We start from the raw sequence: 288,358 nt of genomic DNA, 5'->3' as shown, positions 1-288,358 counted from the left end.
TCATTGTGTCAGGTATTTTGTCACAGCAATGAAAAGCTGGCTCGCAGTCCCCTTTGTCTTTGCTCTTCCCACCTCCTAACACCAATTCATTTCATCTTTCCCCACAGCTCACGCCTCTCATGCACTTATCTTTCCCACCCTGAACCTGTGGGTTGTAGCAGAGCAGAAGCCCTTCCTGGATGTTCAGCTTGTCACATGGTGCCTCTGAAAAGCCTCCACTGCCCCCCGCACCCCGTGGAGAGCCCAGCCCCTCTAGGCTTGTAGGGGCTGGGTCTCCTACAGAGTTGGCCATACAGTGAATTGCTACCAGCAGAATCTTATTTTCCCCACAGAGTCCGTTATAAAGATCTTATTTCCAAGGATCTAACCTGAAGAAAACTTGGGTAAGTTGGGTTCTGAATGGTCCCACATGGCGGAGGCCTGGCAGCCTTGTAGGAAATGGGAAATATAGCCACCACCTAGCAATTCATCTGTCCTCTCCTTAATCTGAATCCTTTCTCTTGTTTTATTTTTCTCCTTTAGTACAGCCCTACAGTTGTACACCTGCCTCTGTTGTGCTAGCTGGCAGTACCTCCCATTCATGAGCTGCAGAAATGTGGATTGTGGTATGCAACCAAGGCTTGTGGTCATTTGCTACCCAGAATTATTGTGGCCAACGAATGTCTTACTTGTTTCTTAGCACAGTACTGTGAGGTTGATAGAATAAGTAAGAGATAAAACCAAGGCCAAGGATTTAGCTCAGTGGTGCTGCTGCCTGCCTTGCAAGCACAAGGCCCCGAGTTCCATCCCCGGTACCAAAAAAGAGAGAGAGATAAAACCAGAAGACAGGGAAGAAATCAGCATATTTTCCAAATCCTCAGTTTGAACATTTTGCATAATTGTTATCTAATTTGATTCTTACAACAACTCCACGAGATTGCTGTCTCACAAAAAGGAATGCTGTGGCTGCAGGTAACAGTACACCCAACTGTTAAGTCTTATGAAATAAAAAGTCTTTGTTTTCAGATAAGAAGTCTAGAGAGATAGGCAATCCCAGGGCTGAATCAACAACTTGGCAAAATCAAGAACCCACCTTCTATCTTTCTTCTTCATTATCCATTGTATGTTTTCTTTTCTTTCTTAGGCTTATCACCTCATGGTTGCATGATGGCTGCCACAGCTCTGAACATCACATTTTCACCGGCAGGAATGTGGCAGCAGGACTTTTTTGGCATATAAAGAGGAAAATTCCTTTCCAGAATTCTTCCCCTTGTATCCCATTGGCTAAAATTAAGTCACATGACCAGCTCTAAACCATCAACAACAAAAAGAAAATGGTTAAGACCATGTCTTAAGTTGCAAAAGCTTTGGGGCAAAAAGCACACAGGCTCTGTGAAGAGTGAATTGTTCAACTACAGGGCAAAAGCACACCGGCTGTGTGAGAATCAAATGGTTAAATAAGAAGTATAGATTAGTAAAGCGTGTTGTGCCTGGCCATGCCCGCCCCCTTTCCTCAAGAACTGCTTATCCTTGAGACAGCACCTGGCCCAAACTGCTTTTTCTCTTACACTGATTCCTCCTCCTCCTCCTCCTCCTTCTCCTCCCCCTACCCTATTCCCTCCTCCTTCTTCTCCTTTTCCTTCTCCTTCTCCTTCTTCGCCAGAGAGGGCTTGGTGGCTTTTTTCTTCTCCCAGAGTCTCCCTAACAGCTGGGTGCTCTCGGTGGAGAAATAGCCCCCTCTGGGCCTCTTGATGACTGAACTAAGTCTGTCTCTGGGTAATCTTCATCCTCCACACTGCCCGTGGTTACATACTGCGACAGACATCCACAAGTATTCTTACTCCCACTTTACAGAAAACAAAGCTTTGGAAGTTTTAAAACACATTACCCAAGATCATCCAGCTCCAAGTTGGTACAGCAAGGATTTAAACCCATCTCTGCTGCTAAACCTTTTCTACTCTATTGTCAGGGTCTTTTGGCCAAATTTATAAAGCCAAGTGCCAGAGCAGAGCTCCAACTGGGATCTCCCAGTGGGAATGTTTTCCTCAACCAGCCCACCCAGGCACCACCTTCACACAGAAAATGCTGCTGTACAGGTCCTGTCCTCTTTCTTCTTTTCGGATACTTCCATGGCCATGGCGCCACAATTTATGGCACCACAATTTATGGTATATCAGTAGAGATGCTCCTGCCCCGCAATACATGCCAGCCCAAAACCCCAGTCCCAGCTTCAGGGTCTGTAAAATGATTTAAAGTTCTGCCTGGCCCTCACCATAAATCCAGAAGCCTGGATGTCACATTTCCCAGAATAAGGACATGTGTACCTGCGCCCAACAAGTAGAGCCTCCCCCACATCCGACTAACCACCCCAACCTGCTGACTACTCCTCTCCAGGAAAATGGGCTCAGGTTCCCCACCTTGGCATGTTTTTCTGTCTTCCTACCACCTCCCTGGCTCCTGGAGGAGCATCCCATCAGTGCCTCTCTCTTGAACCAATGAGCTGTACACCAGGGTTGCCCATCATGCTTGCCAGCTGCCCTGCACCAACTTCAAATATGAGAGGTCAATTTTACACCTATGAGTGGCTCCCACTTGACCTCCATGCTCACCCTCTCCTGGGCATGGGAGTTCACTAGGAGTGCACTGGACAGGACTGTCACAGAGACTGTTACAGGTACCTACTGCTTTACAGGTGCCTTCTTCTATTGAACATCTCCCACATACAAAAGAACCCCAGAAGGCCATTTGAACCTCCTTCCCCCACCAGACCCCTTTCACGTGACTAGAAATGCACCTCTACATAAGCCAGTCAACTGTTACAGTGGCCAATTTGCTCCACCTCTGTCCTCAGAGAAACACAGGTTCCTGAGCACTGAATTTCTGAAGCTCAAGGCTGAGGTCACATGCAGGTTGGAAGATGGAAAAGACACAGAAGTCAAGGAATAATGAAATATAGAAGATAAAACCAGGGAAGGAAAAATCTTCCAGATCATTTAGACTGATGATTCTCAAACTACTTTCAAGCAGCAGAATTTGTCTTCCAAATGAACTGTCTACATAGAACAGGGATTCTATGTAGGGGTAGTAGCCTCAGAAAATACCTTCGCCCCCCACAGAATTTCAGGGCTCTATGGAGCACAACTTGGAAACCATTGCTCTTACGAGTCTAGTTTTTACCCATGGGGAAATGGAGGCTGAGATAAGGGAAGTGATTTGCAAAAGGAGCAGCCAAGCTGAAGCTGAGATGCTGAAAACTTTGCCTAAACCAGAGGCAAAGGGGAAGAGCTTATGGAAGGGGAGTAGTCAAAAGCGGGGAGAGGAGTTCGTGTTTTAGAGTTCCTAAGCGAGTACCCTAGCACATGGACGGCTACCTAGGACAGCGCCTGATAGACAGCTCAGGGGCTCAGGGGAAAGGCCCTCTGCCTGAAAGGGGACACTGGCTTTTGGCCCTATTTCATTGTTTTGCTCACACACTGGGCCTTGGAGAGGTATTTCCAGGGCAATCCTTCACCACTCTCAACTCCTGTCAGCCATTTAACACACTGAATAAAATATCAGTCCCTCACTGAGAACAGATCCAGGCAGAAAGTCGATTAAAGCTGACCTAAAGCTTAATGGGGACCTTAATTCTTGTGACATTGTTGGCCCCAGAAAAGGCCCTGACTTGTTTGCAAAGGCAGAACAGGAGATGGACACTCATTTTCTGGATAAAATGGGAGCAGAACAGACAGGCCGAGGTTTGAGAATTGAGGAAGGGAAGGAATCTCTGCCCTCCTTACCTTCCTGCAGCCTGATATCTTGAGTGGCTGCTATTGCTTTATACAAATGTAGAAGGAAAAGAAACAGCAGGAATCTCCTAAAGCAGGACATAAGTGATGCCTTGTGGCTTCTCAGCCTTTTGGCTTCTCAGCCTTTTGGCTATGATCAAGTGAAGAAGTGTTGCTTTAGTTGGGCTTGGTGGTCCATGCCTATAATTCCAACACTTCCAGAGGCTGAGGCAGGAAGATCACAGATTTGAGCCAAGCCCAGGCAACTTAGTGACTGTTACAGCTTAGATCTAAAATGTCCCCCTAAAGACTCATGTATTCAGAGTTAGAGCCTTTGGATGATGATTGGATCATGGGAGCTCTATCCTTATCAGTGGATGAACCCATTGATGAGTTCTTGGCTGAATGTGCTGTTATGAAGGTAGGGCACTGTTGGAGGCACATTATTGGGGGTGTGACTTGGAAGGGTGTATTCTTGTCCTTGCCTCTTCCCTTCTCTCTCTGCTTCCTGGTTGCTGTTGTATGAACAACTTTCTTCTGCCATACTGTGCTGCCATGCATTTTTGCCTTCGAGCCAGCCAACTATGTACTGGATCCACTGAAACTGTGAGCTAAAATAAAACTCTCTTCAAGTTGTGAGTGCCAGGGATTTTGTACCAGGGACAGGAAAATGACTAATACAGTGACTTAGCAAGATCCTGCCTCTAAATAAATAAATAAATAAATAAATAAATAAATAAATAAATAGGGAGGTTGCTCAGTGTGGAGGTCCTGGATTCAATCCCCTGTATGAAAGGGGTATGGGGGAGTGATGCCTTAAACCTGTGGTTCTGAGTTGTCCCCTGACCACCAGCAGCAGCACTTGGGAAGTTGTTAGAAGTGCAAATACCAGCTGTCCCACCTACTGAATCAAAATCTGTGGGGTGGGAGTTAGCCATCTTTGTTGTAACAGGCCCCCAGGAGATTCTAGGGCACACTCAAGTTTGACCACAGTTTCTTAGTGCCCATGTTCCTGTGCTGCTGCAGTGGGAGTTGGGCTAAGGAGACTCAGGGGTCTGAAGGGGACCACTGAGGATCAGGTTGTAAGGAGACCAGAACTGTCTCAGGAGGGTTGCTGTTAGTAAGGAAGTAGAAACTTACAGCAGACCCTAGAGTTATGACTGACCTGACATATGAACAACTTGTATTATGACCATAATTTTAGTTTTAACTTAAGACCAAAGTCTTGAGTTATGACCCAAATGCTGGCCATCTGTGTTTCCAGATGGTCTCAGATACAGATTAAACCCTTAAAGAGCTCTGGAAGGAACATGACAGCATCCTTTCCTGTGTGAAGTTAATGAGAAATCCTGGGCCAATGTCTATCTAAGGTCACTGAGATCTGCCTGTATACAGGAAAGAGACTTTGAAGGCTATATAGAAAGAGGAGCCTGCACCTTCAATTGGCCAACTTGAGTTACAATCAGCCCTCACAAATGAATTGAGCTCCTAAGTCAAGGGTCCACTGTATTTTAAAATAATAAATATTGGCCAGGATGTAGACAAATTGGAACTTTTATCCATTACTGGAGGGAATACAAAATAGTGTGGCCATTATAGAAAGTAGCTTAAGGATTTCTTAAAACTGAACATAAAATTGCTATTTGATTAAGCAATTCCAGCCCTAGGCATGTTCCCAAAAGGAATGAAAGTAGAAACTCAAACAGATATTTGTGCACCACTGTTCAGTGCAGCATTGTTCATGATCATCAAAAGATAGAAATAACCTGTTTAACAGATGGAATGGGTAAATAAAATATACACATGCAATGGAATATTACTCAGCCACATAAAGGAATAAAGTTCTGACACATGCTACAACATGGATGAGACATTATGCTAATTGAAATAAACCAGATACAAAAAAACAAATATTGTATGTTTCCACTTACATGAGGTACTGAGAACAGGCAAATGTGTAGAGAGAAAGTAGATTAGCAGTTACCAGAGGCTGGGGGATGCTGGGACTGAGGAGATACAGTATTGCTCAATGGGTACAGAGTTTCTGTTGAAGTAACAAAAACATTTTAGAAATAGATAGTGGTAATGATTGCATAATATCATGAATATAATTAATGCTATTAAATCATACACGTAAAATGGTTAAAATAGTAAGTTTTATGGTATGTACATTTTAACACACATAATCAATCCTTTTTTTTTTTTTTTGATGGTAGATAAAGGCAGGGTCAATTTCCAAGTGGCTATGACATGATAGCAGGATACCAGAAAAAGGATACTGCCCTTCCAGGGCCCCAGGAAGCTCAGCAAGAGCTATGGCTCCACCTAGCAAAGGATAGGACAGCAGTAGGGTTTGGTGGTCATGGAGCCCAGCAGCGTAGGCAGAGACAGAGAAGAGAGAACGTGAACACTGTGAGGTATTGTCCTCAGGCACAGATGTAAGGTCAGCGGATTGGTGAAGAAAGACAGGCCCAAAGGAGACCTGGCAGTATACCAGATAAATGAGTTTCAAAGCTTCACTTCCCTGAGGTTGGCCACAGGGTGAGTGAGGTGCTGCAGTGACCAGTTCAGGTCACTCTCATAAATGAGGTGCTGTGCCGCCCTGAATGTGTCCCCTGCCCCCCAGGACTGAGCCTTCCACCTCAGCTGCTTGACTGTCTAGATACTAGGGTTGCAAAGGAAATAGTCATGAAGATTTTCTACACAGCTAAACAGTTTAACCACCCTTTTCCTATGCCTAGCAAGATCTAGACTGAGGGTTTCTGAACCCATTATAGACTCAGGTGAAACCTCGGGCTCCTTTCAGAAAAAAGTCCTAAGCCCAGCCACATGAAGATTTTCTACACAACTAAGATTTTGCATATAATATCAATGAGTTTTGAAGTCCATTAATGAAGTCCTTAAAAGACATTGGCTCCCAAATTAGAGGAAGGCCTAAGAAGTTTACGATGTCACTAGTATAAACAGCAGAGTTATTTACACTGGGTTCTGGGGGTCTTGGTAGAAATAGGGATTGATGTGTCTTAGTCATTTTCCTTGTTCTTAAGACACAATACCCAACACCCACAAATTAAAGGAGAGGTTATTTTGGCACAAGTTTCAGTCCAAGGCAGAACAGCATGGCAGAGGAGCCTGGTGGAGGAAAGCTGCTCACCTCATGGGAGACAGGAAGCAGAGAAAGTGAAGGCAGGGAGATACATCTTTCCAGGACTCGTCATCAGTGAGCTGCCTTTTCTGACCAGAACCCACCCTCTAACAGCCTTAAGGCCCCCACAATCCAATTACCTTCCAAAAGCCCTGCCTCTAAGTGCATGAAGATTTAGAGGTACATCTAGATCAAAATCATAACATCGTGTGTCCTGTAGGAGATTCCAGACACACCTTCCCAAACCCTCTCAGTCCATCCTGCTGTCTCAACACCTCCCCCCCCACCCTCCAGCTGAGGGAGTCTTTGCTCTCCCCCAGCATTGCACTGTTGCCAAAGTCTGTCTAGCAGGCATTGTTTTGCACTTGCTTCATTATATAGCCTTTTAAAATGCATTTTCATGTTTGTGTTTGGTACAATGTGTCTCCATGTGAAAAATTTCAAGCAAGTCACATTAAGGAGATTGGTTGTTTTATTCCTTCCCATCCTCCTGCTCCCAGCCTTGCCAGGCCCTAGCTCAGTGTATGCCACGGGAGAACATTATAAACCATACAAAGCAAAATTAGAGCTCCCAAAGGACCTGACCTACCTAATTATCCCCACTACACCTAATAAGTTGGGAGCCCTGCCTGGCACCTGTGCAGATGGACCAGGAGACAGACTGAGATATCTGTATTCCCTCCCCACCCCCTGAGACCATGATGGCCTTGATCACAGAAATAAAAACAGCCCATTACTTCTCTGGGGTTATTTTTACAGATGAGGAAAAAGAGGCACAGGGTGATGAAGGGCTCCTGCAAGGTCACCCTGCAAGTCCATGGCAGGGCCTAATCACATGAGCCAATGAAGAGGGCTCAGGTTTGTCCCTTTCTGCTGGCTAAAAATTCTAAAACAAAGGAAATGCTTGGAAGTTGCATAAAGGACCTAGTATCGGTCTGGAATTTTCCAGACATTGTAGTTCAGTCAGATCAAAACAGCCCAGACAGTGCTGGAGACAACTGTGGGGACAGAGCTGGCAACTGGGCTCTAGACCAAATGTCCAAGCATAGAGCTACTAACTCTGCATGGTGACATTTGACTCCACCCCCATGAGAAGGGTGATGTGTCTGACAGAGGAATAAGGACACAGCTGAGCCTTCTCTTCCAACTCAGCCTGCTGAGGTCTCTGCATTCTGCAGGAACATTTCCTTTCAGAAGCAAGACAGACAGCAGCATGAGTTTCTCTTCTGAGCACAAGGGGCCTGACGGCCACAGAGGCATCCTCAGATCACCTGTACCCCTGATCTCCCATCTGGATTTCTGTGCCATACAATCCTGCAATGCCTCCATGCTAGCTATATAGACTACAAGCTCTCAGAGTCCAACCAGATGCTCCCAAGGCTGGCACTCAACTCAGTCCTGTGACAGAGTCAGGTAAGGAAGGGACCCGGTCCAATGCCTCGCCCTTGATAAGTATTTAACAAATTGTTGCTGAGTTAGAGATTTGGAAAAAACTCATGAAGACAGTCCCGAAGTTGAAAGATCAAGACTGCTGGGTGAAGATGCTTGGGAGACTATAGGCTCCCAAAGAGCCATGAACCTATCCTGACTAGAGGAAGACAATAAATTCGCCAATAAGTAAGTTTATGCTTGAAGTCCTCTGCTTGCAAGTGCCCTTCCCTAGGCTCTGTAACTAGTTTTGTGGCCATAATTTTGTATTATTCTTCTTACAGAAAGGGCTCAAAATAGAATAAGCTTTAGGCTTCATGAAACCTGGATCCATCCCTGTTCCTGACACTCCAGTTTTGCAAACTCTGAGACCCTACATTTGAAGATAGAATCGCAGCTTTAGTAAGATCTCAAAAGATCACCTGGTGCATCTCTCAGTCGGGTAGATTCATCAACTCCCAGAAACTCTTTTCTTAGAGACCTCTCAGATACAAGTCACTTCTCAATTGCACATTTATGTGGTTAACTCCCTAAATTCAAGAAACCTCTCCTTCAGTCTGCTTGTCGCTCCTATTTTAATTGAAAATCATTTCCTCTTTTTCGGACTTTGTGGACTTGGAGACTGTATCTCTCCTTACCCTGGGATCCTGGCATGTCCCTCCAAAAACCTGGCAAACAGATTACAGAGACAATGTTGTACATTTACCACCCTGTATTTTCCTCCAGAGTATACAGGAAGATGACATTTCCCATCCTCCCTCACAGGTAATTAAGACCATGTGACAGAGTTACAACCAATAGGATATGGGTGGAGTTGATATAAAGCACTTCCAGTGGCCATTAAAAGCATCTTGCACTGAGGACAGTGATATACACCTGTAATCCTAACAACTCAGGAGGCTGAGGCAGGAGTTTTTAAGTTCAAGGCCACCCTGGGATACCTAGAAAGACCCTGTCTTAAACAAACACAAAAATAGACCCAAAAAGTATATCAGTTGTCTCTCCTCTTCTACAGAATCTTGGGAAGTCATGTGTTCCAGATAGTCCAGATCTGTAGATAGATATAGCCTGGGTCCCTTGCTTACCTTTTAGAAGGAGCTGCCAAGAGTCTTAGTGTTAAGCCACTAAGAGTCCCGTGTTCACCTGTTACTGCAGCATAGCCTAAACCATCCTGATGAATGTGGCCTTAGTCTCTCAACAACCACCTCCACTCCACCTTCAAGTTTAGGATTCTCCCTCTGTGGGGTCTTGGAAGTTCATACACAAAATATGACTGTAGAGAATGTACCAGGAGGGCCGGGAATCAGTGGTGCTGCTACCTGCCTTGCAAGCCCAAGGTCCCAAGTTCGATCCCCCGTACAAAAAAAAAAAAAAAAAAAAAAAAGAATGTACCAGGATAGAGACCACTTTAAGGAACCTGAATTCAGATTTAAGAAATCTGAATTACATCATCCCTGCGCCTCATCCTCTTCCAGTTAAACAGGATCACCACCTCCCAGCCAATTCAGTCTCCCTTCTTAGGATTTCCTTCAGTTTTCCACATCTTTTAAGAATCAGTGATACAGATTAAAAAATCATTCAGGCTGGGCATGTTAGAACACAACTATAATCCCAGCCACATGGGAAGTTGAAGCAGAAGGATCAAAAGCTGGAGGTAAGCCTGGGCACTTAGCAAGATAAAATAAATAAATAAGACTAATAAAAATGGCTGAGGATGTAGCTCAGTGATAGAGCACTTGCCCAGCATGTGTGAAGTCCTGGGTTCAATCCCCTGTACAATAAAATAAAATAAAATTTAAAAAGAGAAATATTGTCTAGTCACAACAGAGCCCACAATATATCCAGAATAGAGCATAAGTAGGCCAGCTTGTATGTCTCCTTATGTCTACAGTTGCAAAAACATAATGTACTTTTAAAAGTATTTAATCTTTTAAAATCACAATATGATATTACCTCTCCCAGTAAGAATGGCTGTTATTCTTGTCAAGAATATGGACAAAAAAAAGTAACACTTGCACACTGTTGGTAAGAATATAACTTAGTAGAGCCATTGTGGAAAACATTATGGAGTTCTTACAAAACATAAAATTAGAACCATCATATGACCTGTTAATCCCACTACTGGATAGATCGCCAAAGGAAATGAAATCAATTATGTCGGAGACACATCTGTATTCCCGTGTTTATTGCAGTACTATTCACAATAGCCAAAACAGAAATGGAAACAGCCTAACTGCCCATCAACTGATGAATGGATAGAGAAAATGTGGTAGATATATAAAACGAAATATTATTTGGCCATAAAAAATAATGAAATCCTGTCATTTGCAACAACATGGAGGGAACTGGAGATCATTATGTTAAGTGTGTAAGTGAAATAAGCTAGACACACAAAGACCAATACTACATAATCTCACTTACATATGGAATATTAAAGAGTTGATCTCATAGAAGTTGAGAATGGAATGGTGGTTGCCAGAGACTGGGAAGAGTAAGAAGTGGAAGGGATGAGGGATTAGTACTAAATTACAGATAGATAGGGGTAAGAAGTTCTGGTGTGCTATTGCACAGTAAGCTGACTATAAATCATAACAGTGTATTATATATTTCAAAAGGCTAGATGAAAGAATTCTGAATGTTCTTAACCATAAAGAAGTGATAAATGACCCCTATCTTTCACCATGGACTAAACTAAAATCGAAGTGGATTAAAAATCTAAATATTAAAACAGAAACACTAAACTTGCTGGAAGATAAGTTAGGTAGAACTCTCAAAGACATTGGCATAGGAAAGGACTTTATGAACAAATCCTCAGTAGCATGGGAACTAGCACAAAGAATCAACAACTGGGATCTCATCTTATTAAAAAGCTTCTAACCAAGGAGGAGCCTTCTGGGCCGCTGTACCACCAGCAGAGTCACCCCCAGTGCTGAGGATCAGAGCCTCCCCCCGCGCTGAGGAGGAGCCTTCTGGGCTGCCGTACCACCACCCCCAGTGCCGAGGAGCAGAGCCACTGCCAGCGCCCAAGAGGTGAGCCTCGCTGGTGCCAGCAGCACACACACACACCACCACCACCACCCCGTTGAAATGAGAAGACATGTAAACAAGTCTCAAACCCAGACTTCCAGATCAACTAAAGCAACCCCAAAGGGAAACAAAGAGGATCTGGAAAAAATGAAATCAGAAATAATTTCTCAGATAACAGCAGAGATTGTGCCCATAGTGCAAGAGATGATTAATAAATCTAGAGAGGACACAGATAAAAAAATAGAGGAGCTGAGGAACATGATGGAATCACAACATAGGAAACAAATGGAATCCATAAAACAGATGCAAACAGATTTCCAGGAGATTAAAAACTCCGCTGAAAGTTTACGTAGCAGAATGAACCAATGTGAGGACAGAATTTCAGATATAGAAGATAAGATTGCAATTAGTGACCTGGAAAAGAAAAATTTCTTTAAAATAGTAAGGGACCAGGAGAAATCAAAACAGCAGCTGCTAGATGATGAAAAAAAGAATAACATAAGGCTGATTGGAGACAATGAAGAAACAGGAGAGAATGCAGATGACATAAAAAAAAACTTGACTATACACATTTATTGTAATTTCTTTCTCATCCCCACTAAAATGTGAGTTAAGGAATAGAAAAGAATAATCTGATAAGAGAAAAAAGAAATAGACACATACACACACAAAAACAGAAGATAAAAGCTGTCAACAGATTTTTGGAAGCTGGAAAGCAGGTGAAGGTATCATGGGCACTGAGGCATTTGAAGACCATGTGCCCACACAGAGGGATGCCATGAGGACGGAGCCAATGCAAGCTGTGAAATCCTGGCAAGGCACTGAGCTTACAGGCACTGGGGATTGCAAGGGACAAGGAGGAGCTGTGGAATGGAAACCTGGGTGGTTGATTGAAAGTTGATATAAGAAGCAGTTAGACACCCCAAGTTTCCCAGTACAGCCAGGTTACTACCTTTCCCCAGACCACCAGGGATTTATTTTGTGGAGAAATTGAGGGTCTAAAGCCCACATGAATAGGAAATGCCACAGAGAAAATAAGAGGAATAAATAACAATCTGTTTACTGGATATTTGTATCCCCAGCCTCCACCGCAGTATATCTGCAGGATATCACAACTAGCACTACACCACCCCCTGTTCATCCAAAGTTGGTGGATTCATAGATTCTTTTTTTCTTTTTTTAGTGGTAGGCTTTTAGAAATTTTTAACTGACACATAATTGTACCTATTTATAGGGTACAATGTGATATTTTGATACATGTATACAATGTGTAGTAGCAAATCAGGGCAATTAGCATATTCATCACCTATAACATTTATTATTTCTTGGTGTTGAGAACCACTAAAATCCTATCTTCTAGCTATTTAGAAATCCACAATAAATCATTGGTAACTATAGTCACTCTACTGTGCTATAGAACACCTGATCTTAGTTCTCTTATCTATTTTGTCCTCAATAGCCTCTAGAGAAATCAAATGGACCGTAGAAAAGATTCATTGCTACTGACATTTGGGGATCCCCAAAGAAATGCTCAGGAGCTATAGATTTTCTAGTGAAGCTCAACAATTGACAATGATGCACATGCACATAGAGTGCTAGCTGGTTTTTTAATGTCATTCTTAAGTATTAATGGATTGCAAAGGATAACCAAAAAACTTGAGGAATGTCTCCAAACAAAAGACAGAAGCAGAAACCAACAGACTGATAAGAACAGAGAGGAATTTGGAGGAAGGAAAATGTCAAAGAATTGATTGTTAATAGCACAGAAGTACAGAAAGTAAGAGATATTTCACTTGTAAAACCAGAACAAAAGACTGTACAAAAAAGATAATTCAAATTGGACTGTGGTGATGGTCACACACCTCTCTCTATAAAGTTACTAAAATTATTGAATTATACACTTAAAATAGGTGAATTTTTTGTCATTTAAGGTATCCAATAAGCCCTTAGATATTAAAAACATAATAGCAAAAAGGGAACAGTCCATAGAAGGGTTTGAAAAATATGATCAAGGACATCTTTCAAAGTGGAAAAAGAAAGTATAGAAAATAAGTGAAAAAAGTAAGAAAATTAGAAAATCCACCTAGAAAACCCAACAAAAGAAACAGAGGAACTAGAAGCCCATTATCAATGAAATAATATAAAAATATTTCCCAGGACTGAGAAACCTGCGTTTGTAGAATTTTAAAGGCCTGTATCAGTCAGTATTTACTAGAGAAATAGATGTAACACTAGATATACTAATGTATATGAATTTACAAGATTGGCTTACAATGGCCACACAGTCATATGAGGAAGAATTCAGAGGGTCTGTCTGTACACTGGAGACTGAAGGATTTAGTCACAAGTCTGGAGCTTACTGCAATGTCCTGTGTGAGTCTGCATCAGGAGGCCTGATGCATTGGAGGGAAGCCTGGATCAGGGAAGACCTGATGAGCCTGCAAGGGAAGGTGGAAGAGTCTATGCCAGAAGGCTGTACAATCTGCACTGGAAGCCGAAGAGCCTACTCTGGAAGCGAAAGTGAAGGCAAAGACTGGAGCTCCTCCAAAGAAACAGAAGCTGGTCTGTCCTTCATTTCTCCTTTATACTATCCAAGTGATGAGCCACCCCAGGGTGGGTCATCCATACCCTAGGTTGGGGAATTGGTGAGCCGATTTAGTTAAGCTTCTCTTAAACTTCTCAAGTTGACATAATCAACCATCGCAAGCCCATTGAAGGCTGGGAGTAGCTTAATGATAGTGTGCTTAGCATGCCTGAGGCCTTTGATTTGATTCTCAGCACCATAAGCACCCAACATAATGAATGAAGAAAGGCCCACACTGACTTCATGGTGATACATCTGAAGATAAAGGAAGATCTTAAAAGTTTCCAGAGGAGGGGAAAAACAGGCTTAAAAAGAAACTGATCATTACTAACAAAGGGATCACCCTTCCCTGGTAATTTCTCATTGTAGAAATCAGAAAGCAACAGAGAAATGTGCTCCAAATTGCTCTCTTACCATGGCAAAACAACAGAAAGCAAACAAAATCAAGCATTAATTTTAAACAGCAAGTCTTTGATAAGATCAACACATATATATCTGTGTGCATGGACAAGTTTCTATGTTCATCTCCCCTCTCCTTGCCTCCCCTTTCCTTCTCTCTCCTCTCCTGTCTCCATGCTGCTCTCCTACTTCCTTTTTCCCTTTCCAATCTCTCTCCCTGCTGTCTCCTCAGCTGCTCATCACATACAACTGAAGGAATATTTTCTAATTAATTCCTTCATTTGTTAAATCAATTTAAGTTTTCTGTTCTCCATTTTAAAAGCAAACAAGTGGAACATTTTATGTTTCTGCATTACAAAATGGAAATTAAACTGTTTTTTGGGTTTTCGGTCTGTGGCCTCTGAGGTGTCTCTCCTGGATTTCTGCATGGGAAGCCTTATCTTACTCCCTCTCCAGCAGAGACAGTTTAAGGTTTGTGGGTCACTTCAGATGGGAACAGAAGGCTCAGCTACTTCTGAGCTCAAACTCATCATATACATTTACACTTAGACTGTTCCAAACTGGTCATCCTGCTTATTAGGAGAAAAAAAGCATAGATCTTTGGCCCTCAATAAGAGAAAGGCCTGTTCATTCTATATCCTTGTATCCAACTGGCCTTCTAAATGCTCAACCTTCAAGGATATCTGTCTCTCTAGGCCAGGCTTCAAGCCAGGGTTGCTCAGTGTCAAGACTTGTGCAGAGGTGGATAGAGTGGCCATCTATTCCTTGGCACACATTTTTTGAATCCCAAGTATTTGTTCAGTCTCACAAAGAAAACCGAGACCCAGATGTTTGTCTTAAGAATCCACTGTCTATGGGGGGGAGCACATAAGCAAATAATAATCATTCAGTGTGACTACTCTGGTAGTAAAAGTATGTAGAAAGCATTGGAAACTTGGAAGAGGCAGGGGTGGAATACTGAAGAAGCTTTCCCAGAGGTCGTCACTGGGCACTGATCCTTGAAGGGTACATGTGACACTGAAAGATGGAAGAGGCCTGAGTTCAGGTAGGGCAAGCTCAGCTGATGAGCAGCATGTGAAAGGGCTCTGAGGTATGTAAGAACATTTCAATGTGACTCCGGTAGGTAGACATGATTGAAGGTGTAACCAACATTGCTCCCAGAGCTTCCCCAAGTCCCCATGATATGTTACCTTCAGGGTCTGGTCCTGCATGATCTGAAGTGAGTGATGGCTCTGTCATTAGCAGGATGGAGCTGCCTGGCTAAGGAGGTTTTGGATGTGACAGCTACACTGTCAACCAGCAGCTCCTTTCACTCTCAGCCAGACTCTCACCTCAGCTGGCCCCTGCTGGTCTCTGGGACAGCCAAATCCATCTCCCTGGGAGCCCTCCAGTTCTCCCTGGAGGTTTAGGGCCATAGCAGCCAGTCTTCAGGGCCTGGGTTTCTCCAGACTGGCCCGCCAAAGTGATAGTGAAGATGGCAGCAGCACAGACCAACTGCTACTACTGTGATGAGCCCTGGTCCCTAAGGAGTCCAGTGCAGGGCTCTATATATTCCATATCTCTATCCCCAATAACCTCCTCCTAAGTGCCTTCATATGGTAGGAACTGCATTCTTATTTGTTGAATGAATCACAGGCTGAGAAAGGAAGGAGGAAAACAAAAGACAGACAAGGAAACAAAAAGACTGATTTTAAATGGCTGAGAATGTAGCATGCGCAAAGCCCTGGGTTTGATCCCCAGTACTGGGGTGGCGGGGGGGGGAATAATAATAATAATAAAATTTAAAAAGGGAAGAAAGAAATGAGCACCCAGGGCAACAGGCACACAGAGATGACCCAAAGACCCACACCTGTGCACAGCTTGCCATGTAGATGGCACCTGTGGAGTGCTTGTTAAATGCCAGGCACTGTTGCAGGTGCCTTGCAAGCAGTAACTCACTAAGCCCTTGTTGCTCCACTATGTAGTGCAGGAACTCAAGGCACAGTGGGGCCAAGTAGCTTGCCCAAGTGTTCTGACTAATGTATGTGGAAGCTGGATGTGAACCCAGGTAGTCTGGCCCCAGAACCTGTACATCTAACTGTGCTGTGTGACAAATGCTGTAAGTGCATTAGGGAGGGTAGGGGCGGCTTCATGGGACAAAGAGGAGACAATGCCTCTGGGGATGGGATCACTGACTAGGGTCAGCAAACAGTCCCAGGTCCTCCTGGCTTGCTCATTGCAGGTGCTGGTCCTCTGCCCTGGGCATTAGCTTCCTGGAGTCTGGTCCTGCCTTCAAAGGCCCTGCAGTTTACAGACTGGAAACTCTCGAAGGGGAGGGGTCTCTGCTACCAATGGTGGGTCAGAGAAGCCCAGCTCCCAAAGCCTGTGATACCATCTATTTTTCTTGATAAAAACGCTGGTCAGATGGTCAGTAAACTGCCTGGTGCTCAGATTTCCTATCAGCATGACTACCTCTAGAGTTCATGTGAGTAAGGGTGGGTTCTCACAGCAACTTACGAGGGTCCTGAAGAGAACTTTCTCCCCGGAATCCATCATCTCTTCCCTCACACATCCACCCCTCACTGGATATCCTTGTTTTCTCCCTGGTCTGAGACCTCCCACCCCGTTATGTCTACTCCACATTTACTAATACTTAGCTCTACTTGAGTATCGCTGGTGCCAGGCACTACACCAAGCCTATGCATGCCTCATCTCACTGAATCTTCATTTCTGTGTCCTAGATGACACATACTATTTTCTTCTTTTTCAGGTATGAAAGCCCTTGTTCCACAAATGCTGAATTGAGGAGCTTGTTCCGGGTAGATGGAAGCTAAGGCAGTTATCTAATGCTAAAATATTCCCCAGGGACTAAAGGGGCTGTAGACCCACTTCCTGCTGCAGTGGTTCCCAGGGGCCAAATGGGATGGCCTAGGTTGGAGAGTTGGACCCAACCTTCCTGCAGATGAGTATGGCCAGGCAGGAGAGGTCTGAGCAGTGGAGAAAGGCAGGACCCACAGCTCCACACACTAGAGAGGGCAGAAAGGGAAAACTAGAGGATCTCACTGGTTTAGCAGGTAACTGCCCCTAGAAGAAACCAAATGTGACCCTTGGAAACCTTTTGTAAGGTATACATACTCAGGATGTACAAGTAAAGGAAGTCCAGGCTGGACCTACCTAAACTGCCAATACTCTTAGATCTAGTTGCAGCTGCTCCATCTGCCACTAGCAACATTTCCAGGCCACAGCATCACCTGCAAGGCAGCTCCATATCAGCTCGTCCAAAAAGCCAGTGATCACCAGCTTCATGTAAGAATTGTGGACAACGACCTGCACTGATACAGTCCCTTAAAGCAGAAGGCAGCAGTAGGCCCTACTCAACAGCCTCCTGACATGATTCTGGCAGGTATTATCATACCCATTTTATAGATGGAGAAACCAAGCCTCAGAAAGCTGGGGGCCAGTGGAGCCAGGTAGGATCTCAGCTCAGGCCTTTTGGCAAAAATCCCTGTGATCTGCAGCTGTCTCTCCTAATTCAGAAAAAAAAAAAGACAGAGAGAAAAGGTTGGAAGGTAGAAGTTGAAGCAAAAGTCTGCAGGCTGGAGAGGTCCAAGAGCCAGAATCTGTGCCTTGGCTGTTACACTACCTCTGCTGCTAAACCCTACCCACTCCTGTCAGGAAAGGGAAACATCCCCAGACAGAACAGCCTTCCCAGGCTGTCAGCTGATTAAAACATAGAAAATTGAGCTACTTAAAGAGGATTGTCGAAGGTGGGGTGTGGAATCTTTTTAATGTCTCAATAGCTGGCAAGATAATTGAGGACATTATTTTTTTATTCCCTTCAGTGACTGCCTCAGCTGCAAGCCCTTGTCAGCCAGAACTTGGAGGTCAAGGCTATATCTCCCCTGATGAGGAGACACTCAAGTTGTCTAAATTTGCCAATTTTTCTGAAATATGACCTGTGATTTCCTGATTTTCTGTGTTCTGTTTCTTGGCCATCCAAATTCCCAAGCTCCTAGTTAGGTGTTGTCGATATAAACTATAGCAACCCTATCAGGTTGACATTAGTGGTTCACATCCATTAAATTAGCCACTCAAAAGTGGCTTACAGTGAATGTATCCCAGGGACAACTTCTGCCACTCAACTTACTTATCCCAAGAATTTGTTCCAAGAATGGAAGCTGTTCAACACCCTGGCCAAATTGCAATATTATCCTGGTTGAAGCCTAGTTGGAAGGCAGATCTATGCACTAGCCAACACTTCTCCCTTCCCCCTTGAAGGGAACCTTCAGAGGCGGACTCTTCTGCCTTGGACAATTTTGTTATTTACTACAGCTTTTTCCTCACTAATTTACCACCTGTACATATTTATGCTCCCCAATTATTCAACAGTATTTAATAATTGCCCACTGCATATGCATTGGTAGGATGTTTGCTTCAGTTTGCAAAAATAAATGCATACATCTTTGGGGTTCTGGTTTCTTAGGGGTTTTTCAGAGAGATGAACAAGTAATATATACTGAGCAGTCTTTGTGCACAAAACACATGACTGGCAATGCACACATCTGAGAACAGATCCCTAGTAGAGAATTTCTAGGGTTGGTTCAAAAGAGAAAGAAGCACCAATTATAATGTTTCAGGACTCTTCTCTAAATGAATCAGCCAGGGGAGCATGTAGAGAGTACTTTGATTTTGAAGGAGCTCAGGGGATTTCACCCCAAATGTGACACACTTCCATGCTGATTATTTTAAAGGAACATGGAGACCAGCAGCACTTGAAGAGGCTTTGCTCTGATGTTCCTGTATCTGCCTAAAGATCCACCAAAGAGGAAATGATTGCCTGTGGTCCTCTTCCTGCAGTTTCCAAAACTAATATTGCAGGGAGGAAGACTGAGGAATGTCACTACACCTGGACAGACTTTGTCACAGACTACTGTTCACCTGCCAGATCCATTCATCTTTCCAGAGAGTCACATACCACCTACCGTTTGTCTTCTTGACCTATTCATTCCTCCTAACAATCATTTACTATGCCTCAAAATTACCTACATTCCGTCATCTCCCTCTGCCCTGTGAAGAAGGTAGAAGCATTTAAACCCCACTGGCTCATGGCATGATCTCTCTCCTGTGGTTCCCCTGTGGATGTTAAATAAATTTGTGTGTCTCTTCTCCTGATTAGTCTGTCTATTATCAGTTCATTCCAACAAACTTTCTGAAGACCAAAGTTCCCTTCACCACTACAATTTCATTAATTAACTCACCAAATATTTGTTGAACACGTCCCATGTTTGGCCTGGGAGAGGTTTTTGCAAAAATACAGTCTCCTGTCTCAAAGAGTTGACAGCCCAGTGGGGAGACTATATCCATTTTTTTAAAAATGCAAATCACAGTCTAGAACAGAGGCAAGATCCAGGAGAGATTGGGTAATTAGGCTCTTGGGAAATCGTCAGAAAGGCACATTCTGCTAAAAGTGGAGCTGCTTATATCTTACCTGCCTGTTGCCAGCCACAGTTCTCAGCAGCTGAGGATGTGGAGGAGGTCACTCCTCTGGACCCAATTCTGACCCTCACTGGTGGAAAAGGGAACAAGGGGTTTATAGCTCCATCCATATCAACAAGACCTGCCCAGGCATCTCAGACTTTTACCTTTGGACTCCTGCCCAGTCCCCATCCCTATAATGCTCAGCCCACTCTCTCACCTTTTGTAGCTTTCCATGGCTATGTTTTGGTTTCTTCCTTTCCTCACAGACATTAGTTACCCCAAGTCAAGGCCTTGCATGGTCCAGCCAGCCTCAGGAAACCATACTCCTACAGGTCTCCGAAGGCCCCAGGCTCTGGGAACTCAGTTTGTCCTGCTCTCAGAGGTGGGACCCACCTACCAACAAGGAAGTAAAAGTAGCTTTTTGTTTAGAAACACACGTGTCTGCTGTACTGAGAGCTCACAGCTAAGCTCAGATTTTAAGAGGGTTCAGTACCTAAAACACTGTAAGTATCCAATAAATGTTAAATGGCATTAATACTATTATTATTGAATCCCAGAATGATGGAGGCTTATAACAAAATGTGAATGCAACAAAGCAGCTTTAAAAGCTGATTTTTTTTCAGAGCAAGAATAACAGGGACAGACTCATTGTTCAAACAGATGGCATAATGCTAACAAAAGATTGAAAACATTTAAAGTCTCTTTTCTCCCAACATTTTTCCATTTTATTTATGAAAGAGAATAATCAGCAACCTGGAAAGTGTAACAAACATGATTATAGGGAAATTAGGACCCATAACATCTGATGCGGCTCTTAAGGAAAGCCCTTCTGATTTGCCTGAGCTCAATTCTTCTGATTCCATCCAACTATAACCAAGAACTGTACAGTGTGACTGCAGAGCCCCTACTGGTAAATAATAGAAATAAGGAAGCTGAGAAGGGTAGGGGAAATGGGAATGGGCAAATGTTGCCCATGTTTATCAGGGGCAGGGGGAATCCTGGAAACTACAGATTGGTGTGTTTGATGTTGCTGTATAGTAAGAAAGGCTTTGAGCCCTTATAAAAGATGGCAGGTACTATGCTAAAAACAACATGGTACTGGCAAAGAAACAGACCCAAGGATCAGTGGAATAGATTAGAAGATGCAGAAACAACCCCAGACACACTCAGCTACCTGATCTTTGACAAAGGAGCCAACCATCCTCACTAGAGGAAAGATAACCTCTTTAATAAATGGTGTTGGAAAAACTGGATTTCAACTTGACAAAGATTAAAACTAGACCCTTATCTGTCACTATGCATTAAACTAAAATCAAAGTGGATTAAAGATCTAAATATTAAAACAGAAACACTAAACTTGCTGGAAGATAAGTTAGGTAGAATTCTTGAAGATATTGGCATAGGAAAGGACTTTATGAACAAATCCTCAGTAGCATGGGAACTAGCATAAAGAATCAACAACTGGCATCTCATCTTATTAAAAAGCTTCTGCACTGCAAAAGAAACCACCAACAGAGCTAAGAGACAACCTACAATGTGGGACAGAATTTTTACCAGCTGTTCCTCAGACAAAGATCTACTATCTAGAATATAAAAGGGGCAAAGGGGAAGGGGAAGTGGAATGGGTAGGGGAAAGGAAAGAAGGGAATGGAATTAATAGGAGAAAATGAAAAAATGGAAACAAAGTCTTTGTAAATAGGGAGGGATGGAGGGGTTGAAGGGAGAGCAAGGGAAGGAGGAAAAATAAGAACCAAGAGAGATTATGTAAAGGTGTAAATTTCCAATGATGAATGTCATTATATTGTATACCTAAAATGTACCAATGATTAAAATGAATAATTGATAATGCGAAATAGGAAGAAAAGGTCCAAAGGGGTAGGGGAAGTGGGAGGGGGAGGGGAAAGGAAAGAAGGGAGAGGAAAAATTATGAGAAATGGAAACAAAGTCTATGTAAATAGAGGAGGGTGGAGTGGGTGAAGGGAGGGCAGGGAATGGGGAAAAAATAAGAACCAAGATACATCATGTAAAGGTACAAGTTCCCAATGATAAATGTAAATGTATTGTATCCCTAAAATGTACCAATAAAAGAATTTAAGAAAAAAAAAAAAGAACTCAAACATATCAGATCCCCCAAATATAAAGACCCAATTCAAAAATGGGCATCTGAAATGAACAGACATTTCTCAAAGAAGTAAAAGCAGCAAATAAACATATGAAAAAATGTTCAACATCACTGGTCATTTGAGAGGCACAAATGAAAACAATGCTGAGATTCCACCTCACCCCAGAAAGAAGGGCTGCTATCATAAAATCAACCAATCATAAATGCTGGCGGGGTTGTGGGGAGAAAGGAACCCTTCTTCATTGTTGGTGGGAATGCAGACTGGTGCAACCACTGTGGTAATCAATATGGAGATACCTCAAGGAACTAGGGCTAGAGGTCCCATTTGACCCAGCTATTCCTCTGCTGGGTATCTTCCCAAAAGAATTAAAAGAATCATACCACAGTGATATATGCACACCCATGTTTATAGCAGCACAGTTTGTAATAGCTAAAACTAGGGCCAGGGATTTAGCTCAGTGGTTCCACCAGCTGCCTCGCAAGCGCAAGGTCCGGAGTTCGATCCCCAGTACCAAAAAAAATTTTTTTAAATGTAATAGCTAAAACTTGGAAACAGTCCAATTGCCCATCAACTGGAGACTGGATAAAGAAGATGTGGTGTTTTTTTTTTAATGGAGTACTACTCAGCCATAAAAAATGAGAACCTAGAGACACTTATAGCTAAGTGGATGCACATTGAGGCCATACTCTTAAGTGAAATAAATAGGACACACATGTGTAAATACCAAATAGTTTCTCTGGTGTGAAAAACTAAAAGTATAAATAAGAATCAAAATGTGTAACTGATTTTGTGAAATTGGCTGAAAATGTCTAAAGGAATAGGGGAAGGGGAAAGGAAAGAAGGGAAAAGAAAAAATATGAGAAAAGGAAAAACATGGAAATGAAGTCTTTGTAAATAGAGAAGGGTGGAGGCAGTGAAGGGAGGGCAGGGAAATGGGGAAAAAATAAGAACCAAGATACATCATGTGAAGGTACAAGATCCCAATGATGAATGTAACTGTACTGTATACCTAAAATGTACCAATAAACTTAATGGAAAAAAAAAAAAAAGATGGCAGGTGTTACTAGTGGCCCACTAAGGGCAATTAGTCAAATAACCTCATTTCCACTCTTGATAGATTGGTACATGGAGACAGTATTATGCATATTTTATATATAATTTTGGCAAAGCATTTAACAATGGGCAAGAGAAAGAAATAAGGGCTAGATTTCAAGTATGATTAGCCAAATTGTAGATGGCTAAGCATCACAATATATAGAAGTGTCCACTGTAAAGCACATTACAGCTGCTAGGTAAATATTTGTTGATGAATCAAGCTGGAGGGGTTTCTGATGGCGTGCCCCTGTCTCACTCAACATTTCTTCTCATTGATTCAAATGATGACTTATGAGTCTTGGTATCAATCTGCAGAAAGCAAAACTTGGAGGGAGAAATGATACATTCAGTGAGAAAATCCAAGATTTGAAATGAAGCCAAAAGTTTAGAATGATGGGCCAAAGCCTAAATGAAGTAAAAAGAGACAAATGCAAAAGATTCATTAGGTCCCTAAAAGCAAGTGACATGGGTGATCATATATCACTGGTATAGGATATCTATTGTATTGGAAGGGTGAAAGTTCTATTTCCTACATAAGAGCAGTAGAAACTCAATATGTAGAGTCAGTGGGTTAACAGCAACATCAGAAGAGACAAACAATGTTGGCTGTATTTATATTCACAGGACCCCCTACAGAGCAGAAAATCAAATCAAACCTCAATCAAATGGAACCATAGACCTGGTTAAGATGGAACTAAGTGGGTATACTCTAGGTTGTCCTAGTTCAGGAACTCCTTCCTCAAGTGAATGGATTGTAATATGAAAAGCCTAGAATATCAATAATTAAATGGTGGAGCAATATGTGGTCTAGCTGGTTTCACTATGGAGTAGTTATGGGAAAGGGACTGTGCAATGGACAAAAGGTGAGATCAAAAAGAGATGGGAAAAAATGTCATGAAAAAGATAGATAGGGAGATTGCTTTAAAAAGACTAAAGAAACAAACCACACGTAATGGGAGAACTTGACTGAACCCTGGTTTGGGCGGAGCCATTATAAAAGACATCAGGGGACAGTTGGAGAAATTTGAGTTTGGGCTGGAGATCTGATGACATTAGAAAATAATAGCAGATTTCTTTGTGTGAAAATAATTTTGGTTTCTATTACAGAAGTCCTTGCATTTAGGAGATCTTTCTTAGATATGAAGGGTCATGATGTTTGCATGTTATTTTCAAATGGATTAGCAAAAGAAATATATATGTTCACACACATATAAAGATACTAGGGCTCAGAGAGATATTTTTAATTATGGTCACACAGCTGGCCTATGGTGGAGGGGCAAGGATTTGAAACCCAGAGTCTTGACTCTAGGCCCCCAACTGTTAACCACAGCACTTGGGTTGGCATCTGTTAATTATCAGGCCCACCTCAGCCCCATTTTAAGAACAATGCTGACAGACCAAAGGAAATGAAGAATGGGATTCTAGAGATCTTATCCTATGAAAAACACTGCGATTTATTTCTGTCCTGGATAAGAGTGACTTGGGAGAATGCAGTGGCTGTCAAAGATGTTACATGGCCAAGCAAAGAGGTTTATTTTACAAGAAAGATAAAAAGAAGTGATAGAGTTCAACATTCTATGGATGCTAAGCTACTAGTGTGGTTTCCTTGGTGAAGAACTGACACCCTGACACTCAGCCTTCAACAAGCACAGGTCAGAACGGTGTTCTACTCAGAGACACTCTCTCCCTCCCTCTTAAAATGCCTGCATTGCTGCTGAGACCTACTTAGCTGGTACCCTCATCACTGCTGGTTTCATGATTATAAATTTCACATAGCCTTAAGGTCAACGTCCACAACATATAATTTACCCACTGTGAGTGAACAATTTGATGGTACTTAGTAAATTTATAGTTGTGCAACCCATTAACTCAATCCTGTTCTAGACTGGAACACTTGTAAGATGGTTTTTGCCTTTGCTTCCTTCCCTCTCCCTTTGCCATCTGGGGAAAGGGAGTGGGGAGAGTGGGCAGTGTATCTGTCTTTAGCAGATTACGAGGCAGCAGTTGTTACACAGAAGGAAGTGGACCTTGGTTCCCAGGCCCATATTTGAATCACCTGCATGTGGTCTTCAGCAAGTCATATTATCTTTCATTAACCTGAGTTTTCCCCCTTTGTAAAGTAGATATAACAGGAGCCTTGAGGGGGTGGTGGGTGGGGAAAGACACACCACTGACAACACCAATAACAACATGCTCAATAAATGGCAGCCATGATTGCTGCTGCTATTGCTGTCCCCACCTTTATCATCATCATCGGCAAATCTCCACTGCTATGGGTGCCCGGTTTGCCTTTTCTAGGCACATCCCTGGCTGTATCGCAGTTTTCTGAATCACTCCTGGTGTCCAGTCCTTAGCCCAGGCAAGGAGAGGATTCCCCTACAGCTGGAAACCACCTAGGCCACTCCAGCCAGGGCAGAAAATGAGGCGGCTAAAGGCAGCTAGGGTGGAGCAGCAGCACCATCTAGTGGCACTGAGTAGCAGTAAGCAAGCACTGGCCAACTATAGTAAGGTAATCATCTAGACCAACTGTGTGTGTGTGCGTGCGTGCGTGTGTGTGTGTGTGTGTGTAATGCTACACATCAGAGTAAAAGGAGAGGATGAGAACAAAAAATAGAGAAGCCAAGTGTGGTGGCATGTCTGTAGTCCCAGCACGCAGGAGGCTAAGGCAGGAGGATCACCATGAGTTCGAGACCAGCCTAGGCTACATAGAAAGTTCAAGGCCAGCCTGAACTACAGAACGAGCCCCTATCTCACACACACACCCCCAAAAGAAAACTACAGGAGAAGAGTTCTCAGTGTAGTGTTTCTCAAGAGACTACGGGGTGGGCCAGGGATTTAGCTCAGTGGTTCTGCCCTTGCCTCGCAAGCTCAAGGTCCCGAGTTCGATCTCCGGTACCAAAAAGAAAAAAAGACTATGGGGTAGTGAAAAAATAAAGTTTAAAAAGTATCCCCAATCCCAGCCACCTAGGCTAAGGCAGGAGGATCACAAGTTTAGGGCCAGTCCTGGAAACTTAACAAGACTCATCCCTAAATATCTAAATAAATAAATATAGTTGGGGACATAGCTCAGTGATAGACCACTTACCTAACATGTGCACCCTGGGTTTAATTACTTAAAAAAAAAAAAGCCTGACCACCAAATCCATAGAGAAAGTAAATCAGTGGTTAAAGGTTGTCTACGGCTAGGGCTATGAAGTCATGAAGGAAATGGGAAAAATGGAGAGTGACTGCTAAAGGGTACAGGGTGTCTTTAGAAAATGTTCTCAAAATGATTATGATGCTTGCACACAGCTGTGCTTTAAAACAGGTGAGCTGTATGGCATGTGAATTATGTCACAATAAAGCTACCACCAAAAAGTTTTTTAAAGTATCAAGTGTCGAAAGAATAAAAGACTCTCCATAGCATATCATCAGATTTCCTCTGTACTTCTGGACAACTTGTATCAGGTACCTGTGAAGGACCCCAGGTCACTTGAAGGCAGGGATGGCGAACCTTTTAGAGCTTTCAATGAGAGACACAGACCCCTCTGGCACTCATGCTATAGGTTTGCCACCACTGCTTTAAGGTGTCATACAGAAAACCCTTTTTGAAATTTACCCCTCCAGGGGAGGGGAAGGGAATAAAAAAGAATCAAGATGTGTTACATACACATTTCAACTTGCAATGATGAATGTTAGGTACTGCAACCATGTACTAATAAAAAAAATTTTTTAAATACCCATTCTGTCCTGAGTAACACCATATGTAAATATTCCCAGCCATGTTAACAGCATTATTTATGACAGCTCAAATTATATGCACTGTAATATACAGAACTGAATCTCAGAGCCTCAACTGTTCAATTTATCCCATATTTTGGTTATTCACAAAGAGCTATACCTGAGGCAAGCCTGAGAACTGCCATTTCCAGGAAAGAAAGTCAAGGGTCACAGGTTGAATAGTCCAGTTAGTGAATGGACAGAGCTTCAGGGAACTGATTCCAGCTTCGGAGCTCTTCCTCTTCCACTCTTTTGATAAGTAACCACAAACCCTTCTTTACACCTGCTATCACTGCAATCAGCAGCAGTACCCCTTCCCCTCTCAAGGTAGTAAAGTCCACAGCCACCTAACTAGGAGTAGTCTTTCCCTGGGGCTCTGTCTGTCCATTACTCTGTAGTTCAGGACTGATGCTGTAGATGGTTCTGCAGCACCCCAGTACTTCTAAAGCACCAACCCACCTGCTCCCCAGGCCCCTCACTTGTGCAGAGACAGTGACACCAGAACACAAATGTGACCTTACCTCACTTCCTCCACCCGACCCTCACTCCACAAAAAGCAAGCTAAGTACTGGGTAGTGGACACAACTGAATACAGGGCTTCTTTTGGTGGTGATGGAAACGTGTCTAAAATAGGTGGTGATGGCTGCACACTCTTTAAATATACTGAAACCCACAGAATTGAACAAAAAAAGAGAAAAAAGGGAAGAAAAAAAAAAGAAAACAGGGTATGCCCCAGCAGTGTGCTTCTTATGCAAGCATCCCAGCTGGTCTTATAGCACTGAGCATGGTTAGAGAGCACAGAGCTCTCCACCTATCAGGTGAATACAAAAAGTGGGAAAGAGATGTCCTCCTGCCCTCCCTCACTTCTATTAACAGTGCTGGTCAGTTTGTGGCCAGTACTGCTGTTCACATTTGGATACCAAGAGATCCCAGGAAAAGAGAGCACAGTATTCAAAGGAATGTGGCATTTAATCCTCACAGTTCTATGAGGTAGTACTCCCATTTAACAGTTAAGCAAACTGAGTTTCAGAGATATGAAGACAGTAGAAGTGACCTGGGGCCAGCAGCCAGAAAACAATACATCCAGGATATAAGCATGGCTCTCAGGAACCCAGGTCTTTGTTCAAAATCACTGAACGAAAGTGCCCCATCTCTTACATTTACCCTGACTCCCCAGTTCCAAAGTTACAGTGTGAAAGCTACAGTGAAAGTGCATGGAGAAACCCATGAGAAACACAGCTAAGGCCTAAAGGTCAGGGAGCACCTCCAGGTATTCCCTATACACATGTCCTGGTTGGGGCAGAGGTCCAAGAGAAAGTGTGAGATGAAGAGAAAGACATTTTAAAGTAATTTAAGACACCCAGAAGTACTATACATGGCTGTCCTTCCAAAGTAAGTCCTTTATTGTCCAACCAGTCAACAAGTGTTTAATGAGGCCTAGCACCATAGCAGGTACAAATGTACTGAGCACAAATACAAAATTGTTAAGATACAGTCCCTGCAAATTTGAGGCACACACAATCTAAATATTTCTCAAAGAATTATTCCATGGTAACAAATCAAATCTGGATTTGCCACTGTTGCAACGAGCATTCTTTAAGGTTAATGTTTTAAAGAAAAATATTACACCCCACATTTACCATTGCATGAAATTTTTCCCTAGTATAACTTGTTATCAATAAACAGTATTTACTTTTATTAAAAATTTACCTTATACCCTCCCATCCCTTTAATTTGAATCAAGATTTATTTTAAAAGGTTAAATAATGGGAGTGCTTAGTTATCAATGTGGCTGATGGTTGTCTGTGCAAAAAACCTCAGACTGAGGGAATCCAGCTCATCTCTAGGCCATTTTTATTAATATTTAGAAGTTAACATAAAGCATGTTTCCAAAGTTTCTAAGACATTTTTGCCATCAAGAAAGGGAGTCAGTTGGGCTGGGGATTTAGCTTAGTGGTTCTGCCACCTGCCTTGCAAGTGCAGGGACCCGAGTTCAATCCCCGGTACAAAAAAAAAAAAAAAAGAAAAGAAAAGAAAGGGAGTCAGTGCTATGGAAAGTGGTCTGGACAAAATATGTTTTTCACAAAAAAATTTAGCACCAACTGGGGGACTATACTAGGAGTTGCCAGGAACTTCATCCCCAAAATTAACTTCTTCAATCTCTCATAAAATCTCAAAACTTACAGGTGTGTAGTTCTGGGAACAGAAACTAACCAAAAGCTTAAGGTCAACTAAGACAGCTATACATGATGACAGAAACATCAGCCAAGTGTGAGCCTCCTGTTTCACATCCAGAAGCTTCAGCACAGACCAGAGAAGTGGGGGCAGCAGCCTCGGAGCCTGAAACCTGAGACAATGACACCAGAACATAAATGTGCCCTTATCTCACTTCCTCCACCTGACTCTCACTCCACTATGGACCATGGGGCTCTAGGAAAGAACCTTGGTCTCAACCTGGGTGACTCCCTCAAAAAGTCTCCATTTGGCAAAAAGAAAAAGAGAAGGGCTGGAAAATTTTCTACTGTTACTGTCCTGAAATTCTAGCAAAAAAGATCACTGATTTCTTTAAGTAAAGCATGTTCAACAGGGAGTTGGGGCTAAAATAGAACTTAAGGGAACATTCCAATCTGAACCTCTTCACACTTGCAGTAGGCAAGTACCTTTTTTTTCTTGAGGACCTTCTGTTTAAAAACACTGAAAAATGATGAGCTGTAGGGTTTACAGTAATGGGAAAGGATAATTCATTCCTCCCTTTTTACAAAAAGATACCAAAGTCTAACAGGACTCCGGGTGTGCAGCGATACAAACCCAGGACTACAACAACTGATCCTGTCCACATTCCAATTCTCCTTTCTACCCTGAAGACTACTCTGGCTATCACAGACCAGAGAGCCCCCTCTCTGAGTTCCTCCACCAACTGCAAAAATGATCATCAAAGCCACTGAAATGGAAAATAGTGTTTACAATGTAATACTGGTTTTCTTATAGCATGTATAAGGCACGGTGTGAGAAAGCTGCCCCTACTCCCAGCCACACAGCCACATGGGCTCCTCATTCACACACATGCACACAGAAGAGGCCAGCTGATTTTGTCACAATCCACAAGGAATGAACTGCTTCTGGTCACTTCTGGTTTTTCAGTTGGTTGGAGAGCCAATCTAGGCCTTCGTAAAGCCCATCTCCACTGGTAGCACAAGTAGCCTGAATATACCAGTTTCTCTGGCGAAGGGAATGTAAGCCAAGCTTGTCCGTTATTTCTGCTGCATTCATGGCATTGGGAAGATCCTTGGAAAAGAATGTGCAAAAGTCAGTTTATCATGCTATGTCTACACAATGAGATATGCTCTTCCTCCTAAAACATTCCCTAACCCAGTCTTCTCCTCCTCAGTTGTTCTGGCCAGAAACCTTAAAATCATCCTTAATTTTTTCTCTCAAACCCACTGCCAATCTGTCAGGAATCCCAACAGTCCTACCATGAAAATATATACAGACTACTTCTCACCACCTCCACTGCTACCACCCTGATCCAACCCCACCAGTTTCTGACCTGGATTACTGAAATAATTTCCTGACTGGTCTCCACGCTTCTATTCTTGCCCCCCAAACCTCTCCTCAACCCAGTAGTGAAAAGTCAGATCATTAAGTCTACCAAAACTCCATCACAGCTCCTTGTTGAGAGGTAAGAGCTAGAGTTGCTATGATAGCTTGTAAGGCCTTTAGGGCCTAAGCCCCAGGTCACCTCCTAATTGGCTTGCTCCATCTTCTAAATATAGTACTCACCCTATATGACCATATTATAAAAATTATTTATTTAGTATACTTGTTACTCCCCTAACTAAATGTAAGTTTTACAAGAGCAGGAAATCTTTATCTTGTTCTTTGATGTATGCCAAGTGTCTAGAATAGTGGTGGCAAACCTATGGCACTCTGTTTATCTTTTAAGACAAATGATGTTAATGTATGAGTTGTTTTTTCTAAACTAAAACCTCAGTATTCAGGTTTAATTGTAGTGTTGGCACTTTGTGATAAGTAAGTAGGTTTTGGGCTGCATTTTGGACACTTGTCTCTAAAAGGTTCACCATCACTGGCCTAGAATCATGTCTGGCACACAGAAAGAGCAAACTTAAATTTAATATACTAGCACTGAAGAACAAGGAAGATACAGATGTTCCAACATGAGATGTCAAAGATATGCTAAGTAAAAAAGCAGGCTGCAAAATAGAATGGATACTGTAATCTCTGAAATTTAAATAAAAATCATATGATCACTTACATAGTTATAGAAAGTTGTATGTCTATAAAGAAATTTTTAAAATTTAATAATATTTTACCCTGGGGCCAGGGATTTAGCTCAGTGGCACCATGCCTGCCTCACAAACACAAGGTCCTAAGTTTGATTCCTGGCACAAAAAATTTTTACTCTGAAGAACAGGACTGAAATATTTCACATGATATTCTGAATTGCTTTTTAAATTATACCCTGAAGGGCTGGGGATTTAGGTCAGTGGTTCCACTGCCTGCCTTGCAAGCAGAAGGACCCAAGTTCAATCCCGAGTTCGATCCCCGGTACCAAAAATAAATAAATAAATAAATAAATAATACCCTAAACATGTTTATTTTTATAATTAACAAATTTATTATTTTCATTCTTAAAGTCCATCATAGTGAAACTACACTGACATCCAACCTGAACAGCAGGTTAATGGTTACATGGATTATGACCCAGGCACCATGGAAAATCGTGTTTACAGAGTGGGATGACAAGAGGAAATGCAGGTGATAAATTTCAAGTATCCCAACAGGCTGCAATGTTGTCAGAACAGTCTAATCTCAATTACACAACAAATGTATTCATGAAGAAAAGGTGGAAGGAAACATATTGCTGTATAACAATGGTCACCTCCTCCTCACCTCTGTTGACACTGTTCCTTTCATGTGATCCTACTTTTTTTCTCATGTTCAGTTCAGTTTAGATCCTGGACAGTTCCACACCAGCTCTCCTCCCAGTCTTCTTTTCCTGCTTTATATTTATGTATAAGGGCTCTTGCCTCTACAACCTCAGGTCCTATAGGATCCAAGTTCATTTCTTCCCTTGCCCCTTCTCATTTTGTTCCTAGAACCACATGGGTCCCTTTCCTCCTGGTTCATATGTCATTTTATCAGGGTCACAGCTACTCTGCCCTCTTACTCTACTCTGCTTTATCTTTCTCTATAACACTTAACACCTGACTGTCTCTACTCCCATTACAATGTAAACTCCAAGAACACAGAGAATTTTGACTATCTTGCTTATTACTACATACTCAATACCTAAAATAAAGCCTGGAAGTTAGTACATGCTCAATTATTAGTTATTGAATGAGTGAATGAATATATGACATTCTGAAAAGGAAATGGTGGGAGAGGTTATGGTTGGGACTAAAGAGGAGACAGACATCTAGTTTACATATCTACACATTTGAGACATCTGGTAATAAGTTTCAGTTTCAGTGCTCAAAATGCCAAAACAACATACCTGTTTATTCACAAACACCAATAAAACTGCATCTCTGAGCTCATCTTCTGCTAACATTCTAGTTAGTTCTTCCCGGGCTTCATTGACCCGCTCTCTGTCATTACTGTCAACTACAAAAATCAGACCTGGAAAGAAATCATAAACATGTCAGTATTGTGAAGCTCCAAAGAACACTGGTTTATATATCTGTACAGCTTCACCCTGCTTATGTGTGTGGTTTCACTGAGAGCAAATTATATGAAAGGATATATAATCTCGAGTTAGAAAGCTGGTTATACATTCAACTCATTTATCTTTTTCAGAAATATCACAGCAGAAGATGGTGGAGTGGTGAGCAACAGAGAAAGAGCTTCTCAGAGATTTGGTGTCCTGACACTGGAATATAGCAGCATGAGGAGAAGGGAAGTGGGTCCCTAGGACCCAGGAAAGATCTGAGGTGAGAAGTGAAGTCCATGGGGAGAATGAAGAGAGAGACTGTAATGAAAAGGAGGAAGGTAGCAAGCAGCGCTCTCTCCCAGAGCCCAGACACTTGGCAAGGAAATGGCGGGCCAAATCTGCAGGCGCACAGTGACTAGTGGTGACCCCAGAGGCCTCCACAAAGAAGCACACCAGTGGAACAGAGCAGTGGATGCACCCAACTGCAGTGGCTGGTCAGTTATCCAGATTCAGATGTCACCCAGGAGAGGGCAACTGGTGGGTAGCCACTTGCAGAGGGGCCAACTGAGCTCAGAACTCAGAACAGCTACTAACCAACCCCATGTAGTAGCTCCCAGTGCCTCGGTACAGGTGCTGAATTCAAGTCAGCAGGAGGTCAGAGAGCAGAGTTCAAGCCAGCAGGAGGCACACAGACCTTTGTAGGCTCAAGGAATCTGGTTCCAGCCTCATAGCCAGAAACTGGCCTGAACTCCAGAGGAACTAAAGGGGCAGGCTGGCTGGATTATCAACTACCCCATTGTGAAGCTGTGGCTGGCTTGCTGGGATTAATCAATTTGGATCTGGATTCTGTTTGCCTGCATTGCCTCCCAGTGACAGCAGAGATACACTTTGAATTGGATGTTTTTGGTTTTTTCTTTTTTTTCTTTTTCCTTTCTTTTTTTCTCCTTTCTGGTTCTGGTTCTTGTTTTGTTTTTCTTGATTGAACATGGTTTCTACTTGTTTTTGTTGTTACTGTTCTGTTTTATTCTTGTTTTTATTTTTTCCTTTTCTCTTTCCCACCTGCCTTCTTCACCAGTTTCCTAAAGTTTGTCCTCCAGTCTTGCTTCTGATATCTTCCTCTTCTTCTATTTGTTTTCCCCCCTTTAACCCCTTTTAAATCTTCTCCTCTAAGGGTAAAATTGCCATATTAAGGGTTTATTTATTGAATACAATTTTCAGATTCATTCTATATTTCATTATATAACCACAAATCTAGTTCAGATGGTTAAAGGCTGCAAATTAATAGTTAACCACAGTTTGTCATTTTCTAGGCTGTACTTGATGTTATTGTTATTGCTGATTGCACTACTTTGGCCAAGGTGACAAGACTGCGATTGCCTAAGGGTCTAAAAAAACAAAAACAAACAAACAAAAAAATCAGTAGGCCAGTGCCAAAAAACTGACAGCTGGGCCAAGCAGGCAGAAACTTCTCATCCCCAATAAATTGAAGAGGTAGGATCCTGCAACAGAATCAAAACCCAAAAGCCAGCTATACCTGGAAGACCCTTCTGAGTAGTCATTTCCTAAGGGTTCTGAATACCAGCAATAAAGCTACCCGCCATAAGCAATTTACAAGCACCATGAGAAGACACTTAAACAAGATGTAATTTCCCCCTACCCAAACTTTCAGCTCAACAAAGGCAAACCCCTCGGGCAATGAGGGGGAACAATCTGAAAGCCACCCACCTGGACTCCCTGAAGTGGTAACAGCAGAAGTAACAAAGCAGATGAACGAGGCTCTAGAAAAAAATCAAAGCAGAAATAATTTCCCAGATAACTACAAAGATGGTGACCACAATATAAGACTTATTTAGTGACACTAGAGCAGATACAGATTAAAAGAAAAATAGAGGAGCTCAGGAACATGATGGAAACCATGAACACTCAGCAAAGGAAAGAAATGGAAACCATGAACATCTAGCATAGAAAAGAAATGGAATCCATGAAACAGATTCAAACATATATCCAGGAAATTAAAAATTCTACTGAAAGTATACACAGCAGAATGAGCCAAAGTGAGGACAGAATATCAGATATAGAAGACAGGATTGTGGATAGTGATCAGGAAAAGAAAGATTTCTTTAAAATAGCAAGGGACCATAAGAAAACAATCTAGCAGATAATGCTAGATTATGCATTTAGCATAATGCAAAGATAATGCAAAGAAGAATAACATAAGATTGATCAGAGTCGATGAAAAAGCAGGAGATAGTGCAAATGACATTTAAAAAACCTGTTCACAGAAGCAATGGCAGAAAACTTCCCAAATGGAAAAAGAATTTGACACACAGATAAATGAGCCATATAGGACTCCAATTAGCCATGATGAAAAAAAAAAACACTTCACCAAGGCATGTAATAGTCAAGATTCCAGAAATTCAACATAAGGACAGAATATTAAAAGCTGTTAGAGCCTGGGATTTAGCTCAGTGGTGCTGCAGCTGCCTTGGTAACACAAGGTCCTGGGTTTGATCCCCGGGTACCAAAAAAAAAAAAAGCTGTTAAGAGAAAAGAAAAAATCACCTATAAAGGAAAGCCCATCAGAATCACAGCAGACTTCTCAACACAAACTCTCAAGTCAAGGAGAGCTTGGAGTGAAGTATTTCAAGCCTTAACGGAAAACAACCTCCAACCCAGACTGATGTACCTTGCAAAACTATCTTTCAAAATTGATGGAGAAATAAGATACTTCCGTGACAAAGAACATCTGAAAAAATTCATGGCCACCAAACCAGCACTCCAAAGTGTTCTGAAGGATATTCTAGAAAGAGACAAAGATTATGAACCCAACAGAATAACTCCACCAGGCAAGGCAAGAAATTAAACAGGAAAGGAAAGAAGGAAGCCAACAACAGAAAAATAACATGATAGAGATAAGGCAATACATATCAGTTATAACTATCAATGTTAATGGTCTCAATTCACCAATCAAAAGAAACAGACTGGCAGAATGGATAAAGAAGCAAGATCCAACAGTATGCTGCATACAAGAAATGCATTTAATTCAAGAACAAATTCACAGACTGAAAGTCAAAGGATAGAAAACAATATTTCACGTGACAGGAACCCAGCAAAAAGCAGAGGTAGCTATTCTACTTGCAGACAAAGTGGATTTCAAGCCAAGACTGATTAAGAGACACAAAGAAGGTCATTACATCCTTGTAAAGGCAACAATCCAAGAGGAAGAGATAATTATAAATATATGCACCAAATAGAAGTGCACCGAACTATATAAAACAAATATTAACAGACACAAAAAATCCTATAAGCCCTAATACAATTGTAATGGGGACCTCAACACCCCACTGTCACAAATAGACAGATAAACTAGCCAAAAATTAACAATGAAAAATTAGGACTGAACCAAACTCTTGAACAAATGAACTTAGTAGATGTCTACAGAGTGTTCCACCCCACAACATCCGAATACACATTCTTCTCAGCTGCACATGGCACATTCTCCAAAACAGACCACATACTAGCTCATAGAACATGCTTAAATGAAAAGGAACTGAAATTATCTCATACATATTATCAGACCATAGTGCCATGAAATTGGAAATCAACAGCAAAAGAAACCACAAGAAAAAAAAAAAAGAACCAAGATACTCATGTAATGGTACAAGATCCCAATGATGAATGTAACTGTATTTTATACCTAAAATGTACCAATAAACTTAATGGGAAAAAAAAAGAACTACAACGTCATAAATACATGGAAATTAAATAATACCCTCCTGAAAAACCAATGGGTCACAGATCAAATTAAAGAAGAAATCAGACAGTTTCTACAATTAAATGATAATGACAATACAACATACCAGAACTTACGAGATGCAATGAAGGCAGTACCATGAGGAAAATTTATAATGGTAAATATCTCTATCAGGAAAAGAGTAGGCTCAAATAAACAACCTAATGTCAAACCTCAAGCTTCTAGAAAAAGAAGAGCAAATTAAGCCCAAAGCTCATACAAGGGAGGAAATCATAAAAATCAGAGCAGAAATTAATGCAATGGAGACAAAAAAAATCAATGACTCAAAGAGCTAGTTCTTTGAAAAATTAAATAAAATTGACAAACCCTTAGCCAACATAAGGAAAGAAAAGACTCAAATCCATGCAATCAGCAATGAAAAGGGTAAAATCACAACATATCCTGCAGAAATCCAGAAGATAATAAATACCTACTTTGAGAACCTGTATTCTAATAAGATGGAAAATACAGAAGAAATGGACAGATTCCTAGATACATATGAAACACCAAAACTGAATCAAGAATATACAAAAACTTCTAAATAAACCAGCATCAGCCAATGAAATTGAAAATGTAATTAAAAACCTACCAACAAAGAAAAGCCAAGGCCCTGATGGATTCACTGCTGAATTCTACAAGAAATTTAGAGAAGACCTAATGCTGCTACTTCTCAAACTCCTTAATGAAATTGAAAGGGAAGCAATACTCCCAAATTCATTCCTGGAAGCAAGCATTATCCTGATTCCAAAACCACAGAAGCAGCCAACCAATAAAGAGAATTACAGGCCACTCTTCCTAATGAACGCAGATGTAAAATTCCTCAATATGATACTAGCAAACAGAATGCAGCAAATCATCAAGAAGGTTATACAACATGACCAAGTTGAATTCATCCCAGGGGTGCAGTGATGGTTCAACATACACAAATCAATAAATGTAATACACTATATTAACAGAACCAAGAGCAAAAACCATATGATCCTCTAAACAGATGCAGAAAAAGCATTTGACAAGGTCCGACACTCATTCATGATTAAAAAAAAAAACCTACAGAAAACTGGTACAGATGGTCTTTATCTCAATATGATAAAAGCCATATATGACAAACCAACAGCCAGCATCATATGAAATGGATAAAAACTGAAAGCTTTCACTCTAAAATCAGGAACAAGACAAAGATGTCCACCGTTACCACTCTTGTTCAATATAGTTCTGGAAACACTAGCCAGAGCAATTAGACAAGAGAAAGAAATAAAAGGAGTAAGGATAGTAAAGGAAGAAGTTAAATTATCATTATTTGCGGATGACATGATACTCTACCCCAAAACTCTACTAAAAGACTTCTAGATTTGATAACTAAATTCAGTGGCATAGCTGGATACAAAGTCAACACTCAAAAATCAATAGTCTTCCACCTGCCTCGCAAGCACAAGGTCCCGAGTTTGATCCCCAGCACCAAAAAAAAAAAAAAGTCTTCCTGTACACAAACAAACTCACTGAGAGAAAAATTAAGAAACAACCCCTTTCACAATAGTATCCAAAAAAGTGAAATACCCAGGAATCAATCTAACAAAGGAAGTAAAAGACTTCTACATTGAAAACTATAGTACTCTGAAAAAGGAGACCAAAGAGTATATCAGAAAATGGAAAGATATACTGTGTTCTTGGATAGGAAGAACCAATACAGTGAAAATGACCATACTTCCAAAACTGTTATACAGATTATTTTATTTTTTGGGGGGGTACCAGGGATTGAACTCGGGTCCTTGTGCTTGCGCAACAGGCAGCAAAACCACTGAGCTAAATCCCTGGCCCCTGTTATACAGATTTAATGTAATCCCAATGAAAATTCCAACACTATATCTCACAAAATTTGGAAAAAAATCCTAAAATTCATTTGGAACCAGAAGAGACCTAAAATAGCAAAGGCAATCCTGGGCAACAAAGGCAAGGCAGGGGTATCAGAATCCCTGATCTGAAATTATACCACAAAGCTACTGTGATAAAAACAGCATGGTACTGGCAAAAGAACAAACTTGAGGATCAACAGAACAGACTAGAAGATGCAAAAACAACTCCAGACATACTCAGCCACATAATCTTTGACAAAGGAGCCAAACACCTTCACTGGAAGAAAGATAGCCTCTTCAACAAATGGTGCTGGAAAAAGTGGCTTTCCATATGCCAAAGATGGAAACTAGACCCATATCTTTCACCATGCAATAACTTAAAATTGAAATGAATCAAAGATCTAAATATTAAAATGGAAATACTAAATCTGCTGGAAGAGAGAATAGACAGAATGCTTGAGGACACAGGAGTAGGCAAAGACTTCATGAACAAAAACTGCACAGGAAACATTACAAAGAATCAACATCTGGGACCTCATCTTATTAAAATGCTTTTGCACTGCAAGAGAAACCAACATAGTGAAAAGATAACCCACAGCCTGGGGAAAAAATTTTACCAGCTATTTATCAGACAAAGAATTTTATAAACTTTATAAACTTTATATTTATAAAGAACTCCAGAAAAGTCAGACTCCTCAAATTTAAAGACCCAATCTAAAAATGAGAATCTGAAATGAAAAGAGACTTTTCAAATGAAGAAGTAAAAACAGCAAATAAACATATGAAAAAATGTTCAACATCACTGGTCATTAATGAAATGCAAATTAAAACAATGCTGAGATTTCATCTCACTCCAGAAAGAATAGCTGCTATCAAGAAATCAACCAATAACAAATCCTGGCAGGGCTGTGGGGAAAAAGGAACCCTACTTCATTGTTGGTGGGAGTGTAGACTGATACAACAATTGTAGAAATCAGTGTGGAGATTCCTCAAAAAACTAAAACTAGAAGTTCCATTTGACCCAGCTATTCCTATTCTTGGTATCTTCCCAAATGAATTAAAAGCATCATACCACAGCCATATATGCACACCAGTGTTTACAGCAGCACAGTTTGTAATAGCTAAATCTTGGAAACAGCCCATATGCCCATCAACCAGCGAATGGATAAAGATGTGGGGTTTTTTATACAATGGAGTACTGCTCTGCCATAAAGAAGGATGAGCTTCAGACATAGCTAAATGGATGCACCTTGAGACCATACTCTTAAGTGAAATAAATCGGACACACCAGTTTAAATAACGCATTGTTTCTCTTGTGTGAGAAACTGAAAGTGGAAATAAGGATGAAAGTGTATAATAGATATTGGGAAATGGGAAGAAAATGTTCAAATGGGAATGGGAACAAGGGAGGGAGGGGAAGAAAGGAAGGGACAAGAAAAAAGTGAAAATAGAAGAAAAAATGGAAACAAAGCTTTTGTACATAGGGAGGGGAAGGGGTTTGAGGAGAGAGGGGGAATAGGAAAAAAGAGGAGGGATGTACCAAGTACAGATGCAAATTCCCTGTGAGGAATGTTATCATTTTGTATGCCTAAAATGTACCAATAAATGTTGTTATTAAAAAAAAGAAATATTACAATTCATCAGCTTAACAACAAGACTACTCAGAGAAACAGATTTATTTCTTAGTCACTTACTTTTCATATCAGAGAAAAAAAGGCTTTTGAAAAATACCCATAGTTTAGTACAGCAAGTACATTCTAGGGCTAGTCCAACCTAAAGTCAACCTTGAGACAAAGGCTCAGGTGCAAGTAGCGATCTGGGAAGTGACCCCAGGGACTAGGAGTGAAGGCTGAAAGGAGTAAATCTGGAAAAGGAGGGATAGCCGACATAATGATGAGTGATCAAGTTAGCCACCCCATGTAACCAGTGCTCATTTTGGAGCTGTTGGAAGCCACATGAAAATCCTCTCAGAACTGCACACCCAGGAGTCAAAAAGGGGAAATGTTCATTGGCACCTGTCCCCAAATGGTCAGGAGGAATTCAACAGGCATTAGGCCACCTACACTTCTAGGTCACTTTGGGTTAAATGTCAAGATATCCCCATGGGCATCTCTATAACATGGAATTTGTTTGATCTTTCCCTGGAATTTTCATCATGGTAGCCCCACAACTGATAGTTTATGTTAAAGAGATCACCTCTGGGAAACAGAGCAGGGACTAAGGTTTGACTCACATAGTCAGTAATTCACTCAATCATGCACAGGCAATTAACTCCTAATAAAAACTGCACAGCAAAACATGAGTGAACTACTGAGGTTGGTAGTACTTAGCACACCACCATACATCAATGTGCTAGAAAGGTAAAATATCCTGACTCCACTAGGAGTAGACAATCTTGTATTTGGAACCTCTCAGATCTATGTTATAGTGGACCCTCAAATTACGACCGGCCTCACATACAAACAACTTGGGTTGCACCTGGAATTTTAGTTTTAACTTACAACCAAAGTCTTGAGTTACTACCTGAATGCTGGCAACTTGTATGGTTGTAAACAAAGACTCATAATGCCAGAAAAGTGTATGTAAGCATACATAACCATCAGTCTGAGCCCAGTTGTGTTTGTTTGTGGATGTGATTTCAGTCAGTGCTTTATATAATCGTTATGATTACTGCTATCAAAATGGCCCCAAAAAAGCTAGAAAAGAAGGAAGGGACAGTAAATAAAAAAGTAATCACAATAAAAAAAAAGAAACTGTGGAGAAATATGAGAGTGGCATTTGTGTTGACAGATCTTGCTAATATGTGTGGCATATCAAAATCCACCATCTCGACAATCTTACAGAGAAAAGATTTATATAAGGAAGCTAGTGTTGCTAAAGGTGTTACTCAAATTAGTAAGTCAAGATCAACAGTGTTAGATGAGGTATAAAGGATATTATTAATGTGAATAAATGAAAGGCAGATGGCAGGTTACAGCCTAAGTGTATAATTTGTGAAAAAGCTAGGGCTATAAATGCAGATATCATAAAGGATAATCCATCAATGAGTGAGAATAGTGAAACATTTCATGCCAGTAAGTGGTGGTTTCACAATTTTAAAGTGAGAATTGAGGTTTGTAGTGTAACTAAGCATGGTGAAGCAGCCAGTGCTGATAAAAAGAGCTGCTGAAAATTACATACACCACTTCAAAATGATGACACAGAGGAATGGCTTTTGCTCTCCATCAAGTATTCAACTGTGATGAAACTGGCCTTTTCTGGAAGAAAATGCCCAAGAGAACATACATTACACAGGAAGAAAAGAAAATGCCAGGCTACAAGCCTATAAAGGATAGGCTAACCTTACTGCTATGTGCCAATGCGAGTGATGACCTCAAGATAAAGCTTCTCTTGATTTATCACTGAGACCCCTAGAGTGTTCAGAAAACATGAAGTCATGAAGAATAGGTTAGGAGTCATGTGGAGATCTAATGCAAAAAGCCTAGGAACAAGAATATTTTTTCTTGAGTAGATCAGGGAAGCTTTCTGTCCCACTGTTAAGAAATATATAGAGGACAAAGGTTTACCATTCAATCCTCAACAGGGACAATGTTCCTGCTCACCCATGAGATTTGGAACAAGAATTGGCTGAAGAATTCCCATGGCTCTCAGTCAAGTTCCTCCCGCCTAATACAACTCCTCTATTGCAGCCTATGAACCAGCAGGTTATAGCTAACATTAAGAAGCTATACACCAAGGAACTGTTCCTGAAGTGCTTCCTGATAGTCTTAGATACAAATTTAACCCTTAAATCATTCTGGAAGGAACATTACAACATCCTTTCCTGTGTGGGGTTAATTAAGAAATCCTGGGCCAATATCTCTCTAAGGACACTGAGATCTGCCTGGAAGAAAGTATGGCCTAAAATCATAAAGGAGAGAGATTTTGAAGGCTGTGTAGAGAAGCCTGAGCCTTCAATTGACCCTGTGGTTGATGACACTGTCACTATAACAGATTTCAGGGAGTCAGTGAAGTTGAAGAACTGGTGGAGAAACACTCAAGAGGAAATGTCTACAGAGGAACTTCTGGCCAAGCAACAAAGAATGCCAGCTGAGGAGCTTTCTGAAGAGGAGGGAGAGTATCAACAATCAGCGTAGCAAAGTTCTTCTGAAATAAAGGAAATCCTGAAAAAATGGGCACAGCCACAAACATTTGTAGAGAAGATTCACCCAGACAGAGAAAAAACCAATTGCTGCATTCACTTGCTTAATGACAATGTCATGTCATACTACAGAACAGTGTTAAAGAAAAGAAAGAAATAGTCAACCTTAGGCCAGTTTTTAGTTCTGAAAAGGTTGAGATCTAGGGAGCCAGAAGCAGGTCCTAGTGGGCTACAGATTCTCCCAAGGAGAGAAAGGACACCAGAGAGCCAGATTCCTGATGTTCTTATGGAAGGAGACTCTCCTTACAAACAATAACCACCTTCCATTTCATCCTCCCTGCAAGCCAAAGATGTCAACTTGAATGGTGAGTACAGTATGAAATTGTTGTTTTTGCTAAACTAGGCACCATTTAAAACTTTCTGGTGAATACACTAGGAAAAGTATTAGTGTTTAAATTATACACATTATACAAGCTTTTTTATTATGAAAAGGTTAGTTATGGTGTGCTTTGGAGGTTTGGAATCCATTATGGGTATTTCCATTATTTTTCATGGGAAAAATAGTCTTGACTTACAACCAACCTGAGTTATAACCGGCCCTCATAAATGAATTGAGCTCATAAGTCAAGGGTCCACTGTATCACTTTTGACTGGTTCATCTACATACTTGTGTCAGGATAAAACTATAATTTTAAGTACAGTGCTTTCCTGAGTTTTGTGAGTCATTCTAACAAACTAGCAAACCTGCAGGGGTACTGACTATGGCCAAATATGTGGCCAACTAGTTGGAAGGGAAGGTGGTTTGGAGACCCTAACCTTGCAAGTGAACCTCATAGAGGACTGTGTCCTTAACTATGAAATTTGGCCCAACTCCAGAGAGTGGGTGTCATAACTCTTTGCAGCTCACACTACAGCATCAAAAAATTCCCGGAAGTAAGATACCTGCGACAAGCTAAAGATACCACCACATCTCACCTGAGTGAAGGGGTCTAAAACCTACACAAACCTTGTCACTGCTAAATTGGCTGGAAGAAGAGACAGGGCCAAAAGAGTCTACAGAGGAGTTGGACAGGAGGTATCTAACATACTGTTCAAGTCCAGTAGGCAGAAGGCTCACTGAGCAGTAGTCCATGGACAAAGTTAACAACAACTTGGCACTGGCTGATGGTAAGTCCTTTGAGAGGAAAATGTGAAGGACACCCAAAAGAACTCACTTGATCCTAGGCTGAATCACTAGGAGTGATCGTAGCTCAATTTCAGGGATACAAGTAATAAGAGGCACCCTCAGCCAGAACACCTTGGGAACATTACATGATCAGTGTTGGATTCCACACTCTCAAGACGTGGGCATGCAAAGAATGATCAGAATAGTAAAGGCATTGAACACCAGGTCATATGAATAATAACTGATTTAACCAGGGATATTTTACCTAGAGAAAAAGACTCAGTGAAGGGCTGACAGTTGTCTTCAAATACCTGAAAGGCTATGGTATAAAGAGGCTTAAAGTGCTTTATATAGTTCTATAAGGCGACTGAAGACCAGTAGGTGAAAACTACAGGAAGTCAGCATTAAAAGTCAGCATGATTGGAGATGTGATATGCTAGCACAGGAGGCACTCTCACCATGGGAGGTATTTACGTCCAGCTGAAGGCACAAGCTGGGGACATTTTAGAGGAGAACCTAGTAGGGAAAAGGGAGTAGGATGAGATTACCTCTTGGTTTCCTTTGACCATGAGATTCCACAGCTATGTCTAGAAGAGAAAACCAGGGTTGGCCCTCTGTCCTCCCCTCTGTGCCTCCAAGGCCCACCCAGCGGCTGCCTAAACCTGCTGCTCCAGGCAGCCTATGCCAGTTTCTGCATGTTTGGGGCTTGCATGAGTCAAAGTCATCTGTTATAGCACATGAGATTAAAAATGAAAAAATGCAAAACATTCAAAACTCCCCTAAAGGTTTGATATGCTACCAGCAGTTCTGGACCCTAATCATAACAAGCCAAGTTCTCCAGAAGTTCAAGCGGATCCTTAGTCTCTAATGCAACACTGACGAGGTAAAGGCTGACATGTTATTTGCCATTCCTAATAAAAATAAAATTTTATAATACTGGGTCCTATTTTACAGTTTTTTATAGATCCTTACTGAAGAACCTAAGACCAGACTGGCTACACTTCTGATCTCAGAGAAAAGGTACATTTACACATAAATAGTACACTATTATATGCTTTTAAAAGAGCAGATATATGTAGATATAGATGCATAAAGTATGTCTAAACAGATATACATGAAATAAAAGTAGTTGTCTATGAGAGGGGAACTGAGGAATGAGGTGGTGACTTTTCTATTTGTACCCTTTTCCCCTTTTCTTATGTTTCAACCATATAGATATATTTCCATTCAACAAATTAAAATAACTAAACCTATAATCAAGGAGAAAAATCCTTCCACATGAGAACTAATGGGAGCATTTTATGCATTTTGTATAGTACATCAATTAAGAAATGACATAAACAATTCCAATTCCAAGCTCTATAGTTAAAATCTACACAACTGAATGCCTTCATGGGGAGCAAAAATAATTCATTAAGTTCTGTCATACTCAACACACTGATGAAGAAAATTTAAATTAAAAGACCCCGATCTTTGGGAAGTTGGCAGGAAAAAAACAGGGTGGTAGCCAAGACTACTCTTGGCTGAGACATTTGGTCCAGTCAAAGACAGCAAATCTATCTTCATATAGCTCCCATTTTCTATTTCATGGAGAGCCCAAATTACCTACCCTAAGGTCCAAGAATATAGTTAGCTCTCTGCAATTAAAGCAACAGTCACTGAAATTTAGTAAAATTAGGCCTGTTATGAATAGAGACTAAAGACAAGAAGTCACTTTAACTTCGTGTTTGAATGTGATAACTCTGAATAGTGTTTTTAAAAAGGAATCCTGCCAGAGAATGATACAGTAAAACCTCAATTTGGGCTTCTGAGTGCCTACTGCCTCCTAGCCACAGAACTAAGCATTTCACAAAAGTAATCTCATTTCAACCCAGGGATGCAGGCAGTGGGTACTGCCCCCATTTTAAGACAAGGAAATGGAGATAGAAAAGATTACCTAATTTTTCCAAGATTTCACAGCAGAGTTGTGGTTCAAACCCATGTATACTAGTTTTATTGCAGCTAAGAAACTGCAGAGGTTTGGCTGAGCTGGGCAGTGCCAGTCCAAGATAAACGGACTCTCTGAGTACCAAAAAAATATTGTCTGCAATGTACAGAAACACAAAATATTTTTAAAATCCAGGGCTGGAGATTTAGCTCAGTGATTCTGTCACTTGCCTTGCAAGCACAAGGACCCAAGTTCTATCCCCAGTACCAAAAAAACAAAAACAAAAACAAAAAATCCAAGTTTTATCATGGAAGTCTCTAGGGTATCAAGCAGATTCTCCAAAAATCAATAAAGAATAAAGCATTTTTCCCACCTTGTTTGTACAGTTATATTTCAGAGAAAACAATTTGATGAAGGAATTCTTTGTTTAGAAAGATGTTAGCTAATAAATATACAAGGAATAACAAGATTTAGAGAAATCACCATTTTGTAACTCTAAATGAAATAATCTTCAATGGATGCTAAAACCATTTAGTCAAAGGGTTGATGGGGAATTTTATTTTGGGGAAATTAGGCTGATACCATCTGAGCCCAGGTGACAACCCAGTGGTTGGTTGCCAGGAGTTTGAGGAAGGAAAGAATGGACAGTTACTGCTTAACAGGTACAGAATCTCAGTATTATAAGAAAAAAAGAGATATGAAGATGGGTGGTGATGGTCGTGATTGTACAACATTCTAAATGTATTTAATACCACTGAACTCTATACTTAAAAGTGGTTAAAATGGTAAATTTCCTGTATGTGTCTTTTACCACAATAAAAACAAAAACTTATCCAGCAATTCCACTCATAGGTATAAACCTAAAAAAACTGAAAACAAGGAGTCAAATAAATAGCTGTACATGAATGTTGACAGCAATACTATTTATAATAGCCTAAAGGTAGGGTCAACCCAAGTGTCCATCAATACACAAACAAAATGTACTATCTCTAAGCAATGCAATATTATTCAGTCATAAAAAGAATGAAATTCTCATACATACTGCAGTATGGACAACTCTGAAAACATAATGCTAAGTAAAAGAAGCCAGACATCTAGGCACAAAAGGACAATTACTATGATTCCACTTATATAAAATATCCAAAAGAAGGAGGTGCACAGACAGAAAGGAGAAGAAAAGTCACTAGGTGGTGAAGGTAGGAGGATGGCAGCTATTGCTTACTGAGTATGGAGTTTCTGCTGGGGGTGATGAGGTTCTGGAAATGGACAGTGTCACTTACAAAATTAAGTGTACTTAATGCCACTGAATTGTATGCTTAAGAATGACTAAACTGGTAAATTTTATACTATATGTATTTTATCACAATAAGTTTTTTAAGCAGAGTGTGGTGGTGCACATCTGTAATCCCAGCACTCGGGAGGTTGAGGCAGGAGGATTACCATGAGTTCAAGGCCAACCTGAACTACACAGCAAGACCATATCAAAAGAAAAAAACCCACACAAAAAAAAGTTTTTTAAAAAAGAAAAATGAATTTAAGTATGATAACCAAACTTCTGTGTTAGGATGTGATATAACACAGTATTATGAAGTATTCTTGCTCCACAAAGAACTGGAATCTAATCAAGCCTCTATCGCATGCTACCGGTTTAGTGGAAATCCATACATAGATAAACAAATGTCACTATATTAAATAAATCAGCCAGATCCAGAATACACGATAAACATTTAACCAAAAATTATGGCGTAGAAAAAAAGAGAAAGGAACTGTTGCAGAGTAAGAGACTAAAGTGACAGAACAACAAAATACAGCACGTGCACTCTGATCCTGATGTGAATAAATCAAACACAGAAAAGCTACATCTGACACAATGGGAAACTTGAGTAAGGACTGAGTAGTAGATAAAACAGAATTATTAACTTTAGGAATGATATTACAAAGAGATCATGCTTACAAAGACAACCAAAGGCTGTATTATAAATGAATGCTGAAAGATGTACGTGTAAAAGGCATCACATTTGGGTAGGCAAAGTGCCAATAACTACAAAGGATGGGTGATGATATATGGGGTTCATTGTGTTATCCTTTCTTTCTTCATATTTGTTTTAAATTTTCCACTAGAAAATGCTTTTAAAATTGCACTGAACTGAAGAAAGACATTCTAATATCAATAGGCTGAGAAGATAACTGTAAACAGAATTAAGGGACAAACTGAAAAAAAAAAAAAAAAAGAAGAATTAAGGGCCAAAGGTAACAGCTAAAGGAATGACATAAGATAAAAAGGGATGGATGCCTTGAGTGCTTGGTCTGGAATGACTGACAAATGTAAGGCTTCACCACCAAACATATGGAATGAAAACAGCAGCAACAGCAGCAATCTTCAAAATTCCAAGTAAACTCTAAAATGAGTAATTTATGGATGCCATATGGTGAAGACTGCACATGAGAATCAGGGTATAAAAATAAGGTGAACAGTTTGAGTATCTTAATAGGCAATACTCAATAAAGTCTGATTTATCCAAAATATAGCCAATGAAAACACATAAATTCATGAGTGACTACAATAAAACTCTTAGTTTTAAGAAACCTATGATAAAAAAAAAATAAGGTGATGTTTTGAGATATTCCTGCATCATGTATGTGTAAAACAGAAGAGCAGCAGGGAAGGAGAGAGGCCACACAAGATGCCAGGATTTGAGATTTGGAATTTGAGGTTCTGATCATCCTTACTCATCTCTTTTTCTCTGGAAGCAAGATCTTCAGATATTCTCAACAAGTTTAAAGCAGTTAACTGAATTTAAATTCTTCAAAAACTCGTACTTCATCTAAGGCACACATTATTCTCATTAACCAAAAGATGAAATTCATCAAGGTGCAGTAACCATCTTCTAACTATTCTGGATTAAGAGAAGTCAAAGCCCAAGTCCCTTTTCTAGGAGGAGCACGCGAATTATATTTCAAAGATACCTTCCCAGTAAGGGTAAGGAGGCTAGCGAAAGACAGGGAATGACTGACAGTCCAAATAAAGCAGAGCACCCAGTATCACTTCAACCACCCATCTTCAGACACATATAAGACCCACAATTTCAACCTTTACCTTGGGTGTTCTGGAAGTAATGTCGCCACAAAGGTCTGATTTTGTCCTGGCCACCAACATCCCAGACTGTGAAGCTGATATTTTTATATTCTACTGTCTCCACATTGAAGCCTAAATTGGGAAGATGGAAAAAACTTTTCAATGATTTTTGCTGTTCAATTTAAAGTCATTTCAACTTACATTTCCATAGTACTTTTTAACTTATAAAACAGTTTGCTAGTCAAAAATCTATAGCTTACAAAGAGAATGTGCTAGCTTATTCTGCCATTCATCATGCTTGGTATCTCAAACCAAGCTTTCCAGTTTCTAGCAATTCATCTCCCTTCTGTCTCAGCACAAGACTTTATAGTATTCTTCAGAGAAAAGAGAAGTCATTTATGGAACAGACTTCCACTTCCCACCACATGATGTAAAAACTTAGCTACATCTTTACCCACATTTTTCTTTCTTCATGTTGGAACAATGGATGGGGACAACTAGCTATGCCAATTTCCTCCACCTATGTGCTGAATCCAACAAATACACCTTGGTTGTCTAAAACCTTTTACTATTGTTATCCTGTCCTCCATTCAAATATCTCCAACCTTTTCTCAAGATGCCTAAGTCTCTTACAATTTTTTTTTTAAATCCCTTCCTTGATTCCACATCTTCACCTGCTACCATTCTTTTATTTTTATTAGTACATGTTTGCAGTACAGGTTTATATTTCTGTGTGGAGTTGAAACATATGCACAACACATCTTAATTCCTTTTTTCAACCCCTTTCCCTTTCCTCTTCCCCCCTCCCTTTATCCCTGATCCCCTTTCCATTTGAGGAAGATTTATCTCCCTACTTTCAATTATCTTTATTTTGTTCTCTATTTATATATTGGGTTTCTCATAAAAGAAACTATGGAATATTTAAGCTTGTATGTCTGATTACTTCACTTAATACCGTGATCTCAAAATGTACCCCTTTTTCCTACAAATGACATAAGTTTATCCTTCTTTATAGTAAAGTAGTATTCCAGTGTGTGTAAATACATTTTCTTTATCCACTCATCTGTTAATGGATATACAAGGCTGTTTCCAAGATTTAGCAACTATGAATCGCACAGCTATAAACATGGGTGTACATCACTTAGTATGATATCTTTAACACCTTCAGGAAGATAACCTAGAAGGGGGAACAGCTAGGTCAAATGGAATTCCTAGTTTTAGTTTTTTGAGGAATATCCATAGCGCTTGTACAAGTTTACATACTCACTACCAATGCAGAAGGGTTCCTTTTTACCCACAACCTTGCCAGCACTTGTTATTTGATTTCTTGATGATGGCCACTCATTGTGGGGTAAAATGGAATCTCTGCATTGTTGTTTTTATTTTTTTGTTTTTGTGGTACCGAGGATTGAACTCAGGACCTTGCATTTGCGAGGCAGGTGTTGTGCCACTGAGCTAAATCCCTGGCCCTCAGAATTGTTTTAATCTGTATTTCTCTAACAGCATTTCTTCATGTGTTTATTGGCTGTTTGTACTTCTTCTTTGAAATGTCTATTCGTTTCACTTGTATATTTTCTGATTGGGAATTTTACATTGGGGAGTCTAGTATTTTGAGTTCTTTATTCTAGGTAGCAGTCCTCTGTCAGAGGAACATCCAAAAAAATTACTTCCTATTCTGTAGATTTTCTTTTTATTCTGTTGGTTGTTTCTTTTGCTGTGCAGAAGCTTTTTGATATGATTCCATTTGTTGATTCTTGATGTTATTTCTCATGCAATTGGGGTCCTGTTCATGACTTCAAGAGTATTACCTATTTTATCTTCCACCAGGTTAAGTTTTTCCATTTTAACATTTAGTTCTATGAACCATTTTGACTTTAGCTTAGTACATTAGTGAGAGATATGGCCCAAGACTCAATATTCTGCATGTGGATTGCCAGTTTACCCACCACCATTTATTAAAGTGGCTATCTTTTCTCCAGTTTATCTTTTTAGGCCCTCTGTCAAAGATCAAATAGTTGAATGTGCTTGGAATTGTTTCTGCATCCTCTATTCTGTTCCACTGATCCTCACGTGTTTTTATGCCAGTACTACATGGTTTTCATCACTACAGCTTTGTAACATAACTTCAAGTCCAGGATTGTGATGTCTCCTGCTTTGCTCATGCAATTCTGGGTCTCTTCTAATTCCACATGAATTTTAGGATTGTTTTCTCAAGTTCTGTGAAGAATGCTATTGGTATTTTGATTGAGACTGCATTAAATCTGTGAATCAATTTTGGAAGTATAGTCATTTTGACTATACTGTCTCTGCCTATTCAGGAACATAGGATACCTTTCCACTTTCTGATGTCCTCATTTTTTTTTTTTTCAGAATACTGTAGTTTTCATTGTAGAGGTCTTTCATTTTCTTAGTTAGGTTAATTCCCATGTACTTACATTTTCTTGGTGCTATTGTGGATGGTATTTTTTTCCTAATTTCTCAGTGTACAGAAACGATGCTGATTTTTGTGTTGTTTTTGTAACCTGCTACATTACTGAATTTAGTTATTAATTCTAAGAGTCTTTTGGTAGAACTTTTGGCGTCTTCTACGTAGAGAATCATATCATCTATAAATGATAATTTGACTTCTTCCTTTCCTATACATATCCTTTTTTTTTTTTTGCCTAACTGCTCTTGCTAATGTTTCAGGGACTAGACATTCTTGTCTTGCTCCTGATTTTAGAGGAAAAGCTTTCAGTCTTCCCCCACTTAATATGATTTTGCCAGTAGGCTTGTCATAAATGACTTTTTTTTTTGGTACAGGGGATTGAACTCTTGCGCTTTCAAGGCAGGTGGCAGATATCATAAATGACTTTTATCAGATTGAGATAAGGTCCTTCTATGTTTATTTTTTCAGTATTTTTATCATGGAAGGTATTGAATTTTATCACAGGGTTTTTCTGCATCTATTGAGATGATCATAGGATTTTTGTCCTTGTTACTATTTACATGATGTATTACATTTATTGGTTTGAGTATGTTGAACCATCCCCTTGCATCCCTGGGATGAAGCCTACTTATTCATGATATGATCTTTTTTTTTTTCTGATGATCTTTTTGATGATTTGTTGCATTCTGTTTGCTAGTATCTTGTTGAGGATTTCTGCATATATATTCAGTAAAGAGACTGGTCTATAGCTCTCCTTTTTGCTTGTATCCTTGTCTGGTTCTTTTGTTTTGAGACAGGGTCTCCCTATGTAGATCAGACTGGCCTTGAACTCACTGTGCCCCCAGGTTGGCTTGAATAGTGCTGGGATTACAAGTGTGTACTACCACACCAGCTTGGATCCTTGTCTAGTTTTAGAAACAGGTTAATGGAAGCTTCCAGGAATGACTTTGGAAATACTCTTTCTCTTTCAATTTTACTAAAGAGCTAACGAGTATTAGTGTTAGATCTTCCCTCAAGTTTTTGTAGAGAATTTAGCAGTGAATCCAGATCAAGGCTTTTCTTAGCCAGTATTACTGCTTCAATTTAACTGCCTGTTATTGGACTGTTCAAGATTTTAAAATATTTTTGGTTCAGTTTAGTAAGTATATAGGAATCTATCCATTTCTTCTGCTTTCTCCAAACTATTGGTGAATAAGTATGCAAAGTTGCTGTTAATAATCTTTTTTATTTCAGCAATGCCTGTTGTGATTTCACCATTTGCATTTTTTTGGTTTTGGTTTTTTTGCGGGGGTACTGGGGATCAAACTCAGGACCTTGCATGGGCGAGGTGGGCGAGGCAGGCGAGGCACCACTGAGATAAATCCCCCGTGTACCTTTTGCATTTCTAATTCCAATGATTTAAGCTTTTTCTCTCCTTTTTTGGGTAAGATTGGCTAATGGTTTATCTATTTTGTTTATCCTTTCAAAGAACCAACTCTTTGATTCATTGTTTCTTTGTATTTTTTGCGTGTCAATTTCATTGATTTCTGCTCTGATCTTTATAATTACCAAGTTTTCCTGAAAATAACTTAACTGGAAAATAATCTGTAGCATGATTTTTCAGAATGTTCATAATATATGCCCTACCCCAAAAATAAGCCCCAGTTAAGATTGTCAGCCAGATGGATGCACTTAGTACATCCATTGCAACACACGATGGATGTATTATAAAATAATATTAATATATAATCAAATATAAATAAATATTGACATTCTTAAAATAAATTATAATAAAAATTATAATTATTTGTAAATACCCAAGCAGGTGCCTTTGATGAGAGATACACTCCTATGTAAACAGATGAACTCAAGACGTAAATGACCAATCAGGGTAGACACACAAATAACATGTGCACACTTGGTAACAAATGGATATGGTTGTGTCGAATATAAATCCTTATAATTCAATATTATAGGGAAAAGGAAAGGGGACATTACCAGACTTTTGCAGTGGGTCCTGGTCTCCTATGAGGCAATACAACACAAAGCTAATAAGAATAAATAAAGAAACAAGACAGAAAGAGCTGGGTCTTGGGGCTGATTGGTGCTGCTCCGGGCAGCAATGACAAAAGCCCACAAGGATATCCAGTATTTATTGATTATAAGCATGGAAAGAAAGTGAGCAGGGCATGCTTTGAAGACATCTACTAGTGATATAGGGCCAAACAACTGGCACAATAGCACCAAGCAGGGCTGTAAGGGAAGAGACACTGCTTATCTTGCTTGGATAGAACAAACAGGTACTGGGACCAGGTACAATTAGCAAGCAACCCATCGGGTCAGTGAGAAGGCATAATTCAGGGGAAAGGATTTTAATTGGGGTCACACTGACCTTAGCTGTACATAACTCACCAAAGCCCTGCCACTTCACAGACCAGGTTGTAGGTCTCTGTGGCAGCCACTGGAGGAAGAGCTACAGTCACCCAGTCTGCCATCAGACATGCCCATTTGAGTCACAAGGGGCTTTGGTCTGATTCCTGATATAAAACAATATAGCTGAACTATGGAAAGCAAAAAGCATGTGCCACTTATAGCCCGCTAGTACTGGGCAGGGATGTCTGCTGCACAGTATGTTGTGTGTTGTAATGGATGTCTTTAATGCACTTGTGTGAAATAAAGAAACTTCTGAACTTTGGTGCCTGCAACATTTTGTCGCTTTTGTGTAGACCATAACTCTTAACTATCATTTGTTGCCACTCCCATCTCTTAAGTCTTCCATTAACACTTGATTTTAGGAATCTGTGTTAGTTACTTTTCTCTTGTTGCTGAAACGAAATACCTGACACCCAAAGTTAAAGGGGAAAGGGTTTATTTAGCTCACAGTTTGTAGAGGTTTCAGTCCCTAATCAGGTGGCTCCAAGGCAGGGTGGCGCATGGTAAGAGGGCCATTGCAGAGGAGAAACAGTTGATGGCGCCCACACAGTAGCAAAAGCAGCAAGGGACCTTAACAGTGTCTTTCTCCCCCTTTTATCCCATCCAGACTACCAGGATTAAAGTGGTGCCAAACCAATCACTCACATGTAGTGGTTTAGTAATCACATGCCCTTAATCCCAGCATCACATATTCCAGATTCAGCCACCTGTGAAAAAGGCTGCATAAGGCTTTGGGAGGACATCTAGATACAAGCCACAACAGGGGGTATTTTTGGTTTCTTGAGACAGGGTTTCACCATGCAGTTCAGACTGGTCTTGAACTCACTATGTAGCCCAGGCTAGCCGCGCTCACTGTGATTCTCCTGTCTCAGCCTCCTGAGTGCTGGGATTATAGGTAAATGAACACTTGATTTAATGGAAACTTTGTGAAGCCTCACCTATAAAAGGTTGTGACTTGAGTGAAGAATTCATGGGATAAAATCACTGACAGCTGTGTTGCTAATGCACTACAAGATAAGAAATTCAGGCCTGAATTTGGGGATTGGAGAATTATGATGATGTTCCAGAAGAAGATGACAAGACTGTATTTGATGCAGATGTAGATTTTTGTAATGAATAAATGTAGATTATTGACATGAATAAATAAAGATTATTTTACATGAAAAAAAATAAGATACTCCCCTGAAAATAAGCCCCATCACGTCTTTTGGAGCAAAATTAATATAAGACCTAGTCTTATTTTCTGAGAAATGTGGTATATCCTCCAACCCAAACTTCTGTTCTGATTTCAGAGGTTCCTAATCCAACACCTTCAGTTAGATGTCTCCACAACCTCAAATAAGGCAACCTTTCAAAATCAGAGATTAAGATCCTCACCCCTTCAACCTGCACCTTTACTAGTTATCCCCTCATTAACTTCATTCTACAGAATGAAAACCTAGGAGGCATCCCTGACACTTCCAACTCTTTCACATCCAAAATCCCATTACCATACCTTACCAATTCATTCTCCTGGGTACCTAATACTAACCCTAACTCAGTAGACTGTCATTTCTAGCTTTCATTGTTGAAATAGCCTAACTCCCTTGGCCACTTTTCCTCTTTTCCCCTGCCCACTCTCCCCTTTATAGACACAAGCCCCTGTGCTATGCTGTCCTGCCTTGGAGGTAGCTGACTATGGACCGAAATGTGAGTCAAAATGAACCTCTCTTCCTTTAAGTCGCTTGTGTTAGGTCTTGTGCCTCAACAACAAGAAAGTAACTAAGACACAAGTATTTAACAGTCACTTATAGCTACTGGTGACCACACTGGACAGGGACACACAAAATATTTCCATAAACACTGAGAATGCTGTTGGATAGCACTGGCTTACACACATGAAAATGATAACCAAACCCATACATTACTCCTAACACCGAAATATATTCTAAATGGATAAAATTTTTGTTTCATTAAAAATTTAAAACTCCATAAAGTTAGCAGGAAAAATGGTGAATATTTTTATGATTTTGAAGAAGAAAAATTTCCTCAAAATGTTATCAAAACTAACAAATTGTAAATCTGGATACCTAATAACTTAAAATTATCCTGTGGCAAAATGCAGAAAAAACAAGTTTGAAAGACAAGTCAATTAGGTTATCTTGGGATTTGGTGTTCTCTGGCCAGAGGTTCAGATCACTGCCTCGTATCCTCAGTCGCCCGGTGGCCTGCAGGTGTCGAAGATTCCTGGGAGGGCGCAGAAACCCCGGAAACCGGAAATGAGGCTTAAAATTCTGAGCAGTCTTTCCTTACACCAACACTGAATCAGCCCATTGCACACAGGCAAGTCTGCAACAATCCACTGGACACCCCCCCTCGCGCTCCTCTGTAGAGCCACCTGGTTCCACACTACAAAGACACAGAGGACACCAGACCACCAGACCACGGTACTGAGTCCCGCTGCTCCCGGCCCAGAGGTAGGGGCTTCTGAGCTGCCGTGCCACTGCTCCTGGTCCAGAGGAAGGAGCTTCCCAGCAACCATCCCTCCTGCTGCTCCCAGCCCAGAGGAAAGGGCTTTTGGGCCACTTTCTGTCCCGCTGCTCCTGGCCAGAGGAAGGGGCTTCCGGGCCACCATACCTCCCACTGCTCCCGGCCCAGAGGTAGGGGCTTGTAAGCCGCCATCCCACTGCTCCTGGACCAGAGGAAGGGGCTTCCAAGCCACCATCCCTCCCACTGCTCCCAGACCATAGGAAAGGGCTTTTGGCCCACCATCCCTACCACTGCTCCCGGCCCCTGTCCCACCTCTCCCAGATCAGAGGAGGTAATCCGTGCAGGTGCCAACAGCCACCCCCAGTGGAAATGAGAAAACACATAAATAAGTCTCAAAACCAGACTTCCAGATCACCTACAGCAACCTCAAAGGGAAATGAGATGGAACACTCTGATACTCAACCACCTGGATCCACTGCACTGGCAACAAAAGGGGATCTGGAAAAAATGAAATCAGAAACAATTTCTCAGATAACAGGAGAAATTGTGCCCCTAGTGCAAGACATGATTAATAAATCTAGAGAGGAGCTCAGGAACATGATGGAATCCCAACATAGGAAACAAATGGAATCCATGAAACAGATGCAAATAGATTTCCAGGACATGAAAAACTCCATTGAAAGTCTACACAGCAGAATGAGCCAATGTGAGGACAGAATTTCAGATATAGAAGATAAGATTGCAATTAGTGACCAGGAAAAGAAAAATTGCTTCAAAATTATAAGGGAACATGAGAAATCAATCCAGCAGCTGCTAGATGATGCAAAGAAGAATAACATAAGAATGATTGGAGTCAATAAAGAAAGAGGAGAGAGTGCAGTTGACTTAAAAAACTCTCTTCACAGAAATAATGGCAGAAAACTTCCCAAGCAGGGGAAAAGAGCTTGACATACAGACAAGTGAGGCATATAGGACTCCAAATAGCCTTTATCAAAAAAAATCTACACATAGGCATATAATTGTTAAGATTCCAGAAACTCAACAGAAGAACAAAGTTCTACAAGCAGTTAGAGAAAAGAAACAAAGCACATACAAAGGAAAGCCCATCAGAATCACAGCAGACTTCTCAACACAAACCATCAAGGCAAAAAGAGCTTGGAGTGACATATTCCAAGCCCTAAAAGAAAATAGCCTCCAACCCAGATTGATGTACCCTGCAAAACTATCTTTCAAAATTGATGGAGAAATAAGATACTTTCATGACAAAGAGCACTTTAGGAACTTCGTGAATACCAAATCAGCACTCCAAAGAATTTTACACAATATCCTAGGAACAGACATTGAGGGTCACAACCCCAGGAAGCAAAGCAGAATGAACCCATCTGACAGGACAAGAAATTAAATGTAAAGGGGGAGAACCCAACAAAAAGAAAACGTCATGGCAAAGACAAGTCAATACGTTTCAGTTATAACCATCAATGTTAATGGTTTCAATTCACCAATCAAATAGACTGGCAGAATGGGTCAAGAAGCAAAATCCAACAATATGCTGCATACAAGAAACACATTTAATTCAAAATGAAACTCACAGACTGAAAGTTAAAGGGTGGAAAACAATACTCCATGTGATAGGAACCCAAAAAAAAGCAGGAGTAGCTATCCTCTTTGCAGATCAAGTAGATTTCAAACCAACACTGATTAAGAGAGATGAAGAAGGACACTACATCCTTGTAAAGGAAGAATCCAAGAAGAACAGATGACAATCATAAATATCTATGCACCAAACACTAGTGTGCCCAACTATATAAAACAAATACTAACGGACGTGAAAAGTCATATATGCACTAATACGATTGTAGTGGGGGACCTCAACACCCCACTGTCACAAATAGATCAACTAGACAAAAAATAAGCAATGAAATACTAGAACTCAATCGAACTCTTGAGCAAATGAACTTAACAGATGTTTACAGAGTCTTCCACCCCACAAAATCACAATACACATTCTTCTCAGTTGCACATGGGTCATTCTCCAAAATAGACCACATACTCACACATAGAACATGTTTAAGTAAGTGCAAAGGAATTGAACTTATCCCCTGTATATTATCAGACCACAGAGTGATGAAATTGGAGAGCCATAGCAAAAGAAACTCAAAAAATTTCATAAACACGTGGAAATTGAACAACACACTTCTGAATAACCAATGGGTCACAGAGGAAATTAAAGAAGAAATCAGACAGTTCCTTCAATTCAATGACAATGACAATACAACATATCGGAATCTATGGGACACAATGAAAGCAGTCTTACGAGGGAAATTCATAGCAGTGAATACGCATATTAGGAAAACAGAACGAGCCCAATTAAACAACCTGATGCTGCACCTCAAGCTTCTAGAAAAAGAAGAACAGGACAACCCCAGAGCTCATATAAGGGAGGAAATTATAAAGATCAGAGGAGAAATCAATGCAATGGAGACTAAGAGAACGATACAAAAAATCAATGAAGCCAAGAGTTGGTTCTTCAAAAGAATCAACAAAATTGACAAACCCTTAGCCAACCTCGTCAGTAAAAGGAAAGAAAAGGCCCAAATCCATGCAATTAGGAATGAAAAGGGTGAAATGACAACAGACCCAGCAGAAATCCAGAGGATCATCAATACCTACTTCCAGAACCTATTCGCCAATAAGATGGACAACACAGAAGAAATGGATAGATTCCTAGATACATATGAATTACCAAAGTTGAATGAAGAAGACCTAAAAATTCTGAACAACCCAATATCAACCAATGAAATTGAAAATGTAATTAAAAACTTATCAACTAAGAAAAGCCCGGGTCCTGATGGCTTCACTGCTGAATTCTACAAGACATTTAGAGAGGAACTGCTGCCACTACTGTTGAAACTCTTCAATGAAATTGAAAGGGAAGCAATACTCCCAAATTCATTTCTGGAAGCAAGCATCACCTTGATCCCCAAAGCAGAGAAAGACCCAACTGAAAAGGAGAACTATAGGCCAATCTCACTAATGAACATAGATGCAAAAATCCTTGATAAGATAATGGCAAAGAGAATGCAGAAGATCATTAAGAAGATCATACACCCTGATCAAGTGGGATTCATCCCAGGGATGCAGGGATGGTTCAATATACGAAAATCAATCAATGTAATACACTATATCAATAGAGCCAAGGACAAAAACCATATGATTACCTCCACAGATGCAGAAAAAGCATTTGACAAAATCCAACATGCATTTATGATAAAAAAACCCCACAAAAAATTGGAATAGATGGTCTCTACCTCAAACTAGTAGAAGCCATCTATGAAAAACCAACAGCCAATATCATACTAAATGGTCAAAAACTGAAATCCTTCACACTAAAATCAGGAACAAGACAAGAATGTCCACTATCACCACTCTTGTTCAATATAGTTCTGGAAACATTAGCCACGGAAATTAGGCAAGAGAAAGAAAAAAAAGGAATAAAGATAAGAAATGAAGAAGTCAAACTGTCATTATTTGCAGATGACATGATACTCTATATAGAAGACCCCAAGAACTCTACCAAAAGTCTTCTAGACTTAATAAGCAAATTCAGTAAAGTAGCTGGTTACAAGGTCAACACACAAAAATCAATAGCTTTCCTCTACATGAATAACAGACTCATTGAGAGAGAAATAGGGCAAATAATTCCTTTCACAATAGCATCCAAAAACCTGAAATACCTAGGAATCAACCTAACAAAAGAAATCAAAGACCTCTTCTCTGAAAACTATGGCACTCTGAAAAGAGAGATTGAAGATGATATCAGAAAATGGACAGACATCCCCTGCTCCTGGGTAGGAAGGATTAATATAGTGAAAATGGCCATACTTCCAAAACTGCTATATAGATTTAATGCAATTCCAATTGAGAGCCCAGCAGCATACTTCATGGACCTTGAGAAAACAATCCAAAAATTCATTTGGAACAAGAAGAGACCCAGAAAAGCAAAAGCAATTCTAGGTAACAGAGACATGGCAGGGGGTATCACAATCCCCAACCTGCAACTATACTACAAAGCTACTGTGATAAAAACAGCATGGTACTGGCAAAGAAACAGACCTGAGGACCAGTGGAACAGATTAGAAGATGCAGAAACAACGCCAGACACACTCAGCCATCTCATCTTTGATAAAGGAGCCAAACACCCTCACTGGAGGAAAGATAGCCTCTTTAATAAATGGTGCTGGAAAAATTGGGTTTCAACTTGCCAAAGATTAAAACTAGACCTATATCTCTCACCATGCACTAAACTAAAATCAAAATGGATTAAAGATCTAAATATTAAAATAGAAACTCTGAACCAGTTGGAGCAGAGGTTAGGTAGAACCCTTGAAGACATCGGTGTAGGAAAAGATTTTATGAACAAAACCTCAGTTGCCCATGAACTAGCACAAACAATCAACAAGTGGGATCTCTTCTTATTAAAAGGCTTCTGCACAGCAAGAGAAACCACCAGCAGTGTGAAGAGACAGCCCACAATGTGGGCAAAAATCTTCACCTGCTCTTCCTCAGACAAAGGTCTACTATCTTGAATCTATAAAGAACTTAAAAAGATCAGACCTCCCAAATTTAAAGACCCAATCTGAAAATGGGCATCTGAAATGAAGAGACATTTCTCACATAAAGAAGTAGAAATAGCAAATAAATACATGAAAAAATGTTCAACATCACTGGTCATTCGAGAGATGCAAATGAAAACAATGCTGAGATTCCACTTCACTCCAGAAAGAATGGCTGCTATCATGAAATCAACCAATAACAAATGCTGGCGGGGCTGTGGGGAAAGAGGAACCATGCTCTACTACTGGTGGGAATGTAGACTGGTGCAACCACTGTGGAAATCAGTATGGAGATACCTCAAAGAACCAGGACTGGAAGTCCCATTTGACCCCACTATTCCACTGCTGGGGATCTTCCCCAAAGAATTAAGAGAATCATACCACAATGATATATGTGTGCCCATGTTCATAGCAGCACAGTTTGTGATAGCTAAAACTTGGAAACAGCCCAAATGCCCATCAACTGGAGACTGGATCAAGAAAATGTGGTTTTTTTTATAAAATGGAGTACAACTCAGCCATAAAAAATGAGAAATTAGAGACATTTATAGCTAAGTGGATGCACATTGAGGCAATACTCTTAAGTGAAATAAATAGGACACACATGTATAAATACCAAATAGTTTCTCTGGTGTGAGAAACTGAAAGTGTAAATAAGGACTAAAATGTATAATAGGTAATGTGAAATAGGAAGAAAAGGGGCAAAGGGGAAGGAAGTGGGAGGGCTAGGGGAAAGGATAGAAGGGAATGGGATTAATATAAGAAAATGGAAAAATAGGAACAAAATCTTTGTAAATAGGGAGGAATGGAGGGGTTGAAGGGAGGGCTGGACAAGGATGAAAAACAAGAACCAAGAGAGACTATGGAAAGGTGCAAATTTCCAATGATGAATGTCATTATATTGTATACCTAAAATGTACCAATGATTAGAATGAATAATCGATAATGCAAAACAGGAAGAAAAGGTCCAAAGGGGTAGGGGTAGTGGGAGGGGTCGGGGAAAGGAAAGAAGGGAAAGGAAAAATTATGAGAAATGGAAACAAAGTCTATGTAAATAGAGGAGGGTGGAGTGGGTGAAGCGAGGGCTAGGAATGGGGAAAAAATAAGAACCAAGGTGCATTATGTAAAGGTACAATTCCCAATGAGAAATGTAATTGTGTTGTATACCTACAATGTACCAATAAAAGAATTTAATAAAGTGGGAAAAAAAACACACACAAAAAAGAAAGACAAGTCAATTAGAAAAACGAACACATAAGAGCTGTTCCTGAACCATAGTGTTCGCTGGATCATTACGAGACAAACACTGCAACAGAAAAACAGCTGAATAATATCAAAACCAAGTCACAGAAGAACAAATACAAAAGGCCAATGGACATTTGAATATATTCATGTATAATAATATAAATCTTGACTGTGTGCAGCGGCACATGCCTGTCATCTCAGTTCTCTGGGAGGCTGAGTCAGGAGGACTGCAAGTTCAAGCCCAGGCCAGGCAACTTAATGATTCAGTGAGACCTGTCTCAAAATAAAAAATTTTTAAAAGTCTAGGGTTGTAGCCCAGTGTGAAGGCCCTTGAATCTCCAGTACCAGAAAAAAAAAAAGTCCTAATAGAAGTCAGTGTTTTTTCCCTATCAAGTCAGCAAATTTCCAGGAGAAATAAGCACTTTTTTTTTATTACTGGTGGCACAACATTTTTGGAAAACAGTCTGCCAATCTGTATATATGTGTACACTTGTTTTCACAGAGTGAACCATCCTCTAATAATTACTGAAAAAGAATAAAGCACATGTTTACAAAAATGTGAAAGGTGTTTATTTGGGGATCATTTACAAGAAAACAACTGTAAATAATTTAAGCACGCATCAATGCAAATTAATTTAAAATATGTCCATATAATAGAATACTAACCATTTATTAAACTTTGATGTTGCCAGGCATGCTGATGCATACCTATAATCTCAGCACTTGGGAAGCTGAGGCAGGAGGATCACCTTGATTACATTCAAGGCCAGCCTGGGCTACATAGTGAGTTCAAGACCAGCCTGGACTACATATTGAGGCCCTGTCTCAAAAAAACAAAAAAAAAAAGTGTCTATTTTTTATTTTAATTGATATTGACCTCTATCAATATCTTCCTTAGCCCCTTCCTCCTTTGATGAATATTAGTTCATTCTTTTGGTCTCAGGTTAAGCATTATTTCTTGGGAACACCTCTTCTGTGGGGTTGCCTGGGCTTTTTTTCATAGCTGAACTCTGCTAGTGAGTCAGTTTGTGGTCCATGCCTGTCGCTTTCCAGGTGGTTTTTATCCTCCAGTACAACTAAGCTTTCTCCACTGACGGCGGCAATTTTCCATGTGGGCAAATCCCACAGTACTCATCAAATCCCTAACGGAATTACATTTGCTCGTGTCTCACTGGCCAAAGTAAGTCATGTGACCAACTTCAGCTTCCTCTTAATAGGGAATTGCTCAACAGCATCCTGTGGGGGATGATTCATTGGGGGCCATTAGTTTAACAATCTACTACAATATCAACATTCGATTCATTCACCAATATTTACTAGACACTTAACATGTGCCAGGCATTTTGCTTGATTCTGGGGTCAATGAACAAGACAAACATGATTCTGTCTTTATTTACATTGTTGGGAAGAACAGAGACACTGAACAAGAAATTAGAAATATTTTTAAACTTTCTGTGAACTTCAGGTTACTACAAAAACTTAGAATAGGATGAAATTGGTCCAAAAGATCAGCAAAGGAATCCCTGAGAAATACTGTTCAAACTGAGACCAAAAGAATGAGCCGATGCTTACTAGGTAAAGGGAGGAGGGGCAAAGGAAGAAGGCAGAAAAGCCTTCCAGAGAGGAAATGACATAGAAGGCAAACCAAACATACTGTCAAGAGCAAAGCTGGAAAATAGCACGCATAGGATTTTACAAACATATCCACCAAAATCTTAATAGAACACTTATTTTAAAAATCTGTTTTTCTGTATGTATGAAATTACAGAAGCATGTATTATTCTTACAATTGGAAAAAGCCAAGCGATTGTGCTATTTTCATTTGGCACTAATACATTTTTCAAATTGTATGCATGAACATTCTCACCCATTCCTGCTTCAATGCTGCAATTTCTGAAACTACTACCCAGGGTGAAAGTTAGCTATTTAGGTCCTGTGCCCACTCAGCACCCAGAACAATACTAACATTCACATTATCAACCTGTAGAGTGAATCCTCATTCAAGAGTTTGGTTCCCCGGCAGTTCACAAGGCAAAGATTAAGTTCTGTCAAAACTGCCTTTGCAAATCACTTAAGCCTGTAAAACCCAGCATCAGTGCAGTGACACCCATGCTGCCAGATTGTCAGCTTCTTCAGTTGGACATCATCTCAAGTATTTGACTTGAGCCACGGTGATGAGAAGAACTCACACTCCATCTTTAAACAGTACAAGCACATTTGATGGAGTGAGATGCGTTCATTGAGGGAGGCCATCTGGAATGGAGGCTGACTGAGGAGGCAGCAGATGCCCAGCTCTCACCTGGGGCTGCTGGGACATACACTGACTGGGGAATGGAGGCCAGACTTCTTATCACTGTTCTAAATTGTTACTAGCTTTTTCTTTGTTGTCAAAAAGACAGAGCTACGTTTGCTTAGCCTAAATGTGTTCATGTAATTCCCCTATAAGCCTAGGAAGGTACTAGAGATGCTGAGGAGAAATTATAAAAGTATATATAACCTGGTTTTTGCTCTTGTAGCAAACAAGTTTCAAAAAGAAATACAGTATTCAGTGATACAAGAAGATGTAAAAGTATAACATACTAAATTGTGCACTGGAATTGCCACAGGTCATTAACATACCTATTGTAGGGATGGTCGTCACAATCTCTCCCAGTTTTAATTTATATAAGATGGTGGTTTTTCCAGCTGCATCTAAACCCACCATAAGAATCCGCATCTCTTTTTTTCCAAATAGACTTTTAAAGAGCTTTTCAAAAATGTTCCCCATTGTAACTGTATTCTGTAACCTGAATAAAAATAAAAGCAGGTCAAATAATTATTCTTTGCTGAATTATAAAGGAACATTTGAGTGCATAAAATTATAGGTCTCAATTAGAGGTAGCTCCCAGTAAAAGTTAAATAATGTTAAGTATTATACAGTTTGGCCAATAAGGAATAGTGCATCTTGTCAAAGGGATTCTATTTTCTACTGCAGCATTCAAGTGGGCTATATAGAAGCACAGCTTCAATGTCACACTATGGTGGCATCCTTTAGTCATCTTAAATACAGCAGCAATGACACAACACATATCTGTATCATGTTCTAAACTCTCTTGAAATTAGAACTTACGAAGCAGAGAATCTGTTTAAACACAGTATCAAGTGAAGTCTTTAAGTCAGGTTAAATAATATCTCTTAGAAATTACAGTTGCTTTGGCTGACAGACAATACCAATAGTACCCAAAAAGAGAACCTAAGAAATGTCAGAGTTGAGGAAATACTGCATTGGAAATTACTAGGAGAAATTACCAGGCAAAGAGTTGAGAAGATGCCATGACATCCACTTCAAGGAGGGACTATAACCTTACTCTTAACCAGTTTTTAAAACTTTTTACTGAAGTATAATTTACATACAGATATAAACATGTAACTGTAAAGTTCAATGAATTTTTGTCAACCAAAAACACCCAGGGCGGGGGATCTCGCTCAGTGGTGCCACCGCTGGCCTTGCAAGCGCAAGGTCCCAAGTTTGATCCTCAGTACCAAAAAAAGAAAGAAACAAACAAAAAAACCCCACCTAAATAGCCAGGTCAAAAAAGATTATCAGAATAGATTCTCTTTGTGCCATTCCCAGTCATTACTTCCTAAAGGGTAATTACTATATTTTGTCTTCTAGCAGTGTAAATGTTCAATATTTTATTTCTCAGGCAAATGCCTGGTAGATTATATAAAGAAAAGCAATAAAGTTGATAGGTCTCCCACTACCTCAGCAGCTATTATGTATAGTAGCTGCCCTCTTCCTATCGTGCCTTGCCCCCTCTCCTGTGTGACATCATGCCAAGATGGTTGCTCCCATCAAAGAATAAACCCTTCTTCCCAGTATGCCCCTGTTCCTGCCTAGAAAGTAACCTAATACTCGCTCACCTCCTACCACCTAGTGACATCACCAGCTCCTCCATTCCCTAGTCACTACCTCACTCAACCCCACCTCAGCCCCTACAAACCCCACCCCAGTCTCTATAAAAGACTCTCCCTGCCCCGGCCATATTGCTTTTTGTCTCTCTTTTGTTCAGAGACAGCCCAGCAGATCTATTCCCCTAATAAAGGCTTGTTGTGGCCTGGTCTGGTCTTGGTCTTCGGCCCTTTTACTGACAAAAGTCAATTAGCTTTGAAGAAATGTAGTCTTTTTACAGATCAGCCTATTTGAATTTAGCCTGATATTACAATAAAAAAAGTAATATCATGTCTACAACTCTAAATGATCCCTTGGAAATCGATAGCTATTGTTCAAAAAGAAAAAGCCGAGTGTAGTGGCAAACACCTGTAATCCCAGCACTCTGGGAGGCTGAGGCAGGAGGGTCACAAGTTTGAGCCCTGCCTGGGCAACTCAATGACTTAGGGAGGCCCTCTCTCTAAATAAAAAAAATAAAATAAAATAAAATAAAATGAACTGGGGATATACCTTAGTGTGAAGGCCCTGGGTTCAATCTCCAGTACGATGAAGGAGGAGAAGAGGAAGAAAAGAAAAATACATATATACTTGCTGTAGAGACTATACTTTTCCTTTTAAATTGCTAACCAAACTTTACTCAAGGAAGCGCCAAGATACAGCAAGGACAGCCAATCTGCTATGCATCCCGACCCCAGTGACCTTGGAAGAGAGGACACCACATTCCAAAGCCCTTCCTCGGACATTCAAGAGTTCCCTACAGTATTAACATCACGGTCGATGTCCATTTCATTCTACAGTCAGAGAGGGAAAGCACATCATTTCCCTTCTACACAAAGAAGGAAGAGTTAACCAAAAAATGAAGGCGGCTTTAATCATTAATAGAAAGCCCATTACAGGTCTAAACTAGTCCAGGGATGTGAAGTATTCAAAATCTTGTCGGGGAACAAAACGACAAATTCCTTTGTTTCCGCAAAAAGGACAAATCTCACAGAAGAGGCAAACTAAAAAACATGCTGAGGAGGGGAAAGGTACTTCCCGATTAGACTCCCCTTAAGGTGGGCGGTGCCCGATTGCTCCTGCCAACAGCACACAGCAGTCCTCCTTGTCTTTCCCGCTTTTCTCTCCTTGTCTTCCTACTCCTGTGCTCGAGGTACTACGTCCCTAAGCTCAGCTGGAGATTCACTGGAGTAAGGCGCTGCCAACCCCAGTGCCTCGCGGGGATGCTCACCCTTCCCTGCTACAAGCACCAATGTCCAAGGGGTAAATAAATGATGGCGCCACACAAGGGTACAAACGAGGTAAGTGACCAATGTGAGCGCGCGCAGGCGCTCGTCTGGAACTGGAAAGGATGCCGAATGCTCTTCCTGCCTGGGCCGCCAGGCTGCTCCCGGTCCCTCGCTATCTGTGGGCCCTAGGGAAAGCAGAGGGCCAGACGGAGGAGCCTCCCGAGCTTCTGTCGATTCCCCACATTCCTGCGCTACAGAAGGCGGGGAACGGACAGCGGAACTCAGTCCCTTTCCGCAGTCTTCCACTGCGGACGGATATGAAATCCAGTCAGGTAAGTACTCAGTGGTGCAGTCCCTTCCTTCCAGCAAGCGACTCACCTGTCGCCGTTATGATCACCTTTACAAAAACCACTAGCAACACTTCAGCCTTTAGGATTTCAACTCCCCGCAGGAAAATGGCGTCTGGGCAGGGGCAGGAACAGCAACCAACCAATTACTCACCGCCTCCTGGAGCCTATGTACCAATGAACTCGAAGTTCCGTGAGTGAAGATATATCTGACCAATGCAAAAGACAATGAGGGCGGAAGTGAGGAGCCCCGCCTCCCGCGACCTAGGCAACAGCAGGAATCTCTAGAAATGCCGGTTTTATCTTCCAATGACTTCTCACTGCGTCCCGACGAGACACGCCCATGTGTCATGCGCGACCAATTAGAAAAAGCGAAAGGATTTCCGATTTGCCGGGCCAATCAATTCGGAAAAGACTCAAGTGTTAAAGTAACCCGCGGAGTAGTCAGACCAACCGGGTTCTGAAAAGTGGGCAGGGCCAGGGTTCTAGTGTTATTTAAGGAAATTTGCCTCGGTTGAGCTAAAAGTAGAAACTAGTTTGGGACAGTGTTTCATGTAAGAAATACTCAGACACCGGCACCAAAATTGGGCATAAACATTTCCTACTTAATAAGAAGCTAGACGCTGTCTGGCCTGTAAACAAATTTTTAACAGCGAGGAGAAATACAGCCACCTGCACTATCCAGACATCCCAGAACCACAGCCTTTACTTCCTGAGAAATGCTTTCAATAAGTCAGTACCCTAAATATCAACTTGTTTAGCTAAAAATTTACAAATACCTGTACATAGCACATAACTATAATAAAATAACTAATATCTACTAAATGTATGTTATGTGCCAAGAACTATGTCCAGGACTTTACCTGCATGACCATAATATCCCAGTGAGTTAGAAATTATTACTTTTATTTATTTTACACAGAATATTTAAGTAGTCTGGCAGAGATTCAAGCCTAGATCTGCTTGGCACCTTTATCTTTTTAACTAGGTACTTTCTCTTCTGAGTACAATGATTTTATATGTAAGTATAGATGTAAAGATAAAAATAAATACATATGGGTTTCTCAACATGACTCCTTTAAAAATTATTGTATATTTTCTAATTACGTAGGGAAAGTTGGGGGAGAGTTAAGGAAAGTTAAAGGGCCTCAGTAAGGTTTCTGGCAAATAAACAGTTAAACCCCTGTGTGTGAGGGAAAGAGAGAGACAGAGACAGAGACAGACAGACAGAGACAGAGAGAGACAGAGGCTAAGAAAAACAGACCTGGCTACCAAGGCCTCAATTCCCTCCTCCCTCCACCTCCAATTAAGCACAAAAGAAACAAAGTGGGGAGGGGGCTATATTATAGAAAAGTTTACAAAATATACACTAACACCTAGACACACACCTATATACAAGTTCATATGTATTTTATTATTTTCTCACCAGATTAATACACTAAAATGCACATGTAGCCTTTTTACTTGGCTTTGAATCTCACAAGATAAGCACCTGGACAGCACAAAGAGAGACCAAAGAAGTGCTTATCCAAAATGTACATGTAAGCAATGGAAGGGGTAATGGCCAAATCAGGGATCTCAGAGCCCAAAACAGCCAATCAAATTATAACTCTCAAAGGGGAGAGTCTGTTTCTTGGGATGTAATAAAGGAGGCTAAGAACAAAGAGCCTCAAGTGCTGGCTCCGAGCTCCCTACCTTACTCTAACAAGGTAGCTATCTATCTCCTTATTTCTCTCCTTTTCCCAATAAAATGATTTTGTTCCCTATTTCTCTCTCCTTTCCAATAAAATGATTTTGTTTCCCCTTCTAAACTTATATCTCTAATTCTTTATAAATTTATGGACTCTAGATAAGGATCTACCCTTGCCAAACACGACAATTATATATAATCATTTATTAAAATACATAGGAAAAAAGACACATAGGGAAAAAGTACATAGGAAAAAAGACACCCCTACCCCAGGATGGGGAGGTAAGGTGGAGGGGAAAAGATAAAGGGGGAAGAAAATAGCAATCAAACCAGGCATGGTGATGCACAACTGTAATCCTAGCACACAGAGGCTGAGGCAGGAGGATCACCTGGATTTTGAGGCCAGTCTGGACTACATTGTGAGCTCAAGGCTAACCTGGACTACATAACGAGACCCTGACTCAAAAGGAAGAAAATAAGGACCAGAGATTTAGCTCAGTGGCACTGAGCCTGCCTCACAAGCGCAAGGTCCTGAGTTTGATTCCCAGTACTGCGAAAAAAATCAAACAAAACAAAATCATCCTGCCCTCCAAAGGCAATTCATTGTTACCATTATTTCTCTCTACACATTGTTCTATGCAAATTTTACATAGTTAATATTATGAATACATACAATGCTATCTTTTTCCATTTATTTCAATTTCAGCATTTTCCACTTTTTTCCCCTCCTTGTGGTACAGAGGATTGAACACAGGGCCTTTGCACTGAACTACATCCCTGGTCTTTTTCTTTTTTATTTTGAGACAGGGTTTGGCTAAGTTGCTAAGTTGCCCAGGCTAGGCTCAAACTCTCCATCCTGCTTCAGCTTCTCAGAGTGCTGCAGTAACAGGTGTACACCACTACATCTGACTCCACATTTTTAAACATTTTTGATAGTTGCATGATATTTCATCATATGAAAGTACTCCAGTTTATTTAATAATTTTCATTTATTTCAACATTCAGATTGTTTCTAAGTTTTTCTACTGCAGATAATGTTCCAGTGAAGATTTTTTTCTTTCTGTATTCCTTATTATTTTTCTAAGAACGAATTCCAAAACTGGAATCACTAGGTCAAAATATGAAGATGTTTAAGATTCCTAATATATATTACATTGCCAAATTGTTTTCTGAGTAAATTCTTAAAGTTACATCTCCAATAACTAAGTAAAACACGTGCTTGCTTCATCATTTGGTAAGCGATTTTTTAAAAAGTGTGTTTTCATGGAACAACAGGAACTTTTATTCATTGCTGGTGGGAAAGCAAAACAGAAGAGCTACTCTGAAAGACAGTTTGCTAATCTCTTTAAAAACTAACCAGACTGTTAGCCAAAAGAGTTAAGTGAAAGTTGGGGCATAAGTAGAACTTAAGTCCACACAAAAATGCATGGATGTTTATAGAGCTTTATTCATAATTTCCAAAACTTCAAAGCAACTGTATTAGCATTCTGTAAAGGAACAGGATAAATATAAAGTATATATATAATTATATAAATATATATTATATATATACATATATATGTAGGCCATTGTGGCCTATATATAGGTAGGCCTATATGGTAGGCCATTGTGATTCTTCTGCCACTGATCCTGTAAGCCTACTTAATAAATCCCTTTGTATAGAAGGGTGGAAGAATCCAAAGTGGCTGTCTGCACACTGGAGAGCCAGAGGATCTAGGAGCAGTGGAAGATCAAAGGCCTGGAAGCTCAGTGTGGAGTTATTAGTGCAAGCCTGCATTGGAAAGCTGAAGAAACTGAAGACAAATATCCAAAGGCAATGGCAAAATCTAAAGCTCTTTCAAAAAGAAGGCAAACACTTCCTTCTTCTTTCCCTCTTTATTCTGTGCAGACTACAAACTTATTGGTTGGTGCTACCTCCTACATATAGGGTAGGTCTTCCTCTCTCAGCTTCCTGGCCTACATGTCAGTCATCCACAGACACACTCAGAATTTACTAATCTGCTAGGCAGTTCTTAAACCTAGTTGATCTATCACAATTAATGATCACAGCTGGGCATAGTAGCACATGCCTGTAATCCTAGCACTTGGGAGACTGAGGCAGGGGGATTGCCATGAGTTTGAGGCCAGCTGGGGCTGTATAGTAAGACCCTGTCTCAAAAAACAACCTCACCAAAAAATAATTAATGATCACAGCAACATATCCTTCAATAGATGAATGAATAAATGAACTGTGGTACATTCAGTCAATGAAACTTTATTCAATTCTAATAAATTTGAGCTATCAAACAATGAAGAGATGTGGAGGGAACTTACATGTATTACTAAGTGAAAGAGGCCAACCTAAAAAGTCTATATACTGTGTGATTTCAGCTGTAGGATATTCTGGGAAAGACAAAACTATAAAAACAGAAAAAAAGACTATGGGTTTCCAGGGGTAAGTGAGGGGGGAGGGATGAACAGGTGGACACAGGACATTTTTAGAGAAGCGAAAATATTCTGTATGCTAATGGTGTTAGATACATGTCATTATATTCTCCCCAAACCTATTAAATGTACACCACCAAGAGTAAATCCTAATAGAACTATGGTATTTGGGTGATAATACTGTGCCACTGTAGGTTCATCAATTATGGCAATTGTACCACTGTTCTAAGGATATTGGTAAGGCAAGCAGGGGGCATATGGGATACCTCTATATACCATCTTCTCAATTTCGTTGTGCTAAAAGTGCTTTTTTAAAGTAGATTTTTGTTGAGTTTTTTTTATGTTGTTTTGTCACTTCTTAGATTTTTTTCCCCAAATGTTTACTACTCCTTTTATTTCATTTGCTACAAGTGATGCATCATGTCCTATGTATGTATTTCCTTCCAAGGCACAAATATAAAATTGTTTTTCCAGAAACCATGAAGGTTTCTTGTTTGAATGGAGCTATCATAACATTAAAAAAGGTGAAAGAGCAAAGGGAAGATTTTAATCTACTATTGGTTGCAATTACAGAAGGTTGTTTTGGTTTTTTTTTTTTGATACTGGGGATCGAACTCTGGACTTTGCACTTTCGAGGCAGGCAATGGCACCACTGAGCTAAATCCCCAGCCCCAGAAGGTATTTTTGACTTGGTAATGCTGGGGATTTAATCCTCCACTTCTGACAACCTGAGAATATTCATTATTTTCCCAATATCTCCATGGAGCCTATGAATAAAATAAAGTTCCTGCCCACATGGCATTAAGTTGTTGAACCATTACCCGTACATTTGTATTAGTCACCTTTTCATTACTGTAACAAAATTCCTGATATAATCAACTGAAAAAGAGAAAAGGTTCATTTTGGCTAGCCGTTTTGGAGATTTCAGTCCATGGTTGATTGGCTCCAATGCATTGGTCCTGAGGTGCCACCATACATCAAATACGTGGAAGTGTGTGGCAAGGGAACCATGGTTACCGGATGAAGGAGGGAAAGAAGGGGACAGAAGGAAAAGGAAGAGGAGAGGAGGACAGTAAGAGAGAATATCAGGCTAAGGCATGACTCTAAGATCTTCTGATAGGCTCCGCCTTTTAAAGGTTCTGCCACCTTCTAATAGCACCATGGGTTGGGGACCAAGCCTTTAATATATGGACCCTTGGGGAACATTCTAGATCCAAACTATAGCAATATTGTATATAGTTTAAAAATAATATGCCTGGGGATGCATGATAGGGAAAGGTTAGGCGAAAACTGGCCTAACTTACTAGTGATGATATTCAGGAGGAAGGGGTGTGAGTCTTTGAAAGTGAATGAGAGAAAATGTGTACTAGTTTTAAATTAAAAATTCAACTTATTTTAATAAAATAAGGGCTGAGGATTTGGCTCAGTGCTGTGCACTTGTCTGGCATGCACAAGGTCAGGTTCAATCCTCAGCATTCCACCCCCCAAAAAAATAAAATGAAATAAAATAGAAACTATTAGAAAGGAGTTTGACTGAAATCAAGATGGCTATTCAGGAGAATTTTATCAATCTCAAACTATGGTCACTCAATGAATATGAATTGCTTATGGTTATAATGATTTGGTGAGGGTTTCTTTTTTCCTCAACAGAATAAATACACTTCTTGTCAATATAACATTATTTGCAAAGCATGGACAGCACAAAGTGTTCTTGGAAGAAACAGAGAGAATTTCACACTGAAAGACCTCTTATTTGGCAAAAGCTCCCTACTCCGGGTCAGACTTAGAGCTGATTGTGTTATTAGGATTGGTCTTGGTAATATCAGTAATGGCATTGAAGTTAATATCTACTGTGTATCTAATAGTTCAGCTGCTGAATATGTAGGTACTCAATGACAATCATCTACTCCTCATATAAAACACTGCAGTTTAGAGAACTTATAAGTGAGCAAGGGGCAGGTATCTCAGCCGTACAGCACTTGCCTAGCATGTGTGAAATCTTGGGTTCCACACCTAGTACTGAAAAAAAGTCAGGTAGTATGCCCAGACCATCTTTTCTGAAGTATCACTGAACTTATTCCTCTAATTTTGTAAGCTTCCATTCAAAGGGCCATCTTCTGCCTCATGGGAAATCTTCTGTATCTATTCTTTGCCTTAGAAACAGCCCTCCAAGGAATGTAGCTTCAGGAGAAATCTTAAACTACACTTTCACCTCCCTCCAAGGCCTCTTCCCCCAGCAGGACAAGCAGCCAGTGTGTGGGCCTCTAGTGACTTTAGTTTCTAGGCAACAAAGCCCCTCCCAGGAGACTTCGATTTTCTTTTCTCAAAATATTTATGCCATTTGCTCATCAGAACACTATCTGAAAACTTCCCTTTCGAAGAGATACAGGCAGAGCTCACTTTGGCAGCATATATACTAAAATTAGAATGATACAGATTAGCATGGCCCCTGCATAAGGATGACATGCAAATTCGTGAACCATTCCATATTTTTGACACACATGTAAATACCGAATAGTTTCTCTGGTGTGAGAAACTGAAAGTGTAAATAAGGATCAAAATGTGTAATAGATAATGTGAAATAGGAAGAAAAGGTGCAAAGGGGAAGGGGAAGTGGTAGGGGTAGGGGAAAGGAAAGAAGAGAATGGAATATGAGAAAATGAAAAAATGGAAATAAAGTCTTCGTAAATAGAGAGAGGTGGAGGGATTGAAGGGAGGGCAGGGGAATGGGGAAAAAATAAGAATCAAGATATATTATGTAAAGGTACACCTCTCCAATGATGAATGTCATTATATTAAAAATTAATTTTTTTTAAAAAAGAGAGATATAGGCAGCTCTCTGGCCCCATAATGTGAATATGCAGGGTTAGGCAGCCTGGCAAGTGCATTGGGGCTGCCTCTAAAGGAGCATCTGGTTTCCATAGCAACATTCCTTCCCTTCCATAGAGGATCCTATCATCTCTTCTTCCCACTCAGACTTTCCAGAATGAATTGATTTTCGTGACTCAGTGTTGATCTCTGATACTTTGAAAAGAAAAAAACACATTTAAAAAAGAAAACAAAACCAAAACACATGACTACAGCTAGAATGCTGCATTGCATCAGCCAGTCTTCCTTTCCTTTTTAAAATTCCATTATCATTTCTCTGTGTTCCATTCTCTAGCCTTATCCATCCTTTTTGAAAATAGATTTCTCTGACAGAAAGCAAACAAGATGGCAACTCCATCGTTCTAAACCTAGCTATAATGGGCTATAAAATTAAAGTATTTACAAGGTAGGCTGGTCTGGCATGGATAGCTGACTTATGAGTTAGGACTGCGTGCAAAAGGAAAAGTATTTAAAGGGAGGCAGCTCTGAAGACCACCTTTGCTTCACAATGACATCTACAAAAGGATCACTGCAGATCTTCACCTCTCTGGTTGGTCTCTCTCACTGCAGATGCCTTCTGACACTTACAATGAAGTGGTGAATTCACTGCTCCTTGAAATATCTGATTAGAAGCATGCTGAAAATCCTTTAGAATCCATGCCCTGCAGTGACTAAAAGCTCCTATTTCTGTCCATAGTGCTATTTGTTTAACCTTATAGTCTCCATACACTAAAGGTAGTTTTCCTTTGGTTAAGTGGAAAGCACCAAAATGTCACATTGCTTTGTTAAAATGCATCACGGTGAATCACTTCACTGCTATGTTGTTTAATATTGCTCTCAGTCATCAAAACACAGGGAAAATTTATCTCTTTCCGCCCCAGGTAAATTCTGTTATCCACCTGTAATCCCCAGACTCTGGGAGGTTGAGGTAGGAGGATTACAAGGCTAAGCCAAGCCTGGGTGAAAGAAAGAAAAAAAGAAAAAAGGGCTGGGGATATAGCTCACTGTGAAGGCCTTGGGTTCAATCCCCAGTACTGGAGGAAAAAATCTGTTACCACAACTATTACTATCAAAATGTATACATAACCAAAATATGTCAGCTCTAGTCCAATGGAACACTTATGAAGCATGTGCTGGGACTTAATTTGAACATAAATTTCTATCCATGCACTGTCACAGAGTCTTTAGATGTTGGTGACCATTCTAGCAGCAATAGGTGTAACAGGTATTACTAAGTTTCACTGCATACAGGTCTGGAATCACTTCCACATCATTCACTGACAGGAGACTATGTATATTCATTAGGGTTTTCCAGAGAAACAGAACCAATAGGAGATATATATATATACATCTAGGAAATATATCTATATATCTAGGAAATATATCTATATATAACTAGGAAATATATATATATATATATTTATATATATATATGGAGAGATTTATTTTAAGGAATTGGCTTGTGTGGTTGTGGAAGCTTGGTGAGTCAAAAATCTAATACGGAAAGCTAGCAAGCTGCAAACTCAGAAGAGTTATAAATCAAGCCCAAAGATAATCTGCCAGAGAATTCTCTCTTGTTCTGCTTGAAGTTGGCCTTTTGTTCCATTTAAGTCTTCAACTGATTGGAGGGGGCCTTCCAACATTACGAAGGGCAATCTTCTTTACTCAAAGTTCACATATTTAAATGTAAACTTCATCCAAAAATACCTTTAAGGAAACATTTTAGAATAAATGTTTGATCAAAGATTTGGGTACCATAGCCCAACCAACTTGACACATGAAATTAACCATCACTCGGTCACCAAAGGGCTATGTCCTGCAAAAGTTAACCTTGGTTAATCCTGCTTCTCTTCCCACACCTCACCCCTCTTTATCCTGGATCCTACTATTTCTGTCTCATTGTATTATCATTTTCTCTTCCCACCTTTCAGGCACATTTCTGCAGACCAGCTTAAGACCACGCTGGCCAGACTTTAAATATTATTGAATTGGCTTATAACTTAGCTATTGATTAAAACTATGAGTCAATTTAACATTTACGTATGACTTGCTAAAAAAGCCTTCAGCTGGCATATGGAAACAGAATTTCCTACGCTAACAGTCACAGTTGAGATAGTAAAATGACACTACAGCTGAAGAATTATGACTCTGTGCAGCCATTCTCCCAGATCAAACATTAGCTAAAGATAATACAGGTGGAGTGGCTTGTTAGCTATGACCTGTAATATAACCCAGGTGTCTTGTTAACTATGACCTGTCCTTCATAAGAATACATTGTTCCTCCCTTTGCCAAGTGTGGGTTGTTAGTGCCTTAATTGTTGCTGTTCTTTATATGTACTTTTACTCTCCTTGCTATGTTGTATAATCAATGAATACTGACAAGACCAGAGATCATGGTCTTAGCCAAGAAAAACTCCGATCACGTACTCTTAGCAAGAAAGAGCTAAGATCAAATCCTGGTCCCCCAGTAATAAACTATCGTTTGTTCTTTATTCATTATTCTTTGTCGATTATTCTTTTATCCTCTGCTATACCCTCAATCAGGAGGTCAGACATCCTCTGATATATTCCCTCTCTGACCCTATACCTATTCAAACCTCTTGTTCCCCTAAAAGCCCTCCAGCCTTTAGAAAATGATGTTAGTCATTTATACTGTAGGATAAATTTAAATCATTCTGTTTACTTACCTATCTCCTCACTGTAAACCAAATACTGTAACACACACACACACACACACACACACACACAAAAGATTTCAGAGACCAATAAAAAGCTGAGGGAGGCATTTTGTTTGTTTTGAGGAAGGAAAAGAGACTAACATGGAGATCAAAACAAAAGGGGTCAACCAGATTTTGCATAAGACTGGAATGAGGTAAATTCCAGGACACTAGAAAACTAATGGGTGGTCTTTTCAGGGTATCATCATTGCAATAAATGAACTCTGGCTATTTTTGTCTTTGTTCCTCAGGATAGTCAAGACTGCAGTTGTTTGGAAGATAGCATCTGATTGAACCAGGAAAGGGCTAGATACCTTGGCTGACAATACTTCTGACCCTGCATGACTAGGGGAGCTGTTAACAGAAAAGTGCAGAGCTACTGAGAATTTAGCTCAGTGGTTCCGCTGCCTGCCTCAAAAGTGCAAGGTCCTGAGTTCGATCACCAAAAAAAAAAAACAGTGCTGAGTGGACTGGGAGCAGGAAAAATATTGGTTCCCTGTTGACGACTGCTGTAAGGGTTGTTGATAAAGTGATGCAGAATTAGCTCTACTCTGTTTCTAAGATGACCTTGAATCTCAGCAAGGCACAGATGGGCTGCAAAGACACAAGAACAATCTGGAATGAGGTGTCAAGAGTCCTTCCCCTTCTGGATGCTAAGCACTTTAAGGAAAAGAGAAATTTGCCCGAAATTTCTTTGGTAGACCCTACAGGTCTGTACACATGATTCTATTTATTATCACTTTGGGAAAATACATAAAGCTTCTTATCATGAATACATATGTGCATAAGCTGACACAGTGGAATCCCTACAGCAGAACTATCCTTCCAGATCGTAAATATTCCTCCTTGTTGGGGAGATTGAAAACATTTCCACTTGCAGTCTACTTAGTAGAATAAGAAAAGTCAGTGGTTAAATAAACACATCTACCTCGTTTCCCAACCTTGAAAGCAAGGTCAGTCATCAGCCTGAGAGGCAATGTTATCTTCTAGATTTGGTAATTATTTGGGTAAAATCTCTTTGCTTTATAGATTTAAATTCAAAGTACCAAAAAAGTAAGATGCTATGATTAAGCTTATGTAATTATACCTTTCAACTTTCCAATATGGAAACGAGGGCTTAGAAAGGGGAAAGGCCATGGTAGGCGAGTACCAGATAGTCTGAGTCCCTATTCCCTTCTATTGTTTTTACATAGCTTTTGCAAGTTAATAGATCAGAATTTACTGGTTTCTTATCGTTTCTCTTTTTTTTTTCCTTTGGTACCAGGGATTGAACTCGGGACCTTGCGCTTGCAAGGCAGGCAGCGGAACCACTGGGCTAAATCCCCAGCCCTCTTATCCATCCATAATTTAGTAAACATCTGAGCTGTTCAACAAAGTCTAGTTCTCAGGTTTAAGTGTGAGGGTTTACAAAACTGGCTCTTCTGTCTCTTACTAGTTTTCTCTTTCTGATGGTGACTGGGGATTGAACACAAGGCCTTGTGTATGCTAGACAAGTGCTCTACCAGTGAGCTATATCCCTAGCCCTTTTTGAGACAGGCTCTTGCTTAGTTGCCCAGGCTGGCCTGTAACTTGCCATTTTGCTTCCTCAGCCTCTTGAATAGTTAGGATCCCAGGGGTGCACGCCGTCACACCAGGCTCAATTATAAATCACTAAACATGCCTGCCTCTCCTAATTATTTCCTTCCTTTCCTTATGTTGGAAAAAAATGATTTTTCTACTTAACTATGAGAAATGAAAAATAAATTCTGTTGTCTTTACTGTTTTGCACAAATATATAGAGAAATACAAAGTAGCTGGGAAATATGGGCATCAGAAAACAAAGTCGGTAGAATCTTTTTACTTGTAGTGTGCTTAAACTTAGTTCTGAGATTCCAGTGAAAAAATGGTATAGCGAGAATGAGGTAGGAGAGAAGAAATAAAAACTATGTAAAAAGGAGACAAGAAAATCAAGATTTTAAAATTGTACTCACCTGCAGCTTCAAGAAACAAAACTCATTTTTAAAAAATTCCTAAAGGTCTTAAACACACAAGCCTGAAAATCCATGCTCCTGGACCTGTCCTTTTCTCCTGTGAATTGTGCTTCCTCCACCACCAAGGAAACAACAATATCAGTGGGCAGCATATCTCAACTTCAAAAACATGTAGAAGGCTTGCATTCTGACATAATCTGCCAGATGGATAACCTACCTGACAGATATTAGGAATATATATCCTAGATCACTCATGTTGAAGACACCACATCCCCTTAAATATACTCAGCTCCAGCTCATAAAGCTCTCATTTCTCTGAGTGCCGGCACTCTACTTTTGAGTGCGTCCTAAAATCGCTAAGAAACCCTTGTCTGGTCTTTTACAGATGCATCCTGAAAACTTTGTTTTTTTGCGACAGGAGTGGATGGGTTCCTTATTTCAGCGCTGCGGATCCTCCAACCTAGCCCAGTGACTGGAAGGCAACATCAAGGTCAAAAAAGAATGACCGGCCTATTTTATTTACCATACACTCTAGAATGAAATAACACCGGGAAATGAAAAGATTATTCCAAATTTCAAGATCTTTATAAAGAGATTTAATCACAGTTAACATAAAAGTAATCACAAACATTTTCAAATTCTGAGGAAAACACAGTAATGTCAAATTTGAAGAAAATATTGTTTTCTGGGCTATACGTGAGCTAAAACAAAGTCAACGTTGTTTCCAGAAATTAGGACAAATACACCTACAAAGAAAAGCGTGGATTCATGCAGAATTTGAACTCAAAACTCAGAACCTGAATTATTCACTGCGCACTAACTTTACCTGGGCTAAGACCTGTATTGGAGCTGGGGTCTCTCAGGATATTCACATTTAAATGGGTCTGAAAGCGTAAAGCTAAACAGTCATTAAAGGACAAACTGCAGCTGCAAAGAGGTACGTGATTAAAAGCACCATTAACCTTGTTACAAATTCTCAGCAAATGGGCAATATGTTGAGCTCGGCAAAGGAAACTCAGCCCGGGGGCCTGCAGGTCCCACCCAAAATGGCGCCTCTGTACCCGTGCGCGCCCTGCAGGAGAGGTGTCGGGGCCGCGGCCCGGAGCGCGCTTGGCCTCCCGGCGGCTGCGCGCCTGCGCGAGGGAGGGGGTGGCTGGGAGGGAGGGAGCGCACGCGGCGGGGGCGGGATCTGCAGAGTGCTGAGCTGCAGCAGCCGAGCCGGACGTGTCCGCGAAGATGGCGGGCCGGGTGAGTGCCGGCTGGGGAGCCCAGGCTCCAGGGTACTCTGAGGACCTGGCAGCCCCGAGGACGGGGAGCGAGGCTGAGCAATGGGGTGCTGGAGGGGCGGGAGGCTGAGCAGGGCTTGAGGCGAGAAGGGGGAGCAGTGGTAGATTAACCCTTCTCAGAAACTCCATCCCCCTCGAGGGTGATTCCTCGTCACCCGCGTCTCCAGCGTTTACCTTAATCCTTCCGTGCCGCCTCTGGAGTTCGTTTCCCTAGTTCTCCAGGCAGCCGCGGGGTCCTGGGTGCCAGTCGCTTCTGTCGGGCTCTGGGGGTTTCTCCGCACGCCCTCGGAGGGCTAATTCGATGGTGCCGCCGGAATAAGTCTCCGAAGTCCGTCTGCTCCATTCCGGGCCGGGGCTGTGGGAAGGATCCTCAGGACTCCATTTCTGGTTTTTTATAAATGAAGGGTCTTGTAAAAAAGAGCAAGGGGTGCAAACGGCTTTTAGGGTTAATCTCTGACCATCTGCGGGAATCTGTCAACTGTTGAGTTAGGCAGGAATGGCTTTAGCTTGGGGTGAAGATGAATTTGAGCTGTCGCGTTTTGCTTTATAAATGACAGTTGCTTCGAATGCAGGAGAATATGCTGTAGTTTTAGGGTTTTAAATTTTACTTCCTCCTTTAGCTTCTAGGATCGCGGTGTAGAATGGGTTTGGTGAGGAGAGATAGGGCTGGTTCAGTGTTGTATTGCAGTGAAAGCTCTGAGGCATGGACCCTTCCAAGAGATTATTACATTGGTTGCAAACCTGAGGACATTAACTGCGTCATTAGGGGTTAAGAATATGCTTGACTGATTCATTTTTATTAGAATATTTGAATAAATTTGCATTAACTTACACACATATATACATACACACACATACACCCATATTTATATATATATACATACACACACATACACCCATATATATATATATATATATATATATAAATATATAAATGTCCTGTTTAAAGGGAATTGTAGGTCAGGAGATTCTGGTGTCAGAAAAGACCTTAAGAGTCATCTAGTTGGACCTTTTTCTCTTTTCCCCATCCCTACCCTTTTTTAGCTAAGGCTGGTCCCTTCACTTATACTTTGGATACTGATTTTTGCCTCCTCAGGAATCCCTTTCCTCAATAATCACTTGCTCCTTAATGTACTCAGGCTTCTACCTTAAAACAAACCCTCCCTCCACTCCCACACCTTTCACCTTTTCTCATTTACAGCCAGAAAATCTGATAGAATTTTCTGTTTTTGTTGTTTCCAATTTACCACCTACTCATTCCTTAGCCCACTGCAATCTGATTTCTGGCTCTGTCATCCCACTGAAATGTGTCCCTCAGTTTATATTTTTCAGTCCTTGTGTTTGATGTCTTAGCAGCATTTGACATTGTTGACCATCTCTCCTTATGGAGAGTTTTCCCGTGGCTTCTGTGATGCTCTGCACCTATTTTGACTCATACTTCTCTTTTGCAGACTCACTCTGCTCTATTCTGTTATTCAGTGCTGTTATTCTTGAAAGGTCCTTTTCTCACACCCTATCTTTTCTTCAGACAATCCCTTCTAAACCCATAGCTACAACTATCTATATGCCAATGATTGTCAAAATTTTATTCCCAGTACAGACCTAACAAACTAATATGTCAGAATGTCAGAATTAATATGTTAGAAACCAAGGCTACTCAATTCATCTTGTTCCAATCCAAACCCATGATCTTAGCTCACCTAATTGGTACTTCTCCTTTTTCCAATTTTACTGAATAAAACTACCATCCATCCTGTTATATAAGCTGGAAACTTGGGTGGGGGGAAGGAGAATGGGTCACCTTTTATACCTACTCTCTCATCACATCCTCTAACTCCCTCCCCTCCATCTCTGGGTAAAATTCATTGCTAAGTTGTCTGCTGGCCTCCCACACACCAAAACAGTTTATAAGGTCAAAGAATCAGGGTTGGGAGCATTGTTGCTTTAAACCGTACCCAAATAACCAAAATCACCCACTAGACCAGTCACTTCTTTTTTTTTTTTTTTTTTTTGTCATTTTAACCTGTTAAAAATATCTCCAGCCCATTCTACCTCTTCATTTCCACCTCTTTTTCCTAAGCTACCATCCTTTCTGGTCTGGACCGCTGCAGGAAGCTCCCAGGTAGTTTACTTTTGACATTCTAGCCCACTTTCAATCCATTCTCCACATTTATCATTCTTTCCCATGCCCATTGGTGCTTAAGCCCCTCCTCAGTAACATCCCATTACTTTTGGGAGAAGATCAAATACTTAACAAGGCTTTCAAGGCTTTTTGTGGTTTTGCCCCTTGTTTCTCTCCACTCACTCCCTATCTGTGCTCAGCTTACATAAGCCTTTCAATTCTCTGAACCTACTACAGTAGTTTCTTTACCACAAGGTCTTTGCATGTGCTTTTTCCTTCCTTTGTAATGTTCTGCCCCCGACTATTTACCTTCTAGGAGGATCACTCAGTCACTCAAGGGAAGCCTGTTCTGACCTCACATTTTAAGCTAGGACACTTTGTTATACATGCTTGAAAAACTATATTCCTATCTTAAAGATTTATCTTTTTTCATTTAAAATGTTTTTGTGTTATTTGGCTTGGCCAGTAGACTTAACCTTCCATGAAAGCAGAGACCACGCTGGTTATCAAAAATTATTATCTGGGCTGGGGATTTAGCTCAGTGATTCCGCCGCCTGCCTCACAAATGCAAGGCCCCAAGTTCGATCCCCAGTAGCAAAAACGAACAAAAAAACAATTATTATAATCTGTGTTTTGCACACTTCCTGGGACCTAGGCACTCAATACATAAGTTTTGTTTTGTGTTCGAGGGTTTGTTTTTTTTTCTTGAGACAGGGTCTCACTATGTAGTTCAGGCTAGCCTTGAACTCACTATGCAGCCCAGGCTGGCCTTGAACTCGAGGTGATTCTCCTGCCTCAGCCTCCTGAATGCTGGGATTACAGGCATGGTTGTTTTGTGTTTGAGAAGGGGCTCAAACGATCCTCCTACTTTGGTCTCCCACATAGCTGGGCCTATAGGTGCATGCCACCATGCTTGGCTTCTCAGGTAATTTTGTTGAAAATGAATTTAATCTCTATTTGAACACTTGGGTAATAGAAGATTGTATTTATTAGCCAGCTTTCCATCACAATAACAACATATTTGAGATAATTAACTTACAAGGATTAAAGATTTGAGTTCACAGCTTTGGAGGTTCCAGTCCATAGTTGATTAGCCACATTGTTTTGTGCCGGCGATGAGGCAGCACATCATAGCAGGAGTGTGGGAGAAAAACTGCTTACTTCACCAGCTAGGGAGCAAAGAGAGAGGGAAGAGACCTGGGTCCCACAGTCCCCTTTGAGGACATACCCCCAGTCGTCCAAAGTCCTCTCACAACCTACCTCCTAATGACCCACAATAGTTTCCAGTGGTGCCACGGGAGGTCCCAAGCCTGGGGACATGGATCTTTGGGGGACATTCCATATCCAAACTATTGGAAACACATCGCCCTAAAGCTAGCCCATTTTATTGTCATTTGATGCTGTTAGAAAGGTTTTTCTGCTGTTAAAGATGTATAGAATAAACAATTCCTTACCCACATGTCAACTTCTCAGATATTTGGAGACAGGTTATATATCTCTTGAGATTTTCTAACTTTCAAGTTAAACATCTCCAATTTCTTGGATATCCTCTATTTCAAACCCTTAGCCTTTAGGTGACATTCCTCTGGAAATGCTCTGTTTTGTCAGCCTTTCTTCTAAAATGTTCCCAGAATGGAATGTGATCATCAGATGAACTATTGTTGTCTTGAGCTGGACACTACCATTATTAAAACAGGCTTTTTTTTTTTTTTTTCTGGCAGTGAATCATCTTCCAGGCTCATTTTGGGCTTGCAGACAAACCTCTCATGTTCTTTTAAGATCAGCACCATTCTAGGTACTAGGCAGTTTCTTTATTGAACTTAAGTGTATGGCCTACCCTTTCATAATTTTTTTTTTCTTTTTTTGGTACCAGGCGCAGCACCACTGAGCTAAATCCCTGGCCCTGTTTTGTTTTGTTTTTAGGTCAGGGAATGTCTACTGCTTGGTGAAGGTCTTTTTAATTCTTTCACGTTGGGAAACATAGTAGCTCTGTCCTCCAGTTTTATTTCATCTGTAGGTTCAATAGTGCTTATTTCTATGCCTACATCCAAGTAACTGATAAAGGGCAGAATAAGAAAGGGTCAGAAATAGTCTTTGAACATGCTTTTCTTGAAACAGAAACCCATTAGTACACTTTGAGAACCATTGCCTCACTACAATGTATATCATTTAATCAGGATAAATTTGTTTTACTCAGAGAAAGAGGCTCTGTAAGTTAGCAAGTTCATGTAGCAAACAATGCAGAATCAAGATTGGAATTCAGGTCAATTTGACAACTATTACCTAGTTCACCAAGTTGCAAGGTTATAACAAAAACTAGATATACCTTTCCTAGAACTTCTTGGATGTTAATGTCAAAGTTTAATTTTTCAGAAATTATCTTCTACCTTTTGGAGAATCTGAACAACTTTGGCCTGTCACTGATTGTTCTGAGAACCTTAACTTTTTAGTAACTATCAATGTTTAGCAAATAGAGTTCACCATGCTGTAATACTGTTTTTAAAGTGGGTCCTTTATTTCCTTTTTGTGGGAGAAAAATTATTTTTAGTTATTACTACTTTTGGTTACTCTAATGTTGGCATTCTGACATCAACTTGTAAATGGCATTTATAGTCTATATATAATGGAAAATTTGTTGTTATTGTGTCACTGATTATTGCCATTGATAGCATCAGTAACCTGTATATCTTGTGCTTGGCTTTTTCTGGCCAATATCACCATATTCAATTAATCTGGGAAATTGCTGAAAAATAAATGTGTGATGTTATTTAGCATGTTAGCATCTGGGTCATCAGAATTTGATTAACCCCTAAAATACATGGAACTCTCTAATCTGAGAAGTAAAGAACCTTTTTAAAAAAGAGCTTTATTATCATTTTAGTGTATTTATTATGTGACAAATTTGGAATGACAAACACATTTTATAATAAAATGATCTATTGATTTAAACTTATCTGATTTCCTTTGGCCTTTCAGAAAGATGCAGTTAGATAATAAGTTTTCTCACTTGTTTAAATTTTTAAAATTTTTGCTAGTAATAAAGCAGATTCTGAAGTTATCTTTTTCATTGCTTACATTGAAATACTGATTCTTTTTAAATAAGGAAGTGCCACATACAAATGACTGTAACTTTTTCAGGCTTCCACATACATGCTCTTTCAAAAAGCCTCATGCTTCAGCTGCCCCGGAAATGCAGAGTCAAAATTAAAGAGAAGAATCTAAAATGCAGCAGTCATAGCTTAGAATTGATGCTAGGTAGGTAGAAGTTTCCTAGTAAAGCTGCTGTACTTGATGATGTTTCCTAGCCTTTTATGCTACCACCACCTTCCTACTACTGTGAAAGAAAAACAAAGGAAAAGAAGGGTTTTTATACTGCCTGAAATTTTTTTGTCCCCGTCTTTTTATTTTTTTGGTACCAGGGATCAAACTCAATACCTTGCACTTGTGAGGCAGGCATGGTGCCACTGAGCTAAATCCCCAACCCTGTATTCCATCTTTTTAAACTGCCAGAAATCAAGGCTAGGTGTGGTGGCACAGGCCTGTAATCACAGTACTACGAGGCTGAGGCAGGAGGAATAATGAAAATTTGAGGCCAACATGGGCTCCATAGTGAGTTCAAGGCCAGCCTGAACTACATAGCAAGACCCTGTCTCCAAACAAACAAGCAAACCTCCCAGAAATCTTACTTGTTAGAAATTCAGCTATACTTTTTTGAAAATACACTTACATGAACATAAATAAAACCAACAAGTATCTTCATAAATCCTTAAAGTAGTTGAAATAATCATAAGAAATGGTAGTAAAATGAGGTAAGTAGTAATTTTAAATGGTAGTAAATAAGAACTTTATGGAGAGAACTCTCTTAGGAGTTGAAAGATGCTAGAAATAATTTACCTAATCCAACACTCTGACTAGGACAGGCCAGTATTCAGTATTGGTCAGGAAAATGAAGAAGCTTTTATAGCTTTGTTTGGAAGTAGCCATGTATAACATTTTATGAGTGAATAACCTCGTTACCAAATAACCAACGGCCAGATGAATTTTGGAGCTCTAAGCTGTAAGTGGGGTGGGGGGTAGCTCATGTGCACTACCACAAGCTGAAACAGGTACTATGAAGTGTTTATAGTCTCATTTTCTAAATCAAAGTTTTACTATCCAAAGCATATTGACTTTCTACAATCTTATGTGGAGTAGCTATTGTTTTGTATATCACTTTGGTGGAGATTTAAAAATGAATCTTCAAATGCAATAACTTTTAGAAGATAAAATTGAATTTTTAAAAGCACTTCTAAAATAGCTTCTTTCTAAAACCGAGAGGAATTTGTGCTTAGTATGCATTTATTCTTTTTTCAAATATTTAAGTTAACGGTGTAATGAGAAAGTATTTTACTATTGAACCTTCTTGAAGGGGCACAACAGCAAACTCTTGGAAATGCCTGTATTGGCAATACACTAAACACTTGTGATAATGCTGTTTTAAGCATCCATACTCTGGGTGTTATTTTAAGTAAAAATCTCTTATGAGGTCCTTTTTTGTATTTCAACTTTTACAATATAATAGGTATAAAACAATCTAATTTAAATTTGCATTTTGTCCTGATTACCACTGATATTGAGCATTTTTTTCTATTGGTCATTGGCTATTTCTTCAAAGAGTTATCACTGTATATTTTTGCCCCAGTCCCCTTTTAATTGGGTTGTTTGTATTTTTCTTATTGACATACAGATTTTCTTTTTGGGGGAGCTAGGTTAACTTTGGATTCTAGTCTTTTATTTGCAAATAGTTTCTTCCAGATGATGATATTTCTCGTGTTTACAGAGTTTTGGATTTATTTTGGTTATTTACCAAATTGGTTATTTTCATTATTTTACCTTTATGATTTGTATTTGTGTTTTCCAATAAATTTTTTCTCTGTAGTCACTGAGACTTTCTTCTAAAACATTTTAAATTTTCTTTGCACATTTTGGTGATTAATTGACCTAGAACTTATTTTTGTGTTTGGTGTGAATTATGAAGATAATCTTATGTTTTCTGTATGTGTAACCAGTTGTCCCCATATAATTTATTGAATCAATTCTTTCTTGCCCTCCCACTGATTTGTAATTCTGTCTCTGAATTATATTAGGCAAGTACTCTACCACTGATCTATTACCCCAGCTCTTTTTTTTTTCTTTTTCGTTTTTTGGATTTTAAGCCAAACAGTGCTAATAACTCTTCACAACTGTGCACTATAGATTTAAAACCGAATGAATTAGCATCAGCTATTTATGAGTAATGCAAGATATTTTGGTCCTTTGCTACATGCAGAATGAGGTGCTAATGTGCTGCTGATGAATTTTCTACTAGCTATATAAAGAAAGAAAATGGAAAATTAATTTCAGGTAAGAAGTTAACCTTTTTGAAATCTAGCATTCACATATTTTAAGAAGTATATATAAAGTATTTTATATAGTATTTTTAGAGTTAGGTGCTTTTGAACAAGCTTTTTTGTAGTTGGTTTGACAAATAACAAAAGTAGCAGTTGTCACTGATTCTGGGTCTTCCAAAAGCTTCTGTGTTGGAAAGTTCAAAAAAATTTAGTTATCTTAGTTACTTTTCTCCAACAGAATAATATTGACAAAATGTTGTGAGATGAGAGCAAATCTAGTTCTCCTGGTTTAGAATGGAGTATGGCATGGAAGTATATTGCTCAGTAAGTGATTATTGAACGAATAAATATGACATACATTTCTGAACACCTTAATAAATTACCACTTCTTACAGTGTCTGTAATTTGAATCTTAATGTCGTATTCCCTACAAGCTAATCAATACTCTAAATAATGCTGTTTTTTCTATTATCTATTCTGACTCTTTTTGTTTTGGTATCAGGGATTGAACTCAGAACTTTGTGGTTGCCAGGCAGTTGCTATGCCACTCAGCTAAATCCTTGGCTTTTTTTTTTCTGAGTCTTTTTATCAATAATGTAGAATTAAATATGAACAGCTGTTGAACACCAATCTTTTTTTTCTACCCACAGATACTGAGTTTGAGAACTGTTTCTTGTATAGAGCTTTCTAATCAGTTTGCTACTAATCAAGCATCAACATAAACTTCATAATTTTACTGAAGTAAATGGTAGAGTGGACCAAGTGCATTACTGAGGCTTCTTTTCCATACATTTGTTCTTTTCTATTATAGAAGGAAATAAAATGAACCTGTCAGTTTGTTGTTTTATGCAGTTTATTTCTCCTTAGTACAATAATTCTCCCAGTGGGTTCTGAAAACCAGCAAATAAGCATCACTTGAGAATTTATTAGAAAAGCGGGGCTGGGGATTTAACTCAGCAGTTCTGCCACCTGCCTCACAAGTGCAAGGTCCCAAGTTCGATCCCTGGTACCAAAAAAAAAAGAAAAGGAAAGTGGATTCTCAGACCCCACTCAGGTTGACAGTTTAGAAGCTCTTTGACCTGGGCCCTGCAGTCTCTCAGTCTCAATGTCAATCAGTCAATCTCTCTCTTGCTTTTTTTTTTTTTTAAAGATAGGGTCTCACTATGTAGTTTAGGCTGACCTTGAACTCACTACGTAGTCTGTGCTGGCCTCAAATTCACAGTGCTCCTTCTGCCTCAGCCTCTTAGGTGCAAGAATTACAGGCTTGTGCCACCATCCGTGGCTTGCAGTCTCTTTTAACTAGTTCTCAAGGTGATTCTGCTGCATAGAAGTTGGGAACCATTGATTTTGTATTTTGGGCTCTCCAGTCTAGTCCCTTACAAATTGTTGAGGATATTTTTTTCCAGATTTCTTCCAAATATATACTCAACTTGTTATTTGTAAGACTTCAAGGTTATTGTTTCTTTTGCCCTTTAACACCTTCATCTATATCCAATTTTCAGATATTTAAGAAAATATAGTTACTGTATTTTCTGCAGTAGTGGATTAGGTCACCTGACTAACTTTCCCACCGAAAAAAATTTTAAATTCTAAATAAAAATTTTTTTTAAATTGGACTTGGGGTCAGTGGTGCTGACACCTGCCTCACAAGCGCAAAGTCCTGAGTTCAATCCCCAGTACCAAAAAAAAAAAATTGGACTTGATGTAGGTAGCTGGCCAGAAAGTAAAGAAAAATCAAGTTAAAAACTGTGTGAAAGTGGGAACTCATAGATGTAAGTCAAGTGTTTTTATATTAAGACCATTATTTGCAAAACTTAGTTGTGTCCTACTGAAGAAGCTCAGAGAACAGGAGATAAAAGTTGATAGTTTTGGGGGCCCGGGATTTAGCTCAGTGATGCCACCATCCAGCTCTCAAGAGCAAGGTCCTGAGTTCAATCCCCCGATACCAAAAAAAAAAAAAGAAAGTTGGTAGTTTTCTAGTAGAACTCTCCCATTAAAGATGGTACCTCATGGGGTAGGGATTTAGCTCAATGGCAACGCATCTGCCTCAGAAGCGCAAGGTCCCGAGTTCAATCCCAGGTACGGGGGGAGGGGAAGATGGTACCTCAAAGGGCTATACTTTATAATAAATGTGAAGTACAAGCAAATTTGTTACATCCAGGGATCTGAAAGGAAGATTTCCTTTCTCAAACGTTGGCAGTGCTAGGTAGGGAAAAAAATTCCCCTTGCTTGGCAAGAAAATCTAAAGCCAATAATTAAGTGCAGAGTGGCATAAGAGTGGCAGTGCCTTAAAATGTGAAGAATCCCTAAGATGTAACAACACAAAGCTTCTAGAAGAACTCATCTTCATCCCAGGACTTAGAGAATTCCTAAAGTTGTAAGAAATATGAAGTCACAAAGAAACCAGTGAATGGAGTGCTATCTTAAAAATGAGAAGCAGAGTCCTGCAAAGATTTCACATATTGAAATTAGCAAACACAGAAAGTAAATACATATATTTAACATATATGCTGATAGGAATAAAGAATTTAAAATGGAGTGAAGTGCCAAATGTTTGAAAGTAACTTGGTAGATTTGAGAAATAATCAAGTTTGATACCCATCATACCCCCAAATGGCTAGAAGTAAAAACTGTAATTGGATTGAGAGCTCAACGTGTAAGTTTAATAACAGATTACATACAGCTAAGGGGAGATTTAGGAAACCAGAAGATATGAAAAAGTTATCAAGATTTTCAGGGCAAAAAGAATGAGGCAATGGATTTTTTTGAGTCAGAGTTTCATAATGTAGTCCAGGCTGGCCCTGTGCTCATGATCCTCCTGCCTCATCTTTATCCTCCTTAGTGCTAAATTACAGATGTGTACCACCATACCCAGCTTAGGCAAAGACAGTATTTGAAAAGAATGAATGACAGAGAACTGATACAAAGTCCCAGTCCACAAATTCAGAACCCATAAAGAACCCTGAGTAGGATAAAAAGGAATTCACACCTATTAGACATCTTTTAAAGAAACTTGATTGCTAACATAGAATGTCTTAGCAGCTGTCAGAGAAAAAAAGATATTTTTAAACTATTAGGCAGTCAGCTAATTTCTTGACTCTAATAGTGAAAGTCAGAATACAGGATAATTATTTTCCAAGTGCTTGGATAAAATAATTGTCATCCAATAATTGCATATCCAATGAAGAATGAGGCACAACCTTCTCTTATAATAGAAATTCTGATCAATTTCCTTAGGAGAAGTGATCAGTGATGTAAAGTCTGAGGTTTGAGAAAGATCAAAGAGCAAAGATAGTAGCAAAGTACTTGGGTATATTTTAATGAGTGTTGCCTTTATAAGAAAATAATTATGTCTCGCGGAGCTTTTAAAAAACAGAACTAAAGATATGATAACAGTAGCACCTAAATCAAGGTAGGGAATAATTAGATTTAAGGTATTATGATCCTTGTACTATTCAGAAGGAAAGTAAAACTGGTTAACTTTAGACTTTGATGTGTGTATATTTTCACACTATTAAAAGAACAGAAACATGAATAATTTACAGATGGAAAATGGAAGTTTGAAAAGGCAAGGAAGAGCAGGATGTGGTATGCACAACCCAGCACTCTGGGAGGCTGAGGTGAAAAGATTGCAAATTTGAACAGCCTCGACAATTTATCAAGACCCTGTCTCAAAATTAAAAACAAAAACATAAAGGGACTGGTGGGCTGGGGATTTAATGCTCAGTGGTTTCACCTCCTGCTGCGCAAGCTCAAGGACCTGAGTTCGATCCCCGCTACCAAAAAAAAAAAAAGGGACTGGTGTTGTAGCAGGGGGGCAGGCAAAGAGTTCTTAAACAGAATACAAAAAGTACTACATAGTTATAAAGGAAAAATTGATTAATTGGATTTCATTAAAATGAAAGACTTCACCAAAAGATAGTGTGCTACGACTGCCATTAAGAAATAACCATGTACTGGGTGGCTTGACTTATTTTCTCATGATTTGGGGGGTTCAAGGTTCAAGATCAAGTGCCAGCATGATTGGGCTGTGGTAAATTCTCTTCCTGGCTGCAGCACAACCTTCTTGCTGTGTGGTCACATGGCAGAAGACGGAAAGATGTCTCTTTTCTTACAAAGCTAGAGTCCTGTTGGATTAGGGCCCCAACCTTTTGGTTTCCTTTGATCTTAATTACCTCCTTAAGGTGCTATCTCCAAAATAGTCTTAGGAATGAGGATATTAGGGCTTCAGTATATGAATTGGGGTGGTGCTGGTGACAGAATCCACTCCATAGGAGATACCACTGAAAGAGAAAGGGAAGACAGATCACAGAGTGAGAGAAGATATTTGAAATACATGTATTTGACAGGACTTGTACTTAGAATTCATAAGAACTACAAATCAATAATAAAAAGGACAGAAAGCTAGTCGGAAAATGGACAAAAAATTCAAATAGGTATTTCTCAAAGATTGTGTCTATCAATTTGTTAAGTGCCTAACCTCATAAAGCATTAGAGAAATACAAATTAAAGCTTCTAGAAGATTCTTCTGTATACTTACCAGAAAGTTAGAATAAGAACGTTGATGATTCAAAGTACTGCAGGAACTCTTATACACTATTGGTAGGGATGAAAACAAGTGAGTAAAATGTCTTTAAAAAACTGGCAGAATTAGCTAAAACCAAACATCCATAAATGCCCATGACTTAGCAGTTCCATTCCTTGGGGTAGAGGGAGAGACTGTATCAAATAGAAATATATCATATTTTTCAAAAGATGTACAGATGTGGGCTGGGGATTTAGCTCAGTGGTTCTGCTCCCTGCCTTGCAAGCGCAAGGACCTGAGTTTGATCCCTGGTACCAAAAAACAAACAAACAAAAAAAAGATGTACAGATGTATTTATAGTAACTAAAGACTGGGAACAACTCAAATGGGTAAAATAATGGTAGTATATACTATAAAAAGCAATGCAAATGAGTGAATTATTGCTGTATGCAACATGTATGAATCTTACCATCATAATGAGGAATAAAAGTCATACAAAAGAATACATGCTGTCTGCCAGGTGTAATGGTGCATGCCTGTAATGGGAGGCTGAGACAGAAAGATCATTGCAAGTTCCAGGCCAGCCTGGACTATATAGCTAGACTCTGTCTCCAAAAATAAAAATTGAAAAAAAAAAGAATATATACTGTCTGTTTCTATTTATATGAAGTTTTCAGAAACAGGCAAAATTAATCTATGATTTTTATCTCTGATGATGATGGAAATTAAAGTAGTGACAGTCTGTGGTTAGGAGTAGAAGGGGCTGTATGGGATACTGGTAATGTCACCTTTCTTATACTGGTTGTGAGTTACCCTGAATGTGTTCACTTTGTAGAAGTGGAACCAAACATTTGCAATGTATGTACTTTTCTGTATGTATGTTTTAGTTCAATAAACATTTGATTTAGAGTAATCAGTATTTTTTTTTTTTGGTACTGGGAATCGAACTCAGGAACTTGTGCTTGCAAAGCAGACGGTGGCACCACTGAGCTAAATCCCCAGCCCTAGAGTAATCATAATATTCTTTTTCTTAAACTGGATGGTAGATACAGGGTGTTTGTTTCATGGTGGGGTTTTTTGTTTGTTTGTTTGTTTTTTTGGTACCAGGGACCGAACTCGTGACCTTGCACTTGCGAGGCAGGCAGTGGCGGAACCACTGAGCTAAATTTCCGTCCTGTTTCATGGTGTTTTATATCCTGTTCAGTCTCAAAAGAAAATATGTAGTCACTACTTCATTGATAGATTGAGTATCTCCTGCACCTAACATAGTGGCTAGGACATTACATTCTTTAAATATGCTCTCCAAGGAACAGAAGTAAGCTAGTAATTCCTTTTTGTCTTCTATCAGCCATTTTTTTACTCAATTATTTATAAGTAATTTCTGCTGAATCATTTCTAAAAATATATGTAAATAAAACCACTATGTTGTGCTTGTGTTATTAAGCTGAATTATTACATGAGAAACTTCTCAATGTTACAAACATGTTGTAAATTGTCCTGTTTAGTTATAGGGACTCAGATCAACATCAGCTATTTATATGTCAGCAGTTTAAATAATAGTATGGACTTGATGTAAGTCAATAGATTATGTAGTTTTGAAGACATGACATTTGTTAGATCTTAGACCTTCTGATATTCTCAGGTGTGTCACTTTTTTTTTATTTATTTCTGAGCAACCAGAATCAACATTGTTTTAATGTTTTTAGTAACTTTTGGAGTAAACTTTTCCGAATAAGAACATGGTCACTGACTAAGATCTTAATTAAATGCTGTTGTACAGTTTTAGAAACACTTTCACAGATTCTTTCTTGTTGGGTTCTCAGAGCAACCTTATGAATTGATACTCTCAAAATTCCACTCACCAAACAAAATTCAACTAACAGAATAATCCACAGCTAGTATCATACTTAATGGTGAAGACTGAAAACTTTCTTTCTTAAGATCTGGAACAAGACAGATGTTTACTCTTGCTGTTGAACACTGTATTAGAAGTTCTAGGTACAGCAGTTAGGTAAGAAAAAGAAAAGCCGTCTATATCAGCAAGAAGGAATACTATTTCTGTTTCCAGATGACATGATATCATATATAGAAAATCCCAAAGAACTTACAAAAAAAAAACTTTTAGAGGTGATAACTGAGTTCAGCAAAGTTGCAAGATATAAGATCAGTAGCCAAATACAGTAATTGCATTTATATATATTAGTGATGAATAGTCTAAAGATAAAATCAAGAAAACAATTCCAGCCAGTTGTGCTGGTGGACACCTATAATCCCAGCACTCAAGAGGCTGAGGCTGGAGTAATGCCATGAGTTTGAGGCCAATCTGGGCTACGTAGTGAGTTCAAGGCCAGCTGGAACTGTATAGCAAAACTCTGTCTCAAAAACACAAAACAAAGAAGAAAACAATTCCATTTACAGTAAGATCAGAAGAAATGAACTCAGAATAGATCGAAGACCTAAATCAATAACATTCTTAGAGGGAAACATAAGTAAAAATCCACATGACTTTGGATTAGGTATGACTGATTTTTTTTAAGCTATGACACAAACGCACAATTAGAGGAAAAGTAGGTATGTTGGACTTCATCAAAATTAAAACTTGTCGGTCCGGGGATTTAGCGCAGTGGTTCCAGCACCTGCCTTGCAAGCGCAAGGTCCCAAGTTTGATCCCCGGTACCAAAAAAAAAAAAAAAGAAAACAAAATTAAAACTTGTCATGAGTAAAAACACATCAAGAAAGTAAAAGCAATCCAGAAAATAGAAGAAAATATTTCTAAATTATGTAAGTACATATATATGTATTCCTAGGTATACACCCAAGAAAATTGAAAACATCTTCATACATAAATTTGCATGGAAGTTCATAGCAGCATTATTCATAATACCCCAAAAGTGGAAACAACCTAAATGTCCATCAGTTGATGAAATGATAAAGTATACATAAAATATAGTCAAATATTATGTAGTACAGAAAAGGAAATAGGATACCTGTTACAACCTGAATGAACATTGAAAAGTATACTAAGAATAAGTTAGATACAAAGGGAGACATATTATGTGATTCCACTTATATGAGGTGTTTTTGCATATGACTTCTTCTACTCGGTGTTTTTTGTTTGTTTGTTTGTTTTTTGTACTGGAGATCAAACTCAGGACCTTGCACTTGTGAGGCAGGTGGCGGCACCACTGAGCTGAATCCCCGACCCTACTCAGTGTTGGTTTTGGTTTTGGTTTTGGTTTTTTTTGGTACCGGGGATCAAACTCGGGTCCTTGCACTTGCGTAGCAGGCAGTGAAACCACTGAGCTAAATCCCTGGCCTCAGTGTTGTTTTTAATTGTTGAGTAGTATTCCATTTTATGGCTATACCAGAGTTTCCTCATTCATCTTTTGGCGGACATTTGTGTTTTAAGTTTTTGGTCACTGTAAATACAGCTGCTATGAACATTTTTGTGCAAGTCTTAGTAGAGACATGTGTTTTCACTTCTCTTGACTGAAAACCTATGAGTGTACTTGCTTGGTCACATTTACTTTGTAAGAAACTGCATAACATCTTTGCCAGTATTTGACATTGTCAGCCTTCTGCATTTTTCTGGGGTGTTTTTCCCCCAAAAGGACCAAAATGGAAACACTTTTTCTTTTTCAATATAAATTTGTAAAGAAATTTTAAGAATTTAAGGTTCACTATGTGAATAGTTGTTGGTCTGAGATGGGGAATGTCAAGGGTATCCTAATAGGCTCTTTGAGAGAGAACTGTAGGACACGTAATAACTTTTTTCTACTCTACCATTTATAGTGCCATGTGACTTCAGAGTTTTGACAGAAATCATTATTATGGAAATTTATAACACAGAAGAACTCCCTAGGCCAGAAGATGGGTATTACCATTCTTGTGTTGTTGTTGATTGACACTATCCAATGAAACATTCTGTAGTGATAGCCGCTAGCCACTTATGGCAGTTTTGATGTGGCTGGTATAACCAGAAAAACCTAAATCTTAAGTTTTAATTTTAATAGTCATATATGTCTGTTGATTATTTTGTTGAAAAGTACTGTTCTAAAGTATTATTTTTCAGGAAAGATCCTCTAAGGAGAAGTAATTAAGCGAGATTTGTCAGTTCTGCTGGCCCTGGGCCAGGTTCATGTGTTTGATCCTTCCCTTTCCTGTGGGAATGTGTGTGTCTCTTGAGAGATATAGCCATGGCCTGACCACAGAGGAAGAACCAGCAAATTTGTAAGAGTTACAGTTAGGGGAGGGCAGCTATTTGGTAATGAACCCTTTTAGTCAGGTGTCATACTCTGTTTTTCTTTCTGTTTATTTTACTGTATTATTTAGTAAACAAAGCATGCACTTAAGTATTAAACAATCCAATTTTTTGTGGCCAATAGTGTTTTATTTATTTTATTAGTACATATTTGCCATACTTAGTGCTCACATTCATCATAGGGAATTTATACTTGTACATAGTATATCTTAATTTTTTTGTTTCCCATCCTCCACCCCTGCCTTCAACCTTTCTTCCCCTCCCCATTTACAGAAGCTTTGTTTCCACTTTTTTCTTTACATTCTTTGTTTTTTTAATCCCTTTTTCCTTCCTTCCCTTCCCCCTCCCTTGTTCCCCTTCCCATTTGCACATGGTCTTCTTACTTCTCAATATCTTCCATTTCATTCTTAAATAATCCAATTTTTAATGTGGATCTCTAGACAAGAGTATGTTCTTTCTTTTTTATCTTTTTATTTGTTTGTTTGTTTATTTTGTTTTTTGAGACAAGGTCTCATTATGTAGTTCACACTGGCCTTGAACTCACTATGTATCCTGAGCTAGCCTTAAAGTTTCGGGGATTCTCCTGCCTCAGCCTCCCAAGTGCTGGGATTACAGACATGCACCACCATGTCCAGCATTAAGAATGTTATTTAAATTCTGAAACTGTACAGTATTCAATGGAATCCTGATTAACTCCACCCGCCATTTTATTTTTTTGAGAAAGAAGCAAATTCTTTTTCTACACTAAAGAGTCAAACAAATAATGATACAACTACTTCCACCAAAGTACCCATTAAAGGTTTGTTGAAATTTTCACTCTTTAGAGTAGCAAGCAATTTATAATTTTTGATGTCACAAGTTGCTATAATGAAGACATTTCTATATTCTTCAGTTACTCTGTTATTATTATTCTAGTAACTTGCACAAACTTGTATAAGACTGCCTATCAGTTTTGTATTCTCTTGCTAAATGACTATAGTTGTTGGCTCTTATTGTTTCCTAGAGTCAAGGTCAAGGTTAGAAAAATTGTGGAATTTTCCTTTGCCTTTGCTGTGGTAAGTATACAGCTACTATTTATAGGGACTTACGCTTTGTTGAAAAAAATGAGATACCCTGCTTGGCTTGCCATAAAAACACAGATTCTCCTAGATTCCAATAGGGAGACCTTTTGCTCGCAGCATCTGTTTTAGTTGGCCAGCCAGATGACTTCTAAAGACTTTTTTTTCATTATTGTCTTTGTTAAAGGTCACTGACAGTTTTACAAATGAGCATGTTAACTTAGGATTCTGTAAACTTTTTATTACTTTAGCTCTATCAGTTCGGTGTAATTTTGAAATATTAGGTCATTTTACTTAAATTGTATTACTTCATAAATAACCCTAAAATGATCAGTGCTTTGTGTACATGTTCTTCAGATTGTTTATCCTGCATTTGAGATAGATTTGTATTGGTCTATAAGTTTATGTGTTCAACAAATGTTTAATGAATTCTCACCATGTCTCAGGCCGAATGCTACCTCTGAAAACTATAGATATGAGCAAAACATAGTCCAGTCTTAGAGCGGTTTTTATTGTTTTATATTCAGTGCAAACATATAGACAGACAATAAAAGGGTATTTGGTACTTCCATTGGAAGTTTATTTTATCATTTTAGTTGGTAGGGGCAGGTGCATAGGAAGGCCTAGAATAAGTAAGGCTGAGAATTGTAGAATGAGTAGGGATTAGACAGGTAAGGGGCACAGGATTAAGAGGAAAGAATATACAACGAAGAAATTTGAAGGTGGAAGAGACTCTGGGAAAGTGGGAAAATAAGAAATGTTTGGTACATTTTTGTCATATGGCTGGTCAAATGTGACTATTTGCAAAATGCTGTCTCAGAGACCAGAGTTGTGACCTTGACTCTTTTCATCTCATATGCTAAATTAGTGATTTCTAAACATTTATCATGAATTCCATAAGTAAATGTTTGTGTACCCCAGTGTATAACCATATTTATTTGTAAGTTGATATAGAACTACATTTATATATATAGTAAAATACACAAAAAAGGATGAATAACAGGTCAAATATACAATATGCTCATAATGCAATAGTACATAAAGCAAAATAATACATCATTGTTCTTTAAGATCTTAAATATTTTGTCATATATCTATTCAGAGGGCCGCTTATTTTGATGCTTGATTTTAATAGCAGTTAAACCCTGGATCAAAAAAGGGAGTATGGCTGAACTTTTGAAAACATGACATTTCTTTTTTTTCCCCCTCAAACTTAATTACCAGTTCTGGAAATGTTTTATTGAGATGAGGCTGTCTATATGTCCATCTATGTACTATTTTTTTTTGCAAATTAAAATGCATTATACTTTTATAATGCTAATAGATTAACAATTAACTGAAAGTTTTCATTTGGATTATTTTTTTAAAGATTAAAATATTCTGCTTCTAATTTTTAAAGTGTGCAGATATGAGGTTTTGGGATAGTTTTCAGTAGCAGAATCATTTAGCAATGGAAATGTTTCCAGATAGCCAATTTTCAAATGCTCTGTTCATTAGAATGATGTATTTTTTCCTTTAAAAAGTATTTGGGGTTTAGGAATTTAGCTTAGTGGTAGAGCACTTGCCCAGCATGCTTCAGGCTCCAGGTCTGAACCCCAGAACTAGGGGGAAAAAAATTTCTGATAAAAAACATTTTTATGGGCTGGGGATTTAGCTCAGTGGCACCGCACCTGCCTGGCAAGTGCAAGGTCCGGAGTTCAATCCCTGGTACCTCCAAAAAAAAATTTATAAGAGTAGTTTTTTTTTTAAATATTTAGCAAGTTTGGAACACTACACTTTCATTTTAAAAAATTGTGTAACTCATCTATGTTTAACAAATCTTTTAAGTACTTACCTTGTAGTAACATGAATCCCTGTATTATTTTTTAAAGATAATTTTAAGGCTACTTCTTATCTCATAGAGTGTAGGAAAGAGTCTATATTGTAAAGTAAATTAGATAAAACAATAAATAAATTAGATAAAATCAACCTCAGTGACATCCCAAAATCCTTTCACATACATCTTTTTGGTTCTTATTTGCAGCAGTTTACCTTTGAAGCAGGCAGGTGCTATCTTACTGTAATCTTATTCTCTTTTCAAAAAACTTCCATTACATAGTCATTATAGTTTTCCCATAAAGCATGCTGTTGCACTTGGAGGTGAGAATACATCCTTTTCAGTATGTATATCATTTCTCAGTATCTCACAAAATTGTAGTTCTTTGGGTATTGCAGAATTACCCAGCAAATACTCAAAGCTGAAAGAAACATCTCTATTTTGATCTAACTGTATAACAAACCTTCCATACTATAATTTATCTTGGTGTCTTCACTTGGGTTTTGTAAGACCTTTTGACTATATTTATCAGTAAAAGAATAGTCACTATTTTGTTTTCCATGTTTCACTTCAGACATTTTTACTGTTTCATAGTTTTCTGTCTTTTCTTTGAAGGAAACTTAGCAGTTTAGAAATTTACTAATGTTAATGCAGTTTTGTGAAGCAATTGATTAAATAGCTTGCAACTTTAAACATAGATAGAAAAATTATAGAAGCTTATCTCATGCTGTGACTCTTTAAAGTCCTGGCAGAATTTGAGGACTTTGTTAGTACTGTTAGGTTACACCTCAAGGCAGAAATACTTAGAGTAAGGTTCTTTCTTGTTTCTTGTTTTGGGTTTTTTGTTTTGTTTTGTTTTTGTTTTTGTTTTGTATCAGGGATCAAACTCAGGACCCTGAGCTTGTGAGGTAGGTGCGATGCCACTGAGTTAAACCCCTGGCCTTTTTTTTTGAGACAAGGTCCTGTTATATAGTCCAGGCTGGCCTTGAACTCACTGTAGGCCAGGTTAGCCTCACACTTGAAATCCTTCTTCTGCCTTAGCCTCCCAAGTGCTAGGATTACAGGTATATGACACTGCATCTGACTAGGGTTCACCTTTAGTAAGAATCAGTATGAAATAGGTATAAATATATTTTCTTCTTATGCCCTCGAAGATTATCTTATAGACCTTTCAAGAACACATATCCTACTTTAGAGGCTATTATCTGAAACTGGGATAACAATATTGAAACTAGCCTTTTAGTAAAAACAAAAGCAAGCAAAAATAATTCATTTTGCCACTTGTTTATATTTGGTTGAAAATTGTAAGAATAATCAGCTTTGGCTTAAAGTTTGAAAAATAAGGGCTTTGCTCATAAACAGACTAGAAATAGTGAGTTAGGAAACCCTAGAGAGTAATGGAAAGGTTACTTGTTAAAAATATTATTTAAAAGAATGTTTGCTATAGTTGTCAACCAAGAGAGCCAAAAGTATACCTTATAATAATAATAATAATAATTATTATTATTATTATTTGGTGGTACTGGGGATTGAACCCAGAGCCTTCACATTGAGCTATGTCCCCAGCCCATTTGCGGGGAGGTACCGGAGATGGAATTCAGGACCTTGGGCCTGAGAGGCAGGTGCAGTGCCACTGACCTAAATCCCTGGCCCCCATTTTTTATTTTTTATTTTGAGACAGGGTCTGCTAAATTGCCCAGGCTAGGCTTGAACTTGTGATTCTCCTGCTTCAGCCTCCCAGAGTGCTAGAATTATAGGATTGTGCCACCAGGCCCAGCTTACCTTGTAATTATTTTTGTTTAGAGATGTTTGAATGGGGGTTTTTAATCTTTAGGAGATGTGGTTCATAGCCACTAGGGAATCTCTTATAAAAAGAAGCTTTTTCATAATCCACTTTTATCAAATTTATTGAATTTACTTCATTGCATTTTTATCAGTCAACATTCTTTGGAAAAGATAGAAAACCAATTCTAATAAGGTTGAGCAAAAAAGAATTTATTGACTCATAACCGTATTCAGGAGTAGTCTCAATAACTTTTTTACATGATTTTTGTATCTAGGTTCTAAGTATTAGTTTATCCACGTCTCTCTCGTCTTTGCTTTCTACGTGACAGTTTTACTGTCCTAGAGTACAAAGTTTCCTCTGTGTGATAGTATGGCAATGAAGAGTGCTTTGCTTGTGACGATTGTACATATAAAATCCCATGGGTGGGTCAGGAGTATATGCAGCTACATATGTTTTGTGTTTGGCAGGCCCACAAACCCACATGAAATGATGGCGATCAGTCTTCCAGAGGAGGGGTTTGCTACTACCATAGAGAAAGGGTCCTATGAGTCAAAATAGTAGATGTTTACTATAGCATTTGTAGTGATGAAGAATAGAGAACAAGGAAACATAAATATTGCCTAACATGTTCATAACAGGGCTGTAATTCATATGTCTTGTTACTGGGCAGCTTGAACCACCAGTGGTTCATGCATGACTGTCCCATTGGGTGGCTTTTATTAATTTTATTAGTAAAAAGACTGATAAAAGTGATTAAATCTGTTTGTACTACCAGTGGTACAAGCCATCTGATGGGACAGTCATGCATGTACTTACTACTGGTGGTTCAAGCCAGTAGGAACATGTTAAGGCATAAAACATGACTTAATTTTATTTTCTTCATCATTGATTTTTACAGAGTATGCAAGCTGCAAGATGTCCCACAGATGAATTATCTTTAACCAACTGTGCAGTTGTGAATGAAAAGGATTTTCATTCCAGCCAGTGAGTATCTATTTTCTTTTAACCTGCTAAGTGGTACTTTAGAAACTTCCAAAGAGTCATGTTTAGGAAGCTTTTGAGAATTATTTTTCTGTTATTTTGCTGAGTTGGAAGATGGAAGAAATTAGTTATATATTTAAACATTATTTTGTCAAACTTTGTTAAATACATTTTAAAACCACATGTACCTTTTTTTTTTTTTTTTGGTACCGGGGATCGAGCTCAGGACCTTGTGCTTGGAAGGCAGGTGCCGGAACAACTGAGCTAAATCCCCGACCCCATATGTACCTTTATATACATAACTTTTCATTGATTTTCTTAGAACTAAACATACTACTTGCGTGAATTATAGCACAGTTGTTAGGTGTTTGGCTCTGGAGTCAAATTGTCGGAGTTTGGATTATGGCTCTGCCAATTATAAAGTGGGTGACCATGGATAAAGTATTTATTATCTCTGTGCCTCTATATTCTGATCTGTAAAATGGGGAAGATATTATCTTCCTTAGGGTAGTGTAAAGATTTAGTTACACAAATAAAATACTTAGGTGCCTAGCATATTAATAAAGTTTAGCGATTATGATTATTACTATGATAATCTGAGAGACATGAAAATTAGATGATGTACAACAAATGTATTTTTTTTTTGGTACTGGGGATTGAACTGAGGACTTTGCCCATGCTAGGGAATGATGTTAGACTGAGCTACATTCCCGGCCCTTTTTATTTTTATTTGTTCATTTGTTTGTTTGGTTGGTTGGTTTTTTGAGACAGGGTTTCACTATGTAGTACAAGCTGGCCTCAGACTCACTAGGTAGCCCAGGCTGGCCTTAAACTTGCAGTGATCCTCCTGCCTCAGCCTCCTGGGTGCTGGGATTGCAGGCAGGCATGACTATACCTGACCTTCATTTTTATTTTATTTTATTTTATTTTTATTTATTTATTTTTTTAAACTTTTGGTACCAGGGATCAAACTCGGGTCCTTGAGCTTGCGCAGCAGGCAGCGAAACCACTGAGCTAAATTCCTGGCCCTTTCATTTTTATTTTTGAGACAAGGTCTTGCTACATTGCCCAGGCTGGCCTTGAACTTCTCATCCTTTGCTTCAGCCTCCCCAGTAGCTGGGATTGTAGGTGTGCAACACTGTGCCCCACTCAAATGTGGACTCTCTAGAAGCATTTTTATCGTAATTTATTTTAATTGATTCACATCACTCAGTGATGATGAACTTCCAAAGACCCTGCTGCCAAGTTCAGTGTCATCCATATGCTTCCAAAGTTGAAGATAAGGAGATGAAGGGGCTGTGTACCACAAGGCAGTCTAGGAAATAAGGAAGGAGGCAAGATTTTAAATGAACTATAGAGTAAGAGGCAGTACTGAATATTTGTATTAATACTGTTTCTAGTGCTAAACATTCTGTGATGCTAAATTGAACATAGGATTTTCAGCAAAGAAACTGATATCAATGTGAGAATTTGTTTATGGAATTCTACATATGTTGAATAATCACTGTACTCATGACAGGGTTACTTAAAATACACTTATAAGCATCTTGTGTTCTAGTTGCAAAACAGTATGCACAGAAACACATTAACCATTAACATTAAAAATTATAGCATTGTAAGTTTGGTTCTATTACCTTTCTTTTATTTTTTATTTTTTTATTTTTTGGTACCAGCGATCGAACTCGGGACCTTGTACTTTCAAGGCAGGAGTTGGAACCACTGAGCTAAATCCCCAGCCCTATTACCTTTATTTTATTAGGATGTTTGAAATGATTATCAGGAGAGGAAATTCATCTAGTTTTTAGTTAATATCAAGGACTCTAAATCACTAGCTTTAGTGTTGAATTGAAAATGTAATGAAGTTGATGTTTTGGATTGGATGTACTCTGTTGAACTTGGCTGGATTCTACTTAATGTATGCTTGGCCCAATGTGTTCTTTGTATCTGGAAAACATTTTGAATTGCTGACAGGTTTTAGAAACTAAATTTGTGGTCCTGTCCTTCAGGACTCATGTGGTATCATGTTTCTACCTAGTACTGATCAAACATCAGTATGGGAAAAAGCACATTAGAAATTATGTTCATTTCCTTTGATGTGGAGAGTGACTGTGTTTCTGTCTTTTTTTTTGGCATGGGGGATCGAACTCGGGTCCTTCTGCTTGCGAGGCAGGTGGTGGCACCACTGAGCTAAATCCCGGCCCTGTGTTTCTGTCTTTTAGGCATGTGGTTGTGAGGACCTCTCCCAATCACAGGTACACATTTACTCTGAAGACCCATCCATCAGTGGTTCCAGGGAGCATTGCATTCAGCTTACTTCAGGTAACTCGGGTGCCAATTTATTCTTTCCCATTCTTGAAAGCCGTAGAGAAGTCTATTAATTTTAAGCAAACATCACCATATAACTATATTGATTCATATTGAAGAAAAACATCTAGCTATGTAAGGGATTTATTTAAAAATATATTCTTAATTATCAGTTTTTACCATGGCTACCTTTTACTGCCTTGATTTTTTTCAGTTTCTTAAAAATTTTACAGTAGTGTCAGTCAGCTATCAGATGAAGTGGCATCATTTTAATGCTAGCCCCCCAGGTAACAGGAAAGATGTAAAAATGATATTTTATTTATAAAATTGACATCTAATAATAGATGTTTTATGGTGTAATGTCAGACTAAAGAACATGAAAAGTAATTATCTCAAACTACAACCTACTTGCTAGGCTCTCCTAACAACAGGAAGAGTTTTGACTACAGTTATAATTGTTGGTAGAGTCTATGGAATCCACAGAAGCAGATTGCCTAGTACTGTCCGAGGTACAGGGCAGGTAATGTAGGAGCACCACAAATACTAGTTTATATTGTTTTCCGCCTTATTGTCTTACTCAGGCTACAGACTCCACAGTCCTACACAATGTAAATGCAACCCCTGCCTCTGTGCTAGTAAAAATTGATTTATTTCCCTGGCAGTTTAGGGAAAAAGATCAAACACTTATTTGGGAACTATTAACACTCTCTTGAAGCCCTTAAAAATAGTGGGAAATCTCTGTTCACTATTCCCCTTTTCTCTGGTTGAATGCCTGTCTATTATTAGGATTACTTTTAACATTTGTTTGAATAGATTAACAACTTGAGGTATTCCAGGGTTTGCAAACTTTGTCAAAGCTTCATTTGGAATTTTCATAGTTAGAAGTAACTCAAGGTAGCCATTTCTCTTTGTCTCTCTGCTTTTTAAAAATAATTTCTCCTAAGATTTATTCTAGCTCAGGGATTATTCTAAGTGCCTTTGAATGTTTTAGCTCATTTTGTTTTCAAAACAACTGCATAAATAGGTACTATTATTGTCATCCCTTAAGGCTATCTTTGGGATTAAAGTACAGAACCTAAATGTGACAACTTTGTAACCCAAAGTCTGGGTTTAACTAGCATGCCTCTAATTGCCAGGTTGGTCAGCTCTGGTGTGGAAATTTATGAAAGGCTCTTTTAAGGGAGGTGGAGACAGAGCGGAGGGCACATGAACTGTGGTGCAAAAGCTAGAAGGGAGCACTTGTTATTGTGTGTAATTACGATGTGGCATCTTATGAATTATCCACCACAAAATCTTAGAATGTTCAGTAGAGTAGACCAGCTATGGATTTCCAGCTCTAAATTATTCTATCACTGTTCTTTAGAATATTAGCAGTAATTACTAATTTTCAATTTATACCACACCAATCCTGAATTCTTCCCTGTACACAATTTGTCCTACTTCTGTACATTTTTGCCACTGTAGACAGGCCAAAGTCTGCCTCTTAATGGCTGGAAATCCTTTGGTTAGTACACATAGAGTAGATTTGTGTCCCTGCTTGGGTCTCAATACAGTTTTATCTACCAGTTTTAACTTAATTTTCATGAATTAAAAAAAAATTTTTGAGACAGAGTCTTGCTGTGTATTTCAGACTGGCCTTGAACTAACTGTATAGCCCAGGCTGCCCTCAAATTTGTGGCAATCCTCCAGACTCACCCTCCAGAATATTAGGATTACAGGCTTGCACCACCATGCCTGGCCAAATTTCTTTTTGTAATACTATAATAAATAGTAAAACTAACTGCAGCTGTATCTTTAGAACACTGAAATGTTTGATACAGTGAAAATTTGCGGAACAATATATTGTGCAATGGAGCCTCCTACTTGATGGGCCAGTTTTACTAAAAAAAGGCAAGCTATGTTCTATGTTTTGGAACAGGCATTCAGTTATAAACTGTACTCTATGCATTATTTCCTAGGGCTGTTATAAGAAAGAACCACAAATTAAAACAGAAAATTTAAGCGATAGCAACAGAAAAAGTTCAATTTAAAAAAGAATAAAGGGGCCCGGGATTTAGCTCAGTGGTTCTGGCGCCTGCTGCTCAAGTGCAAGGGCCTGAGTTCGATCCCCAGTACCCAAAATAAATAAATAAATAAAATTAAAAAGAATAAAGTTTTCAAAAGAACAAAAATCACAGAGACCAGAAATTTATTATTTTATAGTTCTAGAAGCTAGAATTATGAAATCAAGGTACTAGCAGAGGTATGCTCTCTCTAAAGCATGGAGGGAAGAATTTTTCCCATGTTTGGCTTCTGGTGTTGGCAGTCCTTAGGGTTCCTTGGCTTGTAGATGCAACACTTCAGTCTCTGCCACTGTTACCACATTCTCCTTGTGTCTGTGTGTCTTTTTCTCATAAGGACACCAGTTTTATTGGCTTAGGGACCACCTTAATTCAGAATGACCTCATCTTAATGTGATTGTGTCTGCAAAGATCTATTTCTAAATAAAGTTGTGTTCACAGGTACTGGGGGCTAAGACTTAAACATATTTTTTGGGGGTGGAGACAGTTCAACACAAAATGTTTTAGTCTGTGTTTCTGCAATTTATAGAATTTCCTTTTTTTCTCATTTTTCTAATTTTAGTTATTTTCATTTAAGTGCCTTTTTCTCATTTATTTTGTAGCGAAAATGGGCTGGACTTTCTATTGGACAAGAAATAGAAGGTAGGTTTTCTTTTTAGCCACCTGAAGTAAAATTTTTTGTGTAATTTTTCTCAGTTATGATCTGTATAACATTCTATTACTGATTATCAGGCCTTAAACATTCATTCTGCTCAGAGTTTGGGTTAGATCTATGAGAACAGAAAGGATATGTTCTTACTACTTTTCTCAATGAAGTGTGCTATAGGGTCATCATAGTTCATTAGAGAAGAGCAAACAAAGCAGTTTATGACTTCGAGGGGGGAAAGACTAAGCACCTTATGGATAATAAGCCAAGAAGATAATAAACAAAAACTGTATTCTCTCTTAGGCAGTGTGGCAAACTTGGAAAAATGGAATTTGGATATTTAATCAAATAATTTTGTGTCAAATTCATGAATACAGTACAAGAAATGCAAGTAAAATTAAACCAATTTTTTCCTCCTTACATTTAAAAGTTTTAAAAATCATTTGTAGAAAAATTGCAGAAATACTGAAAATTACTGTATACCACCCTTGCCCAGATTTATCAGTTGTCATATTTCCACTATAAGAATCTTGCTCAACAGCATTAATGGTCTGTCCTGTGAGTTGTAAAATAATTTCAGAACTGCTGTGTTCACATTACTACAAAAATAAATCTACTAGAAACTTCCAGATTGGTTTATAGCTCTTCTTTTCTCCTAGACTGAGGATACATAGTTAAGGTACTGTATTTAAAAATTACTTGGGCTAATTATCCTTCAACCCCTGTCTCAGAGTGATTGCCTTTGTCATTTTTTATATACATTGAAGTTACTTGTTCCTGTATACATTCAGTTTTAGGCCTCCCATACTTAATTTATTATTTTGAATATGTGAAACAATATCATGCTTTTAAAACTCAAAACTATTCAGAAATTTGTACAATCAGCCTTCCATATCTGTAGATTCAACCATTTTCAGATTTGTTATATTCAGAAAAAAAATTGTGTATGACTGAACATGTACATTTTTCTTGTCATTATTTCCTAAAAATGTAATATAGCAACTATTTACATAGCATTTACATTGTATTAAAGAAATGTGAATGGTAGATATGTCATTTTTTTTTTTTTTTGGTACCAGGGATCGAACTCGGGTCCTTCCGCTTGTGAGGCAGGCCCTGGACATGTCATTTTAGACATGATTTAAAGTATATGAGAGGATGTGCATAGGTTATTTGCAAATCCAATTCCATTTTAAATAAGGCACTTGAGCTTCCCTGGATTTTCCTGGATCTGCTATGGGTTCCTGGAACCAGTCCCCTGCAAATACCAAGGGATTGTACTCAAAAGTTCTGGGAATGGGGGAGATGAGAGAGGGGAGAAAAAGAAGAAGTAAAAAGCATCATTATGTGATATGTATGTGTACCAATTCCCCACAATGACTGTATTTATTACATATTGCAAAAAGGTGGGGAAAGTGTAACTTCTTCCTCTTTCTCTTTTTCTTGTTCTACTGACTTGTTTTAGTTAAATTATTATTTTCTAATTTATCCTTTGGGGTTTTAAAGGTTTTTAAATAAGCACACTTCTATTTTTTAAACAATTTCTCCTTATATAAATATTTATATATATATCTTTCTACTAGATTATTACTCCATTTCAACTCACAGATTTCTTCCTCATTATTTCTTACAGCTGCATAGGGCTTCATTGTATATATGTACCTCTATTCAATGGGTACATACTGCACTTTATAATTATGGAGCATATTTGTTTTAGTATTATTAGAGGTGTATCTTTTTTTTTTTTTTTTTTTGGTACCAGGGATCGAACTCACGTCCTTGTGCCTGCAAGGCAGGAAGCAGAACCACTGAGCTAAATCCCCGGCCCATTAGAGGTGTATCTTCAAGGTGAATTTATGGAAGTGAGATTTTTGGGGCAAAAGCTAAATGTGTGTGTTAGTTTTCTACAGTTGTGTGAAATTAACTATGAATTCAGAGACTTAAAAGAATACCCATTATTAGCTTACAGTTGTGTGGGTCAAAATCTGGTACTGTGTGATAGGTTCTTTGTTCAGGATATCACAAGACCAGATGGATTTTATTTGAATTTGTCAAAGGCTTTCTCAGCATGTAAAGATAATCACATGATTTTTCTCCTTATGCTTATTAACACGGTAGATATATTAATACATTTCCTGATATTGAATCATCCTTGCAGTCTTGGTGTGAATCCCATTTGGTCATGGTAGATCATATTTAATATGGTATTTCAGGCTATTGCTAATACTGTATTTTATTTAGGATTTTTATGTCAGTGTTAAAAAATGGTATTGGTCAACATTTTGTTTTTGTGTGCTATCTCAATCAATTTTGGGTATTAATGTTATCTAATTTCATGAAGAAATTAGGGAGTCTTCTTTAATTTCTATGCCATGATGCACAATTCATTAGCATTGAGACTGGTTTCTAAAGGTTTGGCATAATTCCCTTTAAAACTATCACCAGGATGTGCTGTGCTTTGGCACTTGTGTTCTGTGATAAGTGTCTTCCACCTATGGAAATTGATGTGTTTTAACTTTTTAACTGCTATTGGGATTGATTTTGACAGATTGTTTCCCAGAGAGAGATTATCTGTTAGATTTATCTAAGTTTTTAAATTTATTTGCATGGAGATATGGAAACTCATCTTTTATGATTTTAAAAATTTCCTGTGTCATTAGTTGTTTTTATTTGTCATCCTTTTCACTTCTTAAAAAGTAGCTAATGGTTTGCCTATTTTGTTGATTTTATTCCAGAGAATCAAAATTTCATTAATTTGATCTATTTGTTTTTTTTCTATTTCATTAATATTTATATAGCAAAATTTCCTCCCTGTGTCACTTTTTTTTCATTTTGGTGCCAAGCACTCTGCCACTAAGCTACATCCCAGCCCTCCCTGTCCTTCTTTTGGTGTACTTTGATGTTCTTTTTCTAGCTTTTTGAGTTGGAAATTTTATTTATTTTCACTTTAATTTATATAGATATTTAAGGCCCTGACTTTTTCTCTGATCATTACATTACATGTATATACTAGATTCTGATACGTGTTTTCATTATATTTTTCAGAAATTCTATATTTTCTCTGTGTCTTCTTTCACTGAAGGGTTGGAGGTTTTTTGTTTTTTTTTTAATTTTTACTTGGTCTGCTGCCTGCCTCTCAAGCGAGAGGTCCCAAGTTCCATCCCTGGTGCCAAAAAACAAAACAAACAAAACAAAAAATTTCTACTTGGAATAGTCTTCTTTTTCTCTTTCTCCTCTCTTTTCCCTTCTATCCCTCCCTCTCTTCCTCCTTTCCTGTATTGCAGATTGAACTAAGAACCTCATGCATGTTAGGCAAGTGCTTTACCAGTGAGCTGTTATCGCCAAACCTTTTTACTTTTGTTTGTTTGTTTGTTTGTTTTTTGAGACAAAGTCTTGCTAAATTGCCCAGGCTGGCCTAGAACTTGTGATCCTCCTATCTCTGGCTCCAAGTAGCTGGGATTACAGGTGTGCACCACTATGCCCAACTGTTTCATTTTAACACCAGTTTTTATTGCATTATGTTCAGAGAGTTGTTTATAATATTTGTATTTTATGAAACTAATATTTTGAGACATAATATATAATCAGCTTTTGTGAATGATACAAGTATACCAATTCTCTGTTAACAGGGTGTAGTATTTCTACACTCTCTGTGTTATCAGGGTGTAGTGTTTGCTATATATGTCCATGAGTTCTACTTTCTTGATTATATTGTTACAGTCATCTATATTCTTACTGATCTTTGTTAGCTTGATTTGTCGTGCATTAAGTCTTATGATAAAATATACTATTAGTATCTTTCTGTCCACTTTTCTTTGCATCTCCTGTAGTTTCTGCCTTACATCTAATACACAGATATGTAATGATTGTAGCTTCAATCTGAATTGTGGCCTATAGCATTAGAAAATATTTTTTAATAAGTTTTAAATGCTTTGACGTAAGGATTACAGTCTGATTTCTTGTTTTTTATTTGCTCAGTAGATCTTTGCCCATTTCTTTTTTTTCGATACTGGGGATCAAACTCAGGACCTTGCACTGTAGAGGCAGGTGCGGTGCTGCTGAGCTAAATCCCCCACCCCCCATTTCTTTTTTTTTTCTGTGTTCCAAAATTTTTTGCAGCAACCCTAAAATTTGATAGTAAATATACATTTAGGAACATACATATATCCATAAGTATACATACCTAAGTGATACAAATATTCATTTACATATATGTAACTGCATGAAAAAGGTCTTAAATAGGGCACTCCCAGAATATGTTATTCTGGGAAGCAGAGGAGAAGACAGGCTGAGGAGGATGTGGTAAAGGGACATTTAGTCAATGTTCCAAATTTTTAAAAAGTTATTTTATTGGCACATTTTAGGTATACAGTACGTTTACATCCGTCATTGGGCACTTGTACCTGTACATGATGTACTTAGTTCTTATTTTTTCCCCCATTACCTGCGCACCCTTCACCCCTCCACCCTTCCTTGTTTACATAGATTTCGTTTCCATTTCTTTATTATGAACAACGTGAATCATTATGTTTTAGATATGGCTGTTAGATACAACATAGAATTGAGATTTGCTTTATAAACTAATTTGAAAATCTTTTTCTTTTAATGTTAGTTAAGCTATTCATAGTTATTGATATAACTGACATGTTTGATCTCAGTTCTCATTTTGGTTTTGATTATGTTTGTGTGGTTTGTCTGCTGTTTTACATTTTTCCTTTGGATTTTAAGAATGTTTCTATCTTTGAGTCAGTAGTTACTTTGTTATTGGTTTCTCTCACAGAGCCCTAGTCTCCCTTTTTTTCTTAATCTTTAAAAAAATATTTTCTGTCAGTTCTAACTTTTTCTTAATCTTTTAAAAAAATTTTTCTGTCAGTTCTGTCCTTTTTTTGGGGTACCAGGGATTGGACTCAGGACCTTGCGCTTGCGAGGCAGGTGCTGGAACCACTGAGCTAAATCCCTGGCCTTTGATTTTTATCTATTCTCTATGCAGTCAGTGATTATACTGTTCTTTCTCCTTTTTCCTCCCATTTTGTTGGTTGCTTTTTTCTACTTTGGCAGAACGTATGATATTTACAGTGCTATTCTTCCACACGTGACCCTACAGTTAACTCTGCAGTTAATCCTCTCAAATAACTATAATCAGTCCTTTTTCCAGTTTCTACTTGGTTGGGTGAAACCTGTCCTCTAGTAGATTACTCCAGGAAATGCCTGTATGTACAGTATTCCCTGGCTTCTTGCATATTCAAACTGTTTTTCTATATTTTTGAAGTTTAGAGGATAACTTGGTTTGTTTTCCTTGGTTTGCTTGTTCTTTTTTTGATTTTCTCAAAAATATTGTATCGCAATTGCCTAGTCTTATATGATGCTCTTGAGAAGTCTGATGCCAGTATATGTAATTTCTTATTTTTATGAGTAATTAAATTTTTCTGCTTGGAAGGCTTGAGGATTTTTCCATCTTTAAAGCCAAATATTTTTATTAGAGTATTTCTTGGAATTGGTAATTCTGGATAAATTTTCCCAGTTAGGTATACAGTGAATTTTTTTAGTAAATAGATTTAAATTTTTTCTTATTTCCAGAAATTTTTCCTAGATTATGATTTAAAACACCAGTTCTAGTCTAATTGTTTTGCATTTCTTTTCAGGGGTTCTAGTTATATATGTATGTTGGACTTTTATTGCCTGTCTTCCATTTAAACCACTTTCTTCTTGATATTTTAAAAGCCTTTAGGTTTTTCATATCTTGATTGCTTTCATTTCTTTCTTTACGGCCTCTTTTAAATTTATTCAGATTTGATCTCCTGAGTATCTTATAATGTATTCTTCACTTCTAAAATTCCTTTCTTAAAATTTTTTCCTGGGCTCAGTAAACTCATTGCCTGCCTTTCTCTCTCTTCCTTTTCTTTCCTCTTCCTCTCACTCTCTCTCTTTTTCCTCCCTTCATTCGTTCTTTCCCTTCTTCCCTCCTTCTCTAGCCCTTTCCCCCTCTCCTTCCCTATTCCCTCCATCTCACTCTTCCTCTCCCCGAATGAACCACTGAACTACATCCCTAGTCCTTTTTTTTTTTTTTTGAGACAGAATCTTGCTAAATTGCCCAGACTGGCCTAGAAATTGAGGTCCTTCTGCCTGAGCTATAAGTGTGCTGTGCCACCACATCTAGCTCATTGCATTTCTTTTATTTATTTCTTAGCTTTTATCTTTTGATTTTAATTTTGTTACATGTCTAAATACTTGTTTGAGGATAGTTAATTTAAATTGTTATATTAAGATTTTTTTCTATTTTATGATTGGGGGGAAGACAACTAGCTTGAATACTGCAATATTTTGTTATATGTTGTTTTCTTTCTATAGTAACTTTGTATGGAACTATTTTTGTACTTTTCATAGTTTTGTAGGCAAGATTACTAGTCCAAAAACATTTTTTTCTTCAGTATAGAGAATCACAGTTTCTTTTATTATAAATATTAGTAGAGAAGGAAGTAGAAAGGTCAGTTAGCATGGCCTCTTTCTTTTCCTAACTAACTGCCTTCTTTTCTTCAATGGTACATTTCTCAGTCCACAATCCTTTCTCTGTCTATCTGGCCAACAGTGATTCTTTGATGCTACTACTTGTAGTCCTACTTACTTTCAAGCATTTCTTTGAACCTGTAGCTGTAGGCTGCTGAGTCTCAAATCATTGCATAATATTTTTGGTATTTAGTGCTGGCATTTGTCTTTTTGGATTTTGTTTATGTCCAGCTTTCCCTTCACTCTGCCCTGTCCTCATTCCACAGTGGTAGTTCTGTGTAATTTTGGTGCTTATTGCTCTATTTTTTGAGCAATTTGAGTTTTATATTATTTGTATTCTAGTAATGTGAAGGTGTAGGATATATGTGGTATTGTCTCCTTGTTCTTCTATGGGACTTTAGGGAACATTCAGATTAATAGGTCCACCATTATCCTCTAGACCCAGTGCTTTTGAAGCTATTCAAAGATATAATAGCTTTGGGCTGGCGATTTAGCTCAGTGGTTCCGCCACCTGCCTCGCAAGTGCAAAGACCCGAGTTTGATCACCAGTACCAAAAAACAAAGATATAATAGCTTTAAACTGGCTAAAAGAAGACAAATACATTAGAGGGTAAAATGGCAGGAAAGAACATTCTACTTCTCATTTACACATGTAGCTACTTACAGATTTTTGTGAGTTAGAGGGGACTTATACTTGAGGTTATTTTTAGTTGGTTCTTCCTTTTCTTTGTGAAAGTTAAATTTGGGATGAAGAACTTTGAAAATAGAAACAAAGGTGATTACTTTAGATATGGGTGGTTGATGGAGAGGGATACATACTTAGTGCTCTCCACACTTGCTTAAAAGAGTTACCCAGGGAGTTTGTTTTTTAAAAAAGATTCACAGGCTTCTCTGTTGGGTAACCTATGTTTTTTTAGCAGTCACTCTTTAATGGCTCTTATCAGCCACATTTTGGGAAATGCTGACATAAGTGATTCCTTTACCTATCACCCAAAGCATAGTGAGAAGCTGAAAAAGGGGAGAAATTTAGCACCAAAATGAACTAGGTCAGTATTTGAAGGGTTCCCTATTTGTAGACATTGGCAGAGATGAAAATGAATACTTACTAAAACATCTAATGAGAAGATGAGGTTGTAAGTAGCTTAGGTCTCTAGTTTCCTTAAATTTACTGGTCTACAAGTGTAAGAGTGAACTGAAATTTAACTTTTAACAGGTTTATATTCTGGAAAGTTATGGGTTTTCAAGGTTATAAATTTTGATGAGTGATGTATTTGTGGCTTAAATTACATTATAAAGGCACTTTTGTGCTATCAGAAATGGGTTTCTAGATTGTAGAGACAGATCTTTAGAGAGTAAATCAAAAGAACAGCAGTAATATAAAAAATACGGAAGTTAATAAAACAAGTTTTTAGTTGGAAAAATTTAAAACCAAATGGTTAGGTAGGACTAAGGTAGATGGAGTAAGCTTGAGGCAAAGAAAGATTTCAGGTCTGATTGATGTGGAGGATGATGTGGCCATAAAGGTAAAAACTGGTTCAGTGTAAGTAGAGATGAAATAGGATAGGAGATGTGGCTTGTAGGAAGAGTGTTCAAAGATTCTGGAATGGGATTTTAGTCTGTGAGAAGTTAGTGCTTTTAGTCTGAGAGAATCTTCTGGAAGAATCATGTATTCTCTCCATTTGGCAGTGCCATATTTCAGATATTACAGGGTGATTATTTTGGGGGGCTATTTCATACCTATTATTATAATGTTTAAGTTTATCCAAAGCATTGACTATTACTTATTAAATTGCTGTTAGCTATAAAATAAGAAACCATTCACCTCCTTTGCTACTGGCTGAAACCTTCAAGAACTCCTGTCTCAAATCCAACATGCATTTATGATAAAAAAAAAACCTACAAAAAATTGGAATAGATGGTCTCTACCTCAAACTGATAAAAGCCATCTATGAAAAACCAACAGCCAGTATCATACTAAATGGTCAAAAACTGAAATCCTTCACAGTAAAATCAGGAACAAGACAAGAATGTCCACTATCACCACTCTTGTTCAATATAGTTCTGGAAACATTAGCCACAGCAATTAGCCAAGAGAAAGAAATAAAAGGAATAAAGATAAGAAATGAAGAAGTCAAATTGTCATTATTTGCAGATGACATGATACTGTATATAGAAGACCCCAAGAACTCTACCAAAAGTCTTCTAGACTTAATAAGCAAATTCAGTAAAGTAGCTGGTTACCAGGTCAACACACAAAAATCAATAGCTTTCCTCTACATGAATAACAGACTCATTGAGAGAGAAATAGGGCAAATAATTCCTTTCACAATAGCATCCAAAAAACTGAAATACCTAGGAATCATCCTAATGAAAGAAATCAAAGACCTCTTCTCTGAAAACTATAGCACTCTGAAAAGAGAGATTGAAGATGATATCAGAAAATGGACAGACATCCCCTGCTCCTGGGTAGGAAGGATTAATATAGTGAAAATGGCCATACTTCCAAAACTGCTATATAGATTCAATGCAATTCCAATTGAGATCCCAGCAGCATACTTCATGGACCTTGAGAAAACAATCCAAAAATTCATTTGGAACAAGAAGAGACCCAGAATAGCAAAAGCACTTCTAGGTAACAGAGACATGGCAGGGGGTATCACAATCCCCAACCTGCAACTATACTACAAAGCTACTGTGATAAAAACAGCATGGTACTAGCAAAGAAACAGACCTGAGGACCAGTGGAACAGATTAGAAGATGCAGAAACAACTCCAGACACACTCAGCCATCTCATCTTTGATAAAGGAGCCAAACACCCTCACTGGAGGAAAGATAGCCTCTTTAATAAATGGTGCTGGAAAAATTGGGTTTCAACTTGCCAAAGATTAAAACTAGACCTATATCTCTCACCATGCACTAAACTTAAAATCTAAATGGATTAAAGATCTAAATATTAAAATAGAAACGCTGAACCGGCTGGAACAGAGGTTAGGTAGAACTCTTGAAGGACATTGGTATAGGAAAAGATTTTATGAACAAAACCTCAGTTGCCCATGAACTAGCACAAACAATCAACAAGTGGGATCTCTTCTTATTAAATGGCTTCTGCACAGCAAGAGAAACCACCAGCAGTGTGAAGAGACAACCCACAATGTGGGAAAAAATCTTCACCTGCTCTTCCTCAGACAAAGGTCTACTATCTCAAATCTATAAAGAACTTAAAAAGATCAGACCTCCCAAATTTAAAGACCCAATCCAAAAATGGGCATCTGAAATGAACAGACATTTCTGAGACAAAGAAGTAGAAATAGCAAATAAATACATGAAAAAGTGTTCAACATCACTGGTCATTTGAGAGATGCAAATAAAAACAATGCTGAGATTCTACCTCACTCCAGAAAGAATGGCTGCTATTATGAAATCAACCAATAACAAATGCTGGCGGGGCTGTGGGGAAAGAGGAACCGTGCTCCACTGCTGGTGGGAGTTTAGACTGGTGCAACCACTGTGGAAATCAGTATGGAGATACCTCAAAGAACTAAAACTGGAAGTCCCGTTTGACCCAGCTATTCCCCTGCTGGGGATCTTCCCCAAAGAATTAAAAGAATCATACCACAGTGATATATGTGCACCCATGTTCACAGCAGCCCAATTTGTAATAGCTAAAACTTGGAAACAGCCCAAATGCCCATCAACTGGAGACTGGATCAAGAAAATGTGGTTTTTTTAATAAAATGGAGTACTACTCAGCCATAAAAATGAGAAATTAGAGACATTTATAGCTAAGTGGATGCACATTGAGGCAATACTCTTAAGTGAAATAAACAGGACACACATGTATAAATACCGAATACTTTCTCTAGTGTGAGAAACTGAAAGTGCAAATAAAATGTATAATAGATAATGTGATATAGGGAAAAAAGGAGCAAAGGGGAAGGGGAAGTGGGAGGGGTAGGGGAAAGGAAAGAAGGGAATGGAATTAATATGAGAAAATGGAAAAATTGAAACAAAATCTGTAAATAGGGAGGGATGGAGGGGTTGAAGGGAGGGCTGGGCAAGGGTGAAAAATAAGAACCAAAAGAGATTATGTAAAGGTGCAAATTTCCAATGATGAATGTCATATTGTATACCTAAAATGTACCAATGATTAGAATGAATAATCGATAATGCAAAATAGGAAGAAAAGGTCCAAAGGGGTAGGGGTAGTGGGAGGGGCAGGGGAAAGGAAAGAAGGGAAAGGAAAAATGATGAGAAATGGATAAAATGGGAACAAAGTCTTTGTAAATAGGGAAGGGTGAGCTGGGAATGGGGAAAAAATAAGAACCAAGATGCATCATGTAAAGGTACAAGTTCCCAATGAGAAATGTAAATGTTGTATACCTAAAATGTACCAATAAAAGAATTTAGGTAATTAAAAAAAAAAAAAAAAAAGAACTCTCTCTTTGGGACTGACCATGGTGCTGACCATGGTGCTGCCTGTGATACTGTCCATGGTACTGCCCATAGTGTTGAAATTGTAGCTTGGTCTTTTTTTTTTTTTTTTTTTTTTTTTTTTGCTTAAATTCTTTTATTGGTACATTTTAGGTATACAGTACAATTACATTTATCATTGGGTGCTTGTACCTGTACATGATGTATCTTGGTTCTTATTTTTTCCCCATTACCTGTGCACCCTTCATCCCCTCCACAGCTTGGTCTTTTTTATTAGGAATGTTGATCTGAAATTAAAATGAACTTGAAAACTGTAGTCAGAGATGATATTTTAATTTCTCAGTATTAAGATGATATAGATATATACATATGCACATATGTATTCATGCATTATATTGCAATATTGTTTTGGATTCTTTGGTGCACATGATGGTATCATGCTGCACAAATATTTCTGAAATATACTTTTTCATTCAGTATTATGTTTTCATGGACCATACATCTTTGTTAAATATAGATCAAATTTTTATTTTAATTAAATTAACTATATTTTATTCATTATGTTTGACTACTGCAAATAATGCTGCAGTGAATCTCCCTGTAGATCTCATTTTAGGCAAATGTTGAATAATTCTTCTGGGGAAATAAAAAGAATCTTTCTGGGATACATAACCTGAAAATGGAATTTCGGAATCTACTTATTCCGTTCTATATTAGTATTTCAACATATAAGTACTCAATATATGGGGAAATAACTAATCTTTTGCCTATAAAAGTTACTCAGCCTAGATCCTGTGCTTTTTAGGAAATGTGAAGAAGGAACAAAATGTCCAAAATGTTCATAGTGTCCTGAAACTTCCAGCCATAACTTGAACATATTCTTTGATCTATAATACATTTCCCACCCCTTACTTTGGCTTTTTTATTTTGCTTTTGAAATATTTAAAATATGTTTGCTCCCTTTATGATGGCAAGCTAAAATGTACTTACAAGCAGTTTCACTCAAGGAATTTACAGAAAATCCTTGTACATACCTTAAATGGCTAGAATATAAGAAATCAGTTTAGAATTTGTAGTATGAATTAGGAATGACCATACAGAATTGCCTAGTCCAGTCTTCCTGATTTACACATGTGATGAATGAAGGCACAGAGAGCTAAAATGATTACCTGTATTCTAGCGAGATCTGTTAAAACGTACAGAATCAAAGAACCTTTGAAGAGAACAGCTTTGTTTGTGAACCACTATAATCTTTGCAACAGGCATTTAATAATTACAGATCAACTGAAAACTACACTGAAATAACTTGTTTTTAGCTTCTTGCTATTTGACCACAGTAATTTGCAAAAGTACCATATTTCTGGTCTAAAGTGAATGTTAAAAACCAATCTTTTTATTATCTACTTTTGTAAAAACGGTAGAAGCTCTGTTGTCTTCTGTGACTGGGACTGAACATTATTTCAAAAATAGATTAAAAGCCTTTTCTTGGAGTTTTGGTCCACGGATTGGAGTTTGATACTGTCTTTTGCATATAAACTTCAACCATAATTTTCAATATGGGTTCTTTGAAATGAATGGAAAACTTAGACTTTTTGAAGCACCGCAGAGTACAAAATCCTTTTGGATTTTAATGAATTTCACCCCTAATCTTTTCTAATTTTTGTGCTTATACCTAGTTTTACAGAATGTTCTTCATTTTCCAAGTTTTCCCCCAAAGCTTTTCACTTAGTTTTTTAAAGATTTGTGTTTGTTTGAGACAGGGTCTGACCATGTAGTTTAGGATGGCCTTGAAACCACTATGTAGCCCAGGCTGCCTCAGCCACCTGAGTGCTGGTATTAGAGGCATGCACCAGCACGCCTTGCTCCACTTAGTTTTATAATATCAGTTCTAGAATGTAAAAGTGTAAAGTTTTTAACACTATTTAATTTTATTGCATAATTGTTGTAACAGATATAAGTAGCACAGAGAATGAACTTATGATGTGCATGTGGAGCCTGCAAACTCTGAGTATTAGAGAAGCCAAAGGCAGTTTGGTATGTTAGAGGAGTAAAAAGTTTTCACATGAATTGAGTAGCAGTTTTCTTACCCAATACTTTGTATATATACTTGTCTCCTTTAGTATTAGCTTTGAGATCATTGGGGTTTTCCTGTTTCATTTAAGAAGTTCTTGAGTATAGTAAGCACCTAAAAGACACTGTTAGATGCTGTAATAAAAGATGAGTTAAAAACATGGCCCTTGCCCTGTTCAACATCTTCTACATATACAACTGACTAGAATTGCTTAATATAGTGAGTACTTAATTTTTTTTTTTTTGAGACAGCATCTCACCGTATATATAGTTAGGGCTGGCCTTAAACTCACTGTGTTGTCCAAGCTGGCCTAGAACTTGCAGAGATCCTCTTGCCTCAGCCTCTTGAGTGCTGGGATCTCAGCCATGTACCACCATGCCCAGCTTAATATTATTATAGTATTAAAAGAGAAATAGCATACTCTAGCTTGCTTTAGAGCTTGTCTCCTAGTAAACATTGTTCTTAAGCCTTTTTTTTTTTTTTTGCTCTGCATCTTTTGTAGGACAAAAGGATCCATCCACCTGCCAACCTCTTAGCTCTTTTTTGTGTGTCAAACAAATCTTTGGAAACCACATGCCGTGCCAACTCTGCTAGGGCTTTCCATACTAACATTTCATCCTCTGTTAAATTTGAAGGAGAAAGATGTGTAGGCCATGAGGGGAGAGCTGTGATTTTGCATAGATGAGTGAAGGGTAGAAGATGAGGGAGAGATTGATCAATATTTTCTGATTAATTCAGATGAGGAAGAAAGTCTTTAGTGGTTATTACTGTTTTGTTTTGGTACTGGGGATCAAACTCAGGACCTTGCGCTTGTGAGGCAGACGTGGCACCACTGAACTAAATCCCCAGTTCTGGTTGTTACTATTTTTAAAATTTGTGCTCTGTCCTTCCAGTGAAGGCCATGTGAAGCCCTCTTCTGCTCAAGTATTGTTATGATTCATTTATGTTGAACTTTTATTATTAGAAACACAGCAAGTATTTGGTGTCCCTGTGATTTTAGAAAACGCTTTTTTTCCCTCCCAGTCTCTTTATATACATTTGACAAAGCCAAACAGTGTATTGGCACAATGACCATGGAGATTGATTTCCTGCAGAAAAAAAGCATTGACTCCAATCCTTATGATACCGACAAGATGGCAGCAGAATTTATTCAGCAATTCAACAACCAGGCCTTCTCAGTGGGACAGCAGGTAGGTTTAAATTTTCTTTCATTCCTTTCACTTTCTAGGTATTCTAATCCTACACATTGTTCAAAATTAATTATATGTTTAAGGACTGAGAAGAACTTTGCATGTGAATAGGTATATCCAAGATGAAGGATAGAAAGAGAGATGTGTTTATTGAACCTCTTGAAATCTGTTTATAAAAAGTTAAAAGTAGCTTTTAGATTGAAATGTCATATATACTTACAGTAGATTTTCCTCTGCAAATTCAGGAACACTGTAGACATATCTGAAATTTCTTATTGTAGAACACTTGTTTTGTCTCTGGGATGCCTTTCTGTTTTACTAACATTTCTGTAGAAAAGTAGTACTTAATTTTTTTGGTTAATACTTATTTGAGAATCTTAAGAAAACCATGTACATATATTTTCAATATTTATATGGAACTTCTGAAGCCTACACTTTCTGAAAACATTTGCCAGTATTGCCTCTTTTTTGGTCTTGAGATAATACCACATGTTAAACCTCTCAAGAGGAAATTCTTTTCTTTTAAAATTATACTTAAAATGTGAGTTTATAAGTTGTACAGATAAGTAATCATTGCTCTTTGACCTTACTATCACATTTGTCCCCTCCTTTGTGACTTTTTAAATCATTCCAGCTGACTCCTTCATACCATGGTTCCATAGAAGCAGTTCTCAAAGTGTGGTCCAGAGAACCCAGGGTATCCCTCAGAACTTTTCATTGGTTCTATAAATTCAAAACTGTTTTCATAATAATGTCAAGGCATTATTTGTCTTTTTTCTCTTACTCTTTCACAAGTGTATAGTGGAGTTTTGCAAAGACTATGTGATATGTGCTAGCATCACACATCGATGCTGAAGCAGATTTGAGGATCCAGTTATCTTACATTAAGCCAGACACTAAAGAGATTTGTAAAAATGTTACAGTGCCAGTCTTCTTATTTTGTTTTTAGAAAATAGGATTTTTTAAATTAAAAAATGAATGTTAATACATAGATTTATTATTAATTTTAAGTCAATATGTGTACATTTTTAATTCTAATCTCTAATACAGTGAATATCAGTAGGTCTGATCCATATGAACAAAAGCTCTTTGGGGTCCGCACACGTTTTTAGAAGTGTGCAATAGTATCCTGTCCTGAGACCAAAATGTTTGAGAGTCATTGCTCTCTAGCATTCTGATCACTAATGACTTATGCAGCCTGATCTTGCTGAACAATGAGAAGGTAAGAGTTATTGAGGTGGAAGGAATGTTATTTTTTACTCTTTTCTAACTGAACGAAGAAGACTAACGACCTAGGTAGTCTGTGCTTTATAAGATCAATTTTTTTGCAAACAGAAACTGAATTACTGATAGACAAAAAAAAGAATATAGGGTATTTTTGCAGAAAATATGAGAATTGGAATGAACTTCAGATATTACCTTGTCTAACTTTATTTACAGATGAAAGAAGGTAAATTATGTGCCTATGGTTATACAACTAAGAACACAGATAAGAATTAAGTAAACAAATATTTAATAGTGTCAAGTATGTTCCAGCCATTCTCATAGAGCTTGCTTTCTAGTTGAGGAAGCCAGAAAATGAGAAATGCTGTGTATTGTCAAGTACTCTGTTGTAAGTAGACCTTGAGCCATTGCCATACTGTTTTGTATCAGATGATTTGAGAAGGCTGCCCCAGATGATTTAGATGGTAATTTATTGACTCAGCCCACTGCTTTTTGACTATGCTGTATTCCTTCTGGATTCCTTCATTTTTATACTTAGATTGTCTAGCTAAACTTCATTTTTTCCACCTTTGTCTTTATCTTGAGTATCTGGTTGTTGTTTTTTTTCTGGTATTTGGTATCAGGACCTTGCACTTGCGAGGCAGGCACAGTGCCACTGAACTAAATCCCTGGCCAATCTTTAGTATCTTAATAGAAAATACATAGAAGAATGTTTAATAAGTGCTTTGGTATTTGTAATAATTTCAAACCCAGTGACATGAATATGTCAATAAATCCATGAAATAAATTACTCCAGAATACAGAGAAGTAAGTATCCCAAATCGCTATTCTTAGTATTTATTCTCATTTGTAATAGTAATAGCAGGATTGGTATTACTGTTATATTCCAGCATAGTAGGTTGTATAAGGCATAAAACAGGAATTTGGTGAATGAATTCAGAGGCTGTCTCTGCACTTGTGTGGGAGGCATCATACATTGTTTATAGAAAAGCATGAATTTTAGAGTCATAGACTTGGACTTGACCCCTGGCACTATCATTTACTCTGAGTCCACTGCTTAGCCTCTTTCTGGGTCTCAGCTTCCTCACTAGTAATACTGAACAATACTATAGTTTGTTTCCAAGAGCATTTGTATTAGTTTTGTAGGCTCCTATAGTGTTTGATACCTAGCAGATAATAAATATTTTAGCTCCCTTTCCTCTCATGGACACTGTGAATGTGCTTAATGGAGCAGATTTAAGAAGGGCGCAAAGAAGAAAACTGATTTTATGTATTTGGAAAATGTACCTGATAATGTGAGAGTCAAGCCATTTATATCATGAAGTAATTCTTCTCCTACATAGCTTGTGTTTAGCTTCAATGAAAAGCTTTTTGGCTTACTGGTGAAGGATATTGAAGCCATGGATCCTAGCATCCTGAAAGGAGAGGCTGCAACAGGTAAAAGACAGAAGGTATGCTTCATTTCTAACCTTTATTGGATAATATTTATGATATAAATTGTGCAAATTAATTTTTCTAACTATCCTCTTGCTTGGTAATTTTTTTCATATCGTGGGGTTTTTAAATAGAAAAAATTGCTTTTATAGCAATCTTTATTAAAATATAACAAAATATACTTATTTGCAGACATAGTAATTTGAAATTTGAATATACTTGTTTTTCTGGTGGAGGGGAGGAGTTGAACTCAGGACAAGCGTGAGTCAGGTGCAGTGCCACTGAGCTAAAGCCCCAGCCCTTGATTATACTTGTTGATTCTTGTTGAATGCAGGAGGATTATGGAAAAGATACCAGGATTTAAATAAAATATGTAAGAATTGTAGGAGGTAGTTATGATAAAAGTGAATAACTCAGATGATTTGTTTTGGAAGATTTGCTTTGCACAGAGATTTCATTCCTCCTTTACTTTCAACCTTGCTTTGAGAGGTCCAGAAGTCCACTGTTAGCCTGCTAATTATTATCTTTCTGTATAGATTGAAGTAGGACTGGTTGTTGGAAACAGTCAAGTTGCATTTGAAAAAGCAGAAAATTCATCACTCAATCTTATCGGTAAGATTTAGTTTTATTTTTTGTGACTCAAAGTCATTTTCAAATGGGGCGAGAGAAGAAGGGCTTTCCCTTTAGAGGACTTATCACAAAACCATGGAGTATTTCATATTTATCAGAAGTGCTGATGAAAAAGTTTAAAACCTTCAGCCGGATCAGCTGTGGCCAATAGAAATAGAATGTGAAACACATTTGTAATTTTTAATTTCCTAATAGCCACACTAAAATAAGTAAAAAGAAACAATGAAATTAATTTTTTAATTTTAAATTTTTGATAATTTTAGGCTTACAGATTTGTAAAAATAGCTCAGAAAATTTCTGTATACTCTTCATCAGCTTTCCCTCTTGTGAACACCTTATACAATCACACTACACTTATCAAAATGAAGATCCTAAATGTGTAAACGTGGTCTCATGGGTAGTAACCATACTACAGATTTTATTTGGATTTCACCATTATGGTTTTTTTTTTAATGTCATTTTTCTGTTCCTGGATCTTATTTAGGATTATCCAACAATGCATTTAGTTGTTTTTAGTCTTTTCCAGTCTCTGACAGTTCCTCAGAATTTCTTTATCTTTCATGACCTTGAAAACTGGCTAGTTATAGTGTCCCCCATTAGGTTGTTGTGTTACGTGAAATATTATTATCACTTTTATTAGGGATCAAATGATGAATATGCAATTAAAATGTTTCTAATGATTCTTAGTTCAGTCCTCCTCTTGTACTTTATCTCTTTTGTTTTTTCCTTCCTCTTGTACTTCAGCCTTTTTTTTCCCCCAGTACCAGTACTGAACTCAGGACCTTGTGCTTTCAAGGCAGGCATAGCACACTGAGCTAACTCCCCAGCAGGCTTATTTTTAGTATATTAAAATAATGCAGTTTAGTCTCCAAAAATAGTAGCTCACCAAAATAACAGTGCCATTAACTGGATAGTAATACTTAGTTTTGGTTGATTTAGCTATGTTCATGTCTGCTTCAATAAAAAACAGTTTTCCTTGCCTGCACACCATCATGTCCAAGGTTACTTAACTTTCCTTAAATGTGTAGCCTTTTTCTCTTGATTCATAAATTACCATTCCCTCTTACAGTATTTTCTTCTTTTGGGGGTTGAGGGTGGTACTGGGGATCGAACTCCGGTCCTTCCACTTGCAGGGCAAGCAGAGTTACAGTATTTTCTTAATAATAAAATATGGGCAGGCATTCTCTCAAAAACATTCACATGCTAAAATTTGATTTTATCTTTGTACTGTTTTATAATTCTCTTTTTTGTTTTAGCATGTGTCACACAATATACTGCTACAATATTATTTTTAATGCCTATATAGTCATTTATATGTGGGGTTATTATCTCTACTGATCCAATATATTTATAAAGTAATTATTTTGTATCTTATTTTTGTGCATAATTTGTTAAGATATTTTATCCCAAGAGAATTACATAACTTTCATACAATGTAGGTGTTTCCAAGTAATCTGTGGAAAAAAAGAAGAAAAAAAGTCTGTGAAAAGATGTAATTTCCATCAGAAAACAAAATTTTGTAGCAATTGCCATACAGCAAATTTGACCACAAGAGGGCAGTGGAGTGAAACCAAAATATTTTTGATCACTTCCTGAAGGAAATCTTAAGTCTCCAAAACTCTTAACCATAAAATTATGATCTAAACTTTTTTAATGTGATATTTTCTTCCCCAACTTTATAAAAGCTGTATTTTTACTTTTTATTTATAGTAGAGTATAAGGTACCTTTTTTCTTTGTGTTTGAAATAGTAAATGTGGTTCTCTTGAGTTACTTTAGGTGGCACTCTGACATTTAAGATAGGTAATTGTTAACCTTGGGAGAGATTTGTAAACATGAATTTTGTAATCATGAAAGTCTTTACAATGATTTTAGACTTTTTTGCACATGTAAAGAAAAGAAAAAGCATCAGGTTGATTCAGGACATCTCAGACAAAAGGTTTGTGTACCCAATTATAAACCTAATCTGGATAAATGTATGTATTTTAATTACACTTGCTTTCGGAACCTTGAGAAACAGTCAAATTCTAGTTGCATTTTGGGTAACCAGTGCTTTTTTTTTCTATCAGATATGCATATGGTGTTTCTTCTAATCAACCATGTTGTTAATTTGTTCAAATTAAAAGTTAATGAAATAAAATTCCATAGATTGATTACAAATAGAATATATACACTACAGCATAAGTTTAGCTAGTCATTTTGAAAGTCTAGCACTGACTGTGAATAGAGACCAGAAAAAGTAGATAAGGCAAATTTACCCTAATTCTTAGAAAATCATCCAAAATTATGTTGATGTTCTTTGCGTAAATGTAGCTTGGCTTTATTCATTTAGGATGCCCAGAGAGCATCTGTCATTTTAAACTTCATATCAAAATTCTCTTCACATTTGATTGTTTGGTATAGGCAAGGCTAAAACTAAGGAAAATCGCCAGTCTATCATCAATCCTGATTGGAACTTTGAAAAAATGGGAATAGGAGGTCTGGACAAAGAATTTTCTGATATTTTTCGACGAGCATTTGCTTCCCGAGTATTTCCTCCAGAGATTGTGGAGCAGATGGGTAAGTTCAAAAAGGAAAATTTGATAAAAGCTTGTATTGTTTAAAAAATTAAATGATAATCTCATTTCAGTAGTTTTGAAATTATTTTTCAGATCTACCAAAAGTATTTTCAGTCTTAACTGCTTTTTTAAAAAATTCTAAAGTTTTCTGAAAAAGTTTCCAAATATTTAACTTTATGGAGAAGTCATAGAAACAATATTTGTGCTTATTCCATCTTATTTATTTGTTTATTTTATGTTTTTCTATAGGGCAAATTTAGAAATTTTACCTGATTCTAAACATCCATTGTAGGTCAGATTTACCCTGCTGAATAGTCACTATCTATTAGATAATGGGCTATTTTTCTAGTGTGAGCATTTTATGTGGGCATTTTTCTAATATAAGATATTCTTTTTATTATACTATTGAATTACACACTTAGTTCCTCTTCATACCAAGTAAATGAATTCCTGGCATGTTTTTAAGTTGAATAAGTTTGATCTCAAGAGATAAATCCAGGACATACATAGGAGTTTTTATATTGCATACAAAAAATGCTCTATTCATTTATCACATTCTTCTTGAAGGTTTATTTATCTGTGTGAAGTGACTCTGTTTGCCCAGTGGAAATGCTGTCATGACTGTTTTCATATCTATATACTACGTTAAACTGGAATGTGAGCAACAGAATATCTGAGAAAGGAATTTATAACCTAACAACTTCTAGCAGACTATTTGCGTAAAAACAGGATCCAAAAAAAAAACAAAAAAAACCTAAAAGAATACAAATATATTATTCTCCTCACCCTCATTACTCTTTTTTCTTTAAATTGCTACTGGGAGATAAAAGTATATTCATCACAGTTGGGATAAGAACTGCTTTCTAGGCATTAAGTACTTGGATTGTATTAGCCTCCTATTGTTGGTAGCTTTTCTGCCTGGTCACTCAGTCTGATAATTTGCAGGCACGGCACACACCTGTTCACTGGGTAAAGGTCGAGTTTGGAATTGGATTAAGAGAAACTGACAGAGACCCTCATCACCTGAGTTTTATACACCTTGAAATGGCAATAACATACTTTTTACCTGAAAGATACAAAGGCCAAGTCCATAAAACAACAGAATTCTAATTTGGAAAATAGTGAAAAAGCATGATACAGCAGTTCACTGTCTTGGTAATTTGTATTTTGAAGCACAATAAAGTCTTTAAAAGCTTTGATCAAAATGTAGAAATGTTGTTTAGGTGTATTTTAGGTAAAACCAGAGTTAAAAGAATGATTCCAAATCCTCCAAGTTATTCTTATGGAATACCTTACTAGTTTTTAGAAGTGAGACCTACAGGAGTAAATGATTCTGTTTCCTTGAATATTTATACTGTTTAGCCACCAAGTAGAAAAGTAAAGGCTTCTGTAGTTAGCCATACCCTTTTTTTTTTTTTAACTATAAGTATTTTCTCACTGTTTGGAAGCTATTGAGGATTTAGTTATGCAGATACTAGTTTCCTATTTGTACATTATCAAGACCCTGTGCATGAGGGCCTCTGTCTTATATAGTTAATATAAGAACTTCTGTCAGTAATTTGTGACTTTGCCAGCTGTCAAAGTGTGAAATTAAATCAATATAGGTTTGGAATTTATTAGTGAATTTTAATCCATTCCTGATATCCATATTTCAATAAATTGAATTATAGTGATTTTTTTTTATTGTTGTTTATGTGATTTGACTAAGGACTATGGATTTGAATTTTGTTTGTGTTACTGTCCATAGCCTTTCTTAAGAGATTTTTTTCTAATATGTTTATACTAATTTAATTTGACAATGAATGAGCTTTTTCTGTTTTAAAAAGTCATATTTTTTCTCTTTATGGCTTTTTACTATCAAGAAGCATATGTTATCAATTTGATTTAAGAGACAACTACTGTAAAGCTATTTTGGTTTTTGAGCCAAATTGAAAAACTTTATTTTTTTGAATTCTCAGTGAAGCTTCTGAGTATCCTTTTTTTAAAAAAAAAAAGAAAAGTAAAGCTACTTAAAAAAAAAAAAAAGGTTAAATGGCTGAGAAATACCGTTCTTTTGCTATGCATGTGTCATTCCCCATTATCCAATAGAGGCTTCTTTCTTTTTTCTTCTGAATTCTGAAGGAATTAGTAAAATATTACATTATATTCCAAGTATATTGTGGTTATAAAATTCTCATCAGGCTTGGTGAAGATATGTATGAATAAAAATTGCTACACTTGAACAGAATATAAATAAAATTATAAACTTTTTTATGTATACCCTACATTCTTTTACCTTGCCAGAGGGAACCAAATAGACTGATCTCTTTTCTTATTCTTTATTAACTAAATAGATAAGACTATATGATTTTGGGATTTGATTAAATACTAGGTATGATTAGTCAAATCAATTCAAATAAAAATTAGAAAAGAATAACTTTTGTAGGTTATGGACTTTTTAAATTCTAAATGGAGAACTTTACTTTTGTCTTCAAAATAAATCATTATGTTTTCAATGGGATGTGGAGTTAGGTCTACTTTGAAAATAGGTCTCATAACTAAATGAATTTTGCCTATATATGTATCAATTTGTTAAATTCACAAAGTAATATATTTAGAATTTTGTCTTCTGTGATCATGTTTATGAAACTGGTAATTGTGCTTCTAGGTAATGTGTTTCTTTCCCTTTGCTTGTAAAACTGTTTCCTTTTCAAATTGAAAATAAAAGCTGGGCGTGGCGGCACACAGTAGGAGGGTTGCAAGTTCCAGCCCAGCTGTGGGGGGTGGGGGGTGATGATGATGACAGTATAGGTTAGATGTACACAGAATATTGCTGATAAGATTTTAAAACTACATGACTTAAACAGACACACACTTAGGCTGTGAAATTAGGGATCAAATGAGCTAATATATGTGAAAATAACTGTCATAGTTTCCAATTTGTTGGTGTCGCTCTTTTTTTTCTTTTTTCTTTTTTGATACCAAGTATTGAACTTAGGGCCTCATGCTTTCTATGCAGGTGCTGTGCTGCTCAGCTACATCGCCAGCCCTAGTGTCACTCTTGAAGTACTTCCAAGTATATAGTATATACTGTCCTGCTTTTGTTATATTTTTATAGAATTTAAATCAAGAAAATCCTTAAAGGGAAAAGGAAGTCACATAAAGCTATGTAGACAGAGGGTTAAAGGGTATGTGTAGAAATAGGTAAAATAAATATTGATGTAGATATTTTGGGGGTATCAGTTTAAACTTTTTCTTATTGTTTTAATCAGTCTATTTACTTTTTCTCATCTGTAACAGTTGAGCTCACTTAAACCCAAGTGAGACAGCTCTTTGTTAGAAGTGCATGACATTAGCATTGAATACTAGACCTGTACCTTGTGCTTAATGACTATCAAATAGATATTTAGTTAGAATATCATTTAGCCCCCATGTGATATTAATTAGGAATTATCTTAAATCCTTTGTGGGATGATAGTAGCACTACAAGGGTTTTAGAGTAGAAGTGTGAACATCAGAAGTTGGAATCTGGAAGTTTAGGTAAGTTAGGGTGCTAATTGCTGTCCTTGAAATTTTTCAGATGTAAATAAATATATCCTTCTGCTCAGACATTTACCACACTTAGTCCTTACATGCAGTTTTGTGAAGAATGCTAAGGATTAATAAATGATTAAGTGCCTCAATTCTCATTGCAGCTCTTTTTTTTAACAGAGTTTCTGCAAAGAAATATCATTTTTCAGCATCCCTGGCAAAACTCTCTGTAAGTTGTAAATGTTGTAGCCAAAAAAAAACTTTTTCAATGAATACTGGAATAATTGCTAAAGAATTAGTCGGTGTCTTAATGTAGTTTTAGAAATACATTCACATCTACTCAAGGCAAGAAGCTTTGATAGACGAACTAGAAGGAAAGTGTAGAGACCAGAGGTCTCAGACTCACTGTCTTTTGGGTATTTGTAGACTGTGGATGTCCAGACCACATAGAGGGTAGGAAAGCCCCTTATTACAGTCTTTCCCTCTGCACCTCTTCTTTGAAACTGGTACTGTGCTCTTTTTGGTCCCCTTTTTTCTGTGCCTCCCTCTCTAAGTCCATATCTTAAAGTTTTCTTTTGAAATTGAACAGGAAAGCAACTCTTTTCTGATATCATAAATGAAACTGCAGTTTCTCTATGAAGTAGAACTGCCATGAAGATAAGGAGCCTTCCAATCACACTCAGACATCTTTCACATGTTAAGAACAGTGCAAATAAAACAGTGGAAGAAAGAGCACTAAGGTTTTGTGCTTGCTGTATTTGGGAGAAAGGGAGTTCTTGCTAAGATTAACATAAACACTGACACTCTTAGAATGCATTTTCACACCCCCACTTGAGAAGAGAGATTGCAATTTAAATGGGGGTTAAGACATCTAGCCGAACTCTATGGCTCTGTAAAAGGAACCCTAAGGCTAAAGAGCTTATCTGAAATTTGAAAAAAAAGAAAAAAAAAAAATGAAGCTTTCTGACATTCATCTTTTTTCCTTGTATTAGTCATAACTTGCTCTTCAGCTATATTTTAGGTTTCGAATGCCAATCTGACATCTGTTCAAGTCTGCCTGTAATTTATTAGCAGAAGAAAAGAAAGCAGTTGCTCACTAGTTAGAGATACAAAGCTTTTCCCTTCTTTTCACTAAGTATTCATAGATGAAACCTGGATATGAAAAATACAATAATTTACTAATTCTAACTTCAGGTCTGGAAATTTTACAAAGTGTGTGTGTGTGTGTGTGTGTGTGTGTGTGTGTGTGTCTGTGCATGTGTGTGCATGTCTATAGTAGAAAATAGATTATGACCATGCGATTTTCAAAATCTCTATGACAGTATTCAGAAACAAAGCATATACTCTTTTATAAGGTATCTTTTATAAATTGAATCTTTTTTACCTTGGGTTAATTTTTCCATTGGTTATAATTTTTTAAGTTAAGTTTATAATTGAATACAAATTTGTTCCTATATCTCAAACAATAGATAAATTCAGCTGGCTTTTTTTTTAAAAACAGACTTTAAGAAATAAATCTTTTGGGAGGCCAAACTGTCTACAGAGTCATCAATGGATTAGATATTCTGGCAACTACAGTTGGATTACTTATAGATCAACAACTGGGTCACTATAGAATTGAAGTATAGTGTTAACCTGAATGTTCACCAGTAAGGGATGGTTAAATATTCATGATGGGACTGTAATTCATATGTCTTGCTGCTGGCCAGCTTGAAACACCAGTGGCACATCCATGACTGTCCCATCAGGAAACTTTTTATTAATTTTATTAGTAAAAAGACTGATAAAAGTGATTAGATCCATTTGTATCACCAGTAGTACAAGCTTCCCAAGGGGACAGTCATGCATGTACCACCAGTGGTTCAAGCTGGCGAAAACTTGTTAAATAATAGATAGATCCACATATATAGAATATAGCAGGGTCAGTCTTAAAATAATGTAGTTTCAAAAGTACAGACATATTTGTGTTAATAAAAAAATTCGTAAAACTAAAAGTAAATGGGTTACAGAAGTCTCTGAGAATACATTAAATTGAAAAAAGTGTTAACATTTGTGAAAAGAAGAGAAACAAAAGGAGACCTTTGTTCTTTTCCTCTATTATCCTTGTCTCTGTGTTACCATGATCTTACATCTCTTTTGTGCAATTTTAAGCAAACAAACAAAAAGATATCAAAAGTTGTTTTTCTTTCAGGGTAGCCATCAGCACAGAAAGAGAACAGGCAGATATGCCTCACTGTCTTCTTGAAGTTTTCTGTGGAGGAGAAGAGCACAGTTATGAGCATAGATTCTGTTTTCTTTGATGGCAGCCCCTAACCGAGTGGAGGCAGGAGTACTTGTCCTACTTTCCTGAAAAAAAAAAAAAAAAAAGCAAAAAAATTTCTTAGTAATGTAGCAAACTGCTTCCTCCCACTGCTTTTTGTATTAAAGTAATAGGCATATCCGTATGTGGGAACATTTGCATCCAGACCTTTAGGTAGCTGAGGAAGCATTAGGGAGGAAAGAGTGGGATAAAGAATGACTTGATTGAGAACAGAATTCCTGACATTTGAGAAACTACACAAATTAAGTTTTGGCCTTCAAAAACTATTCTATTGAGAAATCTAACTCCTGTGACTCCTAAAGTGAAATAGTCATTCTCCTGTTTTACACTTATGTTTAGATTGGTGATTATGATGATGGTAGCTAATACTTGTATAGTGTGAAACACTATTCTAAGTACTTTACTTATTATTTTGTATATTAATTTATTTGATCCTTACAACAGACTTATGAGCCCATTTTATGGAGTAGGAAACCAAGTCTCCAGTTGAGTAATGGTCCAAGGCCCACAGTTAGAAAGTCCTAGAATCAAATTTGAACCCAGGCAGTCTGGCCTTAGAGTTCATCCCTTTTTCTTTGTACTGATCTTCCCAAGAAAGCTTATCTTGGGCCAGGGATTTAGCTCAGTGTTTCTGCCGCCTGCCTCACAAGCGCAAGGACCTGAGTTCGATCCCCATTACCAAAAAAAAAAGAAAGCTTATCTTATGAACCATTGTAGTAGGTCTCCTCAGCCCTGTTTTTGGCAACCTTGCAGGTGGTCTTTGAGGCAGCCTTTGATCTAGCCAAGTATTTTTCAACCATTGCATTGTTGACATGTTGAGCCAGATAATTATTTGGCATGGAGGCTGTTTTGTGCATTGTAAATAAACTACTTTTCTAAGTAATCTGATATATTCAAATTGTCATGAGTTCAAGACACATGAAAAGTTGGTGCTAGGACTATAATGCCCTTTTTTCATGTGTTTTTTAGCACTGATTGTAGCATAATTTGGAAAAGAAGTGGTACAGGTATGTCAGAGAAGTTCTATCTTAAGTGAACTGTCAACCTAGAGATGAAATATAAATACTAAATAGTCATTTAAAAGTTAAACAACATAGCCCAACAAGTAATATCAAAAGTCAGCATGTGATTAAGTTCCAGTTGAGTGGTATAGATAAGTCATCCAGGAATTTAAAGAGAATTATTGACGACTTCATGAAGGAAAGAGAGCTTGAGTGAGACCTTAAATGCCGAGTGGTTTTGGATAGGAAGAAGGAAGACAACTGTTGTACATATATCCTGGGAAGAGTGACAGATTAAGCAAGGTATAGAATTTACAATGTAGACCAGTTAAGCAGCCCTGATGTTGGGAAAAAGCAGGAAATATAACTGAACATCAAGTTGGGGCTGGGTAGAGATAGAGACTTTTTTTTTTTTTTGCAAGCACTGTCCCTGTTTAACTTTTTGGACAGATTTAGGTGCTTGTCTATGCTTCCTCTATACTATCTATGTGCTTAAAATCTAGATATTATATACTTCTTAATGTGTTATAATTACTCATTTGCATTATACTCCTAAGGTAAGATTTCTCAACCTTGGCACTGTGGATATTTTAGCCTGGATAATTTGTTGTGGGGGCCTGCCCTGTGTATTGCAGGATGTTTAGCAGCATCTCTAACCTCTGTCTACTCAAATTGGGAGAGCTCCCTCATCTCCTGCAGCCCCATGTGACAATCAAAAAATGTCTCCCCTTGGTGGTGAAATCATCCTGCATTGAGAGCCACTGCTCAAAGGCCTCTAAAGGTGCAACTTTATACAATATCTCCTATCTATGTATTACTAACATCAGGGCTGTTTAGAATGTGGTCTACAGACCATTGTTTGACCATGAACCAATGTTACCAGTCCATGATAAGATAAATATTGGAATTAAAAATAAATATTTAGAAACTTTATAGCAATTTAACCTAATCATGGTGTTTTAAAATTGTATTTTATAAAAATATTGTGGCCAGCACTTGGGAGGCTGAGGCAGGAGGATCCCTGTGAGTTCAAGAGCTTGAGGCCACTCGGGGCTATATACTGAGTTCAAGGCCAGCCTGAACTACATGGCAAGACCCTGTCTCAAAAAAACCCCAAAATGGGCCGAGGATTTAGCTCAGTGGCACCGCACCTGCCTCACAAGTGCAAAGTCCTGAGTTCAATCCCTAGTACCAAAAAAACCAAAACACAAGCATTGCAGTAGGTTGAAAAAGTAAAAGGAAACAAATGCAACTGGACCTTAGCATAGTTTGAGAAACACTGTTGGATATACACATTTCTAAAATATTAATATTTTTAAGGGCCAGAGTGTAACTCAGTGGTAGAACACTTAGCTAGCATGTTTGAGAGCCTTGGGTTCCATCTGCAGCACCCCTACCACTCACAACAAAAAGAGAGAAAGGAGAAGAATGAAATTTTTTACCACATGATTATAATGGCAGGTCACTGGAGAATTTTTAGCAGTGGAGTAATGTGATTAAAGTTAATATTTTAGGATAAATGATATGGTTATTCTGCGTGACAAGAATTGCCCGGGAGAGCTAAAGGACTGGATGGATTGGAGACCAGTATATTCTAGTTGTCCGGTTGTGTTATACATAGAACTTGGTTAGGATAGTGATAACAGGAGTGGAAAGGGAAGAAAAGGTATGAAAAAAGTTATAAAAACAAAATTGGTAGAATTTGGTAATTAGTTATTATAGGTGGCAGATTTGGAGACACTATGAGGTCTTGTGAGAAAATGTTGGCAATAAGAAAATTACAAGGACCTAGTTGTAGGAGAGTGGAGAATGTCTAATGACACATTTTTTTTCCAATACCAGGGATCGAACTCAGGACCTTGTGCTTGCGAGGCAGGCATGGTGCCACAGAGCTAAATCCCTGGCCCCATTACACATATTTTCAATACCCCAGAAAGAAACAGGAAACTGACTTGAAAAGTCTGAAGAATTACTGACAATTTACTAAAGGCTAGCTTTGGTCAGTCTACACATATTTAAGAAGTACACACTTGACTATTCTTTCTTGAAATATCTTCTTTACTTGGCTTCTGTCACTTCAGGGTTTTTTGGTTTTCCTTTTTTCTCTTTCTGCTGTTCTTTTTTTGGGTCTCTTTTATATCACTTAAAAAGTGGGAGTTGCTCAGGAGTCTTAGGCTTATTTTTTTCTTCACTCTAATTGTTCTCCCCAACTGATTGCATCCACTTCCATAGCTTCAGTTAGTATCTTTATGCTTTTGGCTCTTAAATATGCATATTCTTTTTCTGACTCAGTTTAGAGGTTGGAATTTTTACTAGAAGAACCTGCTGCCTATCTAATCACACAGTAAGTTCAAAATTAAACTCAATCATTTGCCCCCTCCTACTTCCCTAGGGATGCTTCTACTTCTGTTTTCTATCTCTGGCAATATGCCAGCTAAAAGGCTGGACCTCTTCTTTAACTCCTCCTCTCTTTCCCTCAGTCCCCATTTCCATTAAGTCAGACTAGACTGTCAGTTCTGGGATCTCCTCATTGTGTCTCAAATCTCCCCAGTTCTCTCCATCTCTCTCTCTCTCTCTTTCTCTCTCTCTCTCTCTCTCTCTCTCTCTCTCTCTCTCTCTCTCTCTCTCTCTCTCCCTCTCTCTCTCTCTCTCTCTCTCCCTCTCTCTCTCTCTCTCGCTCTTTCTTCAGGACACCATTAGCTTCATAAGGCTCCATAAGCCTTCAGCCTTGCCTTTCTCTAACGCATTCTCCACACTGTAACTGGAGTGATTTTTATAAAAAGGCAAGTCTGGTCCTGCCACTCTACTGGTTCAGACTCTGTAGCAGCTACCTTTAACTCATGTGGTTTACAAGCCTTTTGTGATCTGGCATCTGCCAAATTTTCCTGCCTCATCTCAGCCTATACTCCTCCCCTGTACTCTGTGCTATTTTCAGTTTCTCTAATTTGCTGTGCTACTGTCTCTTACCTCTGTATTTTAGGGTATGTTTTCATCATCTTTTTATTCAATTTTTGTTCATCTTTCAGGCCTCAGCTTTGATCTTTTTTTCCAGAATGCTTGGGCTTAATACTCTTTCTCTATATCCCAGTAATTCCATATGTTCTTTTAGGTATTACTACACTGTGTTGTAGTTGATTATGACATGTCTGTATTCCAATCCTTCAAGCCATCTGTCTCCCTTCTTCCATGTCACTACCTCTGCAAATACAATGTAAATTCAGTTAGGAAGAGACCTTATTCATTTTGGCTATTGCTATATTTTCTACTGGCATGCTGCCTGTCTCCTAATTAATAACTTAACTGATCTTTTTTCCTTTTATTATTAGTGCCTATTAATTTAATAAAATCCTGGGTTTCGATGTGTATCTTTTGATCATATCCATTCCCATTACCCTGTTTATTTATCTTGATTAATTGGGTAGATCACTTGATCATTTAGACCCAAGCTTTGTCCTCAAGATGTTTACAGTTTATTTGGGAATAATAATAACACTGTATTTGTACATCCCCAGAACAGTATTATGTAAAGCATAAAGCACATTGTGAACCAAATTAATGAAGTAGCCTTATGGGGAAAGAGCAGATGCATTGAAAGAGCAGAGATCGAGTTGTGTCTTTTAAAAGTCAGAGCAATTATGGTGTTTGTATTTCATTTTTAAGTGTACATAAGTCCTTTTAAATTCTTTCTTTTTTCTTTTTATTTAAAAAGCAAGTAGCAAAGTTTATTTGAGAAAGTAAAAGTGAAGAATAGGAGAGAAACTGGCTCTGCAGAGCAAGCTTGGACTGAGTAAATAGAAAAAGAGGCTAAGAGCAAAGATAAAAAGTACATCTGGGAAACACAGCACGGGCTATAGGGGAAAGCTATGATAGTCTAGATTCTTTCTTAAACTAGGAAAGACCACTTAGATTGGTTCCAAATGGAACTAGGCCCCATAAATAAGAAGGGGAAAAATATTTTGCTTAGGCATGTGTTAACTACCATTGATTTTATTGGAAACTGCCATTTTTATATAAGGAAATAACAGTACTGAAATACAAGGACATCATCAGGTCAGTAGTGTGTGTGTGTGTGTGTGTGTGTGTTTGTGGGGGGCACACATGCCTGGATGCACACATTCGTTTTCTGTTTTACAAAATATAAAAGTAATACATCCTCATAAAACAATGCAGAAGAAAAAAATATGAAATCTCCTATTTTGTCCCCTCCAGTTGTTCTCTCTTAGAGGTAGTTACTGCAAATATATTGGTGAGTCTTTCTAAGTTTCTTTCCTAAGCATGTGCTTGGATATACATATAGATATGGATGTATGTATTTTGCAGTACTGGAAATCAAACGCAAGGATTTCTACCACTGAGTTACATTCCCAGACCTTTTAAAAGTTTTTACTTTGAGCATCTTGCTAAGTTACCTATATGGAACTCCAACTTGTGATCTTTCTGCCTCAGCTTCCCTCAGTGCTGAGATTACAAGTATGGGTCACTGCACCCACCTTTACTTTTTATTTAAATAGGATCCCAACAGTTCTGTGACATTTTGGGGGCAGGGCGGGAGGGTGAGACAGGATCTTGCTATGTAGCCCAGGCTGGCCTCAAACTTATGCTAATCCTCCTGCCTCAGCCTTCCGAGTGCTGGGATTACAGGGATATGCCACCACTCCTAGCTCAGTGACCCTTTTTAACCTAGTAGTGTATCTTGGGTTTTGTTTCATAATCCCCGTTTTATTTTTTTTAAAAGATAAACAGTATTAGCAAAATTGTATCTACACAAACCCATGTAATATAAATTAGTATCTGCATGTTAGCAATAAAAGGTGCTTAGGCACACTTAAGCAAGATTGGCATATTAGTTCTTAGTACTAATCACTTGTGCAGCCCTGGGTGTAGAAACATTTTAGGGCACTGGACCTTAAACTCTCTGAACCTTGGCACTTTTACTTGCAAAATTATTTATTAGGCTTATTGTCAGGGTAGCATTATTGTGTATAAATTTTCTAACACAGAACCTGGCTGACATGCTATAGATGATAGTATTACTGTATTGCCAAAAAGTACTTTTATAGCTCTGTAAAATGCACAAAATATAACCCAATCCCTTTAATCCATTGTTAAGGTACCTTTCCTTTTTATCTTAAACTGTTGTTGCTATTGAAAAAAGTTAACACCTGAGATTATCTTCTTGGCTGTTTTGTAATTACCCATTTTGAACAGTGTTTCTTGTTAGGTAGTCAAGGGGACACTTAGAATACTTTTTCTTTATTTGTGAACTCATACTTTGGCTGATTTATATTTACTTTTTATCACATTCCATCAGAGAGCAGCTGATCTAAAAATCTTGTCAGTTTTTTATATGTGATATATTGACTTGGTAAAACGACAGCTGTCGTGGTAGACAGAATAGCGGATAGGATATTGGAAGAAGAGAAGTAGAAGAAAGGAGTAGTAATCATGTTAGCAGAAAAGCTTCCCAGAATTTAAACATTACTTTTTTGTTGTTGTTACAGAGGATCAAACTCTAGACCTTGCACTTGTGAGCCAGGTGCAGCACCACTGAGCTAAATCCCCAGCCCAAAACATTACTATTTAAGAGAGTACTTATACCATGATTCAAATAAGACTTTTCTTAGAGTGCCATGTGATTTGTTACTTAAAGCAATCTACCTTCTAACATACTTAACATATTAATAGGTTCACTTTTTTTTTTTAAAATACCTGCAGGAAACTTTTTGCTTTCTAAAGAATTAACATTAATTACTAAAGATTTTAAAAGTTAAAGCAGAGGCTGGGTGTGGTGGGGCACGCCTGTAATCCCAGCCAGCACTAGAGGCTGAGGCAGGAGGATCACCTCGAGTTCGAGGCCAGCCAGGGCTACTAGTGAGTTCAGAGCCAGCCTGACTACAAAGTGAGTCCCTATCTCAAAAAAAAAAAAAAAAAAAAGTTAAAGTAGATAAGAATAAATCCCTTCCATGTGGCATTTTACAAATACTTCAAAATTTGATGTTGAAAATTATTGTAACATGTTAGATTCTCAAAGATTTATTTGACTTTGAGTTCTTCAGCAACACCTCTGACTTGGATACAGTGTATTTTCCTCAGAGCAAGTAATATTTTAAATCCTGTTCTTAGGAGCTGAAAACTGATACGTAAAAATGCACATATGTGTAGCTTAAACTTCTATGTATTTATACATATATTTACTGGAATTTGTCCACAATTACATGATTTTTTAAAGTGTTTTGATTTTAAAACTATGTAGAATCTTGTCATATGGGAGAAATTTTAGCAAGACTTAAGAGCCTGTTGACAATGAATAGTTATGATAGGACAAACCTATAATTAGTATGCTGCTAACCCACACATTATATACATTCAGTCAATTTTCAAGTATAAGTGGGAGAATTATTCATATTGCAAATTATAAGTACATTCTGATCCACAACTATTCTTGCCTGACAGTTTTTCTGTTATTGGACTTCTCTTTCTCCATAACGTCTCTTTATTAGCACTTGTTGGTGTTCTGTCTGCTTCCAAGTTACTTTGGCTTCCTCTGTGACTCCTTATTTAGTAACTATTTGTGGCGGTGATGTGCTCAGAGGAAGGGAGATAGGAAGTTGTGAGCTGTGGAATATGCCTACAGTCTCACCTACCCTAGGGCTGATACAAGAGGATTGCTTGAGCCCAGAAGATCAAGACCAACCTTGGCAGCATAATGAGACCCATCAGAAAAGAAAAAAAGGGAAGAAAAAGAGGAGACAGCTCCTTGAGTTACAAATTCTCACAGTCTGATCTTTTATCTGGCTGTAGCAGGTTGACCGTAGATGATACTAAATAATATGAAACTCAGCTGTTCAAGATTTAGATGTGTCTTATAAGTAGTAATGGCTTTAGTAGGGTACTGTCTTGGCATAAGGAGAGAAAGATGATAGTTTATTGTCAGAGTCAAAAGATTAAACCCATTTTTCTACGCTGTCTAAAAATGGATTTTTTTTAATTGAAGGGGTTGAACTTGTATGGAGTAATTGTCTTTAGCAACTCATAGGAGAATTTGAAGAGAAAGATCATTCTGAAGGATAGAATAAAAGATGCTATTTAAACTCATTATTTTTGTTATCTTCCTCAAATATTTTTACCCCTCTTTTGCCTTTTCCTTTCACCTGCTGCTGTCAAGGTATGAAATTTTCTCAAGAGGATTGTCATCCATTTTGTATGATATAATATTTCTCTCTTCCTATGAGAAAGTCAGAAGTAAACAGTGTATCTGATAGATTTCAATGCATAGAATTAGCTGTATATTTGAACAGAATCAGATCATTTTAAAGCAGGATAACTTAGAAATGATTGTTTATATTTCCCGAAATTATTTAAACCTACTTAACAAACACACCTACATAAAGATATACCTATTGATATTCCAAAGGACATCTGTTATAGAAATGCTAATCTTACCCATGCTATTCTTTTTTTTTTTTTTTTTTTGGTACCAGGATCGAACTCAGGTTCTTGCACCTGAGCAGCAGGCGGCGAAACCACTGAGGTAAATCCCCGGCCCCCTGCTATTCTTATTTTATAGATAAGAACATTGGGGACCTAGAAGAGGGAGCAACTTATTTAGGCTAAAATCACAGTAGAACCTAGAATCCAGGTGGCCTTATTACTAGTCTGGTGCCCTTTAGGCTTAATGACTCAGCCACTTAAAATGATTAGGTTTATTATTGGTTTGGTTTTATTTTGGTTTTTGGTTTGAGATTTCACAACTGAAATCATGCTTCTCATTCTCCAGAATAAACTTGACTATTTTCTGGAGTCTGAACCATTCAGAAAACCCTTTTACTGCTTTTAGATCATGCCAGGCTTCCTAGTGGGCCCAAAGGAGTCTGAGGGAAAAAAATTCTTTTAACCTAGTCATCATCTCCCCAGTTTTTAGAGGACCTCTTAGATTTGTTTATGAAAATATGTTTATAGCCAGGCGTGGTGGCACACACCTGTAATCTCAGCACTCAGAAGGCAGAGGCAGATCACTGAGAGTTGGCGGCCAGCCTGGGCTACATAGTGAGGTCAAGGCCAGGCTACACTACATAGAGAGATTCTATCTCAAAAAAATGAAAAAAATTTTTATTACTTCTTTTTATTGTAGCAATACACATTCATTGTAGAAAATTTCAAAAATACAAATGACTAAAAAGAATAAGACAACTCACTGAAAAAAACTGGAAAAGTACCGTTAATACTTTGGAGTACATCATCTTGCTACTTTTTGCTATATATGTATGCACATGTACATGAATAGACACAAAGTATTTTGTTTTGTAACCTGTTTTTTTTACCCATTTACTTTGTTAACAATATTTCTTAAATATGCTTCTATGACACTCTTTATTTCACAGAATAATACTGTGGTTTATTTAATCAGTCCCATATAGTCAGACATATAAATTATAGTTAGTTTTTTACTGTTACACACTTTGTATGCACTTTGGAACTAAGTATTTCTGCACATCCTTAGTTCTTTAGGATAAATCTTGGAAGTGGAATTGCTCAATCAAAGGGCACTTACAAGTCTAAATATTTCTGTTAGGCACTGCCAAATATACTTTCTTTTTCTTAAAGAAGCAAAAATGTTATAAAGAGAAAACCAGTCACTAAGGAGGAACTCTGAAAGAGAAACAAGATTATAATGATTTCATGGGAGGCTAATGGACAGGGTATCAAGGGCCTTGGATCTCATTTTTTTGTTTTTGTTTTTTTTTTTGGTACCGGGGATCGAACTTGGGTCCTTGCACTTGTGCAGCAGGCAGCAAAACCACTGAGCTAAATCCCCGGCCCAAAAACACTTATCCAAATTTTTTTTTTTTGATACCGGGGATCGAACTCAGGACCTTGCACTTGTGAGGCAGGCACCAGAACCACTGAGCTAAATCCCTGGCCCTGGATCTCATTTTTGATTTGTCATTTACTGTGTGACTTTGGGGTCTCAAATTGCTCATTAGTAAAAAAGGAAAAATAGACCAGAAATAGGAACTTCTCTGGGACAGCCATCACATGAAAGCCTTACTTCAGTGAATTGTGGAGGTTTCTACATAGACTTTGGCAGGAAAGACAGCGTGTATATGTTCACCCTACAAGTTTTAGCTTGATTGTTTTTGGCAGATTTATCACATGTTCACCCTCCTAATCAAAGTAATTGTTTTCCTCTGGCTTCCCATACCCTCTTCTTATTTTGTTTCTAAATAGTTATCTTTGATTTTTAATATTGAGCTATTGATAACAGAGGCAGTCTTACTCATTTTATTCATCTTCTGAGCTTTGCTTAGCATAGTTCTTGGGTATATAAGGGAGACTCATTAAATATCTATGAAAGTTCAGAGTCATACTTTGACTTCCATGTGCCAACTGTATAAAAAGAGACAGCCAGGCAAGGTGGTGCACACCTATAATCCCAGCACTCAGTAGGCTGCAGCAGGAGGATTTCCACAAGCTCAAGGCCAGCCTGAGCCATATAGTGAGTTCAAGACTGCCTTGAACTACACTGTGAGACCATAGACCATGTCTTACAGCACCAAAATAAATAATAAAAACCTGAATTTTTCCTCGTTGAGCTTTTTATTTCCCACTCTGAAGAACACCCAATCTTAGTTCATTTTCTGTTGCTGTAACAAAATACCTGAGACTGGATAATTTATAAAGAAAAGTTTATTTAGCTCATAGTAAAGCCTAAAGTCCAACATTAGGCTGCCCTATCTGGCAACAGCTTTGTTCTACATTCTGACGGCAGAAAAGCAGAAGGGCAAGCAGGCATGTGTAGAAGGGGCAAAACATCAGGAGTGGCCTCTCTTTATAACAACTTCTGTGGTAACTAATCCAGTTTTGCAAAAGCAAAAACTCACTTCTGGGAGAATTAACCTGGTCTCTTGAGGGTGGCATCAGTCCCTCTTAATGATCTAATGACCTTTGGCAGGTCAAACCACCTCTCAACACTTACACTGGGGACTAAACTTCCACATTCAAACCATAGCACTCACCATTATTTTTAAATTTGAGGGGTTATTTCAAAATGTTTCTCACCTCTTCTCAGTAATACAGTTCTGAGTCTTTGGTGGATATATGAACTTCTGATGTTTTAAAGAACTACACATTTTCAGCCTTGACTTCAAGTTCATGGAATTTGAATGTCAGCCAAAATGACACCCAGCACTAGCAGTAGCTGAGCTGCTTCTGGGGTTTTAGATTTGTCAGGCAAATTGGCATTGAAGTCCCAAGTATGCCTCTTACAAGATGTCTTTATGAGAAAGTTACTTTCTCACTGTAAGCCTTGGTCCTCTTTTTTAAAAAGAGGATAAGAATAATGCCTAGCTTATAGAACTTTTGTTGTTTTGTTTTGTTTTGTTTTTAAAATAATTGTTCATTTATTTTAAAATAATCTTTATATTTTTTCGACTTATAGAGGTTTATATACTCATAGAAAACTGAAAAACATAAAGACCTAAAAATCATCCGTAATTACAAGCAATTTACATTTTCATGTACCTTCTATTTTTTGTATGTGTATACATATATATATATAACTGATCATACATTTTTACATATGAGTTCATTTAGTATGTATCATGCTTTCTCACATATCATGAATGTTTACCAGTGTCCAAGGTCCAAAGCCTTAAGTATTTTGATAACCAAGGATATATTACCAGTGAAATAAGGAATATATTTTCTTATCTTTCATGGGAAAAAATATCTTAAAGTCAGAATGTCAACAGGCCTCTGGAGATACATGCTGGCAAATTTACAATTAAATACTGTGTTCATTTAATACCCAATTTAAAATGAGATACAAAGCAATAGAGTAAAATAATTCTAATGCTTTTTAGATAGGGCAGTATCAGATCTGCAGCTATTAAAATATTAGCATAGTTGGTGTTTCCACTTAATTGTTTAACAGTGTATTCATATAGTGTAGACAAATGCACATAGTGATTATCGTATTGTAAATATGAGTTTACCCTTTCTCCTGTCTCTTCTGTAACAACCTAATAAGTACTGATACACTGCTAAGAGGTGGCTTAACAGTGCCATTTCCAAGATGCTTGTTTTCTTTTTTTTTTTTTTTTGTACTGGGAATCGAACTCAGGTCCTTGCGCTTGCGCAGCAGGTGACGAAACCACTGAGCTAAATCCCTGGCCCTGTTTTCTATTAATTTTAACAAAAAGAATTTACTAATTGTTAATTCACTAGCTCTACACTCACAACATTGTCGTTTCAAAACATTTAGAAGCTTAGTATTGTGAAATGAGGGCCAATAAACACAGGCACATTACCAAAAAAAATTTGCACTAATAAAACCATGAGGTTATAATTTCAAACTATTTCTCCATATGAAGATACTAGCAAAGAACCTTCCTTTGCCTTTCTTCTCCTTTCTCCATCCATTCAGTAAGTACAGAAATTTGTGTAGCTCCACAATGTGGTTTAGTAAAGGTCACTTCCAAAAAACAAACCTTCCTTTCCTAGAAACTCTAACAAAAGGACATCTATAAAGGGGTCGTTTTACTACTTGTACTTTCAGCATACTTGGGGCACTGCTCAGCATTGAGGACTTTTTTGCCTTTTACAAAGGCAGCAATGCTAAGTAAATGTACTTATAGAATAATGAATGAATAGATAATCTGAATTTACCTAGTGAAAAACACATAAAACTCTTCTATCTCCTTTCTCTCCCTAAATCCATTACCATCCAGTCACCTATCAATATGCAGCTCAAATAGTTTAACATTTCCATTCTAAAGTCATTCCTGTGAGTTAATATAAAAGTATTCATAATGTGTTATTTTTACAAAGACTAGATATTTCAAATGACTACTATATAACAATAACATTGATTCAATTGTATTCATACAATAAAGGCTATATAATCCAAAAGCATTTTGTAAACAGGAACACATGGTCAAAAACCCTTCCCTTTTCACTTCCTTCTCATCCATGTCAGGTTTATATCAGCATTCCAAAGTTTTCAGGACATAATTTTTCCTATAAATTTTTTAAAGCATCAAGATAAGTGTATAAATATTTTAGTTCACTTTTTTTTTAATCGAGACAAGGTATAAAATTGAACTTGTTTGACCATTGTATATACTGTATGCACAGCAAAGCAAGATAAAATGCACAAAGCATCTAGCTAAAACATAATGGCATAAAACACTTTCTTCCTTCTTATACTCTTTCCTTCTTCCTCCTTCTCACTCCCTCCATCAAGAACAGATATGGGCCGGGGATTTAGCTCAGTGGTTCCAGTGCCTGCCTCGAAAGCACAAGGTCCCGAATTCGATCCCCGGTACCAAAAAAAAAGAACAGATCTATACTACTAAATGAGAAGTCTTAATAATTCCATTCACAAAAGACAATATTTCACATAAATCTATTAATTCCTTTTATCCTCCATGTATTTAGTAGTCATTTTTAGATTACATTTACTGTATATTTCCAGATGCTTTCACTATGTCTCACAAGAATTCATACTGAAATAAATTCTTGAAATGTTCGAAACGTGCCAGGCATGGTGGCACACACCTACTGTAATCCCAGCACTAAGGAGGCTGAGGCAGGAGAATCGCCACAAGTTCAAGGCCAGCCTGGACTATATAGTGTGACCCTGTCTCAAAAGAAACAACAACAAAAATAAATGTCCAAAACTGTTATTACATTTGTTAAACAAATTTTCCATTCCATACATGGTCATCTCTTCCCAGTTACATTTACTGTATTTTCTGTTGAAGTTACGTTTTCTCCCCCTTTTTCTTTCCCTTGCATGCATTTGTCAAATCCATTATTGAATAATACTAATTTTTTTTCTGCTTTATTTTTTGGGTCAATTCTTTTTTCTTCTTTTTTTTTTTTTTGGTGCCAGGAATAATTCTTTTTTCTTTTTCATAGCTTCTGTGCTGGAATTGTAGTGATAGCCTCTTAATTATCTTTCTACCTTTCGGTTTCTTTCTTCCCATCCTAGAATAATTTCAAATCTCTCAAAACTAGCAAGTTCATCAGAGAATCTTAAAGGAATTGTAGAATCTCAGCATTTTTAAGGGCTTTTTATAGTTGTTTAGTTCATATGTCTGTCTTTTTTTGTTTGAATCATCTCTGCATGTCTCCTGAGTAACTTGTCAAGTTCCTGAAGCTAAGCTTGAATTTCTCCAGTGACAAGAAAGTTACTCTCTCCTAAAGTTGCATTCTACTTGGGTTAGGGTTGGGGGTGTTTGTTTTTGTTCTTTGTTTCCTGTGCTGGCGATTGAACCCTGGGGTCCACACATGCTAAGCCAGTGCTCTACCAATGAGCTGTGTTGCCGGCCCTTGGATTCTGCTCCTAGATAACTGTAAGTTCAAGTTGAATCTTCTTTGTTAAGAAGAGATGTATATTCTTGTAGTTTCTATTACAGGCTCTAGTTCTGCCCTTGAGACTATACAGAACAAGAATAATCTTACTTCCTTGTAAAAACCTGATGGATATATGCAAATAGCTGTTCTGTCTCAACTTCAACTCTCCTCAGAGTCATCCTTTCTTTTTTTTTTTTTTTTTTTTTGGTACCAGGGATCAAACTTAGGACCTTGCACTTGCAAGGCAGGTACAGTGTCACTGAGCTAAATCCTCGGCCCAGAGTCATCCTTTCTGAAGTTAAATCTCCCACATTGGTTGGTTCCTCCAACCATTTTTGTGAAGCTTGCTCTTTAGCCCACCACTTCTCTGCACCACTTCTCTGTTCACTTCTCTGCACTTCAACGTTTGTTTATATTCACCTCAGGCTGTGAAATCGGGACTCAGTGGAGTACTACAAGTGTGGTCTCTTGTAAAATAGACGAGTACTAACCACCCTTTGTTCAAAACATCAGTCTTCTTTTACTGTAGGCTGAAATTGCATTAACATTTTTTTACTTCCTCATTCTATCTTGACTCTTACTGAATTTACTGTTGAGTAAAACCCCAAGTCATTTCTCACAAAACCTTATCTTCCCAAGCTGTAATCAAGCACAGGAAACTTACATATATTCTTGATAACTTTTATCTTGTTAGAATAGCTCTTTGCTCTTCTACAGCTGCAACTTGTTAAAGAATAAGAAAATTTATTCTTATCAGCTTATGATTTAATTGAGGCTATAGAACATATACACTAAGTAAAATAAAGACCTAAGAACTTTTAGAAGACACCTGAGTATGCTGTCAGTTGTAACTACACTTAAAGTGTCCCCTGGATTGCATTTTGATGCACCTGGGGATGCTTGTAATTTAGCTCCACTCCAGACTTAATGAATTCAAATTTCTAGGAGTTATACCTGGAAATATGTATTTTAAACAAGTGCTTTTGAACACTGGTGCACATTAAAGTTTGACAACTGCTGCTCAGAGTACTGAAGAATTGAGCCCAAAGATGTGATCAGAGTTATATAGTATTAATTAAGGAGGAATTTCTGAACTAGTTCATAAACTACTAGAGTGGATAGAAGTTTAGATTTGGAAAAGAAGTCATAAGTTGTCTGCTAGTGAAGACATATTTATTAGGTGGAACCAGAATCCTATAGAGCAGCAAATAACAAATTTAAAGCTAAGGGACAGAAGGAATGAAAAAGAAAGGAAAAACTGTAAACTTCTGAAACTAATAAGGATAGATGCTGCCAGATGGCAACAAGGCAGGACCTGCTATAGAGGAAGCATGATCTTTGTCATCAAGAATTCATGAAATACCAGGCAACACCCTATGAGGGAGTGTAAAAGGGTGGGGGTGTCAGCAAAGATTAATTTGGAGAGTTGTTCCACACATCCCATCTTTATTCTGTGCTATCTAATGAGAAGATCTATATTAAGTCTCAGTTGACTAATTTGGACACAGACCAGTCAGGTGGTAGACATCTTGCACAGCTGCTTGATGCTCAAGGCATAGGCCTTTTTCAGTTTATCATGGCAGAATTTAAAGTGCTCGTGGCATTTTTAAAGTTGGTGGGGCATCAGCAAGTCTCTGCTAGACAGAATGATGCCCAGAGAATGGATGATGAAAAAGTGTGACTGTTCAAATAGGGTCAGGACTAGTGGTCTTAGTCTTAAATGTTTCCTTTTCTCAAAGATTTAATAAACAAATGTAGATGATAAGCTAGTTTAGATGCTGATTGACAGTCTTTGAAACAAATAAAGGCCTGCCTGTATTAGACATTGGTAGAAGTTATGCTCCAATTCCTCATCGTATGTCTGGAAAAGACAAAAACTATTTCTTAGAGTTAATAATCATATGGTACTACTAACATGGTAAGTCAAAGAGAGCTAAGAAAATTTCAATTATTAATCTCTAAAAGATCTAGAAGAGAAGTAAAAATTGTAAAAACTTTAAATCAGAAGATCAAACATTAATATTAATTGTGATTGTATTTTCTGTTTGTGTGCACACTATTTAAGCATTTAAACCTGGATGCACAACTGTATAGAGAAGCCTGCGAGACTTGTCACTGTTTCCTGCCTGGCCTGCCACTAGGCTTTTGATAGCCTCCTTCTTTGGCAAATGATGAATGTGCCTACATTTGAACGGGAAGCCACTTTGGATTTCCCTTTAAACATAATGAATCATTCAAAACCCACTTCATAGTTTTCTCTCTCCCCTAGTATACCATATTGCCCAGAAAAATAAGTTAAACACTTCTGATGCTAATTTGACAGAGATCACTTCTAATTTATTGTCATTCTGCTTTTGTGTACAATTAGTGTTTGTTATAGCCTTTTCTGCAAAAAATTGGGTGGCAGTTTTTCTTCAATCCATTTGGCTTCTGGTAACATCTAGGAAAACAAAGAAAATATACTGCTCTGTAAAGTATTTGTCACTTTTTTAGATAATATTTTAGAAGATTGTAAACAATAAGCATTATTGTTCATTCCAGTGTTGTAAAAGTAAGGCTGTGTAATTTTTATGAGGCCATTTTAAGAAAAGAGGTAGTTTGTTAGGTATCATATAAATGTTTTTGTGTTTGTGTATCATTTTTATCAGTGGGGCTAGTCATGCCTATCATAGTAGATAGGCTCTATTCTATTAAAACTTTTAGGTTAGAAATCACTTCAAGCCATATGTAGTACAAATCTTAAAGCCTCTTAAAGGTCTCCCCACTAAAATTTATATGATTATAATCATTAGATAGCAACACCTGCAGCTCAAACAGAATCCAAACTGTATATGTTGTTGGAGGGTTACTGATTCAACTAAGAAGGTGGTAAGTAGAAGGGGATAAAGAATATAATGCTAAGAATATAATCTACCTCAGAATAAGAAGCAAAGGATGGACTGTGGTGGTCTAACATTGTAAATATACTTTCAAGTGAAGTACCCAGAAATAGCCCGTGTTGCTCCCAGTTCTTCCAGCTGAGTGCCTGTAGAAAGGGACGGTGGCGGCTGAGGACCATGAGAGGGGTTACAGTTGAGGGGAAAGGGGAGCATTGGAAAACAAACATACTCTACTTGAATGATAAAACAGGAGGGAAAAGGTAGAAGGGATGTGTACATGTGGAACTGATAATCATGGTAGCTTGGCTTTTTTATGGATAAGGTACATGTTGACTCCATATGAGCTTGGAAAGCTTGAGAAACTAGTTAAATTGACTCTCCATGAAGCATAAGATAAACAGGCAGCACTGACTCCATTAGTAGACCAGCTGGAAGAGCAGCTAATGCTACAGAAAATCCTGACTTACTGAATGAAGTGCTAATAAAATCAATGTAAAAATGTTATGGTCCAACTCATTTACTACCATGTCAATTTGGAGCTTGAGGTTCATCAATGGAATGGGTACTGTAATTTGCAAAGTTCAGTGACACCATTGAGGTGATGCTCTTAAGTGAAATAAATAGGACACACATGTGTAAATACCGAATAGTTTCTCTAGTGTGAGAAACTGAAAGTGTAAATAAGGACTAAAAAATATAATAGATAATGTGAAATAGGAAGAAAAGGGGTAAAGGGAAAGTGGGAGGGGTAGGGGAAAGGAAAGAAGGGAATGGAATTAATATGAGAAAATGGAAAAAAGGAAACAAAGTCTTTGTAAATAGGGAGGGATGGAGGGGTTGAAAGGAAGGCAGGGAAAGGGGGAAAAATAAGAACAAAGAGAGTATGTAAAGGTGCAAATTTCCAATGATGAATGTCATTATATACCTAAAATGTACCAATAAAAGGATATACAGTTAAAAAAAAAAAAGTTCAGTGACAGTAGTGTTAAATAAAGTTATAAGGGGCCAGATGGTCACAACTGTCAGTTCTAGAAGGAATTTGGTAAGCAAAATAGTCATTTAAAAGCTTTATGGGCACCTAATTGTAATCTAAATTTCCACATACTAATTGGGAGTCTGGTTCCATTTCATCACTCATCCACAGCAAAATGAAAATATAAACTAATGTTAATAGCCAATATTTATGAGCTCTGTGTACCAGGAAGTTTGCTAGGTACTTTATGTGCATTGTGTGTGCTTAATCCTCATGATAACCTTTGGAAGTAGTTGCTGCTATTATTTAGAACCAGGATTTGAATCCAGGCAAACTGACACCAGACCCCCACTTTTAACAATGTACACAAAACTGAATTTATTTAACACAAAAGACTGCCCTTTATCCTGAGATGTCTGTCCTACCTTTTGATATTAAAATGTATTTTCTTATATGAAATGGTGCTGATTGATGGTGTCAGGGTTTTGGGTTTTTTTAAAGAAATCTTTCCTTTGCAAAAATAAAAACTAAATAACTTAAAATAACAGCATTTTCCCCTATTAAAAAAATATTTTTCAACAGTTTGTGAAATCCAGGTCTGAGAATCCAGAAAATGGGGCTCTTAGTAATTTGTAATTCTCTAGAGATTTTCACCTGATTTCCTGTTTAATTCAATTAATCCTCAGCTACACACCCGGCCAGAAATGATACTTTTGGCCTTCTTTGATAAGTATCTACTGTGAAGCATAATTAAAATTCAGCTTTGTGATTCAGATTCTCCTAAATCATTAAAAATAATTTATGGCAAATGGTCTAGAATAAGATATAAGCCAGTGTATACTAAGTTCTTTATAGTATACAGCTTTTGTTTTTTATTTTGTTTTGTTTGTTTTTATGGTACTGGGGATTGAACCTAAGGCCTTCATGCTGAGCTACATCTCCAGACCTTTTTATTTTTATTTTGTGACAAGGTCTTGCTAAGTTGCCCAGACAGGACTCAAACTTAGGATACTCCTGCCTCAGCCTCCTAAGTGCTGAGATTGCAGGCATGAGAATATAGACCTATAATGAAGTTCTGATGTCTGAGTCACTTAAATCCTTAACAAACAAGGATATTATCATTTGCTCTATTTCTTTGTCATTTCATGTTATTTAGACCTCCAATAATAACTATATATATAGAATTAGTAAGTTAATTATATATACAAAGAATTAGGACGTTCATATATGAATATGTTTTAACCATTTTGGATTATATCTTTCACTTCCACCTGCCTTTCTGTTACTATAATCAAGAATTGTTAATATATTTGTATTTTATCCAAATGAAAAGTAATTATTGGGCTGGGGATTTAGCTCAGTGATGCTGCCACCTGCCTCGCAAGCGCAAGGTACCGAGTTCGATCTCCGGTACCAAAAAAAAAAAGTATTTTTTTAGAAGGTGATTAACAGGAGAAGTTATTAAACAGTCAACTACTTAGCCACAGGAAATGAAAAGAAATTCTTTGGAACTGCATTTTATTATACTAGTTGCCCATGATAATTCTTACTTATATAAGTTAAAGAGGCAGGAGAAGAGATAAGAATGACTTGAAAATAAAGATCAAAGCCTCAGACTTTGTGGAAATGGAAAAAAAAATGATGAGAACATTCATGTGATAGTTTTTACCTTATACTTTTGGTGTGAAGATTAAATAACAGAATTGAGCTGTAAATATGTTGACTTCAAATTAACTTAATCTTGTTATTACCTCATGTTACTAATCTTGATGAAACATTTATAGAATTGAATAAGAATCTACACCTTATCTAGCACTGGGACTTGCTTATATAAGAGGATAGTCCCTCGATGACCTGAATCTCATATGCTAAGTTCACTTACATAATGGCATCTGTCTTCTCAGTCACATTTCCCCACATATTTTCCTAATTCCCTGTGTTCCTTCAGACTTTTACCAGGTTGTTCAGTATTCTGTCTCCTCATCCCTAGTGTTATAGATGACCTACCTGGCTCCTGCTTCATCTCGTAAACATTTTGAGAAAAAGTCTTGCTAAGTTGGCTTCTTTTCTCTTATCCTCATAAATAGTCTCAGAAGGATAGGCATTTTGGACAAGCTGTATCCCTGAATCCCTCTTCTGTGTAGCCAGGCTCCTGAAAGTGTGATCTCCGAACCTGCTTATATTGCTTAACTTCCTTCTGAGTAAAAGGAAGACACCTCAACTCAAAATGCTCTGACCCTGATCTAAGACTCTATCATCATGAACTTTTAGATTTTTAAACCTAGTGTCCTCTTCCCAGGCTTCATTCACTTTGCAGCATGTGTCCCTGTTGTCACATTCTCTTGCCTAAAACTTCTTGTGACTTTCCATGTGCCCAGGGCAGCCATTCAAAAAATGTTTTAAAATATCAGAATCAGTCATTCTGATATCTTTTCTGGGCTTTCAGTCTGTATTTTTCATAGCTATAACTGCCCAAATCTCAGATGCCTGTTAGCCAAAAACAAAGTAATGATTTCCCCTATTCTGTGGATGGCTCCTCTACCTCTTCTGTTTTCTTGGTGTCCCTGTGGTTGTCATTTTACCTGTATCCCCAAACATTACATTAAGGTCATTCTTGACTCCATTTCCCTCTTTGATTTTCATTTGGTCTCCAACCTCTGATAAATAGCTCCCACATCTTCCTTTCTTTTCTTACTATTTTCTATGACTCTTGCCTTTTTGTATTGTTAAGTCTCTTTTTGTTTTTTCTCCTTGATCTTTTTTTAAAATTAATTTTATTGGTACATTTTATTGGTACACTTTAGGTATACAATTTGTTTATATTTATCATTGGGTGTTTGTACCTGTACATGATATATCTTGGTTCTTATTTTTTTCCCCATTACCTGTGCGCCCTTCACCCCCTCCACCCTTCCCTATTTACATAGATTTCATTTCCATTTGTTTTTCTTTTCTCATAGTTTTTCCTTTCCCTCTTTTCCTTTCCCCTTCCCCTCCCTTCACTGTTCCGTCTTTGGACCTTTTTTCCAATTTCAAATTATCAGTTATTCATTTTAATCATTTTAACTCTCGTTTACACTATCAGTTTCTCACACTAGTGAAACTATTTGGTATTTACACGTTTGTCCTATTTATTTCACTTAAGAGTATGGCCTTGATATGCATCCATTTAGCTATAAATGACTCTAGTTTTTCGTTCTTTATGGCTGAGTAGTATTCCATTTTATTAAAAAACCACATCTTCTTTATCCAGTTGTTGATGGGCACTTGGGCTGCTTCCAAGCTTTAGCTATTACAAACTGTGCCGCTATGAACATGGGTGCACATATATCACTGTGGTATGATTCTTTTAATTCTTTTGGGAAGATACCCAGCAGGGGAATAGCTGGGTCAAATGGGACCACTAGTCCTAGTTCTTTGAGGTATCTCCATACTGACTTCCACAGTGGTTGCACCAGTCTGCACTCCCACCAGCAATGGAGAAGGGTTCCTTTCTCCCCACAACCCCACCAGCATTTGTTATTGTTAGTCTCTTATTTTGGTTATTTCAGTAGTATGTTCAGGCGTTTTAAGTTTGGCTTCCATGGATTTCCCTCAAAGAGTTTTTAAGAATCCCTTCAAAATTGTATGCCAATTATATATACATGCATTTTTCTGAGGAGGTCCATTAGACCATTCTGTGGGAAAGAATGAGAAATAGAGACTATGACAGTTTAAATCAAATCCACTGATTTTTTTTCCCTATCTTTCCTTTGCTGTTTAATTCACTAATCCAGGTTAGTGATCCCTGAATAGTGAGTGGGCCTGTAAGATTAAACTAAAGTGGAAAAAAAGGAGTTGCAGTCAGCACAGCTCAGTAGTCAGGCAGCCAGAGATCAGCCAGCCATTCCTCAAAATCAGTCAGGGCTTCATGTTCTAGAGAAGCTCAAGAGAAAGCTAGGGCATCAGCAGGGGGAAGAGCATCCTCCCCAGGCCTCTGAACCCATTTGCTTTTATGTTCTTGTAGGACTTGGAATGATATAAAAGCTCAACTCCTGAGTTCAATCCCCAGTACAAAAAAAAAAAAGCTCAACTGGCGGAACTCTAAAATCATCTCATGAGTCAGTGTTTCCAGAAAAAAGCTAAAAACTTGCCTTCAGCTACTGTTCCACCCTCAGCATCTTCATTCTCCAATCCTTTCTCCACTCTACCAGCAAAGTTAGCTTTTATATACATATCTCATCACCTGCAAAACAAATTAAAAACTCATACATAGTTAGAAACCTGCCAGCTTCATCTCTAGGCACTACTTTCTCCTCCCTTCCAAGACTAGCTATTGCTAATTGTTTTGAGAGAACAGCTTCTATGTCCATACCTTTATGCCTTTGACTATTATAGTCTTTATCTTTGTGGTACCATTTCTTTCCACTCTCCAACCACAAACCTCGTATTCATCCTTCTAGTTCCAGATTCAATGTTACCTCTTCCCCTTGTCCATTCCTAATTTTCTGCCATCACTCTGTCAGAATTAGTCTCTCTTGGATAGATTCTAAAAGGATTTCATACATATCTCTGTTATGCCATATTATAGTAACTTATTTTTATTTCTTTCCTACTAAGCTAGGTATAGACTTTTTCATGTTTGTATACCTAACACCTACTTTAGTACCTAGTCTAAACAGGAGCATAATACACTTTTGTTGAATGGAATTAGTTTTTATGACTCATTTAAAATTAGAGACCAATGCTTATTTAATAAGTCAGAATAGACTATAACAATAGTGGTAACAGCAGAATCCCATTTCCATGCTTATTCAAGTAACTGATTCTTTTGTGAAAGTGAATTTTGAAAGTCTTTACATGTCAATATTTTTTTTATGTGCTTAGTTGAGATCCTAAAGAAATTAAGAGTAACAGTGCAGACTACAGCTTCTAAGACATTCCTATTGATGTTATATTTTTAAATGTAGTCACTCATTTCAGATATATGCATTAAATTTGTGTCTTTTAACCTTTGTGGCAATGTTTTATAAATTATTTATTAAGATCTGAGTCATTTTAATACAAAACACATTAAACAAAGTGTGCTATGTACAAGAACAGAGTTAAGATTCCAGTATTTGTATATTATACTGTTTCACTAAATTTGCAAAATCTCAGTTATTACAAATGTTTGTGTTTTCTTAAGTATCTGAATTAGTTCCGCAATTTAAAAAACACACTCTTCCATATATTAAGGGCCTCAAATAATTTTGAAAAAATCTTCTTTCTTTCATAATCTTTGAGTTTTGCAGGGAAGGAATCAACAGTTTACTCATTCAGCCCTTTATTGAGCAATACATTATGTGCTGGGCGTTAGGCTGGGTGTTTGTGATTCAGAATTAATAAGACTGTACATACATGCCCTTGAATAGTGCATCATCTAATAAAGAAGATAGCATATAAAGAAGTAATTAGAACCAAGGTTGAAATTAAGTACAGATGTGTCTCCTGACCACTTTGTAGATAGAGCAGCAAAGCCCTAGAAGAGGTTCATGCTTGGTGATCTTTTTTTTTTTAATATATAAAATAGGAATGAGGAATGTAGGTCATCTTTAAGAATCAGTGGCATGGGGTAACTCTTGAGAGAGTAGTAAATATTTGGATAATTAATAAGGAAAATTAGAGAGGAGCTAACAAAGACAAGTAAAGGGTGGCATACAGTTTTGAGAAAGCAATGAGAGTAGAATTGAAATTGGATAGTATGAAATGGGATATCAGTCAGAATAGTGGTGTAATTTTCTCTGCCTGTGCTCTGTGGCCAATGTGTAGGTGCAGTAAAGCCATATTGTGGTAAGGGTTCATGGAATGGGTATAACAGAAGATAAGAGGGCTAGGAATTTAAGAATTCTTCCAAGAAAACATGGCTTAATATGAAAGAAAGTATGGTTAAGAGAAAAGTAATAAACTTGGAGAAAATCAAGAAACCGGAGATGAGGATAAGGCTTTGTAGGTATTCAGCACATCTTCCTTTTCTCCTTTCTGAATCCTTTCCCTGTGTCTGATCTGCCACTACCACCTGACTGTATTATGGGATGTGTATATGTATATGAAATTAATATATATGAAATGAATAGTTTGTCGTTGGCTTGGAGGGGAAGATTGGGAGCCAAGTTCTAATGCCTCATCCAGTATGTCCCAGTGACTTAGATGGCGGCAGTGCTAAGTGCAGTTGGCCTCTAGAGAAGCTCGAGCTTATCCCCGCTGCTCTGAGGGATAAGCTTTGAGGGATGGATCAAAGGATGAAGACATTTTATTGAGCAATGATCTTGGGGGCAGGGATTTATTCCATGATGAGAAGCCCTATAACTCTGAGCTTTCAAGTGTTTACACTAAGTTCCCTTCTTCTCATAAGCAGAGCTATATGCACAGATCTTAGTTGCTTTCAAAGACATAAGAGGAAGTCCTTCTTGTCATAAGATGTGAGGACCACATTGGGAACCCAAAAGATCTTCCTCAGAATCTAGTTTCTAACAGTGTTGATTATATCTTGTGATTCATTTTAAGTGATTTATCACATATATTGTTGTATTTTTAAAGGTATACTTTTTAAGGTTTTCATTTCAAATAAGGACAAATCATTTTCCATGGAAGCATATTAGGTACATCACATTTCCAGAGATTTTTTTATCCATATTAATGACAGTGAAATCTAATAATCCTGTCGCTACATAAAGTGCTTTTTTGGGTAGAATATAAAGAAAAAAAACATCTGAATGGAGCTATGTACCTTAACTGTGAAATTACTAGAAAGGTGAGAGTTCCCAGAAAAGTAAAGAGAAGCCACGGGTCTTCATCTTAAGAAATGGAGTAAACATTCATGTAGAGTTAACTAGGGAAGCCCTGGGGAATCTAGATCATTACTCTTGCTATTTCGGATTGTTAATAATATGGTTTGGGGATTTTGTTTTGTTTTGTTTTTTATATTGGGGATTGAACCCAGGTGCTTCACACTGATGCTTATCCCCAGCTCTTTTTATTTTTTGTTTTAAGACAGGGTCTCTCTCTCTTAAGTTGTCCAGGCTGGGCCTGAACTTGAGATCCTCCTGCCTCAGCCTCCCTGAGTACTGGGATTTCAGGTGTGTGACACTATGCCTGGCTCTGTTAACAGTATCTGTGAGGCATTCAGCAATGCTTGCCTAGAAAGTAATTGAATACTACTTTTGAAACTTCATTGTCATCTGAGTTGCTCTAAAGAAGCATGTGCCTCACTTTACATTAATCACATGAAGAAAGACATTCAGCTTTATCCAAAAATAGGTGATGTTCACCTGGATCCTCTGGATTCTTCTATATTCACACAACTTATATGTGTTTTCCCCTTTTCCGAGTGCTTGTATTAATAGGTAGACCTGGCATTCTATGACTGAGATATAGTTTCCATAGCCTTACTATCATAAGTCTGTTTAGGGTTAAATTTCCTTTATGCCAGATATTTTCCCTCTGACCTTAAAAGATAAGAATAAGTATTTCCTAATTAGATATTTAAACCAAAAAGATATTTTCAAAGTTAAAAGTGATTGTTCTGGGCTGGGGGTTTAATTCAGTGGCACTGCATCTGCCTCTCAAGCGCATGGTCCTGAGTGCGATCCCCAGTACCGAAAAAAAAAGATTGTTCTAAGTGATAGTTCATTCTTATCCAGAGATTTTTTTAACTTGCAACTTTCCCCCATGCAAATATTAGTACTGGTATAGGAACTGTTTCTAGATGTGAGAGAGTAAGAGGGAAAGAGGAATGTTTGTTTATTCTGTTCATAGCACAAGGATCTTAACATATATAAATAGTATCACTGTGTTTTTCCTAAAGTGCATATGAAAAACAAAACTTTCCTTTGGATATATTACTTGGATTTTAGTTGTAAGACTTTTTTTTTCTCCTTTTCAGGTTGTAAACATGTTAAAGGCATCCTGCTATATGGGCCCCCAGGTTGTGGTAAAACTCTCTTGGCTCGACAGATTGGCAAGATGTTGAATGCAAGAGAGCCCAAAGTGGTCAATGGGCCAGAAATTCTTAACAAATATGTGGGTGAATCAGAGGCTAACATTCGCAAACTTTTTGCTGATGCTGAAGAGGAGCAAAGGAGGGTAATACAAATATAACTTAGTAAAAATTTGCTATCACTTATGTAATGAATGAAACCCAAAGTATGAAGGCAAACTTGTTATTGTGGTCTGTATTTTGAAACAACTTGCAGATAAAATTTACTTAGTAACTAGTTTATGTATTACACTGTGAAGAGATTATGAGGAATTTACATGATATGAGCAGATGTCATTACCCACATGTTCATAATACAAAAAGAGAGTATTGTATAAACCAAAAGGTTTGCAAAAACAGATCATGAATATATTTTCAAGTGACACATTTATACCACATTGCATCCAAAGGCTTGAACTCTTATCTCTTACGAAGGTATAAATTAAATCCATGAATAGACATAGAATTATATGCATGTAAGGCCCATGAGCAGAAAGTTAGTTTACTTACATGAGTTGGCTTAAGTATAAATTGGCAGGATTGAGTTGTCAAAGCTCAAAGGCAAACTTGTTTGGGCCTTAGAAAAAAATATATATTTAAAAACCAGGCCAGAATGTGATGGTTAATTTTGTGTCAACTTGACTGGGCCACAGTGCCCAGAATTTTGGTGAAATAGTACTCTGGGTGTGTCTGAGATTATTTCTAGATGAAATAAACTTTTGAATTGGTAGGCTGAGTAAAGGAGAGTGTCCTCCCTAACTTTGGGCAGGCTCCACCCATCCAGTCAGTTTAAGGCTAGCAGCTGCATTTTAGAAATAATGGAAACAAGAAATCATTACAGTAGATTGTGGTGGTACACACCTGTAATCCCAGGTATTTGAGAGGCTAAGGCAGGAGGATCACAAATTCAAGGGCAGCCTAGACAACTTATGGAGACTCTGTCTAAAAAAAATTCTTAAAAAGGCAGGGGACATTCTTCAGTGACAGAGCACTTACCCAGCATGCTCAAGGCCCTGGGTTTAATCCCCAGTACCTGAAAAAAAGCAAAAACGAAACAGAAGTCATCCAGTGAATGCCATTTTTAAGGGATTGAGAGAAAATAAGACTTAGAATTTGAGACATATATTTCTGAGTCCTGTTTATGTTGGTCTAGGTAAATATTTGTTTGTTTTAATAATTGTATGATATTCCATTTCCTACTAAGGAACAGTATTTCCTCCTCTGTTGATTTTCTTTGCCATAATCTGGCCAAGAATGATTTTATAGTGATATTTATTTCACTGTTGCATTATTCTTCGAAATAATTTCATCATTCTTCCATTTTCTTATTATTTTAATCTTTTTTAGCACAGTTGAGAATTCTTGGTGAGAAAGTATTTCCAAGATGATGAAATAGTGTAATGTATCTTAGATTTCTAAAACAATCAGGGTTATTGCAAGAGAATGAATTTTATTCTATTCTTTTTTGTCTTTTTTTTTTTTTTTGGTACCAGGGATTGAACTCAGGTCCTTGCGCTTGCGCAGCAGGCAGCAAAACTACTGAGCTAAATCCCTGGCCCTTTTATTCTATTCTTAAAAATACATTATTCTATATTTAGAAATACATTTTCCTTTTTGTTCTGTGGAAGACTTATCAAAAATGTCGTGATGGGGCCGGGGATTTAGCTCACTGGCACTGCACCTACCTGGCAAGTACAAGGTCCTGAGTTCGATCCCCTGGGACAAAATAAAAAACAACAAAATCTTAAGATTTTGGGGATTTAGCTCAGTGGCACTGCACCTGTCTCGCCAGTGCAAGGTCTTGAGTTTGATCCCCAGTACCAAAAAACAAACAAATTAAAAAATGTCATGAAATATCAGTCTTTATAAATAGTTTGAACTGCTCGTGAAAGAATTTAAAAAACTGAAATTGATGTGCAAAAGGGAAAGGGGCCAAGAGATTGAAGTGGGGGAGGGATGAAAAAAATCTGTGTTATGGACTCTCCACAATGAATGTAATCATTATGCACTGCAAACATGTACTAATAAATCGATCCCTGGTACCAAAAAAAAAAAAGTAGTAATAAAAATAAAAATTTAAAAAATAAATTGAATCTAATAAACCCTGATGATTATACAAGGCACAGGAGAGGTAAGATGCCATATAATAAAGCATTTTATAAAATCTCAGTTGTGATAGTTTCCATGTGGCTATATAAGTAACTTTTGTGCTTATTTTAAACTTGTGGACAGTTTAAATATGACACTAATAGGAGCTGGGGTTGTAGCTCAGTGGTACCTGCGCCTGCCTCGCAAGGTCCTAAATTCAGTCCCAGTACCAAAAAAAAAAAAAAAAATGATAAGACTGAGTTGGCAAAAATTTCTACATAGACTTTAATCATAGCCAGCCTCTTGAGTTATACCTTGGATTACCCAGCTAATTCCATGGAACATAAATATGTGTATTGCATAATGAGGAAAAGCATTCCCTCTGTGATTTTGAGCGTCCAGGCTGATGGAATGAACGCTTGCATATAGGTCAAACTAGTTAAATATAGAACAGCCACTTTCAAAGGCTGTTGTTGCCAGAAGCTCAAGAGCATTGTCTCTGTTTCTATGGTAAAAGGCTGCAGATGGTAAAAACATCTAGAAGCCAATGAGTTTAAGAGGATTGCATTGTGGACATTAAATCATTTGGTAAAGGATTATTGATGGTTCCAGCTATATTAATCTGTGAAGATTAATCTTTGACATTCTTCCTGACCTGATTTCTAATTTACTGCAATAAGAATTTGTCTTTAAGTTATACACCTGTTAAACTCAATGTTGTTGTACTGACTAGGTGGGGAAAGGGATCTGATGACAACTCATAAGATTAGTAGGTTCTGAAAAGGTCAGAATTGTACTGAATTATGTTTAAGACAGTTTTCCCTTGTAATCATTTAATTAATGGCTTTCCTGTGCACATAAGTGATTTTTGAGGATGAGCTGAGAGGGAAGTTATGATTCCAGAAGCAACACAGGGCACAGAGACAGCAAAATCCATACCCTGTAGCAACTTTCAGTTTCTTCCTATGTTAGGCAGGCAACTTGAAATAAAATTTCTTTATAAAATAATATAAAATCTCATAATTTTTCAATCACAAATAAGAGTATATTTGTTTTGCACTGAAGATGACAAGAGTTAGAACCCTTCTACATAGAAGTGCTTTGGCAAAGCTAAGCTTGTGGTGCCAGTTTGTCATACCTAATTGCTTCTACCAGTGGAAAGATAAATAGTTTTTGGTGTTGAATTTCAAGCAAGCTATCATTTATCATTATATATCTATTCAGTAAAATGCAATGATAGTTGGAAATAAAGTTGATTTTTTTTCTGATTTGAATTAGTTTTTAAGATATTTGTAGAAGGTGAATGATTTATAAGTAATGCTCAAGGAAAAATACAAAATCTAGTTAAATTTTAAAAGCTTTGTCATTCACATAACTATTATTTTACATACAATCATACTAAAAATAACTATTCCAAATATGAATATTATAATGTATGGAAGTTATTTTATCTATTTTTACATTATACTGTAAAATTGACTTTTTTTCTTCTAGTGTCTAACTTTATGAATTTTAACATGTAGAGATTCATGGGATCACCACCTATGTCAGGATACAACATTTGAATTTTCTGATTTAGAGATTTAATCTAATATTAATCAGAGCTTGCATTTCTTTGTTTATAATTGATAGAGCTTTTTCCTTTGGTAGAATTATTTTAAATGTTCATTTAAAAATAGGTATGGTTGAAAATAGCCAAGATAGTTCTGAAAACAAAGGAAGAATGTGTTGTGGGAAGAGCTTGCCTAACCTCCTACTATGATGTTACAGAAATAACAACACATATGAATCCAAGGAACAGAATAGATGAGCTGGTGATCATCTAGCATACATAAAAATTCAAACTCTGCTTAAGATGTCATCTCAATTAATGAAGAAAGAAGGGATTATGTAGTTACCCCTGCTGGGTAGATTAGTTATCTATTTGAAGAATTAGATGGATTCTTACCTCACTTGGTGATAAACAAAGCTAAAACTCCAGATAAAGAATTATATATAATGGAGCACCTGGAAGGAAGCTTCCCCACCGCCATCCCAGGCTCCTAGGACAGTGAAGCCCAGCCGGTCCCAGCACCTGGAAGGAAGCTCCCCGCCTCCATCCCAGGCTCCTAGGGCAGAGAGGGTAAGCCACGTGGGTGCCAGAAGCTCACCCCCCCCACCCCGTGGAAATGAGAAGACACATAAACAAGCCTCAAAAACAGACTTCTGGATCACCTACAGCAATCCCAAAGGGAAACGAGATGGAACACTCTGATACTCAACCACCTGGACTCTCTGAACTGGCAACAAAAGAGGATCTGGGAAAAATGAAATCAGAAATAATTACTCAGATAACAGGAAAGATTTTGCTCATGGTGCAAGAAATGATTAATCTAGAGAGGACACAGATAAAATATAGAGGATCTGAGGAATATGATGGAATCCCAACATAGGAAACAAATGGAATCCATAAAACACATACAAACAGATTTCCAAGAGATTAAAAACTCCATCGAAAGTCTGCACAGCAGAATGAACCAATGTGAGGATAGAATTTCACATATAGAAGATAAGATTGCAATTAGTGAGGAGGAAAAGAAAAATTGCTTTAAAATTGTAAGGGAACATGAGAAATCAATCCAGCAGCTGCTAGACGATGCAAAGAAGAATAACATAAGACTGATTGGAGTCAATGAAGAAAGAGGAGAGAGTGCAGATGACATAAAAAAACTTCACAGAAGTGATGGCAGGAAACTTCCCAAGCAGGAGAAAAGAACTTGACATACAGATAAGTGAGGCACATAGGACTCCAGCTAGCCTTCATCAAAAAAAATCTACACATAGGCATATAATAGTTAGGATTCCAGAAATCCAACAGAAGAACAAAATTCTACAAGCAGTGAGAGAAAAGAAACAAATCACATACAAAGGAAAGCCCATCAGAATCACAGCAGACTTCTCAGTGCAAACCCTCAAGGCAAGAAGAGCTTGGAGTGATGTATTTCAAGCCCTAAAGGAAAATAGCCTCCAACCCAGATTGATGTACCCTGCAAAACTATCTTTTAAAATTGATGGAGAAATAAGATACTTTCATGATAAAGAGCACCTCAGGAACTTCATGAATACCAAACCGGCACTCCAAAAATTTTAGACAATACCCTAGGAAAAGACAATGAGGATCACAACCCCAGGAAGCCCAGCAGAATGAATCCATTGGGCATGACAAATTAAACCCAAAGGGGGAGAATCCAACAAAAAGAAAAAGCCATGACAAGGTTTTTAAAACTTTTGACTTCATCTCCCTAATGAGTGTATAATTCAATCTTATTATTGTACTGATTAGTGTTTTTCTGATTCTAGAGTTGCACACCATTCCTTGTGCTATCCTGGCTATTTATCATCTTCTTATGTCTACATTTTAATTGGGTTGTCTATAATGAGCTCTAAGAATTCTTTATATATTCCGGTCATAGGTTATATGCATTGTAAATATGGTCTGTTTAAGGACTACTTTTCATTTTAATGATGTCATTTAAAGTTCTAAATTTTGATGGAATCTCATTTATCAATTTTTTTCTTTTATGCATCATGTTTTTTGTATCCTAGGTAGTTCTTGCCTACCCTGAATTCATAAATATTTTCCCTTCTAATTTCTTCTTAAAGTTTTATACTTTTAGGCTTTCTTATTTAGGTTCATAGATCCCTTCAAGTTATTTTCATGTATGGAAAAAAAAGGTTGAGGTTAATTTTTTATATACGGATACCAGGTGTTTTGGTGCTGTTTGCTGAAGACACTATCTCTTCCTCGGCTCTTGAATCCAGTTTATATTCTATAAAATGCTAATGTTAAATAATCTTTTAAAACTCAGTGGACCATATATGTGTGGTTCTATTTCTAGATCCTCTGTTTTATTCCAATGATCTATATGTCTTTCCTTACACCAACACAGCCTTGATTACTGTAGCTTTAGAGGAAGTCTTAAAATTAGGTACTAAACGTCTTCCAACACGGTTTTTGTTTTTGTTTTTGTTTTTGGCTTTTCCAGGTCCTTTGTACTCCTGTGTAACTTTTAAATTTCAATATCCAGTTCTTCATTTATAGCAAGTATACACAGACCTGAATTTTTATATATACCTTGTGTTTTCTAATCCTGCTAAATTCAAGTACAAGTTCTAGGGGCTCCTAGAGATTTCTTAGTATTTTCTCTGTAGATGATCATTTCATCTACATAGAAAGATTTTGCTTCTGCCGTGCCAATCCTATCCTAGTTGTGTCATTTTATTGCCAGACTATTTTGGTGGGGACTAGATTTCAAAGTTTAATGGACAGATAAAGAGTAAAAATATCTGCCCTTGTTCCCTACCTTAAGGAGAAAGCATTGTATCTTCTCCATTCATACAAGGTGTTCTCGCTGGAAGTATGGAGTACATGTCTTTAATTTGTTGAGAAGTATCTGTTCTACTTCTAGTCTCCTGATAGCTTTTACCATGAACAGCTGTAGAATTTGGTCCAATACTTTTTCTCCAACTAGTGACAGGATCATATGGCTTTTTCCTTTCCTCTGTTAAAATGATGACTTTTGGGGGTGGATCTTCCAATGCTGAACCAACACTGCCATCCCTATAACAAAACCACTTTCTACATCCTGCCAGATCTGACTTCTAATAGTTTGTTTTGTTAAACAAATTTCTGCCTATGTTCATATTTTTTTCTTCTATTATCTTTATCCAATTTTAGGATTAGCACAATGTTGAGTTCCTAAAATGAGGGGAGAAGTGTTCCTTTTTTCTGCTTTAATTATTTAATATAATTTATCAGTTAAAATGTTTATGAGCCTGCTGTTGTCATATAGGTAGGTTTTCAAGCTAGGAATATACTTTCTTTAATAGGTGCTATTCAAATTTTATATTTCCTCCAGAGTTAGTTTCATTAATTTGTCTTCTAAGTTACTTCTTAGAAGTTGTCAAATTTATGTCAAAAAAGATTTTTGTAATATGCTTTCTATATCCTTTTAAATTCTGTAAAATCTGTGGTAATGTCTCCTAGATCTTAATATTGTAATTTTTAAAATGTATAACTGATACTATGTAACAGGAAGAAAAAGTCTAAAAGAGCAGGGGAATTGGGAGGTGTAGGGAAAGGGAAAAAAGGGAAAGGAATAAATATGAGAAGAGGAAAAAAATTGAAACAAGGTCTTTGTAAATAGGGAAGGGTGGAGGGGGTGAAGGGAGGGCAAAGGAAGGGGAAAAAAAAAATAAGAACCAAGAGACTCTTGTAATGGTACAAGATCCCAATGATGAATGTAACTGTATTGTATACCTAAAATGTACCAATAAAGTTAATGAGGAAAAAAAGAAAAAAAAAAGAATTATATATAATGTAAAACTATTTATTTATTTATTTATTTATTTATTTATTTTTGGTATGGGCAGGTGTAGTGCTGCTGAGCTATATCCCTGGCCCTGTGAAGTAAAAATTTTAAGAAAAAGAAAACATAGGTAACCATCTGTGTCTATAATGAGGAAGGATTTTTAAGGATAAAAATAACAAAATGTCATAAAAATAAATACTAAAACTGATAATCTTGGCTGTTGAAATAGTAAAAACCAAAAAACCCCACACCTTCTACTTATCAAAAAATGTTGTAGCTAGCATTAAGACAAATGGAAAACTGGGAGAAGATATTTACAATAAGTTTAATAATATCCTTAATAGGGCCGGGGATTTAGCTCAGTGGTTTTGCCGCCTGCTGCACAAGCACAAGGCCCCAAGTTCGATCCCTGGTACCAAAAAATAATAATAATAATAATAATAATAATATCCTTAATAAATAATCGCCTTTTTTTTTTTTGGGTACCAGAGATCAAATTTGGGACCTTGTGCTTGCAAGGCAGGCGCCAGAACCACTGAGCTAAATCCCCAGCCCAATAATCACCTTTTTTAAAAAAAGAATCAATGATAAAAATTCCAACAGGAAAATGTGAAGATGTATCGAATAATAAGAGAAAAATTAACAATGGGTTAAAAAGGTAATTTACAAAAAGTGCCAACCTCTTCAGTGAGACACTGTCATGTATGTGTTGGGATTATAAATTGATAAAACCTTTCTGGAGGGCTGGCGATTTAGCTCAGTGGTTTCGCCTCCTGCTGCGCAAGTGCAAGGACCCAAGTTCGATCCCTGTACCAAAAAAAAAAACCTTCCTGGAAAAATATTTATTCTTAATTTTTTGGTACCAGGAATCAAACTCCATTTCAAGGTCCTTAAAATACTTTATATACCTTTTAACCTAACAGTTGGCTTTAGGAATTAATTATATATATTTTTCAAGGTTTAAGTATTAAAATGTTCATTTTAGCAGCATATATAATGCCAAAAACTTAGCAATAATGAAAACAACAGGAATTAATGTGGGGTTGGGGAATGAAACTGTGAAACCAATCGTGATGAAATATTACAGAGCTGTTTAAAGTCATACAGTTATGGGAAAGGATTTTAAGATAATAACTAGATTGGAATAAAAAGCAGGATACAAAGTATTACATAGCACCTTTTTGGCTAATTGAATTTTGGAAGATTACTACCTCTTTATATTTTTTTATTCTTTTCCAGATTTTCTATAATATATATTTTGCAATTAAACAAAAATGACAATTTAAAGTTATTTTCAAAGAACAGTTGATGTTCAAAAGAATATAAATACTATACAGTTGGTTCTTAGATTTTTAATTAAAATAAATTTGAAATGTAGAGATCTGTAGGATATTAACACCATTTATCTTTAGGTGATATAATTTGACTTTTTTTTTTTTTTTCTTGGTACCAGGGATCGAACTTGGGACCTTACACTTGCAAGGCAGGTGGCGCAACCACAGAGCTAAATCCCTGGCCCTAATTTGGCTGTTTTTAAACTTTATTTCTATTTATTTCACAACTTTTTTTGCTGTTGTTTTTGGGGGGATTTTTTTATTTGTTTTTTGGTACCAGAGATCGAACTCGGGACCTTTCGCTTGCAAGGCACGCACTGGAACCACTAAGCTAAATCCCCGGCCCTATTTCACAACTTTTGCTCAGTTAACATTACTGTTTTTATAATAAAGTTTAAAAATTAACAATCTTCTTTTAAAATTTATATTTTTACCAAAGAGTTAATAAATTCTAACCATATTTAATCCTCTATTTGATTATGTTCATCGTTTAATTTATATTATTTATATAGTTATTTTTAGATTATGTTCATTCTCACCTTTTAAAAAAATCCCTAATGGGGCCGGGAATTTAGCTCATTGGTTCCGCCGCCTGCGTTGCAAGCGCAAGGTCCCAAGTTTGATCGCTGGTACCAAGAAAAAAAAAATCCCTAATGTTCCTTTTTGTGTTAAAAAGAAAAAAGCTGGGCTGGGGATTTAGCTCAGTGGTTCCACTGCCTGCCTCGAAAGCGCAAGGACTCGAGCTCGATCCCAGTACCAAAAAAAAAGAAAAAGGAAAGAAAGAAAGAAAGAAGCTAGATATGGTGGTCCATGCTTGTAATTCCAGCTACTTGGGATACTGACGCAAGAGGGTCTTAAGTTTGAGGCCACCCTGGGCAACTCAGTGAGACCTTGTCTCAAAATAAAAAGGGTTAGGGATTAGTTTAGTGGTAGAGTACCCCTAGGGTTGATCCTTAATACCAGAAAGGGGATGAGGGTTGGAGGAAGATGAACTATGGTTCCCACCAATTAATTGTATATTTCAGAATAGCTAGTACAGAGGACTCATGATGACTATATTTCCAGTACTAAATAAAAGTCACTATGTAGGTGAAAGAGCACCCACGTTATCATGTTCTTATAAACTATGTCTCTGTTCTTACTTTACTCTTAGGGAGAAGTCTTTTGTTTTCATGTCATATAAGTGAATGTGAATCATGTTCAGTTTCCTTACTCATTTGCCCAATTACTAGCCACCCTCTAGGGGAACTGATCTTTTGTAATATAATATGACAAAACAAACATTAAACCTACTGTTTCTGGGATATTCTCTTCACCAAAACTCAGGAAAAATGAGAGGAAGACGCCTCTTAATGACAGTGAATGCAAATATGTGTTCTCTCAAATAATGAGATAAGACGTCTAAATTCACATTTATTTATTTGATATATATACATGTGCACTATGTATCAGTATATAATATATTTTTGTTTTATGACTATTAAATGTGAGGTTCTGGAATGTGTTTTCAGTTGGCAGAGTTTTGAAAATGTGATTTCAACACCTTGGAGAGAGCAATAACCATCATTAAATTATGCCACTATATTTATTGTCAAAATGCAGCAAAATTAACCTGTTGAAAGCTTTATTTTGCCTTTTTGATTAGTTTGTTTAATAATACTTTCAAATTGTGACCTTTATCATAATTTCTTCCCTTAATAGCTTGGTGCTAACAGTGGTTTGCACATCATCATCTTTGATGAAATTGATGCCATCTGCAAACAGAGAGGGAGCATGGCTGGTAGCACTGGAGTTCATGACACTGTCGTCAATCAGTTGTTGTCCAAAATTGATGGGGTGGAGCAACTAAACAACATCCTTGTCATTGGTGTGTTTACTTTGTTTATAAAGTTCTAGTCTTCCAAAACATGAAACACATTAAGATTTGTGAAGGTTGTTATTTTGCCAGTGTCTCCAAATCAGAATCACTTGACACTGAAGAATTTGACTCATTTAATTCAAAACTTTATAGGTAAAATAAAAGGTGAGTTTTAGTGGCTTCAGTTTATGCTCATGGCTCACTCACAGATGAAAAAGACAGCACAATGGGATGCAGTGATTTTTCACCCTACATTACAGTAGGCCTCCCCAACTCTTCAGAGGGGATCAGGAAGTGAGCTTCAGACCCTATATTACTATTACAACTGCTTCTTTTGACTTTTATATACTGAACTTCTTAAGATGGTTTTTGAGGAGGAAAAAAAATACTGTTTTAGGAAGATTGAAAACCCCTGGCCTATGAAAAAGGGAAGGGACTTTGAAGTCAGAGAGATCATGTTCACATTGCCCCTCTATCCCTTTCACAGGGATATATTTACCCTCTCTGAACCTTACATTTTCTTCTTAATTATTCAAATTTTTTATTACATTTACATTTTTTGCCTTATTTATGATAGTGAAATAGTAAAGCAAAGTCTCCTGGTAATTTCAGTAGAACAGATCGAGAACAAAATGCTGCTTTTAAATTTGAGAATAAGTTGTTTTTGTATTTGACTGTTATAAAACATCCTCTCAGCTTGTTAGAGAAATTACTCTTTTTGTGTATACTAAGGGGACATTTTATCTTATTCTTTAAGCTCTGATCATTTGTTTATTGTTTTAACATTTGCATTCAGGAATGACCAATAGACCAGATCTGATAGATGAGGCTCTCCTTCGACCTGGAAGACTGGAAGTTAAAATGGAGATAGGTAAGCAGATCTGTTACTGATGGATGTGTGTGTCTGTGTGTACTTATACATATGTAAATGCATGTAGCAGAGTTCATTGACAGGAGCAATGTCACATAACTTAATATTTGTTAGAAAAGTTACATCATGAGAACCAGTTGTTTACGTGTTTGAATACCTAGAGAGATTATAATCTCTGATGAGTTCTGGAAACTGGGAAAATGTCTGATCTGTTTTTATCAGGCTTGCCAGATGAAAAAGGTCGACTACAGATCCTTCACATCCACACAGCAAGGATGAGAGATCATCAGTTACTCTCTACTGACGTAGACATTAAAGAACTGGCTGTGGAAACCAAGAATTTCAGTGGTGCTGAACTGGAGGGTCTGGTGCGAGCAGCACAGTCCACTGCTATGAACAGACATATAAAGGTCAGGAAAAGCAATTTAAATCAATTAGGCATTTGCTGTCCTCTAAATACCAAGCTGGCATTCTTTCTCTTTCTTTTCAAGCATGCAGATTGCTAGATTAATGCTGACACTTGATAGAGCAGTGAGATGGTAAAAATAGTTAAGAATCACTTGTACACTGTTAAATCTACAGAATAGCAGGAAGAAAGGCAGTGGTAGCATCTGCCCAGTGATAACCGCCAACTCACCTATCTTAGGTTGCCAGCATCTGACACAGACATGTGAAGCACAGATTTTGAAAAAAAATTTTAAATCTTTGCTGTATATTAAGTTGTAATGTGTTGGAAGTTGGATAGTCTATCTACTAGAATTACAAGGGCTGCTTCATTCAGTAAATATACTGAATATTTGGTATTTTTGAGGCCTTAGGCTGGAGACACAAAGATAATAAATTATGACCTCTTCCTTCAAGAAATTCAGAATGGCAAAAGAGACATGTTTGAAAATTACATGGTAATGTTATAGGCACTATGGTAGAAATACGTACCATGATACTTTCTTTCTTTCTTTCTTTCTTTATTTTGGGGAGGGTAACCAGGGACCGAACTGGGGTCCTTGGACTTGTGAGGCAGGCGGCAGAACCACTGAGCTAAATCCCCATCCCAATGATAGTTTTATTTTGATGAAGTGCTCTTGATTCTTGCCTAACTCCTCTTTTCTTCACTTTTTATTTTACCATGTGTGAATAGATGACTCTTAGATTTAGATCTCATCTCTTGAGAGTATCTGTCTCCTACGTTCAGATTTGTACTAAACACCCCCACCTGGATATTTTCTCAGCCTCAAATTTAGTATTCAAAAAACAACCTTCATAGTCCTTCTTTAAACTACTTTTCTTCCTGCTTCTATTTCCCTGTGTATTACAGTTTACCAAGCTTTAAACTTGAGGATTATCTTCGATTGCTGCACCTACATTAGGTTGTTTGCCAATACTCTCAATTCTATCTTGGCATAGTATTTTTCAGTTCTCACTACCACCACCCTCCTTCTTTTTAACCTTAACCTTCCCCTTTGAGTTCCTTCATGACTCCCCATATTGTGTACAGTCTTTAATGTCCTCTAGTTTTTCCAGATGCTTTCCTAATTATTCTCCATACATGTCAGCCAAACTAAAATTATCAGACATTGATTTATTTTTCATACTCTTTCCTCTTGACTCTCTTGCTTCATTTAAGATCTTTACCCTCTACTTTCATCTGTCTTTTCATTACTTGACTCATATTCTACCCTTTCCTCTAATCTTTTCTGATTCTCTTTCTGAAATAGTAATTATCATTTATGGTATCACCCATTAACTTTGGTTCAAAATAGATTTATCCAGTAACTACAATATGCCATATACTGTGCTAGGAGTTAATGTTACAGCTGAAAGAAATAAATTGCCTACCACTGAGCAACTCATAGTCAAATCCTCCATGTGCAGTAATAGTATATTCATGGGCCAGGGATTTAGCTCAGTGGTTTTGCCACCTGCTGTGCAAGTGCAAGGACCCAAGTTCGATTCCTGGTACCAAAAAAAAAAAAAAAGAAAGTATATGCAAGGTAAGAAAGCGAAAAGGTATTAGGTGTGGACAATTTGTGGGGTGAGAAAAATGTTACAAACGAATTTTGTAGATAGATATGAATGTCTCTTGGTGGGTAGAGAAAAGAACAAATGCAAAGGAACAGATGCAAAATGTCATGATATGTTGAATAATTTAGGATTGTTTCTGCATGGAAGTTAGGGGAGGAGTGCTCAAGAGAGACATTGTTGAGAATAAGTAAGGAATACTAAAGCAGGGGATGAAACGCAAAGAGCCTGTTATATTCTACTTAGAAATGTGGACTTTTTCTGTGAGTAGTGCTAAGCCATTGAAGTGTTTTACAAATAGTAGTAACATAGTGTTAAAACATGAAATCACTCTGCCAACTGTGTTAAATGGAATATTTAGAGAAGTGGAGTTTGCAGCACATAAAAGAAGAACTTATATAACAGATCAGGCAGGAAATAATAAAAGTCTGAAGAGTTAGATGATGCTGTTTAGTTTTTTGGTTGTATCTTGTGAGTGGTTCTAGATCAGGAATTAAACTGTGGCCCATTTGCTGAGTCCAATCAACCACCAGTTTTTATGAATAAAGTTACTTTGAAACACAAGCACACCATTTATTTGTCTCTTGTCTGTGACTGCTTTCATGCTCTAATGGCAGAATTGAGTATTTGCAACAGAAAATGTCACCTAAAAAGCCTAGAATACTTACCATCTGGCTCTTTACAAAAACTTTGCTTTCCCTATTCTAAACTTTAAGTCTGTATCTTATGCATCTCTGAATCTCCCACAGAACTCCAAAAACCTAAATACTGAGCACATAGTAGATGTTCAGTAAATATTTTTAAATGAATAAATCTGTATATGTATTCTGAATCAAAACTCTATCCCTAAGTCATAATTCCCCTACATAATAGAAGTGATTTTGTTTTAGCTCATTTTTGTCAATGGTTTGGGTAGTGTGGGAATATAGTATTGGGTCTTCTATAGAATAGATCTATGTAGGGCATATTTTTCATTCTTTTTCCTTGCTGTGGAAATATCTTAGTAAGAAGTGATGGTGACTTCTATAAGAATTATGTAAATGATGTGGAAATTGCTCCATACTGACTCTTCATCTCAGGCCCTGTAAGTGTGTCCTGATACACTACACAATAACAGTTTACTGATTATCTGATTTTTGTATGGATTGGCCACATGATTTTTCTTTTAGTCATTTGTCATTTTTACCACAATAAACCTCTCTGAAGATGTCACTCTGAGCCATTGTATCACTGAGAAATGTGGTTTCTTTAAGAATACATTGATTTATCTACATATGAGGAAAGAGGAATGGTGGAAAGATTGCATAGTCAAGAAGTGTGATTATGCATTACAATTCTTTGGCCTTTGTTTCTGACCTGTCAAGGAGATATTCTACCTATTTTACCAGGTTTTAGTGAGAATGAAACCAAATACTGTACATGGAAGTACCTTATAAACTATATAAATACTAGTTATTTTTGTTATTATTGGCTAATTTGAGAGAATATCACGTACATCTTTTTTCAGTATCTGGGTTTCTGATTTTTATTGATTATTTGCAATTATAATTTTTCTAATTGTAAGATTTAGCTTACACTGTATAGAATATACTATTCTTCAGATTTACAGATAAGTAATGCAAATGGTTGTCATTATTTCCCTCACTTTTGTCATGTACTTAATATTCCTCCTCCTTTCCTTCCCTTTTGTGCTGGGAACTAATATGTATTTATCTGCATTTTTTAAAGTCTGCATTGTCAAAGGGTTTCTAAACATTATCTTCCCAACAGGATGACAGTTCAGTGGAACAAAAGACAGTAGTTAGTAGATAGTTTTCCCAAAGCTGTAGATGTTCATAGCTTTACTTGTAGTGATTGATAAGTTGATTAGAACTTTCAAACAACCACATCATTCAGTTGTTTGTTATGATATACTTTCTTCATAGTATAAAAATGTATTATGTGTTACTTTGCTTCCTTTTCAAAAAATATAGACCTAAACAAAGATTTAGTCAGGTGATTAAACAAGTCTTTGTTAAACTTTTTTTTTTTTTCAGATTTTCTGAAACAACTAGAAAATCCAGCCATAAACACCTGATGTTTATGTCATTTGTACTTGAACCCATGTTTTGAGTTAAATAAAATTCATGTGATATTTGGTTATTTTTATCTCTAAAGAAATTTTTGCTTCAGGTAAAGAAAGTCTATAACCTAAGTTTCTTCTCCAGTCTGTTTTAAGAATAAATTGGAGACACACACACACACACACACATGCACGCGCGCAGGCACTTTACTACTGAATTAAAACTCTGAGTTATATTTGCTGAATTTCAATAAAATTATTTCTTTCCTGTAGACTTTTTGATTAAGGTCATTATACCTTTAATTTAAGAGAGGAAAGATAAGAACTTTGAAAGGTCAGAATTAAAAGGTTATGAAATTTAAGGGTGACCACTTGATATTTGCTAGTGTTGAAATACAAGTTTATGAGTTTCTGTGGATATAAGCTGAAAGATGCTGCCTCTTCTATATTGATTGTTATAAATAAAATACAGAAAATATCTTACTAATTCAAACAAATGAGAAAAATTTTCTAAATGAGTAAAAATTCAGAATTGTTCATTTTTTAAAATAAGATTTTACCAATTTTGATAAAACAGTAAAAGTTGACTGAGGAATTTCTAGAAAATTTATTTTAATGAAGAAGTAGGAATAATTTACCATTGAAATATTACTTATAAATAGGTAACTTTTGAAGTTCCTAGAGTCCTGAAAACAACTTGTTCTAAACGAACTCTTCCACCAGCCATTTAAAAAATTTTTTAAAGTTTTAATTGTCACATAGTAATTGTACATATTGATAGGGTACAATGTAATATTTCAATAGATATATGTAAGCGTAATGATTGGATCTGGACAAATGGCATATCCATCACCTCAAGTATTTATCATTTCTCTATTTGAGAACATTCAAAATCCTCACTATGGGCTATTCTGAAATACACAATGAATTCTCATCAACCATAGCTCCTCTGCTGTACTACAGAACACTAGAAATTATTCCTGCTATCTAATGTGTTCCTATCCCATTAGTCTCCCTCTTAATTCCCTCCCTGCCCTTTAGTTTCTGATAACCACTATTCTACTGTCTATTTCTATGAGATGAGCTTTTTTAGCTTTCAGATAAGTAAGAATATGTGGTATTTATTTTTCTGTACCAGACTGATTGACTTTTAATTCATAGAGTAAATCTTAGTAGTGAAAGGACAAGTTTCACACCAGCTTCAGTGCTAAAATTTTTTTTTTTGGCAAACCCTGAAAAACAAGATTTTTCTTTAAGATTGCTGTATTTTTCTATCATTTGAATTCAATTTTACTGTAAGAGCAAATAAAAATACAAAATGTCATGTTAAAAGTAAGGCTGGTAGCTTCATTGGGATTTTAATATGATTCTGTTAGACCTTGCTTCTTCACCCTTGCATTAGAGTTTGCACGTTATAGACTCCTTTTAGGTGTAATGAGAAGTTTTAATCAGAGTTAAAACCATAACAGTACTTAAGAAGGATATCTTCTATCTGCCCTTTTAATGACTTATGAAAACCACTAGGTTTATACAAATACGAAATAATATGATATGATGAAATGACATGATGTGTATGGACATACTTTATAAACTGTAAAGAACATAGGGCTGAGAATATAACTCAGTGGTAGAGTGAGTTACTAGCATATGCAAGGCCCTGGGCTCAATCCCCAGCACCAACCAAATAAGAGAAGAAAAAACTAATAGAGATTTATATAGTATGAATATCAAAATTCTTTCACGGAGGTGCCTGTTTCCTGTAACACTTTTCCCTTTTTTTAACACTTTACCTTTTTTAAAACTTAGGAATTCCAAATAAATGTGATTAATATTATCAAATACTTAATATATGGGCAATGAAAGCCCTAGTAATACTCTAAATGCCAATTGTTGCATTTAAGTAGATTTGTCTACTTTAATGTTGTTACCTTCTCTTTAAAAGTATGGAAAAAGTGCAAGGACCCGAGTTCAATCCCCGGTACCAAAAAAAAAAAAATATGGAAATTAATGTAGTATCTGTATGGCTTATCTCCTCAAAGTTCATGTGTTCAGAGCTTGGTCCCCAGGATAGCAATATTGGGAGGTGCTGTGAAATCTTTGAGGCAGGGCATAGTTTGAGGTCTTTAGGTCATTAGGGCACTGCCCTTGGAAGGGATTGATGTACCTCGTGGCAGGGTTCTTATGAAAGCCTGAGCCTGGTCTCACCCAGTCTCACTCAGGCTTCCTGTTTAGCACTGTGAGTTCTTCCTCCCCCTTGCCAGAGCCTACATCATGTCATTTGGACTTTCACCCTCCCAAACTGGGAGCTAAATGAACCTTTATTTAGAAAGTTACCTTGTCTTGGGCATTGCAGTAGTACAAAACAGCGTATCACAGAGGTTATACACAAATCCATTCTATTTGTAAAAGAGTCTAGGATGGCTGAGGATATAGCTAAGTGATAGAGTATTTGTCTAGCATGTACTTAAAATTCAATGACACTAGAATATGTAGGGAAAAATGGGAAAGACTTATCTGTAATACCCCTTGTCTTTCTTTCCCTCTCCAGAGCCAACATTTGGGATATACCTTTATAGTTTGTTTTCTTCATCTTTACATTCATATATATATGTAATTTTTTTAGTGGACATTAATGGATTTGTACTACAACCAGGCATGTCCATTCTACATCCTGCGGGTTGGACACACCAGTGTTATAATTTAAAAACTAAAAATTAACAAAAGTTGTTTCGTACCTAAATTAACTATTATATATTTTACACGTGTCCCAAGATAATTCCTCTTCACGCAGTGCACCCCAGGCAAGACAGGCAATTCCAACTCATGGGCTGCAGGTTGGACACCTTTTTTACTTGCCAAAATGTCTTAGCTTTCCATGTCAATACGTGTAAATCTCCTTTGTTATTTTGGACAAATGTGCAGTATTCTAGAATATTACCACAAAATTTAAAATGCAGAATCCATGAGGGCGAGAAACTTATGTTTTATTTAGTGTTATTGTCTTTAATTTCTAGGGCACACAGTAAATAGGATAAATGAATGAAGAATTTGCTTAACATATAGATTACTTCCAGTTATAACTGTTAAAATAATACTGTTGTGAAAACCCTTGTCTGTGCTTCCTTATATACATATGTAAGGGAGTCATTTTCTAGGATAGATATCTACTTGTATTATTGAAGATGAGGTTTCACTGTCTTCTAGCTTTTAGTATTGCCAGTGAAGATATGGTATTAGTCTTATTCTGCTTCTTTATAGACAACATACTTTTGTCTCTCAGAGAGGTTCTTAAAAGACTCTTCATCTTCGGTACTTATAAAATCACAGCAGTTTGTCTTGACAGATCTGTGTTTTTTGTTTTTTGTTTATTTCCACTTACTCTGATCAGCATACGTTGAACTTTTGAAACTATACAGACATATATCTTTCTTGAGCTATGGAATTTTTTTGTTTGTTTCTTCTCTGTTAGTCTTTCTGTTCTCTGCTTCTGTGGTTCCTATTATATCAATGTTAAGACATCTGAATATATCTTCCATGCCTTTTTTTTATCTTTTTGCAGTGCTAGGAATTGAACCAAGGCCTTGCACGTGCTAAGCAAGCACTCTACTGCTGAGTCACATCCTTAACCTCCTTCCATGATTTTTTTTTTTTTTTTTTGGTACTGGGGATTGAACTCGGGTCCTGGCGCTTGCGCAGCAGGTGGCGAAACCACTGAGCTAAATCCCCGGCCCCTCCCTCCATGATTTTTAACCTTTCCCTTTCACTTCTGTTATTTCTTGGGGTTTGGAGAAATAAAAGAAATAAATACAAGTGTCCTGTTTGCCATCTTAGTCCAGTTTTCTGACATTGTTCTTGTTATCCCTCAAGGCTGCCTTCTTTTTTATGCCTGTCATTTTATTTGTCTCACTACTCTTTTTCTCAAGGAACATGACTCACATTTTATAATAATTGATGGAAAGTTTGATATTTTCTTAACATATTTTTGTTTTATAGTCAGCTTTTTTTGAAGATGTCTTTTTTAAAAAGCCATGATGCCAGTTTAAAAATTAGAATCTTGCTTTGTGCTATTGGTAGTGAGCCCAGTCACATTAAAAAATATGTATCTTAATCACTCATCGGGTCCAGGCAGCTCCAAGTGCTGATAAAGGGCTTGATGCTTCTCCAGATGTCTGTTAGCTCCAGGTGCAGTAAGCAGACTATTCGGAGCTGGCACCTAGGTTCTCAAGCACACCGTTTCAGAGTCTTGGTCTCATAGTGTAATGGTTTTTAAACCTGGTATAGTATCAGAATCATTCTGTGACATTGTCTTTTCTTTTTCTTTTTTTTTTTTTTTCCTTTTTGGTACCAGGGATCAAACTTGGAATCTTGCACTTGTGAGGCAGGTGCCGGAACCACTGAGCTAAATCCCCGGCCCTCTGTGACATTTTCTAATACTATAAATCTCTAGACCTTTCACTGGACATATTATGTTGGAATCCTGAGGAGCCTGAACATGTATATCTTTAAAGTCTCACTATGTTACCCAGGCTGTTCTTGAACTCCTAGACTCAAATGATCCTCATGTCTCAGCCTCTTAAGTAGCTAGGAGTACAAGCACACACCTGGCTGTGCTTTTTTTTTTAAAGGCAATAAATGTTTCTTTGGATAGATGTGTTGTATATACTGAACCCATCCCCTCTCAATAGACGTTCAATATACTTTCAGTTCTGTTCTTAGAAACTACTGTAGTAGATATTCTTTGGTGCCTATAACTTCGTACATATTTGTGAGTATATTTATGGAATAAATTCCTGGATGTGGAATTGTTCAGACAATGTATATATGTGAATTTGACATGCTTTTGTTTGTTTCCATTTTTGTGTTAGAATACACACCATAAAATTAATTATTTTTTGAGACAGGATTTCACTCTGTAATTCAGAGCTCTCTATGTAGCCCAGGCTAGCTTCAAACTCTAGGCAATCCTCCTGCCTCAGCCTCCCAGGTGCTGGGATAACAGGCATGCAACACCACACCTGGCTCACAACATAAAATTTATAATCTTAACCATTTCTAAATATGCAATTCAATGCCATTAAATATGTCCATAATTTTGTGAAATCATCACCACCATCCACCTGTAGAACTATTTTATCTTATAAAACTGAAACTATGCCCAACAATAATTCTCCATTCTCCACTCCCCACCCCAGTCCCTGGCAACCATCATTCTAGTTTGATTCTATGATTTTAACTACTATAAGTATCTTATGTAAGTAGAATCATACAATATTTATCTTTTTGTGATTAGCTTATTTCATTTAGCATAAGGTTCTCAAGGTTCATCCATGTTCCAGATGGATATACCAGAGTTCCCTTCTTTTTAAAGACTGAATAATATTCCATTGTATGTATATACATTTGGCTTATCCATTGATCCATCAGTGGGCGCTTAGGTTGCTTCCATATTTAAGCTATTGTGAATAATGCTGCTGTGAACACAGCTGAACAAATATCTCTTCAAGACCCATTTTTTTTTTCTTTTGGGTATACACCCAGAAGTGGAATTGCTACATCATATGGTATTCTAGTTTTCATTTTTTGAGGAGCCACTGTTTTCCAGAATAGCTATCCCATTTTGTATTTTCCCACTAGTACATATATTTCATTTTCTCTATGTCCCTGTCAACACTTATTATTTTCTGTTCTTGTTCTTTTTTTAGAGATAGACATACTGATGAATATGAGGTGAAATCTCATCATTTTGATTTGCATTTCTTTAATGGTTAATGATGTCAGGCATCTTTTTGTGTGTTTTGATCATTTGTATTTTTTTGTAGAAATTTCTATTTAAGTTTTTGGTTTTGTGTGTTGAATTTTAAGCGTTCTCTAAATATTCTGGGCATTAATCCCTTTTAATATGTGCAGTTTGCAAATACTGAGTTTTTTATTTGTGACAATGTGCTTTTTAATTTTCAGGTATTAGGTTCTTATGTTAAAAATATTCCCAGATCTTGAAAGTCTTTACATTTTGTGTTCAATTCTACTTAGGCCAGTACTAAAGTGGAAGTGGACATGGAGAAGGCAGAGAGCCTGCAAGTAACAAGAGGAGACTTCCTCGCTTCGCTGGAGAATGATATCAAACCAGTAAGTATCCATGTTGAATGATGTATGAGTGATGATAATTATAGTTTAGAAGAAAAATAAGTGCCATTTTACTCAGTATTACAGATGGTTCTTAAATAGTTTTCTTTTTTTCTTTTTTTTTTTTTTTTTTTTGGTACCAGGGATTGAACTTGGGTCCTTGCGCTTGCGCAGCAGGTGGCGAAACCACTGAGCTAAATCCCCGGCCCCAAATAGTTTTTAAACAGACCTCAGGTACACAAAATTTGATTAATCTTATTCTTTAATTTCTGACACAGTTTTGTTAGCTTATATGATTATATGTGTAAAATAAAATATGAAGGGGCTGGGGATGTAGCTCAGTGTCACTGCACCTGCCTGGCAAGTGCAAGGTCCTGAGTTCAATCCCTGGTACCAGAAAAAAATAATAATAAAATATACAGAGTTTGTAACTTTCTGGGAATTGCTATCTCATTAAATATTTTAATTACCAAGAATCATTCATAGCTGGCTGGATATGGGGGCACACACCTGTAATCCTAGTACTCTGGGAGGCTGAATCAGGAGGATTACAAGTTTGAGCTCAACCTAGACAACTTAGCAAGAGCAAGACACTATCTCACAATAAAAAACAAAAAAAGGAACAGAGATGTGATTTAGTAATGAGATCCTGGGTTCAAACCCTAGTACTGCAAAAAATTAATTAATTAATTAATTAAACAATAATAATAATGCAATCCCCTACAGCTAAACACCATATTCGTTACTGACTAGTATTGTCTGATCACCAGTTTATCCATTTTCTGTCAATGAGCATTTGGAATATTACCAATTTTTTATTACAAACAAGTGCTGTTGCAAGTATTCTTTAATAAGTTTCTCTTATATATATTTAGGAATAAAATTATAGGGTTGTGGTTATATGAACATCTAACTTTAAAAAATAATTTTAAATTGTTTTCTAAGAGGTTGAACCAATTAGCACTACCTCCAAAAATCTAAAAAAGATACTCTTGATCTACATCTTCTCCAATACTTGTTTTCAACTGACTTGATTCTGTCATTCAGTTGAACATAAATTCCATCAGATTCATTTACATATTACTTTGAAATTAAGTAGTTCTTTATATGTATATTCTATTTAACTCTTTGAAATGCTGTTCATAATTTATTATTTTTTGTTACATTGTTTTTTATTTTTATTTTATTTGCATCAGTTCTTTATGTCTTATTTTCTCGCCTTTTGGTTATGTTAAATACACGTAACAAAATATACCATCTTAACCATTTTACGTTTACAGGTTGGTGATATAAACACATTCATTATGTCATGTAACCTTTACCACTATCTGTCTCACAGTTCTTTCATTTTGTACAACTGAAATTCTAGATCCATTAAAGAGCAAATCCTACTTTCCCCTCCTTCCCAGCCTCTGGCAACCCTGTGTCTCCTGTTTCTAGAATTTCAACTACTCCAAGCAGCTTATATAAGTGAAATCAAACAATATTTGCCCTTTGGGGACTGACATATTTCATTCAGCATAAGGTTCTGAAGTTTTGTGCACATTGCAGCATATACAGTTTCCTTGTTTTTAAACACTGAATAATGTTCCATTGTATGTATATACCACATTTTTCTTATCCATTTGTCCATCAGTGGACACTTGGATTGCTTCCACATCTTAGCTGTTGTAAATGCTGCTGTGAACACGACTGTACAAATATCTCCTCAAGACTCAGTTATCTGCTTTTTTGGGTATATACCCAGAAGTGGAATTGCTAGATCATACGGATTTCTAGTTTTCATGTTTGAGGAACCACCAGAGTGGCTATCCCATTTCATATTTTCCCAGTAATGCACATGGGTTCTAGTTTCTCTATGCCTTTGTCAACACTGTTTTTTGTCTTTGTTTTTTGATAGTAGCTGTCCTGATGAGTATGAAGTGAAATCTCATTGTAGTTTTGATTTATATTTTCCTAATGATTACTGATACTGAGAATCTTTTCTTATGCTTATTGGACATTTGTTATATAGTTTCACTAATTATTTGTTGCAAATATCTCCTTTAAAGACAAAAGTCAATTTGTTTTAGCCCTACCTTTTATGACTGTTAATACTTTTAAATATAATAACTTTAAAAAGTTACTGAGCAGTGAACATGGTTTAATCTTTTGCTGTTATCATTTGTAGTAATTACCAAAAATGTTAGAGCCCAGCCTATTACAGTATTTTTTTAATGGCAAATAATTTGGCCATGGGAAGTAAGACCTAAAAATTTACTTTTATTTGTTCCAAGAGTCTATAGGATAAAAGAAAAATCATGAGATATATAAGGAAGACAAATATATTTATTTATTGTCTTGGAGAGTCACTCTTTTATGTTCAGGCATCTTTTTTTTTTTTCGTTTTTGGTTTTTGGGGGGTTTTTTGAGACAGGGTCTCACTTTGTACTACAGGCTGACCTCGAACTCATGGCAATCTTCCTGCCTCACCTTCCCAAGTGCTGAGGTTCCAGGCATGCACCACCATGCCTGGCTATGTTCAAGTATCTTAAAGCTTCTTCTATGAGTCTTGGATTATTACTTGGAAGAATTAAAGACACAAGCCTGCCAACCTATATATTTCCTTGAACATCCATTCAACCTGTCTTTATCAGGCTCCTCCCTTATAAATTTTTATGAAGCAACTAAATCTGTCACATCCAGGCCAAAAAATGAGGACTTCCCTCTGTACTCAGGAATCAAAGTACTGGTATATACAAGGACACTACCCAAAGAGTGATATGAAAAATGATTTGGGGGCAAAGTAGTAGAAATATGAAAATTCAATACCTCGAGATGTAAGTTCTAAAGAACTGTTAAAATTAATCCATATATCAATCAAAACTTAACTTTTTAGGGATGTGATAATCTTTAAAAAGTTAAAATTCTCAAGATACGTGATCTTTACATGTACGTTGTATTGTAACCTTATGAAGAGCCAATTCAATTGTAAGTAATAAAATTAAGTACTTTTTAATTTTATTTTATTTTTTTTTGGTACTGGGGATCAAACTTGGGACCTTGCGCTTGCGAGGCAGGCACTGGAACCACTGAGTTAAATCCCCAGCTAACTACTTTTGATAGTTATTTTGATGGGAGTTAGAATCTTCTCAATTAAAAGTTGAAAATGAAGAGGAATGTGATTTAAGCTTCAATATATAGTGGATAAAAATTATTATATATGGGCCGGGGATTTAGCTCAGTGGTTTCGCCGCCTGCTGTGCAAGCTCAAGGACCTGAGTTTGATCCCTGGTACCAAAAAAAAAAAAAAAAAAATTATTATGTATGATAATTCCTTTATAAACTAATTGCTTTTTTTTGTTGTCTGTACTGGGGATTGAACCCAGGGCCTTTGCACTGAGCTATATCTCCAGCTTTTTTAGACGGTCCTCACTAAATTGCCCAAGCTGGGATTGAACTTGAGATCCTCCTGACTCAGCTTCCCAGACTGCTGGGATTACAGGCATGTGCCATTTAGAAATCACTTTTATTTCCTTTTCCTAACCCTTCAGACTTGCTTTGTAGCTTCCTATTTCTGTATCATTCTAATTTTTTATATTTATAAATATACATTTATGTGAGTGTCATTTAACTTGTGTCCCCAACCACATAGTTGATGTAAACATGATCATTTCCATTTTGTATTCACATTTTAATCTATAGCACCTATAGTCAGTGTTAGGATTATTTCCCCGTGTGCTGAGCTGTTTCTAATTTCTAAGTCCATAATCACTTTTTCTCTTTGCTCTTAACAGAATGGCCACAACCTGCATACTCTTTATAGGAACAAGTATATTGGAACATACTTTCTCTCAAGGATTATGATTATGAGGCTTTGGGCTCTGGTACAATCTGAGCCTAAATCTTTTTTTTTTCCCATTAGTGCTGATATTCTTAGTGTATATTAAGTGTATATTACTTTTTTTTTTTTGATACTGGTGTTAAACCTAGGGCCTTTGCACTGAGGTACATCCCTAACCCTTTTTTATCCTTTATTTTGATACAGGTTCTCATTAAGTTGCCCAAGCTGAGCTTGAATTTACAATCCTCTTGCCTTAGCCTCCCAGAGTACTGGGATTACAGACATGTGCCACTAATCCCACCTTTACTCATCTTTTGTATCTTTCAATGTTTTATTTTTTTCAAGAGGTTCATATGTTTATTAGAACCAACCTTTTAGTGCAGAGCACAGGAAAAAAAAAGAAAAATCAGATTCCCAGTAGAACATATCCAGCTGTCAAGACATTTCCAGCTTAATACAGTAAGATGCTAATGAGCTTGATGCATAAATATGTTTGTTATCTCATGTGCAATTCCTTATAGACACAGCTTGGTTCTTCCCCAATTTCTGCTTTTACAGTTGTATCTGATTTTATTACCAGTTTTTTACCAAATCCATTGGGGAATGGAATGATTTTGATTTTGTTTTATAGCCAGAAATTGCTTGATCCTGAAAGGCTTGTGAAAAAACATGGCAAGGAATGGGGTCAAGCATATACAACACAATGGAGAAGAAAAGAAGTAGTTTTAATTTTTAATACTAATGCTCAAAATGCTTTAAACTATCCCTTTTCTCAATAGGCATTTGGCACAAACCAAGAGGATTATGCAAGTTACATTATGAATGGAATAATCAAATGGGGTGACCCAGTTACTCGAGTTCTGGATGATGGGGAGCTTTTGGTCCAGCAGACTAAAAACAGTGATCGTACACCACTGGTTAGCGTTCTTTTGGAAGGTGAGAAAGAATTATGAGATGACCTTAAAAGGTTTTTTTTAATGTATTTTTAAAAGCCATTTGGCACATTCCAGAAGGTAAATGATTTTCAGTTCTAAACCTGGTTTATGATCTAAGAATAGTAAACCATACTACATACCAATATTTGTACAAATTAAAATTTTCTTGGGGTGAGTGCTATTGATGAATGATAGCAACTAATTTTCCTGTAGGATTGTATCTAAATTTCTCTGGTACTTAATAGACTGAATAGTACCACATAGAATTTGATTCAATTAAGTAAGTGTATACTGACGATTTGCTATATTTTAGAGCTTAGACTAGTTGCTGCAGATACAAAGACATTCAAATTTTAATCTAATCATGAAAAAAAACTTGTAAATAAATTCCTGAATACAGTATATATGTGTAAAGGTGTGTATGAATACAAGTCATTTTGCCCAGGGTGAACAGAGAAAACTAGAGGTGATGTTTAATTTAGACCTTGAAGAATCAGTTAGAATTTTATCATAAAAGGGAAAGAACATTCCATTCATAAATATTTATCTTATGATTATGATTAGTATGACAACAGAAAAGTTCAGTGAGGCCAGTGACAAGCAAACCTAAGCCCTTGGGTCAGAGTGTGAGGGCTCCCTGAAAGAAGCACAGTAAGCCAGAGCCCAAGAGATGAGGAGGTGGCCAGACTACATAACTGGGGAAGATGTTCTGGGCTTAGGGACTAGCATGTAAAATATCACTGGTCAGGATCGAGCTAGAGACAGAAAGATTGGGGAGCTGCAGTATACAGGAACCAATTCTCACAAAGTCTCATATTTTATGTTAAAGACTTAGACTGTATCTTAAGGACAGTGGAAAGCCATTTATAGGGTTTCAAGTAACAAAGTCATGTAATCAGATTTTTATTTTCAACATATTATGAGTGCTTTATGATGGGGAATGAATTGGAGGGGCAAAAAGACATCAGAAGACTAATCTTTTTTTTTTTGGTACTGGGGATCAAACTCTGATCCTTCCACTTGCAAGGCAGGTGTCAGAACCACTGAGCTAAATCCCCAGCCCGGGAAGACTAATCTTTAGAAGAAGTTGCATTGTCTTAATTGAAGCTGCTTGTGGTTTGAAGTAATGTAGTGGCAGTGGAGATGGAGATAAGTAGACTAATTTGAAAAATAGGTAGAATAAAAGGAATTTGATAAAAAATTATATTAATTATCAATCATAATAGGCTAACATTCTTTTAGCCCTTCCTATTTGCCAGTTACTCTATTATTACTTTATATATATATTATCTAAGGCCTGGGATTTAGCTCAGTGGCACCACACCTGCCTCGCAAGTGCAAGGTCCTGAGTTCGACCCCCTGTACCAAAAAAGAAAAAAAATTAATATATACATATTATCTAATTTAATCCTCACTTCAGTCCTATGAGAGTAGATGCTGTTGTTATCCTTATCTTATAGATAGGGAAGCTAAAGCTTAGAAATACTGTTTAGATTGAATATGGGCAAAAGTATCATGCATGACCTCCAGGTTTTGAGCATTATACAGCTGGGTAAATGTTGCTGTTTGCTAAAATTGAAAACACTTGTGAAGCACATTTCAAGAAGAAAGATCATGAGTTCAATTTTTAATGAATTCTAGGTTTTTATAGGATAATTAAATTAGAAATATTGAATGTCCTATTGGACATGTAGGTCTGGGACTCAGAAAAGTGGTCTGGATGACAATAGATTCGTGATTTTTCAGTGTATCCACTGCCCTTGAAGCCAGAGGTGTCGATGGACTTATCTACAGAAAGGGTATAGTGCCAGTCACACACCTGTATTCCCAGCATTCAGGAAGGCTAAGGCAGGAAGATCAAAAGTTTCAGCCCAGCCTGGGCAACTTAACAAGTTCCTGTCTCAAAATTTAAAAAGTGGCTGGGGACATAGCTCAGTGCCACCAAAAAAGAAAAGAAAAGGGAAAAGAAACAAAGGATGTGAGTTGAGATGTAAAGGGGTCTTAGAGCTTATTTCTGAAGTGTGTTAACAGTGTAGGACTAAATAGAGCAGGAAGAGTTGACAAAGGAGACTGCGCAAGAGCAAGCAGAGGTAAGGGAGGAGGGAGAATATGCTGTCACAGAAGTCATGAAAAGAAAGGTACAGTATTTCAAAAAAGGCATCATCACTTGTACCAAATGTTCCTAAGAGGCCAACAAAGACAAAGTATGTATTGGGGTTGGTGACATTAAGGTCATTGGTGACCTTGATGGGAGCCTGATCAATGTAGTGAGGGTGGGAGTGATAGTTTGGTAAGGGATGGATGAAGAATGGAGCAGCCTATGTGGGATGAAGTCCAGAAAGTGTTTTTATTTTATTTGTTGAACTATCAGACCAGAGAATGTTTAAATGTTTTTGAAAAAGCTTCAGAAAAGCATTCAGGAAGAGGCTGAACAATTGGGAGAGAGAAACAGTCACTAATGTCAGATTCCCAGGAAGATAGTAAGGAAGGATTGACTGGTTTATGTTTAAAAGAAGGGCACGTTTTCTAATGCACAAGAGGGAAAGGTGGGGTTGTCTAAATCCAAGTTTTGTAGATTAGGTTGCCTTTATGAGAAAGCCAGAGTCTTTAGAATTCCACCTTTTTATGATACCTTTGCTTCTAATAAGACAGCTTTTCCCTGCCCCCAGTATCTTCTAAGAAGATTTTTTTGTGTTGTTAAACAGATGATTTGATAGAATAACACAAGTACTGATACACGTTTGAATGCATTCTGTCTTTAAGAAGCAAAACCCTTACACTTTATATATTTAGCCAGAAATTTGAAAGATTAAGTCTATGTGAGAAAGAAAAAAGGCACGTATGTATTTCACCATATTTTCAAGAAATGCTAATCAGTTCATTAAGTTTAGTTGCTAATAAATAAAAGGAAACATGTCTGTGATGAAACTGTCAGGAAATGTTAATGAGCAACTAGTCGAGACCTCTGCGTGTCATGGATAAAAGTTTAAACTTGTTTGATTCCTCTTTGCTTAGGTTGGCTTTTTTCCCCTACCTTGCTCATATCTTCACGCAGGCCCTCCTCACAGTGGGAAGACTGCTTTAGCTGCAAAGATTGCAGAGGAATCCAACTTCCCCTTCATCAAGATCTGTTCTCCTGATAAGATGATTGGCTTTTCTGAGACAGCCAAATGTCAGGCCATGAAGAAGGTATCAAGATTGTTAGTTTCATTTTAATTTCCTGTCTCTTAGATATCTGTGTGTGTGCATGACCACACAAATAGATAAACACATATGTATACTTTTGTATACATTGATATAAAACCCATAGCAACTTTGTTCTCAAGTGCTGCTAAAATTATCAACAGAATTTGGGGGAAAATATTGATCTGTTTTCAATTTTTACAACTTTGTTTGTCTTTCTTTCCACTCTCCTTCCTCCCACCTCTTTCCTGTGTGAGTGTGTGACTGAGGTGTGAACCCAGGACCTCACATCTGCTAGGCAAGCACTCTGTTACTGAGCTATACCCCCAGCATATTTTTTTAACTTTCTAATGTACTTTCATGCACTTTTTAAAAGAATATCTTCCAAATTACTCTTCGCTTAGTACATATTAAGATTCATTTTCATTTCTTAAATTCATATCATTTGCTTGAAAGAAGCATAGTTAGAATTTTTTTTAATTCTTTCATTTTTGTACAAAGTCAACCTGTTTAGGATTAAGTTTGAAAAAGAACTAGGAATACACTCTCAAATACCCCTCAAAAAGGATAATTAGGTAACAATCATAGTCTGCTTGGCAACTTAATGTAGTCTTCATTCTTCTTCCTGCTTTTAGGTGCTATTTATCACCTTCATAATATGACCCACTTTGAAATATCAGTAAAATTTGAACATCAGCGAATAGAATTCTAGAGCTGAAAGGACTGTAAGATCATCTGGCCCTTCTCTCTTACATTCAAGCAAGTGCCAAAGGAGGCATCTAGAACAATAGATTCTATTAAATAGACTGGTCTCAGTGATTAAGATGTAATGGCTTTTCATCTCACTTGGTAGCCAGTTGTTGCCTTTAATACACTAGCTTTGCATACTCCCAGGTAGTGCAAAAATTATTTTTCATGTCCAGCTGAAGTATTTAACTTAAATTTTTTTGTGTGTGCTTGAACTTTTATACATATGAATCAACTATAATTCAATGAAATAATGGAAAAATCAGCACCAGGGAAGAGAACCTTACAAATTGAAGTGCTGCCCACTAAAGACAGCTCAGGGTATTCTTCAGCCTTGCTCCTACCACTTACTCTACAGTGATGTTTGTGATGAGTGTTTGCAATAGATGCAGGAAGCAGGATTTCAGCCAGAAGCACTGAAACATCAAGACTTATAATACTCTATATAAAGACCTTTGAAACTAAGTGTGAATGAGAGGGAAATGTTGTCAGAGACAGAAAAAACTTAGAATATGATATTCTGTTTCTGAGATGAAACCAATAGTACCTATCTTTCCCAGGAATATCTGGATAAAATAACCAGGACTAGTAATTCCTTAGATTAAGTAGGTATTGTCTTTGTGTGTTCTTTTATTTTGTGTTTGTTTGTTTTCAGTGCTAGAGATTGAACCCTGGGGCTTGTGCATGCTAGGCAAGTACTATATTCTAAGTTATAACTTTGTCCAGCCTGCCCCCCTCCATGTTTGTTTTCCCTCTAAAAGAAAACCTTTTTTAAATAATAGCCCTTGGAGCTGGGTATGGTGGTACATGCCTGTAATCCCAGCAATCGGGAGGCTGAGGCAGGAGGATTGCCACCAATTCAAGACCAGCCTGGACTACACAGTGAAACCCTGTCTATAAACATAAACAAAAGCCCTTGGAATCTGTGGCTGGTAAACTTCCCACCTGATTAAAAAACTAATGCTGTTTGCATTTGCCTAAATCATCTATTCCTCTGCTTGTTCAAAAGTAGTAGTCTTCTGTGCAGATGGTAAATTACTCCATTGCTTTTCACCAGCTGCCAGCTTCTACCTCAGATGTACTCTAAAGTGTGGGTGGATGGTCCTAGTTATTTTATAAAGTTTTTAAAAAGTACTTTGTGCTTCTGCAGATCAAAGCTGCTTTGTGATGTGAGATATTATCATTTTTATTATTTTAATCTCTTGCAAATTGACTTGAGGGGGGAAGGTAATACACACTGATTTTAGAGGCTTAAATGGTTAAGTTAATGGCTTAATAACTTACGATTTAATCTTTAAATTGTTGAGTCCTTTCAAGGTAGTTTTAGATGAGTAGATGGCTAAGGAATATAAAAATAAGTGTCTATACAAGCTCACTCAAAATCATTTCAATTCATGATTCACTGTCTGGTTCATCCATGCACTGTACAAAAATTGTTTCTTTTTCAACAGTGTAATAAATTCACATTATACATTTTGGTTTTTCCTTAGGGGAGAAAATATTATTCTCTGTAACTAAAGTTCAGAACAGAGAAAAGAATGAAGCATAGGTGTCTTGGAAATATATTGGAAATATTACAAATCTTTCCCTGCAAATACTTTTCACATTGTTACCTAATGATAGGTTGACAACAGCCTGAGGTCTCAAACCAGTCTAAAGATGCTAAGTCTTCCAGGTTGTTTTTGAAAATGAAATATAAATGCCATTCTTTAGCTGTTCTAGTTTACCTCCTACCACTGTTCTTGTCCGTGCATTTTTCAGTATGAAGATGGAAAAATGCTTTAACTTTTTTTTCTCAGAATACAAATAATGTATATCTTAGCATTCTGGAGAAAACATTTCTTTCCAAGTGTCACAGCATTTTCTGATTACAAAAATAATTTATAAAACACAGAAAAGGACATAGAAGAAAGTTTAAACCTGTATTTTTATTTGTTCTTCAGTTCTTTTTTTCTACACACACTGTATTAACATTCACATTGACATATTGTTTTAAACCTGCTTCTTTCACTCAGGATATTATAAGCTTTTTCAAATGTCATTAAAACTTATTTCCATATTATGTTAAATTACATCTGTATAATATTCATTTAACCAATCCATTTTTATTGGATATTTAGGCTATTCCAGGTTGTTTTTCTCACAGTTAAAAATATTATATAGAATTACCAAAGAAGAGAAATCATTGCCCCTTGTTTTCTTACTAGATTTTTTTTAGATTAGCATCACATGGCTGAGCATTTGGGTTTAGGATTCAAATAGATCTGAATTTTAGTCCTGGTTCTACCATACTTGCTGGCTTTATGACCTTGAATAAGTCACTTGCCTGATAACCCTCTATTTCTTTCATCTGTAAAATGAAGATAATATCTATAGCTGCCTCATAAGGTTATTATGGAAATTAAATGAAATGGTAGTTTATGTAAAGTATACTACCTGGGACATAAAGTATACCTGGGACATAGTATGTACTCAGTAAAGTATAGCAGTTGTTTTTACTTATTATTTTTGCATGTACATTTCTGGTTACTTCCTTAGGATAGATTCTCAGAATCAGGATTGCTAAGGTAAAAATAATATTTGAAAGATTTTGGCACATATTGCCATCAAAAGTGTTACATAAAGATATTAATGATTGAACTAGGCGTGGTGGTACACACTGGTAGTCTGAGCACTGGAGGCTGAGGAAGAAGGATAGCAAGTTCATGACCAGCTTGGGCTACATAGTCAATTGCAGGCCAGCCTGGATTATATACCAAGACCTTATCTTAAAAAAAAAAAGATACTAATGATTTACAAAGCCCACTCCTTTAGAAAGTTGTATTAATTTACACTTGCAACTCCATCATTTGAGAGTATGAATTTCTTAGAGTTCTCATTCTCACTTGAGGTTATTAAAGTATTTTTTGCCATTTTGTTAGGCAAAAATGGTTGGTGTTTACTTAGCTACGTCTTAATGTCTAAATGTTAAAAGACCTTTCAAAATACTTTACAATGACAGTAGTTTGTGAAGCTCAGAAATAATGTAATCCATCTATTTTTATTAAAGAGGGGTAGTCTGAATTAGTTAATTCACAAAAAATCTTTATATACAGTACAGTTTCATTACTTAAACCAAGAGATGAGAATTTTTATCAGTAGAGAGGGTTGTTAGGGTTACTTTAAGGAGTATATGAGATTTCATTATAATTACACCGTTGCTTCTTTTTCACAAAAGGATGGTGCTGAAATACATGAAAGTTGTTTTTTCTCAATTAATTTAAAATTTACCTCATACTACTTTTAATTTGGTAGGTATATCCTTTCTCTATGTATAAACTCCTCAATAGTGCTATAGTATGTATGAAGTTTTAGCCTCACATGGGGCACGGTGTGGGGGGAGTATGCCATATGTTCCATTAAGAGATTTGAGGTATTCAAATATTCCTCTTCCATTTTCTGTTTGCTTCTCAAACTGGATCTGTTTAAATTTTAATTCCTTTATCCATTTTTTGCATCTATGCTTTTAAAATCTGTTTTAATAGTTCATAATGACATTAAATGAACAAAAGAACAAAGCAATAGAGTTTAATTTTAGCTAATTACCTAATCTTTATGCTTTCCAACTACATAATCAGTATAGCGATGAAATAGAAAAATTGGATACAAGTAAATTGTTTAAACAAAATTAAGTAAAATTATCAATGATTTACAAAAATATATTAGTAATAACACGATATAGCTGTATTTTCAAAGGATTGAAAATTAATGGAAGAAATTTTCCTTTCCACTAGCTTTGCAAGAAGGAAATAATCTTCTTTGAATATCCTCCTGTAAATCCCACTGCAAATTGTAGTCTGCACAGAACAGAATCAGGGTGCCTAATCCTCCTCTTTTCATGGTTTAGTCTATACAAAGAGGAGAGCTGGAAATTGGATCTTTTGACAGCAGTTACTAAGCAACAGAATTTGGATGCTTTTGGTTAACATCCTAATATGTCATGTAGCTGATTTGTTTTCTAGTTTGTGCACATATTAGCTAAGAAAAATGGATACTCCAGAAGTGACTAGAGGTCCCTCTATGGCTGGGAGGTGGGTGTTTGTTGTCATTTTGTTTAATACACTGTGTCTTTTTACATTTTTATCAGTTTGACACATAAAGGAACATGGTACAGAACTTTCAGACTTTGCAACTTTTTATTTTTTTTTTGGTACCGGGCCTCGAACTCGGGTCCTTGCACTTGCGCAGCAGGCAACAAAACCACTGAGCTAAATCCCCGGCCCAACTTTTTATATTATTAACCATATTCATTCAGTGGTGCATGTTATATGAAAATGTAATTTTTTCCTGAAAAGCAGGGAGAACAAATAAGAGATTTTAAGGTCAATCTAGGAAAGTTTAAGTGCTTTGCCAAAACTTTAGGTCCACTTCCTGAGGCAGTTTCATTAGTAGACAGCTAATGTTTGCTTGGTCTACTTCCAAATTATTTTTAGAAACTAGAGATTATTACTGATAACACCAATTTAAAATTGCTCATTTACGTTTTTATATGCTACCAAATATGATTTGAGTGTGCTTTCAACTAATTGCTGACAGATTTACTACATTAGGGATTTTCTAAGCCATTAGATTCCTACTGTCATCAAATTTCTACTAACTGGGTTTAGGTATTTCATGCCAACTACTTCAAAATTGAGGTGAATTCTTTCATCTCCTAAAAGAACCAGAGAATTTGGCATCCCTTACCTAAGAGTACTAAAGAGGTTATAGAAAATGGAGGACAGTCTGCTTAGAACACACTTTGCTTGGTTTGTGATTCTGAAAGACAAGGATTAACATGAAGTTAAGGCTGGAGTGCTTGCATTTGCATTCATATGACTCCAGAGCCGGCAGCTGTCATCCCACCCCTATTCACAGGTGGATCTAGCTTCTCTAAGATTCCAGGAGTAAGCTGTGTGTTTGAAGAACTTGCAGTGTCCTGCACAATATGCAGACCTGCTTCCAACTCCTACATGGGAAGATCCCATCTCTCCCATTCCTCGGTGCTTAGAATGTGTTCAGTGTACTCTTGCCTTGAGTTCTGGATTGTCTTTTATGACACTTAAATCTATGTTAAACGGTCTGTCTTTGCAAGCAAAAGAGAAAGTACCCTAGAATTTAATGCTGGCAGTCTTACTATGTGCACAGCTAAATTGTAGGATTCTGTGTTTTTTAGAGGTGGTTTTCGTTTTTTACAGCAGACCTCAGCATTTCTATGCTGACCTCTATGCCACTGTTTCTTCTTTATTACTTTGCTTCTTTTTTTTTTTCTGACTTTTCACTGACTCCAAGACCTTCCATGTATGCCAATAACTTCACCTGCTCTTCAGGAAATTCCTAAACAAAACTAAGATGACCATATATTCTTTAGATTGATTTTTCTAAAGACTCAGTAAGATAGAGTACCTATCTCCAGCTTCAGCCCAGCTAGCTGCCTCTGTGTTATGGCATCATTTTTCTGGAGCAGGCACTGTGTGTCTGTTCTGTGCTATTAGTGATGGCAAGCTATGATATTCTGATTAGGACAGTTTGTATGATTTTACTTTTCCTGCATCTTTTCTTCCAGTACCTTCTGCTTTTTTGGGTTTATCTACCTAACATTGTGTCAGAACTTCCCAGCTCTGTATGTGAATATCTCACTAGACTTTAGCAGCTTGTCTTATGTACTTGCCAGTCAAATCTGAGTCGCTTCTTGGTGAACATTCTGCTAGAGACTGCAGCCAGGAAGCTAAGAGTTTTTGAGGAGACTAAACAGAAATCATGGACCCAGGGGAAGAAGGATGACCTCATCATATTACACTAGTGATCAGATAAGGAAGAGACTGTAAGAAGTGAAAGATATATATGTATATATTTAAATTAGAGCAGAGTAGCTACCCAGAGGAGTTTCAGTTGACTAGTCAATTGAAACTAGTCAGGTTACAACTGGCATTGCACAGGCTTTGTCATGGTTAGTACATTGTTAAGAGAGTTGGCTGCAAGTTTGTCTCTCTGTGGTAGTAATTAGTACACCGAGAGCTGTCTGTAAAAACCAACAACAAAAAAGCAACAACAAAACCCCACTACATTAAATGACTGTATTTTTCTTCTAAAATCTTGTAAGTTGCTATGCAGTTAACTGGGAAGTGATTTATAATGTTTTGTGGGTTACAATATCTGAGAAGTTAGTGAGATTACTTACCAGTAGCTATTTATCATCATCTTAGACCCCAGGAATGTCCTGAGTAGGTCTCTTCTGAGTTTTTTCTCTGTGGGTCTCAGACTAGCTATGTAAATTATACATTGTTTTGAGAAAGGAGAAGGGCTGATTCAGGGAAAATACAGAACTACTGTCTTGCAGCCAGCCAGGCCCTGGTATCTCAGGCCTCTGTAGCTCTTATCCATGATCTCACAGCCTAACAAACACAAGTATATTTTTGCCTCAGAGATTTTAGTAGAATTCTGAAAAATGTTTTGAAAAGCAAAGCATTATTTTTAATGATTCCATGAAATCATCTGAGTTTATAAAAAATCACATTGGCTGCTGTATTGATCTAGTCTTCAAAAATAGCAAAGAACCTGTGCAGAACTGCTTCTAGATTATTCCAGTGTCTTGGATATACCAACTCAAAGCCAAAAGGAGCCAGCATTATGTATGAAGAGATGGAAACATTCTATTCTCATCTTCTCTTCCTTGGGGTTGAGCACAGGGGGAAATAGCTAAAGGGCTCTTCTTTTCCTTTTCTTCAGGCGTACTCCTGATTTATTCTCCATTCAGCTTTTACACTGTTCTTTGTTTTCATTTCACTTGCCAAATAAGTATCTTTGACATCTATTTCTTTCTCATCACTGTACTCATTCATTCACCAAATCCTTTCAGTTCTACCTCCTAAAATATTTTTAGAACCTGTCCACTTCTCAGCATACCCACTTCTAGGCCACCATCATTTCTCACCTAGAATTCCATTCTCAAACTATTACTCCCTTCTAATGCTTTTCTGTACATTAGCCAGAAAAAATGTTCTAAAACATAATCATAAACCTTACATTTCATTCCATGCTTAAAACACTGTAGTAGCTGTTTATTGCCTTAACAATAAAATTATAACTCATAGGAAATTTGTAAGCCCCTCGGTGTCCAGACTCATTTATCACCTTTACTGTTTCATCTTTCACCCACCATTGCCCTGTACTCTGCATCAACACCATCGCCTCTTCATTTTAATTCTTATTGGCTGTATATTCATTCCTGCAGCATTCCTGAATTTTCTCGTCTCTGTGCCTCATAATGTTAAGTACACTCTACTAGAATACTTTCTTCCCCCACTTTCCACTAGTCAGCTCCTATTCATTCTGCAGATCTCAATTTAGATGTTACTTCCTAAGTTTAAGAGACCTTCCTCAACTCCCTAAGTTCCTTTATGAGTCTGGGATAGGATGAATTACACTGCAGTAATGAACAACCCTAAAATCTCAATGGTTTAACACAATTAAGTGCATTTCTTGCTCACTCTATATGTCCATCATGGCTCAGAAGGTGATCGCTAGTCATTGCAGTTTCTCAGAGATTCAAGATAATAGAGGCTCCATCTCATATGTGATTCCATGAGAGACAAGACAGTAAAAGGAATGTGGCAAATCATGCTGTGACTCTTTAAATCTTCTCTCAGAAAATGATATATTTCTACTCACACTATTAACTTTTATAAAGGTATTTATTATTCGGTCCATTGCCTTCCTTAATGTTTGACACATAATAGTAATTCAAATATATTTGAATGAATATAATGCTCCTTATTGTGTGAGTCCTTAGTCCTATATTCTTCTCTTTTACCATTTGTCCTTGAATATCTCCATCCCCTGTCATGATTTCAGCACTGTCCTGTGAATGATTTGCATTCCCTAGATTCAATCAGACATCTCCAGCTACTACTTGATGCTTCTATTTGAATTTAAAATGCATAAATTTATTTTTTTTAGTAAATAGTTGTTATTTTCTGGTAAGTCATTATATTAAGTGACATAAGGATACAGATAAGGTTAAAACAGTACTTTCTTCTGAGTGCTTACAGTCCAGGGTAATACAGGGAAAAATACTATGAATCCACAATATATGCAAAATATACAAGGAAGAAGAGGGACAAGTGACTTAGGGCCAGATGGAATTAGAATTTGTTTCAACTGTTGAATCTGTTGAGCAAACATCATTACTGAATACTGTTCTGTGCAGGGCACTAAAGATAAAATGAACAGTGAAGTTTTAATCCAATCCACCAGCCAGTGTGGATATAGGTAGCTAAGGAGAAAAGGTTAGATGAAATTTTGATGAAGTGTGGTACAGTGATTGAGGGATAAAGGAAATGGAACAAAGAAAAATATTTCCACTAGAAGGGTTTGATCTGATTAAATATCTGGAGGCAGAAATAATTGTTGTTATGCCAGGAAAGATTTACATCTGAGGAACTGAATGAGGATGGTGACAATGAGGATCTATTATGGTAACTTTTCTTAATTGTTACAAATAGTTTAGAGACTAAGTATACATGGATTTTTTTAATATTATTGGTTTGTTTTACTTTATTTATGTACCTAATTCTAAAGTTTCTATGGTTAAAATATATTCACTAAAGAATATTATGCCACCCCAAGCAACATGTGGGTGGGAACCAGAGCAGGAGTTGCTGTCTTGGTGCTCTGCAGTTACTTATCAACCAGAAAGATTTGGCTGGATGCAGAAATTAATTTGTACTCATGACACCAATGGAATGCACTGAACTTCACTCATAGCTTATAGTTTCTGGAATAGAAACCCCCATCATTTACAGAAGGGCTGGTCTCAAGGCCATCGACACTTATATTTAACTTATACGTAAACTAATTCTGTCTAGTTTCAAATTGGCATCTGTGCCAAGATACAACAGCTTCCTTCACTGCTTGTTTTAATTTGCATTTCTTTGTCAGGCTTATCTTTGGGTTTTATCTTTGGGTCTGATTTTACACATGCATCTTCCTGCTTCATTCCTAACTTATGTATGATCTCATTAAGTTGTTCAGGCTGGTGTTGAACTCCTGTGTTCAAGTGATCCTCCTATCTCGACCTCCTGAGTAGCTACATGCCTGGCTCATTCCCAGTTTTAATTCTTTCTTGAACTCTTTACTATTATTGTCTTATCTGAGATGATAGGATTCTGGTCTTTCATTGTTATTCCTGCCTAAGAGGACCACAATTCTTGCAGGTACATCCAATTTACTCTACATATTTCTTCTGTCTCAATCTAGAACTTGAGAGTGATAATTCTGAAGTCAACCTCCTAACAAAAATATGAGAGACCAGTTTGATAAACATGATGAGATTTCTAGTTGATTAATGATCAGCTGTTTCTCAAGATGCCCAGTTATCATACCTGTAGCTCTTACTGCTGAAAATAACCTTAACCTGCTCTCTACTGAGTTATAATCCATTTATGTTATCTTGGACAAGTCATTTGACTGCTTGGGGCCTCAATTTCCTTATAAGCACTTTTTCAGGTCTAAAACCCTATAATGTATTAAATTTAATTTATTGTACTCTGAAGTTTTACCTAGCTTTGTTTAGGTTTTTCCCAAGAATTAAGTAATTTTAATGTTTTTGGAAATTTTCATAATTATGGAAGGTAGTGAGATAATAAATGATTTTGCTTTCTTTCAGATCTTTGATGATGCATACAAATCTCAACTCAGTTGTGTGGTTGTGGATGACATTGAGAGATTACTTGGTGAGTCATAACTTTGGCCATTGTACTCCCTGCCACTTTACCACTGAGGTCTCAAATATTACAAGAGACAAATAATGATATTTATAAACTGTAGAGCAGTAGAAACCCTGTTCTTTATCTTACAAAGAAATATAAATTATATCTGATATCAACAGTAGTATTCATGGTAAGATGCTTTATGACCTTAATTACATTATAAACTGACTTCTTTTTTTTTTTTTCTTGGCACCGGGGATCGAACTCGGGACCTTACGCTTGCAAGGCGGGTGGCAGAACCACTGAGCCAATTACATTTATTTCTTTAGAGGAGAAGGATGGCATCCTTGAGACAGATTTATTTTTATTAAAATTCCTATGAAATATTTTAAAAAACAAATATTTAAAAATACAGACTCACCAGGAAATATAAGTAGATAGATTACATTTTAGAGACTCTTTCCTCAAATGTAAAGTTCTATGATATAAAGACATTATCTTAGCACAGGTAGTTGTTAGCTTAATTTAAAAAATAAATTATGATCTCTGGAACATGATTATTTGCATGTCACAATGAAGCCCTCAACAGTCTCTGATGAGGGGTCTCCCTCTTTTGATCCCAACCACAAATCAAATAGCAAGATTATGCAATTGCAAGATTAGGTTGAATAACTTAAAATTGTAAAACTGTAAAGTTGACTACAATTCACCAGATCTGTCAGTGTTCTTTGCCCTCCAAAACCTTCATTTCCATTTGCTTTGAGTAAGTCATTTTATGCTCAAGGATGTAGTTCCCAACACACAATGTGACTCTCTTTTCAATCCTGATCATTTAACCCCATGTCTCATTTATTCATTGTCTCTTATATTTCAGTGCTTAGATGTGAACAATTACGAATATATGGAAAGTCCTAATCTCTCCATTTAGGACTTGTCAAAATGTTTGTGGCCCTGACCAAAAAAAAAAAGTTACTTCTGAAATAGCACATTAGTTGTAAATTGTGAATTTAAGAATTTGTTAAATTCAAGTGTTACTCAGCCAAATATTGACACGATATATCATCACAATATCCTCTTAAGAGCAGCTTGTACATTGCTAACAAATTTTGCCACGAAAACTGGCTCTCTGAATTTGTCTGCCAACCTTGGCCAGTGTTTTGAATCCAGTGACAAAATTATACAAGTCTCTATATAGGAAATAGGCAATAGGGCCATAAACCTACTTTTCAAATATTCACAATCCTTTGTTGATCTGTGAATACGCTCACTAAAAGACAGCCTGTGAATGTAAATGTTTATGTCAATTACTGTTACATTTTTCAAGCAAAGTGAGATAACAGAAATGTCCAATAGGATCTATGTAGGCCCCTCCAGATTTTTTTTTTTTTTTTATACCGGGGATCGAATTCGGGTCCTTGTGCTTGTGCAGCAGGTGGTGAAACCACTGAGCTAAATCTCCAGCCCTCTCCAGATGTTTTTTGGTACTGGGGATCGAACTTGGGTCCTTGCGCTTGTGGGGCAGGCAGCGGCACCACTGAGGTAAATCCCCCCCGGCCTTGCAGACATTTTCATTTTGGAAAAACATTTTAGTATAATTCTAGCAGAAATGATAGGAAACATGATTCAGTGTGGACTTATAATCACATAAACCTTGGAGTCAGTATCATTATAATTGTGGATACTTTAATCAAATCTCAGCCTCCTTAACAGTAGTGAAGAAACAAATGTCTAAACTGACTTCTTATAAGGACCCATGTCTCATATGATTTTCTGTCTTCTACAGTTTTCTATCTTCTACATTACTAATAAATGATTAATAATTGTTGTTCATAGATATATTTGCTTTTCAGTACTTCTGAGTTGCCTGTAACTTAGAGGTCCACTTGTGAACTTTGACAGAATGAGAGTTTAGGATTGGCATGAAACCCATAGATTCACTAAGGCTTTTAGGACAGAAGTTGTAAGCTATCTGTACCTCAGTTTCTGCTCTTTTATCAAAGATTATAATCCCTTTTTTGCTTATCCACAAAGTAATTTTGAAGACAGAAATGAGATAGTAAATGTTGAAAACATTGTGAAAGTTAAAAGTACTTTATAGTAATTTTTAAAAATATTTGTTTAACATTTTCTATGTTGAAGTACAGTCCAGCAGGATATAAAGATGAGTAAGACTTGATCCCTGTACTCAGTTCAGGAGTAAACTAGAAGTAAATACCAGATCATTCTTATTACTTTTACATTTTATTCACTGTAAAATTAAATCAGTCTGTAATAAATCATTATAATAATGAATCATGATGGGATAATAAACTCCATTGAAATAGAAACCCACCTGGTGACTTAATAAATATCTGAGAATACTATCCAACACCTGATTAACCTTTGTTAGGTTGCTTATAGTAATGTAGTAATGATTTCAAGTTAACTATTCTTATCATATTTTCTCCATGATTTTTGGACATCATTAGGTCCCCTATTATTGTTTTCTTGAAGTTTGGCAATGTTTGTTATAAAGCAAAGGAGGTATATCTGTGAGGTCTCCTTAAATTGATGGTTTTATCTAATGACCTAGGTTTCTGGTATGCTATGTTTGATTCATTCTCAGCCCAGTTTATAGGATTATTTCTTTAAAAGCTTTTAGACACATACTTATAGCTCTGTGTAAATTCCTTTATCTAAACACAATTGAGATGTGTGGTCATAGCAACACTACTGTGTCAGGAATGTGTGCCCTCTGAGTATATTTTCACTTGTATGAATAGTTATTTTCTGTACTTGTTTGTTCATTTATTCAGTAAGCATTTGCTGAGTCCTTACTACTGTGCTAGAATTATTAGCACAGAAAAATAAATAAGATACTGCCTGTCTGTTGTAATATACAGTAATGGCAAAAACTAATGCAAACAGAATGTGTATGTGTTCTGGATATTCAGAAAACAGCAATAACTTTTGACTTTAGGATCTCATTCCTGCAAGTAGCTCTAAGCACAAAGCTGGGTTCTTATGCAATTTACAGAGAAAGCTAAGGAGTGGCATTTATGCTGAATCTTGAAATATTAGTAGAAGCTTAATAGGAAGAAAGCTCCCTTCACCATGTGAGGGCCAATCTTAGTGGTTCTACCATTATTTTAGTTATATTAAAATTTCTTATCATCCCCCCTGTCCCACCCAGTACTGGGAATTGGACTCAAGGACTTCTCACTGAGCTACCTCCCTAGCCCTTTTTAAATTTATTTTGAGACAGCATCTTACTAAGTCACTAAGTTGTCCTGGCTAAGCTCAAACTTTTGAGCTTCCTTGCCTCAGCCTCAGTACTGGGATTACTTGTGCACCACCATGTCCACCTCCTTTCCACCCATTTTCTATCATTAAATTTTCTTATCAATATACTATACTGCTATGGTTTGCCATAATTTCTTAGAAATGCTTGGTAAGTACACCTGGGTATTTTCCACTTTTTAAAAAGTTATGTCTGAAAACGAAGATGTCTGGATGAACTCAAAATGATTATTTAGCTTTTTCAAAATATTTATTGATAAGTATTCTTTTTTTCAGGTAAGTATTCTTATGTGTTTTAAGCATTTAGGTAATTGGATATATTTTTTACTACAGATAATTGACTGACTCTTATTTAGGATGACTGTTATTTACTCTTAATATAGAAAAATCTGAATGTTTGAATGTTTGGATATGTGCATATGTGTATCGAATCCCTAATCACAATGTTTCTCTTCCAGATTATGTCCCCATTGGCCCCCGATTTTCTAATCTGGTATTACAGGCTCTTCTTGTGTTACTGAAAAAAGCACCACCTCAGGTAAAACAAATAAACTAAGGAATATTTTCACAATTTTTCAGTAAATTGCATGTAATGATGCATGGTATCTGAATAAGCAGATCATCATAAATGTAAAATTGTGTTGTTGAAAGGATGTTGAAAAGGCATCTGGGTGCCGGGAATTTAGCTCAGTGGTTCCACCGCCTGTCCTGCAAGCGCAAGGTCCCAAGTTCGATCTGCGGTACCAAAAAAGAAAAAAAAAGGGGGCCGGGGATTTAGCTCAGTGGTTTCGCTGCCTGCTGCGCAAGCACAAGGACCCGAGTTCGATCCCCGGTACCAAAAAAAAAAATACATTTAACGACTGGGGATTTAGCTCAGTGGTTCCGGCGCCTGCCTTGCAAACACAAGGTCCCGAGTTCCATCCCCAGTACCAAAAAAAAAAAAAAAAAGAAAAGAAAAGGCTGAATCTGGTCTGGCCTTAGTTGTTTTTGTTTTTGGTACTGGGAATTGAACTCAGGGACTTGCGCTTGCAGGTGCCCAGTCTGGCCTTAGTTTTAAGGTAAATTATATAATTTCTCCAACATACTCTACAGCCTCACTCTCCTTCACCAAAAGAGATGATATTAATGTAGAAGAGTTTAAGTACATGTTTTCATTCATTTGTCATTTCGTAGATTTTCCTGAGGATTTGTATTTGAAGAAATTTAAGTTTTATTTATTATAGCCAAAGTTTTTTAGTTTATATTTTTATTGTTGTTGTTATTTTTGTGTTTGGTTTTGGCAGTGCTGGAAAAAAAAAACCCAGGACCTTATGCTCGCAGGCAGGATGGATATGTTCGCTATTTTCTATTGGCTTTTTTGTGGGGTTTTTTGGTACTGGGGATTGAACTCGGGACCTTGCGCTTGCGAGGCAGGTGGCGGAACCACTGAGCTAAATCCCCGGCCCCCCAAAATGCCGATTTTTACAGATGACCTTGGGTTTCTTCTCTTATGTCATGTGATACTTTTAAGGAATGAAGTTATGGTTAGGATCTTGGTTCATGTGGTTATATTTTTAGAGATATGATTTTGATGGCTTAACAAATTTAAAATCAACATATGAAGGTTGGTTAAATATGTTAATTATATAGAGGCTGCCAGAGCATGTTTTGTGTCACAAGATGAATTGTCTTGATTTGGTGTGCTGTAATGTTGAAGAAATGCCAATCAGTGGCACACACAAATTGGTTAACCATTAATATGAAAAACATCTTAGTGTCTATATGGGAATTTAATACATGAAAATAGAGATATAAACTAATATGTATGGAAAATACTTAATGTTAGGTTGGTGAGACTAAGTTTTAATTTAATAGTTAAAATTATCTGTGCATATTTTACTCTTAAAGGTAAAGGACTTGATTTTCTAGGTCTTTTGGCTTTTTTAAATTTCTAAAGTAGTGAAAAAAACAATCTACAACACCCTTGAAAATTTACTACTGTGTATATGCACTATGCAAGGATTTTTAAAGCATCTTTCCATAAACCATCATTCCCAGTAACTGGAGTTTTAGCTTATACTAAGGCTGAAGTTAGGTGATTACATTTTCTGATTCCTTCAGTAGTTTTATAAATATGTAAATAGATATATCTCTGAAACAAAAATAACTTCTCCTCAATATCTATCTATATACCACAAAAAAAAAAAAAATCTTTTTTTTATGTTAGTACATTTAAATTTTAAATTTGTTACACTAGGAAATGCTTTTTAGGCATTTAGATTTATTTGTGTAATATTCAGTTTTTTAGTTAAAAAGAATTTATGCTAAAAGTCACTTGCAAAGAGGAAAAATAACCTTTCAGTGCTATTTTAAACTTCTTGTCCTTTACATAGTTTAATACTATACACATTGATTTAAATAGATTTACATTCCCCGGCTGAGAGTTACTTGTAATCCAAAATACATACCAATAGAAGTAAACAGAAAATAGTAATAAATGACATTTGACTAAACATTTGACTATAACATTTGACTAAAAACTTAACAACTTTTTATTTTGTAAAAATCCTGAATTATAAGGCTCTTGAGGAAAAAAACAATAAGATACTTTTTAAATCACATGGCATTTGGCATAGAGGCTTATACATATATTTTCATGAATAGTTATTCAAAAATATATATGTAACATTAAATATGTAAGTGTCTTATTTTAGTGAGCTTAAGTGTTTTTGTATTGCTAGAATTTATATTCAGACAGGATGTGAATTAGTAAGATGGAAAACATTCAAAAATAAGTACAGATCAAATGGCCAACAAGTGTGAAAAGACAGTCAACATCATTAGGGAAATGAAAATAGAAACCAATAAAGTGAGATACTACTTCATACCCACTAGGATGACTATAATCCAAAAGTCATGTAATAACAAGTCTTGGTGAGGAGATGAAGAAATTGGAACTTATTCACTGCAGATGAGAATGTCAAAATTGTGCAGGCAAAAAAAAAAAATTGTGCAGCCTTTGGAAAATAATCTAGCAGTTCCTGAAATGGTTAAACATCAAGTTACCACATGGCCTATCAATTCCACTCCTACTTATACACCCAAAATAAATGAAAGTATATGTGTACTCAAAATCTTGTAGATGAATGTTTGTAGCAGTATTCTTTGTGATAACCAAAAATGGAAATAAAATAAATATTCATCAAATAAAATAAAATCTAGCATATTCATACAGTAGAATATTATTCAGCAGTATAAAAATGCAGAGCTGATACATGTACAATATGAACCTTGAAACATGCTAAGTGAAAGAAGCCAATCAGAAAAGACCATATACTGTCGCCTGCCTCACAAACGCAAGATCCTGAGCTCAATCCCCATACCAAAAAAAAAAAAAGACCATATACTGAATGAATGATTCTATTTTATGAAATGTCCAGAATTGGCAAACCTATAGAGGCAGAAAATAGATTAATGACTGCCTGGATCTGGGAGGGGTGGATGGGGAGACTAGGTGGTGATTGCTAATAGATTTCTTTTTGGAGTGTTTAAAATATTCCAAATTGATTATGATGATGATTGCACATATTGTGAATAGATTAAAAATCATTAGGACCAGGGATTTAGCTCAGTAACACTGCACCTGCCTCACAAGCACAAGGTCCTGAGTTTGACGCCCTGGTACACCCCCCCCCAAAAAAACCATTGGATTTTATACTTTAAATGGTTGAACTGTGTGATATGTGAATTATAGCTCAATAAAATGGTCACTTTTTTAAAGAATATGGTTTCATAAGCTACTTAAATAATGGAAGGAGAATTATATGGAGGGTTAGACTTAAGAGGTGAGCATCCCAAGGTACATGAGCTCAACTTGGGAGAAATCTTAGAAACAACAGCCAGAAGGGGATGTGAAAATTTCTATAAGGACTGAAGAGTAAGGGTATGAAAATATGTAAGAAATAAGATAGCTGGTTGCCTTAGTGATTGGAAATGGCAGGTATTCTCTGTCATTAATCAGAATTTCATGACCCTGACCTGATCTGCTAGACGATCTGCTATATAAGTGACTCAGTGGTGGGGGAAATTAATATGCACAATTCTAGTTGGCATACATTTAACAAAATAAAAATGTGCCTTATCTATATCACCTTCCTTTTTAAAATTAGTTTATATTGTCTCAAGAAAATAAGGGAGAATTTTTCAGGCTTATCCAATGCCAAAAATGCTTGTCATTCTAAAGTGAAAGCGTTCACTTCACCAAATCATTATCATATCGGTTTTCAGATGTTTTCAATTAAATATTAAAAGTATATGTATCCTGGGCTGGGAATTTAGCTCAGTGGTTCCACTGCCTACCTTGCAAGCTCAAGGACCTGAGTTCGATCCCCGGTACCAAAAAAAAAAGTATATGTATCCAGCTGGGAATTTAGTTCAGTGGCACTGTGCCTGCCTGGCAAGCACAAGGTCTTGAGTTCGATCCCCGGTACAAAAAACAAAAACAAAAAAGTATATGTATCTGAATGATGTAAGGTACATAGAGTGCTAGAAAACTGTCATTTATCACTGCAAAATAACAAAAACTGTGTACATTTTTCTTAAGAACTGAATACAGTGCAGCAATCATATCAGTCACAGAATACTTAATGTTGCATTTGTTGTGATTACAGCGTCCACACAGAAAAAGTGTGTGTGCATGTGTGCACATGTTCAAATAAAAGAATCCCTCCAGGGGCACTATGTTGTTATGTATCAAGATATTCTCTTTTCCACTTTCACCCCTCCCCCATCCCCTCTAAATTGGCTTATTAAAATTGGTTCACAAGCCCTCCTTTTTTCCCTTTGTGATTGCCTTCCTCTTGAATTTTCAGTGTAGAACTGAAGTCAGATTTCAGTTACTGGGATAATTTTCTTTGAATTTTAAATTTTTCTAAGTAAATCCATAGATTTTTAATGAAGCTGGTATTCAATGGATTTGCTTTAAATTTAGCTGAAGAGTTAATTTCATGATTGATTTATTAGCCCTTTGAAAGTATAAAAAGTAGTATCTGTAGTTCATGAAGACTGAAAAACATCATCACATTTTGTTTAGCATCTTTTTAAAACCAATTAAAAGCTTTTCTAAAATGGATTGAACAGGAGAAAATAAAACATGTTCCCTAGGTCTTTATTTCAATCAAGTTTCCCTGTGTTCTGTAGGAGAAGAGATCGAGGGGGGATAGAAAAATTGAAAAGGGCTGTCCCAGCAGGGAGCCAAGCTGGAGAAAAGGGCTTCTCTGAGAACTCAGCAGCAGCAGCTCAGAAAGCTCCCAGCCTGCTTCATCTACATGCAGAGTCACACAAGGCATGGGGGCACTCACCGGCACACAGAGGTTTCACATGTGCTTCCCTGCTGATTCCTGTGAAAAGCTAACAATTGGCTTGGAGGGTAAAAGACCACTGCAGTTCACCCTCCCTGAGCTGGACTTACAATTTGTCCAGTGTTAGGAAATGTCCAGCTTAGCAGTGAGAGGCTTGAAGACACCCCTCCTTCCAGTGAGATTCCTAAAACCGTCTCTTTTACTTGATGGCAGTGGGGCTCTTTTCAGGATTTGCAGATTTATGGAAGTTGAGGGGATGTGCTTTTCCAGACCAGGAGGATGGAAGCCTTGGTCTTAATATCAAGGAAGAAGCAGCAATTAAGTGGGAAGGTCAGGTGAACCCTCTTCCAGCCCCTCACACCAATGCTTGTATCATTTTCCACGTAGGTCTCTCATGCCACATTCTTCTTTGGGGGAGGGGGGGGCACAAAACAAAGTGCCTGAAAAGGAGCTCCTTGGGCTGTAAAAAGATATGACTTCCAAGTTTCCTCAACAACTCTTGAGAGTAGCTTAAGCTCATTAACCTGTTTAATTCTGGGTACACTTGACATTGCTAGAAATCAAATTGAAAGTCCTTATCTGAATGTAACAGAATAACATGGAGATTCATGGAGAACCAACCCTTTTTCAGGCCTTTGCAAGCTATCATGGCATAGAACATGATAACTTCTAATGATACACTTGGAACCCCAGTTACCTTTTGCCTTCCCTTCAACTGACAGGACTTGATATATTAGTCCACATGAAACTCATTTGTATTACACCAATGTGGAAATTGTAAACTTTTGGAATTTGTAAACACCTCTCTGGAAATTATAAACTTTTACAAAAGAAGAATATTATTTCAAATTCACAGTAGTCTTACTGAAGTACAGATCAAATAGTAATTAGACTTTTAACTAAATTATAAAACTTGAAAAAAGGAACTTCCTCAGTACTCTGGTGCCTAGGAATGTTACCTAGTAAGAAAGAAATAGAGTTTAGAGCAAGAATGTCATAGCATGTGAGCCAGTAAGAATCTATAGAATACTTAGGATGAGTGGTCAGGCAGGCATCTGTTTATCTATGGCTTTTGTTTTAACATCACCAGTCGGTGGACAAGACTGCTTTTTGCATAATCCTTATGCAATATCTTAGTCCAGTCGTACTTCAGATAAGTTATTGGAAAGTCTTGGTAATATTAGGCAGTTCCTTAGGTTTTGGGTTGTTTAAGTGAAATAAGCAGATAGTGGAAGAGTCTCCAAATTGTGCAGACCTAAGCATGAGTATCTTCCCGTCTGTTTAAAATTAACTTTGGCTAATTATTATAATATGACTCAACAAGACATATAACCACTTTAGAGAAGAAACTTAGTCATTTTGCCAGACACATTAAGTGTAATCAATGATGTGGTGACCTCTGTATTGTACTTTATTTTTTTTAAATGTGTGATGATTGACAGTTTAGTGGCCCGTTTTCCCATTTATTAAGTCAGTGACGTTAGATGGCCACTGTATTTTATAAAATTCCTTTAAGTATACTTTACTTAGTACAGTAGATTTTCTTGAAAAGTTCTATCTAAATTGGATATGTTTATATGCTGCTGAAGTGAGCACTAAATTGGATATATAGATGGATGGATGGCCAGCTGGATAGATTTCAAATACATAAAAAGGAAAGAAATTTGATGAATCTTTATAAAATACTGCTGCAAATATCTGTTGAGTAAAACCAGCAGATATTTCAAAAAGAGGTTTGGTATGTTTTTGGAGGAGCACATCTATAATAGGCACTAATGAAGATCAAAATGAATTTTAAAATATATATCATTTTCAGATAACTCAAAAATATATAAATTTTAATCATCAGAGAAGTGTTCATAGTCTTGAGATAAAGTATTTTCTCACAGCCAGAATGTTGTCTTTATCTCCACTGCCCTACATAAGTCACTGTGATAGGACATCAGCTTTAGAAAGGTGTTAGTTATAGTATCCTACTAGTCCTGGTGCCATGAATCTAGTTATGAGTACCATCTCTGTAGCGTCACTCATTGTATTGGACTTGGAGTCAGAAAACCTGAGTTTAAGTCTTAGTCAGATATCTTCAGCCTTTATTGCTTGACCTAGTCCCTTGATTTCTTTGTGTCTATTTTTTTGTATCTGAAGTAAAGATAATCCCTCTTGTCTTACCTACACCATTGGGGGTCAGTGAAGATAAATACATATTGCAGGCCTTTGTAAATTTATGGACTACACAGATATAAGGTATTGAAGAAAAGAGATGCTGTTAAATAGTCCACAGGATCTTTTTAGCTAGTAAGAGGGAACAGTAGAAGAATATAACTACTATACAGACCAAACGTCCGTAGAAAGTGAGTTTCAAGTTCCAACTTGAAATGCCCAGGCACTGCTTCCCTCATATGCAGTAAATATTAAGCAAAGAAACAGGGATGCCCTGTCTCATTCAGTGAGATTTAGAGGTTTCCAAAGTCCTAAAACAAATACTGTGGTTTGGAAATTGGAGATTTCTGTTATAAAAGGAAGAATGAAGTAGAAACAGGAATTTCAGAGCTCAGGAAGGTAAGAAGTAGAAAGAGGGCCAGGGCCTCTGGCCATTGTGAGGTCCCTGATGAAACTACCTAGCTGCACTTGTCCTTACCCTTTAGGAACTGGCCTACTTTCATTCTTTCTCTGCAGCCACCTGTAGTTTGTAGCCACAGTTATTTTTGCTGACTTTGGGTACAATTGAATGTAGTTTCTTTCCTACTTTTCTGTGCCTGAAATAAGAACATAAATCTTTTAGAGATTCCCTAGAAGTTTATGCTATGTAGTATTTACGTAAGAGCCAAAAGGGAAACCTTATAAGACCACTAGAGTGGTCCATTAATATTCTTAATATTTACTGGAATGTAGGTGGAACCAGAACTTGTTATTTTTTAAGTCACAACTTGGTGTGTAACCAGATCACCTTGACAGCTTTTCTTCTTACACTGGGGATTGAAAAGGGAGCTGCTTTTGCTTCTGCTTCTCACAAGGAAGACTCCAGACTGCCATCTACTTGGTTCTGGTTTTCTTTTCTTTTTTTTTTTTTCTTTTTTTTTTAACCTATTTTGGATATATAGATATTTATTTAGTGGCTATTTTGAGTATGGTGGATCCTAACTGCACATACAGACTGCCATTGGCTATGCAAGAGAGCAGGAATTATAATCAGAAGACATTAATTTGAATCCAGCTATTTAACTTATGAGTCTGCACTTTTTTTATTTGTAAAATGGAAACAATCTTACAAATTGTTTTAGTTTTGAGAATTAAATGTTTATTGTGGTTCTTTGTACATTTCAAAGCACAATTCAATTATTACTTCATCATTTAAAAGGAAAAAAAAGCTCTTTTTTCCCCAAACAAAAAAGTAAATAAAAGCAACAAAGTAACCAACCCATATTAGAAGGGGTAAGACTTCAGGTGGTTGCTACTGAAGAAGCCAGCCCTAGAAGTATTGCAGGAAAAAGCACAGTCACTTTCTTTGCCCGGAGCTGCCAGCCATCCTTATCCCTCCAGACCCTGCCTTAGCCAACCCTGGAGCAAGGCATAGAAGGGGGCCAGTCTCCAGAATAAGAGCAGTAATGATGGGGAGAGAAAAGAAGGAGCAATATTAAGTAATAGCAGTGAGATGGAAAGCTCTCTCAGTGTCTGCATGACTATCTAATCACCTTTCACTTAAATTCCCAGGTACTGTCATAGTATGGAAAAAAGGAAAGTTATAAAGGAAAAAAGACTGGAAGAGATGTGGCTAAATTGTGTATTATAATTCCTTTTCTGTCAGTTGGCTTCCAAACTTTCTGAATACATGTTCCTGTTAAAAAAAAATTGAGTTTATTTCCTCAAAATTGTCATGCATCCATTATTCTATAAGGTGATGTTAATTATAAGACACAAGCAAAGAAGAAATACTTTAAAGAATGAAATTTAAAATACCACCCTGGGGCCAGGGATTTAGCTCAGTGGTTCCACCACCTGCCTCGCAAGCACAAGGACCAGAGTTCGATCCCCGGTACAAATAAATAAATAAATACATACATACATACATACATTAAAAAAAAAAAAAAGATAAAATACCATCCTGGGCAAAATAAAAAACAGGGATAACCTGAGAATATAGCTTAGTGCAAAAGCCCGGGATTCATTCCCCAGGATCACAATAAATAATTAAGTGAATTAATTAACTAAATAGAATTATATTTCACCATCTTAAGAATAACTACTGTAGGGCTGGGGATTTAGATTTAGCTCAGTGGTGCCTCCACCTGCCTCGCAAGCACAAGGTCCCAAGTTCAATCCCTGGTACCAAAAACAAACAAACAAAAAAGAATAACTGCTGTAATTATAGGTGATTTTTTTTGCTTTGTTGTTTTCTTTTTTTTTTTTTTTTTGGTACCGGGGATCAAACTCGGGACCTTGCGCTTGCGAGGCAGGTGCCGGAACCACTGAGCTAAATCCCTGGCCCTGTTGTTTTCTTTATTTTATAAATTTTCTACAGTAAGCATGTATTATCTTGATAATCAGAAAAACCAAAACAATATATACATTTATTTTCATTTTTAATTTAGCACCATTACGGTCAAAAATTCTTTAATTCCATTGCTTTGCAACTAATTTGCTGTTTGAGCACCAGAGTTGAATGAGTCTATATTTGTATCAAGCTTGTCTATTTTTTTTCTTTTAAAACTAACTAAATGTAATGTCTATAAGACACCCTTTGGCCCTGAAGTAAATGTATAAAACTCCCTCCTCATGACTCTCCCAGCTGTCTTTGGAAACCCACCTCGGATTCAACTCAGTACTGATTCCAGTCTAGATTTATGATGGTTGAATGCCGGTGCCAATGCAACTAAAGTTAACCAAGATAAATAGTGACAGTTGTAGAAGGGGAGATAGGAAGTTTCTTTCCCATACAAAATATTTCTTTTGATTTGCAAATTTGAAATATTACTTTAAGGAACATCTGCTTTTATTAGAGTGTACATTTAACATTTATTCCACACTATGGAAATACAAGGATGAATAAGATAATGTACTAGGACTAGCAATCCAGGACCACTTGTTCAGTGGTGCATTTTGTGTGTAAGGTGTGCCAAGGTCAAGAGGCAAACAGAGATTAACATCTTGTTCACCAAGCAGTCCACCCTGAATTTGCCAAAGTAGGGTTCCCAGACTTAGATGTGAATACAGGATACTTAAATTTGAATTTCAGAAAAGTATCAAATAATTTTTTAGTATCAGTATACCTCATGCAATGATTGGAACATACCATACTTGTACCCAGGGATGTCTGACAACTCCAGCACTGAAAAAGATATAAAGAGATCCACTTTTGCTCGATAAGATAGTAGGATTTGAGTACAACAGAGAGGTAAGGTGGCTATCTTCACCTAGAAGGCTGATTTCTAATTCCATCTAGGAGTTTGTTGTGATTATTTTCTGATTCATGCAGAAACTAATAATGTCTCAGTTCAGTGTAGAAGAAAGATGTGAAAACAGGATGCATGTTTGGCTTCATGTTAGTTTCAGTAGAGTATAAAGGAAATTGTGGCACGTTTTATCTACCAGTGTTTCACAAATAGTAATTTTTGATCCTGATATTGATTGCTGAGTAAAAGGAAAATGTAATTAGAGCCATCATCTCATGCTCTGGAACCCCACCTCTGCAGCAACAGAGTGACAGTGAAGGGTATCCCTATGCCCAATTAGCAAATTCAGTTCTTTTCGTAAAAAGTGATATATATATATATGGGCTTAAAGATGTTTTGTATACAATTATTTATCTTAGACTTCATATGAGCCGGGCATGGTGGTGCACACCTGTAGTCTCAGCACTGGAGAGGCTGAGGCAGGAGCATCGCTGTGAGTTCTAACCCAGCCTGGGCTACATAGTGAGTTCAAGACCAGTGTGAACTATATAGCAAGACCCTGTCTTAAAACAGACAAACAGGGCCAGGGATTTAGCTCAGAGGTTTCGCCGCCTGCTGCACAAGCACAAGGACCCGAGTTCAATCCCCAGTACCAAAAAATAAAAAAACAGACAAACAAAAAAATCAAATCCTGTTATACTTTGGTTTGATGTCTGAAGCAAAGTATAATAAACACTGTTAATGAACATTAGTGAGTAAGTTCATTATTATGAACTCCAGGTTCTTATAGTGAGTGTAAATAGCACTCAGCAAAGGCCAGTTGGATTGTATAAGGGCTAGTCACTAGGAAGGCCTTGTGTATCCCATCTATTGAGTAATTTGTACCTTTTTCTTTTTTTAATAGTTTTTTGAGTGAGTGTCACTTTCAGAATAAAAGTGAGTTGCACTGGTCTGCCTGCCTCTGACAATTCCTTCTAGTTTGCTGCTTCCATCTCTGTGAACTAAGGACAGCCATCAGATCACAAATGTTTATATGGCAAGAGCAATTAAGTTAGACTGGTGAGAGCTAGAGATACTTCCCTGTGATCAGATCCACATTATGGCTTTGTGGGCCCCTTTATCCATGAAAAAAATACGTAAAATTATATTTTCTGACTGTTGCTATAAAGATGAATATATTACTATATTAAAAGATTTTCTTCAACCTAAAATTTTTTTCTTCTTAATTTTGAAAGAAATTAGATAGGGTGTTTTCTTGGCCTGCCTTCAAAGTCTTAAGGGTCCTAGACACTGCCTAATGAATAGTTGCTGAGTAAAGCTTCTTGAAGCTCACATTTGTTTTTTCAGTTCTAGAAGTGAGAGAGTTTTGCTTATTTCTTTGTTCTTATCTATGTTTTGGATAAGTGAAATTGTTTAGCAAGTTGGTTCTCTAATAAGTGAGGTATTATTACGGAACACATCGAATCCATGTTCTGAAAGGTTGGAGCCTAAAGCACTAAGGTGGATTGTCTAGGGATAAATGAGAACAGAGTATGGAAAGAATTGCACACTGGCAGAAAATTCTTGAAACCATTGTAATAAAGAGAAATGCTATGGATAAAAATCAGAGATGAAAATTAAAGAATGGTGACCTGATCAGAGCATAGGGGTTAATTTAGGATATATCAAGCCAAAAGCTGAGATAGGGAAAATCTGTGGTTGCAGGATTAGGAAGTTTGGACTTTATAGTTAATCATTGGTCATCGAAGTTGTTCTTGATAAGAGAAAGCCCCTACAAAATAGTTCCTTTTGGCATTAAGAATACTATGGTGGGTTAGGGGGCCAGGGATTTAGCTCAGTGGTTCCAGCACCTGCCTCACAAGCACAAGGATCTGAGTTCAATCCCCAGTACCAAAAAAAAAAAAATACTATGGTGGGGGGCCGGAGATTTAGCTCAGTGCTTCCACTGCCTGCCTTGAAAGTGCAAGGACCCGAGTTTGATCCCCAGTACCCGCCCCCCAAAAAATACTATGGTAAGATCAGTACAACTTTATTTTCTTAATTTCTTTAACCTTTTCTCCTAAGGGCTCAGAGGTCATCATTTCTAGGTCATATGTCTCCCAAACTCATAATAGACCAGCTATTGCTGATAAGAGTTTAAAATTGCACACAGAAAAGCATTTATCAGCATGCCCAAGGCCCTGGATTTGACCCCCAGCACCAAAAAATAAGTAAATAGGCCAGGGATTTAGCTCAGCATTATGGGCGCCTGCCTGGCAAGTGCGAGGTTCTGAGTTCAACCCCTGGTACCAAAAACAAACCCAAAAAAAGTAAATAAAATAAAATCACACATATAAAAACAATGGACAGCAAAGCATGGTGAAAATATGAGTGATCCCTGAGCTCCTATTTCAGCCCCCATGGAGCTAAGATCCTCAGATCACTTCACCTCTCACTCCAAGTTCCAAAGCTACAGAAAGAGAGAGAGAAAGGAAAGGGAAGAGGAGGCAATCTTTAAGAGCTATTTCACATATAAAATTCAGTGATTCCTTGTTTTTTTTGACAAATTGGTCTAAATATTCTTTAATATCAGGAAGAGTGCACTTTTGCCAATTGTAAATTTTAAATTATTTGGGTTACAGTTTCTCATTTCATTTGACATCTGCCTCATGAATTCCCTCCTTTTTGTCCTCTGGTGTGCTTATGGAACCAGGAAGATGGTTACAAAGAGCTAGACTAAGAATTTGCCTCAGGGTAAAATCTAATGGTGAGTTTAAAGGTAGTTGTCTGCCTAGTTGTAGCATGATTTATTTGAAACATCCTTCCTTTGGTATTCAACTTAAACATTTAACTGGGGAGACAGACAGACACAACAGCTACAGACATTTGAGCAAGAAAAATCAGAAGACAGCCAAGACACACAGAGAAGCCCCATTCTTCCCTCTCACTATCATGGAACCAGGGCCTAGTGCAGGTTAAGCAAGTGCTCTACCACTGAGCTATGTCCCCAGCCCCCTCCTGTTTGTTTTTAATGATAATCAATCTATTTCCTTGGTTTACAAAAACCAAGAATAGTAGGAGAGGGTTAATTAAACTTGTTATCTCACAAGCCTAAATTAATAACTTCTCATGACTCTTATCTCTCCTCTTTGAAGAAGCCCATATTATGCAGTCAATAGCAATCAACTGACTAAAAAAGAAGATATAATAGCATTTGGCATCAATTTATATTGCAAATGAAGCACACAGGCCAGCCAATCTAGAGTATTTTCTTTAAAACATTACCACTGTCATAACATGCAACACTAGGACTTGGGGGTAAAGGTTCTATGAAATGGTAGATATTTTCCAGTTTAAACACTTGATATACCATGCATTTTTTTAGGCCTGGAAGAGAGAATGTAACAATGGAGGAATGATCTGCTACCCTTTAAACCTACACTGGGATCCATCATTCACTCAACACATTTATTAACTTCCCACTTTGTTTATTAGGCACTATGCTAGCTATGGACACATCAGTAAACCAAACAGCCTAAGTCCTGGCCTCATGAAGGAAGACCTCAAGAAATACAATAATTAATAATTAATTGGGCCAAGTAGATAGTATATTAAAAGATAATTCTTACTATGGGATAAAGAGCAGGACAAAGGGGAAGGAAGAATAAGGAGGTTTGGGGGTATCTGCAGTTTTAAAGGGGAGGATATTGAGTAGGCCTATGAAAAGCTGACTTTCAAGAAAAATCTTTGACAAAGGGAAAGATTCATTTGGACGTGTAAGGGAAGAGCATTCCAGGCAAAGGGATCATATGAGAACCTTCTGTGTGCCAGGCATACTGGGCTAAGTATTGCAGGAACATGGGGGAATGAGAAGTAGTTCCTACCCCCAGGGAGCAGACAGGTTAGAAACTAGATTCACGCTTGTAAGTAAATGCAGTGAAGCACTATGGTCAGATATAAATAATACAAGCAAAGTAAAAATATGAGAAATTCCCATAGCAAGAATAGAGCCAGAATAAGTGATGCAAGAACTCCTGCCGGGAAATCTTCCCTTGGCCTCTGCTCTGAACTGATTTCTCCCTCAGAAGTCTGCCTCATACTGAGACCCCTTGTACCCCCAGTGCCGTGTTTGGACTTTCGATACTGGGGGTGGTGGGGGTAAGGCTTCAGGCTTCCTCTGGGCCACACCATCACACTAGTTAGTCTGAAGGTCAGTGCTCTCATCTTCCCCAGCAGAGAACAAACTTTAGCCCTCTAGGAGAATGTACTCTCTGTTTCTCCTACTACCAGTCCCATGCATTTTGAGGAGAGGATTCTCAGGTGTCCCACTGTGTGCCCATTATAGATCCTAACATCCTAGGTGAAGGGTGATTTTTCAGGCTTCTCTCAAGACTATTCTTTCAGACTGTTGCTTTTCATTCTTGCCTCTTTTGACAGTGATAGCAGAATCCCCTCCCGAAGCATTCTTTACTTCATGCTGTCTTACAAGTAGGTAGAATTTTTTAATCCCTTTTTTATGGTTGAGGAGGAGGAGGTAAATGTTGAGAAGTTGAATAATCTACCCCAAATCACATGAACGTTGGAGCCTGTACTTTCCCTACTGCACCAAGCTACATGTCCATCAAGATTCTTGCCTCTCCTCCATTGCTTTCTAACCAAGATATTGGTTACAAGGTACAACATCTTTCGGGCTCACTCTTAGAACTGGCATGTTGTTAGTGCAGTAGCTTTCTCCCAGGCCACAAGACGGGGACATCCTGAAGGCCGCTGCCAAGATCCTCTTTCTCTCCACAGTTCTTTCTACTCAAGAACCTTCTTTGTTTCCTGTTACTTTCTATGTTAAATCTCCTTCCTTAGTTTAGCATCCTGAGTTTTCCTTTATTGGCTACTTTCTCATCTCTCCAAGAGACCTTGTTTTCAGCCTTTGGTGTTCTGACTTAGATGCTGCCACCACCCACATAGGATTTAGTAGCATTAGAGACCTGGCCTGCTCAACGGCCTTGCTAGCACTCCTCTTTGCCAGTGGTACTGCAGGACTCTTGTAGATGAACCCATTTTAGGTGACTCTTCACAGGTTGTGTCCCAGAGTGTCATTATTGCTTTGTATTTACTAATGGTAGTGGCCCCTAAGTACTTATTTGTGAATTTTCCAACCTAAATTGTAAGCGCTTTGAAAGCATAAACTAAATCTTATAATTCCATAAGTACTTAAAAAGAGTAAATTCTTGTTAATGCTAATTGGCTAGCATCAATTTCATTTTTTACTTACTGAGTTTACAAATTCTTAATACTCTCACATTTTTCACTCTCATCTGCACAAACATAAAATTCTAATAATCAGAAAATAAAGTTTAAGCCCCACAGCACACAGCATTTTTGAGTTGCACTTTAAAACTCACTTCTTAATCCATTTCAGGGTTTCCAATTGTTCACAGCTAATTCTTCTTACTAAGGGTGTATTACACTTCCTCAGCATTGAATGATATGGAAAGAATAGCCTTTCTTTCCTGCATAACTGACTTTACTTTTGTTCATAGGTTAAAATCAGCCCTTCCATTTCACTGCAGTGTTATATTGGTGGCATTTTTTTATTTAGGGGGGAAAAGCTTTCTTCCACATGAACTTTTGTTACAAATCAGTTTATTGGGGCAAATCAATGGGCAAGACCTATGAAAGGGTGTGGATTATCTGGTTGGTCCTTTGTGTGGCAAAAGGCTTAGATGCTGCTTAGTACTTGGCTCATTCTTCATCATGTAAAGAAGTGTTTTTTTGAAGGATCAACACCTGACTGAGCCCTGCCTTTTTCATGGTAATGTTTTCACCTGAGTTACTTCTTATGGTACTAAGAATTAGTTAACTAACCTTGGAACAATGTTTATCATAATCCGATTGGCAGATAGTCATTTTATTTAGGCCTTTTCTTTATAGTGTCAGGACTAGCAGCTCTGAGTGTGCTGGGAGCAATTTTTTTTTGCCTCAAATGGGTTATTGCTCCACTTTTTTTCATTCCATCAAGGGACATATTTGGGCACTGTGGATTTAAGACCAGTAGCCACACATTAACAAGATGGATTTTTCCCTCTTGGGTTCAATTTGTTTCTTTGTAAAGCTGCACCCCCATTTCATGCTGCTGGCAGCTTTTTCCTTGACAAAAAATCTAGTGTGGTTTACATTAATATTCAGAACTGGATTTTTCATGAGAAAGCTTCCGTATGAGCATTACCACTAATTAATATACAAAATGATCCAGCACAATTTAATTATTCAGTAATTTTTTTTCAGTGTTTTCTTCAAGTTGATGCTTTACAAGTCAAGGCCTGAACTTGTCTGGGTCATGGCCTCTTTGCAGTGTTTGTAGTCTTGTTAAACAAGAAGAAAAGCAAAACATAAATTAGCATCTCCATTATAAGTTGCTGTGCATTTCCCAATCTGTCAACACTTTGAAGAGTCTAGTCATTGTTAAACTATAAGAGAAGGTAGTTTTAAAGTCCAGCTTTCTATAATGAGCAAGGGCCTTCTTCCCCAGTGCCATTCATCTAGAGCCAATATCCTCCATGAGAGAAGAGTAAGTTGAAGGAGTTTGAATGATATAGGATGTGGGACATTAAAAACCTAAGAGTAAAGATAAGTAACAGCCAGCCACCTTTAATTGTAATGAGCCAGAAGGTGGGAACAGAAGAATCCCTGATCCCAGGAGTTCAGGGTCAGCCTGGGCAACATAGAGAGATTCTGTCTCAAAAATTATAATAATAATGATGATTGTAATGAGAGTGTTCCAGCGTGTGTGGCCTTTGGCATTGATTAGCCTTCGGGGATATGTTCTCACGTTTACCATTAGAATTTCATGTTTAAAAAAATACTTTTTTTGGGGGGTACCGGGGATCCAACTCGGGTCCTTGCGCTTGCACACCAGGCAGTGAAACCACTGAGCTAAATCCCCGGCCCATATACATAGCTTTTTTTTTGGTACCGGGGATCGAACTCAGGTCCTTGCGCTTGCACAGCAGGCGACAAAACCACTGAGCTAAATCCCAGCTAAAAAACTACTTTTGATGTTGGGTATGGTGGTACATGCCTAAAGTACCAGCACCTTGGGAAGCAAGAGGATTGTAAGTTCAAGCCCAGTCTAGGCAACTTAGCAAGACCTTGCCTCAGAATAAAACATGAATATGTGTATGTACCAATTCTCCATACTGCATGTATTATTACATATCACAAACATATACTAATAAAAAAAACAGTAAGATATTTTAAAAGGGCCAGAGATGTACCTCAGTGTGAAGACCCTGGATCAGTCCCCAGTACTGCCACACACACACACATACACACACACTCACAAAACCTCTTGAATATAAAAGCATCGTTTTTGTTGCAGTAAAAAATGTATGTATCTTTTCATGTTTGTAATTACGTCAACATCTCAGCTTTTATTTTGTTATTTTGGCTTTGAACTTATGTGTCTCTGTCCCTTCTGGTTTAGAATATCCTTCTCCTTCCTCTTCCTCATTGACCTGCTCATTTCTTAAGATTTAATTCAGATCTTGTCTCTTCCAGAGAAAGCAGCTTTCTTTGCTACATGTTTCTTCTCTCTGCCTGACATCCTTGTACATAAAACCTCTCCCTTTCTATATTACATTGTGACTTTCTTGTTTGTATCTTACTTTATGTGAGGTTATTCTGTATTCATCTTGGAACTTAGTAAATGTCTGCTGATAAGCACTTCATTTTTAGCTGGTTTATTGAATAGTAATAATGCTTACCCTTTAATCTGTATATGTCCAGGCATACTCACATCTCAGTTACCTGTTATGCCAGTAGCTAATTGTACCAGAGAGTCTCAACTTTCTTATAGGACTTTGTTCTATGGTGGTGCATTGTTCATTCTTGGCACATAGGTAGACAAAAACAGTGAGTAAGATTGAGAAAAGCTAATATGCCTTATTGACAGTTGTTGGCATAATGTTTATAGAACCCAATGGAAGTTATTTTGGCACCTGATCTTCAGTTTCTTAAAATCTTTATTTGCTAGCACATTAATATTAAGGTCCTGAATTCCTAAGATCCATGAATAAGTTTGATGATTATATTAAAGATTTATCTACAGACAGAGTGTATCATTAATCTAGTGACTGGGAATAGTTTAAAAACCTATTCCTCTTCCAGTTTCCATGTAAACTTTTTTAAATGTGTTTTTCTTCATAAAGAGAGATGTGATTTAAGTCTGGATCTGGTCTCCGTCTTGGCTCTATCATTTATTAGTTAGTTGACCTTGAACAAATCACTTACATCTGTGAGACTTAATAGCTTCATCTGTAAAATGGAATAGGCCTGATATTTAATTCTTACAATTATAGAGATTAAATGAGAGACTGACCTGAACAGGTACCATACTTCAAATAGGATTAAGTCAAAGTCTTTATATTAAACAGTGAGATATTTGGACCCCTGATTTAATCATCTCCCAGTGTGCTGGCATATTGGCTTTATAGCCCTCAGGATGAAGATTGGAAGAATCTTCTCTGGGAAGAATTTATACATACTGATCTTTGAGGAAACTTTCATAATCAGCCAAATCTTAGCTGACCTTGCCATAGTGAAACCCTCAAACAGGGCTCCCAGTCATTAGTTTAACTCTTAAGTATGAATAGTCATCCAATCATCAGTCATCATCCACTTGAGGAAAGCTTCCATTAAGCAAATAGAGAGGAAAACTCAGAGGAAATAAAGCAGGGAACTAAAGAAAACCTTTTTTAAAATTTATAATATTCACTGAGATCTAAAATAAGATACAGTTGGTGCATTGATCTTTGAAATATAATAGGTTGTGTGGCTGGGGGGTATGGCTCAGGTGTAGAGCATTTGCCTAGCATGCATGGGGCCCTGAGTTGATCTCCAGCACCACAAAAAAGCAGGGAGAAAAAGAGAGCCAGATGTGGTGATGCATCCCTATAATTTCACCACTTGGGAGTGGGAGGTAAGAGGATTGCCTCAAGTTCAAGACCAGCCTGAGCTGCATAGTAAGTTCAAGGCCATCCTGAACTCACAAGACTATCTGAAACAAAACAAAACAAAACAAAACCGTATCTCAAAACAAAAACAAAAAGCTTCTGTTCTACATAGTACTCAAAACATTAGCCGAGCAGTCAGGCAAGAGAGAGAAATAAAAAGGATTGTTATAAGAAAGGAAGAAGTCAAATTATCATTATTTGCAGGTGACATGATCCTCTATAGAAGACCCAAAGAATTCCACCAAGACTCCTTGAATTAATAAGTTAAGCAGCATAGCAGAATACAGAGTTAACACACAAAAATCAGTAGTGTTCCTGTACAGCAATAATAAACTCACGGAAAAAGAAATTAAGGAAACAATGACATTCACAGTCACATCAAGAAAAATTAAATAACTAGGAATTAAACTAAGCAAAGAAATGAAAGACCTCTACAACCAAAATTACAGTAAGTCCTCAACTTAGGAATGAGTTTTGTTCCAGGAGAACATTCGTAAGTTGAATTCATTTGTAAGTCCAACAAGTGAGTCTTAAGCACTTTTGTCACAGGTATACAATGTATGTTACTTTGCACTTCCTAGCAGTCCCCTCCATATCACCACTGCTTTTCCTCTTGCTTTCGGACATCCTGGGCTTTGATTGAGCACCATACATTATTGTAATGTATAGTAAGCACACAACGGCACAACTGTGACAATATCTGGCAGACACATGAGCTACTTCCACGATTTGTTCACATCTACCAATGTTCATAATGTGAAGTCGATGCTTATCTGTGAAAGTTTGCAGCTCAAATGTTCAGAAGTCAAAGACTTACTCTACTCTGGAAGAAGAAGAGGACATTGAAGAGGACATCAGAAAATGGAAAGATGGCCCCTGTTTCTGGACAGGCAGAACCAATATTGTCAAAATAGGCATATTTCCAAAATTGATACACAGATTTAATGCAAGCACAATCAAAATACAATAGCATTTCTCATAGACCCAGTAGCATTCTTCACAGTGAAAACAATTTTACCATTCAAATGGAACCAGAAGAGACCCAGAATTGCAAAAGCAACCCTGGGCAACAAGAGCAAAGGAGGAGACATTACAATACCTGACCTCAAGTTATACTGCAAAGCAACAGTGATAAAAACAGTGTGGAGCCAGTTGTGGTGACACATGCTTATAATCCGAGCACTTGGGAGGCTGAGCCAAGAGGATCGCTGCAAGTTCAAGAAGAGCCTTTGGTACATAGTGAGTTCAAGGCCGGCTGAACTACATACTGAGACCCTGTTGCAAAACAAAAACAAAAACATGGTTCTGTCACAAAAACAGGTGGATCAGTGGAACACAATAAAGGATAGAGAAACATCCCTAGACACATTCAGCTATTTGATCTTCTACAAAGGATCCAAAAACATATGTTGGAGAAAAGATAGCCTCTTTAACAAATGGTGTAGGAAAAACCGCCTGTCTACATGCAGAAGGTTGAAGCTGGACCTATATCCCTCACCATGTACTAAACTAAAATCAAAATAGATCAAAGATCTAAACATTAAGGCAGAAACAATACAAAAATTACGATAAAATAGGTAGAAAAACACTTGAAGTCATAGGTGTAGGCAAAGTCTCTGAACAGAACTCCAGTTGCACAAGAAATAACAGCAAGATTCAACAAATTAGGTTATATCAAATTAAGCTTCTTTACATCAAAGGAAATAATGATCCAAGTGAAGAGATAGCCTACAGAATAGGAAAATTTTTTTTGCCAGCTATTCCTCAGAGAACTAATATCTAGAATATGTTAACTCAAAAAGATTAGACTACCCAAAATAGAAGACCCAATCAAAAAATGGGCAGGTGAAATGAATAGACGCTTCTCAGAAGTAGTACAAATGGCCATTAAACATGAAAATATGTTCAACATCTCTGGCCATTAGAAAAATGCAAATTAAAACAACACTACGATTTCATCTTACACCAGAAAAATGGCAGTCATCAAGAAATTAAATAGCTACATGTTGGGAGGCTGAGGCAGGAGGATTGCTGCAAGTTCGAGGACAGCCTGGCCTACATAGGAATTTAAGACCAGCCTGAACTACTTAGCAAGGCTCTGTCTCAAAAAAGAAAGAAAGAAAAAGAAAAAAAGAAGTGCTGGCGTGGCTATGGTGAAAAGGGAACCCTTCTACAGTGTTGGTGAAAAATCAGTGTGGTGATTTCTCAAAGAACTAATATTAGAAATTTCATTTGACCCAACTATCTTTCCAAAAGAGCTAAAGACATCATATTACAGCAATACATGCATACCAATGTTTATAGCAGCACAATTCATAATATCTCCATCAACCGATGAATGGATAAAGAAAATGTGGTATCCCCAAAGGAAAACTACTTGACTATAAAGAAGGATAAGTTTGAGACATTTGTAGAAAAATGGATATACCTGGAAAATGCAATATTAAGTGAAATAAATAGACACAGAAGACAAGCTTAAATATCCTGTGGTATCTCTCATTTGAGTAAGGCAAAGTGTAAATAAAGAGCAAAAGATTGATAAAAGAAAACAGGGAGATAGATCTTTTGTAAACAGGAAGGGGTCCCAGAGACCAAAGGGGAGGGGAGGAGGGAGAAGAAGGAGAAGTAAAAAGATTTAAGATGTGTCATGTACATGTATCAAATACTCACAGTGAATGTAAACATTGTATGTCATAAATACAAACTAATAGTAATAGTAATAATAATGAAAATGGGGAAAGGGGATCTAGAGATGGAGCGAGGGAGAGCATGGGGAGGTGGGGGGGAATAAAAAAGAATCAAGATATGTTATGTACATGTACCTACTCCATAAGATGAATGTAAACTTCATGTATTACAAAAATGTATTGATAAAATTTTGAAAGAGAAAAAGAAATAGGCAGTTAAAAAGGAAAACATTCAAAAAAACAAAGAGCATTTAGGAATAAGAAATGATTTAATATGAAAGCAATAAGAAAGTTGATACTAATCCCCAAACTATGTGCTCGCTTCAGCAGCACATATACTAACCCCAAAAGTACTAGAAACACAAGTAAAAAACTAGCAGTAAATAAAATTAGATTAGTTTTAGAGGGTTAGAATCCAATTGCTGGAGGATCACAGTGGGGAAGTGGCATGAGGGGAGCCCCAGGAAAATAATTTCAAATTATCCAAGAAATCTCAAATTATCCAAGATATTTCCTAGTACTGAATGATTGGAATTTCCAGTTTATTCTTTTTTTTTTTGGTACTGGGGATCAAACTGACAACCTTGAGCTCGTGAGGCAGGCAGCAGCACCACTAAATCCCCAGCCCCTGGAATTCCCAGTTTAGAAAGGACTCATCCCCAGGCATGGTATAATCCCAGCACTTGGGGGGCTGAGGCAGGAAGATTGCTGTGAGTTTGAGGCAAGCCTCAACTACATAAATGAAACCCTGTCTCAAAAAATGCCCCCCAAAAGGACTTACTTAGTGCCAGCAAAATGAGTAAGAAAGACCCATTTCAAGGTACATAATTTTCAAGTTACAAAACATAGAGATAAAGGATTCTCAAACTTATCCTAGAACAAAAAGCAAACAAGTTAGAGTCAGAGATTAGATGGCACATCTTCTAGCCAGCAGCACTGAAAATTAAAAGACAATAAAGACAAAATTAAAAGCAATGCTTTCAAAAGTATGAGAAGAAAGTTCTGACCTTATTCTGTGTACCTAATCAAACTACTACATATAAGATAGTGGATACAGTATTAAGGATAGAGTAAAAGCATTCCAAGACATGTAAGATCTTTAAAATCTTGCTTCTTGTGCACCCTTTCTGAGGAAGCTTTTAGGTGTATGCATTCAGAAAAGAAAAGAAATAAATGAAAAAGAAGGCAGGATTACCAGGGATCTGACATTGTTAAGGAGGGAGGTTTGTATAGCAGGCCTAGGAAGTGGTCAGCTCAAACTGTGAGGACAGAAGCCCCAGGAAAAACCCAAACAGCAAATTACCTAATGTATTTGAATATATTGAAAGGAATTTCATGGTTGTGTTTTTGGGGGATGAACAAAGTGGGAAAAGGCAATTATTAACTATTAAAAAATAAAATGTTGGGGCTGGGGATTTGGCTCAGTGGTTCCGCCCCCTCCCTTGCAAGCACAAGGACCAGAGTTCAATCCCCGGTGCCAAAAAAACCAAACGAACAAAAAAATAAATAAATAAAATGTTGTCTGAGAAAGAAAATCCAGCAGTACTATACATGGCTTAGTTGTAAATCATATTCACAGAATCATAATAAATAGTGAACATAGATAGATCTAACTGAACATTGTGAAAGAACTCCACTGGAAGGATGAGGAAAATGGTCTTACTGTGAGAGGAGTACTGCAAAAGTAGAAGTAAATCCCCATCTTCTATAATAAGAAGTCAATAAATATTTACAAAAATCTAAAAAATAATGCTTTTACAGCGATACGTATATACCGCTGCTTACGTAAGCACAATTTATTATAGCTAAATATTAAAAATGGCCTGTATGTCCATCAGCAGATGAATGGATAAAGAAAGTGTGGTATTTGTACACAATGGACTACTCCTCTGCCATAAAGAAAGATAAATGAGTCATCTGTAGGAAAATGAATGCACTTTGAGACCATAATATTGAATTAATCAGACACAGCTTAAATATCATATGGTTTCTCTTATATGAGAAACTCAAAATATAAATGAGTAAAATAAAAGATAGATCATAGGAAATAGGAAGACTGATCTTTTGTAAAAGGGAAGGAAGGACCAAGAGATGGGAGGAGGATGAAAAAAGAATTAAGATGTGAATGTACATGTAACAACTTCCTTACAAGGAATGTGATCATTATGTACTATAAACATGTACTAATAAAAAATTGAAAATAAAGATAATACTATAACCTTACTATGGAAGTAAATGCAAGAAGAAAGCTAAGAGAAGCCATGCATAGTGGCACATACTTGCAATCCTAGCACTTGGGAGGCTGAGGCAGGAGAATCGTGAGTTTGAGGCCAGCCTGGTCTAAATAGTGAGTTCAAGGGCAGCCTGAACTACATAGTGAGACCCTTGAGACCCTGTCTCAAAAAACTAAAAAAAAAAGAGGAAGAGAGCTAAGAGAGTTAAAAATGATTGCCTCTGGAGAGGGAATTAGGAATGGTAGCATAAGCTTGGCATAATTTTTAAACATTTTTCATATATTTTTGTAAAATATGAAATGTTTAAATATAAGAAAATTAGGACACTTAACCTATGCATTTCACAGTTAAGTATTGTACAAATGTAAATTATTATTACCCTGCTCTTTCTAGAAATTATAAAAAAGCTTTATAAGCTGGCAATACAGGCTTTCCTTTCATTCATTTTTTTACCCCTTTGTTCCCACCATCTATATGCCATGTTGGCTCTGAAGAAGGAATTATAGACATACTCTTCAGTGTCTAGTTATATATCTCTGATTTAGTAATCCATTATTTTACTGATGTGAATGAGAAGGAGGTGTTTAGATATTACCACTTTCTGATTCATATTGTGGATACTTTTTTTTTTTCTTCCAGATTTTCCTAAGGAAAATCCTGATATTTTTCTTCTCTTTTGTCTAATCATTTGCATTTATGCAATTGAATGATTCTGCATATTTTGTTCAAGCCTATGATAGTTTCCTAATTAGTCTTGTTCTGTTCATTTTAACACATTTTCTCCCGTGATCAGGGCCGCAAGCTTCTTATCATTGGGACCACTAGCCGCAAAGATGTCCTTCAGGAAATGGAAATGCTTAATGCCTTCAGCACCACCATCCATGTGCCCAATATTGCCACAGGAGAGCAGCTGTTGGAAGCTTTGGAGGTGAAAATGAGTCCATGGATTGCACACTGTTGACTGTTTATAAGAAAGGTGTTGAGGCTGGAGATAATGCTGAGGGATTCACAGCTATTGCACCTGGTGTTTGGTTTCTAAGTTAACCTAGAACATGAGAGGGGTATTGCTTCCAGATATTTTCAAGAATCAGAGGAAGAAGAGTACAGTTGACAGTGAAGTCATTAGTTTTCCATTCCTTGGTGTAGATGGCACACAAACTGCCAGGAGTGAATTACTCTGTGCTCAGCATGCATGGAGTGCATGTAGATTATGTGGACCAAGAACTTGGATGGGTGAAGAAGGTGCAAGGTTGGGGGCAAGGTAATCGCTGTGTAGAAAAATTGGTTATTCAAAGTGGCTGTCAGCACATTTCCTTGTATTAAGCAAATTGGAATGATTTAAAGCCTTAGAAACTTCAAAAAAGCTATAGAAATAAAAGGAATGTTACTAACAAGTTTATAATGCAGAAACGCTGGATACAGTGAAACACTTGAAGTCTCAGCTACTTGTAAGGCTGAAGTAGAAGGATACCTTGAGGCCAGGAGGTCAGGACCTGGGCAACAGAGTAAAACCTCATCCCCCCAAAAATGGAGGACGGGATGTTTTCTTAAATTTTTTGTTTAAAAAAATGTTCTTCATTGAACTTTTTATTAATATTAATATACACAGGGCCAGGGATTTAGCTCAGTGGCACTGCGCCTGCCTCACAAGCACAAGGTCCTGAGTACCAAAAAAAAAAAAAAATGAGGGAATCCCATCAGTCTAACCTAGTAGGCAGCTTAACCCAGCCAGGTAGCTTTTACCACTGTTCTCTTAAGAGTAAATGTGAGAATTAACTAACGTTGTTAATGTATTTACTGCAAAAGTGCTTTCATTATTGCTTATTGTTTCTGTAGCTTTTGGGTAACTTCAAGGATAAAGAACGTACAACAATTGCACAACAAGTCAAAGGGAAGAAAGTCTGGATAGGAATCAAGAAGTTGCTAATGTTGATCGAGATGTCCCTGCAGGTAAGGTCCTCCTTTTCTGCATGATTCAGGCATAGAAACTTCACAATACACCAAGAAGTTTCAGTATTTCCTTTGCTTAGGTTTTAATTCATTTGTTATAATTCTTATATTATTTCTAAACTCAAAGTAGTATTAGTAGCCTGCTTGTAAGATCAACTAATAACTTAATTCTTTCTCATGTCTTAAAATTCAAAACTAGAAGAAAATATTGTAAAATTACTTTTAGTTTTAATCTAGAGTCACTAGATCTTGAAACTAGAAAGAACTTTAAGGAGCAATTGTTTAGTTGTCCCCTTGTTTTAGAGATGCATGTATTGTGTGTCCACAGGTTATCAGTGAATTAGCCAATATCACATAGGCAGTTAGGGTGGAAGAGGGATGGTATAGTCCATCAGAGGTCAGTAAGTTGGTGTACATATACCAAAGGAGGTCTAGGAGACTGCTGTGAAGGACTGACTAACTGAGCTATAGACTAGACTTGAGCTCTATGTATTTTCCCCTGACTAGGCTCCTAGAAATTTCTTTCAAATTACTGTAGCACTAATGCATCCAACATCTCATAGAAGACTAAGCTTGCTGCCTGAGAAGAGACAGTTGAAACTTCTTTGGGACTTTCTCAATCACCTGGCAACTTACCTTTCCCCTTTTTAGAATTCCATGCCTCCATGTGCCAATCCTATGTCTTCCGGTCCTCATTTGAAATACTAAATAAGTATATCTCTACCAAGCTCTGTGAGTTCGGATACCATGGCTCTCACTGTCCAGTCTCTGGAACAGAGCCAGACACATAGTAGGTTACTCAGTAAACTTTCATTGAATGAATGAATGAATCCCAGACTTGATTGGGCAAGAAAGCCTTGTACATTACTGAGCAGATCTCCCCTTTGGCCAGTATGAGCATTGGGGGCAGAGAGGAAGTTCAGGCAGTTATGGTTATATCTGAAAGAGGCTCTTAAACCAATCACAAAATGAAAACGAAGTGAATGCTTTTAATTTTAAACCCTTTCTGGAAAATTTAGTTTAAATAAAATTTTTGTGGTTTTCAGAAACCTCAATCTACTGAACTTTCAGATGGACAATTTATTTTCCATTATGAGCAATAAATTAGTCACAGACAAAGCACTTTGCTCAGGCTTTTTTTTTTATTGCTTAGGCTTATTTCTGATAAAGGTACACATACAGGTGCATTGGCTCTTTCCTTGAGAAAAAGATAAATCTGTCAAAAAGTCAGCTCTAGTCTTGTTCTTCTAGTTTCAATTTTTTTTTTCAATAATTGCACAGAAGAAACTATGTGGGATTTTCTCTTCAACTTCTTTCCCTTCCTCTTCCTTTGATGCCTGCAGGTCAGTGAGGAAGGTAATGCCTCTTATATATATGGGGTAGAAAAAGAGAGGGGCACTCAGACCTAATCTTGAGCGACTGACACTTCATAGGCCTCTGAGGTTGAACCCCTCATGTCAAATGGATTCTGTGCAGCTGAGTGGCTTCTCTTTAGATCTGCCTTGCAGAGACTGAGCCCCAGTGATGAAGCATGTAGTTTAGGAGAATGTAAGTCATGTTCCCTCTCTGTTCACCATACACAATTCTGTTAAAACTTGCACAGTGCTGAAGATCTGCTCTGACTGGATGTCACCTGAGGGAATAAAGTCATTTATCTAGATTACTTTTTTCTTCCCTTTCTCTTGACTTTTAATTCCATAGCTACAGGCAAGTCAGTAAGTCGTTGCTCACACATATTAAATATGTTTAATGGGCAAAGACCTGCAAGTACTGACTACAACTGAGCTCCAGCCAGTTCCATTTTTTAAAAAGAACTTGACAATTGATTCATATGTAATTCTATTCCCAAAGAGGAAGGAGGTTTCTTTTGTTAGCAGTTCCTACTTTTTCTTAGTTCTTTGTAGCCTGACCTCTTAACTTTGATAGATTTGAAACTTCTGTTCAATGTTTTCTGCGATAGAAGAGAAAAAAATCTTTTAAAAATAATAATAAAGTAGATGGAGTGGGGAATACAGTTGCACACTCACCCACAGCTGCATTTAGCATCTGAAAGCTGTTCCTGGAGGGCAGGGAGTTCCCTTCTGGAAACAGAGTTCTACCCTAGTACATGTTTTAAAGGTGAGGTGTGTTTCTTACAATAAAAATTCATCTTAATAAATTAAAGATATTTTTAATGATGGTTCTTTAGGTAACTTCACATCTATGGTAGATCAATGAGCATAAAATGTATTTTAACAAATTAATGTAAATATGAATATAGAATGAAAATCAAGAGCGATAATAACCAGAACCAACCACTTGAATCAACCCCTACCATCCTTTCTTAGATCCATAATATGGTCAGAGAGACCCAGTTACCCAGAGAACATATCAGAGTCAGCAGCACTCTTCACTGTTTTCTTTGCAGCACAACTTTTCCATTCATTGCAGAGAAGAAACTATGCAAGGGACACTGGGCCTAAGCAAGCTTAAGTTGATTAAATAGAGGTATTAAGCTATATTTTGGTTATTTCATTAACCTCAATTTGGTTTCTTTAAGTTTGGTTTACTCTTATACTAGTCCTATGAATTGGATGTCATTTGAACTGCCATGAATGACCAGAGGTCTGGTCTCACAGGTGATGCCTCACAGGTGTGCTATGCCTCTCTGCACCGGCACCAGCTGAAGGAACATTTGGCCGAGGTGCCTGCGACTAGTGGGTCAGGTTATTTGTATCCAATGCACAGCAGTTCTCCATGAAGGGAAGTACTGTTTGCTTCTGTTAGATGACATAATCTGCTTTGTTATGTATCAAATCACTGGTTAAGGAACAGGTGACACATTTCTGTGACTCAGTAGAGTACTGCTGGAAGTATGAAACCAAGTATTTCCCTGAAGCATTTTCATGAAGTAAGTGCATAGTTGTTAGAAGGCACTATTAACTTGTCTTTTTTATTTCTTCAAATGTATTTAGATGGATCCTGAGTACCGCGTGAAAAAATTTTTGGCCCTCTTAAGAGAAGAAGGAGCGTAAGTACATGAAGCAAAGATCACCAATTAAATGGCCTGCTCTGTTAAATCCCAATGCCTACCCTAAGAGTTGCACACATGGAATATGAATTTAACAATTTCTTTCCTAGATAACTTTGTTTCCTTTTATTAGAATTTTTCCCTGTGTTGTAGGTCTGAGAGACCAAGCAAGGAAGTTGGTTCTGTTGGTTTGCTCTCCCTGTCCTGCTTCGCAAAACTTCCTTGTCAGAATGCAGGAAAAAATTTGATGGTACATATTTATTAGAACCTGCTTTTAAATGCATGGAGCTGTGACCATTCTTTTGCAAATTCATAGTGGAAAACATAGATAAAACATTAAGCAACTCTTAGTGATTTCATGATGAATGACTTTTTGCAAGCGCTCATCTATTTTGTTTGTGTTTCTGGGTATTTCTTTTGCAGTAGCCCCCTTGACTTTGAAAGTGGACTACAGTGACCAAGGGAAGTGACCAAAGTGAAGATGGCCTGGAATCTTCATTCATCTTGCTCAAGATACTGGACTAAATGAACCACCTTCAAAATGTACTCGCTTGCTTTGCATGATTAATGCAATAATACTCCCTTCCTCATGCTTATTGAGATAGTCTAGTGTTTTGTGAAAGGTGTAAACTTGTTTTAGAATGCTGTACTTACCTTTCCATACAAGCTCATTCCTTCTGAGAATCTGTGTGTGGGAGACATGCTGTATTTGAGCACACTACACATTTAAAGCTCCCTACTACCACCATTCATCCAAAACTGTCATTGTATGTAACACAAAACAACACTTGGCCTGTTAAAAGGAAGACTTCTACATGCAAAGAGCAGTGAGTAGAGGTGTGGCTTCTGAGGGATTCTGTTACAGCTTCCCTGTATTAACACTAAAAGTAATTGGGTATTTGTTAAAGGTCCTCCCATAAACAGGGATTTGAATATCCGAGATCCCATTTTTAATCATTTTCAGAGATGTTTCCAGGCAGCAATCAGGAGATCTTTCTTATTAGAAAGTCAGATTATTACTGTGTTGGCTGTGACATCCCCTTAATGTAATTAACTGGCTCTGTGGTAAGAGATATGCTGATCATTACCACTTGGAGATATTGCTAAAGACTATATGTATGGGAAAATGTACACCCCTAAACAGAAAGGAGTTATTAAAATAAAGTAATTCACAAACCTCTCAGCACTAATTAGTGTCCAACTGTAAGTGGGTCATTTCTTTAGGATGATATTAAAGGCTTATTAGTGTTATCACTTTTCTTTTTTCCTTAGCCCAGTGACTTAGAATTTGTCATTCCTATATTTTAAATTTTCTGTGCTATCTGGCATGAAAATAAAACACTATTATATATACCAAAAAATAAACCACTTTCTAGCCCTCTGCCCTGAACAGTCCTTTAGCATCCATGTTTTGAAGACTGCTTCATCCAAGTGCTTCATCCAAATGCTTTAAAGGCACTTCCTTTACCCTCCACACATTTCTTCCGAAGGGTAGAAGAGCTCATAGAGTCCTTTTGAAGGTGGTATGTCTCATCACTGAATTAGAAACAGTTTAATTAGGTCATCATTTGTGGTGATGACGTTTGCAGAGCATGCCATTCTCCCCACTGCTGCTTAAAACTTGAAGGCAAACGATCAGAAGCCATCCTAAAGTGCCTGTGTCACACACTGTCTAAGAGGCTTGTCACTGCAGTAGCACTTGGGTATGGCTCTGTCATCTGTCCCCACGGTAGGAAGCAAATCATCTCCAAAGCTTACTCTCTGTGTCCTTTTGGGTTTTCACCCCTAGCTTATTTTGTGGCTTTTAAAACAGTAGATTATATTGTGAATTCTATGATTCCTGGTGGCCAGTATCCTGGATTCCCTGTCTTTGCGATCTTGCCTCTTTCCCCCTCCTATGAAGCAGCACACATTGTATTAACTTGTGTCTCTTGTTAAATGAGGTTAATGTCTTTGTGTTTTGTCCAAAGCTATATTGAAAATATAATTATATTGTTCAGTGCAAATGAAGGAATGCAATAAAGAGTAAATTTATCTGAAAATGTTCTATAGACCAATACTTCATACAAAACAACAAAGATCACTAATAGGAACATATGAAGAAAAGAAACCCCTCCTTGTTTTGTTACATCATGAGGAGATGGGTGATATTTTTATTTAAAAGTCTCTTATTTAGAAAGTACAGTTATTTAAAAAGAAAAGATTATTAGCATATCAAAAGATGCTAATAAACAACAATCTTAATGCTTTATACAAAAACTGAGGTAGTTACTGAAAGCCATAAACTGTGTAAGACACCACCAGAAAGGGAAGCTGTTTCTCAGAATTATTCCTTCCAGTGAAATGTATAAATCAAGGGACAGTTTCAGTGAGATTTCTTCCCACACTTCATTTTGGTGTCCTTTATAGTTTTCATATTTTTCTGAGCCATCAGATCTCTTAGCCTAAACCCTGATCCTCAACATTGGCTCAGGTTAGGGCAAAGGCACCCCAGAAAATCAGCAAAGCTCTGTAGGGAAGAGACCAACTCCAAAAACTTCTCTGACAGCGGAGTCAGCACCCCAGGAGCTGTGGAAAGAGGACACTCGGCAGAGTGCCTCTGTGCAGTGTGGCCTGGTAGAGCAAGGAGCTCCAGCTGCCTTGAGTTTTTTGTGTATGGGTGAATTTAACCAGTAACTTCAGAAAGAGGTTATTTTATCCTTCTTAAATTTATTTTTACATTTTCACTGAGGAACTCTTTTTTTTTTTTTTTTTTTTGGTTCCAGGGATTGGGACCTTCCACTTGCGAGGCAGGCGCCGGAACCACTGAGCTAAATCCCCGGCCCCTGAGGAACTCTTTTATAAAATGTAATACAGAAAAATTGTGTAATTTGGTTAACACCTGAAATGTTTTGCTTTACAGCTATCTTTACATAGTATAAAAATTAGTTTCAGCCACAATCACAAAATTATGGAGTAGATTGAAGTGTATATAACCAAATCCTGATCAACAGACTTGCTGAAGCATTGAGACAGTTATAAAACAAACAAAAAATCACCAAACCCAAACAGAGAAGGCAAAGGTGGGATTTCATTTTTTTTTTTGCCTGGCTGCTTGATCCATAGCCTCTTCAAAGAAGTGACTGGGCAATGTGTGTTTGACAGTTCAGCAAAGCATGTAAATTTCAGAAATCATTGCAAGATGAACTTAAGTTCCTCAGCACCTGGCAGCCATGCTGAGACTGGGTCTGAGATGAGCCTGTAGGGAGTGTGTGCTGTGTCGGCACCATGACATTAAGATGTAGTGCCTGTGACTGAATCCCAAGTAACTGAGGACAGAATTTGCAAGGAAAACTCATTTTGAGATTTTCCCAGCACATAATTCCCCCACAGCTGACTTAGTCTCACCATTTTGGGACTATAAGATTAGTGGTAAGACAAATGTTTGCTCCCTAGAGAGTTTTCCGTTGAGCTAGAAGTGATGGTAGTAGAGCAGCCACACTTGTGCTGAACTAACTTCCTTTCAGCATGTAGACCAGCCATGGCATTAGTGCAAGTCTCTACTCAGGGCCACATGGATGAAACCATCTTCTCTTGCCTTCCTCAGTTTTTTCCTTATCTTCTTCCCTTTTGCCTGTATTTCATCTCATCCTTGAACTCACACATATATTCCCCCTTCCCTACCTTTTCTACAGTATAGTGTTTGTGGAGCTAGCAGGAAGGGCCATTTCTACTCACGAGACATGAAAACCTAGTGAGGAGGGAACTGAGGCAGTAGCCGGCCCCATCATCTGCTGGCCTTGACCCACATCATTTAGGAGTATCTGAGACATTAATGTGTATGATGAAAGTGCTCAAGTCTATGAAATTAATTACTGCCCAAACTAGTTATTTCTAAAACCAAAAATTTGTTAGAGGTTGACTAAGAACAAAATAAACCATAAGTCCTGTAGCAGACCAGACCTATCTTCATGACATCGCAGGTGATCTTGCTCAGAGAACAAGAGGAAATGACCTTAATTTGGTCATTTAATTAGCTGGGGCCACCACATTTAGGTTCATACTCATGACTTCCTGAGCATGAATCTGAAAACTCCACACATGTACAATGTATCCGTTTTAAGTTTTTTTTACCTTCTCTTTAATGACTTTAACAGAAAAAAACTGCATGATGAAATATATTTTCTCCAAATATATATATATTTATATAATATATAATCTTAGTTAACTCAAAGATATATACATTGTATAATAAATAATATTTATAAAAAGACTTTTTGAATATAAAATCAAAAAGAACAACTTCTACAACTTTTTACAAAACTTTGGATACAGCAGGTTGATAGGAAATTTCCATTGGATACTATTACCTGACTATGGCGGCGAGAATAATTACAATGCACTCATGTACTATTATTAAATAATTACTTGTCAGCTACTTGAATACGCCCCAGAAACATGACTTTATCACTTTTAATATAGAATACATAGATATGAAAAGACTTAAAAATTTGTATCCATTCTGCTGAAGTATTCTCACATAAACCAAGCATTATCCCGTTGACATGATTTAAAACTGTTCAGTCTACAGTGAGATGGGGAGGACATGTCAGACTCTGTGGAGGGGCAGGGATATTTATCTTTAGCAGTACTCCTGGTCATCAGGTTCGAGAGTGTGGGCAGCTCCTGGATGACCATCCTGGAAAGCCCGCCTGTAAAACCCGGAGATTGCTGACCCAGTATCTTAGGTCATGGTTAGGTAGACCCCAGACAGAAGGAAGGAAAGATAGGTCTTTATTCTGCTCTGTTCCCCTTATGCAGCTTCTTTTTCTGATTCTCCTTAAGAGAGAGTTGTTGGATGGATCCAGACTATTAAATCCATCTGCCTCCATTTGGCTAGCTTCCTCCAGGACACTCAGCAGGACCAGTGTGCATCAAGGAGAACTCAGCTGGGAAATGCTTTATCCCAGGAACAAGTGACTGCTTGCTCTCTTTGAACGCCTAATCCAGATCCTTGGTAACAGCAAAGATTGATGCTATCTCACATGCGGGTGAGGGGGAAGAGCTTTGTTACAGAACTCTGCATTTCTGTTTACTCACACAGACCAAAGAGGGGAAAGAATGCAGGAAGACCCATCCTTATTGGAGAGCAAAATGAATCATTTCACCCTTTCCATCTATTAGTCACTACACTGGAATTGCAGTATAGATTTCTGCTCTCACTGGTGCTTTGTCAAATGTATACTAAGGCAACCTAGAGTCCAACTGCTCTATCTGGGGCTGCTTTTATGGAGAACCTGCAGGTGAGCAGGGCTGGGAAGGACTGAACAGCCCCTGCCGAAGACACTGCTTGTTTCTGTAGAAAGCCATTTGAGCTGGAGAAGACTTGTCCCATACATAACCTATCTATATACAATGTCCACTGCAAGAAAATTACTGCAGAATGGTAGGAGAAAAGATATTGACATCTGACTGCCTCTCGTGCAGAACAAGTTTACAGAGAAAATGAGGCTGAAAACCCAGTTACTCTTCAAATAAGTCACCCAAAACTAGTTCTTCGAAACTCAGCCTTCCTTGAACAATCGCTGAGGACCTCCCCAACACTTCATCCCAGTTACACCTATGGCTTTTATCAGAATGGAAAAGTGTATCCGATTTGAATGGGAGTAGACTAAGGAGACTGCAAGGGTTTGTCCTACTTCCCAGCTCCCACCCCACAGGCATCCTGGACTGTGACCATGAGAAGCAGCTTGGAGACAGAATTTTGCCCACGCTTGTGTATTTACCACCGGGCCGAGAGCTCACATTAGCCCAGCCTGTTCTGTTGGAGCAGATTTTTTTTTTTATTTAATATGTGCAAAGGTAAGCCTTAGATCTGTTGCTACCAGACCCTGAAGAACTAAAAAGAAAGCCTCTCTGTAAAAGCCACACACCAACCAGAGCAGGATGAGATACATAAAATGAGAGAGGGAGGAGCCTCCCACTGCAGGCCGCCTGGGTCCAGGTCATTTACCACGTGCAGCTGGCTCCTTGCTGGCAGACGATGAGGGCTGGCTTGGCTCTAAGTCCTGCTTCCCATGAGACTTCCGGTGAATCCGCCCAGCCGCACACTTTACCCCTTCCCAGTGCCCTTTGGGTAAATAAGAAGAATCAGAAACCTATTTCCTCTTCCAGGAAGACCATCCCTTACAGTACAAAGGTTAAAGCCTCCTGATAGGTGATCTTGACACTTCTCTTGTACTTAGAAGTGATAGAGCCCAGCTGGGTGTGGTGGGGCACACTTGTAATCTCAGCTACTTGGGATGCTGAGGCAGGAGGATTACAAGTTTGAGACCAGCCTGGATGACTGTCTCAAAATAAAAAGGGTTGTGCATGCAGCTCAGTGGTAGAGCATCCTAAGGACTCCTAGCTGAGGGTCTCAGGCCATGGGAAGCCAGTGGCAGGTACCACTCTAATGCAGGCATTCTTGTTGAGCATAGACAGAGAAACCTTGCCAGTGTGAGCACCCATCCCCATCCTCAAATTGCCAGTTGTGTTGGGCTGGTGTCAGACATGCACTGTGTTCCTCTATGGCACCAGGTAGCTTATTAATGAGCCGTCCAAACCAGAGGAAGTCTAATTATGAATAATTCCCACGGGAGCACCAATGTGTGTGTTTTATTCATTCGTGTAGTTCCATTCCACAAAGGATTTGAGGCACAAAGCCACTTCATGGGCATTCTCAACCAACCCTCAACTCCTCTGGGTGCTTACAGGGCCAACATAAGACTTCCGCAGGCTGAAACAGGCACAGCAAGATTATAGGGATATGCCCAAGGTCCTGTAGCAGATTAGTGACAAATCTAGGGCTTGGTTTGGCCAGGCCACTTAACTCTTGTCCACAGCTTTTCCAGTGTACTGATGATAGTCACATGTCCATGTAGTTCACAGCCACAAGCACATCCTACTTGGCAACTTTGGAGCTCACCCTGTGACAGAGAACCCTGCCCCAGTGCAGTACCTTTTTCTTGGATACTCAGCATGTCCTGTGAATCTGGGCTAGCTCTTGCCTCTCTGAGCCCTGCCCTCCTCGTTTGTGAACTAAGGCTGAGAGTCCTGTCTTGCTGAGCCATCATAACCCATAGTTTATTACAAGGAATAAATCTGGTACTTGTAAGGGACCAGTGTTAAAGTACTAAATCGATGGTTAACTAAAGACACTGGACAAAACTAGCTACAAGCTATGGAAAATGTGTTTTTCCCACACAGGACCCAGGCAGGGCTCAACTTTCCTGGATAAAGCCACTGTGACTCAGGTCTCCCACCAAGTGTGGAGGGTACAAGGCTTGCTCTGTGGCTCCCTTCTCTACCTATACCACCAAGACAAACAGGCTCACCAAGAAGAAAGCAAGCGACTCTCCCCTGCCATCCCTGCCAAGTTCTCTTAGGTTCCCATGAAAAGAGTGTCTGCATGGATTAAGGGGTGGAAAGGAGTAAGTGGGGCTCAGCCAATCTTTGGCCTATGGCTACAGACTAAACCACAAGAATGGGGGAAGTCACTCAGCCACGACATCTCAGCTGTCTCCCTGTGAGCACTGGACCACTGGCTAGGCTCTTCATGCATATGATGGCCCAGCAAGACATGGCTCTTAGCCTTAGTTCACAAACGAGGAGGCCAGGGCCCAGAGAGGCAAGAGCTTTCCCAGATTCACAGGACATGCTGAGTATTCATGAAAAGGGTACCGCGCTGGGACATGGTTCTCTGCTTTTCACAAGGCGGGCTCCAAAGTTGCCAGGTAGGATGTGCTTGTGTCTGTGAACTACATGGATGTAGTGTCTTGAAACCGTGTTTATGTAACACTTTCTATAACACTGGAAAAGCACCAACTGTCTTTCAGAAATGGGGAGAAAAGTGGACTGATGAACAACACAGTTTTTTGTTTTTTGTGGTTTTTTTTTTTGGTACTGGGGATCGAACTCGGGACCTTGCGCTTGCAAGGCAGGCACCGGAACCATTGAGCTAAACCCCCAGCCCCAGCACAGATTTTTCTGCCCCCACCCCTTCTCTCTCTCTCTCTCTCTCTCTCTCTCTCTCTCTCCCTCTCTCCTCCCTCCCTCTCTCTCTTTCTGTGTATGTGTGTGCATGCATTTTTTTTGCTGGGAGCTGACCCAGGGCCTCAAGCATGCTAAGCAAGCACTCTACCACTGAGCCACTGAGCTACATCCCTGATTCTTCTTCTGAGAGTCAGTATTGGTAGGGGGACTAGAGCTGCAGGGAGGGATTCCTGGACACCAAGGGCCAATCTAACACCCTCCTCCCTGCCTGGCAGATCTCAGATGCCCATGTGGGAGGAACAGCTGCAGCTGGGAATGGTGGTGCACCCCTATAATCCCAGTACTCAGGAGGCTGAGGCAGGAGGATCACTGCAAGTTTGAGGCCAGCCTGAGCTACATAACAAGACCCTGTCTCAAGAAAAGAAAAGAAAGAAAAAAACAGGGCTTCGAGAGTCTATATCTGGGACACACTTTGCTCCTAGAGCCACTGATGGAGAGTGAAGGCTGCTGTCGCTGGACCTACATAGTGGGTTTTCTGGGAGGCAGAGTCCTAGGCCCTGCCTCAGCCACTACCTCAGTGTGCCCTTCTGGAAAATGGACAGGCTGGACAAATGGCCCTCTCTGCCCCATCCAGAGCTAGTGTTCTAAAACTCTGCTCTTCCCTCATCCCTTCTCAGAATTGCCAGAGCTATGTCTCACTGGATAGTGGGGACACTGTGCTGCTCTGGCCGCAGCAAACATCTGAGGAAGGTGACTGCTGTAGTTTTCACCATTCCTTCCACTTGGACATTCCATAGTGGACTTATGAGTCTTCTTACTCACTGACTTTTCTTATGTCATTGTGCACAGCTAATGATGTTGTTTCTTTGCACAGTGGCCACTCTGTTAGGGCTCTGATGGCATTTATCACACTTCCTATTAGTGCTACATTCAGAGATACACTCACATCTGTTAACTTGAGCCCCATAATTCAGCTACACCTCCCTCACCACCACCACTGCAGAGATTGGAAACTAGGGACCCAAGGTAACATAGCCACCAAGGGGTGACTCACTTTTGTCTTCTTTCCCCTCCCCATATTGCTTTATCCTGACACTGGGAAAAGTCAAACCTCCAACTGCCTCTCTGGACTCTGTCCTGCCAGGGACATAAGTTGCCCTCCATCAAGGGTCTTCCTAAATGGGTCAGGAAGGGGGTACACCTCAAGCAGAGCTACTCCCCATGCTGTCAGGTTCTTCCTATGCCTATAGAGCACAGAGTGGCATGCTCTCCCCAACCTGCACTGGCCAGCCATGACCCAGTAGGCAAGTGCTTTTCAATGAACCAAGTTCTGTCCCCTCACAGCACCTCTGGGGAAATTAGTGGGAGAAGCTAGACCAGCCCATGCTCACACTTCTACATATTAGGCCCCTTCTTAGGGGAGAGAAGAGGAGAAAGGGGCCTTAGAATCACACACACCTGAGGTTCCTGGACCACTCTACATCCACGTTGACCCATCAGGTCCTATGGATCTGAGGGCCAGGGCGTAGTGCCTCCCACACAGGCCACCTCTGGGAAGCTTGAGAACATAATCCACCAGACTTTGATCCTTGATTATTCATCACAGTCACTCTGAACTTGAGTCCTACTTCCTTTCCATCACCATCCATAAACTCATTGAGGGTGCTCCTCACTCCACCTAGGCTTCAGATCTGTCAGGATACAGGCTTATCCAGTGCTTCCCCCACCCACCTCCCTAAGGTTGGGAGGATTTATGCTTGTGCAAAAACTCGCCTATTAAGTTCAAGGTAGATGCAAAATGACTCTGCCCAAGGGGTAAAAGAGACTTTTCAGGGCACTGTTTCAAGTATTTTAACCCACTCATTTAACAGTAAGAAAAGAGGTCCCAAAAAGTGAAAGAATAGGAATTTAAGGGCAAAATCAGGACCAGACATCAGGTCTGCCAGCTTCCAACCCCACAGTGTCTCTCTTCTAGCTCCACAGATGCTTACGAAAGCCAGTGGCTCTCTGGTCTGGCTCATAATTTACCAGTTTTAATCAACTGCTTGTGGCTTACGTGCATACACTTGGTTATTATCTGTGCTTTGTATAATCCACCAAGTTGCTGCCCAAGAACCATACTTAATGAAGCTTGGGAAATCCTAGCTTCCTGTCTTGGTTATGGGAACTGTGTGTCTCCTGTAGCTTAGTAATAAAACAGGAAATGCCAGAAGAGGCAATGGGCCAGCCCACTTCCCTGCCTCCCCGCCCCTCACCCTACCTGGTTCCCTACTTGCAGGTGTGCACATCATAGATTCGGATGCACTCCTGGCAGCTGACATAGCAGCACCAGTGGAAGATGCAGTGGCACTTCTCCTTCCGCTTCTCCGTCCTAGTGTTGTGGCCACGGCCACAGCAGAGTAAATCACAGCCATCGATGCCATGGGAGGTGACGTTGCAAGTCCGGTCCCTGGTGCCAAAAGAGCCTGTCTCTGGGTTGGGCTCACAAAAGTTGGGGGAGTTCTCATAGTAGACCAAGTCCCTCTCGGTGGGCGGCTTGAAGAGCGCATACTTGGCCCGGAGAGTCTCCACCCAGCCTCGGGACTCACGGTGCTTCTCCACCACCATCTCTGAGGCACTGTCATACTTGTCTTTGAGGAAGTCCCCAATGGCACGGAAGTCAGGCTGGGCCCACCAGCAGGTCTTCACCTCACAGCTTCCCGACAGCCCATGACACTTGCACTTGAGATGCATGTGGTCCAAGATGGTCTGGAGAAGAGGAATAGCAGCTGGCCCCAGACCGACCCTTCCAGGGAGCACCTTCCCACTCTCCTTCACTCCCCTCATCCCCCATCCCTCCAGCCTTCTCTATTCCTATTCTGTGCCAAGAAGAGAATGGAAGAGACTGAGGTACGGATCTAAAGTTGTTTCCCTGGGTGACACCTCAAGCATTGACAGACCTCACATTCATTTCTCAAAGTGGTAAGAAACGGTTTGTTATCCCCGTTTCACATATGGGGACACTGAGGCTGGGAGCTTAAGTGCCTCACCTGAGGTCATATAACCACAGAAAGGGATAGAGGCTGAACTCAAAGTCAGGTCCCAGGACTGCACAGCCAGACATCTACACAGCCAGCCAAACTGCACAGAAAGGCCCAGGGTACCTGTTCCCACAGCCGTCACTCTGGGCCCAGGCAGTCTCCTGACACAGACGTCCTTTCCAAGGAGGAAGCTACTGTGGTGGTGAGTGGGAGCCAAGGGGAAAGGGAGCCCAGGATGCCCAAGGCCTCCTGAAGGGGCAGGATTCCCACAGGTTGGGGCAAAGGTACCAAGGCTCACCGTGCGGCCTGCTTCGTTGTTGTGTTTGTTCATGGCTGAGCGGGCATCTGGTCGGTTCTCTCGGGCATCAGCAAACTCCCGGGACACGAGCACCCCGAAGTCCGCATCCTCACTGCAGCCCCCCCACTTCCAGCCTTCACCAGGTGGTCCCTTATGATGTGAGTCACAGCCACAGATGGTGGAGGTACCCTCGGCGCAGGAGCGTGTGACGGCAAAGGCCACACCAGCCGAGGCAATGGCGTGCACAAAGGCCGACTCACGGGTAGCTGTGGAGAGGGTGTGAGGGGCAATGCTCAGGCTGGGGCTGAGGATGCTCGAGCTCTGCCTCCACTTCCCCAGCCAGGAGGAGGAAGGGGTAAGGAAGAGTTTAAGGGCTCACCAGCTCTGAAGGAAGAGGGAGGGCAGATGGTCCAGACCCTGGTAGATATCCTCACTTTATGGATGAGCAGACTGAGGTCACGGTCTGCTGGTTAGCCCCAGCCCCAAATGCTGCTATAGGGTCAGGGGGAGCCTCTTAGAAATGACGGCTCTGGCAAGTTGCTGAACCCATAAGGTAGCCACACTCTATTCTGGCTTACTGTCTCTGTTTAACAGATGGGGACACTGAGAACGCCCTCCACCCTACCAAACTTCAGAAACCCCAGGACGGTCTTGAGCCTCCACTCCTAAAACAGCTTGTAGCCTGTGGGAAGGGAGCCTGGGAATCCATAGCCTAAACCTACCTAAGCAACCCATCCCCACCTGGACGCTTGGACAGATTCTTTCCTTTTCCGAGTCTCCCTTACTCTCTCTGTAAAATGGATACGGCATTTAGCTGCTACTACAGTTCCTGACCAAGAAAGCAGGAGCTGGATTCTCCACCTTTCCCTTTATGTTCTCTGCCTCCACCTCAAATCCAAGGTTTCGAACTGAGGAGGCCCAAGGGTGGGGACAGGACAATTCCACCTTATTTCACAGATGTGGCCATGATGGTTATGGAGACAAAGTCTTCCAGACCTGCAGAGCAGCCTTCTCCCCTCACAGACCAGGTCCCCAAGGCGGGAAGGTGACGTAAGACTCTTTTGCACAGGTGTAGACAAGGGGCGGGCCTAGCAGCCTGGACTCCAGCCTCTTGTCCTGGACCGTGGCCCCGGTCCAGTGTGCTGAGGGAGACCGCAGCTGCGCAGACAGGAAGCGCTCAGAGTCATTGCTGCCTGTCTCTGAGGCCCCAAAGCGCTCCCAGACCACCTGCAGAGCAAAGACGCCACCACCCATAATAGGGCGCGGCGTGGGGCCGGGGTCGCACATCGGAGCCTTCGAGGCGCAGCCGACCATGGACCGGGCGGACCGGGGCTTGGAGCCCGGCGTCGCTCCCGGCTTGGGCTCCCCGCCGTCCAGGCCCGGTCCCTCCCGCCTCGGAGTCCGCTGGGGGGCGGAGGGCGAGCTCGCCGGCGATGCCCCTCGCTTCCGGGGGCCCGGGGCCTCTCGCGGCGGCGGCCCGGTCGCGCTCGGTTCCCAGCCCCGAGATGCAGGGGCTGCGGGGGCGGGGCGGGGATTAGCCTGGGAGCGGCGCTGACAGCCCCGCTGTGCCGGTCCCAGTCCGGCGGGGCCCGCTGGGCCGCTCAATCCGCCTTTGTTCGCGCGGTGTCACACCGCATTACCCGCATAATGCGGCCGCCGGGCTCGGGCCTCCGGGCCGGCCGCCACCGCGTAGCAACGGGCGGCTCCCGCTGCCGGGCCGCGCCCCAAGCCCCGAAGCCAGGCAGCGCGATCCCCCCGGAGGCGGTGGCCCCCGCCCCCGCGCCGCGTCGAGTGGCCTGAGGGCGTGTGAATGGCGCTGTAGGCCGGGCCGGCCGGGGCCGGGGCGCGGCAGGGGGCGGCGCTCGCCTGCTCTGCGAGCCGCCCGGGACCACGGCCTCGGCCTCCTGCGCCCCTTCCGTCCGGCAACCCCACGCCCCTCCGGGGCGCTCCTGTCACCCCTCGACCCGCGCCTAACGCCGCCCCTTGAGGAGACGCGCCCTCAGCAGCCCGACTCTCCGGTCTCTAAGCGGCCGGCCGAGCTCATCCCCGGCCGCCCACCGCGCTCATCCCCGGCCGCCCACCGAGCTGGGCTCCAACACGGGCCTAGAGCCGAGCGCGAACGCTCTGGGGACCAGTACGCGTGGCCGTGCGCGGGAGCCTTCGGACGCAGGACAGCTCTCCTCCAATTCCCAGCGTCTCTGACCCACACTGTTTCCCCTACATAAATCTGCCCTCTTGCAATTTAGGGACGAAAGCATGCCTCAAAACTCACAAGGGTGATTTAAAACGTTAAACACATTGCGAGCGGGCAACACGATCAAAGATCCGACTCTCACTGGCTAATGTCTGAGCGGGAAGAGCAATCCGGTGAGTCTTACTTCCAGGGAGCGCGTCAAGACGCCAGGCTGTTTGATTAAGCGCTACCTGGCCCGAGGTGGGGCACCGGAAGGCGAGGAGACAGATACACCGGCGAGATCAAGTTTGAAATGCAAGCCGCCGCCACTTGGCCCCAATTAGAGGCCAAACCTTTTATGTAAACAAGGAATAATTAGCTTTGGTAATAGAAGCGTAAACAGAATCATCATCCATTGATTTGCTAATTGCCCTCCTGTCCCATGACAATAGCCAGCATTTTGCTGTAGGTCGGACAGACCCTGTGTACCAGAGGACAGGTAAAGGGGTATTGCACTCTAAAATGGGGGGTAGTCGGCTCTTCCCCACCTCCAGGCTCTCACCCTACCCTTCAATTGGGTGAAGGGAGACGATCTCAGACCCCCCTTTTTTTTCTGTCTGTAAGTGCAGCTCTATCTATCAATTCTTTTTTCTGGAGGGAATACCAGGCTGGGTGGGTTGGATGCCAAAATTTCAGTGGCGGTCAGCCTGGCTAGGGTCATGAAATTCCTGGACACTGCAATTCCCCCCAAAAAGTTGCTTATCTTCGGCCCAGAACCCCCAGTCTCCTTTTAGGAGCAGTTGCCTATCCCACCCCCAGGACCCCTAAGTTCAAAGTCAAATCATGTTACTTTCGTTCACTGGAGGCCTAGCCAATTATACTCTCAGGTTGCAAGACATCTGGGAAGTTACCCGAGGCCCATATGCCCATTAGAGTTTATGGGCATATCCAGCTTGCAGGGCATGGAGACCAACAAAAACTCAAAGGGGACTTGGCAGCAATACATTGCTACCAGCACCAGGTAGCTTCCTCAGCTCCTGAGGACTTTCCAGGCAGAAAGCTGGGGGGATAAGGCCCCATCCCTGCCCCAAAGTGACATTTGCATAGCAGTTAGCACAGACTGGGAAAAGGTTGCAAATGTCTACATCAAAGCCTGGATCCCTGCTGTGCGAGCCAGGAAGGAAGGCTATGAGCTCCTTGGTGCCTGCTCTCAAATTTTAGGATCCTGTGTCATCTCAGGGCTGACCAGCCCCCAGCCTGGTCTGTCCAGAGTGGAGCCTCACCCACTTTGTATGGAAACCACTGATGACCATCATCACCAGTTTTATTGTCCTCCCAGGGAGGAACCTTGCTGTGGAAGGGCACAGGCCCTGGAACTATTGCCCCCCTCTGTCTCCTCCCCACCTGCCACCTTCCCAGAGGCATACCTTTGTCTAGGACAGGCCCAAAGATGGCCAGGCTGTCATCTATGGTGGTGCAGTTCCAGCGGCGGCCCCGGAACTGGTGCTGGCACTCCTGGATGCCCAGCTTCACGCCCTCAGCCACACTGGGCATAATCTCGATATAATTGCGGCAGAAGCGCAGTTGCTTGGGGACCAGGCCTGGGATGGAGCCACAGAGCAGGGGCTGTGAGCCCAGAGATGTGTACTGCTGGCCCAGGGCCAGGGACCTGTGGACAGACAGAAGGAGATGGCTTTGTGGGCACAAACACACATCCCAGCATGGGCATCACTTCTTAATGCACCCTCTAGGGTAGGTGGAGGAGTGAAGAGCTTATTGGCCTAAACTCTAAGCCCGGAAAAGCCTGGTGCCTGCACATGCATGCTGCCTTTGCCATGCAACGACGTGGGTACGCCCAGTTTGCATGGGGACAGAGACCATCAGAATCTCTCATGGGAGCCTTTAGGGCAATGCAATGCCATGAAAAGAACCCTGGACTAGAAGGACAATACTTGGGCTGATCAAGTCCTTTCATTGCCTTTCACATGTCTGATGACATTAGGGCTGGGGATTTAGCTCAGTGCTGCTCCTGCCTGCCTCGAAAACATAAGGTCCAGAGTTCGATCCCCGGCGCCAAAAAAAAGAAAAAAGCTCATGCTACACATCCCTGATGGCATTGAGGGAATAGGAGATCTACAGAGTCCAGGATTCAAGGGGCCTCAAGGAAACTGCAGTGATTTGTAGGGAGGAAGGCAGCAAAAGCTGCCTTGACCTTAGCCCCATCTCAGAAAAAGCAGAGAATCATCAGTCCCAGCAGAAAGCTTACACTTATGTGCGTGCATTTTAAACACATGTGTGCACATGCATGAGAACACATGCACACCATGGTGGCAATGCCCCTCTGCTTCCTTGCTGGGACGCTGCCTGCTCAACCGCCCCCCCCCGCCCCCCCCCAGCTCCCTAGTGTCTTCCCTGGGAATCAGTGGCACCAAGACCTCTGCACACCAGGGCCTCCACGGACATCTTTACAATTCCCTAGAAGTTTCTATTTTGTGTATTTATTTTTGTGGTGCTGGAAATTGAACCCAGGGCCTTGATCATGCCGGACAAGCACCCTAGAAGTTTCTAGAGTGCCACCTCCTTTCTTCTTGCCAGTGTTTAGAGCTCAGCTATGTTTCAAGACAAGTTTAGCTCAAGGTCAAGAGAAAGAGCCCAGCTGTCACTCTCCCCATCCAACACAATGTGACTTTGGTCAAGCCATACCATTCTTCTCCCCATTTTTCAATCAATAGAGGCCATAGAAGGAAAGGTTTTGTGGGGGAAATGGGGGAGTTGACTATATCAAAAAAACATAGCGTGTAGGAATTGTGGGAATTTCTAGTTTTCCATTCCCTCCCTACCACAGGAAGAACAGAAATGATGTTTTGTGGGAGAAGCCAAGAAAATGACCTGTGGATCTCAGTAGGGTTCAAAGCCAATCGTGATCAGCCCTGTGATGGGAACAGAATGAGCTGGATGGAGCTCATGGAACCCATCTCTTCTCCTGCTGTGTCCCGCACTGACCAAGGCTTTGGTCTAGCACTGGCCTAAGACAAGTTCTCCGTGCAAAGTAACAAGGAGAGACCTGGAAAGAGGATCAGGAGAAGACCCCAGGGCTGGGTCAGAAAAAAAGCCACAAACATTTTCTGGGCTGGGAACAGGGATGAACAAAAGATCTGTCATGTATCCACTCTTCTCATGTGCCACACTCTTTGGATGCAGCAGCCTTGACTGACTCTTGAATGTGGAGAAAATTCCTCATCCTCTAGATGAGGAATTTGGAGCCTACAGAGTAACTCAGCCTGCCCAAGGCTTTTGATACCAGGCTGTGGCAGATCAGAGAGTGCTGTGTGCTGCTTCCCCATGATCCTTCTCCCTTACTTTGGCTTGCTCCTGGCCAACTCATGGAAACTCCAAGGGATGGAGTTCTCTAGGTAGTGCCCAACTGCCTGGGGCTGCCTCTGAGCTCAGTTGTCAGGAGTTGAAGCAGACCCTGGTTTTTCTACATATTTATTTATTTTGGGAGGAAGGATTGGGGAACCAGACCTGGGAGTTTGGATAGTGATGTTTATGAAACATTTCTAGATCTCAAGCACTGAGCCCCTTTTTGATTGATTGATTGATTGATTGATTGATTGGAGACAGGTCTTGCTTTGTAGTGTAGGCTGGTCTTGAACTCACTATGTAGCCCAGGCTGGCCTCAAACTCATGGTGATCCTCCTGCCTCAGCCTCCCGAGCGCTGGGATTACAGGTGTGCACCACCACCATTGAGCCCATTTGAAAGGCAGGAAGAGCAGCCCAGAGGTCTGATTTATCACTATTACCACTGGCACTGGCTAATTGCTGACTTCCTCTGTGCCAGGCTGAGCCCTTTCCTTGACTTTTCCTCCTTTTGACCCTCATTAACAACCTAGCAAGTAGTGGGGTCTTTAATAGAAGCCTTGTTTTTACAGGTAGGTTACCCCGCCCAGATCCCAGAGCTACTGAGTCACTCGTGGGAACTAAGCCTCCTGACTTCCTCCCTTCCTTGTAGGCAATGCCCATCTGGGTCCCCAGGGGATGGATATGGCTTTAGGCCTGAGTGGGAGAGACCCAGTGACCCCAGAGGACAAACATTGCTTGATGGGGCCCTGCAGGGGTCCTTTCCTGCCCTTGCTCTTTGTATAGTAAAGAACAGGAAAATGTGATAATAAAATACTTATCATTTACTGGACACAGTTCTGGGTGCTATTACCTTGTTGAATCCTTACAGCAGGTCTGTGAGGTTGGAACTTCATCATCATCACCACTGTCTCATTTCTTTTTTTTCTCTTGGTACCGGGGATCAAACTCAGGTCCTTAGCTTGCGAGGCAGGCGGTGGAACCACTGAGCTAAATCCCCGGCCCAACCACTGTCTCATTTCACAGACAAGGACTTTGAGGCCAGGGAGCTAAGCAACCTGCCTGGGTGTGCAGGGCTGTGAAGTCCCAAAGTTGAGCCCCTTCCTGGCTTAGGCAGCCTTTCCCACGTTCTTTTTAAATTTTTTTCCCCTGGTGCTAAGGATCAAACCCAACTTTATGCTGGTGACCAGTGTGTCCAGCCCCATCCTGGTAACTGACCTCATAGTCACTAGACAGGGAAACTGGACAAGGGCAGTATAGACAACTCAGCCTAGCACCATCCAGCCACTCACCATTCTGAGTTAGTTCCCTCCTTTATATCAACCCCTGTCTCATTCCTCCTGCCCTTGAGGAGCACCAACTAGCTAGGAGGCATGGCTCACATCCAGGCCACTGATCTAAACAATTTCTTTAATCTCTTCCTCCTCAGTTTCTTCATGTGTAAAGCAGACATAATGGGAAGAGGAAATGGAGTAACCCCCTGCCTGGCGCATGGGCAGCCCTGAAGAAATGGTGCTCAACTGCATGTGGTTAGGGGCTGTCTCCAGCACTTTGCCCCCACTTTTGTTGCCAACCTCATTCCTCCATACCCTTGCATTTGGTAGAACACATCAAAACTTTCAAAGTCCCTTCCTATCTAACGCTGGGAAGGATGCGTTGGCTCAGAGCAAAGACCTCTTCCCTGGCAGCTCCGTCCTAACAGGGCTGGTGAACAAAGACATTTGTGATCTGGCAGCATGTAGCCCAAAGGGGAAGGGCAGAAGGACATTTCCACGATGCTCCATTCAAAGGTTTCAGCTCAGATCTGGACATCCTGCTGGTAATTAGCAAGGGCCTCTGGGGTGGAGGTTTAGCTCCAAGGGCTGGTGTTAGAGCTAATGAGGTTGTGGCTGAGGGATTGATTTCTGCAGGAAAGCTGCTTCCCCAACATGCCCTGCCACCCCTGACCCGAGCTTGTGCTTACACATTGCCATGTCTGACACTCCACCATCACAGACACAAAAATTTCACTCGCTACTTCTTTTCCCCATTATTAAAGCACGCATTCCTCTGGGGGAGACAACACAGGGAGCCTCATTCTCCTCATTTCTTTCTGCCAAAGTGTGAGTGGCTTTGATTACATTTGCCTCGAAACCCATCTCCTTCCACCTCCATGTCTTTGCCCAAGCTGTGCCCCCTCCCAGGAGTGGCTTCCACCCCTAGTAAACATCTTACCATCCCTCACGAACTGGACAGGCACCCAGGCGGAAGTAACCTCTCCTCCTTTGGATGTTTCCTGTGCCTTGTTCAAACCTTCTCATCACTAAGTGCTCAAGTGGCTTATATCCAATGCCATCTGGCTGGGTGAGTGTAGGTACCCAAGGATGGAGGTGTGTCTCCTCCTCCTTTCCCAATCCTTCCCCAGTAACACACATACACACACGTGTGCACATGTGCACGCACACACGTACACATGCATGCACCAGCACACTTGACCTTCCACAGGGCCAAGAGCATGATAGGTACTTGCTGATGCTCGAGGCAGGGATTAATGGAATGCTCTGTAAAGAGCCAGTCTGATGTCCCCCTCTCCCCAGCTCCAGGCATCCGGAGGTTCCACCTACACACAGGACAAGACTTCTTGGTTCCGCTGAGGAAGTTCCTACGTTTAGGATCTCAGATGATGGCCAGGCTCCCAAAGGAGGTAGGGTTCTGCCTGGCACCAGCAGCTGGTGAGGGGGAGGGCAGAGACTCCTGCCAGGCCTTCCCAGTTGGGCCAGGGGCTATTTATACTCAGTCCCTGCCCCTGCCCTGCCCAAGGGCTCTGCCACCTTCCCCATGGGAATGGCTCATCCTCCACCCCAACCACCCACTGCCCCACTGGGTCTACGACAGACACAGGCAGTCAGGAAGATGGGCAGCAGGTGCCAGCAAGCTACCAGCTGCTGGAGGAGACCTTGATGCTGACCTCTTAGGGTGAGATAATTTATCTATCTATTTATCTCTCTATCTGGGTGTCACGATGTAGCCAGGCTGACCCCAAACTCAAGCTGATCCTCCTGCCTCAGCCTGTCAAGTGCTGGGATTACAAGTGTATGCCACCATACCTGGCTAAACAAAAATTTTAAACAAACAGCTCACATCACCCCATGCTGAATCGGCTCTACACTGTCACCACAGTTCCTGTCCTGACCCATAGATTTGAAGCCCTTTGCTGGATGAGGAGCCTCCCCTGCACCCAAACCTGAGTTTGGTTTGGTTTTTTGATCTTATTTTGTTGTGCTTTACTTTAGGACTTCCCAACATAGGAACTTAGAGGCTGGAGGGACCTCAAGGATCACCTAGTTCAAGCTGTTTCTTATTTGTTACCCACTTTTTTTTTTGGTACCAGGGATCAAACTTGGGACCTTGCGCTTGCGAGGCAGGTGGCGGAACTGCTGAGCTAAATCCCTGGCCCAAGTTACCCACTTTTTTCCCAAATGCACTCACACAATCTCCCTCTTCTCCCTATATCTAAAACAGATACAGAGGAGCCTCTTCCCAAAAAAGCTAAAGAGAATTACCATAGAATCCAGAATTTCACTCTAGTTGCATATCCAAAAGATCTGAAAATGGGGACCCCAACAGATACTTGTTCACCAATGTTGGTGGCAGATGAATGACAGTGTGGAGCACAAATACAGTGGAGTAGCATTCAGTCTCGAAAAGGAAGAATTTCCAACATATCACAAGATGCACCTGGATAACATTATACTAAGTGAAATAAGCCAGGCACAAAAGGATAAATATTGTGTGACTGAACTTCTGAAATATCCAGAGATAGAAGTGAATTAGAGATTGCTAGGGGCAGGGGAAGTAGAAGTACAGTTTTCATTCGGGATGATGAAAAGTTTCTGGAAACAGATAGTGGTGATGTCTTCACAACCCTGGAATGTTTTTAATGCCTCTGAATTGTACACTCAGAAATGATTAAAATGAGAGAAGTAGGGTGTCTCCCTGGATCCCCATTCCTCAACTTTCCCCTCAGCCCCCGCTAAAGGCTTCTCCGCAGGATGCAAGAGTCATTTGTCTAGTCCAATCCTTTCCTCCTTTGCATGGCTCTGAGAAACTGTCATTTTCCCAGCTTGCACAGCTGGCTGGGAGGACTGCACGGGGGGAACCTAGGGCTTGCAACTGCCACCAGGGCTCATCTCCCTGCACCATGGCACCTCACTGGAGCAGATGTCACTATCCTGTAACCCCACCAGGCCCTAACCTTGGGGATGATAAACACACATTCTCAGAAACTACTCTAGGACAAAGCACAGAGTAGATGGAGGGATCCACCCACAGTCCCCATAAAGTAGGAAGTGGACGCCAGGACTGCAGCCATGGCCAAGCTTCCTCCAGGCATGCTTTTCTTGAAATCACAGGCTCCATGTCCTCCCCCTTTCCCATAGGGAAGCCTAACTGTCCTTGCCAGGTAAGGCACCATTAGATTCTGATTCCAAAACACAGCATCTCTTAAAATTCCTGTCAAGGGTGCTTACAGGAAAAGGGAAGAGTTGGAAACTTTTGTGTTTACTTGTCTCTCTTCCTACAGTAACCGGGGTGTTTTGATGAGCTCCACAATGTCCCAGTCCTGGATGCTCCACATACTGGTTCCTGAGCAGTTCTAGACAAAGGCCTAACTGCCTCCTGAGTCCAGAGGAACTCCATCTTGGCCTAAACCAAGATGGAAACTTCTAGGAGGGGAAAGAAAAAGGCTTGAGAAATGACAGGAAATAAAAACCCAAGCATTGGCCTTGGAACTCGAGGCAAACTCTTTTCCACTTAGGCCAAGAGACAATGGTCTCAGAAGAGCCCAAGCAAATTCAGGGACTTGTGCCCAGTTTAGTGGGGAAGGGGCTAGGCCTGCTGGGCCCTCATGCATCTATTCCTAGAGCTCTCACAGAACTGCTCTCAACATGGGAACCCATGGGCCTGGGCCTGAACCACTCACCCTGGTGCCTTGGCAGTTAACTTGTTAACCATACAAAGCAAAGGAGAGAACTAACTGAAGATCAACAAACTGCCACCCTTCCTTGCCCGTCCCCTGGCCCTCTCTGGAACACACAGAGTCCTAGTGTGTGCTGAGCATAGATCCACGCCCTTCTCAACATACTGCTACAGACCCAAAGGGGCTCACGTGGTACAGTGGTCTGGTGGCCTTTAGAGGGTTTCTAGATCTCCGGTGGCTGCCTCTCATCAAAGAAGTAGATATGTTGCAAGTCATATAGTCCCAGCATTCTGAGAAGCTGAGGCAGAATGTCACAAGTTTGAGCCCAGTCTGAGCAACTTAGTGGCTTAGCAAGACACTTTCTCAAAATAAAAACTAAAAAAGCGTTGGGGATATAGTTCAGTGCAAAGGTCCTGGGTTCAAACCCCAGTAACAAACAAAAAGTGGAGATGCCTGTAGACCCTTCCTATTTATCACAGGTCCATTCACTCCACAAGCATGGGGGCTGTTGTCTCTGGCAGGGGCAGGGAGAGAAGAGAGAACAATGGCAGGGGTTGCTGAGCCTACAGGGCACTGAGCCTCCTGCTCAGTTCCAGCCAGGAGACTAGGGCCTCTGGAAGACAATAGACACGCGCAGCAAATGGAGTGCCTGGCTTGGTGAGTAGGTTAAAGCCTCTCCTAGGTAAACACATTCATTCACCTCCTGTTCACTCAACACACACGAAGGGGATGACTCTGAACCTGGCAGAGCTCCAGGTACTGGGAACAGGGAGGCAAATGAAGCAGCAACAAGGAGTCCCCAGACCAGGAGGCATCTGTCAAGAAGAGACCAACAAGGGCCTGGGATTTAGTTCAGTGGGTCCACCATCTGCCTTGCAAGCGCAAGGACCCGAGTTTGATCCCCGGTACCAAAAAAAAAAGAGAAGAGACCAACAAGCTTGTGGTAAGAGCACCTAATCTCAAGCAGGGCAAGTGAGACCCCACTACCAGGAGTAGGAGGAGCAATAAGTCTTGTGAAGGTGGCTAGGGTTCCCTCAGGCACTCCCAGCAGGGAAACAGCCTCAGACTAGGAGGCAGGAATGGGAAGAGTAGCTGGTGTACCCAACTGGAGTCTGAGGCCACAGAGGAGCAAAGAAGGTACAGGCTAAAAAGGGCTGCGTGCTGGGCTTTATTCTACAACCTGGCAGCCATTGTAGCTTCCAGGGCTGGACTTTGGACTTTGGCTCTGTCAGTCATGTACAAAATAGGACAAGGGGTAGGCACTGAAGACCAAAGGCTAGGAAAGCAGCTGGGAGGCTGGTGTGGTAGTTGGTGCTAAGGAGATTCTGAGGCTTGACTGAGCACTGCAGCCATACAAGGTCCAGATGTCACTGGTCTAGGGTGAGCCAATTGTGAGGTTGGGCTGAGAACTGCCTGCCTAGGTTAATGCCTAGGTCTGTGGCAGGGGAGGGGCCCTCAGGCCATCTCAGGACAGTGGCCTTAGGAACCGAGAGGAAGCCATGAATAAGGATCAGAGAAATAAGAGGAAAGTGTAAGGAAGGTTTTGAGCCAGGGTGACCAGTAAAATGGAGATGGTGTCCACTAGGACTGAGAATGCAAGAGGTGAAGCAGCTCTGGGAACAAAGATGAAAGAAGGCTGGTGGGGCCAGGATACCTGCAGGCACCCACGTCCAGATAGTTGGGAGGTGTCAAGCTGGAGCGCAAGAGGAAGAGGGAGGGTAGACATTCAGATTTGGGGAACTTTGTCTTGGAGCTAGAGTTGAATGATATTTTAGCACAACTCCCCCCCACACACACACAGAGACACACACAGGCACAGGGGAGGCTGGGCCAGCCGAAGACTCATAGACCAAGGCAAGAAGGGCCCCAGAATGGGGGCTGAACCTCACCCAAGAGGCTAGAACCTGGAGCAGGAGGTAGGAGAGCCTACCGGAAGCCTGCAAGCAGCAGGCTGGTTGAGCCTGGCTTCACTTTCCTGAAGAGGTCCCGTGGAGGCAGACAGCCAGCGTGCTTGGGCAGAGTCACCATCCTTCTGTTTCTCTTCTCTGTCCTTCTTGTGCTTTGCTCCTCACTGGGCTAGAGCTCTGGTGCTTCCTAAGCCCTCCAGCCATCCCTTCCCCACCCTGATTCGTCCACCACCATGCACTGCTGAGGCCCAGGCCCCTAGGGACCAGGTTCAGGGTCTGACCCTAAGGCTGCCTCAGCTAAACTCGGGCCCATGGAATTTTGTCCAGTCCTTCCTGGGCCTGTCACTCTGCACTGTTTCACCAACATCATCAGGAGCTTGGCATGAGCAAGAAAGCAGGAATTCAGGGAAAATCTGAGGAAAAAGAGGGTATTCCAGGTCAGTGGTCCACATGAGTGGTGAAAATCCCACATGTAAGAAGAAAACCAAGCCAGGTGTGGTAGTGTACACCTGTAATCCCAGCACTTAGGAGGCTGAGGCAGCAGGATTGCCATGAGTTTGAGGTCAGCCTGGGCTCTACTGTGAGTTCAAGGGCAGCCTGAACTACATAGCAAGACCCTGTCTACCAAAAAAAAAAAAAAGTAAAGCCAAAGTTCCAAAACATCCTTCCCAGTAGGAAGCAGCCCCTGAGGATGGGCCAGCCAGTGCAGGCCTCTCCTTCTTCCTCTTTCTCCTGAAACACTCCCATGAAACTTCCCCTACACACCAAGTGACGCTTCCACTTGTCTATGAGTGACTTTACAACTCCTCTGTGTCCTCCAACTTCTAGAGGTTTGCTTTCAGGGCCAAGTGAGGCCCTCAGGAGGCAAAGTACCTACCAGGGGCCACAAGAGCCCCGAAAAATCTCTGTTCTGGGCAGGTATAGGGAGAGAAGTGTGTGGACAGCCACGTGAAGCCAAGGAATGTGTCCAAAACTGAGCACCCGGCATCCATCCTGGTGGTGGCTTGGTGAGCTGTTTCTTTGGGGCATAAAGTGGGGGTGCCAGGGAGGGAGTGGCAGAACCTGGGCTGGAATGTTACAGCTTCTGCTCTCCACAGCAGCTCCTGGTCTGGCCTGAGGCTGCCTGATCTGATAAGATGTCACAAGACACAAGCCTGAAAAATGTTGAAATCTGTGAAATGTTTAAACCTGTTTTTTGTTGTGTTGTGAGCATGAAGGTCCCCTCACTCCATTTCCCAGGAAGGTGGAGTTGATCTGAGTGGAGAAAGGAGGAGGTGGGAGAGAGGGGCTGTCTACTTTGGGCAACTGGAGGCAAGGCCTGGACCAGGAAGATAGACCCAGGGGAGGAATAAGGAAGGGGGGAACTGATGGGAAGAAGAGGAGTCCAGAGAAGTGAAGACGGGAAGGAAGGCAGGGATAAGGCAGAGGGAATGGCTCCTACAGCCCTGGCCAGCCCAGCAGCTCCACCTGGTCCCCTAACAGGCAGGCACCTGGCACCTGGGGACCTCCAGAGGATATCAAGATCTTCACTCAGAAAGAGTCAAGATAAGGCAGGGAAGAGCCTGGACCTAGCACATTCAGAGAGGGCTGAAAGGGCAGGACCGCACTAGGGACTTCAAGCCTCAGACTCACAGAGGGTCTCCTCGAGAGTTACCAGGACCAGGCTCCACGAGTGTTGTAGGGGATGGTTCCCTAGAATGCAGGGCAAGAGCTTGATCTGTTTCTCTACTTTGCCAAGCAATTCAGTTGAGCCCATACATTCTCTACCATTCAGGTCCTCACCTACAGAGCAGAGCTGCCTTCAGACATGCTGAGTTAGGCTACCTTACAGGGGCAATAGAGGGCCAAAGACTCGTTTGGAGTCACAACATTCCTGCCCATCAATGTCAGTGACTCTCAAAGTTACCTCCAAATGGGCCCAGTCTATGTAAAGGAGAGATCCCAAGCATTCCAGAAACCGAGGTGGAAAAGAACAAAAAAAAGAAAAACGAAAGGAAGAAAGGAAGGAAGGAAGTGAGAAAGCCAGCCAGCCAGGACCGGGTGTCTCTGGAGTGCTCTCTGGGTATAAGGCAGATGTCCAATAAAATGCATATCTGTTTAGTAGAAGTCTTTGCCGGAGCACATTCTCTTGCTGGCCTCTGACTAGCTGGAGGAAGGTGGGTGGGATCTAAGAGGGACCTGGAAAGGCACTGGAAGTCTTTTGTAAATAGCCTTATGTACCTGTCATTCTCCTACAGTATCAGGTCACAAAATGTCAAAGCTGCATGGGAACTTGGACATCATCATCATCAAGAAACTGGGGAAAATGAGGCCTGGAGAAGTGATGTGACTTGCTCAGTGTTTCTCAACTGGTTAGAGGCAGTCCGGGGAATTCAGCCCAGACCTCTGACTCCCAGCAGAGCTCTGTCTCCTTTACACCCCATAGAAACCTTCTCAGAGCCTCTCAGACCACAGTCCAAGAGCTGGTGCTTCATTCAGTACCTGCATATTACCAGCCTAGGGTACGTGAGATGTGTGTCCCCCCAACCGGAGCTGGTACCATGGTCAGTGTGAGAGTGTGAGAAGTCTCATTTGCTGTGGGGACTCAAAGGGAACACTGGGTAGGGAGGACCTGGGAAAGGGCTTTCAGAGGGATGACATTTGGCCTAGGCTTGAAGTCCAGTTCAGCTTGGACATCTTTTTCTCCAGGGGCTCTGCCATTTCTTTCTTTGCCTCCTCGTCTATCAATTGGAATTCTAATTTAACCTTATAACACATCTTCCCTTCCTGACCTTCCAGGTCTGAGGGATTTATCTCTCATTTTACAAATGGGGAAATGAGAGCCTGACATGGCCAGGTTGCTTGTCCTGAGACGCCAAGTTTCCTGCTTCCTAGCCCAGGATTTTGCTGGTCCCCACATCACTTTCCCTTTGAAGCCCAGTTCTGGTAAAACACAAGACAGCCTGCCCCACTGTCTTTTCCCACTCCTATTTAACTCTCAAGGTCTAATTTTAAAATCCCAGCTTACTGCCTCCCTAGTCATTTCTCCAACTCTTACACACACCTCAGGGGTAACATTAAACACATTCAATTGAATTGTCCATCATCTGTGTTTCTCCACTACAGTTAAGTCTTTTGACAAGAGCAATTCCTTCACTCACTTGTAGGTACTAGGCCATGTGCCTGGTTCACCAATGAGGATGGTGCCCCATGAGGGTCTTTTGACCTTCTTTTGCTGTTCCAAACCACTCCGCTGTTACCCTAGCCTTCCCTCACCTCCCCCAGATTGCATAGGGTGCCACCATTACAAGTCTTAGACAGGTAATGGCCCTGCTCAGTCTCTGGGCCATTTACAAAGCTGCTAGCTCCACAGGCTGGAAACCCTTTGTCTGAGTTTCAGAAGCACTCCAGTAGGGCACATAGAGATCACTCTAGAGGAGCTCTCAAGCTACTCAGAGGTCCACCAGCCTGACACTGGGCCAATCCTGTACTGAATGCTGGGAATCAGAGATATGCATAGGGACACTGCTGATCTTGCAAGAATTCCCAACTCCAAGAGTAGCTTGGGAGCTGCCCCAGGTGGGCCATGTTCCTCCTCTACGGGGGCCAATATGTCACTTGCTCTGGCTCACCATCAGGGCTGGATCCTCAACAACCTCACCTACCTCCACTGTCCCACCCACTCCCTTATATTAAGCCCTTTGGAGGCCCAAGGACATTCTCAGACCAGCTGGCTGCTAGGGTCAAGGAAGTAGGCAGTATACTGGTGGCCAGATCATTTGGGGGTGGTTTTGAATAACCCAGACACTTGGGCTCCAACACCAGACCTGCTGGACCAGACCATCTGGGGAGGAGTCCAGAAAACTGGCTCATTAAAAACCTCCCCCAGAAATGTGACAATAGGAGGGTAGGAGATGGTGCAATCTGAGGTGCCCAACCTCCTCTATAAAGTTCAGTGACCAAAGATGTTTCATCTGCATCTAACACACTTTAAGAGGTAAATTTTGGTTACCTGGGAAACATGAGGGATACAGGAACAAACTAAATGGTACTATGGGGAAGCAACTGGACAGTTTCAGAATACAAGACATTCTGAAAGACTACAGGCCTGAACTCTTCAAAAGGTCAGTGTTGGTTTTTTTTGTTTTGTTTTGTTTTGTTTCCGTGACGGGGATCAAACTCATGACCTTGTGCTTTTGAGGCAGGCACCGGAACCACTGAGCTAAATCCCCAGCCCCCATAGTGTTGGTTTTTAAAAGCATATGGGTATAAGTTTTTACCTAATAAGCACTTACTACATTTTGTCTGCTTCCCTCCACTGAAATGTAAGCTATGTGAGGACAAGGGTTTTGATTCATTATATTCACTTTTTATATTTCCAAATCCTTGAATGCTATCTAAATATTGAATTTATTATTAATCATTTTAAATTAATTGTAATAAACAATATCTATTTTTATTTCTCCCATCTTTTTTATTTATTGGGGAGGTACTGGGGATTGAACTCAGGACCCTGAATTTGCGAGGCAGGCTCAGTGCCACTGAGCTAAATCCCTGGCCCCAAATATCTATTTTTTGGTTTTTTGGGGTTTTTTGGTACCAGGGATTGAACTAAGGACCTTGTGCTTGCTTGCAAGGCAGGTGGCAGAACCACTGAGCTAAATCCCCGGCCCAACGCAATATCAATTTTTAAAAAGCATATGGGCACATGGAAGAAATGCTTTAGATTAAAATGAATTTAAGAGACATGATAATCAAATAATTGGAGCTTGGTTTGAAAATCCTGTTTATAAAGGCATTTGAGGATAACTAGAGAAATTTGAATCATTAGCAATTATTAATAATTTTGTTAGGTGTGATGATGGCTGGAGGTCAGGGAGTCATCCTTACATTTTGGAAATGTAATTTATAATGAGTGTAATTTAAAATTGTTCAGCGATTGCGTTGTGTGTGTGTTCGTGCATGTGTGTCCATAGGGGGTAGGGGAGAAACTATGGCAAAACGTTAAAAACAGTTCCACTAGAAAGTACTTGTTCCTCGTACAATTTTTTTCTACTTTTCTGATTTTTTTTTTTTTTTTCAGTTTTGAGGATTAAATCCAGGACTCCACAGCATGCTAGGCAACTGCTCTACTTGGAGCAGCATCCCAGCACTGATTAACAATCTTCACAATAAAACTGTGAATTACAACAACAAAAGCTCCGACTGACTTGTAGGGACTTCTGATGGAACCTTGGCTTTGTGGGCCGGAGCCCCAGATGGTGGCCGAGTCGCTGGACCCCGCCAGGGACGCCAGCTCCGCCCGAGGGCAGCGGCAGGTGCGCGGGCAGGAGGCGCCGGCTGCAGGGCGGGGGCTGCGCCACACCCGGCGCTCAGGGCAACTTTCGGGCTCCCTGCCTTTCAAGGTGGGTATTTCCACCACATTCCCAGGAGGTCTCCCTTGGCCTCGTCCCCCCACGGCGCTGAGGACGCGCAGGTGAAGGCAGCCCAGCGCGGCACCTGGACTTTCCCCGCCCTCCCTAGGGAGGCTCCACGCAAGTTCAAAGCGCTGGCTGCCCCTCCTTCCCAGCCCATTCCCAGAGCGAGCCTCGACACCCTCCTGCGCCCCTTGCCCTACCCCCACCCTCATTCAAGAGTCCCAGGGTCCTTGCCGCCAACTCCTCCCCTGTGTGGTCCCATTCACACCCTCTGTCTTTGCTTCTCAAGGGGCTCGCTGTCACAGGTGCCTGGGGGCTCCAAGCAGCTACTCTGCACCTCTTCGGAGCTGTATGGCGGCCCACTGCAGCCCCGCCCACTGCAGCCCGGCGTAGGACTTTAATAAGTATCGCAGCACTTAGCAGGGCTGGTCGCTGGTTCTCAACCAGGGTTTCATGGCAAATGGCCCCACGGAGCTTAAAAATACTGATGTGTCCCTGCTCTAGGGAAAGAAATTTAGGTGGCCCGGGAGCCAGCATATCCCTTCGTTTTCAGCAGACAAGGTTGAGAAGCAAGGCCCAGGATTACAGACTTGCCAGGGTCTTGCCCACTCCACGGGAGGTCCACAGCGGGGCATCTTATGCCTCCAGCACTATGGCATCCTTTCCAAATAGTCAGGGGAGCTGTTCCCTGCCTTTCCAATCCCCAGTGTTGTCTTCCTCCTGTTTCTCTCCTGGCCTCTCAATCGCCATCTTTACAGCCGGGACAGCAAAAACGTTTTTGATCAGCAGCACGTGAGTGAAAACTGTTTGGGCATGCCTTCATTTACGTACACACAGGTATAAATCACATGCTAGCCTCTGTGTTCCTGCGATATGTGCATTACTAAACACTAACATCCACTGGGAAAGGAGAAGGTAAAAGATATATTCCAAAAGAGACTCTTTCCTCCTCCAGTTGAAGGCATTGTCTGGTGACTCCTGGTTCAGGCCTGTAGTCCTCCTTTCCCAAGGGTTCACTTTTCCCTTCTTCCTGATCTTTCCACCTATTTTCTTGGCCTGAAAGAAACCGAGAGCTGCAGAATGCCAGCCAACACTCTTGGGATTCAAATCTTAATTCCTTCCTCCTACTGGGGTCAGCCGTGCCTTTCTTCATTCCTGCCCATAGCTGCTCCTGCTCTTCCCAGGCCTTTCATCCACCTGGCTTCTGACTGGAAATCATTCCCTCTGCTTGCAGAGCCCCCTCCCACTCTCCTCCTGCCCATGGGTCCTTGTCTCTGCCCCCTCTTCCCCTCCCTCACCTGCACCACACCTGTAATCCCAGCAGCCCAGCAGTCCCAGCAGAGACTGGTGCCACAGTTAGCTTCTGTCTGTTTAGTCTCCTCTTTATTCACATTCATTACAGAAGTAGGTGGGCATTTCTGCCAGGGAAACGTGATTTGCGTAGAAAAGATCAATGATCAGTCTACACACACATACACACACACACACACACACACACACACATTTAAAGTAAAAAAAAATTCTAATTATAGCTTTTTCTACAAGTGAGCTCTGTGTTGAACCTGAGGGGCAGAATATCAATGCAGACAGCAGGCTAGGTTCCCTCAGGAATCACCCTGGCCTAAAGGAAGGCTGGCCTCGGCACAAACAGAAGAGGGGCCCAGCAAACAGGGGGAGATGAGGTAATTGGGCACCTTTATGGAAGCACTCAGAGCTATAAATGAAAATTAAGGTAACGCTTTTACGGTGCACACTCAATGGTGAATAAGATAATACGGGGTATATTTATTTGGGTAGACAGTAGTTAATAAGGTCATGAGGAAATAATTTTACTGAACTCTACTGTAAGTAAGGGAGTGAGGGAATGAATCTCTCTTCTAGGCCTCTCAGAATGGTTATTATTATTTGTAAAAGTGGCTAATATTTATTGAGCCCTGACTGTGCCAGGTACATGTAAAGCATTTTATATGGAATATAACCTTTAATTTGTTAAAGAACCCAGTGACGCTATTATCCCCATTTGACTGATGATGACATGGGTTAGAGAGGCTAGGTAACTTGTCTAGGGTCACACAGCTGGGAGATGGTGGGGTTGAGATGGCTAATAAAGCAATGAGGGAGACATTTATTGCGATGAGATCTGCAGGGAGCATGTCAGTGGAGGCTAAGACACTCAGGTCTGTCCTGCTACTCAGGCTGTGCACTGGACTAACAGCCCTGTAAACCCTGACGCTGGGGCCCCTGCCCACTGATCTTTTTCTTTTGACTGTTGGCATGAATCTTCCACGCTTGTTTGTTTCTCTGTATCTTAGACAGGGCCAGACCCACCCCCCAAGGCATCCTCAGATGGAGAGGAGACCTCTGTCCCAGGGGTATAGGGATTTGTGTGAGCCCGGACAACCACAGAGAATTCCAGCTGGCAGGGGTTCCAGAAACCTCTCCTACGATGCAAAGTCCAGCACATACTGACGAATGTGGGCATTGAGTTCCAAAGAGAGGTCAGGGTGGATGTTTCCCAGAAATCCTCTAGAATCCTCTTAAAAGCCCCAAGAGGGGCCAGGGATTTAGCTCAGTGATACCACACCTGCCTGGCAAGCGCAAGGTAGTGAGTTCAATCCCTGGTACCAAAAAAAAAAAAAAAAAAGCCCCAAGGGTTAGATGCTGCCCCACTTCACAAAAGAGAAAACTGAGGCTCAGAAAGGTATATAAACTGGGAAGTGTAAGTAGAGCTAGACCTCACACCCTATACTGCTATTTTGCTTTTGGTCTAGAGCCCACCCTTGTGATAGCCAGCTCACTCCAGCACCCGCTGCACACTCTGCACTGAACTGGGCATGAAAAAGGGTGACCAAAACATTGTCATGGTCCTCAACCTGGAGGAGAGCATGATCTAGCAGACAGGTCATGGATACTGGAGTCTCCAGATGGTAGCCAGGATCCAGCCGGATTATAAACCATGCCTGCTGGAGCTGGGGACACCAAGTGAAGGACCCAGAGCAGGATGGGGATGGATAACCCAAGAAACTTCCAAAGATGTGCTCAGAGCACCTTTATGCCCTCAGAGAAAAGGAGAAAGAGTAGCACTGTAGGGACACTGATGTAACACAAAACATACGGGGCCAAGAAGTAAGGAGGCCAGGGTTTGAGGTCCCATGGGTAGCAAAGCGGTAACCATCTGTGGGTCTGAAAGAAGCCCCCTTCCCAGATGGAAGCCTTCAGACTGGAAGGAATCTTGGGGTCACACAGCCCAGCCTGCTTATTGTGAGGGCACAAAGTCAAGGCCATGGTATGGGGCTGAGAAGCCAATGTGAGAAGGGGTTCTTCCAAGTCTCCCCAGAGACTCTCCTTTGTGCTCACAGCACACTGCACTACCAAGGAGAGGACAAAAATCGGAAATGCAATGCGACAGCTCACCGTATCCCACACTAGCCAAGCTTTCTTTCTCTTGGGATTGAACCAAGGCCTTGGGCATGTTAGGCAAGTGCTCTGCCACTGAGCTACTTCCCCAGGCCTTTTTTTAAAATATAATTTTGAGACAGAGTCTCATTAAGTGGCTCAGGCTGGCCTTAAATTCAAGATCCTCCTGTCTCAGCTTACTGAGTACTTGGGATAACAGGTACAGTATATGCCACTGTGCCCAGCTACTAGTCAAGCTTTTAATAGACCCATCTGTTCATAGGGTCTTGGTAATTCCTTCCTTTCCCAAGACCATATTTTCTTCTTTTCATTCCATAGCTTCTATGGCTCACGAACATCTCTGCCTCAATCTGGTAGGCTATCTTTTTGTTGTTGTTGTTGTTGTTTAGTTTTTATTTTTTCTTCTAGTGGTATTGAGGATTGAACCTAGGGCACTCTACCAGTAAACTACATCTTCAGCCCTTCTCAGTTTTTATTTTGAGACAGAGTCTCACTTCACAAATGAGACCAGAGACTCAAACTTGTGATCCTCCTGCCTTAGCTTCCCTTACCACTGGGATTTCAGGTACACACCACCATGCTTGGCTAACCTGATGGGATACCTTACCTACTTGTCTCACCTCCATCCCCCTGAGCCACTACTTTGGCCCTTGTGTTCTGTTCTCAGGTGCCAAGTCACTGCCCCTCATTTGGAATGAAGCCCCAGGCAGCTCTGCTCCAGCATTTGCATCTCAAACCTACCTCCTTACTCAGCCCCTCTGTGAGTGCCCCCATGCTCACTTCTGCTGTGTGGCCAGAACTGGGATGGCACTAGAACTAAGGCTGGCCAATTGGAAAGAAGAGGACAGCTGACTCTAACCTCTCCCCACAAGCAAGGAGAAATGTTTCCGAAGGCCAGCTGGCACACGGGCACAGGGACTCTGGCATATGCACCTCCAAGTCAGAGATGGGCCTCCACATGGGCCCTGATCTTTGGCTGCTGATCCTCAGTAATTTAGTTCTGACCCAGGAAACCTGCCTGGGCAAAAGCAACTGCTGATGTCCTCTTCAAATGTTTCCCAGCACACAGGGTCCTAGGCCAGGGGCTTTGGACGATGACACTGAGCAGACTGCAGGGACTGCTCTGCCCGTTCTGGTCATGGCCATATCAACTTGTTGTGTTGTCTCGAAGTGAGCCCTGCCTCTGTCCTTGTCTTCCTGGAATTACCATGAGGATGCTGGCCCTCCCATAGTCCTGTCAAATAACTCTTCCTTGCTCACTCGTGCACTCTTACACACATGCACATATTGACACATAAAAGCCAACTAGGCAGTGCCATGAATTTTCACTGTGTTGGGATGAATAGAGGATTAAAACTAAAGAGCAGGGGGCCGGGGAATTAGCTCAGTGGTTCCACCGCCTGCTTCGCAAGCGCAAGGACCCGAGTTCGATTCCCGATACCAAAAAAAAAAAAACTAAACTAAAGAGCAGGGCCAGGGATTTAGCTCAATGGTTCTACCCCCTGCCTCGAAAGCTCAAGGTCCTGAGTTCAATCTCCGGTACCAATAATAATAATAATAATAATAATAATAATACTTAAAGAGCAAACTCTACTCAGGTGGTCAGTGAACTAATTATGGGTGAACAGAAGTAGAGGAGCTCCCTGACATCTCTGGGTAGCAATGAGCAGCATAGGTGGCTGTGGGTCTGGGGCCTGGGTGGGGTGATGTGGCTGACCTGGCACTGTGTCCTGTTGGAAAGACTCAGTTTCCTAACAGAAAAATGCTAGTACCACCTACTTCAGAGAAGCTATAAGAAGGAATAACTGAAGCTTTAATCACAGTCTCTGGAACACAGATGCACAATAAATGGTTGTTATTATTTGAAGACCAAGGTCCTCCTGCATGCCCTGCACTGTGTTATGAGCTTCCCATGTACTAACTCTAAACCTCCTAACAACCCTGTAAGGAAAGTATGCTATCATCATCTCCATTTGGTTGGAGAAACTGAGGCAGACACTAGCTGAGGTTGCCCAGGTAACTAGGGTCTCATCCAGAGCCTGTAGACTTAGCCACAGTGCTCTCCAATCCCTGAGAAGGAATCACATGGGAGATGGCTCATGTGTGTCTCTGTCTAGTAGCTTAGGGCTAAGCACACCTATTCACGGGAATGTAGAAGTGCAAGTGTCACATAGCCTCTGCCCTGCAGGGGCCCCCAGCCTGTAACATAGCAGCTTCTGCCCTGCAGGGGCCCCCATCCTCATTGTGTGTCAGCTGCCTAAATAATGACAGGAGGCTTAATGTGGGAGAGGGATTCCCTCTACCAGCAGTGACAAGGATAGACTTTGTAGAAATACTATGAGTGTTACCCTGGCCAGACAGACTCAAGCATACCAGGTACAAAGATCACCTGGGCCTGAGAAGTCCTTGGTTTCTGACTGCCGCACAGGAGGGGGGTCAGCCAGATAACCAACCAACTGCCCAAGCGTTTCATTCATTTGCTCATATTTGTATTCATTCATTCACCTCCATCTCTACTGGGATGGGTGCTCTGTACTGAACTAGTTCACATAGGGAGATTTAAAAAGAAGTCAAAGGAACCATGGCCTGGATTTGGAGAAAAATAAGTCCATGAGGACAAAGTGAAAGATTGAAAGGGGCAGGAGAATCTTCTGGGTCACATTTTCCAAGTAGGTAATAATTGATACATTATGGGAGAAAGGGTTCCTGGGTTAACTACTGTTGGAAAACAGGTTAAACAAATGAAAATAGGCATCACCCCAGCAGGCCCTTCCATGCCGCTAAGATTCCAATGATCCCAGCAAACATTAAGAGACTTCCAACGGCAGGTAGTGATTTCTAAATTTATTTAACCACAAAGGGCTTTCTCAGCAGGATTTTGTGGGACTGAAGTTGCAAGATACACTTTGTGAGGTCGCTCTGGGCCAAAAGTTGTGCCGAGGAGCCAGGGGAGAGCAGAAGTGAGGCTGGGCAGAGAGCAAATATAATGCAGCTCTGAGCTGGATTTTGAAAACCCCTGGGAAAGTCATGGCCAGGTAGGTGGAGGGATGATGGGCAAGAGGTAGAATCACTATTTGAAAAACAGTGCCAAATTTTTGGCATCAATTTGTGAAGAGAGTCATCCACCATTCACACACCCTGCAATGCACAGGTCCATTCCAAGATAGGTATCAGATGAACAACTCTCCCTCAAGGGCACCAAGAGGCTCATGTCAATGGACAAGTGTTGGGTTAAGCAGGATAATCTGACAGTAGACTATTATATTGCAGCAAGAATGAAGGAACCAGGGGCCGGGCATTTAGCTCAGTGGCACCACGCCTGCCTTGCAAGTGCAAGGTCCTGAGTTTGATCCCCGGTACTGAGGAAAAAAAAAGAAAAAGAATGAAGGAACTACAGTAACATCCAACAATAGTCCAAAATTTAGAAACATAATCCAGAGAGACAAAAGCAAACCACAGAATACTGCACAATATGAAAAATATAGCATAAATCCAGATGGAGTGTCTCATGTCGGTAATCCCAACACTTGGGAGGCTGAGGAACGAGGATTACAAGTTCAAGGCCACCCTAGGCTACATAGTGAGACCGTGTCTCAGAAAGAAAAAAAAAGTGTAAGCAAGCTTATCTGGGGAAACTATCATTTTAAAGTAATGGAATAAATGTGCAAAATCTGTCATACCTGGAGGGAGTTTGGTCTGAGATGGGGAGGATCCCACAGATAGATGCAGATATTCTGGTTCTGCAGGGTGTGGGGAGGCTCAGATTTTCCTGTTGTCATTATATCCTGTATATACAGTGTGTTTACTGTCTTGCGTTAGTATTATATAATAAAAATATTTTTCATCAGTCTTCAGGAGAGCAGTTGGTAAGATACATATAAGCCATGTGATCAGCATGTTATCCCTCCTTTGCTACAAGACTCCTTTTTTTTTTTTTTCAACACTGAGGATCCAACCCAGGGATATTCTACCACAGAGTTATATCCCCAACCCTTTACATTTTTGTTTTTTAATTTTGTGGCAGGGTCTCTCAAAGTTGCCAGGCTGAGCTGGAACTCTATCCTCCTACTTTAGCCTCCCAAGTGCTGGGATTACAGGTGTGTACCCTATGCCTGGCAACATTCCTTTTTGTAGGTTAGTGGGCCTGTCTCACCTAAGGATGGATGTTCACAGTGACCCCAGCCAGACTTACTCAATGTGCTTTTTTTTTTGGTACTGGGGATTGAACTTGGGTCCTTTCACTTGCAAGGCAAGCATCGTAACCACTGAGCTAAATCTCCAGCCCCCTACTCATTGTGCTTAGCAGGGCTAAAACGGCCACCGTCTCAGCCATTAACTACAGTCATATTAAACCTGCACAGACCAGTCCTCGGAACTCCAGTAAAAATCCCTGAAGCTACCACATCTGATTTACCATTCCTTTCCCAAGAACCTGAGGCCTCTGTGAGGTTTTTTGGCTGAAGAGGACACCAGGACACAAGGTCAGGCCAATGTCCTCACTGAGTCACAAGCCTCCTATCCCACCCCTTTCTGCTTCAAATAGAGTAATTACAGGACAAACTAATATAGAATACACAACTTTCCCTGAGTATGGCCCCCACTATTTAGAAGAAATTCAGAACTTTCAGCTCTAAAGAAGACTGGCCTGGTAGAATATTTGGTAATCCTTGCTATACTGGAATGACCTTCAAATGGTCCTTATTCACCTTCAACTCTGTCCTCACCTTCAACTCTGTCCTTGTGCATTGTTTCATCTCATTCTCACAACTACCTGGGGGTTGCAACGTTTTCCCCTTTTCATAGAGAAGGAAATGGTGACTCCAATATTTCTAAGTAACCACCCAAAGTTCCAGAGCTATTAAGTGGCACACCTGAGATTTGTACCACAGCTGTAGGGGCCCAGAGCCCCTCCTCTCCCAGAACACAGGCTGGAAGCCCAAGGCTGGCTCTCTGGGAGATCACAGGGTCAGGGAGATGGTGTCCCAGCTGAGCTTGTACCGGATCTCTCTCATGGGAAGGAGCCTGATTCATCGGCCAAGTGATCAGCACTAGGACAACACTAGGATTGGTGCGTGCAGCTCACAGTGGCTACAAAGACAGAATCTGCCCTCAGGGCTGACCCTCACTAGGGAGACAAGACAGATGCCCACGAAGAAGTAACTAGAAACATAAGGAAAAAAAGTTAATGGCCAGTTTTTCTTCCCTGGGACTCAGAGGGTCTCCAGCTGGGGCAGGAAGACTGGTCTCTGCCCAGCAGGTGATTTTTAACAATGTCCTTCTTCTCAGTACTTGTCCTTGAGCATCCTCTGTGTGTTCTGTGCTACGCCTGGAAGAGCAGGTAGAGGTGACGGAGACCTGGTGCTGGCAGGTGGCTGGAATCTGATCAATGAAGCAAGACTCCAGGAGGGTCTTGGCAGGGCCAGGTGCTGAGGGCAAGCTGCAGAGACGATCTGGGGCTCCACTGTGCTTTGAAGAGCAGACAGGAGTCCACAGAGCCTTTCTGGAAAAGGCAGGGTCCTGCACAAAGGCACAGAGATGTGGCCTAGCACAAGAACAACATAAACAGTGCAACAAGATTAATGATGACAAACGGGAGGATTACTCACTGGGTAGATGCCAGATCCTGTCTGTTTCACTCGTGTTGTATCCTTTAATCCTCATGATCCCCAATTTAAAGAGAGAAAAACTGAGGCTCAGAGAGGTTAAGATCACCCAGCAATAAAGTCAGAAGCAGAGCCCAGGACTGCTGTTCCCCAAAGCCTGTTCAATTACTGTGCAAGTGAATGTAGGTCAGAGGCAAGACATGGTTAGGAGGAAGACAGTAGAGTCAGACGGGCTGGATGTGGTGGGGCCTCAGGGCCAGCCCAAGGAGCGGAGAACGGCGTGGTCATGTCTGCTGTCTGATGCCCTTCCGATTAGGCCTTCTAAAAAGGACCAAACTGACCAAGCAAAAGGGAAGATCCTGTGAGAATGGTAAGACATGTTCCAAGTTTAACAAAACCGGACCTGAAGGTAAGAGTGACCAGAAACTAAGAGGCAGTTGGCAGTGCTGCTGGTGGGCTAGGAAGTCACTTGCTAAGGTAGGGGTGGAAAATGACACAGCAGTGTTGGAGGCAGCAAACCCTCTTCCAGATGCTGTGCTAGGCAGCCCCTGGAAGGGACTACTATATGAAATGAAGGCTCATTCACCAAGTGCCCGAGATTATAAAAGTTTTGTGTCAGGTAACAAACTTACATAATATATTCTGTTCAGCTCATTGACCAGTAACCCTATGAATTGTGTGCTTTCCTGTGGGTGTGTTATACTTCGATAAAAAATCTAAAGCCACCCTACTTTCCTATCTTGGTAACTTTATTTAATACCTGGGAATCTGGATTCTCCACGGAGTGCATGCTAGAAAATGGTGCTGTGGGGAGACCCAGCCCCTGGCCTGCAGCCGCTCACCCCCACTCTGTCCCATCCTGACACCTTGGCCAAACCTCCAGGGTTTCCCCACAACTCCTGCAAATGGCTTCCCCTGCCTGTGTGTCCACCTTTGATGGAATGAACCCCAGGCAGAGGTCTGCAGTAGGTTTGTGGCCTCTAGGAAAAGACCTCAGGAGCACAGTTAGGGTGGATATAGACACTGGGAGTGTGACTCCCCTAGGGCCCAGGCTCCTTACTCCTTGGGGAGGGCCATACCCATAAGACAACAGAACAGAGCCCTCTAAATCCAAGGGCCTGGGGCAGGACCACTCTTGTCCTGGTCTAAAAGCAGTTCTGTGGTTAGCAGAACTTGCAAAACAATGTAGAGACCTAGGCGTGGTGGTGCATGTATGTAATCTCAGCTACTGGGTAGACTGAGGCAGGAAGATCTCAAGTTCAAATTCAGCCTGGGCAGCTTAATGAGACCCTGTCTCAAAATTAAAAAATGAAAAGAGCCAAGGACATAGCTCAGTGTTAGGAGAGCAAAAAACAAAACAATAACAATTAAAGTCGATGATGAGTTGAAGACAGATCAGAAGAGGAAAAACAAATGATTTAAGATACATATGGGCTGGGGATTTAGCTCAGTGGTGCCGCCACCTGCCTCACAAGTGCAAGGTCCTGGGTTTGATCCCTGGTACCAAAAAAATAAAATATAAGATACATAGGAAGCAGGGATTTAGCTCAGTGGTTCTGCCGCCTGCCTCACAAGTGCAAGGTCCTGAGTTCGATCTCTGGTACCAAAAAAAAAAAAAAAGGCTGTTCTGGAGAAGGAAAAGTCTACATAATGTTCGTGTCAGTGAGAGAATCTGGGCTTGGCCTAAGTGAGGGAAGACTGCAGACAGACCTGAGGAGGACTTCCTACCTATTGGGCTGGGGCGCGGTGTCATTGAGGGGCTGTGAGGTCTGGCGGACCTGGCTTCAGGCAGTTTGTGTCACGGTTGGAGCACTGGGGTTTACCAGGTGTGGAGAGTTGGGCGGTGGAGTGGCTCCCTCAGTTTCTCATCCATAGAATGGGCGAGATAAGAGTATCTGCCTCCTGGGCTGCTAGAAGATGAGCTGACTCGTGTGTGTCCTCCTCAGTGCACAGGATGCCTGCACATCGTAAACGTGAACTCCTGGCGGACGGTTACATCCTGCCTCCCCTACTTGCTCCTCACGGGCTGGGGCTCTTGGAGACAGAGACACCGATTTCACGGGGCTGCCTTAGCTTCAGGGACAGTGCTGAGCGCAACATCTCTCCCTGCAGAAGCTTTAGTTAAGGTGGAGTAGCACCCAGTCTGAGGTTTGCCATTGTCTCTGCTAAAGCCAAGGGTGGGGGGGGGGGTACTCTCCAGGGTGCTGCCCAAGGCCAGAGCCTCTCAGTGGATAGGGGAGGCTGGCACAGCCCCCTTGCTGGCGGCTCTCCTTGAGGCTCTGACCAGAGATGGGTCTCGGTGCCTCCCAGGCCCAGCCAGAGCCTGTTCTAGGGCGTTGCTAATGTGAGGCCCCTGTGCTGTCCTGGAGATCTTCGGCTCAGCTCCCTTTGCTTCCCTTCCCCGCTTGAGCCTTGCCAGACAGCAATTGTCACAGCAGCCTGGCCTGGCCTGGCCCACGGGGTAGAGAGCAGCTCAGCTGGAGCGGGGAGGACACTCCTACAACACCTGTGGAATGGCAGCAAGAGCACTAGCCAACTTCCAAGGTGAGGGCAGGTGGGAGAACCAGAGGTGACACGAGCCAGGGGAAGGGAAGACACCGTCATCCACCAGAAATAAGAGAGTCTGAGGAAGGTTGGGTGCCAACTTCAGATTTAGAATGAAGCAGATCATGCAAGAAAGAAAAGGTAGTGACTTCCTTGAAGCTGAGGCTTCTGTAGCCTTAGAAAAAGCTGACAATAAAGAAACTGACTGGTGCTGGGCAAGTGGCATACAACTGCCACCCCCACTACTCAGGAGGCTGGTCAGGGGGATCATATGTTCAAGGTCAGCCTGGGCAACTTAGCAAAACCCTGTCTCAAAAATGATTTTTTATAAAGGGCTGAGGAGGTAGCTCAACAGTAGAATGCATGCTTATTATATATAAGGCCTTGTGTTTGATCCTTTGTACCACAAAAAAAGAAAAAAGGAAAGAGCGATTGAGAGAGAAGAGAGAAGAGGGAAGGAAAGGGAAGAGGAGAGGAGAGGAGAGGAAAACAAAGAACCTGTTGGAATTCTCTCAAACCTAAACCATCTAACCAAGGCCAATTCCCTGAGACAGCAACATTTATTTTCCTTTCTAATCTATGTGTGCCTTGCCTCTTTCCAGAAAGGATCTGACAGAGGGGACAGAAAATGTTCACTCCAAAGACAGCAAATATTGATTGAGCATCTACTGTGTACAGGCCAGGCACTGAGAATCCAACAGTTGCAGGTCATGGTGTCTGCCTTCAAGGAATTTATGACACAAAACATGAGATTAAAAAACAAAATGAAAATGGAAAAGCAGGATCAGGTAAAGAAGAAAACAAATATACCAAGTCAAGGTCAATACAGGTGCAAAAATCTCCCTCGAGAAGAAATAAAGCTGGACGTCAAGTTGGAAAAGCTGAGTGAAAAATCAGCAATATCAGAGACAATAAAAGGGGAAGTGAACTTGGGTAAGAAAGAAGATTCTGTCTACCTGCTTTCTGACAGAGGTCCAGGAAACAGCGACTTGACCAAGGTTACCCCTCCTTCAGTCCAAGGGAAACAAAATGCTCATGTGGCCACTACCGCTAGCAAGGTGCAATCCCAGCTTGAGGACAGTGATAAAATGAGGAAAGTTTGTCACTGACTGGTGCATATCTCCAAGTAAGGGCCTCCCAGAGGCTTATAAACAGCATCTATAAACCCAAAGTAGCAGCCTTCAAGGTGAAAGCCAAGTGTAAGCTTGCTTCAAACCATCTTTGGGGAACAAGATACTGTACGAATAAGCAAGTTCTTATCCCAGACAAAAAGTATGCTTTTGAGCCTGAGGCTTTAGGCCCAACAGAACATGGACATGGACCTTCCAGCACGTACAGCTGTGTGAGTGACTCCTCATTTGGGAAATGAGGAGAATGAAAGTTAGATCTTGATGTCTATATAAAAGCCAGCACATAGTACATGGTCAAGAAACACAGTGACCTGTTGTGGTAAAGAAATAATCTGGCTAGGGATTTAGCTCAGTAGCACCACACCTGCCTCGAGAGCACAAGGTCCTGAGTTCAATCCCCAGTACAAAAAAAAAAGAAATAATCTGGCCTCCTGGAGTGTTAAAACTAAAAGCCTTGAACATTTATGCATGGTACTGAGCTTATGAATCTGGAAAATAAATAATATACAAACAGAAAACACCTGTAAATGGACCCAGGATGGAACAAAGAAACTCAGGAGAATTGAGACCATAGAGATTTCTCAGCTTCTGGGACAGCAGCCTGTGCAAGTCAAGGGTCTCATTGCCTTGGGAGATCCACCTAAGGGCCTTCACAGTCCAGGGCTGTCCATTACATGATCAGCCAAGTTGGGCCTGAGCTGAGCAGAGCAGACTGATCCCTGGTCACTGGGGACTGAGTTCAGGGGTCTTTAGAAGCTGGAGAGAAGAGGAGAAAGAATCTTGGTGAATAAGGCCAAGGGCTAGTATTTCAAAGTGGGATGTTGGGGGGCTTGGGAGGGGCCATGAAAGGCACAAATACATAGGGAGGTATAGGAAAAATCATAGGGAGCCTCAGTGCCAGGCAGGAAGTGGGGAGCCATAGAAGGTTTTAGAGCAGGGGAGTTACACCTTCAGAAATCCATGTTATAAGAGCTGGATAGGAGGCACAGTGCTTGTTCACTCATACTGTCATGGGCTCCTATTTGCATTCTTAACGGGCCCTGCAAGATTGCTTTTCCTCCCTAGCCCAGCTGACTCTGGCAGATAAGTGGGACTCTGTGCCCAGGGGCAGGTTTTACAGAATAGCCCTCCTGTTAGACCTGGGCTTTGGGTCCTGTTGCTCCCATCCCCCTCACCAACGTGCAGTTCCACACCCGTCCTCCCAGTCTCTCCAGCCTGGCTGGAGGAAATGGCCGGGCACCCCTCTGGGTTTGCAGGGCCTTATCCAGGCCATTAGGGTTTCCTGATGACCACAGGTCTCAGAAGATACCCTTTACCTCACCCCTCCCCACCACCCACACCTCCCAGCACTGTGTCCCTGGTTGGAAATCCGACTTTAGGTCTGGCTTAGCCGGGTTAGCCCTGTGGGCTCTGCATTAGGTAGGAGGACCCCAAGGCCTGAGCCGGAAGTGAAGCCTCGAACACCAGTCCTCTGCTCCCTTCCTGCAGGGAGCTCAACTCCTCCTACAGGGAGGAGGAGAGAACTCCCCTGTCTAACCCCACTCCTTACTCCTCTGCTGTAAACCAACTCTTCAAGCTCAGAGGCTTGGAGAATCCCACTCGGTGTTTCCTTAGCGCCCTATCTAGGCAGGGGCAGGTTCTTATTATCTCTTCTAGGACCAGCAATGATAGTTAACTTCTCTGAAAAGAACTGACCCTTCTCAAAGTGCTTTCAAACAGATTATTCCACCTGAAGCTCTTGAGCCTGCAGGCAGGGAGGGTAGGTTATTATTGTCCAATTCTCAGAAAAGAAAACTGAGGCCAGGGAGGTCGGCAACTCATGCACAATCTCAGAGCTGCTGAGTGTCAAGTTCAGTGGTCTGCATACCCAACCCTGCGCTGAGATCAGCTCTCAGTGATTCCTCCTCTCCAGGCACAGGTAATCTAAATGGCTGACAGAACACAGGCTCAGGGACTGAGATCTTGAGGTAGGTGATTTAGCTCAGTGGTTTCGCTGCCTGCTCCACAAGCGAAAGGACCCGAGTTCGATCCCCGGTACCAAAAAAAAAAAAAAAGTATGTTCATTTTGGGCTGGGGATTTAACTCAGTGGTTCAGCCGACTGCCTTGGAAGTGCAAGGTCCCGAGTTCAATCCCCAGTACCAAAGCAAAAAAATTGAGGTAGATGTCCAACTCTCCTATTTCCTGAGGCCCAGAGTAGCTGGGAGTTGCCTAACGTCCCATCATAACTGATAGAAGAGCTGTGTCTCGGGTCCTAACTCCCTGCCCAGAAATCACCACCCCTCAGGTTGCCCTACTTCTGGGTCTCCATCTTTCCTGGAGACATATGGGTGTGCCTGACATTTCTGGAATTTACTCCACACACATAATGAGGCCATTTTGAGAAGGCCTGCCTCAGGGGGAACCAGAGAACTGTCTAGTGTCCCCATTCTGACCCCTGCCAACTCCTCCTGCTGTACTAACCAAGCTGCAAACAGACAAACTGACACTACCAGCCCCAGCAACCCTACTCCTCTGTACCCCCAAACATTGCCAGACCCAGTAAGTGAAGCTTTTAGGTTTCACAGCACAGTGCAGATGGCATGGGAACCAAAAAGCACTGTCACTACCCTAGTAAGTGTTAATACAGGAAGCACAGTCAACACAGCAAATATCTCCATGGAATGGGGCCTGCTGTCAACAGCATAGGCTCACTCTAGCTTGAGTTGGATTGTGGTGGCTGCCTGGATGTGAGTTTAACATGCCGACAGGGCTGACTGCCTGCAGAACCTTTGTGGGGCTAAGGCAGCCATTGTGCTTATGTGTGGTGGGTTGCCTAATACAGAAGACTTGGGATTCAGCCATTGAGCATGGGAATTGATATCCAGCCCCTGTAGGCCACTGAGAGCAGAGAAATAGAAAAGGTGGGAACTTGAAGAGAGATCCTCAGAGGCAGGAGTAGGACACAGTGCCAAGGGAAAGCCAAGAGTTGCCACACTAAGAAGATTCTAGAAGCCCTCTGCCTGGCTGGGTTAGCAATTCACCTGCCCAGAAACAGGGTGCCGACCCAGTGATCCTTTCCAGCCTCACAGCCCCAGCCTACCTCTATCCACATTTCCCTGGGGCACGCCCAAAAGGGATTTTTGCCTCCTCCTTCCCACCTTTTTCTCTCAGGGGCTGCTCCCACTCTCGGATGATGTTCCCACTTGCTCCAGCCTCTAGCTGCGAACAGGGAATTCCCTCTGGGGAAACAGGGGAAAAAGGGACCCTGCTGGGGGCAGGAACAGCACTGGGACAGGCCTGGGTAGGGAGGAGGTGGAAGTCTCTCTTCTGCTGCTGCCCCACACATACCTCCACCCCCCAAAGAATGTAATTAAGCAGCAGGCCTCTGCCAGGAGCCAAGCTTTCTGCCTTCCGTCTATAAATCACCTTCTGAATCATCCCTCCACTCCTGGAGCAGCAACTTCTTCAGCTCAGCTGCTATTCCTGCTGCCCAGGTGCCCCTCCCCCAGGGAGCCTGCCTCCCCACCCCTCCTGGCGCAGCCCCAGGGGGCTTCAGGTCCCAGCTGGAAATGGCAGTGGCTGCTAGAGTCTGGCAGGCTGTGGGGTAGGGGAGGACTCGAGGAGACTTCAATATGTTCTCCACCTTGCCCTTCCTTTCCTGGGCAGGAAAAGCTGAGGAAAGTAGCCTGGCTTACCTTCTTCAATTTAAGAATAAAGCTAAAGTCTTATGGGTTCCACTGCCAAGCGCTAAGGGGCAAGCTGGCTCTGCAGAAAAGGTGAAAACAGAGTCAGGTGGGGCCAGTCTAGAAGGGCTCCTTGGAAGAGGCAAGTTTGGATCCAGGACTTAGATGAGCAATAGCAGACAAAGTGAAAAAGAGCTAACCTACATGTAATACTTCCTGTATGCCAGGCTCATTCTAAGAGCGTTACATATTTTCACAACCCTAGGAGGTAGAGGCAATCACTATACTCATTTTACAAAGAGGGAAAATGAGCCTTGAAGAGTTTACTTTAGCCTAAGCTACCCAGGTAGTACATGAGAAAGCTGGGTTGTGAATGCAAACAGAAGAATGGGGTGTTTGGGGCAAGGGATAAAGGGGTGCACTGTCCAAGGCAGGCTCTGAACTGCTGTGCACACCCACGTTTCACAGCAATGAGTCCGATCCCTACCATAGCCCTGTGACTCAGACAGAGGGATGGGCAAGGAAAGTGACTCCCTGAGGACAGATACTCATCCTGGGCCACAGCCATTCAGTGAGAAACTCAGAACTCAGACACAGGTCTTCTCCACTCTTAGCTCAAATTGTTTCCAGCACAAAGACGCCATTAATATATAGACGTAATATAAGGTGGCCTTGCCTTTGAGCCGGGCATACCTCCTCTCTACCAGTTAGGGGTGAAGGATATCTTTTCCTCCTCAGCAGCTTTAGAAGAAAACATAAGGGTAGTGGCAAAGTTCCTCAATGCCTGGCTCTCCATGTTTTGAAGCCACACACACCCCTTTCCTCACTCTCTCCCTGGTCTATTAGCTGTATTCTCCTCTGAGAAAAGTCACTTTTTGTGCCGGGACTCCAGACTCCTTGTCTCCTGCCCAGATCTCATCCCACAGAGACCTCTGGGTCTGGAGAAAACCCCCTCGTCACAGCTGCCTCTCCCAGCTCATTTCCATGCCATCTCAAATACAAATCTGCCCAAATACCATACATGCTCATTAGGGTTGTGCTCTGTAGCAAGTGGAGTGGGAGATGCTTGCTTGGCCGAACCTATTCTTTGGAGATTTCCACCCCAAACCCTCTGTCTGCCTCAGTATCTGCACCTTTGTCAGTGATGTGAGAGTGGGTACCTGGTGCTACATCAGGCCCCCTGTGGCAAATACCTGCAGAAGGGCTTGGCACCCAATCCAGCTCCCACCTCCTCTGACCGCCACAAGAGAGGTCCTCCCACCAGGCAGGATTAATTCCAGGGCAGACGTCCCACACCCTCGGTCCTCAGGTGACACTGAGGGCCCAGGGTCCAGACTGCACCCAGCACTCACCTCTTGGCCCCTCTTGGCCTCCACGCTATTGATAAAAATGCTCTGAGGTTCAGGGAGAACTTTCTCTGACAAATGCTCCTTCCTAGCTACCTTATCACATATATTAAAGCAGATTCTTCCAAGGACATACTGTCTGGTATTATTAAAAAGTCTGGCCTCTTTTCATTTTCTTTTGAAGTAAAATGGGATCCCACCAGAAGAATATCAACATATCAACCATCAATTGTGTTCCCTTTGGACACAAAGCCCAGTTCATATGAGGGTGGGGTGCGCAGGTGGGCCAAGAACTCACTTCCAAAAGACCTGCTTTCACTTCCCCTGCCACATCCCCCCAGGGCATGGCCTGGCCTGGAAGGAAGACCACCCTGCTAAAGCCTGGCCATCCATTCCGCTATCAGCTCATCTGTCTGTCTGTCTGTCTGTCTGTGGGATCAACAGCCTCCAGCCACCTCAGTTCCTCACCACCCCACCCCAGCCCCAGCCCCAGCCCCAGCCAGCTGTAATTCCTGCCTGTTACAAGTGTTAACACCTGGCCTGGGGCCTTCCTCCCCCGCAGACTCCAGGTGCCTCCCTGGGCCCAGCCTACTGACCCCCATAGGGTTTGACTGAACATGTTCACAGGCCTGGGAGAGGTGGGTAAAGGTGGGAGTGGGTGGGAGGAGGCAGAAGGAGGACATCGGATACATGGGGAAACTGAGGCAGGGCTTAAAATAGGCACTTGAGTTGGGGGATGGGTCCCAGGGTGGTAGACCCGAGAACTTAGGTGTCTTATAAACACCTTCACCCAAGCTGTGAGGCAGGGCAGGCTGGTGGTGGTCCTGGGTGAAAGGTGAGGAAACAGGACCAGAGAGGTTGGTCCTCAGTCCTCTTTCTTCGGGACATCTGCTCTGGTGCTGGGCTAGCCCTCAGTAAGGTAAGTGCCTTTCCCTCCAGGGAGAGAAAAAGGACAAGTTTCTCCACCAGGAACCCTCTACTGGAACTGACAAGAAGAATTCTATAAATCAGGGCTGCTGTCCCTGAATCCTGGCTCAGTGCCTCTGATAGGTGAGTGGGGGGACCTGGACACACTGCCCCTTACTTTACGTCTTCCTTCAGTTTCATCTTCTCTCGGCAAGAGTGGGGCACTTCCTTGATGAGAGGGAACATGGACAGAAAAATCCCAGCTAAACTATTTTTCCTACAAATCCCTCCTAGAGAATGTGTGAGCTGGGTGGGCCAAAGAGGTAGATGAGATGGGCTCAGAAGCTAAAGGGCTGGAATCTGCCTGCCAGGGGAGGGATGTCAGGAATCTGAGACCCACCCACTGTCCAGTCCTGAGATTTTGACTCACGCTACACCTCAGCTCCAAGACCAAAGAAAAATAACCTCAGGAGGAGGCCCATGCCCACAGTCCTCAAGCATACAAGGCAAGCTGATGCCAAGGAAGATTCTGCCCTGGATCCAGCTTGGGATCCCAGGTCAGTGTGCCCTGTAGCTACCTTGTGAGACCTCTGCTTCCTGCTGGACCTTCCCTCCAGGGCCATAAGCAGACCTAAACACAGCCCTCACATAGCTACGGACATGAGCCTCACACTTGAGAAGCACAATCAGGTCATGGCTATGAGCACTAATATCATGCACAAAGACATCCATAGGGCTTTCCCAATACTGTCATGAAGGCATGTGCACATACACACACAGTTACACACAGACACCACACTCACATGGCCAGTCACAAGCAGAAACAGGCACCAACCTTTCCATGAGCAGATACTTCCAGCTTCTAGACTGCTCTCTCTCTGTCTCTCTCTCTCTCTCTCTCTCACACACACACACACACACACACACACCACATAACAGAATCAGCCTCTTGTTGACACTTGTGTGCAGAGACCCAGCATACCTTGCTGGCTGTGAGTCTCCAGGCACATCTCACATGCTTCTACCTGCACAACTGCCCAGTCTCGGGCACAAATCATCCTGCACAGAGGCACCTCTTAGGGTCACAGACCCAGAACACACACACAGACACAGAGGCAGCCACAGGCATTGACAAGCACATGGGTACATTTGGACCTGCCCATTCCTATACCACACACACACACACACACACACACACTGAGGTCTGTCCTCAGCTCAGACAAAGCAGTATCCCTGTCCCCCTCAGCCCCTAAACATCTAGCATTATGTTAGGGCCAATGCCTTAGGCTTCCACATTTTCCCAGTTGTTTCTTCCTACTAGGTGGGTCTTATCTAGATGCTCCTCAGACACCATTACACACAGACCCCAGCAACAACAACCACCTGCCACTGGCACTACCTCAGGACGTGCCTCCTCCAGGTCATAGGGCAGGGGGGCCAGCTGTCTCTTCCTTAGTCCCTGCCACCTCTAGGGTGCCAAGCTTTCTCTTCCTACCCTATCCTGCTTGGGCTACCAAGCAAAGAAGGCAGAGAAGACAACGAACAGAGCTGGCACCCGCCCTGGGATAAAGGGAAGGTGAGGAATGGCCAGTGAGCCAGCACCCCATGCCCCGGTATCCCTGGCTGCCCCTGCCACCACCACCCCATAGGCTTCTTTATGTAAAGGAGGCCTCAGGCCAGCCCTTGGCCACAGGGAAGGAGAAAGACAGGGGCCCTGTCCTGGGAGCAACTCTCAGGACCCTTAAGCAAGACCCTTGCCCATACCCTGCTCCTACCCGTCTCTCTTTCCCTGGAACCCCCTAAACACCCAGACACAAATGCTGCCACCCCCAAACAACTGGAGGAAGCCTCAGGGTGTGGCCCCCAAATCTCACTGGCTCTGCTCTCTTCCCCCAGGCTTGGGGTGGCAAGCAGGGAGAATGGGGCCACGAAGGCAGTACTGCTCCCTGGTGGCTCTTGTGACTGTCACCCAGGGCCACAGCCCCTTCTAACTCACAGATCCCAAATTCCTTCTCCTCCTCACCTCCCACCCCCAGGCCCAGCTCTCCTACGTCCAGGAGGGGAAGATTCTTTAATTAAAGTTTTCCGGAATGCAGGGGGCTGGAAGCTGGGGAAAGGCGGGGTGTAATTTAGAGAACTGGTTTCAGTGTGTCTTCCAGGCTGGCCCCTGGGACCTGCGGGGGGAGGGGGGTTTGCAATCGGGCCACTTGAAAAACAAGGGGACTCCCTGGAGCTGGGGCTCCCAAAGGGCTGCTTATTCCTCAGTCAGTACCTCCACACACCCACAACCCCCCAAGCTCTGCGCCTGGGTTCCTAGCCTTATTTACTAAAATGTCTTTTGTATCCGCATTTCTCAGGAGCAGAATTCCCCTTTCGTCTCCCTTTCTCCTCTGTCCTCGGTTTTCCAAAAGAAACGAATGTCACACGGTGAATTGGGTTTTTGGTCAAAGAACAACAAGCCCACCCCTCCCAAACAACTACATTTTCAAGGAGCCCCCCCTTTGCCTGGATGGACAAGCAAGAAATGAATACAACCGAATTCAATGGCATCTCGCATCAGCAAATTCCATATTCACTCCAGAGGCTCAAAATTAAGCTAGAGCAGAGTCGGGGAAATCTGATGAAATCTCCCCACTCCCCTGCCTCAGGGGACCCCGAAGCCTTTGGGGTCTGAAATATAAAGGCAAAGGGGATTATTGTGGGGAAATCTCTTGGCCAGGGCGCCGCGGAGGTGGGATGGCAATGAAGGAACAGGATGATTTTGCCATGAAGACCCCAAAATGGAGAAGAGGAGAGGCTGGGCCCCAGGGACCGCGCTGGATTTCCAGAAACCCAACTGCAAGCAAACGGAGGGTCTTCGGGGCCCCCCACATTGGGATGGGTGGAGGGTTGGGACCGAGAATAAGAGACCTTCCGAGAAGGGTAAAGTCTCCCAGCCTCTGCGGCGGGTAGCAGGGAAAATGGTGATTATCCGAGAAGCCAGGAGTTGAATTCTGAAGGCGACACCAGCAGAAAATCCAGGAGGGGTGGGCGGCTGGGGGGCTGAGGGGAGGCCAGGAGAAAGGGCCCCCAGCCCGCCACAGCCCACCCCGGCCAGCGACCCCCACCTCCCTCGACGCGGCGGGGAGATGGGGCCGCGGGCAGGCAGGAGGCGAGTCTTACCACCAAATTGGGTAGCCGGCGAGGACCCTGGTGCCACCGAACAGGAGGCCGAGGAGCAGCCCGAGCAGGTGGGGCTCCATTAGAAGCGGCGCCGAGGAGGAAGTTTGCCCGCGACCATGAAGAGGGGGAGCGACGCCCCCAATAGTTGGAACAAAGTCCACTTGAGGTTGGAAATGACTTTCGGGCTTGTCAGAAGCGCACCTCCACCCGCAGCCGCCCCCCTCCCGAGCCCAGCGCGGAGCAGCAGGGTTTGAGGATGTCAGCGAGCAGCCAATCAGCGCCCGCGGCCTAAGGTAAGAGATGAGTCTGTAGTTCAGCCTGTCAATCACGCGCCCCTCCCGCCCGGCCCACAACTCGGGCTCCGGGAAGGGCATCTCCCTGCAAACTTGGGCAAAGCCCGCGCCCCGCACGAAGCGGGGCCCTGAGGAGACGCGGCACGCCGGACTCGCTGCTGGCCCGGGACGGCCACGGCCCCCCGCCAGCCAGGTTTAGGGAGCTGGCGCCCTGACACGGCGTTCACGTGGTAGCAGGGCGGCGTGGGCATTGCTGGGTGGTTCCTTTTCTGTCCGGGGACCGAGATCCCTTGGGACTTGGACCCCTGAGGAATCGCGAGTAGAAAGCACAGGGATGTTTCCAGAAGCTCCGCTCGGGTGGTCTCGGGACCAGGGCTTTGGGAAATGCAAGCCTTCCTAACCTCCCGAGCCCACGAGCCGGTCGGCCCCGTGACCTGACCGCCGGAGGTCGCTTCCCCGGGTCGGAGAAGCGCGCAGAAGAGTCCGCGGCGGCTCGCAGGTCTGGCTGCGGGCGGCGCCGGCGGACAGAGCCCAGTGCCATTTGAATCTTTTGTCAGGGATCAGATTGGTATCGGGACCTCCTGTTGCCTTTGCATTTCCTGCAACTGACACCAGCGGCCAGTTGCATTTCCTGCTCCCGGAGTCGGGTCACTTTCTCCTCCTCGAGGCTCCCTCCGCTCGCATCCCCTGTTGGACCTTGCCATAGAACCTGTCAGTGAAACATAGCAGCCGTGGCCCAGAGCAGCTAGGGGCCTCAGGATTCCCCTCACTGCCTAACTCTCCTGCCCCCCGGCCTAGGCCCTTGGCCGATGGAGAGCTGCAACCTGGGTTGGCGATAGAGCTCTGGTCCTTGTGTGGACAGAACATTCATCCAAATACCCGACCCCTCTCCATAGGAAAAAAAATCCTTCTAGGGCCCCTGGGTTTTCTTTCTCTCCTCTTTCTCTCTCCAAAGCAAGGAAATTAGGTCTCAGCCCCAAGAGGGGCTGAAATTGTGGGCAGATTTCAGAGTCTTACCCTAGTCACCTGGGTGCCTCCCGGTACCCCTCTCCCCAGCTACACAAGACACTCAGGGTTCTGGAGCGGCCACGGCTGGGTGAAGGAAGCAGGGTCTACAAGAGGGAGGTGAGGACCTGTTCAGGGAATTGCAGCAGAAGGGGCAGAGAAAGAGCCCACCAAACTCCTGCCCAGGCCAGCAGTCTGAGGGGCTCTTCCCAGGGCAGAGGGCATGGCTGGAGGAAGTCCCACCTCAGGGGGGCAGACATTCCTGGCCTTTGATCTGGGCTGCAGGTGCCTGTGGCTCGAACCTGATGCCCCTGCTGGTCCACTCTCCTCACAGCTGCTGCCTGTGCGGGAAGAGCAAGGAACTGGCCCCTGGGGGCACCAAGGGTCTAGAGAGCCGCCTGGGCTTGTTGAGGCTTCTGCCGCGTTCCTAGCCTGGTGCTCAACTAGAGGGGGTGGAGGGGGAGATAAAAGAGAAGGGGAGAAAAGGGAGAGACAGAGTGGAGAGACACAGAGAGACAGAAATGGAGATGCGGTGGGGGGTAATGAGTGAGGGAGCTCAAGGTATCAGGAGGAGAAAGAAAGGGAAGTAAAGGGAAAGAGAGAAGTGGAGGGGGCCAAGGGGCAACAAGGCAAAGAAAAATTCCCAACCTGCTGAAGGGCAAGGGACCTGGTAAAAGCCGCCAAGACAGGCATCCTGAGATTTTTATCCAGGGACTGAGCAGATTCTGAGGCTCCCTGTTTCTGGTTTGCCTGAAAAGAGCTTGGTAGTGGATTCGCCATTGCCAGGGAATGCAGCACCCCAGGCCCACGGCTACAGGAGAAGCAAGCCCTCAGCACACCCCTGGATCAGGTCTACTGGGTCCTCCTTGGAGGAGGGCTGCCCTCCCCATGTGCTTCCAGGAAGCTTTCCAGAATTGCCTGATGGAGCTCAAATCCTGCACTATAACCTGGGGAGTTCAAGAGCCCTTAACGGTCTTTCTGAGAGCCAGAGAGAGGCTGCTTTCCCTGGGCACCAAGACACTGCTATGTATTCAGTGTGTCAGGGAGGGAGGGCTGGCTTCTTGGGGTCATTTAGGGCTTCAAGATTCTACAGGTGCCGGCCCTAGGAGGTGGGGGCAAAGATCCTAGAGACTTTAAGTGGGGTGTGGGTTGGCTAAGACATGCCCAGCAAGCCCTCTTGGCTGGTGTGTGCAAAACTGGCCATTGCCTGAAAGGCTGTGGGCCCAGATGCCTCCTTCAGGCAGCCTAGAGCACAGAGCAGTCCCAAGTGGTGTTTGGTGGGCAGGAAACAAGTAAATGGGAGGGTAGAACCCCAGAGCTCACTGGCCTTAGATCTAAGCCTAGGGAAGTGAGGAAAAGGGGACTAGAACCTGTCACAGGCCTGGCATGGTGCCATGACATTCTGGAGAATGGAGTCCTGTGTGGGAATTTTCTCCCACTTGAAAGTTCTCCAGGGGAGGGGATGCCTAAGCCTTTTCCCCTCCTTGCCAGGTGTCTTTCCTTCAACAGGAGCTTAATGCACTTCCTCTTGACTGCCCTGCGTTATGGCGGGTACAGAAGAATGGTCCCTGCCTAAGCACAGAGGCCACTCTCACCCCACAAGTCACAAATGGTGACACCCTCTCTCTAACAGACACCTAACCTCAGGGTAGGCTGCACTTGGTGGAGAAAGGGTTAAGTTCACTCCAAAACCAGCTGGGATGGGCAGGGTGAGGAGTCAGCCTAGTGGACCTAGAGGCCGCTGCTGCCCTGAATGAGAGGGTGGTCTCTTGAATAAGGCAGAAGGCAGCAAAGGGCTAGGGACCTAGGGGCAAGAGAGCGGCATGTGCGAAGCATTTTGTGTTGTGAGTGTTGGGGACCTTAGACTTGGGGTGAGGACTCCATCCCAATCTCACCCCACCTCTGTGACTGCCCTGCACTTCCTTTTGATGTGTCCCCTCCCAGGGTGAGGAGTCAGCTGCTATGTATTCAGTGCAGCTCCGACAGACTCCCTGCCGAGGCACCTCTCAGACAAAGAATAGGATGGCCAAGCCCCTGCAGTGCCCTCACCCGGCCACCCCTCGGTTGCCCACCCACCACCCCAGGAAGAAGGCCTGCCCAGCCTAGGGAGGATGATGGAAGAGGGAAACGCTGCTGCAGGCAGGAGAAATAAATAGTGAGTATGAAGGTCCACAGGCCTAAAACCAGGACTTCAGCGGGAACAGCAGGAAGGCGGCAGGTAGAGGCTCTGAGGCCCCCTGGATAGAAAGAAAGACTTTCAGCTTTCTCTGAAGAATGACTTTACGCATGCTCCCCAGAGACCAGCAGGAGACTGGACAACAGAGGGCAACCTGAAAGCAGAAGGACCATAGCCTGGGGGGTGAGTGCAGAAAATAAATGGACAAGATCTTTTATGCCCAGTTCCTTTCGCTGGCATAGAGTCAGATTCCTGGACATGCCAGAACCCCATGACCTGCACTGGGTAAGCACAAAGTAAGTGAACCATAAATGTCAATCAGACACACAAAGGAGCACAAGTATTGGCTCCAGAGTTCACCAAGTCAGTGCATCTCTCAGCTGTGGTGCTGTCAGTAAGGCTGGCAGTTAGCAGGTGAAAGAGGCCACCTCACCTGGGCTGCTGTGGCCAGCGGAGAGCTGGTGCCTTTAGTACGAACTGCCTGGATCTTTAGGGATCCTGCTTAAGTAGGTATCCTTGGGGTGAATGCCCTTAATCTACTTGCAATCCTGGAATTTAGCTGGGAATAAGGTATGCATAGCTGCAGGTTCCTCTGTCCCCTCTATCCAAGAGGCTCCCTTGGGAGTGCCAACCTCAGAGATAGGACACAGGTGGGCTGAGCCTGGCACTTCCAGGCACCATCAGACAGGGACCTTGCAGAAGTCTCCCAGGAGCCTTGACACCCTCAGTCTTCCACCAAGATGCAAGAGGCTGTGAACAGCAATTCAGTCATAAGTCTTTCCTCACCTGGCCCCCCAAGACACCAAGGGCACAGCAGGGTCTTCCCTGTCACAGCAGCTCCTTCTGTCTTGGTCAGCCCCAGGTCTCCAGAGTATTTGGGAAAACGATTTGGGGTCACAGTCCTTTAGAAAGGAGTGAGCCACTGAAAAAAATGGGGGCACAACCAGCAGCTGCTGCCTTTCCTCTAGGGCACTGAGCCCCTCAGTTGGGAAGTGGAGGTAAGACTTTCTATCTCACAGGGAGTTGTCAGCATTAAGTGAGAACAACCTTGACAGGATTCCAGACTGCCGTAGTGAATAAGAAATGTTGGGTTTCTTTCTTCTCTTCGGAGCTGAGGAATGAGGTTGTCTCTGGGGTCTCTTCTGCCCCAACCATGTCAATGTATACTAAGTGTACACTAAGTGGTCCCTTCTCAGGCATCCTCAGCCTTCTCCCGAGGGATTTATCCAGGAAAATCTGACACTCCAGCAGGAGCCCCACCTTAACACCTCTCCTTTGGAGAGGCCTCCCATATTACTAGCTGCTCCCCACCCTGGCACTCTATGGCTCTTATCCAGCTCTGTTTTTCTACATAGCCCGTAATACTGACATGATATCACACATATTACACACCAAACATATCCATTACAAGTTGCCCATTTCCTACTCTGAAATCTAAACTCCATGAGACAGTGGCCACCCCCAACACCTAGTGCAGAGTGGGCACATTGTGGCTCTTCTACTGTTCATGACTGGCCGAGGGAGAAAGCAGGGCTGAGGACTCGGCCGGGAGGATGTGCACTCAGTCTGCTTTCCCTATGCCCTCCCAATGATCTCACTACCGTAGGGCTTGGCCTCTGGAGCTGCCCCCTACCCCAGCAACCCTGCTCAGGGCTTGGGGGTGCAGTTTGCCTCTCAGGTGACACCTGTCCTGCCTCTGTGGGATGAGACCAGGTGGTTTGCAGTCTGTTGGGAAGACACTGCCACACTGAGGACCGCCTCTCTCCCCACTCTTCCTCTGCTTCAGCCCTCCCCCTTTCTCTGCCCTGGCCTCCTGAGTCCTGAACCCTACCTCCAGCCTTGGCCGGCCTGCTGAGGCCTTTGGGGCTCTAACCCAGGCCAGTTCCTTACTTTCCTGGGATCCTATCTGAAGCAGGTGTTGTGGCTGGCATGGGTATGGGCAGGCATATCCATTCTGGTGGGGCCAACTTC

The 288,358-nt window shown here is 39.9% G+C and overlaps 4 protein-coding genes and 1 non-coding gene across 8 annotated transcripts; 3 read left to right on the top strand and 2 right to left on the bottom strand.

The window, feature by feature from the left end:
- Positions 1 to 28,143: 28,143 nt before the first annotated feature.
- On the bottom strand, positions 28,144 to 67,289 carry LOC101723462 (ADP-ribosylation factor 2). Of its 2 annotated transcripts, XM_021247529.2 has the most exons (6): positions 67,089 to 67,182; positions 65,995 to 66,020; positions 64,173 to 64,339; positions 48,408 to 48,518; positions 32,279 to 32,403; positions 28,144 to 30,048 (listed from the first exon to the last, which is right to left on the bottom strand). In XM_021247529.2, exons 3-6 carry the CDS (start codon positions 64,318 to 64,320, stop codon positions 29,887 to 29,889), a joined length of 546 nt encoding a protein of 181 aa, XP_021103188.1. In that variant the 5' UTR covers positions 64,321 to 64,339; positions 65,995 to 66,020; positions 67,089 to 67,182; the 3' UTR covers positions 28,144 to 29,886. The 2 variants fall into 2 exon arrangements, with proteins under 2 accessions (XP_021103188.1, XP_004868725.1); XM_004868668.3 differs by lacking the exon at positions 65,995 to 66,020 and having other exon boundaries at positions 67,089 to 67,289.
- A 6,274-nt stretch (positions 67,290 to 73,563) lies between these two features.
- On the top strand, positions 73,564 to 73,665 carry LOC147820665 (U6 spliceosomal RNA). The gene has a single exon (XR_015448361.1). It is a non-coding gene; the product is annotated as a U6 spliceosomal RNA (small nuclear RNA).
- Positions 73,666 to 79,885: 6,220 nt separating this feature from the next.
- Positions 79,886 to 234,059, top strand: Nsf (N-ethylmaleimide sensitive factor, vesicle fusing ATPase). 2 transcript variants are annotated; one of them, XM_004868669.2, is made up of 22 exons: positions 79,886 to 79,974; positions 101,848 to 101,933; positions 104,150 to 104,249; positions 106,897 to 106,936; positions 120,971 to 121,137; positions 123,705 to 123,812; positions 124,332 to 124,407; positions 126,827 to 126,982; positions 158,927 to 159,126; positions 169,494 to 169,659; positions 170,447 to 170,521; positions 170,744 to 170,931; positions 180,633 to 180,728; positions 185,328 to 185,484; positions 188,539 to 188,672; positions 199,099 to 199,165; positions 202,879 to 202,958; positions 227,851 to 227,985; positions 228,894 to 229,007; positions 231,962 to 232,017; positions 232,171 to 232,267; positions 232,441 to 234,059. In XM_004868669.2, the coding sequence occupies exons 1-22, from the start codon at positions 79,963 to 79,965 to the stop codon at positions 232,441 to 232,443; spliced, it is 2,313 nt and encodes a 770-aa protein (XP_004868726.1). In that variant the 5' UTR covers positions 79,886 to 79,962; the 3' UTR covers positions 232,444 to 234,059. The 2 variants fall into 2 exon arrangements, with proteins under 2 accessions (XP_004868726.1, NP_001297212.1); NM_001310283.1 differs by lacking the exon at positions 232,171 to 232,267 and having other exon boundaries at positions 79,934 to 79,974.
- On the bottom strand, positions 202,953 to 283,171 carry Wnt3 (Wnt family member 3). Of its 2 annotated transcripts, none has more exons than XM_087203906.1 (5): positions 282,914 to 283,171; positions 246,949 to 247,190; positions 243,349 to 243,614; positions 242,291 to 242,778; positions 202,953 to 223,411 (listed from the first exon to the last, which is right to left on the bottom strand). In XM_087203906.1, exons 1-4 carry the CDS (start codon positions 282,991 to 282,993, stop codon positions 242,299 to 242,301), a joined length of 1,068 nt encoding a protein of 355 aa, XP_087060032.1. In that variant the 5' UTR covers positions 282,994 to 283,171; the 3' UTR covers positions 202,953 to 223,411; positions 242,291 to 242,298. The 2 variants fall into 2 exon arrangements, with proteins under 2 accessions (XP_087060032.1, XP_004868729.1); XM_004868672.3 differs by lacking the exon at positions 202,953 to 223,411 and adding an exon at positions 233,305 to 238,126 and having other exon boundaries at positions 282,914 to 283,169.
- LOC110346465 (uncharacterized) lies at positions 244,661 to 251,565 on the top strand. Its single transcript, XM_087203909.1, has 4 exons — positions 244,661 to 244,828; positions 244,887 to 245,715; positions 250,312 to 250,701; positions 251,459 to 251,565. Exons 1-2 carry the CDS (start codon positions 244,661 to 244,663, stop codon positions 245,571 to 245,573), a joined length of 855 nt encoding a protein of 284 aa, XP_087060035.1. The 3' UTR covers positions 245,574 to 245,715; positions 250,312 to 250,701; positions 251,459 to 251,565.
- Positions 283,172 to 288,358: the final 5,187 nt, after the last annotated feature.

Source organism: Heterocephalus glaber, unplaced genomic scaffold (genome assembly GCF_053883595.1).
Source record: "Heterocephalus glaber isolate CG9 unplaced genomic scaffold, H.glaber_assembly_v1.0 deba00001813, whole genome shotgun sequence".
In the NCBI taxonomy this organism is placed as follows: domain Eukaryota; kingdom Metazoa; phylum Chordata; class Mammalia; order Rodentia; family Bathyergidae; genus Heterocephalus; species Heterocephalus glaber.
Note: the sequence above shows the minus strand (reverse complement) of the source record. Positions and strands in the feature narration are given on the sequence as shown.

What these genes read in the sequence shown, in the direction of transcription:
- LOC101723462 (XM_004868668.3), bottom strand. Translation starts at nt 64,320, where the DNA reads ATGGGGAACATTTTTGAAAAGCTCTTTAAAAGTCTATTTGGAAAAAAA. An exon ending in GACGACCATCCCTACAATAG is followed by an intron (nt 48,519 to 64,172) that starts GTATGTTAATGA and finishes TTCCCAATTTAG; the next exon opens with GCTTCAATGTGGAGACAGTA. An exon ending in TGGTGTTTGTGAATAAACAG is followed by an intron (nt 30,049 to 32,278) that starts GTATGTTGTTTT and finishes TTCTTTTCCAAG; the next exon opens with GATCTTCCCAATGCCATGAA.
- Nsf (XM_004868669.2), top strand. An exon ending in AAGGATTTTCATTCCAGCCA is followed by an intron (nt 101,934 to 104,149) that starts GTGAGTATCTAT and finishes TCTGTCTTTTAG; the next exon opens with GCATGTGGTTGTGAGGACCT. An exon ending in TGACATTGAGAGATTACTTG is followed by an intron (nt 199,166 to 202,878) that starts GTGAGTCATAAC and finishes TTTCTCTTCCAG; the next exon opens with ATTATGTCCCCATTGGCCCC.
- LOC110346465 (XM_087203909.1), top strand. Translation starts at nt 244,661, where the DNA reads ATGGACCGGGCGGACCGGGGCTTGGAGCCCGGCGTCGCTCCCGGCTTG. An exon ending in CCTCTCGCGGCGGCGGCCCG is followed by an intron (nt 244,829 to 244,886) that starts GTCGCGCTCGGT and finishes GGCGGGGATTAG; the next exon opens with CCTGGGAGCGGCGCTGACAG.
- Wnt3 (XM_087203906.1), bottom strand. Translation starts at nt 282,993, where the DNA reads ATGGAGCCCCACCTGCTCGGGCTGCTCCTCGGCCTCCTGTTCGGTGGC. An exon ending in GCCGGCTACCCAATTTGGTG is followed by an intron (nt 247,191 to 282,913) that starts GTAAGACTCGCC and finishes GTCTGTCCACAG; the next exon opens with GTCCCTGGCCCTGGGCCAGC. An exon ending in ACAACGAAGCAGGCCGCACG is followed by an intron (nt 242,779 to 243,348) that starts GTGAGCCTTGGT and finishes CCTCTTCTCCAG; the next exon opens with ACCATCTTGGACCACATGCA.